At 47.2% G+C, this 224,300-nt stretch overlaps 1 protein-coding gene across 2 annotated transcripts; it reads left to right on the forward strand.

Moving 5' to 3' along the window:
• Window positions 1-985: 985 nt before the first annotated feature.
• On the forward strand, window positions 986-186,154 carry CIB3 (calcium and integrin binding family member 3). 2 transcript variants are annotated; one of them, XM_069964543.1, is made up of 6 exons: window positions 986-1,065; window positions 20,979-21,013; window positions 68,111-68,222; window positions 145,173-145,320; window positions 149,452-149,647; window positions 186,079-186,154. In XM_069964543.1, exons 1-6 carry the CDS (start codon window positions 1,015-1,017, stop codon window positions 186,098-186,100), a joined length of 564 nt encoding a protein of 187 aa, XP_069820644.1. In that variant the 5' UTR covers window positions 986-1,014; the 3' UTR covers window positions 186,101-186,154. The 2 variants fall into 2 exon arrangements, with proteins under 2 accessions (XP_069820644.1, XP_069820645.1); XM_069964544.1 differs by having other exon boundaries at window positions 149,452-149,537.
• Window positions 186,155-224,300: the final 38,146 nt, after the last annotated feature.

A 224,300-nucleotide genomic window follows, 5' to 3' on the forward strand; every position in this document is an offset into this window, starting at 1 on the left:
TTCAGCTGTCTAGCCTTCCCTTAGTGCATTGACGGTTGTTGGTACATTATTCTAGTTTGGGTTACTAATTGCACTTGATGTCTTAATTGAAAATTCCATTGAATTTAATAGTAAAAACGGAGAAAGTGGTAAAAGAAAAACTGTGTGCAAACAAGTAATTAAAAAAAGTCAGCTGTTTGCAAAAGGCATCCGAATATAATGAACATTTTGATGTCCGTGGTGATAACGTCCATTATTCAATATATTGGGGGAGATTTATCAAACACAGTGTAAAGTGAAACTGGCTCAGTTGCCCCTAGCAACCAATCAGATTCCACTTTTCATTCCTCACAGACTCTTTGGAAAATGAAAGGTGGAATCTGAGACAGTTTCACTTTATACCATATTAGATAAATCTCCCCCATTGTGTGCAATGGACGTCCGTTTTTCCAGTCAGTTAAATAGTGGCAAAAACGGACGTTATTTTAAATGATAAAAGCGTCTGCCTTTTCTCTATTTTTGACATTGTGTGAACATAGCATTTAACTACATTCTAAATTTAAAAAAATAAATCTTTAAATATAAATTTTAATAGGTAAACTTTAATTAGGAAACTAGCAAAGTATTGTTAATTTAGAGATAACCATTGTAAGTATAAGCATGTAACCCATTGCCTTGTTTGCTTCTAACTGGAAACAAATGACTTCTTTGACAGCAGACATGTTAAATGGTGTAATATGAGTGTATGTTGGACATGAAACAAGTGGTGTAATTATAGTAGCTTATTTATATGCTCGTGAATGATGTTGGATGAAAGCAGCATGTGTCAGACTTCATTATTCAGATCAAAGATTTGATGAAATGCTCCTATTATAAATCTGAAATAATGGAAGAATAGGGTGGTGACATGTGATCCTCCCCTGTACCTGACCTTGACGTTCCTGCAGCTTTTAATATTGCAATATTTAGAGTTGGTATAAAAGCGCACAAACAAAACCATGTAAGAGGGGCTTGAAGCAGAAGGCACTTACAACCATGGGAAACAAGCAAACAATTTTTACTTCTGAACAGCTTGATACATATCAAGTAAGTTGTAAGCGATGGCAATATTTATTGAATGCCAATCACTAACATATATTGCTGTAGGGATTTTAATCTAATTTTGTTTGTGTTCGTTAGACAATCAATACATGAATATTTTTACTTAAGTTACACAACTATGGTTGTCTATAAGACAGAAAGAAAATAAACCAGTTTAAACAACTTATATCAGATTTTTTGATGTGCTTGTGGCGAGCAAAAAAAGAAAAGAAAAAAAAAAGATAGTTTTATTTGTATTCAGAATATCTTATAATATCATGTCAAAAAGTTGTTCAGTGTGTAATGTGTATAGAAAAGTCTCTAGTAAATATAAGTCATTTCTAAACTTTTGCATAATGTTAAACCTGTACTGTCCTTGCAGCATTACGTTTCTCTATGTTGTGATACCATAAAGGTACAATCTTTTGTTCACAGACACATTTGTTTTTGACAGTGTGCAAATGTACTATGCTGATGATAATGATGCACCTACATCTTTTTACTTAACTTTTATTTCTTTTGATGGGTGCTTTTTCTTCTTAACCAAGGTCCACGGTATTACCAAGAGATACTCCAGATTATATTTTTTGAGAAAAAGAATAAAGAACAGTTAAAGTGCTTAAAGCAATTGTAATTTAGAAGAAAGTAAACAGTATTCACTGTTTCTTCATAAAGTATAACCAAACTTGAGCTGTTATATCTCTCCTCCTTATACAGGGCATGTGGGATCATTGGGGCTTAAGCAATTGGACCCAACTAATAAAACATTAATGAAATATCTTATCTATATTTTATACCATTGTAGTAGAAAAAATAAGTATTGATGAGAGCAGACATACCCTGGCTTTCTTGTGGCAACACCATTTTACATTTGCATTTTACATTATAGTTTACATTATTTACAGTTTTACATTTATATGATATACAGTATTGAATATATGCATCAGTGCTTTAAGCTGACTGAAATTCAAGAAAGCCAAATGATTAAACTTCTTTAACCCTTTAAAGCTAATCTCTCACCCCCTGACTGCTTACCAAGCTGGTGGCACTGCTGGATAGATGTCAATAAAAGTATTCATAACCAGGGCCGGCCTTAAGGTAGATGGCGCCCTGTGCAAAAACTTTTTTCGGCACCCCCCAACCAGGGCCTCTGCTGAGACCCCCTTAAGGTGACATAAAGCTTTTACAGCCTCCCACTCCTCCAGACGACATCCAACACCCGACCCTCCTAGCCATACACACAACTACTACTACTACCCCCTCCAGCCATATACACAACTACTACTCACCCAGCCCTACACACAACCACTACTCACCCAGCCAAACGCACAACTACTACTCACCCAGCCATACACACAACTACTACTCACCCAGCCATATAAGTGATTACTACTCACCCAGCCATACACACAACTACTACCCTCCAGTTATACACGCAACTACTACTCACCCAGCCATACACACAACTACTACCTCCCTTAGTCATACACACAACTACTACCTCCCTCAGCCATACACACAACTACTTCCCCATCCAGCCATACACACAACTACTACTTCCTCCTCCAGCCATACACACAACTACTACTTCCTCCTCCAGCCATACACACAACTACTACCTCCCCCAGCCATGTAGTTACCAATATTGGGGGTGCTTGAGGAAAGTATTCACAATTAGGCCGTAAAAAATGGAAAATAGAAATTTTCCAATAATATATTTGTTTACATTAAAGTTTCTCATTTTCACAACATGAGAGAAAACACACCTCAAAATCTGTAACGCAGGTTCTCCTGAGTAGAACGGTACCCCATATGTGGGCATAAACCACTGTATGGGCACACAGCAGGCCTCAGAAGGGAAGGAGCGCCAATTAGCATTTTCAGGGCAGATTTTTCTGAAGAAGTTTCTGAGCGCCAGGTGCGTTTGCAGTGTCCCTGTAGTGTCAGCAGAATAGAACCCCCCCAAAAGTCATCCCATTTTGGAAAGTACACCCCTCAAATAATTCATCTTGGGTTGTGGTGAGCATTTTGACCCCACAAGTATTAGAGGAAAGTATTCAAAATTAGACAGTAAGAATGAAAAAAATTTATTTTTCCAATAATATGTTTGTTTAGTTAGAAATTTCTCAATTTCACTAGGAACAGGGGAGAAAAAGCACCCCAATATATGTAAAGCAGGTTCTCCTGAGTTCAATGCTACCCCATATGTGGGCATAAACCACTGTATGGGCACACAGCGTGGCTCAGAAGGGAAGGAGTGTCATTTTGCTGGAGCAAAACCGCAGCTAGTATCGTTTATTAGAATAGCAAAGTTGCTGAAAAAAAATGTAAAAAAAAAATGAGATTACAGGTAATCTGGAGGTGTTTACGGGCAATCTGGGGGTGTTTACTGGCTATCAGGGGTGGTTACAGGCAATCTGGGGTGGTTACAGGCAATCTGGGCTGGTTGCTGGCTATCTGGGCTGGTTGCTGGCTATCTGGGCTGGTTGCTGGCTATCTGGGCTGGTTACTGGCTATCTGGGCTGGTTACTGGCTATCTGGGGTGGTTACAGGCAATCTGGGGTGGTGATGGACAATCAAGGGGGTTATGGGCAGTCTGTGGCAATCTGGGGTGGTTACGGGTAATCTGGTGTGGTTACAGGTAATCCGGGGTGGTTACAGGTAATCCGGGGTGGTTACAGGTAATCCGGGGTGGTTACAGGTAATCTGTGGCATCTGACTTTTTATCCCGTTACCAATGATTTACGGTGACAGGGGGAACGAGCAATCAGCGGTATATTGTATATACCGCTGAGCGCTTGTGCCAGGACCACACAAGGTCCGGTGGTGGAGAGAATGGGACTTTGATCATGTTTAGGAATCCATCACTGTGAACAAACAGAGTCTGTTCACAGTAATGGCGGCTATCTTCCTAACAAAAATTTAAAGTGGGGCCCCAGATGCTCGGATATTGTACCACAAAATAGTGACAGTTGAACCAGAAAGTGGCGGGGCAATTGCTGGGGCTTTTAAAGATCAAGAGCACAAGTCCCCTACACAAAATCTTTCTATGCATCGGGGCCAAACAACACCACTTTAGTTGCGTAATTGCAAAATAATGCTAAGCTCAGCAAATGGTGTGTTTTTTGGCTGCCATGTTTCTATGGCTTTTTTTTTTACCCCAATTGTTCAGTACAAATTATGAAATCAAATCAAGAAACAGCAGATAAAACTGAAAAAAATCTATGCTAATATACATAACCTATATATAACTCCTGGAAACACATCACACACTGTCAATTTTGGCCCTTTAATGACCTTCTTTTAGGGCAGCCATCAAGGAAATGGACGTTTTTTTTTGCTCAAAATGACTAGCTGCTAAAGGGCCAAAAATGATGGTGTGTGAACATAATGGGGGAGATTTATGAAAGGGTGTAAACTGGTGTAAACTGCCCACAGCAACCAATCACAGCTCCACTTATATTTTAGCACAGCTGGAAGCTGAGCTGTGATTGGTTGCTATGTGCAGTTTACACCTGGTGTATATTTACACCCTTTCATAAATCTCCCCCAATATGACCAAATATTACCCCAATGTAGTGATTGAACATCAACTGTATACTGATCTGAACAAACAGCATGATACTAAGACCAATTGACCAGTTCTACTAATACCGCTATACAAGGCCCAAACAGTGCACCACACCATGACCTCTAGCATTACATAGAAGCTAAATTATATTACCATACTGTTACTGAATAAAATCCATATAAAATAATCAGAGACCATATAAGTATTAATAGTACTGCATTGTAAAATGTCCATCAGAGACAGATAGCAGAATGCAAAAAGGCGTTAGAGCGCATTGTACAGGCAGAACACAGCAGGCCAACCTCTGCTTGCAAGCAGAAGAGAGGTAGGCAGCATTTTCTATGCTTGGGGTATATATATATATATATATATATACCCCTTCCTGTCCTATGCTGGGGCGCATTGCACTGGGCTTCTGTGTACTAACATTCATAAGGTATTGAACATTGTATACTAATATGTATGTCTTTTTGATGTTACCATTTTTTTCTTTCTGGTTTATATGAATGGGAGGCTGTATGACGTTGCTCCCAGGATGTAACCTCCTTTACCTGTAATATACTATATTATTGCTATTTACCAGATAGTCACCCATGTGCTCTGCCAATCCAGTTCTGATTTTTTCTTTCACTATTATGTTGTATTTTAATGAAAGACTAATAAAAAGTGATTTTAGATATACTTGGGTTTTCAGCTGTATAAATTTGTAGGTTTTGTTGTTAGTTTGTGCCGAGTTATACCCATCCTCCTTTGCCACCTAGCACTTTTCGCAGCACTAGCTAGTCATTTGAAGTGGGGAATTATGTATGTGAAATATAAGTATAGTAAATTTTAGTGAGTGCTCCCCAATGTAACATTGGGTATGGGGTGATGCAGCTGACACTGGGCATAGATGGGTCTTTTAACATAACCTATTACACAAAATGATTATCGGCTGAAATATGGCCAATAATTGCTTGATGTAATAGGGCCCTAAGTTATTTTTTTTTCCAGGTTGTCCCTAGCATCATTTTAAAAGTTCTGTATCTGGAATACCCCTTTAATAGAGATGTGCACAATAACTGCTTAGCATCACATGTGCAGCAGCATAATCTTTTTAAGGGTGCGTTCACATGTACAGGATCTGCAGCAGATTTGATGACACAGATTTGAAGTTGCAAATTGAAAGCAAATCTGCAGCTTCAACTCTGCGCCATCAAATCTACTGCAGATCCGGTACATGTGAACGCACCAACTCGCAGCGGAAATCTCGCTGCGAGTTTTGCAGCGAGATCCGCTACGAGTCAAGGTCCTGGCAGGTCCAAGTACAACATACTCAACATAGTACAACTTTCAGACCACTGCGAGTATGTAATACAGCTGCCCCTTAACCCCTTCTGCTGCCACTCTGCTCCCACGCTGACTGAGTATACATTACCTCTCCTTGCTGCACAGGGTCCCGGCGTCCTTATATCCCGCTCAGCCAATCAGTGGCTAAGGCTGGGCAACACACTGTTTGGCTAGGCGGGAGAGCAGGACGCCGGGACCCCGTGCAGCAAGGAGAGAGGTAATGTAAATACAGAGAGCGGGGGGAGCCAAGCGGCAGCAGAAGGGGTTAAGGGGGCGGCTGCATTACATACTCGCAGTGGTCTTTCAGACCTATGTAGTAGTAGGACCTGCCAGGACCTTGACTCGTAGCTGATCTCGCTGCAAAACTCACAGCGAGATTTCTACTGCAAGTCTGCACGCGTGAACGTACCCTAAAGGGAACTAATCACCGCCGACTAGCCCATGCCGCTATATACAGTGTAATAGGGCTGGTTAGTGCTGTTTGCAAACATAAAAGTACCCTTTTGGACTGTTACACAAGTCCCCCATAAATTTACTTTCTACATCTCCCGCACCGTATGTAAATCATAGTTAACCAGGCTTGTTGGTGGTCCTCAGCAGGGGCTTAGATGGTGGTGATGCTTTACTACCAGCCCTATTATACTGTATGTATAGCTGCAGGGGCTAGATGGGGGTGATAGGTTCTCTTTAATACACATAAAATAAAATAAAATTTTTTAAATATATACATATACACAGCCACACACTTATATACATACCACACATGTGTATAACATACAGTGCACACAATAAGCACACATACATAACACCATGTTCACATTACATACATAGATAGATAGATAGATATGACATAGATAGATAGATAGATAGATAGATAGGAGATAGATGGATATATAGATGATAGACAGATAGATAGATAGATAGATAGATAGATAGATAGATAGATATGAGATAGATACCTTATGCATAACTTCATGAAGAAGCAGGGTGCAGAGCAGGGGCATAACTAGAAATGGCTGGGCCCCATAGCAAACTTTTGAATGGGGGCCACCCCCTCCAAACACGCCAATAATGTTAATAGTATTACTTATATACTTGCATCCAGCCTGGACAGCTGTGTGTGTCTGCGTTATATACAGCCAGGACAGACAGCGGGGTGTGTGTGTGTGTGCGCGCGGTTGTATACAGCCAGGACAGCGGTGTGTGTGTGTACGTGTTGTATACAGCCAGGAGAGCTGTGTGTGTGTGTTGTATACAGCCAGGAGAGCTGTGTGTGTGTGTGTGTGTGTGTGTGTGTGTGTGCGAGCGTTGTATACAGCCAGGACAGCGGTGTGTGTGTGTGCGCGCTTTGTATACAGCCAGGACAGCAGTGAGTGTATGTGTGTGTGCGCGCTGTATACAGCCAGGACAGCGGTGTGTGTGTGTGCGCGCGCGTGTGCGTGTGTGTGTGTGTGCGTTGTATACAGCCAGGACAGCGGTGTGTGTGCGTGTGTGCGTGCGTGAGCGCGTTGTATACAGCCAGGACAGCGGTGTGTGTGTGTGCGCGCTTTGTATACAGCCAGGACAGCAGTGAGTGTATGTGTGTTTGCGTTGTATACAGCCAGGACAGCGGTGTGTGTGTGTGTGTGCGTGCGTGAGCGCGTTGTATACAGCCAGGACAGCGGTGTGTGTGTGTGTGTGTGTGTGTGTGTGCGTGCGTGTTGTATACAGCCAGGACAGTGGTGTGTATGTGTGCGTGCTTTGTATACAGCCAAGACAGGGATATGATATACAGCCAGGAAAGGGGGGGGGGGGGTTGATATACAGTATACATCCAGGACAGGGGGATATATACAGCCAGGAAAGGGGGGGTTGATATATACAGCCAGGATGGGGGGGGGTTTGATATATACAGCCAGGACAGGGGGGATATATACAGCCAAGAAAGGGGGGGTTGATATATACAGCCAGGACAGGGGGGATGATATATACAGCCAGGACAGGGGGGTTGATATATACAGCCAGGACAGGGGGGATATATACAGCCAGGAAAGGAGGGGTTGATATATACAGCCAGGACAGGGGGGATGATATATACAGCAAGGACAGGGGGGGGGGGGGGGGGGTGATTATATCTAAAGCCAGAACAGGGGGGTTGATATATACAGCCAGGACAGGGGGGGATGATGTATACAGCCAGGACAGGGATATACAGCCAGGAAAGGGGGAGTTGATATACAGTATACAGCCAGGACAGGGGGATATATACAGCCAGGACAGGGCGGGGGGGTTGATATATACAGCCAGGACAGGGGGGGGGGGGTTGATATATGCAGCCAGGAGAGGGGGGGTTGATATATACAGCCAGGACAGGGGGGATGATATATACAGCCAGGACAGGGGGATGATATATACAGCCAGGAAAGGGGAGGTTGATATATACAGCCAGGACAGGGGGGATATATACAGCCAGGAAAGGAGGGGTTGATATATACAGCCAGGAAAGGGGGGTTGATATATACAGCCAGGACAGGGGGGATGATATATACAGCCAGGAAAGGTGGGGTTAAATATACAGCCAGGACAGAGGGGATATATACAGCCAGGAAAGGAGGGGTTGATATATACAGCTAGGACAGGGGGATATATACAGCCAGGAAAGGGGGGGTTGATATATACAGCCAGGACAGGGGGGGGATGATATATACAGCCAGGACAGGGGGGGGTGATATATACAGCCAGGACAGGGATATACAGCCAGGAAAGGGGGGGTTGATATACAGTATACAGCCAGGAAAGGGGGATATATACAGCCAGGAAAGGGGGGGTTGATATATACAGCCAGGACCAGGGGGGGGGGGGGGGGGGGCGGGGTTTGATATATACAGCCAGGAAAGGGGGGGTTGATATATACAGCCAGGAAAGGGGGGGGGGGGGGGGGTTAATATATACAGCCAGGACAGGGGGATGATATATACAGCCAGGAAAGGGGGGGTTGATATATACAGCCAGGACAGGGGGGATATATACAGTCAGGAAAGGAGGGGTTGATATATACAGCCAGGACAGGGGGGGTTGATATACACAGCCAGGACAGGGGGGGGGGGGGTGATATATACAGCCAGGATGGGGGGGGGGGGTGATGATATATAAAGCCAGAACAGGGGGGATGATATATACAGCTAGGACAGGGGGGGTTGATATATACAGCCAGGACAGGGGGGGATGATATATACAGCCAGGACAGGGGGGGGGGGGGTGATGATATATAAAGCCAGAACAGGGGGGGGGGATGATGTATACAGCCAGGACAGGGGGGGGGGATGATGTATACAGCCAGGACAGGGGGGGATGATATATACAGCCAGGACAGGGGTGTGTGTGTGTGATATTTACAGCCAGGACAGGGGGGGGGGGGGGGGTGATATATACAGCCAGGACAGGAAAGAGGGGGTATATACAACCAGGACAGGAGCAAGTGTCCTTGCTCCCCAAAGTATTCCATAAATGTAATCAATCAGTACATTAGGCTATCCATCACAGTAAGCCCACCGATCCGCCGCCACCCGCCAAACCGCCGCTCTGGACTACACTGAACTACTACTCCCATCACCTACTCATAGCATGAGCAGGTGATGGGAGGTGTAGTAGCTGGGTTATAACTATGCGATCGCCACCGCCGCTGATGCTGCCGGGCGCCGCTCATCACTGCAGCCATCATCCCCTTCTGCTCCCCCCTCCTGCTTCTTCCGGGATCTGGCGCCTTTACGCTATCTGATGGCTGACTCCCCGCCCGGCCCCGGTGCTTCCTGATGTCCCCGGCCAGCACGTGTGATCGGAGAGCGGCGGCCGGGCGGGGAGTCAGCCATCAGATAGTGTAAAGGCGTCGGATCCTGGAGAAAGCAGGAGGGGGGAGCGGAGGGGGATGATGGCTGCAGTGATAAGCGGTGCCCGGCAGCATCAACGGCGATCGCATAGCGATAACCCAGCTACTACACCTCCCATCACCTTCTCATGCTATGAGCAGGTGATGGGAGTAGTAGTTCAGTGTAGTCCAGAGCGGCGGATAGGTGGGCTTACTGTGATGGATAGTCAAATGTACTGATTGATTACATTTATGAAATACTTTGGGGAGGAAGGACACTTGCTCCCCAAAGTATTTCATATATGTATTCAATCAAAAACACTGTATATTACATTTACATACACATCCAATGTAATTCCAATGGAGTGTCCAGCAGGGGCGCACTATATCTAGAAGTCAATGGCACTCATTGTGTGCATTTACCATAATTAATGTACATTTGAAATTTGCCTAACTTTCCATAATTAAGTAAGTAATAAGTAGTAACATATTAAAAAATACTTTTGGCCTGAGTTGTCCTTTAATGCCACTCACCCTATGGTAAAACTGACATGTTATCTATGTTCCTCAAGCCAGTACAACGATACAATGATAGGCAAATTATATAACTTTTATTTTATTTGGCGGTTTTAAAAAAATGTAAAACTTAAAAAATACAAACAAACTAAATGTTCTTACAATTGTTCTATTACTATCCTTATAATGCTTTTATCCTTTGGTCTATGAGGCTGTGTGACAGTGTCATTTTTTGCACCATGATCTGTACTTTCTATTAATACTTTGCTTGTGTATATGCGACTTTTTGATCACTTTTTATTACAATTTTTCCGTATTTGATGTGACCAAAAATCAGCAATTTAGCATTTTGGCGTTTTTTTGTATTTACAAAGTGCAAGATCAGGAATGCCATAATGTAATAGTTTGTGCAATTAAGCACGCGGAAGTACCAAATATATTTATTTATGTATGCATTTTTATTAATAAAATGGGAAATAAGGGGTGATTTCAACTTTTATTATGGGATTTTTAAATAATGATAGAGCTCATTGCAGTACATATGAACTGCATTGATCTATTAGATCCCACCACTATACCACCACTGATTGGGGGGAAAAAACTGTTTTGACAGCTGCATTTAAATGGCTAATTAGCTGGGCATAGCAATCGGCTGTGCCCAGTATACATTTTGCAAGTGTGTGGGGTGGAGGGGTTAATAAAACTAACGTGTATTTTCTGGGTTAGTACAGTACAATTAAGACTTTGCCATTTTCTGACGGCTATGTTTATACAACGTTTTTTCAGCTCTTTTAAAATGACATTCGTCGTTTGAGTCTAAAATGACGGACGTCATTTAGCTGTCTGGACTCCCCTTACTTCAATGACAGCTGCTGGTACATCATTCTAGTTCGCGTTTATTGAAAAGTCATTTGAATTTAAAGGAGAAGTCCCGTGAAAATTTTTATTTAAGTATTGTATTGTCTCCAAAAAGTCATACAAATTACCAATATACACTTATTACTGGAAATGCTTATAAAGAGCTTTTTTCCCTGCACTTACTACTGCATCAAGGCTTCACTTCCTGGAAAAAATGGTGATGTCACGACCCGACTCCCAGAGCTGTGCGGGCTGTGGCTGCTGGAGAGGATGATGGCAGGGGGACACTGAGGGACACAGGGCACTGGAGGAAAACTGAGCATCCCTCTGCCATCATCCTCTCCAGCAGCCACAGCCTGCACAGCTCTGGGAGTCGGGTCGTGACATCACCATTTTATCAAGGAAGTGAAGCCTTGATGTAGTAGTAAGTGCAGGGAAAAAAGCACTTTATGTGCATTTCCCCGTTATAAGTGTATATTGCTGATTTGTATAACTTTTGGGGGGCAATACAATACTATAATAAAAATTTTCGCCAGACTTCTCCTTTAATAGTAAAATTGAAGAAAGAACCGTGACAAAAGGAAAACTGTGCGTGAACAACTTATAAAAAACATCTGTTTGCAAAAGACGTCTAAAAATAATGATCATGTTCATTATTTTGACGTCTGCGGTAAAAACGTCCATTATTCAATGCATTGGACGTCCATCTTTTCATTGACTTCAATGCATTGCTGTTGCAGTCAGTTAAATCGCGGCAATAACGGATGTGTTTTTTTTCTCTATTCTTGACGTTGTGTGAACATAACCTTCCCCTATATTTTTTTTAACTTTGTCTTCAGAGCTGTATGGGGCCTAGTTTTAATTCTACATGATTTGTAGTTTTTTTTTCCATGTTTGCATAGATTGGACCTGCTTATCCCATTTTCTTGTGGGATATGAAAGGGTAATAATTAAATTCTGGCTGTTTTTTTTTTTTACATTTTCGCCATTTTCCTAGCAGTTATAATAACAATATATTGAAACAGTTTGGACATTTTAGCATGTGACAAAATACGGTAACTTGTCTAAGCAATCACTTGATTGCTCATACAAACCAATCTCGAACCCGACAATCAAATCAATCAATCTAGATAATGAAGATATATTTCTGGACGTACATACTTGTATACCCTTCCAATATTAACACACCCACAATAGGGCGGTGATCAGCTGATGTAAACATGAGTACAAACATTTCCAATACAATGACCATAAAACATTTCAAGTGTAACCAGTATAAAGAAAAAAAAAAGACAATATTGGTCAGCTCTCCTAGAACACTGTTCACACTAGACAGGAGCACGTTGCTATGGCTGAAATTGCAAACACACAAAAACACAGAAAAATGCAACAGCTCACCGCAGCAGCAAGATACAGACCCACCATAGACATGAAAATAGTTAAAAGCAGCCCCCTCAACTGCTAAAAAAACTCCCACAAAAATAATGAGTCTCTTGGTTACTATTTGCAAACAGTGCAAACTGCCCCACCACGGTAAGGTGGACTCATATCGAAGCAGACCCTACACCACTATGGCCTCTCCATGGCGTGTAATACGCCTATGCTCTGGGCATGCAAGATCTGTCTAATACCTGAAAAATAATTGCACCACCTGGGTGGAACAGGTGGAGTGCACGACCAAGTAGAGGCAGCCACTCCCCCAACTGGAACACAGAAAAAAAGACATTATTGGTCAGCTCTCCTAGAACACCGTTCACACTAGGCAGGAGCACGTTGCTATGGCTGAAATCGCAAACACACAAAAACACAGAAAAATGCAACAGCAAGATACAGACCCACCATAGACATGAAAATAGGAAGCCCGTGCCGGGTGACAGGCTCCCGACCCCCCCGTTAGAGCTCCCTATACTTACCTAATCCCGCCGGGTCCCGCTTCTGGAGGTGGTCGGGTGATGAAGATCTCAGCCGCTGCAGCCCGGCGCACTCCTCAGATGAGTCCAACGCTCATAGAGAATGACAGGAGATTCCAGCGCTCTGTCATTCTCTATGAGCGTTGGACTCATCTCTCAGCGCGCGCGCCGGGCTGCAGCGGCTGAGATCTCCGTCACCCGACCACCTCCAGAAGCGGGACCCGGCGGGATTAGGTGAGTATAGGGGGCTCTAACGGGGGGTCGGGAGCCTGTCACCCCGACACGGGGGGTGACAGGTTCCCTTTAAAAGCTATTTGCAAACAGTGTAAACTGCCCCACCACGGTAAGGTGGACTCATATAGAGGCAGACCCTACACTACTATGGCCTCTCCATGGCGTGTAAATAGTAACCAGTACAAAGCTTGATCATAACTCCATGTATCTTAACCACATTTCTCTTTTGTGACAATGTATCTTTTATGACATGTACTTGTTCAGCATAACTGTCCCTCTCTTTCTGTAGTCTGCTCTGTCTTAAAGGGGTTATCAAGTGCTACAAAAACATGGCCAATTTTGCACCACTCTTGTCTCAAGATTGTGTTGGGGTTTGAAACTCAGTTCCATTGAAGTAAATGGAGCTTAACCGCAAACCACACCTGAATTGGAGACAGATAACCCCTGTAGCCCTTTAAGCTGGGTGTTGCTACATCACTTCCTATGCCTCTTCCTTCCTATACCATGCCTCTGACAGGAGCTTTAACCCTCAGAGGCCTGCCACAGAGTAAATGGGAGTCAGTGTGAGCAGTGTGTAGCTAATAGATATAAGCAAACCTCGAGTGCTCAGCATATGATTACCTGTGGCTGCAGAACTTGGATGCAGCCCTAGGGTACAGAGTCCATATTAGGACATAGTCAGAAGCCAAAGTCAAGAATCATTTTGACACAAAAGTGACTACTGACTCTGATTACTGACTCTAATTACTGACTCTGACTACTGACTCTGACTACTGACTCTGATTTCTGACTCTGATTTCTGACTCTGATTTCTGACTCTGATTTCTGACTCTGATTTCTGACTCTGATTTCTGACTCTGACTACTTATACCTGACTTCGGATTAAATAATGTGTAATATCTGATCTGTGAAATGTCAGTAGTTAGTAGTCCCCATTCAGTTTTAGTTTCACTTTCACTTCAATTGCAAGTAATGCCCCTACTCCACGAGTCGTTTGCAGGAGCAAACGAGCGCTATTAGCGCTCGTTTGCTCCTCGTTCCCCGCTCGCTGCTGCCGCTATTCAACGCGGCTGCAGCGAGCGGGTGAGTGCAGGAGGGGCTGCTCTGAGGATCGCTGATCGTCCGGGCAGCCCATCGGATATAGCAGCATCTGCTGCCGACGCTCCTATTCAACGGAGCGACGGCAGCAGATCGCTGCTATATCAGTCGCTTGTTTTTCAACATGTTGAAAAACAAGCGACTGCAACGATCAGCCGACATGAACGATGTCGGCTGATCGTTGCACTCTATTCCACGGGACGAATATCGTTCGTAGCGGCCGATATTGGCCGAATACGAACGATATTGCTCCTTTAAACGACCCGTGGAATAGGGGCTTAGGGGTCTGTATACAGGGGGACAGGTCTGGTGTGTGGGTGTGTGTGTGTGTGTGTGGGGGTGGGGGGTTGTATACAGGCCGACACACACACCAGGCCTGTATTTAGAGTTCATGCTGCCCTAGGCACTTTGCACGCAGAGGCGCCCCCCCCCCACGTTGCTGTACATGCATGGTATATACCCTGGCACTTGGGTGCCGCTCTGCTTGATGCCCGCTGTTCTCATCAAACAGACGTGATGGAGGAAGGAAGGAGGCCGGGGACGTCTTAGTTTGGGGACTGGTTCTGTCCAGTGTTGGACTGGGGTACCTGGAGCAACCAATATACAACCAGTGAGACACGACATGCTGACCCGCTTCTTTCCTGAATTCATCTGTATCTGTGACAAATCTCAGAACACCCTCCATTTATACAGCTCTCAGGGTATGCTGGGAGTTGTAGTCTCTGAGAGGACAACCCTTTAATAAATCACTGTGTGCAGAGTCTCCTGGTGGCTGCAATCTGTGGGTGACAACCATCAGCCCTGAAGGTCCAGCAAAACATCTGTCTACAGCCGCAGTTATCATAGGATTGTACTACTTTACTACAACTCCCAGCATATCCTGAGGGCTGCAGACTGTCAGTACATGCTGGGAGTTGTAGTGCCTGCAGCTGTTGTAGTTGGATCCTAGGTGCATCATACACTGGATGCTTTGTGGCACATAAGAATACATAGATCTGTGGGGGCTCAGTGCAGGGAAGTGACCCCAGAACAGCACTAATAGGGGATAGAACAAAAACATCTCCCCCTATATCTTATTAGTGCTGTTCTGGGGTCACTTCCCTACACTGAGCCCCCACAGATCTATGTATTCTGATATGCCACAAAGCATCCAGTGTATGATGCACCTAGGACCCAACTACAGCAGCTGCAGGCACTACAACTCCCAGCATATCCTGAGGGCTGCAGACTGTTCTGGGAGTTGTAGTGCCTGCAGCTGTTGTAGTTGGGTCCTGGAGGCGTTGTGGGAAATCAGAATACATAGATCTGTGGGGGCTCAGTGCAGGGACGTGACCCCAGAACAGCACTAATAGGGATAGGGGGAGATGTTTTTGTTCTATCCCCTATTAGTGATGTTCTGGGGTCACTTCCACACACTGAGCCCCCACAGATCTCTGTATTCTGATCTCCCACAAAGCCTCCAGTGTATAATGCACCTAGGACCCAACTACAACAGCTGCAGGCACTACAACTCCCAGCATTTACTGACAGTCTACAGCCCTCAGGATATGCTGGGAGTTGTAGTGCCTGCAGCTCTTGTAGTTGGGTCCTAGTTTAAAAGTTTGGGTTAGTGTACTGTAGTGACCGCAGGGCTGTGTCAGTACACTACCGCAAACAATACACTGACCCATTGAGACCCCAATGGTACACAGGCTCTGCACATTATAGAAGTGATTACAGTGCAGTTACTAATGACTCACAGGTGACGTCTTCTCGAATTGCTGTCGCTAACTTTTTGCTTTCTTCTCCATCTGGCGCAGCATCATGAAGACTTCTCTGACCATAACTCGTCTGCAGGCGGGCAGCTGGGGGTGACTGGGGCAGGAGGGCAGCTGGGGGTGACTGGGGAAGGGAGGCAGCTGGGGGTGACTGGGGAAGGGAGGCAGCTGGGGGTGACTGGGGAAGGGAGGCAGCTGGGGGGAGACTGAGGAAGGGAGGCAGCTGGGGGTGACTGGGGAAGGGAGGCAGCTGGGGGTGACTGGGGAAGGGAGGCAGCTGGGGGGGACTGAGGAAGGGAGGCAGCTGGGGGGGGGGACTGAGGAAGGGAGGCAGCTGGGGGGGGACTGAGGAAGGGAGGCAGCTGGGGGGGGACTGAGGAAGGGAGGCAGCTGGGGGGGCTGAGGAAGGGAGGCAGCTGGGGGTGACTGGGGAAGGGAGGCAGCTGGGGGTGACAGGGGGAGCAGCTGGGGGAGCCAGGGAGAGCAGCTGGGGGAAAGGGAGAGCAGCTGGGGGAAAGGGAGAGCAGCTGGGGGGCAGGGGAGCAGCAGGGAGGGGCAGCTAGGGTGGCAGGGGAGAAGCTGCGGTTCAGGGGGAGAGGTTGGGGTTCAGGGGGAGCGGTAGGGAGGCAGTGGAGAAGCTGGGATTCAGGGGGAGAGGCTGGGGGCAGGGGGAGAGGCTGGGGGTCAGAGGGAGAAGCTAGGGGTCAGGGGGAGGGGCTGGGAGGCAGGGGAGCAGCTGAGAATGCAGGGGGGAGAGGCTGGGGGGGCAGGGGGGAGAGGCTGGGGGGGCAGGGGGAGAGGCTGGGGGGGCAGGGGGGAGAGGCTGGGGGGGCAGGGGGAGAGGCTGGGGGCAGGGGAGAGGCTGAGGGTTAGGGGAAGAGGCTGGGGGGAAGGGGAGAGGCTGGGGGGTCAGGGGAGAGGCGGGGGGGTCAGGGGAGAGGCTGGGGGGTCAAAGGAGAGGCTGGGGGGTCAGGGGAGAGGCTGGGGGGTCAGGGGAGAGGCTGAGAATGCAGGGGGAGAGGCTGGGGTCAGGGGAGACGCTGGGGGGCAGGGGAGAGGCTGAGGGTTAGGTGGAGAGGTTGGGGGGGCAGGGGAGACGCTGGGGTCAGGGGAGTTGCTGGGGGGCCGGGGAGAGGCTGGGGGGTCAGGGGGAGAGGCTGGGGGCAGGGGGAGAGGCTGGGGGCAGGGGAGAGGCTGGGGGGCAGGGGAGAGGCTGGGGGGGGGCAGGGGAGAGGCTGGGGGGGGCAGGGGAGAGGCTGGGGGGGGGCAGGGGAGAGGCTGGGGGGAGGGCAGGGGAGAGGCTGGGGGGCAGGGGGAGAGGCTGCCCCCCAGCAGGGGAGCAGCTGAGTATGCAGGGGGGCCGGGGGCGGGCAGAGGGGAGAGGCTGGGGGTGACTGGGCGGGCGGCCGGGAGAAGGATGGGCAGGCAGGCTGGTTCCCTCCCCCCATGCAGCGCCGGGGTCCGGGGCAGGTGTTGAGCACACAGTGTGACAGAGGCCGGAAGCTCCCAGCTGCAGCTCCGCGTTCCCAGATCTTCTCTCCTGCTCGGCGATGACGTCACATCACGTGAGCGCCGCCAAGCAGGAGACAAGATCCGGGACCGCGGGGCTGCAGCTGGGAGCTTCCGGCCTCTGTCACACTGTGTGTGCCGGAAGCTCAACACCTGCCCCGGACCCCGGCGCTGCATGGGGGGAGGGAACCAGCCTGCCTGCCCATCCTTCTCCCGGCCGCTTCGTCACCTCCCCTCCCCCCCCCCTCCCGGCGCGGACAAGGCACCCGTGGGCCGGTGCCTACGGAGTTTTTTTTTTTTTTTTTTTTTAAGTAATAAAAAAAGGTGTTCCCTGCGGGTGCCGCTCCCCGCAGGGCGCCGCCCTAGGCACCGGACCACGGGTGCCTAGTGGCAAATACGGCCCTGACACACACCAGTCCTCTCCCCCTGTATACAGACCCCACACACCAGTCCTCTCCCCTGTATACAGACCCCACACACCAGTCCTCTCCCCTGTATACAGACCCCACACACCAGTTCTCTCCCCTGTATACAGACCCCCACATACCAGTCCTCTCACCCTGTATACAGACCGCACACACACCAGTCCTCTCCCCCTGTATACAGACCCCACACACACCAGTCCTCTTCCCTGTATACAGACCCCCCACACACCAGTCCTCTCCCCCTGTATGCAGACCCCACACACCAGTCCTCTCCCCCTGTATACAGACCCCACACACCAGTCCTCTCCCCTGTATACAGACCAGTCCTCTCCCCCTGTATACAGATCCCCCTACACACACACACACCAGTCCTCTCCCCTGTATACAGACCCCACACACCAGTCCTCTTCCCCTGTATACAGACCCCCCACACACCAGACTTGTCCCACTGTATACAGACCCCCCACACACCAGTCCTCTCCCCTGTATACAGACCCCCCACACACCAGTCCTCTCCCCCTCTATACAGACCCCCCCCACACCAGTCCTCTCCCCTGTATACAGACCCTACACACCAGTCCTCTCCCCTTGTATACAGACCCCACACATCAGTCCTCTCCCCCTGTATACAGACCCCACACACCAGTCCTCTCCCCCTGTATACAGACCCCACACACCAGTCCTCTCCCCCTGTATACAGACCCCACACACCAGTCCTCTCCCTGTATACAGATTCCACACACACCAGTCCTCTCCCCCTGTATACAGACCCCACACACCAGTCCTCTCCCCTGTATACAGACCCCACACACCAGTCCTCTCCCCCTGTATACAGATCCCACACACCAGTCCTCTCCCCTGTATACAGACCCCACACACCAGTCCTCTCCCCTGTATACAGACCCCACACACCAGTCCTCTCCCCCTGTATACAGGCTGACACACACACCAGTCCTCTCCCTGTATACAGACCCCACACACACCAGTCCTCTCCCCTGTATACAGACCCCACACACCAGTCCTCTCCCCTGTATACAGACCCTACACACCAGTCCTCTCCCCCTGTATACAGACCCCACACACCAGTCCTCTCCCCCTGTATACAGACCCCACACACCAGTCCTCTCCCCCTGTATACAGACCCCACACACCAGTCCTCTCCCCCTGTATACAGACCCCACACACACCAGTCCTCTCCCCCTGTATACAGACCCCACACACCAGTCCATTCCCCCTGTATACAGACCCCCCACACACCAGTCCTGTCCCCCTGTATACAGACCCTACACACCAGTCCTCACCCTGTATACAGACCCCACACACACCAGTCCTCTCCCCTGTATACAGACCCCACACACACCAGTCCTCTCCCCTGTATACAGACCCCACACACCAGTCCTCTCCCCTGTATACAGACCCCACACACACCAGTCCTCCCCCCTGTATCCCCCCATGTTACTGTGGATATTGGAGCTTCCTTCCCTCTGTTTCTGCAGGAGTGACTAAATCCCATACCGCAAAGGGACCTCACTGGGTGCGCGCACACAGCTCCCAGCTTCACACAGCTTCATTGGCTGCTCCACTCCGGGCTTCCTATCAGTCAAAACCCGAGCGTTAAGTATTAGGGTTAGGGGTTGGGGGTCGGCTTAGGGTTACTACAATCATTAAACTATCCCTTTCCCACACAACAACGCTAACCCTCGGAGTTGGTGCTAATCAGGAGGGTTAGGGTTGGGGCTGTGGGTAGGGTTAGACATGAGAAATCAGTGGACGTAACCCTAAGCTGACCCCCAACCCTAACCCTAATACTAAACGTTTGGATTAGGGTCGGGGGTCTGGCAGGGTCTGATTTTGACTGATAGGAAGCCCTAAGAAGAGAGATCATAAGTTTTGAACCTTTTTCACCGTGTGCATAGTGTCTGAAAATGTTTCTCTGGTATACTTTAGCTGATTTGATATTCAGCAAGTCTTTAAGGTCTCTCCTAAGTCTCACCAGGTCTCCCTGAACTCTTAATGCTTTGCTTCTTTAACTAAGGTTTTCTAAAACGGAAATTTGAGAGAGGAGGGAATTTAGCTTGGCAGTGTATTGTTTTTTACATTAAGAACCTAAAGCTATCAGTTCACCTCTTATAAACACCTTATGTGCTTCCCAAACATAAGGGAAAGGTACATCCTGGGTTTTATTTATATCTAAATATAGTATTTACTTGAGCAGGGAAATCTAGGAGAGTTTCATTTAGTGTCCATGACCAGTGTTTAGGGGGGAATATTAGAGAAAGATATAGTGATTGAAATGGGGGCGTATTGTATCTATTGAGGGTAATTGTACCTATTGCCTGAACATTGGTTATATATTTTTGGGAAAGGTAGAGGGGGCATGATCTTTCTAGGTGGAAACTTTAATGTGGCTCTAGATCCACTTATAAACAGTTCTTTACAACGTTCCTCGTTTTCACATAGCTCTCTGGCAGCGCTCAAAAAATCCCTCTCTTCTCTCCATCTTATTGACATTTAGCGAACATTACACCCCTCAGACAAAGATTTCACTTTCTACTCTTCTATCCATAATTCGTGGCATCGATTGGATTATCTCTACCTTTCCTAAAAGCACATTTTGCCCGGACATCGCCTTTAAAATTATTTAATGCTATAATTAAATGAATTTTGCTACAGCTCACTTAACTTGTTGTTTTTCTGGCCATTCTATTCAATTAATAGTGACAGCCCACAGGATTAGTGGAATTTCTAGGAACCAGACATTCTTTGCAAATCTTTTGTATGGAAGTTGCACAGTATAAACTGTTATGATGTAATATTGGATAATTTGTGAATCTACATGAAGTCATTATATGCTATTTCTCTTTTAAGGACTGTACTTTCTTTACAAGGAAGGAAATACTAAGGTAAGTCTTTACATTAATTATTGATAGTGTAAAAACATATGAAAGTGAAATTCTAAACATACTATAAAATTAATCTACAGTCTGGAATAGTTGTCATTTAATAAGTAGAAGTCAATTCAATGCATTTTTAGATAATTTACATTTTTCTAGTATAACGTCTGACTAAACTTATGCCATGGCCGTGGGTTGTGTTTATACCACATTTTGGGCAGAGCATTGTGGTGAGCCCACAGCCACTTGAGCAGGGCAAGTGCTGGGGCCCACAGCCGCTCAAGGGGCCCACCGGCACTTGCCTTAGCAGTGAGCCACTGGACACCTGCCGCGAAGGGATGCCACTCTCCACCTCTATGGCATCCTGGGCTAGGCCTCCGCAGTGCTGCTTGGATGTGATCTCCCCAGCAGGCGCAGAGCGATGACGTCATCGCGCCTGCTGTAGGATCCATCCATGCGGCACACACAAGGGAGAAGACAGGAGGGAGAAGAGGACCCGTCCCCTGGCTGGATTAGGTGAATATGATTTGATTTTATTTATTTGGGTTGAGGCAGAGCAGGGGGCATCTACTATGGGACAGGGCAGGGTACATTACTATGGGGGCAGAGAAGGGGGCATTACTATAGGGGCAGAGTAGGGGACATCTACTATGGGACAGGGCAGGGTACATTACTATGGGGGCAGAGCAGGGTGGCATTACTATGGGGGCAGAGTAGGGGACATTACTATGGGACAGGGAAGGGGGCATTACTATAGGGGAAAAGCAGGGGACATTACTATGGGGCAGAGCAGGGGGCATTACTATGGGGGCAGAGTAGGGGACATTACTATGGAGCAGGGAAAAGGCAGGCCTGTATTTAGAGTTCATGCTGCCCTAGGCACTTTGCACGCAGAGGCGCCCCCCCCCCACGTTGCTGTACATGCATGGTATATACCCTGGCACTTGGGTGCCGCTCTGCTTGATGCCCGCTGTTCTCATCAAACAGACGTGATGGAGGAAGGAGGCCGGGGACGTCTTAGTTTGGGGACTGGTTCTGTTCAGTGTTGGACTGGGGTACCTGGAGCCACCAATATACAACCAGTGAGACACGACATGCTGACCCGCTTCTTTCCTGAATTCATCTGTATCTGTGACAAATCTCAGAACACCCTCCATTTATACAACTCTCAGGGTATGCTGGGAGTTGTAGTCTCTGAGAGGACAACCCTTTAATAAATCACTGTGTGCAGAGTCTCCTGGTGGCTGCAATCTGTGGGTGACAACCATCAGCCCTAAAGGTCCAGCAAAACATCTGTCTACAGCCGCAGTTATCATAGGATTGTACTACTTTACTACAACTCCCAGCATATCCTGAGGGCTGCAGACTGTCAGTACATGCTGGGAGTTGTAGTGCCTGCAGCTGTTGTAGTTGGATTCTAGGTGCATCATACACTGGATGCTTTGTGGCACATAAGAATACATAGATCTGTGGGGGCTCAGTGCAGGGAAGTGACCCCAGAACAGCACTAATAGGGGATAGAACAAAAACATCTCCCCCTATATCTTATTAGTGCTGTTCTGGGGTCACTTCCCTACACTGAGCCCCCACAGATCTATGTATTCTGATATGCCACAAAGCATCCAGTGTATGATGCACCTAGGACCCAACTACAGCAGCTGCAGGCACTACAACTCCCAGCATATCCTGAGGGCTGCAGACTGTTCTGGGAGTTGTAGTGCCTGCAGCTGTTGTAGTTGGGTCCTGGAGGCGTTGTGGGAAATCAGAATACATAGATCTGTGGGGGCTCAGTGCAGGGACGTGACCCCAGAACAGCACTAATAGGGATAGGGGGAGATGTTTTTGTTCTATCCCCTATTAGTGATGTTCTGGGGTCACTTCCACACACTGAGCCCCCACAGATCTCTGTATTCTGATCTCCCACAAAGCCTCCAGTGTATAATGCACCTAGGACCCAACTACAACAGCTGCAGGCACTACAACTCCCAGAATTTACTGACAGTCTACAGCCCTCAGGATATGCTGGGAGTTGTAGTGCCTGCAGCTCTTGTAGTTGGGTCCTAGTTTAAAAGTTTGGGTTAGTGTACTGTAGTGACCGCAGGGCTGTGTCAGTACACTACCGCAAACAATACACTGACCCATTGAGACCCCAATGGTACTCAGGCTCTGCACATTATAGAAGTGATTACAGTGCAGTTACTAATGACTCACAGGTGACGTCTTCTCGAATTGCTGTCGCTAACTTTTTGCTTTCTTCTCCATCTGGCGCAGCATCATGAAGACTTCTCTGACCATAACTCGTCTGCAGGCGGGCAGCTGGGGGTGACTGGGGCAGGAGGGCAGCTGGGGGTGACTGGGGAAGGGAGGCAGCTGGGGGTGACTGGGGAAGGGAGGCAGCTGGGGGTGACTGGGGAAGGGAGGCAGCAGGGGGGAGACTGAGGAAGGGAGGCAGCTGGGGGTGACTGGGGAAGGGAGGCAGCTGGGGGTGACTGGGGAAGGGAGGCAGCTGGGGGGGACTGAGGAAGGGAGGCAGCTGGGGGGGGGACTGAGGAAGGGAGGCAGCTGGGGGGGGACTGAGGAAGGGAGGCAGCTGGGGGGGGGACTGAGGAAGGGAGGCAGCTGGGGGGGGACTGAGGAAGGGAGGCAGCTGGGGGGGGGCTGAGGAAGGGAGGCAGCTGGGGGTGACTGGGGAAGGGAGGCAGCTGGGGGTGACAGGGGGAGCAGCTGGGGGAGTCAGGGAGAGCAGCTGGGGGAAAGGGAGAGCAGCTGGGGGGCAGGGGAGCAGCAGGGAGGGGCAGCTAGGGTGGCAGGGGAGAAGCTGCGGTTCAGGGGGAGAGGTTGGGGTTCAGGGGGAGCGGTAGGGAGGCAGTGGAGAAGCTGGGATTCAGGGGGAGAGGCTGGGGGCAGGGGGAGAGGCTGGGGGTCAGAGAGAGAAGCTAGGGGTCAGGGGGAGGGGCTGGGAGGCAGGGGAGCAGCTGAGAATGCAGGGGGGAGAGGCTGGGGGCAGGGGAGAGGCTGGGGGGGCAGGGGGGAGAGGCTGGGGGGGCAGGGGGAGAGGCTGGGGGGGCAGGGGGGAGAGGCTGGGGGGGCAGGGGGAGAGGCTGGGGGCAGGGGAGAGGCTGAGGGTTAGGGGGAGAGGCTGGGGGGAAGGGGAGAGGCTGGGGGGTCAGGGGAGAGGCTGGGGGGTCAGGGGAGAGGCTGGGGGGTCAAAGGAGAGGCTGGGGGGTCAGGGGAGAGGCTGGGGGGTCAGGGGAGAGGCTGAGAATGCAGGGGGAGAGGCTGGGGTCAGGGGAGACGCTGGGGGGCAGGGGAGAGGCTGAGGGTTAGGTGGAGAGGTTGGGGGGGCAGGGGAGACGCTGGGGTCAGGGGAGTTGCTGGGGGGCCGGGGAGAGGCTGGGGGGGCAGGGGGAGAGGCTGGGGGCAGGGGAGAGGCTGAGGGTTAGGGGAAGAGGCTGGGGGGAAGGGGAGAGGCTGGGGGGTCAGGGGAGAGGCTGGGGGGTCAGGGGAGAGGCTGGGGGGTCAAAGGAGAGGCTGGGGGGTCAGGGGAGAGGCTCGGGGGTCAGGGGAGAGGCTGAGAATGCAGGGAGAGAGGCTGGGGTCAGGGGAGACGCTGGGGGGCAGGGGAGAGGCTGAGGGTTAGGTGGAGAGGTTGGGGGGGCAGGGGAGATGCTGGGGGGCCGGGGAGAGGCTGGGGGGGCAGGGGGATAGTCTGGGGGGCAGGGGGAGAGTCTGGGGTCAGGGGAGATGCTGGGGGGCAGGGGAGAGGCTGAGGGTTAGGTGGAGAGGTTGGGGGGCAGGGGAGAGGCTGAGGGTTAGGGGGAGAGGCTGGGGGGCAGGGGAGAGGCTGGGGGTTAGGGGGAGAGGCTGGGGGTTAGGGGGAGAGGCTGGGGGGGGCAGGGGAGAGGCTGGGGGGGGGGCAGGGGAGAGGCTGGGGGGCAGGGGAGAGGCTTGGGGGTCAGGGGAGAGGCTGAGAATGCAGGGGGGAGAGGCTGGGGGGGGCAGGGGAGAGGCTGAGGTCAGGGGAGACGCTGGGGGGCAGGGGAGAGGCTGAGGGTTAGGGGGAGAGGCTGGGGGGGCAGGGGAGAGGCTGAGAATGCAGGGAGGAGAGGCTGGGGGTTAGGTGGAGAGGCTGAGGGATCAAGGGAGACGCTGGGGGGCAGGGGAGAGGCTGGGGGGGCAGGGGGAGAGTCTGGGGGACAGGGGGACAGTCTGGGGTCAGGGGAGATGCTGGGGGGCAGGGGAGAGGCTGAGGGTTAGGTGGAGAGGCTGGGGGGGCAGGGGGAGAGGCTGAGGGATCAGGGGAGACGCTGGGGGGCAGGGGAGACGCTGCGGGGCAGGGTAGAGGGTGGGGGGAGGGCAGGGGAGAGGCTGGGGGGGCAGGGGAGAGGCTGGGGGGCAGGGGGAGAGGCTGGGGGGCAGGGGGAGAGGCTGCCCCCCAGCAGGGGAGCAGCTGAGTATGCAGGGGGGCCGGGGGCGGGCAGAGGGGAGAGGCTGGTGGTGACGGGGCGGGCGGCCGGGAGAAGGATGGGCAGGCAGGCTGGTTCCCTCCCCCCATGCAGCGCCGGGGTCCGGGGCAGGTGTTGAGCACACAGTGTGACAGAGGCCGGAAGCTCACAGCTGCAGCCCCGCGTTCCCAGATCTTCTCTCCTGCTCGGCGATGACGTCACATCACATGAGCGCCGCCGAGCAGGAGACAAGATCCGGGACCGCGGGGCTACAGCTGGGAGCTTCCGGCCTCTGTCACACTGTGTGTGCCGGAAGCTCAACACCTGCCCCGGACCCCGGCGCTGCATGGGGGGAGGGAACCAGCCTGCCTGCCCATCCTTCTCCCGGCCGCTCCGTCACCTCCCCTCCCCCCCCCCCCTCCCGGCGCGGACTAGGCACCCGTGGGCCGGTGCCTACGGAGTTTTTTTTTTTAAAGTAATAAAAAAAGGTGTTCCCTGCGGGTGTCGGCCCCCGCAGGGCGCCGCCCTAGGCACCGGACCACGGGTGCCTAGTGGCAAATACGGCCCTGGGAAAAGGGCATTACTATGGTGCATGGATCATTACTATTGGGGCAGAGCAGGGGACATTACAATGGTGCCCAAGACTGCTACTGATAATACCAATATAACAGATAATCCCTCAACACCATGACCACTCCATTATCACAATTATATAGAGACTGTTACTACCAATAATACCAGTATAACAGATAATCCCTCAACACCATGACCACTCCATCATTACAATTAGAGATGAGCGAATCTACAGTACAAATGAAGTGAAGCGCCACATTCCTATCTGAATTCCGCTCATCAGGCTGCGGGCTATTCTTCTCTGTGTCGCTCCTCCCCGAGTGCTGGGAAAAGATGGATCCAGTCCTGGGAAACTGAATCCCAGCACCTGGGGAGGAGCGGCAGCAAGCAGAGCAGACTTCAAAGCCTGCAGCCTGATAAGCTGAATGCATATAGAAACAAAGCGCTTCACTTCATTCCTACTGTAGATTAGCTCACCTCTAATCACAACATAGCAATTTATACCACTATACCTGGGGGTCAAACTTGCTGCCCTTCAGCTGCTGCAAAACTACATCATGATGGTAACAGCTGGAGGGCCGCAGTTTACACCTGTGTCCTGTACAGTCACTAAATAAAATCCATTGTATAAACAAATATTACTATTAATACCAGCATATGCTAGTGCAGTTACATCCAAGGCGTCTTCTCTGTGTGAGCTGCAGGTGATGTATTGCTAATCAAAGTTGTTTTGCTTTCCATCTCCATCTGGCCCGGCCATCACAAAGACTACTCCAGTCCATGAATAGTCTTTGCAGAATTAACCAGAGAAACATGTTAGACTCTTGGCTCCAGCACCATCCTCACCTCTATAAACACCCCATCTCTATTGCTCCACACTATAACAGTGCCCACTTTATGCCCCACATTCTATTTAGACCCAGGCTGGCAGGCTCACTCTATGTCCTTATATAATAGAAAGACCCCCCAATCTGTACCCTCATATAGTAGATAAGCCCCCCATTGTGCCTCCATATATAGATGATAGACCCTCTCTGTGCCTAACCAACCAGATATAGAAATTAACCCCCCCTCTGTGTCTCCATATAGTAGTAAAGCCCTCTCTGCCCCCCATTACACAGAGAAATGTGTAACCAATGGTGGATACAGGTGGACAGGTTTAGGCTATGTTCACACAACGTAAATTATCAATTAATCAAGGCTGTTGTTGCACTTTGCAACAATGGCCATGATTAATTGATGATTTACATTGTGCTGCAGACAATGGAATCCTGGCGGGAGTGTATACACATAAACACTCCGGCTAGGATTGCAAGCGGCTGCAACAAAAACTGACACATCAGTTTTGTTTTGCTGCTATTCATTGAAAAGCGGCCGCACAAGCCTGACAGTTCGCACAATGGATTGTGTGCAATGGTGAATTGGGATGCGGGTGCACACAGGTGCATCCGCATCCCAATTCAACAGAAATGATGATCATCCGGACGGTACTGCAGTACTGGACGGCATAAACTTCACTGATACCGGGCATTCTGTGACCCGGCCGGGTCACAGAACGGTCGGCGTCTTACCCTGTGTGAACCCGGCCTTAAAGCTCACAATCAGCCGACAAGTGAGCTGATTGCTGGTCATGTAACATGAGGCGATATCTAATTAGGCAGAGCATCGCTGTGTGTTATAAACATTTAGGCTACGTTCACACAGAGCAAAAGGGGCGGATTACGCGAGGAAATATTTCCGCCTGAAATCAACTGACGCTGAATTCTGAGCAGAATATAAGCAGAATGCAAGCAGAATCCCTGCGTATTCAGCTAGGAAAGTGTTCAGCTCGTAATCAGCTCTTGACAAATTCAGCGCGGAATACTCGAGGAATCCGCGCTAAATCCGCATGCATTCAGCGCTGAAATTCAGCAAATATTTGGCGAGTAAATTAGACTATACCAGAATATATACTAGAATCCTCCTCCCCCCCCTTTTTTCCCCATTTCCGCGCTGATTTCCGCTTGTATTACGCTTGTATTCCGCGCTGAATACGCGCGTATTGAGCGCTGAAACAGAAAATCAGAGCCCCATTGGTTTGTATAGGCTTTTGCTAGCTGAAGAATGAACATGTTCTTTCTTCTGGCGGAAAGCGGATTAGTTCTGTGCGGAAATTCCACCGTGTGAACTGCAGAGCAGAATTTCCATTCAACACAATGGAAATTAGCTCTGCACCTATTTTAACGGCTGAAATTTCAGCGCTGATTCAGCGCAGAAATTCAGCTGCTTTTGCTCTGTGTGAACGAGCCCTTGGTGTCTTTATCCTCTTCTACATAACTGGTTTATGGTTACCCAATCTGTGTGCCCCTAGCTGTAGCAAAACTCTCATAGCTGGAACTACAACTCCTATCTTGACCTCATAGCTGGAACTACAACTCCCATCTTGACCTCATAGCTGCAGCTACAACTCCCACCCTGACTTCATAGCGGCAACTACAACTCCCATCCTGACCTCATAGCTGCAACTACAACTCCCACCCTGACCTTACAGCTGGAACTACAACTCCTATCCTGACCTCATAGCTGCAGCTACAACTCCCATCCTGATCTCATAGCTGGAACTACAACTCCCACCCTGACAGCTGTAACTACAACTCCTACCCTGACAGCTGTAACTACAACTCCCATCCTTACCTCATGGCTGGACCTAAGGCTGGGTGATATGGGCTAAAATTAAAATCTTGATTTTTTTTCTCGATTCTAGATTTAAATCTCGATTTAGAATTTTTTTTTTTTTGCTAATTATAATGGGTGTAGTAGTATAGGCATAGTGGATAAGGGGTGTAGTAACAGTAGAAGCATAGAAGATGAGGAATGCAGTGGTATATAAGGGGAGTAACAGTTTTGGGAGAAGTAGTAGTATCAGGAGTGGGGGTAATAGTGGGAATGGTAGTGGGAGCAGTATTGGGGTAGTAGTAGAGCAGTATTGGGGTAGTAGTAGAGCAGTATTAGGAGTAGTATTGGGGGTAATAGTAGAGCAGTATTGGGGTAGTAGTAGAGCAGTATTGGGGGTAGTAGTAGAGCAGTATTAGGAGTTGTATTGGGGTAGTAGTAGAGCAGTATTGGGGTAGTAGTAGAGCAGTATTGGGGTAGTAGTAAAGCAGTATTGGGGGTAGTAGTAGAGCTGTATTGGGGTGGTAGTAGTAGAGCAGTATTGAGAGTAGTATTGGAGGTAGTAGTAGAGTATTTGGGTAGTAGTAGAGCAGTACTGGGGTAGTAGTAGAGCAGTATTGGGGGTAGTAGTAAAGCAGTACTGGGGGTAGTAGTAGAGCAGTATTAGGGGTAGTATTGGGGGTAGCAGTAGAGCATGGATGCAGTACTGACTAGCACCACACACTACAGTATGAAGACTGTAATACATGGAAACATGACAGGAAGATGGCCCCACCAGACACACATAGTGACAGGCACACTACTCACACCATTAGACGGGCACCAGCTCCATGTCTCCGGTGCTCGTAGGAGCAACTACCATTTTTGTGGGTGTGTGTGGGCATCTTGGTGGGTGGGGGCGGGCGGCGATCTTACAAGGTGGGTGGGGCAGGCGGCGTTGGTCCTCTGGGTGCGGGCAATCGTGTATATAGGTAGACAGGGGGCGGGTGGCTTTTGCGGTTCTCCAGGTGCTGGCGTGCGGTCCCACTCTGACCGCAGGAGGAGCAGCTTGCCCGGAGAGCTTTTTTTTTTTCTTTGAAAATCGAATGTACAATTTTGAAAGAAATTGAAATTGAGTAGCCCTCATTGCCTCATTTCGGTGAAGCTTTCTCATCATTTGTCTGTCACTTCAGAGTATCGTAGGTACTCCTGGGTAGAGACCGCTAGCTTCTATGTGACAACAGATAAGATACCAAATAGCATTATCGTAAGATACTGAATGTGCTACAGCAACTGAACTAGCAAGTGCACGTGAAGCTTTAGCGATACTCCTGGCTGGGAGATGGGCAGCTTCAGTGACACGCGCAAACTATACACTGCAATAGCTACACATTGTAACAATACTTACATAAGAGAGCTCGGCCAAGTCTACACAATAACTGTTAATTCAATAATTGGTACACTACAATAAGGAAGCCAAGTATAGTTGTTCAAACATATAGCTACCACAGTCTACCCCAATAGTGAATAAAGCGGTTTCAAAGCAACTAAAGTGGTACTTTGGTTTAAGAGTAACTTGGTTTAAGAGCAGTTTGCAAGAAGAGCTATAAGTTTTTCAAAATTGGAACTTGGTTTAAGAGCATCACCTTGGTTTAAGAGTTTCCTGTACTGGATGGGAGGGCAAGTAAGGGAGGGGTCGCTATGATCTGCATAGCGTGGTTTACAATACTGTAATCTGACAAAGAAAGTTTCCCTCACCTTCCAAATCATAGCAGATACACTTCAAGCTGGGGCTTGTATCAGGGGACAGGACTGTGGAGGTAATCTCTTCGTAGCTGTAAACCCTCTCTCCCCAGACAGAGAGTGCTGCATGTATGTGCCCACATATATCCTGCTCATTCCTTCATGCTCCCTGCAGTCTTTGTCAGTCCTGGTGTTTGCCATCCTCACCACTCCTTCTATACTGTGCCTGCACTTACATTCAGCTATAACACTGCTATAATGTGCCTGCACTCACACTCAGCTGTACACACTGCTGCTATAATGTGCCTGCACTCACACTCAGCCATTCAAAATGCTGTATATAAAAGTTTCTGTCATTGTCCCCTTGCACAGCTCTGTGATTCTCACTTCCTGATTGGTCCATGTTGAACACGCACCCAGGGGCATTTGCCCAGGGCCCCCATCCCCCTGGGGCCCCCTAGCTCCTTCCTTCATTAGTGGAGCAGGAAGCAGAGCAGCACACGCAGCTCCCCTGCTCCACCAATGAACGAAGGAGCTGAGCTGTGAGGACCGCAGAAGAAGAGGGAGAAGACGGACCGCCCCCTCCTGCAGGGCTGACTGTGCCCTAGAAAAGAGGAGGAACGGTAAGCCCAGGTAAAGAAAAGGAGGCGGGGGTGGGTGTTTGGGGGGGTAGAGGGTCGCTGAGGCTGGGGGCGGGACTTGCGACCAAGGGGCGGGGCTTACACACGGGTCGCGGTGATCGGAGCCTAGGGGGTCTTTATAAAACAGTAACCCCCTCTCCATATACTCTTTAGAGCCTAGAGAACAGTATACAGGAAGGGGGCAGGGGATCTTTTATGATGCAGTCCCCCCTTCCACCATATACTGTTCAGGGCCCTCCTCCCTCTGTATCTATGGGCACCAGGCCCTGAGCAGTACGCAGTACATGATGGAGGTGGGTGCTGAATCACACAGGATCCCCTCCCCCATTCAGGGCCTAGTGAACAGTATATGGGTAGGGGATTCTGTATGATAGAGTACCCCCATATCTCTCCCCTACTCTACTACTATCCCCAATACTACGCCTAATACTGCTCTCCTACTACCCCAAATACTACTCCTAATACTGCTCTACTACAACCCAAATACTATTCCTAATACTTCTCTACTACTACCACCCCTAATACTGCTCCTAATACTGCTCTACTACCCCCAATACTACTCCTAATACTGCTCTACTACTACCCCCAATAGTGCCCTACTACTACCACCCCCAATACTACTCCTAATACTGCTCTACTACTATCCCCAATACTACTCCTAATACTGCTCTACTACTACCCCCAATACTACTCCTAATACTGCTCTACTACTACCCTCAAAACTGCCCTACTACTACCCCCAATACTACCCCTAATACTGCTCTACTACTACCCCCAATACTGCTCTACTACTACCCCCAATACTACTCCTAATACTACTCTACTACTACCTCAATATTGGTCTACTACTATCCCCAAATACTACTCCTAATACTGCTCTAGTACTACCCCAATACTACTCCTAATACTGCTCTACTACTACGCCAATACTCCAATACTGCTCTACTACTACCCCCAATACTACTCCTAATACTGCTCTACTACTACCCCCAGTACTGCTATACTACTACCCCCAATACTGCTGTACTACTACCCCCAATACTACTCCTAATACTGCTCTACTACTATCCCTAATAGTGTCCTACTACTACCACCCCCAATACTACTCCTAATACTGCTCTACTACTACCCCCAATAGTGCCCTCTTACTACCACCCCCAATACTACTCCTAATACTGCTCTACTACTACCCCCAATAATGCCCTACTAGTACCCCCAATACTGCCCTACTACTACCCCCAATACTACCCCTAATACTGCTCTACTACTACCCCCAATAATACCCCCAATACTGCTTCTCTACTACCCCTAATACTGCTCTACTACTACCCCCAATACTACTCCTAATACTGCTCTACTACTACCCCAATATTGGTCTACTACTATCTCCAATACTACTTCTAATACTACTCTAATACTACCCCAATACTACTCCTAATAATGCTCTACTACTACGCCAATACTGCTCTACTACTACCACCCCCAATACTACTCCTAATACTGCTCTACTACTACCCCCAATACTGCTCTACTACTTCCTCCAATACTGCTCTACTACTACTCCCAATACTACTCCTAATACTGCTCTTCTATTACCCCCAATACTGCTCTACTACTACCCCCAATACTGCTCTACTACCCCAAAACTACTCCTAATACTGCTCTACTACTACCCCCAATACTGCTCTACTACTACCACCCCCAATACTACTCCTAATACTGCTCTACTACTACCCCCAATACTTCTCTACTACTACCCCAATACTGCTCTACTACTACCCCAATACTACTCCTAATACTGCTCTACTACTACCCCCAATACTGCTCTACTACTACCCCCAATACTTCTCTACTACTACCCCCAATACTACTCCTAATACTGCTCTACTACTACCCCCAATACTGCTCTACTACTACCCCCAATACTACTCCTAATACTGCTCTACTACTACCCCCAATACTGCTCTACTACCCCAATACTGCTTTACTACCCCCAATACTACCCCTAATACTGCTCTACTACTACCCCTAAACTACTCCTAATACTGCTCTACTACTATCCCCAATACTACTTCTAATACTGCTCTACTTCTACCCCCAATACTGCTCTACTACCACCCCCAATACTACTCCTAGTACTGATTTACCACTACCCCAATACTACTCTACTATACTACCCAATACTGCCCTACTACTACCCCCAATACTACTCCTAATACTGCTCTACTACTACCCCCAATACTGCTCTATTACTACCCACAATACTGCACTACTACTACCCCCAATACTACTACTAATACTGCTCTACTACTACCCACAATACTGCTCTCACTACCATTGCTACTATTACCCCCACTCCTGATACTACTACTACTCCCAAAACTGCTACTCCTCTTATCTACTACTACACCCCTCATCTATGCTTCTACTGTTACTATACCCCTTGTCCACTATGCCTTTACTACTCCACCCATCATAACTAGCAAAAAATAAATAAAAAAATCGAGAAAAAAACCACAAGCTTTTATTTTTGCCCATATCGCCACAGCCCTTGGAGATGCAATGTGCTGGGGGGTAACTATCAGTAGAGATGCTATGTGCTGGGGTGGAGTAACTATCAGGGGAGCTGCTATCTGCTGAGGGGGTAACTATCAGGGGAGATGTTATGTGCTGGGGGGGGGGGGTAACTATCAGGGGAGATGCTATCTGCTGGAGAGGTAACTATCTGGGGAGATGCTATCTGCTGGGGGGTAACTATCAGGGGAGATGCTATGTGCTGGGGGGGGGGGGGGGGGAGGGGGCTAGCTAACAGTTGTATAACCTACAGTGAGATGCCTCCTATATTGGTGGATACTACATACTGGGTGGTGGAGGTAACTACCAGGGGAATTACCTACAGAGGGTTACCAACTATATGTACTATGGAGGCACAGAGGTACCTACCTACTATATGTGGCACAGAGGGGTCTTATTTAAGGTCACAAAAGATCACCCCACCTCGAGCAGCGAGTTAACCGCAGACAAAAAAGTAAAGTGTATGGGGACCTTAAAATTGCTGCTACAATGTTTTAGCATTTGGGGCCCCACCTTCAACTTTGCCCAGGGCCACATTTTGTCTAAAACCGGCCATGCACACACCCCTTCCCCATTACTGTCCTGTGACCATGCAGACCTCTGACAGCAGTCCTGCTTCTCAATTCTAGCCTGTTGTTCACACTACGTATCTGCACCTCCATTCTGTATCTACATACTGCTGCTGTTTTTTCATTTTAATGCACTAACTATACATGATACTTCACATGCTGCTTGGCTATACTCTACAGCAACTTATAATATGACACATCCAGCTTTCTAAATGTTTGTTTTAATTGTTATACAGAATTAAAAAAAAACATTATTTTTGGGGTGTGGAACTATTTGTCTGCATTTCAATTATTCCTTATGGGAAAATTTGCTTTGGTTTAAAAGTGATTTGGATTACAAGCACGGTCCCGGAACGAATTATGCTCGTAATCCAAGGCACTACTGTACACTCAACTATTGAGGGATAAGCAACAGTTCCAAAGGTGAAGTGGAGGATTTACAACTCCACTTATCTTCAGATATCAATATTTGAACACTATACCTAGAACAGCAGTTTTTTATTCAGCACTATAAATAGTGGTGTGAATTTAATATTTTAATGCATATCCAATAAAAAACTTAATGTTAACCTTTTGGGCAAGTATCCCTTCTAGGTCCTTTCCCAGAATAACATATCCTAAGAAAATCAATACATCCCATCAAGATCGCAATATATCATTCCTACAAAGCTGAGTGCTTGTCAGTAGAGAGTGGCTGATCTTGCACTGTGCTCTACTGTGTGATCAGTCTTGAGCTTGTCCATCCCTTTTCTTGTTCATATATTTTATTTCTATTTTCCATTAAAGTAACAATAATTTACTTTACTGTAAATAACAGAAATGTGGTTTGAACAGAGTAAACAGAGCAAAACAAACACAACAGCATGTTATATGTGTAAACATCAGCAGCAATGCAAAATATATTGCAATCATGTTGCCAATCCCGTAAAGAAAAAAAAGGGGGGTTTGAGGGAGGATAAATAGAACACTTGTGATGGGAGAGCATTTAATATAGCCAAGTAGCATAGCCTACATAATAATAGTGACAGTGAGAAGGGGAGATTGTAGTCCCAATGGTACCTATCACTCCAGTCGAGGCACTGTTAAATTTTGGAATTTTAGCCACTTGCTCCATTTATCTGTAAAACATTTGTCATTAGATATGCTACTGCTTCTAACCATATGCTCCATTGTGCACTTAAAGTGAACTACCTGCTTAAAGCGACTCTGTACCCACAATCTGACCCCACCCCCACCCCCACCCAAAACCACTTGTACCTTCGGATAGCTGCTTTTACTCCAAGATCTGTCCTGCGGTCCGTTGGGCAGGTGATGCAGTTATTGTCCTAAAAACAACTTTTAAACTTGCAGCCCCGTGCCCTACGGGCGTGGCTCAGAATATCTGTGCCCTAACGTTGCACCACCCCTCCGTCTCTCCTCCCCACACTCTTCATCATTAGGAATGCCACTGGAACATTTTCTTCTGTCTGAACATTGCACAGGTGCCTTAATGATCCAGACCATGTGCCGGGCTGACACAGCTGACAAAAAGTAGGCAATCTGCCTGGAGCATTCCTAAAGAAGAGGAGGGCAGGGAGGAGGGACAGAGAGGTTGTGCCAGCCTAATGCATACACAATCTAGGCCACGCCCGTTGGGCACGGGGCTGCCAGTTTAATAGTTGTTTTTTTAGGACAATAACTGCATTACCTGTCAAAAGGACCGCATGACAGATCTTGTATTAAAAGCAGCTATCTGAAGGTACAAGCGGTTTGGGGGGGTCAGATTGTGGGTACAGAGTCGCTTTAATTGTCCGCCCCTTTTCTAAGCTGGCCGACTGTCTTATTCAGTAAAGGCCCTATTACACCAAAAGATGTCTGACAGATTATTTTACTGATTTTTTAAGCCAAAGCCAGGAATGGATTTGAAAAGAGGAGAAATCTCAGTCTTATCTTTAAGACCTGTTCTCTGTTTATAGTCTGTTCCTGGCTTTGGCTGAAAAATCTGTCAGATAATCTGTAAGACATCTTCTGCTGTAATTGGGCCCTTAGCCTGTCCTCAGCGTAGGCAAGGGTGAGATCTTCCTTGGCTCCGGTGTCCCTAAAGGTCTTAATTAGCAGTCCATAGTATTTGAATAGCTAGATGTCAGGAACAACTAAATACTAGAGATGAGCCAACCTAGAGCATGCTCAAGTCAATCCGATATGAGTAGCGGTGGCTGCTGAACTTGAATAAAGTTTGACATTTTGTATTAGTGGCCCTCTGTATTAGGTTGTTCTGGGAGCAGTGATGCCAAGGAGTTAACCCTCAATGAGCTGTAGGAGGGTATGTGGAAAGAATGAATTCTTCCCAACTCCTTGGCACCACTGCTCCCAGAACAACCTGAGCAACCCGATACAGAGTGAAACTAATATCCAAAGCATCACATTTTGCCCATAGCACTGCATGATAACTATCACTATGTAGCATTGGCAATCTGTAACTGTAGTTAAGCTCCTATTCACCTGAATTGGAGCTGAGCTGCAGTTACACATCACCACTGCTACCACCACTACAGAGTAAACAGAGTTTGTCTTTGTACACTAACAAACACTTCCTTCACATAGGCCTTATGAAGAATTTTTGCATTGATATGCTAAGGGGAGAATCTAACATTTTTGGGTCCGGAGAGATTAGCCATGAATATGTTTCTTAGTCTCCAAAATGGCCCGCAATCCTTGGCCCGGTTTGGTAAGATGTGTGCCGACCCTGGGTCTAAATCGTTCCAAGCCTCTACCAAGTTCTTCCAGTGTGTTGTAAGGGAAATGGTCAACGTGTCAGTGGTTAAGTGGGCCTTCTTCAAAACCACATTGGTAAGGGCACAGGTGATATTCTGCATGACATGCTAATTTAAGGCTGGTACAGCACAGTGTGAAAAGTAGTTCCAGCTGGGGATGGAGTATCAAGGGGTGGCTGTCTCCATGAGGCTGTGGAATTCCTCAGTTTCCATCAGCCTATATGGCAACTTCTCCAGGGTCAGCAGATGGGCTATTCTCACATTAATTGCCTTTGCATGTGGGTGGTTGGTCGCATATTTTCGCTTTCACTCCAAGCTCTGGGCTTTTGAAAGATGAACGCTGGGATGTGAAACCCTGTTGGATGATGCGGATGACCCTGGAGATGAATAGCCTGTTTTAAGGGGGGAGGAAAACATAGCTGTTTCTGGGGCAGGTGAAGGACATGAAATGCATATGACCGTGTCCAAAAATGGTGTAAAAGAATAGGAAGATGGCACTCTGCTGGTCAGTGGTGCCCGAGGTGGCGAGATCCAGTAGTATGTATAGAAGGAACCGGGAACTCACCAGATCAATATGAGCTTATTTATTCAGTGCAATATGCATCACGTTACATCAAGTATGCGTTTCGGGCAGACATGGCCTTCATCAGCTTGCTGTCACAGTAGGGTCTAATGCACATTAACCCCTTTGTGCTGCAGCTAGTTTTGGCCTTAATGACCAGTCTAATTTTTCAAAATCTGACCTGTCTCACTTTATGCTCTTATAGCTCAGTGATGCTTTAACGTATGCTGGCGATTCTGAGATTGTTTTTTCGTGACATATGGCACTTTATGTTAGTGGCAAAATTTGGTCACTATTTTGTGTGTTTTTTGTGAAAAACATCAAAATATCATGAAAAATTGAAAAAATTAGCATTTTATGAACTTTGAAATTCTCTGCTTCTAAAAAAAGAAAGTCGTAGCACATAAATTAGTTACTAAGTCACATTACCAATATGTCTTCTTTATTCTGGCATAATTTGGTAAACATATTTTACTTTTTTAGGGTGTTATGGGGCTTAGAAATTTATCAGCAAATTATCACATTTTCGTGAAACTGATTTTTTTAGGGACCAGTTCTTTTTTTAAATGGATTTAGAAGTCTGGTATCCTGAAAACCCCCATAAGTGACCCCATTTTGGAAACTACACACCTTAAAGAATTCATCTTGGGGTATAATGAGCATTTTAACCCTACAGGGGCTGGAGGAAAGTATTCACAATTAGGCAGTAAAAAAATTGAAAATTTAAATTTTCCAATAATATATACGTTTAGATTAAAGTTTCTCATTTTCAAAAGGAATATGAGACAAAAAGCACCCCAAAATTTGTAATGCAGGTTCTCTTGAGTACAACGGTACCCCATATGTGGGCGTAAACCACTGTATGGGCACACAGCAGGGCTCAGAAGGAAGGGAACGCCAATTAGCTTTTCCAATGCAAATTTTGCTGAAGAAGTTTCTGAGCGCCAGGTGCGTTTGCAGAGCCCCTGTAGTGTCAGCAGAGAGAGAAAACCCCCCATAAGTCACCCCATTTTGGAAAGTGCACCCCTCAAAGAATTCATCTTGGTGTGTGGTGACCATTTTGACCCCACAGGTATTACAGGAAATTATTCAAAAGAAGACAGTAAAAATGAAAAACTCGAATTCTTCCAATAATATGTTCGTTTAGTTTGAAATTTCTCAATTTCACGAGGAACAAGAGGAAAAAAGTACCCCAAAATTTGTAACGCAGGTTCTCCTGAGTACAATGGTACCCCATATGTGGGCATAAACCACTGCATGGGCACACAGGAGGGCTCAGAAGGGAAGGAGCGCCAATTAGCTTTTTCAATGCAGATTTTGCTGCAGAAGTTTCCGAGCGCCAGGTGCGTTTGCAGTGCCCCTGTAGTGCCAGCGGAGTAAAATCTCGCCATAAGTCACTCCATTTTGGAAAGTGCACCCCTCAAAGTATTCATCTTGGTGTGTGGTGACCATTTTGACCCCACAGGTATTAGAGGAAAGTATTCAAAAGTAGACAGTAAAAATGAAAAACTAAAATTTTTCCAATATTATGTTCTTTTAGTTTGAAATTTCTCAATTTCACGAGGAACAAGAGGAAAAAAGTACCACAAAATTTGTAACGCAGGTTCTCCTGAGTACAATGGTACCCCATATGTGGGCGTAAACCACTGTATGGGCACACAGGAGGGCTCAAAAGGGAAGGAGCGCCAATTAGCTTTTTCAATGCAGATTTTGCTGAAGAAGTTTCCGAGTGCCAGGTGCGTTTGCAGAGCCCCTGTAGTGTCCGCAGAGTAAAATCTCCCAATAAGTCACTCCATTTTGGAAAGTGCACCCCTCATAGAATTTATTTTGGGGTGTGGTGAGCATTTTGACCCCACAGGTATTTGAGGAAAGTATTCAAAAGTAGACAGTAAAAATGAAAAACTCGAATTTTTCCAATAATATGTTCCTTTAGTTTGAAATTTCTCAATTTCACGAGGAACAGGAGAGAAATGTCACCCCAACATATGTAAAGCAGGTTCTCCTGAGTAGAACAGTACCCCATATGTGGGCATAAACCACTGCATGGGCACACAGGAGGGCTCAGAAGGGAAGGAGCGCCAATTAGCATTTTCAGTGCAGATTTTTCTGAAGAAGTTTCTGAGCGCCAGGTGCGTTTGCTGAGCCCCTGTAGTGTCAGCAGAATAGATTCCCCCCAAAAGTCACCACATTTTGGAAAGAGCACCCCTCAAAGAATTTATCTTGGGGTGTGGTGACCATTTTTACCCCACAGGTATTAGAGGAAAGTATTCAAAATTGGCCAGTAAAAATGAAAAACTCGAATTTTTCCAATAATATGTTGGTTTAGTTTGAAATTTCTCAATTTGACGAGGAACAGGAGAGAAAATGTACCCCAAAATCTGTAACGCAGGTTCTCCTGAGTAAAACGGTACATCATATGTGGGTATAAACCACTGTATGGGCACACAGCAGGGCTCAGAAGGGAAGGAGCGCCAATTTACAGGAGCAAAACCGCAGCTAGTAATGGTTATTAGAATAGCGCAGTTACTAAAATAAAATAAAAAAAATGAGATTACAGGTAATGTGGGGTGGTTACGGGCAACCAGGGGTGGTTATGGGCAACCTGAGGTGGTTACAGGTAATCTGGGGTGGTTACGGACAACATGGGGTGGTCACGGGCAACCTGCTGTGGTTACGGCAACCTGGGGTGGTTACAGGCAACCTGGGGTGGTTACAGGCAACCTGGGGTGGTTACAGGCAACGTGGGGTGGTTATGGGCAACGTGTGGTGGTCACGGGCAACCTGCTGTGGTTACGGCAACGTGGGGTGGTTACAGGCAACGTGGGCTGGTTACAGGCAACATGGGCTGGTTACAGGCAACGTGGGCTGGTAACGGGCAACGTGGGCTGGTTACGGGCAACCTGCTGTGCTTACAGACAATCTGGGATGGTTACGGGAAACGTGGGGTGGTTACGGGCAACCTGCAGTGCTTACAGACAATCTGGGGTGGATACGGGCAACGTGGGGTGGTTACGGGCAACCTGCAATGCTTACAGACAATCTGGGGTGGTTACAGGCAACGTGGGCTGGTTACGGGCAACCTGCAGTGCTTACAGACAATCTGGGGTGGATACGGGCAACGTGGGCTGGTTACGGGCAACCTGCAGTGCTTACAGACAATCTGGGGTGGTTACGGGCAACGTGGGGTGGTTACGGGCAATGTGGGGTGGTTACGGATAAACTGAAGTTCTTATAGGCAATCTGGGGTGGGTACCTGTAATCTGACATGGGCACCGCAATCTGGAGGGGGTCATTGGCAATTTGGGTGGTCAGAGGCGACGTGTGGTGGTCAGAGGCGACGTGCGGTGGTCAGAAGCGACGTGTGGAGGTCAGAGGCGACGTGTGGAGGTCAGAGGCGACGTGTGGAGGTCAGAGGCGACGTGCGGTGGTCAGAGGCATCGTGGCGTGGTCAGAGGCATCGTGGCGTGGTCAGAGGCATCGTGGCGTGGTCAGAGGCATCGTGGCGTGGTCAGAGGCATCGTGGCGTGGTCAGAGGCAACGCGCGGTGGTTACGTGCAATCTGGGGGGGTTACATGTAATCTGGCATGATTACGGGGAACCTGGGGGGTTATGTGCAACCTGGAAGGGTTACAGACAATCTGGGATTGTTACTGATAAACTGAAGTGCTTATAGGTAATCTGGGGTGGGTATATGTAATTTGGGGTGGTTACGGGCAATCTGGAGGGGGTCACGGGCAATCTGGAGGGGGTTACGGGCAATCTGGAGGGGGTTACGGGCAACGTGCGGTGGTTACGGGCAACGTGCGGTGGTTACGGGCAACGTGCGGTGGTTACGGGCAACGTGCGGTGGTTACGGGTAATCTGGGGAGGGGTAAGGGGTAATTTGGGAGTAAACTGCAATTATTACTATAATAAAAAGTGTGTGTTTTATTTTTTTGTATGTTTGTCACTTTTTGTACTTTACATATTCATTTTCACTGTATTACTATGATTACTGTGATATTTTCTATCACAGTAATCATAGTTCAGTGACAGAGACCAAATTTTCAGAGTTGGCTGGTTGTGAAGCGCATGCGCACTTCACAACCAGCCAGGACGTCGAGGAGGAAGGAGCTCCGTGGATCCGGTGAGTAAATGGGGAAGGGGGGGTGACTGGGGGACGGGGGTGACAGGGGGGGTGGGGGGCGACTTGGGGGGTGGGGGGACATCACTTTTTATCCCCTGTCACCAATCATTTATGGTGACAGGGGATAAAAAGTGCCGGGAGCACATGGCACAAGCGATCAGCGGTATATAGTATATACCGCTGATCGCTTGTACCGGGACCCCACAGGGGGGTCCCCGATGACTGCCCCATGCTCTCCGCTACCTCCGGTGGCGGAGAGCATGGGACTTTCATTCATTTTAACTCTTTCATCGCTGTGAACCGACGTTAGTCGGTTCACAGCGATGGCGGCGCCCATCTTGGAAATGATGGCCGCCGGGGGAGGGGGGTTAGTTATCGGGGCACTAGGGGGGTCTGATCTGAGGTCTGGGGGACACTTATTTCATCTCCCCCCGCCGTAGATTCACGGCGGGGGGAGATGAAAGGCGGCGGCAGCACCGGTAATCCTCTTTACCGACGGTCGCCGCTATAACGTTAATAGCGGCGATCGTCGGTAAGGGGGGGGGGGCCGGGACGGACCCCACACACTGCCCCAACCCCTCAGCTACCTCCGGTAGCCGGGGGGATGGGGTGGGGGCCGTCCCGGCCCCGCAGCCTTATTCTCTGCCATCGCCGTAAAAAGCTGATGGCAGCAGAATAAGGCCCATTAGTGACCGCCGTAGAAAGCCGTATCGGCGGTCACTAAGGGGTTAAAAAGATACAAAAAAAATTATACAAGTAAACAACATTGTGAAAACATGAATGATGCAAGCATAGTAAATATAAACAAAGCATAGTGCATCACAATAAAGTGCAGCATGTCACTAGATATCACGGTAGAGGGTAGGGGTAAAGAGTCCTGGGGGGCATCCAAGGCAATAAGGGCACACCGATCATGGTGGTGGGATCGTGAAGTGAAGCCAGCATCAGCATCAATGGTGAATGTCTCTGTATGTGTAGCGCCCCCTTCGAGCATGCACAGAAGAGCCTGGGACTCGCATCGATGTGACAGGGTTTCGGAGGCTTGGAAAAGCTGTAGATAAGTTCGTAATTAGTGATGAGCGAACATGCTCATCTGAGTTTGGTACTCGTTCGAGTATTAGGGTACTCGATGGTACTCGTTACTCGGACGAGCATCTCGCGATACTTGAAAAAATGTCATCATCCGTTTCCTGTAAGCTTGGGCGCTATTTCTCAGCCAATAAACAAGCAGGAAACTCTTTGGTACATCCTGCGATCACGTTGGACCCATACATGTCGATAGCAGCGATTGGTTGGCCAGATCAGATGACCCTGCCATATAAAAAGCGCAGCCGGTAGTGCTCGGTTCAGACGTATGCTGGAAGAGATTAGGGACAGAGCTGCTGCTGGTCAGGGAGAGCATTAGGGAGGGAATAAGCTTTCCAGTAGGCAGGGAATACTAGCGAAACAACCAAACAGCCCTTGTAAGGGCTTAAAATCGTTTTTAAATTGTATTACTACAGACTGGTGACTGGGACTTGCAGTGCAGCTACCACGATTTTAGAAGTACACTCTGGTGATCGGCTGCTGGCAGAAAGGGGACATTAGGTGTTGCACACAGACCCCTAAGAAGTGCTCAGTACTATTTTATTGAGCCCTCTACTATATTTTTTGAATTCTGTATTTCCTACACAAGGCATTTCTAAGTTTACTACTGCTTCCACTGCGTAAAGGGGGTGTCACAGAGTGTGTATAGGTGCAGCCACCAACAGATTGTATCCCACAGCCCCCCCAAAAACTATTGGGACCACTAGTATATTTCCAGATTTCTGTATTTCTTACTCAAGCCATATTTAAGCTCACTACTGCTTGCACAGTGTAAAGGGGGTGTCACAGAGTGTATTGGTGCATCCACCACCAGACTGTATCTCACAGCCCCCTAAAAACTAGTGCTCCTCTACTATATTTTCTGATTTCTGTATTTCTTACACAAGGCATATCTATGTTTACTACTGCTTGACTTGCACAGTGTAAAGGGGGTGTCACAGAGTGTATTGGTGCAGCCACCACTAGATTGGATCTCACAGGCCCCCCAAAACTATTGGGACCACTAGTATATTTCCAGATTTCTGTCATTCTTACTCAAGCCATATTTAAGTTCACTACTGCTTGCAGAGTGTAGAGGGGCAGTCACAGAGTGTATTGGTGCAACCACCAGCAGATTGTATCTCACAGCCCACCAAAAACTATTGGGACCACTAGTATATTTCCAGATTTCTGTATTTCTTACTCAAGCCATATTTAAGTTCACTACTGCTTGCAGAGTGTAAAGGGAGTATCACAGAGTGTAATGGTGCAGCCACCACCAGATTGTATCTCACAGCCCCCTAAAAACTAGTGGGACCTCTACTATATTTTCTGATTTCTGTATTTCTTACACAAGGCATATCTAAGTTCACTACTGCTTGGCTTGCACAGTGCAAAGGGGGTGTCACAGAGTGTATTGGTGCAGCCACCACTAGATTGTATCCCACAGCCCCCCCAAAACTACTGGGACCACTAGTATATTTCCAGAGTTCTTTCTTTCTTACTCAAGCCATATTTAAGTTCACTTCTGCTTGCAGAGTGTAAATGGGGTGTCACAGAGTGTGTATACTGTAGGTGCAGCCACCAACAGATTATATCCCACAGCCCCACAAAAATTAGTGGGACCACTAGTATATTTTTTTATTTCTGTACTAGAAAATGTACCCGGCGCTGCCCGGGTATAAAGTGTCAGTGTGTTAATTAGATTTGTTCTAAGGTGCCCAGGAGGCCAATCTAAAGGTATTGTTTTATCTGAGTTAATCAGTGGAATTAGTGTATACCGGTAGTGCATAGTTGGAGGGGTTCTGTATACCTACAGTGTATAGTTTTTAGGGGTCCCGCATATCTGTAGTGCATAGTTGAGGGGGTGGGGGGGCTGTATACCTATAGTGTATAGTTGGAGGGTCCTGTATACCTGTAGTGTGGTTCAGGGGAGGGGGCTGTATACCTGTAGTGTTTAGTTGAGGGAGGTCCTCTATACTAGTGTATAGTTGGGAGGGAGGGCTGTATACCTGTACTGTATAATTTGGGAAGTCCTGTATACCTGCAGTGTATAGTTGGTGAAGGTCCTGTATACCTGTAGTGTATAGTTTGGGGGTCCTGTATACCTGTAGTATATAGTTGGTTCTGTATACCTGTAATGTATAGTTGGTGGAGGTCTTGTATACCTGTAGTATATAGTTTGGGAGGCCTGTATACCTGTAGTGTATAGTTTGAGGGTCCTGTATACCTGTAGTATATAGTTGGTGGAGGTCCTGTATACCTGTAGTGTAGAGTTGGTGAAGGTGCTGTATACCTGTAGTATAGAGTTGGTGGAGGTCCTGTATACCTGTAGTGTTTAGTTTGGGGTCCCGTATACCTGTAGTATAGAGTTGATGGGGGTGCTGTATACCTGTAGTATAGAGTTGGTGGAGGTCCTGTATACCTGTAGTGTATAGTTTTGGGTTCCTGTATACCTGTAGTGTATAGTTTGGGGTCCTGTATACCTGTAGTATATAGCTGTTGGAAGTCCTGTATACCTGAAGTATATAGTTGGTGGAGGTCCTGTATACCTGTAGTGTATAGTTTTGGGGTCCTATATACCTGTAGTATATAGTTGGTGGAGGTCCCGTGCACCTGTAGTGTATAGTTTTGGGATCCTGTATACCTGTAGTGTCCTGTATACCTGCAGGGTCATATTTACCATTAGGCACCCATTTACCATTAGGCCCCCCTTCAGAGGGGCAGTACCCTCCCGTTCAGACTTGCCCGAAAATCTGGTGTCTTTTCGAGGGGGGTATTGTGGTATCGGTCAGGTCTGGTATGGCAGTGTTATCCAGTCACAGTATGGCAGTATTGGTCAGGTCTGGTATGGCGGTGTTATCCAGTCACAGTGTGGTGGTATTGGTCAGGTCTGGTATAGTGGTGTTATCCAGTCACAGTATGGCAGTATTGGTCAGGTGTGGTATGGCAGTGTTATCCAGTCACAGTATGGCGGTATTGGTCAGATCTGGTATGGCAGTGTTATCCAGTCCCAGTATGGTGGTATTGGTCAGGTCTGGTATGGCGGTGTTATCCAGTCACAGTAAGGTGGTATTGGTCAGGTCTGGTATGGTGGTGTTATCCTGTCACAGTATGGTGGTATTGGTCAGGTCTGCTATGACAGTGCTATCCAGTCACAGTATGGCGGTATTCGTCAGGTCTGGTATGACAGTGTTATCCAGTCACTGTAAGGCGGTATTGGTCAGGTCTGGTATGGCAGTGTTAACCATTCACAGTGTGGCGGCATTGCTCAGGTCTGTTGTGGCAGTGGTAAATGTGACGTCTGGAGCTATTATCTACCAATCTACCAATCTTGATGCTAATTGGTGAGTGAAGATGGGGCGTCCTCAGGTTTAATGCTTAAAGGGGTAGTGCGGCGGTAAAGAATTATTCACAGAATAACACACATTACAAAGTTATACAACTTTGTAATGTATGTTATGTCTGTGAATGACCCCCTTCCCCGTGTCCCACCACCCCCACCCGTGTACCCGGCCGCGTCATCAGCCGCTCAGCCGCGATTGGCTGAGCACAGTTATGCTCAGCCAATCGCGGCTGAGCATCGGATGACGCTGCAGAGGGCGGCCGGCATTCGGGACAGCCGGAGCTGTTCGCCGGCCGGACAAAGAAGACGTCACTGACTGAAGATCGGAGATGGGGGTCGGCACGTGACAGGTATGTATAGCGCACCACACTTCCAGGTACACGGGTGGGGGTGGTGGGACACGGGGAAGGGGGCCATTCACAGACATAACATACATTATAAAGTTGTATAACTTTGTAATGTGTGTTATTCTGTGAATAATTCTTTATCGCCGCACTACCCCTTTAAGGCAGCAGCAGCTGGTATTACTGCCCTGTATACATGTACTGTATAGATGGAGTAGGGGGTCTACCAGTTATTTCTGTGGATCTGTTGTGAGGCAGCTGCCCTAGCAACCATTCAGATTCCAGCTCCCTGTGAAAATGAAAGTAGTAATCTTATTGGTTGCTAAGGCTCACAACTGCCATTTCCTCTGGGCACCTGTGTGTGCAGTGTGGAGATTTTCCCATTCATTTCTATGGGGCGCTCTTCCCCCTCCCCCCCTTCCTGTACATCTGGCAGGGACGGTACCTTCGCTCTAATCTTCCCGGGCACCCAATGTATCTGTGGGCCAAATTTGAGGTCAAACGGTCCAGGCGTTTAGAAGTCTATACGGGATAGACAGACAGACTTTCATTTTTATTATATAGATTTCTTACTCGAGGCATATCTAAGCTCCATACTGTGCAGTGTCCATAAAATGGTGAACCCCAGCGGTAAGGGACGAGGATGTGGGGTTCCAAGTGATGCAGTTGGCAAACTGCAGCATTGTGAACAGGTGATCATGTGGATAGCAGATAATGTGTCCAGTAAGTTATCCACCACCCAGTCTTCCACACAGTCCACCCATGCTACCCAAGGGAGTGGAACCCTTGTTCCAGCAGCTCAGCCTCCTTCCCCACAGCCTGGCCCCTCCAGGGAAAGAAGGGATTCAGATCCACCACCACCACCATGCTCCCATGAACTCGTTTCTGGACCCTTCCCTGAGTCTGAGCAACCGGAGCAGTCGATCTGTCCCGATGCCCAAACTATGCAGCTCACACAGTCAGTGGGTGATGAGAGTGGGGGCTTGCAAGTGGGGTTGAAAGAGATATCTGTTGATGATGATGAGACCCGGTTGTCAGACAGTGAGGTTGTTGTGATGGATGTAACTCAAAGTGGGGAGCAGAGTGAGGAATTGGAGGGGGGGGCGTGGCTTAGCCATGGAGCGGTGAGGTCGTACTCTGAAGGAGCTTCTGGCCACACGGCGCACAGTCTGCTTTTTTCTACCTGTTCCTGACCTGCACTCCCCATGCCTAACAAGAGTGACAGAGGCCCAGACACCCCTCACCCGCCGGTGAAGAGATCTATGTTCGGCACGGCTCGTATAGACCGCTTTTTACAGCCGACGCGGCCAGACCCGCCGGTCTCTGAGGAAGACAACATGGCGCCTGCCCATACACAGCCGCTCCCGCCGCTCCCGTCCGATAACGGCAGCAGCCTTTGGACCCTCCAGGGACACCGGGCCAACAGGTGAGAAATTCCAGCTCCTGCGGCAGCTCATACAGGCCCTCCCCACTAAACGGGACTTAGATGTAGTGGTGGCCCGGATTAAAGCCACGCAGCAACAGGCTTTGGAAGCAGTGAGGGCGGACGTGGGTGAAATAGCGGCCCGCACAACGGCCACTGAGGAGACGGCCGCCATCTTGGCCATGAAGCTGGACACGCTTGAAATTCAAATGACACAGACCAGAGCCCACACTCAGAGGCTCACGCTCCTCCTTGACGACCAGGAGAACCGCGGGCGGAGAAATAACGTCTGCATAAAGGGACTCCCTGAGCTCCGACCCCGCGATGATCTGCAGCATCGGGTAACCGAGATTTTCAACCTGGCCACAGACTGCCCACTGGAATCTACTTATAAGATGGACAGGATACATCGGGTGGCACGTTTTCAGCAGCGTGATACCTCGGCCCCCAGGGATGTTTTATGCCGGCTTCACAATTACTCTGATAAGGAAGCCATTATGGCAGCTGTGAGGAACTCAGGCTCGGCGCAATATGATGGGACCACGATTCGCCTCTTCCCAGACATATCAGTGCGCACACTATATATGAGGCGCTTATTGCAACCGGCCCTGTCCGCGATCAAGGATGCGGGGGCCACCTACAGATGGGGTCATCCACTACAAGTGATCGTCCTGCGTGGAACAGACACCTTCACCCTGCGACACCCAGAAGACCTACCGCAGCTGTTCCAATTTCTGGAGGTGCCTCCTGTTGGAGTCCCTGACTGGCTGGCAGTGGACTTGCTGGATCCGATTGCGGCATTGCGGTGTTGGAGGCAACGGTCCCCGCGGTCCCCAGAGCTCATTAGCGCACATTCCCCCCCCCCCCATTTCCAGGGAGAGACATGTCACTGAGTCTCCCCACAGAGGCCTGATTGAGACTGCCTGCCGTTAGTTCCTGATCCCATGCCTCCAATACTGGCGATTCCAGCATCCCTTGTCATTGTTGCTTCCTCCTCTTATTGTGGATATGGGGACACCGGGGGGATTATTGCTCTCGGACACCGATAGACAGTTGTACGCCCTAGCAGGCTCCACAGACTGCAACCAGTTTGTCTCAGCTTATGACTCTGCCCTGCGGGGCTATACCTAACCCCAATTGGTGTCCCCTCCAGTTTGGTTATTTCCTGGGGAGCTTCATGTTGGGGGGTTGTCTTCTTTTCTTCCCGTATGTTTATTTGTTGGAACAGAACGTTTAAGAATGTTGCCCTGGGGGCCCTGCTCGTCTCGTCCTGCCTTCTTGGCGGGCGAGTAGGGCTCTCAGTGTTTGTTTTTGGATGTGCCGCTGGCCCAGGGCCCCCACCCCTGGTTTTCCACGTCTCCACCCTTCTTTCTTCTGTCTTCTCCATCTTCTTTGGAGTGATAGTCTCCATTTAGCATTTTTTTGCTTTTTCTCTATCTTGCGCGCCATCTCTGGTGCTCTCTACTACATATCTCTTCTCTCACTCTCGTTTCTCTTTTCTTCTTTCCTCCTTCTCCTTTCCTCTTTCCTTTCTTTCCTCTTTGGTCTCATACTCCCACCTGTGAGTCTCCCTCCTTTGCTTGTGTCCCGTCCCTAGCCCCCTCTTTCCCACACCTCCCCCCCCCCCTTTTTTTTTTTTTTTCCTTTTCTTTTCCGTGTAGCTATGGCCACCCGCCAGCAGACGACCCTTAAGGTCGGGTCAGTCAATGTGAAAGGGCTCCACGATTGTGGTAAGCGTTCCATTATGCTAAACTTGTTTAAAAAACAGGGACTGCAAGTCGCATTTGTACAGGAAACCAATCTACTGGTCTCTCACAAATACAAATACAAATTTTCTTTGTCTAACTCCTGGTTTCCTTTTGCATATCACAGTTTCTCTCCTGTGCAGAAGGCCAGAGGCACGAGCATACTCATAGCCAAGTCGCTACCGTGGGACCTGATGGACTCTCGCAGTGATGAGAAGGGCAGATTTCTCCTAGTAAAAGGACGCATTGCTACGCAGGTATTTACCTTCGCCTCACTATATCTCCCGAACTCGGGTCAGTCTCAGGCTTTGGCCCGGTACCTTGACATGATAGATGACTTTGCCGAGGGACTGCTGGTAGTCGGTGGAGACGTTAACATCGCCTTAGACCCCACCCTAGACACATCCAAGGGCTTCTCCCACGTGAACCGTACTATGTTGCGACGGGTAGACGCTACACTCCATGATCCCCAGTTGATCGACACGTGGAGACTCTGTCATCCCCGCAACAGGGACTACTCTTTCTTCTCTGCGCACGACATGTACTCAAGATTGGACTACTTTTTCATTAGACACAGGGACTTGCCCCTCTTAGAGGACGCGTCCATCGACACCATAACTTTTTCCGATCACGCCATGATTACTCTGCACATCTCCCTCCCAACACCTTACCGACACAGTGGCAGTGGATTCTTAATTCATCGCTATTGCACGACACCGTGGTAGCTGCGGACCTTACACGGACACTGACTGAATACTTTAGTCTTAACTCCCCTGCTGACACCTCCCCCCTAACAGTTTGGGAAGCGCATAAATGCGTGGCCAGAGGGGTGCTGGTTAAACACAGCGCAAGACTCAAAAGAGAGAAAGCCACTAAAACTCTGACTCACCTACGAGAGCTTGAGAGAACCCATAAAACTTCCCCATCTGCTGACACTAAAAGTCAGCTAGTTCAGGCCAGAGAAACTCTCCGGGCACATCTCCTAGATAAGGCGAAGGCCCAGCTCACCAAATGTAGGAGACATTTCTATAAATATGGGAATAAATGTGGGCGAACCTTGGCTCGAGCGCTTCGCTCCCAACGTTCCCGGACGTATGTCCGTCCCACATATCACTACTCCCGCACAGACGAGGAAGCACCTCCCGGCGGGCATTGCAAAGACTTTCCGAGATTTCTACGCTACTCTCTACACTTCAGACGCAACAAACCCACTCTCCCATAGTTCTTCTTTCAGATCCCGTATCCAAACATATATTTCTGAGTCGGGCCTCCCCTGCCTCGCTGATGAGGCGCTGGCCTCCTTAGAAACCCCTATCTCTGACGTGGAGCTTAAATTAGCCATCAAGGGTTCACAGACCGGCAAGGCACAGGGGCCGGACGGCTTCACCCTACAATATTACAAAATGCTGGAATCCACGCTGGCGACCCCCTTCCTTGCCGCCTTTAATTCACTCACGAATGGTGCTGTCCCTTCTTTGGACCTCACCAGGGCCACAATTGCGGTGATCCCTAAGGAAGGTAAGGACCACAGCCTCTGCCAATTACCGACCCATTTCGCTCCTCAATGTGGATCTGAAGCTCTTTGCCAAAATCCTGGCCACGCGGCTAGCACCTCACTTGGATGGGGTCATTCTTCTAGATCAGGCAGGATTCATGCCGGGTCGGGAGGCCCGAGACAACACCATACGGGCAGTTGACCTGATCCATAGTGCTCAATCGTCAAATATCCCGCTGATGTTGCTTTCAACTGACGCGGAAAAAGCATTCGATCGGGTCAACTGGATGTTCATGGAAGAGACACTCCGTGCCCTGGGGCTGGGCCCTCAGGTTTTGTCATGGGTGTTGGCTCTGTATACGAATCCTTCTGCCAGGGTCCGGGTGAATGGTATCCTTTCCGAGAGCTTTACGATCCACAATGGGACCAGACAGGGGTGCCCCCTGTCCCCCCTTATATTCATACTCACCTTGGAGCCCTTCCTCCAAACGGTCCGCGCCAATGGGGATCTGGGTGGGGTCCGGGGCGGAGACACCATTCACATGGTCGGTGCATACGCGGATGACCTTCTATTCTTCATTTCCACTCCGCTCATAACGCTCCCGGTCCTTATGAGGGAATTGGAAACATACTCTTCTCTGTCCAACTTCAAGATCAATTTCTCGAAGTCAGAGGCTTTAAACATCTCACTCCCATCGGGTCTGGTGTCTTCCCTACGGACCTCCTTCCGGTTCCGCTGGGCTTCCAAATCTATAAAGTATCTAGTCATACTCCTGTCAGCTTCTTTCAAAGATCTTTTCTCCCTTAACCTCCCGCCTGTTTTAGCTACAATCCAGTCTTGTTGTGCGTCTTGGAACAAGGGGACTTTTACATGGTTTGGCAGATGTGCCATCTTTAAGATGTCCCTCCTGCCTAAATTGCTGTATGTCTTTCAGTGCCTGCAGGTCAGGATCCCTATGTCCTTTTTCAAAGCGATTGCCTCCATTCAGATAAAGTTCATCTGGGGAGCCAAATCCCCGCGTTTGAAAAGAACATTGTTATGCAGACCCAAGAATCGCGGAGGGGTGGCCTTACCTGACCTACACATTTATTACTTAGCCTCTCAGCTCTCTAGGGGGATTGATTGGACGCGGCATGCCTCCACGAAACAATGGGTGGCTGTCGAACAAGCCGCCTCCAGCACCCCCCTGTGCTGTATTCCCTGGCTCCCGAGCTCACAGACACGAGCACTTCGCTCGCATTCCACGATAGGCCCGACTTTGCGGGTCTGTGACCATCCGTTAGTACGTGAGCGGTTGTTGCCCCAGTGCTCCCTTATGACGCCGATACTGGGCCACCCGGACTTTGCACCGAGCTTCACTGACCCGGTGTTCCGGAGATGGATGGCTCACAAATTCTTTAGGGTCCAACACTTTGTGACGGGCTCCTCCTGGCTGTCTGCGGAAGCACTCGGGACGATCCCGGACCTCCCCCCGCTGGGGATCTGGAGATGCTCTCAGCTACAACATTATTTCCACTCCCTACCCCCGGTCGCACAATTTGCTTCCTCCAAAACATATTTTGAATCCCTCTGTGATGGCTCAGAAGCTCTCCGCCACTCTCTGTCATTAATATATGCTGACTTGATGGCCCCCCCTGACCAGGATCCACCGCCTTTTCTCCTAAGGTGGGAGGAGGACCTACAATTAGAACTAACTGCTCAGCAGCGGACCAACATCCTCCTCCTTGCTCACAAGGCCTCGATTAGCTCTCGCCTTTAGGAGGCGGGGTACAAACTCATGTCGCGCTGGTACTGGGTACCAGTGAAGTTTCATGCGATCTGGCCTGAGACTGACCCGATTTGTTGGCGTTGTGGTGGCGATCAGGGTACCTTCCTGCGTACCTACTGGTCGTGTCCTCTGCTGAAATGCTTCTGGGATGTAGTACAAGGGATTACCCGCCGGGTGACAGGAATTTCCACAGAACTTACCCCTGCGCTGTTCCTCCTACATCACTGCGAGATGTCCTTTAAGAAATATAAACACTCCTTACTTCGCTTTCTGGTCATTGCCGCCAGGGCCTGTGTCCCTCTGTACTGGAATCGCACTGTCCCCCCACGATCTCGCTTTGGGTAAGCAAGGTTAATGAACTTATGAGAATGGAGGACCTCACTTCCTCTCTATACAATGCTAATTCTCGTTTCACCAAGACATGGTTCAGTTGGATGGAATTTCAGGGCACGTCTGATTACGCCTCCTTGCTTTCACTGGAGACAGAGTTTGACCGTGGTTCCGCTCATGTGCCGCCCACACCAAGGATTGCGGGGCCTACCTCGGTCGCGGTCTCTCATGATTTGTATACTTCTTTCTCCTCCTCTTCTTCCTCCTCCTCTCTATTACCATCCAGGAGCACGTCGCCTCCATTTCACAGCACTAGCTGTATCAGCACTGCGGTGGGTAAGCGCCAACAGGCGGTGTTGAAACTGCTGAGCTTAGGAGACAAGAGGCATACAGCCCAGTAGCTGTTGCAGGGCATCACAGCGCAGACAGATCTTTGGCTCGCGCCACGGAGCCTCAAACCAGGAATGGTTGTGTGTGACAACAGGTGGAACCTGGTGGCGGTTCTGCAACTCGGCAGCCTCACACATGTACCATGCCTGGCCCATGTGTTCAACCTAGTGGTGCAGCGGTTTCTTAAGACCTACCCTAATTTGGCTGACTTGCTCACCAATTTCCACAAGTCAACCACGGATGCTGCCACCCTTAGGGCAGTGCAAAGGCGCTTGCAACTGCTGACTCACAGACTGCTGTGCGAAGTGCCCACGCGGTGGAATTCCACCTTCCAGATGGTATCCAGGATTTACCAGCAACGCAGAGCCATTGTGGAATGCCAAATGTCAACCTCGCTAAGAAGCGGTACTCAGGTCAGTCAGCTACCTCAAATCTACAATGAGGAGTGGACGTGGATGTCTGCTATCTGTCAGGTACGGGGGCCCCTTTGAGGAGTCAACACAGATGGTCAGCGGCGATGACCCCATCATCAGCCTCATCATCCCGCTGCTATGTTGAGCATGTATGGCCTGAAGAGGAGGAATTGGTGGATGAGGAGGAGGAAATCTTGCGTGTTGGTACCCTGGCGCACATGGATGACTTTATGTTAGGCTGTCTTTCCCGTGACCCTCGGGTTAAATTTTTTTTTTACAACACCGATTACTGGGTGTTCACTCTTCTGGACCCTCGGTACAAGCAGAACTTTGTCACTCTTATTCCTGCCGAGGAACGCAGTATGAGAGTAAATCAATATCAACAGGGCCTGGTGTAAGCTGAAAATGTACTTCCCATCTGACACCACTAGCGCCAGAGGACGTAGTTCTGTGGTCCAAAAAGTGGAGAAGAGGAGGGGTGGAGCAAGCAGCTTGTCAAGGGGCAGGGGAACACTCTCCAAGACCTTTGACAGTTTCATGGCACCCCAGCAAGACTATGTCAACCGTCCCCAGTCTAGACAGAGTAAGGGGGAGGCCTTAAGAAAGATGGTGAGGGAGTACCTTGCTGACCATACTAACGTCCTTTCCGATCACTCTGCTACATACAACTACTGGGTTGCAAAGCTGTATACGTGGTCCGAACTGGCGCTTTACCCCTAGGAGGTGCTGGGCTGCCCTGCCACTAGCGTGTTGTCAGAGCGGGTCTTCAGTGCAGCTGGTGCCATCATCACTGATAAGCGCACCCGCCTGTCAACTGACAGTACTGGCAGGCTGACGTTTATAAAAATGAAAAAAGCGTGGATTTCACCTGAATTCAACTGTCCACCCGGGAAAAGCAGCTCAACATGAAGATTCTTGGTATCTCCTCCTACTCCTTCAATTCTCAGCCAACAGCCAAGTCTTCTTCCGCCATGCTGTGTCTTGCCTAATTTTTTGGAGGCTCACTTGCTTCCTCACTCACTTTTAATGGTTCTCTGTGTCCTCACTGCCATGCTCTGATGTCACTATGTCTGCGGAGGAGCAGGACTGGTTGCTGGGGGACCGACCAGTTGTGTTACCTTTTTTTTTTGTGTAGCCGCAGCCAGGGCCTCACCACCCCCAGTCGATCGGCATCAGGTGTACCCTTGATGGTGACTCACAGCTGGCCTAGCAAGTTAGCTGTCAGCACCTAGGTTCGTGTCCACTATAAATCCCTGCCCCTGGTCTCACTCCAATTTTTGTGGAGGCTCACTTGCTTCCTCACTCACTTTTAATGGTTCTCTGTGTGCTCACTGCCATGCTGTGTCTGTCCTAATTTTTGGGAGGCTCACTTGCTTCCTTACTCACTTTTAAGGGTTCTCTGTGTGCTCAATGCCACGCTCTGTTTGGCCAAAATTTTAGGAGGCTCACTGGCTAACGCTTCTACCTTGGTCACTCTGTCCTCACCCTCATGCTGTGTCAGGCTAAATTTAGGGGTGGTTCATATGCTACCTCTGTTTATAATGGTTCTCTGTGTCCTCACCGCCATGCTGTGTCAGGCAAAGTTTTTGGGTGGTTCATCATATGCTACCTCTGTTTTAATGGTTCCCTGTGTTCTCATTGCCATGCTGTTTCAGGCTGAGTTTTTGGGTGGTTCATATGCCTACCTCTGTTTTAACCAGTTTTAACCATGCCCAGAATTTGGCATAATGGTGCAATTAGGAAGCTTCAGAGGCATCCATGTATGCTGGCCCTGCTGTTTCCTGAGCATTTCCGTTCAGACTTGCCAGTAAATCTGGTGTCTTTTTAAGGGTGGGGTGGGGGGTATGGTGGTATTGGTAAGGTCTGGTATGGTGGTGTTATCCAGTCACAGTATGGTGGTATTGGTCAGTTCTGGTGTGGCGGTGTTATCCAGTCACAGTATGGTAGTATTGGTCAGGTCTGGTGTGGCAATGTTAAATGTGACACCTGGAGCTATCACCTGCCAATATACCAATCCTGTGGTAAGAATTCCTTCAGACAATATGCAGATTGCTCTAATCATTGATTCAATAAGGAAATTTGTTTAAGTTTTAACCCTTTAAGGACGGAGCCAGTTTTCACTTTTGCTGTTTTGTTTTTTCCTCCTCATGTTTAAAAGGCCACTGCGCTTGCATATTTCGATTCAGGGAAGAAAAAGAGTGCTGCACCTCACACCTATGGCTGATACTAGTACCTCTCGGCTGCATAAAAAACATCAGAATTCTGTATGTGAATTGATCAAGCCACACTGCCCCATGTACCTCGTGCAGGTATCTGATACACATGGGTCCCTACACTAAGTCCACACTGTGCCGGTCAGTGACCACCACCCCCGCAGGCGTGCACAGTCAGGGAAGGGAGGCCATGGAACGGCCCTGTAACCCCCATGCCACAGGACCAGTCCCAAAAATGCCACACCAAAACCCAGCCAGCACCACCGGCGGAGGAAGCTGCCCCCAAACAGCACAAGTCTGGATAAGGTATTGCACTCACCATAGCTATCAAAGATAGAATGGGACAGACAGGAGGGATTAAAACCATGAGCACTCAGGTGTCTCCTGCTAATTGCGGTCATGTGGGTCTCACCAGGAGGAGTGCAAAACACGGAGAAAAGAGAGAAACAAAATACGATTCAGGGAAGAAAAAGAGTGCTGCACCTCACACCTATGGCTGATACTAGTACCTCTCGGCTGCATAAAAAACATCAGAATTCTGTATGTGAATTGATCAAGCCACACTGCCCCATGTACCTCGTGCAGGTATCTGATACACATGGGTCCCTACACTAAGTCCACACTGTGCCGGTCAGTGACCACCACCCCCGCAGGCGTGCACAGTCAGGGAAGGGAGGCCATGGAACGGCCCTGTAACCCCCATGCCACAGGACCAGTCCCAAAAATGCCACACCAAAACCCAGCCAGCACCACCGGCGGAGGAAGCTGCCCCCAAACAGCACAAGTCTGGATAAGGTATTGCACTCACCATAGCTATCAAAGATAGAATGGGACAGACAGGAGGGATTAAAACCATGAGCACTCAGGTGTCTCCTGCTAATTGCGGTCATGTGGGTCTCACCAGGAGGAGTGCAAAACACGGAGAAAAGAGAGAAACAAAATACGATTCAGGGAAGAAAAAGAGTGCTGCACCTCACACCTATGGCTGATACTAGTACCTCTCGGCTGCATAAAAAACATCAGAATTCTGTATGTGAATTGATCAAGCCACACTGCCCCATGTACCTCGTGCAGGTATCTGATACACATGGGTCCCTACACTAAGTCCACACTGTGCCGGTCAGTGACCACCACCCCCGCAGGCGTGCACAGTCAGGGAAGGGAGGCCATGGAACGGCCCTGTAACCCGCATGCCACAGCAGCACTCTGTTTCTTCCCTGAACCGCATTTTGTCTCTCTCTTTTCTCCGTGTATTGCACTCCTCCTGGTGAGACCCACATGACCGCAATTAGCAGGAGACACCTGAGTGCACATGGTTTTAATCCCTCCTGTTTTTTCCCATTCTGTTTGCTGCAGCTATGGTGAGAGTAATACCTTATCCAGACTTGTGCTGCTTGGGGGCGACCTTCTCCGCCGGCGGTGCTGGCCGGGTTCTGGTGTGGTGTTTTTGGGTCTGGTCCTGTGGCATGGGGGTCGCAGGGCCGTCCCATGGCCCCCGTTCCCTGGCTGTGCACGCCTGCGGGGTTGGTGGCCACTGACTGGCACGGTGTGGACTTAGTGTAGGGACCCATGTGTATCAGATACCGGCACGAGGTACATGGGGCAGTATGGCTTGATCAATTCATACACAAAATTCTGATGTGTTTTTTATTTAGCCTAGGGGCACTAGTATCAGCCATAGGTGTGAGGTGCAGCACTCTGTTTCTTCCCTGAACCGCATTTTGTCTCTCTCTTTTCTCCGTGTATTGCACTCCTCCTGGTGAGACCCACATGACCGCAATTAGCAGGAGACACCTGAGTGCACATGGTTTTAATCCCTCCTGTTTTTTCCCATTCTGTTTGCTGCAGCTATGGTGAGAGTAATACCTTATCCAGACTTGTGCTGCTTGGGGGCGACCTTCTCCGCCGGCGGTGCTGGCCGGGTTCTGGTGTGGTGTTTTTGGGTCTGGTCCTGTGGCATGGGGGTCGCAGGGCCGTCCCATGGCCCCCGTTCCCTGGCTGTGCACGCCTGCGGGGTTGGTGGCCACTGACTGGCACGGTGTGGACTTAGTGTAGGGACCCATGTGTATCAGATACCGGCACGAGGTACATGGGGCAGTATGGCTTGATCAATTCATACACAAAATTCTGATGTGTTTTTTATTTAGCCTAGGGGCACTAGTATCAGCCATAGGTGTGAGGTGCAGCACTCTGTTTCTTCCCTGAACCGCATTTGTCTCTCTCTTTTCTCCGTGTATTGCACTCCTCCTGGTGAGACCCACATGACCGCAATTAGCAGGAGACACCTGAGTGCACATGGTTTTAATCCCTCCTGTTTTTTCCCATTCTGTTTGCTGCAGCTATGGTGAGAGTAATACCTTATCCAGACTTGTGCTGCTTGGGGGCGACCTTCTCCGCCGGCGGTGCTGGCCGGGTTCTGGTGTGGTGTTTTTGGGTCTGGTCCTGTGGCATGGGGGTCGCAGGGCCGTCCCATGGCCCCCGTTCCCTGGCTGTGCACGCCTGCGGGGTTGGTGGCCACTGACTGGCACGGTGTGGACTTAGTGTAGGGACCCATGTGTATCAGATACCGGCACGAGGTACATGGGGCAGTATGGCTTGATCAATTCATACACAAAATTCTGATGTGTTTTTTATTTAGCCTAGGGGCACTAGTATCAGCCATAGGTGTGAGGTGCAGCACTCTGTTTCTTCCCTGAACCGCATTTTGTCTCTCTCTTTTCTCCGTGTATTGCACTCCTCCTGGTGAGACCCACATGACCGCAATTAGCAGGAGACACCTGAGTGCACATGGTTTTAATCCCTCCTGTTTTTTCCCATTCTGTTTGCTGCAGCTATGGTGAGTGTAATACCTTATCCAGACTTGTGCTGCTTGGGGGCGACCTTCTCCGCCGGCGGTGCTGGCCGGGTTCTGGTGTGGTGTTTTTGGGTCTGGTCCTGTGGCATGGGGGTCGCAGGGCCGTCCCATGGCCCCCGTTCCCTGGCTGTGCACGCCTGCGGGGTTGGTGGCCACTGACTGGCATGGTGTGGACTTAGTGTAGGGACCCATGTGTATCAGATACCGGCACGAGGTACATGGGGCAGTATGGCTTGATCAATTCATACACAAAATTCTGATGTGTTTTTTATTTAGCCTAGGGGCACTAGTATCAGCCATAGGTGTGAGGTGCAGCACTCTGTTTCTTCCCTGAACCGCTTGCATATTTCCCCCTACAGACCCACATGAGCCCTAATTTTTTGCGACACCAATTATACTTTGCAAATACAGAATTAATTTTTCTATAAAATATGCTGAAAAAAACAGAAAAAAAATATATGTGCAGTGAAATTTGAAAAAAGTGCAATACCTTTTATTTCGAGGGGTTTGCCAAATATATTTCTTTATTTATTTTTATTTATAAAATTGGAAAAGGGAGGCGATTCAAACTTTTATTAGGTGAGGTTTTTTTTATTAATAAAAACACTTTATTTTATTTTTACATACAGTAATTAGAAGCCCCCTGGGGGACTTCTATATACACAGCACTGATCTCCCATTGAGATCAATGCTGTGTATGTAATAGAGCAATGATCCATCAGATCGGTGCTCTATTATACTGGTCTGCTGCAGACCAGCTACATGGATTGCTGAGTCGGGATCAGCGTCATTCCGACGCTGAGCCCCGGCCGGCTCATTACAGCGGATCTCCCATCCGCGATCGCATTGTGGGGGGAGATCCCCCACTAGACACCAGGGAAAGGGGCACAGTCACTATTTAAATGCAGCTGTCAGCTTTGACAGCTGCATTTGAATAGTTAATTAGCCGGCAGCGGCTACACATAGCAACTGGGACCTGGGCTGCAGAGAGGGCTTACGCCAGGAGCCCTCTCTGATCCCCTTTAATGGCCACATTACGGGTATACCAGTAATGCGTCATTAAGGGGTTAAGCAGATATAAACCATGAAAAACGTGATTCAGACAATGTTTGTACATGTAGAGAAATGCTTGTGGTTGAAATGTGGTGCATGCGGTGATGTACAGTAAATGTGGGAACGCAGCCCACATTTATCAAACCGCATGATAATAATTCACAACATGCGGTTATATGTGGGATCAAAGAATGTAGATCTAGATGAATGACCGCACTCAGGAGTGAGTTAGATGGTGAATATTCAAGCCGCGGCAAGGATGAATTGAAATATAAAGAAACAAAAAGATGTTACTATCTGTTGTTACCATCTGATGTTATCCACAATACGGACTAGGAGTGAAAACGAGGCTTGGTAGCGAATGCGCTCCAATGACCTCACAAATTAGCATCACCGAGATCCTCCCTCCAACACGTCAGTCTGCCAGCCGGGAAATCAATAGGGCGGGCGGACCACAAGTCATGTGACGGATAGAGGAGGAGCTAACACATAAATAGCGTGAGCTCATAGCTCAGAGTGCGGCCGCCATCAGAGCCGTACGCACATGTACAGCAAGTGTCTTAAAAATTATGCTAAACAAAGACCCCTGATGAAAAGTGGCGATGGAAACGGCGTTGGGTCCTCAAGAGAAAGACTATATCTACTAAAAGTAAAGTAAAAACTATATTACCATATATGTTATATTGCACTAAGAAGTCTCCTGTTTACAAAAGCACACCTGCACTATAGGACTAAGCCAAAGGAACCAGTGGAATAGTGCAATTACAAGTGCAATAAAGTACAAGGACTGGTGCAATATTTACAAATACTGTTTACATGTTGCGATAATTATGTATAAAGGTCAGAACATATAGAAATAGGTTGGTGGCCGGTACAGATTAGGTGGTGAGTCACGTGTGTCTAAGGTTTTTTATTTTAATTTATGAAATAAAAGTGAAATTTTAAAAGGGTTTTTTTCTCAACTCAGTGATTATAGTATATATAGATGGCCCCCACTGCATGTTACACCCCCCTTCCCTTATAGATGGCCCCCTCCCCTTATAGATGACCCCCTCCCCTTATAGATGACCCCCTCCCCTTATAGATGACCCCCTCTACCCCCATTATAGATGCCCCCTCTCCCCCCCATTATAGATGCCCCCTCTCCCCCCCCATTATAGATGCCCCCTCCCCCCCATTATAGATGCCCCCCTCCCCTTATAGATGACCCCCTCTACCCCCATTATAGATGCCCCCTCTCTCCCCCACATTATAGATGCCCCCCTCCCCTTATAGATGGCCCCCACTCCCCCCCTTGAAGATGGCCCCCTCTTCTCCCCCCCCTTATAGATACCCCCTCCCCTTATAGATGGCCCCCTCTCCCCCCCTTGAAGATGGCCCCTCTTCTCCCCCCCCTTATAGATGCCCCCCTCTCCCCCCATTATAGATGCCCCCTCTTCTCTTCCCCCCTTATAGATGCCCCCCTCTCCCCCATTATAGATGCCCCCCCTCTCCCCCCATTATAGATGCCCCCCTGTTCTCTTCCCCCCTTATAGATGCCCCCATCTCCCCCATTATAGATGCCCCCCTGTTCTCTTTCCCCCCTTATAGATTCCCCCCCTTCTCTTCCCCCCATTATAGATGCCCCCCCCTCTCTTCCCCCCATTATAGATGCCCCCCCTCCTCCTCTATGCTAAGCAGTATTTAAAAAAAACAAACACACAAACTCACCTGACAACCCGCTCCCCCGGCGATCCTCTTCTTCTTCAGGCGCTGTCACCGGCTGATGCGCGGCTGCCGGGGGTGTCCCATCCTATCCCCGGCAGCTCGGCGCATCAGTGAGCTCCCTGTACGCCGGGGCTGTGACTTCTGACACAGGAAGCATCTCTGACGTGCGCTTCCTGTGCCGGAAGTCAGGGCCCCAGGCAGCTCATTGATGCGCCGCGCTGCCGGGGATAGGATGGGACACCCCCGGCAGCCGCGCATCAGCCGGGGGCCCGGACGAGCACGCTCTTGTGACCGCAAGCAAATCAATGCTTGCGGTCACAAGAGTAATTTAAGGGGGGAGCAGTGCAGTGGCAAAGGCCGGGTCGTAGCGGGCCGGGTCGCAGCAGCGACCGCTGCGACCCTGGTAGGTACGCCACTGTTTGTACCCTAAAAGAATATAAAAAAGTTATTATTCCCTGCAAACTTTGCTTTTGTGGTCAGCACAATAATATTTTGAAATTGATCTATTTTTAAGGATATTCGCCATATTTCAATATACTTATGAAGCTTCTGGAATTGTGAGAACTATCAAGAAGTCTCTAGAACTGTCTAGATTTATCTAGAACTTTCTTGGACTGTACAGAATTGTAGGTAGCTGTATAACTACAGTTATATAGGGCCACTATAGCCCTTCCTAAGAGACAGAGAGAAATTATCTAATTGATTGGGATTGCATAGTGAGTGGGCAACAGCCATCACAAACAAAGGGGAATTGACCTAGACAGACAGGTGTGAATTCATTCTCTATTCAGATTGGGATAACCTTCATCCCACACCCATTACAGGAGGAGCTTAGGAAGGACCACTACTTTCAAATTGGTGTCATTCCTGATGGGCCTCCAAGGTGGTTTTACTAAGTATCCTTGCTTTATTTGCCTTTGGGACAGCCGGGATACTAAAGCGTGCTACCACTGGCGGGCCTGGCCTCAGCGACCAGAGTTCACTGTGGGGAAGAACAATGTAAAGTGGGAGCCACTGGTGGACCCACGCAAGGTACTGATGCCACCACTACACATCAAGTTTGGGCTCATAAAACAATTTGTCAGGGCTCTAGATAAGGAGTCGACAGCTTTCAATCACCTCCAAGATCTTTTCCCTAAGTTGTCTGAAGTAAAGATCAAAGCTGGTGTCTTCGTCGGAACACAAATCAAGAAGATTATAGAGTGCAGTGAATTTCCCAAGAAGCTGAATAGGAAGGAGAGAGCGGCTTGGAACAGTTTTGTCGCAGTGGTGCGCGGCTTTCTAGGCAATCATAAAGATGAAAACTATGTACAACTGGTCCAGACTCTGATAAAGAACTATGCTGCAATGGGCTGCAGGATGTCACTCAAAATCCTTATCCTTGATGCGCATCTTAATAAGTTCAAAGAGAACATGGGAGCTTATTCAGACGAACAAGGCGAGCGCTTCCACCAGGACATTATAAACTTTGAACGCTGTTACTAAGGACAATATAATGAGAACATGATGGGCGACTATATTTGGGGATTGATTTGTGAATCTGATTTGTGGTATAGTGGTAAATCTTGGAAAAACACACACTTCTGAACAGTTTTTAGTAATCTGTGTAAATTTGCAATGCCTATAGTGTTCTTAGTCTGACTGTATAAATGAGAAGATGCAAAATCGTCTGTTTCTATAATAAAATTCATAATTTTCGTTGCCGTGGTCACAAAAGCGAAGTTTATGATGAATGTAAGCAATTTTTAATTTGTTTTAGACATAAGCAATTGGAATATAACATTAAAAAAATAGGAAAAAAACTTGTGTTACATAGCGTTATCGGCCATAACGGCCAAATGCGGATGATAATCGTTCGCTTGTACCTTCAGATAACTGCTTTAAATCCAAGATCTGTCCTGGGGTCCATTTGGCAGGTGATGCAGTTATTGTCCTAAAAAATTACTTTTAAACTTGCAGCCCTGTGTCAAACTGGCGTGGCCTAGAGCAGTGCTTCTCAATTCCAGTCCTCAGGCCTCACCAACAGGTCATGTTTTGAGGATTTCCTTAGTATTTCATAGGTGATATATTTATACTCAGTGCATAAGGTATTCTCACAGGTGTTCTCTGTATGGGAAATCCTCAAAACATGACCTGTTGGTGAGGCCTGAGGACTGGAATTGAGAAGCACTGGCCTAGAGTGTGTATGCATTAGGCTGGCATCGCCTCTCCGCCCCTCCTCCCCACCCTCCTCATCATTAGGAATGCTCCAGGCAGGCTCTTTTGCAAGTGGTCCAAAAAGGAGATGTTCAAGAGGGATGGTTTGCACCCATCACACATAAGTACACAGGTACTTGGTGAGGAATTCAGATTGTTTTTGGACAGACATTTAAACTAAATGAAGATGACAGAAGTATAATAGAGGAGGAGGATTTCTGTCCCCGACAAGTAAAGACAAATAAGTGTATTCGGATTTGCGAAAGCGCAATGGTTGGTGCTGTAGAAAAAGTGGTTGGTGCAGTTGATGCAGTTGTTGGTGCTGTAGATGCTAAGGTTGGTGCGGTTATTGTTGGTAAGGAAGATGCTGTTGGTAGATGAAGTTGGGAATAAAGGTATTATGAAGCTTAGTAATCTTCAGGCAATGTGTACAAATGCTTGCAGCTTAGGAAACAAGATCTGTGAGCTGACGGCCATTATGTCTAGAGATGATTTGGACCTTGTTGCTGTAACAGAGACCTGGTTCAAAGAGTCTAATGATTTGTAAATAGCTATACCAGGATATACTTTGTACAGGAAAGACTGAGCAGAGAGAAGGGGAGGCGGGGTAGCCATTTATGTTAGGGATAGTCTTAAATCGACAGTCATCCAAAATACATATAAAGAGCTGGAGACTCTTTGGGTTTGCATGCAGTCCAAAGAGGGATCTGTTATTAGAATTGGTTTTATCTATAGGCCTCCGGGGAAAAGTGAGGACTATGATAACATGCTGATGGATGAAATTACTAAAATGTCATTAAAGGGGGACATTGTAGTTATGGGTGACTCCAACATGCCAAATGTTGATTGGAATATCCCTTCTGCACTTACATGTAAAAGCAAGAATATAATAGAGACCCTTACAGGGGCATCTCTAAAACAGCTAGTGAAGTCACCGACCAGAGGAGAGAACATTCAGGATTTAGTATTTACTAATGGGGATCGGGTGTCTGGAGTTAGAGTGGAACAAAATTTAGGTTCCAGTGACCACCAGTGTCTATGGTTTGACGTACAAACTGACTGCGTCCAATCTCATAATACAACAAGATTATTGGATTTTAGGAAAACAGATTTTAAGAAAATGGGGGAGTATTTAGATAAAGAATTAAGAGAGTGGGATAAAACATCAAGAGCGAGCACTTAGTGGGCAGAATTAAAAAATGCCATATTAAAGGCAACTAGACTATATGTACGAGAAGTAAAAGAAAGAAGAATCCATTATGATTTACTAGAGAGGTTAAGGCCATTGTAAAAGGAAAAAAGGCAGTGTATAGGAAGTATAAGGAGACTGGGAATGAAGCTGACAGAGAGACGTATAAAATTATACAGAAGGAGGAAAAGCAGATTATAAATGCTGCTAAAGCCTCAAAAGAAGAAGAAATGGCAAAATCTGTTAAGCAGGGGAATAAAACCTTCTTCAGATATATAAGTGACAGGAAGAAGAAGAAGAATGTCTGCAGCATTACTAAAATAAGTAATGGGGAGAATACATTTATTGATGGAGATAAGGCGGTCGCTGACTATTTGAATACTTACTTCTGCTCAGTGTTTTCAGAAGGCGGCCTTCACAATCACAGGATGGTTGGACACAGCATTGCCTCCAGTTATATGGGTTCAGCTCCAGTATTTTCAGAGGCTGAAGTTGCAGAGGAACTTGCCCGTTTAAAGCTGAATAAGGCGATGGGTCCAGATGGCGTCCATCCCAGAGTTCTTAAAGAACTGGGATCTGTGATTGTTGCCCCCCTGACAGATCTCTATAGCCAATCCCTGCTAACAGGCAGATGTCCCCGATGATTGGAGAACAGCCAATGTTATACCAATCCACAAGAAGGGGAGTAGAGAAGAGCCCAGTAACTACAGGCCAGTGAGCTTAACATCTGTAGTAGTGAATATGATGGAAACTCTTCTAAAAAAGAAGATAATGGATCACCTAAGAATCAACAATATGATGGATCCAAACCAGCGGGCCGATCATGTCAGACTTATCTCATTGATTTCTTTGATTATGCCACAAAAGTGCTGGATGAAGGTGGTGCTGTGGATATCGCCTATCTGGACTTCAGCAAAGCTTTTAATATAGTTCCCCATAAAGAGCTGATAGAGAAGTTGGAGAAAATTGGACTTAATCCCTGGATAGTTCAATGGATTGGTGGTTGGCTGAAGGATAGATATCAGAGGGTTGTTGGTAATGGTGTATATTCTGAGCAGAGACTGGTTACAAGTGGTGTGCCACAAGGGTCTGTTCTGGGTCCTATTCTTTTTAATATGTTTGTAAGTGACATAGGAGAAGGTTTGATTCTTGGAGGTGTCAGTAATATTGAAAATGATTTAGCTTTGCTAGATAAGTGGTCCAAACACTGGAAATTGAAGTTCAACATTTCCAAATGTAAAATAATGCACTTGGGGAGGAGGAATCCTCTATCCGAGTATCACATTGGCAGTACTGTGTTGGAAAAGACTTCAGAAGTGAAGGATTTAGGGGTAGTGATTTCTGACAGCCTTAAAATGAGTCACCAGTGCAACCAGGCGGTGGGGAAAGCAAATCGTATGCTGGGGTGTATAGCTAGAGGTATAACCAGTAGGAAGCGGTAGATTGTGATCCCGCTGTGTATATAGAGCTCTGGTGAGGCCACATCTGGAATACTGTGTCCAGTTCTGGAGACCTCACCTAAAAAAGGACATTGATAAAATAGAACGGGTACAAAGACGGGCTACAAAAATGGTGGAGGGTGTGAGGCATAAACCATATCAGGAAAGACTTAATGATTTGAATCTGTATAGTCTGGAGGAAAGAAGGGAAAGGGGGGACATGATTGAAACCTTTAAGTATGTTAAGGGACTAAAAAAGGTTCAAGAGGGGAGTGTTTTTAGTAAAAAAAAACTAAGCTCAAGAACAAGAGGACACAGTGAGAGGTCAGTTGGGGGAAAGATCAGAAGCAATGTGAGAAAATATTATTTTACTGAAAGAGTAGTAGATACCTGAAACAAACTTCCAGCAGAGGTGGTTGGTAAATCTACAATAACAGAATTTAAACATGCCTGGGATAAACATATATCTATCCTAAGATAATAAGAAAGAAAATACTAAAAGGGCAGACTAGATGGACCCAGTGGTCTTTTTCTGCTGTCAATCTTCTATGTTTCTATGTATTCTCCTATTCCTCATTTGTCTGAAAACTGCACAGGTGCCTTAACGATCCAACACAAGTGCCGTGTTCACGCAGGTGATGAATAGGAGAATACGTGCCTGGAGCATTCCTAATGATGAAGAGGGTGGGGCTAATGCATAAACCCTCTAGGCCACGCCAGTTTGACACAGGGCTGCAAGTTTAAAAGTTGTTTTTTAGGACAATAACTGCATCACCTGCCAAACGGACCCCAGGACAGATCTTGGGTTTAAAGCAGCAATCTGAAGGTACAAGCCGTTTAGGGGGGTCAGATTGTGGGTACAGAGTCGCTTTAAGGAGCATTTAGTGAGCGCTTCATTCCACTCATCCACAAATTATTTCCAAAAGATTGTTCTGGGACACTGCATTACTTTACTACAGGTGAAGCAATATTTATTTATGTACTTTGGTGTTGGTTTACTACTGGTGGAGCAGTTTGGCTGCACTGCATTGTCAGTCTACTACAGGTGGATTATTTATTGCTAATTTGTAGATTTGGGTTACTACAGATAGAGCAGTATTTATTACTGCACTGTGGTGTTGGTTTTACTACTGGTGGAGCAGTATTGCCGCATTGTGGTGTTAGTCTAATACAGGTGGACTTTTTTTTTGTTTTTATTTTATTGCTGCACTACCATACTATTTTACTGTAGATGGAACAGTTTTTTATTTTGTACTGCTAGTTTCCTAGTGGTGGTATTTATTTGTGTATTGTGCTGCTGGACTATCACTGGTAGAGATGTATTTATTCCTGCAGGGAATATTATGTGCACTATGTGGCAGTATTTGGCACTGAGCAGTAGCATGTGTTTGTTGGTGAGGTGCCAGCATCCATATGGACGAGGCAAGGCATAACTACAAAAAGTCTGAGAAGCCATGATATACAGTATATGAGACTGGATTGGCCAATATTATTGATTTATTTATTTTTACATTTCAGGCTTTTCCACAGATACAGAGACCTAGCACCACAACTTGTTCCAGATGACTATACAAATAATCCAGATGTGAGGATTCCTTATGAACTCATAGGCAGCATGCCAGAACTTAAGGTAAAGCATATGTTATCCACACGCCACTCTTATATGGTATGGCAGTATGGGGTTTGGTGAGTTTGTTGAGATTATGAGGGCATTGAAGGGGGTGCTGTGTCAGGTCTCTTAAGTGTACCTTCTCTATAGCACACAGGATTAATTCTGGTACATTCTCAATAAAGTAAAACTCCATCAGCAATAAAACATTGAACAATGAACAATGTTGAAGTACTTCCCAACACTATCTGGCTTCTTCACATATTGAGGGTATGTTTCAAGTACCTGAGTTTACCAGTCCGATCCTGTAAACCAGGGGTGGAAAACCTCCGGCCCCTGAGACCTTCAGATGCGGCCCATGGCTCCCCTTTGATGTGCGCTGCTCTGGTGGGCCAGGAGCCGGTGTATACCGGTGTATAGCCAGAGTATACCCCCAGCCCAGACTATACCCGGGGTTAAAATGGCCTTGGCTACATTATACCCCGGGTATATTTTGGCCTAGGATATTTTATACCCCGGGGTATATTTCGGCCTAGGCCAATTCATACCCCCTCAGGCCATTTTATACCCCCATGAAATCAGTAGCATTGAGTGATATACACAAGAAATACTTAATTTTTTTTACATTTTATTGGGGATTTGGCCTTGTGCTGAGTTAAGTGAGAAGCTACTGATGTAAATCTTAAAAATCTAAACACATAGGAGGAGATTTATCAAACATGGGGTGAGATTTATCAAACATGATGTAAAGTGAAACTGTCTCAGTTGCCCCTAGCAACCAATCCGATTCCACTTTTTATTCCTCACAGACTCTTTGGAAAATGAAAGGTGGAATCTGATTGGTTTCTAGGGGCAACTGAGCCAGTTTCAATTTACACCATGTTTGATAAATCTCCCCCATGGTGTTAAGTGAAACTGGCTCAGTTGCCCTTAGAAACCAATTCACCTTTTATTTTCCAAAGAATCTGTGAGGAATGAAAGGTGGAATCTGATTGGTTGCCTCCCCCATAAGACCTGTTCACACTGAGCAAGAATGTCGGAATTCCGCGGTGGAGCGCTTCGCCGTAGAATCCCGCCGTGCTCAGTGTCTCACTGTGAGTGAAGGAGTGAAAGCGTCTGCTTCCTACTGTCATTGTCCTGACATGTCATCTCTTTGAGCGGAGAGCGGCGGCAGCGGAGGAGCGCTCGCCCCCTCTCCTTCACTCAAAGCAGCACACTGAGAATGTCAGAATTCCGACATTGTTGCTCAGTGTGAACGGAGCCATAGCGACATTTATCATTATGGGTTTATTTTGGCTAATAAGGAGATTTTGTGCACTTCATAAATAGCTGTCCAAGACTTATTAAGGGTTTTGCGCTATTTTACATCAGTTTTCAATGCCTGCACCTTTTTTCAATGTATGCAAGGGGGAGGGGGTTGTTCTATTAACTAGTGCAAATTTTCATTTTTTTGCGCAAAATCCTACCCTAACATAGCTTTGTAGTCAAGCTGTTTTAGACTGGGATCACACCGTGTTATTGCAGTCCATTTTTTTCCCCTATTAGTTTTTTGCAAAATGGATGAGAAAAAGGAAGCATTTGTGTGCCTCTATTTTGATCAGTCTTTCCATTCATCAGTTTTTCCACTCCACAATAAAAAAAAATGGATAAAAATGAATCCTTTTTTAGCGTATACAAATACTGTGGTTGACCGCATTTTTGTGTACACTAAAAAAAATGCGTTTTGATCCATTTATCAATCCATTTTTTTTGTTGCAAAAAAGGATGAAAAAAAAAATGGACTCCAAAAATGCATAAATTGTGCAATAAATTTTGCAAGATGCATCAAAGCACTTGCGTCTAATGATGATTTTTGTGCAACAACCGTAAAATTTTGTACAGCCCATAAAAAACTTAACAAGAGGAAGCGGCTGTGTGTCCGAGTATGATGCGCACTTTTTAACAAATTAGAGATAAAGTGAAAAAAAACCCAGTAAAATGATAACATTATGACCTGGAGGGATATATTCTTGCCTAGGCTATTTTACACCCCCTGGTATAGAATATATCCCCTGGGGTATACTGTAGCCTTGGTCAGAACTGAGAAAAACAGTGACATGATAACTTGAGGGATATAATCTGGCGGGGTATATTGTGGCCTGGGCTAGACTGTCCCCAGGTTTATAGTATGGCCTAGGCCATATTACACCCCTGGATATGAAAATATATTCCTTGGTGTATACTGTGGTCTGGGCCAGGGGTGAGAAAACCAGTGAAGTAATAACATTATGGCCTGGAGAGATATAGCATGGCCTAGGCTATATTACACCCCCAGGTATAGAGTTTATCCCCTGGGGTATGCTACGGCCTGGTTCGACATTAGATGGATATATTCTGACCTGGATGGGTATACTCTGGTCTAGGCTATGTTACACCCCAGGGTATAGTTTGGTCTAGGCTATTTTACACACCGGGTTGAGTTTGGCCTAGGCTATTTTATACCCCAGGGTATAATCTGGCCTAGGCTATTTTATACCCCGGGTATACTCTAGCCTAGGCCACTTCATACCCCGGGGTATATTCTGGCCTGGAGGGGTATAGTTTGGCCTAGGCTATTTTATACCCTGGGGTATACTCTGGCCTAGGCTATTTTATACCCGGGTATAATCTGGACGGGGGTTAAACTGGCCTGCTACACCGGCATACATAGCATCCTTCTGTGTCTGTGACAGCTGCCAGACACAGGAGGATGCTGTGTGTGCCGGCTACTTCCTCACCAGAGCGGTGCACATCTTCTGTTTTCTGCGGGCCGCCTGCAGGAGAAGACGGGCACAGACTAGGAGAGAGAGAACCTGGGTAGCATGGGAGCGGAGGAAAGGTGAGTGGGATGTTTAATCTTTTTATTTGGGACAGGCACTGAGGGCTAAGTACACTACCAAGGACATGACTGGGGGTTAGCTAGACTACCAGGGCATCATTGGGGGGTTAACTATGACGAGCAGGGACATCACTGGGGGATAACTATAACTAGCAGGAGTATTACTGGGGGTTTAATTATGACTAGCAGGGGCATCACTGGGGGGTTAACAATGATTAGCAGGGACATCACTGGGGGTTAACTATGACTACCAGGGCATCTTTGGGGTTAACTATGACTACCAGGGGCATCACTGGGGGGTTAACTAGACTACCAGGGGCATCACTGGGGGTTAACTAGACTACCAGGGACATCAATAAGGGGTTAACTACAGCTACCAGGGGCATCACTGGGGGTTAACTCTGGCTACCGGGCATCACTAAGGATTCACATCAGGTACACGGGGCTTCACAGAGAGTTAACAACAATAGCAGGGGCACTAGGGGAACAATACTTTACCTTGCCCCAGGTGCTGTGCACCCATGCTACCCTCTGCCGTGCACAGTATAACATTAAGTGCGGCCCTTGAATGATTTTATTAATGCCTAAATGGCCCTCGACAGGGAAAAGTTTACCCACCCCCGAGCTAGTGGATCTGGTTTGTATTGCATCATGATTGTCTAAATAATCAAAATACACTGCTGCCATCTAGTGGAACCATTATATATTGCATAATAAGCCAGTTCACATCATATGCATTCTTGTTGTGCATTGATTTAAGCACCACATACTTTATATATATAACCATGTGTGTGTGTGTGTGTGTGTGTGTGTGTGTTTGACAGCCTGCGAAAAAACTTTCAACAATGTATATTATAAAAATAGGATAAAGCATATTGTATAAATGATCATCTAATAATATGCTATATAAACGGTTGTAATACAGGTGCAGACATTATCTGATGTGGCATGTATATGTTAAAACGATAAACAGCTCAAACCAGTGTGAATAAACTAGCTACAGATGTTATATAGTTATACCCATCTATCTCAATGGTAACAGTGTTGCCCTTTACAAAGTTAAAGGCTCAGCCTTTATCTGGTAGGGCAAGTCCAACATACAGTAACAAACCAATACGAGCTCTAAATAGACTAATACAGCAAACTTTTGTTGATAAAATGAAAAGCAAACAGTGTCATTTATATGGACCATAAACAAATCATATAATGTGTGCTTACATAGATTGTCAGAATAATTATACGCTATTGCCATTAAGTGGAGTTGATGGATATAGCAGCTCTCTCCAAAATACATGCACATGAAATTTCAATAACGAGACGTTGCTAGCATCTAGTGGATCCGGAGTGTATTTCATCATGATAATCTAAATAATCAAAATTGTGATACACTCGTGCCATCTAATGGAACCATTGTATATTGCTTAATAAGCCAATTCACCTTATTTTTTTTATCCTTGTTGTGTATTGATATAAGCACCCCATACTATACAGTGGTGCCTTGGATTACGAGCATAATTTGTTCCGGGAGCATGCTTGTAATTCAAATCCACTCTTAAACCAAAGCAAATTTTCCCATAAGAAATCATAGAAATGCAGACAATTGGTTCAACACCCCAAGAATAATTAGTTACATAGTTACATAGTTACATAGTTAATACGGTTGAAAAAAGACACATGTCCATCAAGTTCAACCAAGGAGGGGATGGATACAGGGAAGGGGGAGGGGTGATAGGTTCTATACATATGCATTTATATTATTTTGCTCTAAGAACTTGTCTAGGCCGGTTTTGAAGCCCTCTACTGTTTTTGCTGTGACCAGATCCTGTGGTAGACTGTTCCACAGATTCACAGTTCTCATTGTAAAGAAGGCTTGTCGCCAGGGCCGTCTTAACAGCATTATGGGCCCCTGGGCAGAGGTGCGAATTGGGCCCCACCCCCCGCGGCCGCCGCCATCAAAACCCCCCATCTTTGCAACCCCGCCCCTAGCCAGTACAATTACGTACAATAAAAAATACAAATTATTGTTAACATAAACTTTAATTCACAACACAATCTCTCAGCAGCACAAAAACAAAAAATAACCGTGCGTGCATGCCTCACCAAACGAGACCAGGTTGGCTTCAAAGTATCCAAAAAACGCAATGGAGACAGCACTTCCAACAGCAATCTGCAGGGTTTATTGTCACACCAGTGCAACATGTCTCATATATACAGAGGGGCAACAACATGACTATTATATATGAGAACCATGTTGTTTCCCTGTATACTGTATAATACAATATACAGGGAAACAACATGGCTTATATATAGAGAAGGGCAAAACAACATGACTATTATATTATATATGAGAACCATGTTGTTTCCCTGTATACAGAATACAGGGAAACAACTCCTCTGTCTTTAAGAGACATGTTGTTTTGCCCTTCTCTATATATATGCCAGATAACAAGCAACAAATATTACCACCGCATACTGACTAACACCACTGCTGCTACTGACTAATCCACTGTACACAGATCACTATCACCTCATCCAGTCATATAGAGGTACCCAGCTCTACACAGGTTCTGTACACCATATACAGTATATTACAGTGCAGATACATCAAGTGACTCACATGGGACGTCTTCTCTGATCGGAGTTTTTCCCTTTTCATCTTCTTTTCCATTTGCCCTGTGCCGTTATGAGAACTTCTCTGAGCCACGAATCCACAGAATCTGCCAGACAGACATATTAGGCTCCACACTCTGTCATCATCCTCATCTCTCTACACACTGCACATCTGTATTGGCCCCTTATAGATAGCTCCCCCTGTATTACCCCCTTATAGATGGCTTCCCCCTGTATCCCCCCCCTTATAGATGGCTCCCCCCTGTAACCCCCCCCCCTTATAGATGGCTCCCCCTGTATCCCCCCCATATAGATGGCTCCCCCTGTATTACCCCCTTATAGATGGCTCCCCCCTGTATCCCCCCCTATAGATGGCTCCCCCGTATTCCCCCCTTATAGATGGCTCCCCCCTGTATCCCCCCTATAGATGGCTCCCCCGTATTCCCCCCTTATAGATTGCTCCCCGTATTTCCCCCTTATAGATGGCTCCCCCCTGTATCCCCCCCTCGTATAGATGGCTCCCCCCTGTATCCCCCCCCTCGTATAGATGGCTCCCCCCTGTATTCCCCCCCCCCTCATATAGATGGCTCCCACCTGTATCCCCCCCCTATAGATGGCTCCCCCCTGTATCCCCCCCCTCGTATAGATGGCTCCCCCCTGTATCCCCCCCCTCGTATAGATGGCTCCCCCCTGTATTCCCCCCCCTCATATAGATGGCTCCCACCTGTATCCCCCCTTATAGATGGCTCCCCCCTGTATCCCCTCCCTCGTATAGATGGCTCCCCCCTGTATCCCCCCTATAGATGGTTCCCCTGTATCCCCCCTCATATAGATGGCTCCCCCCGTATCTCCCCCTGTATCCCCCCTATAGATGGCTCCCCCCTGTATCCCCCCCTATAGATGGCTCCCCCTGTATCCCCCCTATAGATGGCTCCCCCTGTATCCCCCCTATAGATGGCTCCCCCCTGTATCCCCCCCTATAGATGGCTCCCCCTGAATCCCCCCCTATAGATGGCTCCCCCTGAATCCCCCCCTATAGATGGCTCCCCCTGAATCCCCCCCTATAGATGGCTCCCCCTGTATCCCCCCTATAGATGGCTCCCCCTGTCTCCCCCCTATAGATGGCTCCCCCCTATAGATGGCTCCCCCTGTATCCCCCCCTATAGATGGCTCCCCCTGTATCCCCCCCTATAGATGGCTCCCCCCTGTATCCCCCCCGTATAGATGGCTCCCCCATATTCCACCCTTATAGATGGCTCCCCCCTGCACAGCAGATAAAAAAAAACAAACACCCAACTCACCTACCAGTGCTCCCCCGTCGCTGCTTCCTCTCCTCTTCTGCCCCCGGCTGATGCGTCGCTCCCCGGGGGATTCTCCGGGAGTGCACACATCCGGAAGCTCAGTGTGCGCCCAGGCCGGGACTTCCGGTACAGGAAGCCCCAGCGACGCGCACTGAGGTTCCTGATGCGTGCGCTCCCGGAGAATCCCCCGGGGAGCGACACATCAGCCGAGGCCGGATTTCCTCTTGCGACTGCAAGCAAGAAAGTGCTTGCGGTCGCAAGAGAAGGGGAAGGGGGGGCGCGCAGGGCCGTCTTACCCATTGGGCATGGGAGGGGGCTGCCCGGGGACCCTTGCGTCTTAGGGGGCCCCTGCCTGCTGTGACAGCGGGGAGGGGCCCCCTAGGACGCAAGGGCCCCCGGGCAGCCGCCTACCATGCCCAATGGGTAAGACGGCCCTGCTTGTCGCCTCTGGAGATTGAACCTTTTTTTCTCCAGGCGGAGGCAGTGCCCCCTTGTCCTTTGAGGGGTTTTTACCTGGAACATCTTTTCCCCATATTTCTTGTAGGGGCCATTTATATATTTAAATAAATTAATCATATCTCCCCTTAAACGTCTCTTCTCCAGACTAAACAAATGTAATTTTTTTAATCTCATATCATAACTAAGATGCTCCATTCCCCTTATTAGTTTACTTGCCCGTCTTTGTACCCTCTCCAGCTCTAGAACATCCTTTTTATGAATCGGGTTGCAAAACTGGACAGCATACTCCAGATGAAGCCGCACCAAAGCTTTATAAAGCGGTAATATTATATCCCTGTCCCGAGAGTCCATGCCTGTTTTAATGCTTAGAAGCAGCTGACTGACATTGTGTGCTGTTCTGTAGTTTATTATCTACAAGTACACCTAGATCCTTCTCCATTAGCGACTCTCCCAGAGTAACTCCCCCCAGGACATATGATGCAAGTGGGTTATTAGTACCCAGGTGCATAACTTTACATTTATCCACATTGAGCCTCATTTGCCAAGTGGACGCCCAAACACAGTGGGGGAGATTTATCAAAGGGTGTAAAATTTAGACTGGTGCAAACTACCCACAGCAACCAATCACAGCTCAGCTTTAGGTAGTGCTGAAAGGAAAGCTGAGCTGTGATTGGTTGCTGTGAGCAGTTTGCACCAGTCTAAATTTTGATAAATCTCCCCCAGTGTGTCTAAGTCATCCTGTAACATCTGCACATCCTTCATAGACTGTACTGTACTACAAAGCTTGGTGTCATCTGCAAAGATAGAAACATTGCTGTTAATTCCATTCTCAATATCATTAATAAACAAGTTAAACAGAAGAGGGCCCAGTACTGACCCTTGGGGTACAACAATTATTACCGGGGACCATTCGGAGTAGGAATCATTGACCACCCCTCTCTGGGTACGATTATTAAGCCAGTATTCAATCCAGTTACACATTAAACTTTCCAGACCGATAGACTTTAACTTACCCATCAGACGTCGATGAGGAACTGTGTCAAACGCTTTAGCAAAATCCAGGTACACGATATCCACAGCTGCGCCCCCATCCAGGCTTCTACTCACCTCTTCGTAGAAACATATCAGGTTGGTTTGACAGCATCTGTCCTTAGTAAAACCATGCTGGTTATCACTTATAATACTATTAGCCACTACATATTCCTGTATGTAGTCCCTTATAAGCGCCTCAAATAGTTTCCCCACAATGGACGTTAAGCTTACGGGTCTATAGTTACCTGGGGAAGTTCGAGAGCCCTTTTTGAAAATCGGCATTACATTTGCCTTACGCCAGTCCCATGGCACAATACCAGTAAGCAAAGAATCACAGAATATTTCATACAAGGGTAGAGAAATTACAGAACTGAGTTCCCTAAGAACTCTGGGGTGTAATCCATCAGGCCCCGGAGCTTTGGTTACAGTTTATTTAACCCCTTAACAACCGCGGGCGTACATTTACGCCCCCGAAGTCCGTGCCTTAACGCAAATGGACGTAAATGTACGCCCGCGGTTTCCCCGATCGCTGTGTAGCAGGCCCTCCTAGCTTGTCGGCACAGGGGGTGGTTAACCCCCCCCCCCCCCCCCCCGTGCTGACGATCGCCGCTATTGGCTGATCAATTCAGATCTGGCACAAAATGGCGGTCGGTGCTGTCCGAGGACGGCACCGACCGCCATTTCTGTTAAAGGTAACGGTGGCCCGGTGCCACGGTCCCGATCGCCGTGATCGGCCGGCCGGGACCGACCGGCCGATCACGGCGATATAAGTGCCCCCAAAATGTAAAATACCTGCTCTGGACCCCTCAGCTAGGTAGCTGAGGGGTCCAGAGCAGGTATTTGGGCCATACTCACCTGATCCGGGGTCCCGATCGGCGTCTTCTGGGTCTGTGGCGTCCTCTTCTTGCATCGTCATCTTCGGCTTTTTCCGGCGGTACCCTTCGGCTTTTTCCGGGTCCCTCGTCGTCTATCTTAGTCTTTTTCCGTCTTTTATACACTTATCAGTAGCTACAGGGATGTTCAGCATGTAGAAAATGTTTCCCCCCCCCCCCCCAATTTTTTTTCTTTAATTTTCCGCATCCTACCGCCGCTGAGTGCTGATCAGCATCGCACGTATGGCTAACCAGCGACTCCTCCTTTTTGGAGTAGGGTGTTTTTTTTCTATATCCTACCGCCACGGTCTGCTGATAAGTACCGTTAATGTGCGGCATTTATCAGCAACACCTTTTTTGGCGTAGGTTTTTTTTTAATACGTTTTCGGCATCGGACGCATACGTTATTATTGCCCCCGACACCGAAACAGCCAGTGAGGATGAATGGGGAGATCCTTTTTTCCTCCATTCACCCTCATCATCCTTATCATCCAGTGATGCGTACGCTGCACCCCAGACACGTCTTTTCCACCAGTACTGTCCCAATAAGAGATGACGGTATGGCGTGAAATTCTACAAACTCTGTGAGAGTACCTCAGGGTACACTTACAGATTTAGGGTACGTGTACACTGCGGAATGGCGAAGGAAAACCCTTTGTGCATTCCGCAGCTGGCACCCACCGGACTGATGCAGGCGCCTGTCTCCACCATTGTCATAGACTCCATTCTATGCAGGGGCGGATTCCGTTGTCCATCCAAAGAATGAACACGTTCATTCTTTGGACAGAGGGCGGAATCCACCCGTGCATAGAATGGAGTCTGACACAAGCGGAGACGCGCCTGCATCAGTCCGACGCTGGGTGCCAGCTGCGGAATGCACAAAGGGTTATCCTTCACCATTCTGCAGTGTGCACGTACCCTGGGGGCTAGGTTCAGACGCTGTAACTGTGCGGCTGTATTTGCGGCTGTAATTGTGCGGCGGTATTTTTGGTGGTTCGTGTGTATGCTTGGAAGTATAGGATATGCGGCTGCACAGTGCACACTATGTCTGAATCTACGGCCCGATCGTAAACGGACCCGTAAAAAATGAACAAGACCATTGTTTGCGGCTGGACATGCGGCCGAGGATTGACAGGCGGTCCGTACGGAGTACTTCAAAAATAGCCGGCAATGATGCCGAATGCCGATGCCTCTAATAGTTAATATATTAAATTACTAAAACACATTTTCTTTGTAATAAAGACACTTTCGTTGTTCAATAATTTATTTCTAACGAATCCATCATTTTGCAATTAAATATACTGTTAAAATAAATAGATATATAAATAAATGTATATTTATCTATATATTTATTTTTTGACAGTATATTTAATTGCACAATGATGGATTCGTTAGAATTAAATTATTGAACACCGAAACTGAATTTATTTCCACGAAAATGTGTTTTATTAATTAAATATTAATTAGTACAGGAAGCTCCATAAGCCGTTAATTCATATTCCCGGCAATAGAGCATTCTGTACTAATCATCACTTAACTTTAATTAAAACATCAAATGTTTCTTCTAATTATGTTATGACAATAGCATTATTAGAAGAAACATTTAGAATTATATGTGCGCTCAGCTGATTGGCTGTTCGGCTGAGCGCACATATAATGAGCCGGTCCGCAGTACAGTCACTTCATTGTGCTGCGGACCAGCGAAGAGGACACATCGGGGTATAGAGTATATAGAGTATAGAGCTCTCCCCACCCCCTCCCCTGCACTGCACCCCTCCCAGCAAGGAAGGGGGGTCACTTAACCCCTTCCTTGCTGGGATGGGTGCAGTCTGACATCAGTCTGGCCCCCAGGGGGTTAAGGGGGATGCAATACATCCTCCCTTAACCCCTTGGGGGCCAGACTGTAAGCAGCGATCTGTAAAGATGCTGCATACTGTAAGGAGCACAACACCGCTCACAATGATGGGTGTTGTGCTCCTGTTTGTGTTTTTTTTGTGTGTTTCTCCCTTTTTGTTTTTCAGATATCGGTATCCTGGGGATTACGTCGGATTCCATGGACTACATCGATGACCAGCGGTTGTTGTTTTAATTTTTTTAATAAAATGGTCAATGAGGGGTGTGGGGGTGTTTTTATTTGAATAAAAAAAATTTTAAACTTGTGTCTTGTCTTTATTTCTTTACTTTATAGACTTAGTAGTGGAAGCCGTCTAATAGACGGAATCCATTACTAAGTTGGGGCCTAGTGTTAGCCGGTATAAAATGGCTAACACTAACCTCCTATTATTACTCCAGTTCCCAATGCCATCAGGGGTACTGAAGAAAAAACAAAGGGCGACAGCGCTCCATGGCGAGGATCAGAAGGGCAAGGTGAAAAAGGGATAGGGGTGCACGGCAACCCTCACCTGATGTGGTTGTGCAAAGGGAGGCACAACACTCTGCAGCGTATATATCAAGGACCGCAGCCACTCCCGATATCCAACAGGAAACAATGATGCAAACAACCTCCAACTCCAGACTACACGGATTATGGGGCGCAGGTCCAACTTGAGATCGAGGCACAGTGAGTAATAAAAATATATTTTATTGTGGAGACTCAACGCGTTTCGGAACCGCACCGGTTCCTTTCTCAAGAGTCATGACTCTTGAGAAAGGAACCGGTGCGGTTCCGAAACGCGTTGAGTCTCCACAATAAAATATATTTTTATTACTCACTGTGCCTCGATCTCAAGTTGGACCTGCGCCCCATAATCCGTGTAGTCTGGAGTTGGAGGTTGTTTGCATCAGGGGTACTGGGAAGAGCCGGGTGCCAGTGGTCCTGGAGCGTCAAAATTGGCGCTCCTGGACCGGGCGGCAGCAGGCTGGTAAGATTTAGGCTGGGGAGGGCCTAAACCAATGGCTCTTCCCACCCTGGTGTTACCAGGCTGCTGTCGTTTGATTTTTAACCCGGCTGGTTATAAAAATAGGGGGGACCCTATGCGTTTTTTTAAAATAAATAAATAATAAAAAAAAAAACGCAAAGGGTCCCCCCTATTTTTATAACCAGCCGGGTTAAAAACCAAACGACAGTAGCCTGGTAACACCAGGGTGGGAAGAGCCATTGGTTTAGGCCCTCCCCAGCCTAAATCTTACCAGCCTGCTGCCGCCCGGTCCAGGAGCGCCAATTTTGACGCTCCAGGACCACTGGCACCCGGCTCTTCCCAGTACCCCTGGTGGCATTGGGTACTGCGGTAATAATAGGGGGTTAGTGTTAGCCATTTTATACCGGCTAACACTAGGCCCCAACTTAGTAATGGATTCCGTCTATTACTATTACTAAGTCTATAAAGTAAAGAAATAAAGACAAGACACAAGTTTAATATTTTTTTTATTCAAATAAAAACACCCCCACACCCCTCATTGACCATTTTATTAAAAAAATTAAAACAACAACCGCTGGTCATCGACGTAGTCCATGGAATCCGACGTAATCCCCAGGATACCGATATCTGAAAAACATAAAGGGAGAAACACACAAAAAAAACACAAACAGGAGCACAACACCCATCATTGTGAGCGGTGTTGTGCTCCTTACAGTATGCAGCATCTTTACAGATCGCTGCTTACAGTCTGGCCCCCAAGGGGTTAAGGGAGGATGTATTGCATCCCCCGTAACCCCCGGGGGGCCAGACTGATGTCAGACTGCACCCATCCCAGCAAGGAAGGGGTTAAGTGACCCCCCTTCCTTGCTGGGAGGGGTGCAGTGCAGGGGAGGGGGTGGGGAGAGCTCTATACTCACCCCGATGTGTCCTCTTCGCTGGTCCGCAGCACAATGAAGTGACTGTACTGCGGACCGGCTCATTATATGTGCGCTCAGCCGATCAGCCAATCAGCTGAGCGCACATATAATTCTAAATGTTTCTTCTAATAATGCTATTGTGATAACATAATTAGAAGAAACATTTGATGTTTTAATTAAAGTTAAGTGATGATTAGTACAGAATGCTCTATTGCCGGGAATATGAATTAACGGCTTATGGAGCTTCCTGTACTAATTAATATTTAATTAATAAAACACATTTTCGTTGAAATAAATACAGTTTCTTTGTTCAATAATTTAATTCTAACGAATCCATCATTGTGCAATTAAATATACTGTCAAAAAATAAATATATATAAATATACATTTATTTATATATATATTTATTTTAACAGTATATTTAATAGCAAAATGATGGAATCGTTTACATTTAATTATTGAACAATGAAAGGGACTTTATTACAAAGAAAATGTGTTTTATTAATTCAATATATTAACCATGAGAGACATCGGCTATAGTGCAGAGGATCGCAAACCCCGGTAATAGCGATTCATGTAAACTGTGTTCCCTGCTTTCCCAGATGCATCCAGAGGTGTTTGCATCACTTTCTTAAGATTTTATTTGTTATTTTTAGTTGAACCAGATTTCCAAGTAAATGACCGTATGTTTTGAGCCGCATGTCTATTTTTTCCCACGGCCGTAATTTCACCAGCACATTTACAGCCGCATAAAAAATACAGCCGCACAGTTACAGCATCTGAACCTAGCCTCAGAGTGTATGAAGGAAGGGACACCCGAATCCAGCTCCCAGATGCCCCCCCCCACCCCATCCTCGGAGTTAGTGGGGAGATCGTTCGGGAACTGATCTTCCCACTGCTGGATAAAGGTTACCACCTATACAGGGATAACTTTTATACCAGCACCCCCTCTTCCGGTCCCTCGCTGCCCGAGCTACTGTAGCTTGCGGCATGATCCGAAAATATTAGAAGCAGTAATAAAGCCCTAATATTTAGCAGCCATGGAGCGGACCCATCGCTTCTGGGTATAATGGACCCCGTATCGCACCACGGCAACATTTTCCAGGTGACATCCCCCACACGGGAAAACAAAAGAGCCCAGAAGAAGTGCAGAGTGTGGCGTAACAGGGGGATCAGGAAGGACACCTTTTTCCAGTGTGCCACCTGTCCTGATCACCCCGGCCTCTGCATACTGGATCGCTTCAAGGCGTACCACACATCATTGGAGTTCTACATTTTCTAAATTCTCTCCCTTAATCCTATTTCAGGGGTCACATTGATCCAGGAATTATTGTGATTGCCATTATGGAGTCGGGAAGGAATTTTAGACCTGTGATGAGGCTACTGTCGTCTGCCTAGTGAGGGTTTTTTGACTTCCTCTGGATCAACACAGGTTGAATTTGATGGAATCCTGTCCTTTTCAACCTTATAAACTAATAATTGGTCTAATACCCCCAAATAAATTAGAATTGTCCCTTTTCCCCAGCGTCTGATGGGTAAGTTAAAGTCTATCGGTTTGGAAAATTTAATGTGTAACTGGATTGAAAATTGGCTTAATAATCGTACCCAGAGAGTGGTGGTCAATGATTCGTACTCCGAATGGTCCCCGGTAATAAGTGGTGTACCCCAAGGGTCAGTACTGGGCCCTCTTCTGTTTAACTTGTTTATTAATGATATTGAGAATGGAATTAACAGCATTGTTTCTATCTTTGCAGATGACACCAAACTTTGTAGTACAGTACAGTCTATGGAGGATGTGCAGATGTTACAGGATGACTTAGACACACTGAGTGTTTGGGCGTCCACTTGGCAAATGAGGTTCAATGTGCATAAATGTAAAGTTATGCACCTGGGTACTAATAACCCGCATGCATCATATGTCCTGGGGGGAGTTACTCTGGGAGAGTCGCTGATGGAGAAGGATCTGGGTGTACTTGTAGATAATAGACTACAGAACAGTACACAATGTCAGTCAGCTGCTTCTAGGGCCAGCAGGATATTGTCATGCATTAAAACAGGCATGGACTCACGGGACAGGGATATAATATTACCGCCTTATAAATGTTAGGACTCGGGCCGGGCGTTCGGCTCGGCGTCCATAGCAGCCATATGTTTTTCACTAACTCTGCTCTGCTGTTCTGTGTTGTAGCAGAGGCCAGGGTTTCACTCCCCTGGCTGATCAACTTAGGTGTTGTGTGTGTTCACTAATTTTTGACTGACAGCTGACTCACCAGTTAGATGTCTGTATCTGGGCAGGACCTGGAGCCTCAGCCCTAATCAAGTCTGGGGCTGGAACTTCAGGCTCCATAAGTATCAGCCCTGAGCTCTCATTCCTCGCTTGCGATAGTACCTGGTTCACCCTAGAGTTACTTGACCTAGCCTTTAGTCTGTATTTGATTCCTGGTTACCTGACTTCTGCTATTAACCCTTTGACTACCCCTTTGGACACGATTTTGTACTGTGCTGCCCGTTTGGTATTTGACTTGGACTTCTGACTTCTCCTTATTGTGTTTTGTCTGTCTTGTATTGTTCTGTGTTTCACTCAGCCAGCCTAGGGACTGCCGTCTAGTTGTCCGTTTGCTATTTTAGAGCATCTGAGGCAAGAAGGTAGGGACAGCGGCGTGGGTGCCAGCTTCAGGGCTCACCTGTCCTTGTGTCTCCCTGTCCCAATCCTAACAATAAAGCTTTGGTGCGGCCTCATCTGGAGTATGCTGTCCAGTTTTGGAACCCGATTCATAAAAAGGATGTTCTAGAGCTGGAGAGGGTACAAAGACGGGCAACTGAACTAATAAGGGGAATGGAGCATCTTAGTCATGAGGAGAGATTAAAAGAATTAAATTTGTTTAGTCTGGAGAAGAGACGTTTAAGGGGAGATATGATTAACTTATTTAAATATATAAATGGCCCCTACAAGAAATATGGGGAAAAGATGTTCCAGGTAAAACCCCCACAAAGGACAAGAGGGCATTGCCTCCGCCTGGAGAAAAAAAGGTTCAATCTCCGGAGGCGACAAGCCATTTTTACCATGAGAACTGTGAATCTGTGGAACAGTCTACCACAGGATCTGCAAAAAAGAAGAGGGGGGAAAAAGGCGCTTCCTAGTGCAATATTATGTGAATTGCTAAAACAGCAGTGCAAAGAACAATTCCCAATGCACTCACCTTGTTGTGTTGTGCAAAAAATAGGCACAACACTATCTAGGGCTTAAATCCAGTATCGCAGCTCGGCACAAGATCATCCACACAGCGTGTGGAGCACATACACAAACAGGAAAGGAGTCCCTCAAGGACTTAGGGATCCAGCAATGATCTTCTAAAGTGCAAAGCGCAGATAAAAACTAGGATCGGGTAGTGAATGGTAAATTGCCGCAACAGCGGTTACCAGATTAATAACTCCCAATCAAACTAGTCATAAAAACAAATAATTTATTATTAATAGCAGCGACGCGTTTCGGCACCAGCATCTATAGGTGCCTTGCTATTATTAATAAATTATTTGTTTTTATGACTAGTTTGATTGGGAGTTATTAATCTGGTAACCGCTGTTGCGGCAATTTACCATTGACTACCCGATCCTAGTTTTTATCTGCGCTTTGCACTTTAGAAGATCATTGCTGGATCCCTAAGTCCTTAAGGGACTCCTTTCCTGTTTGTTACCACAGGATCTGGTCACAGCAAAAACAGTAGAGGGCTTCAAAACCGGCCTAGACAAGTTCTTCGAGCAAAATAATATAAATGCATATGTATAGAACCTATCACCCCTCCCCCTTCCCTGTATCCATCCCCTCCTTGGTTGAACTTGATGGACATGTGTCTTTTTTCAACCGTATTAACTATGTAACTATGTAACTAAGTAGGTATGGCCGCCATTCCCATTAGAGGATGCCACAATGCGATTACAAAGCCTCTGTGCGGCCAGGACAGTAGAAACCCCCCACAGGTGACCCCATTCTGGAAACTACACCCCATAAGGAATCTAACAAGGGGGGCAGCGGGGATATGGGCCCCTGGTGGCGGGCACATTTGTGCTGTGAAAATGAAAAAAATTGTATTTTTTATTTTCACGGCACATGTTCTACACATGTGCCCGTCACCAGTGGGGTCCATATGCTCACTGCACCCCTTGTTGGATTCCTTATGGGGTGTAGTTTCCAGAATAAGGTCACTTGTGGGGGTTCCCACTGTCCTGGCAGCACAGGAGCTTTGTAATTGCGACATGGCCTCCATCCTCCATTCCAGCCTCTAAATAGCTCTCTGTCCCTTTGGTGGCTTGCCCTGTGCCCATATGGCACATTATATCCACAAGTGGGGTATTTTCGTACTCATGGGAAATTACTCTACACGTTTTGCATTCATTTTCTTTTTAACCCCTTGTGGAAATGGAAAAAATCAAGGCTAGACCAACATTTAATGTAAAATATTTTTAATTTTTACACTAAATCATTGCTCTTGTCTTCATTATTTCATTTTCACAAGGGGTTAAAAGATAAAAAAAAACACAAAATGTGTAGAGCAATTTCCCCTGAGTACAGAAATACCCCACATGTGGACATAAAGCGCCATGTGGGTGCAGGACGAGCCTCCGCAGGGAAAGAGCGCCATTTGGCTTTTGGAGGCTGGATTTGGATGGAATGGATTTCAAGGGCCATGTTTCATTTAAAAGACCTCTGTGTTGCCAAGACAGTTGAAACCCCCCACAAGTGACACCATTATGGAAACTACACCCCTCTGGGAATGTAACAAGGGGTGTAGTGAGCATATGGACCCCACTGGTGACGGGCAAAAATGTGGAAAAATGTGGTGTGAAAATGAAATATTAAATTTTTTACACTTTAATGTTGGTCTAGCCTTGAATTTTTCATTTTCACAAGGGGTTAAAAGATAAAAAAACATAGAATATGTAGAGCAATTTCCCCCGAGTCAGTAAATACCCCACATGTGGACATAAAGCGCCATGTGGGCACAGGGCAAGCCTCCAAAGGGAAGGAGCGCCATTTGGATTTTGGAGGCTGGATTTGGCTAGAATGGATCATGAACGCCATGTCGCATTTACAGAGCCCTCGTGCTGCCAAAACACTGGAAACCCCCCCACAAGTGACCCCATTCTGGAAACTACACACCTCAAGGAATCTAACAAGGGGTACAGTGAGCATATGGACCCCTTGATGATGGGCACATTTGTGCCACGAAAGTGAAAAAATGAAATTTTTTACTTTCACGTCACATTGTTCCACATTTGTGCCTGTCACCAGTGGGGTCCATATGCTCAGTGCACCTCTTGTTAGATTCCTTGAGGGGTGTAGTTTTCAGAATGGGGTCACTTGTGGGGAGTTTCCAGTGTCTTGGCAGCACGAGGGCTCTGTAAATGCGACATGGCCCTTGAAATCCATTTTAGTGAAATCCAGCTTTCAAAAGCCAATTGGTGCTCCTTCCCTTTGGAGGCTCGTCTTGCGCCCGCTTGGCACTTTATGTCCACATGTGGGGTATTTCCGTACTCGGGAGAAACTGGGCTACACATTTTTTGGGTTGTTATTCCTTTTATCCCTTTGTGAAAATGAAAAATTGAAGGCTAGAACAATGTTTTAGTGTAAAAAATTATTTTTTCTTTTTTTTTAACGCCACATTGCTCTGAAAATCTGTGAAGCACCTGTGGGGTCCAAATGCTCACCGCACTCCTTGTTACATTCCTCGAGGGGTGTAGTTTTCTACATGGTGTCCCTTTAGGGGTGTTTTTTATGTTTTGGCACCCCAGAGCCTCTGCCAACCTGAAGTGGTACAGTCAAAAATGACCAAGTATAACGGAGGCATTGAAATTCACTAGGCGCTCCTTTATATCTGAGGCTTGTGGTTGCGTCAAATAGCGCAATAGGGCCACATATGGGGTATTTCTATAAACTGCAGAAACGGGGCAATCAATATTGGGGTGCATTTCTCTGGTAATAGGTTTATAGTTATCAAAAATATTGGATTACAATAAAATTTCTGGATGTGCTTTTGCAGAGTGTGAGGGGTGCAGTTTCTGAAATGGGGTGCTTTGTGGGGCTTTCTAACATACAGTCCCCTCAAATACACTTTTGACCTGAACAGGTCCCTAAAAATATCTGATATTGAAATTTTACTGAAAATTTGGAAAATTGCTGCTAATGTTTTAAGCTTTCTATTGTCTGAATAAATTGAAAGATAGTTTAATAAATGCCGCCAACATAAAGTAGACATGTTGCTAATGCTATTTAATATATCATTTATGTGGCATAACCATTTTCTGTACAAGCAGAAAAGTTTCAAAATTGGAAAAATGAAATTTTTCACAATTTTTCATAATATTTTGGTTTTTTTCATAAAGATTCGTTATAAGTATCGACTCCATTTTACCAGAAATGTAAAGTACAATATGTCTCGAGAAAACAATCTCAGAATCAGCCGGATAGGTAGAAGAATTCCCAAGTTATTAATGAATAAAGTGACACAGGTCATATTCATAAAATTTGCCTCGGTCCTTAAAGGGGTAGTGCGGCGGTAAAGAATTATTGACAGAATAACACACATTACAAAGTTATACAACTTTGTAATGTATGTTATGTCTGTGAATGGCCCCTTTCCCCGTGTCCCCCCACCCCCACCAGTGTACCCGGAAGTGTGGTGCGCTATACTCGCCTGTCACGTGCCGACCCCCGTCTCCGATCTTCAGCCAGTGACATCTTCTTTGGGCGGCGGCCGCGTCATCAGCTGCTCAGCCGCGATTGGCTGAGCTCAGTTATCGGATGACGCTGCAGAGGGCGGCCGGCATTCGGGACAGTTCGCCGGCCGCCCGAAGAAGACGTCACTGGCTGAAGATCGGAGACGGGGGTCAGCACATGACAGGTGAGTATAGCGCACAACACTTCCGGGTACACGGGTGGGGGGTGGTGGGACACGGCGAAGGGGGCCATTCACAGACATAACATACATTACAAAGTTGTATAACTTTGTAATGTGTTATTCTGTGAATAATTCTTTACCGTCGCACTACCCCTTTAAGGCCATTTTAGGCCCGGTCCTTAAGGGGTTAATTTATCTTGGACCATATCTATAGTAAACCAGTTCAGTACATTACATGTGTTAACAGCCCTGGCCCCACCCACCTCAGCACTGGCCCCACCCACCACAGCTCCATCCTCTTCTTTTGTATATACAGAACTGAAGAACCCATTAAGTAACTTAGCTTTCTCCTGATCTGCAGTCAGGGGTGTAGCTAATGTCTCATGAACCCCGATGCAAGGGGTCAACTTGGGCCCCCCAACCCCCGCTCAGGAGATGTTGGGTGCAGTAGTGTATACTATACATTATATACAGCAGGTTATCCAGATGTTGGGTGCAGTAGTGTATACTATACATTATATACAGCAGGTTATCTAGGAGATGTTGGGTGCAGTAGTGTATAGTGTTACATGTTATATACAGCAGGTTATCCAGGAGATGTTGGGTGCAGTAGTATATAGTGTTACATGGTATATACAGCAGGTTACAATGGAGATGTTGGGTGCAGTAGTGTATAGTGTTACATGGTATATACAGCAGGTTACAATGGAGATGTTGGGTGCAGTAGTATATAGTGTTACATGGTATATACAGCAGGTTACAATGGAGATGTTGGGTGCAGTAGTATATAGTGTTACATGTTATATACAGGAGGTTATCCAGGAGATGTTGGGTGCAGTAGTATATAGTGTTACATGGTATATACAGCAGGTTACAATGGAGATGTTGGGTGCAGTAGTATATAGTGTTACATGTTATATACAGCAGGTTACAATGGAGATGTTGGGTGCAGTAGTATATAGTGTTACATGGTATATACAGCAGGTTACAATGGAGATGTTGGGTGCAGTAGTGTATAGTGTTACATGGTATATACAGCAGGTTACAATGGAGATGTTGGGTGCAGTAGTATATAGTGTTGCATGGTATATACAGCAGGTTACAATGGAGATGTTGGGTGCAGTAGTATAGTGTTACATGTTATATACAGCAGGTTATCCAGGAGATGTTGGGTGCAGTAGTATATAGTGTTACATGGTATATACAGCAGGTTACAATGGAGATGTTGGGTGTAGTAGAATATAGTGTTACATGGTATATACAGCAGGTTACAATGGAGATGTTGGGTGCAGTAGTGTAAAGTGTTACATGGTATATACAGCAGGTTACAATGGAGATGTTGGGTGCAGTAGTATAAAGTGTTACATGGTATATACAGCAGGTTACAATGGAGATGTTGGGTGCAGTAGTGTAAAGTGTTACATGGTATATACAGCAGGTTACAATGGAGATGTTGGGTGCAGTAGTGTATAGTGTTACATGGTATATACAGCAGGATACAATGGAGATGTTGGGTGCAGTAGTATATAGTGTTACATGGTATATACAGCAGGTTACAATGGAGATGTTGGGTGCAGTATTGTATAGTGTTACATGGTATATACAGCAGGTTACAATGGAGATGTTGGGTGCAGTAGTATATAGTGTTACATGGTATATACAGCAGGTTACAATGGAGATGTTGGGTGCAGTATTGTATAGTGTTACATGGTATATACAGCAGGTTACAATGGAGATGTTGGGTGTAATAGTATATAGTGTTACATGGTATATACAGCAGGTTACAATGGAGATGTTGGGTGTAGTAGAATATAGTGTTACATGGTATATACAGCAGGTTACAATGGAGATGTTGGGTGCAGTAGTGTAAAGTGTTACATGGTATATACAGCAAGTTACAATGGAGATGTTGGGTGCAGTAGTGTAAAGTGTTACATGGTATATACAGCAGGTTACAATGGAGATGTTGGGTGCAGTAGTGTAAAGTGTTACATGGTATATACAGCAGGTTACAATGGAGATGTTGGGTGCAGTAGTGTATAGTGTTACATGGTATATACAGCAGGTTACAATGGAGATGTTGGGTGCAGTAGTATATAGTGTTACATGGTATATACAGCAGGTTACAATGGAGATGTTGGGTGCAGTAGTGTATAGTGTTACATGGTATATACAGCAGGTTACAATGGAGATGTTGGGTGCAGTAGTGTAAAGTGTTACATGGTATATACAGCAGGTTAAAATGGAGATGTTGGGTGCAGTAGTATATAGTGTTACATGGTATATACAGCAGGTTACAATGGAGATGTTGGTTGCAGTATTGTATAGTGTTACATGGTATATACAGCAGGTTACAATGGAGATGCTGGGTGCAGTATTGTATAGTGTTACATGGTATATACAGCAGGTTACAATGGAGATGTTGGGTGTAGTAGTATATAGTGATACATGGTATATACAGCAGGTTACAATGGAGATGTTGGGTGTAGTAGTATATAGTGTTACATGGTATATACAGCAGGTTACAATGGAGATGTTGGGTGCAGTAGTGTAAAGTGTTACATGGTATATACAGCAAGTTACAATGGAGATGTTGGGTGCAGTAGTGTAAAGTGTTACATGGTATATACAGCAGGTTACAATGGAAATGTTGGGTGCAGTAGTGTATAGTGTTACATGGTATATACAGCAGCTTACAATGGAGATGTTGGGTGCAGTAGTATATAGTGTTACATGGTATATACAGCAGGTTACAATGGAGATGTTGGGTGCAGTAGTGTAAAGTGTTACATGGTATATACAGCAGGTTACAATGGAGATGTTGGGTGCAGTAGTGTAAAGTGTTACATGGTATATACAGCAGGTTAAAATGGAGATGTTGGGTGCAGTAGTATATAGTGTTACATGGTATATACAGCAGGTTACAATGGAGATGTTGGTTGCAGTATTGTATAGTGTTACATGATATATACAGCAGGTTACAATGGAGATGTTGGGTGTAGTAGTATATAGTGTTACATGGTATATACAGCAGGTTACAATGGAGATGTTGGGTGCAGTAGTGTAAAGTGTTACATGGTATATACAGCAAGTTACAATGGAGATGTTGGGTGCAGTAGTGTATAGTGTTACATGGTATATACAGCAGGTTGCAATGGAGATGTTGGGTGCAGTAGTGTATAGTGTTACATGGTATATACAGCAGGTTACAATGGAGATGTTGGGTGCAGTAGTATATAGTGTTACATGTTACATACAGCAGGTTTTTCAGGAGATGTTGGGTGCAGTAGTATATAGTGTGACATGGTATATACAGCAGGTTACAATGGCGATGTTGGGTGCAGTAGTGTAAAGTGCTACATGGTATATACAGCAGGTTACAATGGAGATGTTGGGTGCAGTAGTATATAGTGTTACATGGTATATACAGCAGGTTACAATGGAGATGTTGGGTGCAGTAGTGTATAGTGTTACATGGTATATACAGCAGTTTACAATGGAGATGTTGGGTGCAGTAGTGTATAGTGTAACATGGTATATACAGCAGGTTACAATGGAGATGTTGGGTGTAGTAGTATATAGTGTTACATGGTATATACAGCAGGTTAAAAAGGAGATGTTGGGTGCAGTAGTATATAGTGTTACATGGTATATACAGCAGATTACAATAGAGATGTTGGTTGCAGTATTGTATAGTGTTACATGGTATATACAGCAGGTTACAATGGAGATGTTGAGTGTAGTAGTATATAGTGTTACATGGTATATACAGCAGGTTACAATGGAGATGTTGGGTGCAGTAGTATATAGTGTTACATGGTATATACAGCAGGTTACAATGGAGATGTTGGGTGCAGTAGTGTATAGTGTTACATGGTATATACAGCAGGTTGCAATGGAGATGTTGGGTGCAGTAGTGTATAGTGTTACATGGTATATACAGCAGGTTACAATGGAGATGTTGGGTGCAGTAGTATATAGTGTTACATGTTATATACAGCAGGTTTTTCAGGAGATGTTGGGTGCAGTAGTATATAGTGTGACATGGTATATACAGCAGGTTACAATGGAGATGTTGGGTGCAGTAGTGTAAAGTGCTACATGGTATATACAGCAGGTTACAATGGAGATGTTGGGTGCAGTAGTATATAGTGTTACATGGTATATACAGCAGGTTACAATGGAGATGTTGGGTGCAGTAGTGTATAGTGTTACATGGTATATAGAGCAGGTTACAATGGAGATGTTGGGTGTAGTAGTATATATTGTTACATGGTATATACAGCAGGTTACAATGGAGATGTTGGGTGTAGTAGTATATAGTGTTACATGGTATATACAACAGGTTACAATGGAGATGTTGGGTGCAGTAGTGTAAAATGTTACATGGTATATACAGCAAGTTACAATGGAGGTGTTGGGTGCAGTAGTGTATAGTGTTACATGGTATATACAACAGGTTGCAATGGAGATGTTGGGTGCAGTAGTGTATAGTGTTACATGGTATATTCAGCAGGTTACAATGGAGATGTTGGGTGCAGTAGTGTATAGTGTTACATGGTATATACAGCAGGTTACAATAGAGTTGTTGGGTGCAGTAGTGTAAAGTGTTACATGGTATATACAGCAGGTTACAATGGAGATGTTGGGTGCAGTAGTATATAGTGTTACATGTTTTATACAGCAGGTTTTTCAGGAGATGTTGGGTGCAGTAGTATATAGTGTGACATGGTATATACAGCAGGTTACAATGGAGATGTTGGGTGCAGTAGTGTAAAGTGCTACATGGTATATACAGCAGGTTACAATGGATATGTTGGGTGCAGTAGTATATAGTGTTACATGGTATATACAGCAGGTTACAATGGAGATGTTGGGTGCAGTAGTATATAGTGTTACATGTTATATACAGCAGGTTTTTCAGGAGATGTTGGATGCAGTAGTATATAGTGTGACATGGTATATACAGCAGGTTACAATGGCGATGTTGGGTGCAGTAGTGTAAAGTGCTACATGGTATATACAGCAGGTTGCAATGGAGATGTTGGGTGCAGTAGTGTAAAGTGTTACATGGTATATACAGCAGGTTACAATGGAGATGTTGGGTGCAGTAGTATATAGTGTTACATGTTATATACAGCAGGTTTTTCAGGAGATGTTGGGTGCAGTAGTATATAGTGTGACATGGTATATACAGCAGGTTACAATGGCGATGTTGGGTGCAGTAGTGTAAAGTGCTACATGGTATATACAGCAGGTTACAATGGAGATGTTGGGTGCAGTAGTATATAGTGTTACATGGTATATACAGCAGTTTACAATAGAGATGTTGGGTGCAGTAGTGTATAGTGTAACATGGTATATACAGCAGGTTACAATGGAGATGTTTGGTGTAGTAGTATATAGTGTTACATGGTATATACAGCAGGTTACAATGGAGATGTTGGGTGCAGTAGTGTAAAGTGTTACATGGTATATACAGCAGGTTAAAATGGAGATGTTGGGTGCAGTAGTATATAGTGTTACATGGTATATACAGCAGGTTACAATGGAGATGTTGGTTGCAGTATTGTATAGTGTTACATGGTATATACAGCAGGTTACAATGGAGATGTTGGGTGTAGTAGTATATAGTGTTACTAGTATATACAGCAGGTTACAATGGAGATGTTGGGTGCAGTAGTATATAGTGTTACATGGTATATACAGCAGGTTACAATGGAGATGTTAGGTGCAGTAGTGTATAGTGTTGCATGGTATATACAGCAGGTTGCAATGGAGATGTTGGGTGCAGTAGTGTATAGTGTTACATGGTATATACAGCAGGTTACAATGGAGATGTTGGGTGCAGTAGTATATAGTGTTACATGTTATATACAGCAGGTTTTTCAGGAGATGTTGGGTGCAGTAGTATATAGTGTGACATGGTATATACAGCAGGTTACAATGGAGATGTTGGGTGCAGTAGTGTAAAGTGCTACATGGTATATACAGCAGGTTACAATGGAGATGTTGGGTGCAGTAGTATATAGTGTTACATGGTATATACAGCAGGTTACAATGGAGATGTTGGGTGCAGTAGTGTATAGTGTTACATGGTATATACAGCAGGTTATAATGGAGATGTTGGGTGTAGTAGTATATAGTGTTACATGGTATATACAGCAGGTTACAATGGAGATGTTGGGTGTAGTAGTATATAGTGTTACATGGTATATACAACAGGTTACAATGGAGATGTTGGGTGCAGTAGTGTAAAATGTTACATGGTATATACAGCAAGTTACAATGGAGATGTTGGGTGCAGTAGTGTATAGTGTTACATGGTATATACAGCAGGTTGCAATGGAGATGTTGGGTGCAGTAGTGTATTGTGTTACATGGTATATACAGCAGGTTACAATGGAGATGTTGGGTGCAGTAGTGTATAGTGTTACATGGTATATACAGCAGGTTACAATAGAGATGTTGGGTGCAGTAGTGTAAAGTGTTACATGGTATATACAGCAGGTTACAATGGAGATGTTGGGTGCAGTAGTATATAGTGTTACATGTTATATACAGCAGGTTTTTCAGGAGATGTTGGGTGCAGTAGTATATAGTGTGACATGGTATATACAGCAGGTTACAATGGAGATGTTGGGTGCAGTAGTGTAAAGTGCTACATGGTATATACAGCAGGTTACAATGGAGATGTTGGGTGCAGTAGTATATAGTGTTACATGGTATATACAGCAGGTTACAATGGAGATGTTGGGTGCAGTAGTGTATAGTGTTACATGGTATATACAGCAGGGTACAATGGAGATGTTGGGTGCAGTAGTGTATAGTGTTACATGGTATATACAGCAGGTTACAATGGAGATGTTGGGTGCAGTAGTGTATAGTGTTACATAGTATAAACAGCAGGTTACAATGGAGATGTTTGGTGCAGTAGTATATAGTGTTACATGGTATATACAGCAGGTTACAATGGAGATGTGGGGTGCAGTAGTGTAAAGTGTTACATGATATATACAGCAGGTTACAATGGAGATGTTGGGTGCAGTAGTATATAGTGTTACATGGTATATACAGCAGGTTACAATGGAGATGTTGGGTGCAGTAGTGTAAAGTGTTACATGGTATATACAGCAGGTTACAATGGAGATGTTGGGTGCAGTAGTGTATAGTGTTACATGGTATATACAGCAGGTTGCAATGGAGATGTTGGGTGCAGTAGTGTATGTTACATCTTATATACAGCAGGTTATCCTGGATAACTTGATGTATATAGGATGTAATATATATATTCCCCCCTCCTTAACTAAATGATAAAAAATTATAATAATCATTTATAATAATAATAAAGAAAATATATATATATTTTCTCTTTAACTAATTTTTTTCTTCCCTTAAAGGGAACCAATTACCTCAAAAACGCATATATAGCTTTTTAAATGTGCTGTTAGAGCCCACAGCACACTTTCCATACATGTTTCTATATACTCCCTGCCTCCCCCGTGTAATCCATAAAGTAACTTTATAAAACTGGCGCCCGGTATCCAAATTACATCCGGTAGTCCCCTGGGCTAGATGGTATTTACAGTCAGTCCGGGTCCCCTGGGCGTTCTTCGGCGGTAATCACGCCCCTCTGGGCGTGATTCAAATCACCCAGTAGCTACGACGTCACTCGGGAGCACGCCGTGCACGACGTCGGCGCGCCCATGTTCTTACGCCGCCGCGCATGCGCAGTACAGCCGCTCCCATTCAGGCTGTACTGCGCCTGTGCAGAATAGCCTCGAACTCAGTGCGAGCCGGAGTTCGAGGCTATTCTGCACAGGCACAGTACAGCCTGAATGGGAGCGGCTGTACTGCGCATGCGCGGTGGCGTAAGAACATAGGCGCCCCGACGTCGTGCACGGCGCGCTCCCGAGTGACGTCGGAGCTACTAGGTGATTTGAATCACGCCCAGAGGGGCGTGATTACCGCCGAAGAACGCCCAGGGGACCCGGACTGACTGTGACTACCATCTAGCCGAACACCGCCCAGGTGACTACCTGATGTAATTTGCATACCGGCCGCCAGTTTTATAAAGTTACTTTATGGATTACACGGGGGAGGCAGGGAATATATAAAAACATGTATGGAAAGTGTGCTGTGGGCTCTAACAGCACATTTAAAAAGCTATATATTCATTTTTGAGGTGATTGGTTCCCTTTAACTTAATGATAAAATAAATAAATAATAGTTAATAATAATAAAAATAGATAATTTTTTCTCTCCTTAACTGACGCTGCTGCCTCTAACTATACAGTCAGGCAGAGGCAACAGCTTTAGTGGCTCCATAACTTTTTCCCCACACAATCACAGACAGTCCCACTAGCTGCAGCTCAGCAGGAGCCAGCAGCAGCAAATGTAGTGACACTGTAATAATCTGTGCCATTGTCACTGCTGCTGGCTTCTCTTTGTCTTGTCACCTACCCCCTGCTGGGCTCTTCACAACCACTGCTATTATCATGGAATAGAGATGAATGGAGGCCAAGGCTCCACCTCCTCCTCTTCCTCCCGCCGGCGTCGGGCTTCTGGTGACGTCATCAAGCAGCACAGTGAGTTTCCCCGAACTTCCGGGAAAGCATTTCCTGCTGCTGCAGACTGCCTATGCGGGGCTAGGGGGTCGGCTGGGTCCCGTGGGATTTTATTTTTAGTGGGGAGGGGCCTCGGCGGAGAGGTGAGCTGCTCTTCAGCAGCAGCTTGCTGCATCCATGGGTCTTTGTGACCCATGGCTGCATGGATGGGACAGAGAGAGGTGGCGGGGGCCCGTGTGGCCCCCTAAGATAGCGGGCCTGGTCGCCATGGCGACCGTGGCGACCGCTGTAGCTACGCCACTGTCCGCAGTTATTAACTCCCCGTCACCATTATTTGGGGGTCCTACATGCTCTGTCCTTGGTTTTTTGCATTAATATATTTGAAGAATATTTTGGGGTTTCTTTTGCTTTCTATAGCTACCTACCTTTCATTGTGAATTTTTGCTGCTTTTATTAAATTTTTACAGGTTTTGTTGACTTCTTTGTAATGTTTAAAGGCTAAAGCTGACCCCTCTGATTTGTATTTTTTGAATACCCCTTTTTTCTCAATTATAGCCCTTCTAACCTCGGTTGTAAGCCATGTGGGATTGGATTTTAATTGTTTATATTTGTTACCCATAGGAATTTATTTGGCAGTACAGTTATTTAATGTGGATTTGAAGATTTCCCATTTATTAGCTGCATCAGTATGTGACAGCAGCCGCTCCCAGTCTATGCCCTGAAGTTCTGCCCTTAACCCAGGAATAATGATTTATTATTCTGAATAACATGTAAAACTAATGAAACAAACATTCAGAAACAGCAGAATATGTGAAATTATAAGTTACTGTACAGTAATGCAGAGGATGTGAAACACAAGGGCTGACAGAGACTGCAGGGAGCATGAAGGAATGAGCAGGGCAGATGTGGGCACATAATCAGGGCCGGCGTTAGGGGGGGGGGCAAACTGGGCACTTGCTCAGGGCCCCCATCCCCCTGGGGCCCCCTAGCTCCTTCCTTCATTAATTAGTGGAGCAGGAAGCAGAGCAGCACACGCAGCTCCCCTGCTCCACTAATGAACAAAGGAGCTGAGCTGTGAGGACCGCAGAAGAAGAGGGAGAAGACGGACCGCCCCCTCCTGCAGGGCTGACTGTGCCCTAGAGCAGAAGAGGAACGGCAAGCCCAGGTAAAGAAAAGGAGGGGTGGGTGGGTGTTTAGGGGGGAGGGGTAGAGGGTCGCTGAGGCAGGGGGCGTGACTTGTGACCAAGGGGCGGGGCTTACGCACGGGTCGCGGGTGAGCGGAGCCTAGGGGGTCTTTATAAAACAGTAACCCCCTCCCCATATACTCTTTAGAGCCTAGCGAAAAGTATACAGGAAGGGGGCAGGGGATCTTGTATGATGCAGTCCCCCCTTCCACCATATACTGTTCAGGGCCCTCCTCCTTCTGTATCTATGAGCACCAGGCCCTGAGCAGTACATGATGGAGGTGGGTGCTGAATCACACAGGATCCCCTCCCCCATTCAGGGCCTAGTGAACAGTATATGGATTCTGTATGATACAGTACCCCCATATCTCTCCCCTACTCTACTACTATCCCCAATACTACTCCTAATACTGCTCTACTACTACCCCCAATACTACTCCTAATACTGCTCTACTACTACCCCCAATACTGCTCTACTACTACCCCTAATACTATTCCTAATACTGCTCTACTACTACCCCCAATACTACTCCTAATACTGCTCTACTACTACCACCCCCAATACTACTCCTAATACTGCTCTACTACTATCCCCAATACTACTACTAATACTGCTCTACTACTACCCCCAATACTACTTCTAATACTTCTCTACTACTATCCCTAATCGTGCCCTACTACTACCACCCCCAATACTACTCCTAATACTGCTCTACTACTACCCCAATAGTGCCCTACTACTACCACCCCCAATACTACTCCTAATACTGCTCTACTACTACCCCAATACTGCCCTACTAGTACCCCCAATTCTGCCCTACTACTACCCCCAATACTGCTCTACTACTACACCTAATACTGCTCTACTACTACCCCCAATACTACACCTAATACTTCTCTACTACTACCCCAATATTGGTGTACTACTATCCCCAATACTACTCCCAATACTGCTCTAGTATTACCCCAAAACTACTCCTAATACTGCTCTACTACTACCCCAATACTGATCTACTACTCCCACCCCCAATACTACTAATACTGCTCTACTACTACCCCCAATATTGCTCTACTACTACCCCCAATACTGCTCTACTACTACCCCCAATACTACTCCTAATACTGCTCTACTACTACCCTTAATACTGCTCTACTACTACCCCCAATACTCCTCTACTACCCCAATACTACTCCTAATATTGCTCTACTACTACCCCCAATACTGCTCTACTACTACCCCCAATACTACTCCTAATACCGCTCTACTACTACCCCCAATACTGCTCTACTACTACCCCCAATACTACTCCTAATACTACCCTCAATACTGCTCTACTACTACCCCAATACTGGTTTACTACCCCCAATACTACCCCTAATACTGCTCTACTACTACCCCCAATACTGCTCTACTACTACCCCTAAACTACTCCTAATACTGCTCTACTATTACCCCAATACTGCTCCGCTACTACCCCCAATACTACTCCTAATACTGCTCTACTACTACCCCCAATACTACTCCTAATACTGCTCTACTACTAACCCCCAATACTGCTCTACTACTATCCCCAATACTACTCCTAATACTGCTCTACTACAACCCCCAATACTGTTCTACTTCTACCCCAAATACTGCTCTTCTACTACCCCAATACTGCTCTACTACTATGCCCAATACTAATCCTAATACTGCTCTACTACCACCCCAATACTACTCCTAATACTGCTCTACTACTACCACCCCCAATAATACTCCTAATACTGCTCTACTACTACCACCCCCAATACTGCTCTATTACTACCCACAATACTGCACTACTACTACCTTTAATACTACTTCTAATACTGCTCTACTACTACCCACAATACTGTTCTCACTACCATTGCTACTATTACCCCCACTCCTGATACTACTACTACTCCCAAAACTGCTACTCCCCTTATCTACTACTACACCCCTCATCTATGTTTCTACTGTTACTATTCCCCTTGTCCACTTTGCCTATACTACTCCACCCATCATAATTAGCAAAAAAATATGAATCTATGGGCACCAGGCCCTGAGCAGTACGCAGTACATGATTGAGGTGGGTGCTGAATCACACAGGATCCGTATAGTATATACAGTATAGTATCCGTACAGTATATGGGGTGGGGATTCTGTATGATACAGTACCCCCATATCTCTCCCCTACTCTACTACTATCCCCAATACTACTCCTAATACTGCTCTACTCCTACCCCCAACACTGCTCTACTACTATGCCCAATACTACTCCTAATACTGCTCTACTACTACCCCCAATATTACTCCTAATACTGCTCTACTACTACCACCCCTAATACTACTCCTAATACTGCTCTAATACTATCCCCAATACTACTCCTAATACTGCTCTACTACTATGCCCAATACTACTCCTAATACTGCTCTACTACTATCCCCAATAGTGCCCTACTACTACCACCCCCAATACTACTCCTAATACTGCTCTACTACTACCCCAATATTGGTCTACTATTATCCCCAATACTACTTCTAATACTGCTCTAGTACTACCCCAATACTACTCCTAATACTGCTCTAGTACTACCCCCAATACTGCTCTACTACTACCCCCAATACTGCTCTACTACTACCCCCAATACTACTCCTAATACTGCTCTACTACTACCCTTAATACTGCTCTACTACTACCCCAAATACTGTTCTACTACTACCCCAATACTACTCCTAATACTGCTCTACTACTACCCCCAATACTGCTCTACTACTACCCTCAATACTACTCCTAATACTACCCCCAATACTGCTCTACTACTACCCCAATACTGGTTTACTACCCCCAATACTACCCCTAATACTGCTCTACTACTACCCCCAATACTGCTCTACTACTACCCCTAAACTACTCCTAATACTGCTCTACTATTACCCCAATACTGCTCTACTACTACCCCCAATACTACTCCTAATACTGCTCTACTACTACCCCCAATACTATCAGTAGTGGATTATAATAGGGGCGTTTCGGGCGGCAGCCCGGGGCCCTGAGCTCCTGGGGGGCCCATGACTACCCAAAAAGACTTATACTTTCAGTGGTGTACTGTCTCCTGGCTACACTTCCGCCATGATTTGCAAAAAATAACTATTAGGTTATGGAGCAGTGCCCCCCATAGTAGCCCGTGACCCCCATAGTAGCCAGTGACCCCCAAAACAACAAACCAGTTACTCACCTGTCCGGTGGCCCCAGCAGCTCCTCTCCCGGCAGCACGCACTCCCGACATCCTCCGGCACAGGCAGCGGGGTACAGAGAGACTGCCTGTGCCGGAAGTGTCCGGCTGCACGACACATCCAGGACACAGGCAGCGTCTCTGTACCCCGCTGCCTGTGCCGGAGGATGACGGGAGCGTGCTGCCGGGAGAGGAGCTGCTGGGGCCGCCGGACAGGTGAGTTCCTGGACTGCCCGCCCCTTCTATCGTCGCTTAGCTGAGCCGATCAGAAGCCCAGGAAAGTGCTGCTCATTGCCCTTTCCTGGGCTTCTGATCGGCTGTCAGCTGAGAAGCGATAGAAGGGGCGGGCGGGGGGGGGTGGCTCAGGGCCGCATAGTGAGCGGCAATACAGGGGGCGGGCAGGACGGCTTCCTTGCGGTGCTCAGCACTGCTTGGAAGCCGTCTTCGCTTTATAAGACACACTTAGTTTTATAAGTGCGTCTTATAAAGCAAAAAATACAGGTGTGTCCCAGAGGGCAGGGGCCCCCTAGGACGCAAGGGCCCCCGGGCAGCCGCCTACCCTGCCCAATGGGTAAGACGGCCCTGCTTCCACCCCAATACTACTCCTAATACTGCTTTACTACTACCCCAATACTACTCTACTACTACTACCCAATACTGCCCTACTACTGCCCCCAATACTACTCCTAATACTGCTCTACTACTACCCACAATACTGCACTACTACTACCCCCAATACTACTCCTAATACTGCCCTACTACTATTCACAATACTGCTCTCACTACCATTGCTACTATTACCCCCACTCCTGATACTACTACTACTCCCAAAACTGCTACTCCCCTTATCTACTACTACACCCCTCATCTATGCTTCTACTGTTACTACACCCCTTATCCACTATGCCTATACTACTCCACCCATCATAACTAGCAAAAAATAAATAAAAAAAATCAAGAAAAAAAAGATTTTATTTTTTGCCCATATCGCCACAGCCCTTGGAGATGCAATGTGCTGGGGGGTAACTATCAGGGGAGCTGCTATTTGTTGAGGGGGTAACTATCAGGGGAGATGTTATGTGCTGGGGGGGGGGTAACTATCAGGGGAGATGCTATCGGCTGGGGAGGTAACTATCTGGGGAGATGCTATCTGCTGGGGGGTAACTATCAGGGGAGATGCTATGTGCTGGGGGGGGGGGGGGTAGCTAACAGGTGTATAACCTACAGTGAGATGCCTCCTATATTGGTGGATACTGCATACTGGGTGGTGGAGGTAACTACCAGGGGAATTATCTACAGAGGGTTACCAACTATATGTACTATGGAGGCACAGAGGGACCTACCTACTATATGGGGCACAGAGGGGGTCTTATTTAAGGTCACAAAAGATCACCCCACCTCGAGCAGCGCGCCAACCGCAGACAAAAAAGTAAACTGTATGGGGACCTTAAATTGCTGCTACAATGTTTTAGCATTTGGGGCCCCACCTTCAACTTTGCCCAGGGCCACATTTTGTCTAAAACTGGTCCTGCACATAATGCAGCACTCTCTGTCCGGGGAGAAAGGGGTTACAGCGATGGAGAGATTATCTCCACAGTCCTGTCCCCTGATGTAAGCCCCAGCCTGATGTGGATCTGCTATGATTTGGAAGGTGAGAGAGACTTCCTGGGTCAGAGTACAGTGCTGTAGACCCCGCTATGCAGACCATGCCCCTCCTCCACTCGTGCTCCCAGCCAGTACAGGGAGCTCTTAAACCAAAGCAATGCTCTTAAACCAAGTCACAATTTTGAAAAACTGTGAGCTCTTAAATCAAAACGCTCTTAAACCAAGTTACTCTTAAACCAAGGTACCACTGTATATAAATGTTTGACAGCCTGCAAAAAATCTTTACTGAATGAATGTTTTTAAAATAGGATAAAGCATATAGTATAAACCATAATCTAATAATATGACATATAAACTGTTGTAATACAGGTGCAGACATCATCTGGTGGGGCATGTATATATAATGGTGATAAACAGCTCTCACCAGTGTGAATAAATTAGCTACAGATGTTGCGATGCCCCTGGCCCCTAGGGGCCACTCCGCAGTGTAGATGGTGCTAACAGGCAGGAACCGGGGCAGCTGTAGGGCATAGCGTTGTCTCGGTGAAGGCACGAGGGTGATACAGGTGAAAACCAGGCTCCTGACCATGCGGGGATACGGGGCATGCGATTCCCCGTTGTCCTTTGTCAGGGCACCAATTATCACACCAATGCCAAGGTTCAGAAACAACGGTAGTTGTATATTTATTGTAACGGTGGTAACTGGTAGCAACAGTCTCTCCAGATGCAACCGGGAACAAGGCAAATTTGAATAAAGCAGAGTAATGGGTGTTGCTGCAATAGGCTGTGAGAGTAGTGTGCTGAATGATGGGAGTAGTAGTGAACTGAAGTTGAAATGCTAGGTGGAATGAGACTTGAATGAAATACTTGCTGATGATGATTAGAGAAGATGATGATAGGAATGACTGAAGAACGGCACCCAGATGAGAATCTTGAGAACTTGAGACAAGAACACAGCCAGAAATACTTCTTGTGGAACTGGAGCAGCAGAGCACACGCAGGCCTCTCTCTTCAGACAGGGGAGAGAGAACACACACTTATCTCCCTGAAGGTGGACGACAAGACTGAGGTAGAACAGGAAGTCACATGGTAACCCCAGCCAAAGCTCGATGACCATTGGGGGTACCATGGATACAGGGGAAGAAATGAATGGAATAGCAGACCTGAATACTGAGAAGGGTGACACAACACACGCAGTTTGCAGTGAACCATAGCTTTCCAGAACAGAACTGGTTATAATAAAAGTGTGAGGATAAAGTTATGGAGAAATAGTCTGTTCTGGGACACTGCATACCTCCCTATTAGAAATGAGCCGACCTCGGCGAACCACAAGTGGAGGTAGATGTGGCCGAATGAACACAGAAGACCAGGACAACAAGACAAGAGGAAGGAATGTTAGTGTGAGGCAGGGGCGTAGCTAGGATTCATGGGGCCCCATAGCAAAAAATTTAAGGGGGCCCCCCTCCCCTATGCACAACACAAAGCACTGCGCATATATATATGGAGCTCTGCACATTTTCCTTTCCTACTTGATTGCCAGCCAGAGAACAGAGGTGTTATCAGTGCAGTGAAGCAGAGATCTCGGTCTTCTGCCTGTTAACCCTTTTTTGTGTTGCAGCATGTAAGTAACTATTGGGTCACTTACACACTGCAATACATAAGGGGTTAAGCAGAAGGACACACACTCTTACCTATTCCCCTGGGCCCTCCTCCTGTACAGGCCCCATAGCAACTGCCTACCCTGCCTCTATGGTAGCTACGCCACTTGTGTGACTACTTCCCAGGAGATGATGGCGGTTGCTGTTGTTCCTCAGGTAGAGTCTCTTTAGGCAATATAAACCATTGTCCATGTAAAAGCTCTAGGAAAGGCACTAGAGAACTTTTTTGGAGTCAATGAGTGTCCATCAGCACATAGCTGGATAAGGTAAGGAGCTTGGTCAGGAGGACCAGGTACATCTCTTAAACGTTGCATATAAACTTTTTAAATCACACAGTGAACAAATCAAGAAAAAAAACACAGTTCAGGGACTATGGTCTCTGTAGCGAACCGGTGGGATTCCTCTAGTTGAGCGCTCAGACCGTCTCAGCAGAAGGACACCTTCATCAATGATTGGCTCGGGGGCAGGTTAATGATCATCCTCAGTAGTTGACTGCAGAGGTGGAGTGGTAGAAGGTAGAACTGCAGGAGGTGGAGCTGTTGGCTGCGGGGTTGTAAGATGAGGGATAACTGGGATGCTCACAGGAACCCCTGAATAGACTATGGGCATGACGAACGGTTCAGTTTGGAACATGTCTTCCAGAGAGAGAGGCCTAGCCGGGGCTGTCGGAGTAGGTAGAGGCGCCGGAGCAGGTACCGAGTGTGGTGCCATAAGTCCCTGGAGATCCTCCTTAATGCAACGCTTTATCCTATTCCGGTGCACAGTTTGAGGGGCTAGGCAAGGCTTTTTGACCTCATACACGTCAGCCTCTGGGTAAGGGATTGAGGAGATAACATAGGGTTCAAGTTTCCAAATGCTTTTGAGTTTGTGGAAGCGGTGGTACCTTTTTAGCCAGACTTTATTCCCCACTTGTAGTGGTACGGCAGTCGCCCTTCGGTTGTAGGCACCCTCCTGGCGCTGGTGAGCTTCTCCCATTTTCTGATCCACGATTTCTCGAGAATCTTGAATTCTTCTCTGATGCTCCTGGACCCAGTCAGTCTCAGGCAGGGGGTTCAGAGTGTCAGGAGCTTGGACCCCGAGGGCGCCGTCTTGAGGAAGTTGACCCTGGCGCCCAAACATCAAGTAAAACGGGGAGTAGCCAGTGGAACAATGGGTGGTATTGTTATAGATCTCCACCTGCTCGTCCAAGAGATGAGGCCATTCCACTCTTTTTGTCACTGAAGCCATCCTCTGCATATTAATAAAGACCTGATTGACCTTCTCACACATGCCATTCCCTTGAGGGTGATAAGCCGTGGTACGGAGCTTCTTACACTCGTGATAGGTGCACAATTCTTGGAAGAGTTGTGACTCGAAGGCCGGACCCCGGTCCGTCAGCAGCGATTCTGGACAGCCATAGTGTTTCACATACTCCCTGTAGAAGGTGATGGCGGTGGTCTTGGCGGTCAGGTCCCTGACAGGAACCACGACTACCCACTTGGAGTAGTGATCGACCATGGTCAGGGCATAGGTGTACCCGCACCTCGTTGGAGCCAACTTCACGTGGTCTAGGGCAAAGAGTTGGTTCGGCCTGTGGGACACAATGGGATGCAAGGGAGCTCTGGCTTCTCTTCCCCCAGCCTTGGAGATATTACAGGCAGGGCACTCTGCACACCAGTTCTCAATATCAGCCCTCATCCCAATCCAGTAGAACTGCTGCCGGATAGTCGCCTCTGTTTTATGGACCCCGAAATGACCGGTCATGGTAGGCGTCTAGCACCATCTTAGCGTCTCGTCGGGGGATTAGGATCTGGTTGCACTGTTCTCCGGAGACAGGGTCTAGTGAATTCCTCAGGATTAGACCCTTCTGCAGGAAGAGCCTCTTACGCTGTCTCCAAAGTCGCCTCAATTCGAAATCGGGATAAGGCCTTTTTATCCGCGTAGGGACCCGACCGGTGGAGAGATGGTCATAGATCTCCCCCAGGACCCTGGACTCCTCTTGGACAGTCTGCCACCTGGCCAGATCTTGATGAGTCCTTGGTGGAGAAGGGGACGCCTCTGGCCTGGCAGTGTCTATGACACTTTGGGTGGCGAACCTCTGATAGAAGGTAGGCATCTCCACATCCTCCCAGTCACTGTCTTCAGGGGGCTCTTCGCCTTTAGATAGTCGAGACAAGAGATCCGCGTTGACGTTAGCCTTGCCACTGCGGTACTTGATTTCAAACCTGAAATTGGCCAATCGGGAGGCCAACCGTTGTTCCAGGGCGCCTAGCCGAGCTGTATTGAGATGTGCTAAGGAGTTGTTGTCTGTATAGATGGTGACAGGTGTGGCCGCGAGGTACTACTTAAATTTCTCGGTGACGGCCCACACTAGGGCTAGCAACTCCAGCTTGAAGGAGCTATAATTGCTGTCATTCCTCTCAGCGCCCCGAAGGCTTTAGCTGGCATAGGCCACAACCCTCTCTTGGCCATCTTGGACCTGGGACAACACGGCTCCGAGGCCTTGGAAGATGGCATCGTTGTAGAGCCGGAAGGGAAGGTTATAATCCAGATAGGCCAGGATGGGGGGCGTGGTCAACAGGCGTTTCAAGTTTTGGAAGGCCGTCTCCTGACGTTCGGACCACTCAACGGGGAGTCGTCGGTTGTAACTCTCTCGAGGACAACCCCGGAGCAACTCATTGAGAGGCTCGGCCACTTGTGCAAAGTGGGGAATAAAGCGGCGGTAGTAGCCAGCAAATCCAAGGAAACTTTTCACCTCCTTCACGGTTTTAGGGGTGTCCCAGTGTTCCACAGCCGAGATCTTCTCCGGATCAGGTCGTATCCCTAAGGCACTCACAACGTGCCCCAAGTAGTTCACTTGGGGTTTGAGAAGGTGGCACTTGGAAGGCTTGATCTTCGGGCCATGGTCAATTAGGACCTGGAACACTTCAGCCAGATGACGGATGTGGTCCTCGTAGGTACGGGAGTATACGATCACATCATCAAGGTACAACAGGACACTCTGGAAGTTAACATGGCCGAGACATCTTTCCATCAACCGCTGAAAGGTTGCACAGGCCGAAGAGCATACTAGTGAACTCAAAGAGCCCCATGGGGGTGGTGAAGGCCGTCTTCTCCCGGTCTTCAGGCGCCATGGGTACCTGCCAATACCCGCTGGTGAGATTCAAGGTGGAGAAGTAGGCAGCCGAACCCAGAGCAGCAATAGACTCCTCAATTCGGGGCAAGGGATATGCATCTTTGTGGGTGATGGTGTTCAACTACCTATAATCCACACAGAACAGGATGTTGCCGTCTTTTTTTTTTTTTTACGAGGACAATAGGGGCGGCCCACGGACTCTGGCTTTCCTGTATGACATTGGAGTCTTTCATCTACTTGAGCAGCTTCTTGACCTGCTGATAGCTGGCAGGGGGGATTGGCCGATGCTTCTCCTTAATAGGCGGGTGGTCTCCTGTGTTGATTCGATGAGAGAGTGTTTACTGAAGGCTTCGTGGTGTCGCTTGGCAACTTTGAGAATGCCGTGGAGGTATTCAATAGGGGTATTGGCGTCGCCAATGTGAAGTTCGTCCCACCAAGGGGCAGGGGCCCGGTTAGAATCCCTCTGGTTACCACGGATAGACCTCTGGTAGGCAATGGTCTCCTCGCAGACAACGTCCTCAGGGTCAAGTTGATGTATCATGTGAATTTGTATAGGTCGGCTGGGGAGTCCCCAAGATTTACCAGGCGTACAGGAACTTGACCATTGGAGACAGTCACCAGGCTCCTAGCAGCTCTGACAAAGTCCAGTGCAATCACAATCCATGAAAGATAAATAACATGGCACTCACCCCACTTGAAGTCTTCAGATGTAGAGGGCAGCAGCGCTGTTACCATTGGGATAGATGGGTATTACTGTGCAGTGTCCCAGAACAGACTATTTCTCCATAACTTTATCCTCACACTTTTATTATAACCAGTTCTGTTCTGGAAAGCTATGGTTCACTGCAAACTGCGTGTTGTTGTGTCACCCTTCTCAGTATTCAGGTCTGCTATTCCATTCATTTCTTGTATGTATATTCAGGTATCAGTGCCTAGAGGTATTATGTCGCCCCCCCAGTGTTCAAGTATGGTACTTATCATGTATATTTCTCTGTATATGCCTAATGGTGTGATGATGCAACGGCTGGATGTCACGTGACTGCCCCTGTTTCCATGGTAACCCCAATGGTCATCGAGCTTTGGCTGGGGTTACCATGTGACTTCCTGTTCTATCACAATACATGAAATATAAATAACATGGCACTCACCCCACTTGAAGTCTTCAGATAGTTTCTTTATTTCATATAGAACAAACACAGCAGACAGACATGGTGAGAGGACGCCATCAGCGTAGCAGCTACAGCTGTTTCGTACCTGTACGGTACCTCGTCACGGCTGCGTGTTTGTGTCATGCGGCGTCTATGCATATAAAGGGTTCAACCCACTGCATTAGCATAAACATAGCAAAATTTAAAAACACGTTAAAAACAATTCATAAGAAGGCATTAAATTCATTTTTTTCATTAAAACCCAATGGGCCAGTAGCTTAAAAATGTGCTATGTCCGGTTCCGGCGCCATGCTGTAAGGTCGCAGGGAAGAGCAGCTCCGTGCCTCCGAACCCGTCCCAGGCAAATAACACCCGCAATCTCTTCCCCACGAGCACCCGCACGAGTCACCGGGCAGAGCAGACCCACATGGACCGATTTGTCAACAAAATGGGTCAGAAAGCACGAACCAAGGCGACCGGGAAAGCAGGCAAGGCGGCGCCTCGAGGCACCAAGATGGCGGGCGCGACCACGAACGCAGGGACCGCGCTCTCTGAGGAGGAATATTCGGAACAGGAGGAAGACCAGGTACCTCCCCAGCTAGATTACAGGCAGATTGCCCTGGAGGTAGCCAAACAACTAGCCCCTGATCTGCAGGAAGCCCTCTCCTCCACAGTCGCCACCTCCCTTAAGCAACTGCAGTCTGATGTGAGTCTGCATGCTGAGAGATTAGATGAGGTGGAGACCAGATTGCAGAACATGGAGGACTTCATAGGCCAACAGTCCTCCCAGCTTGCCGCCCTGGAGGAGGACAATAAGAACCTGTGGGACAAGGTCCAAGACCTTGAGGACCGTTCCCGCAGGAATAACCTGAGAATTCTGGGGGTACCGGAATCGGTCCCAGCCAGGGACCTGAGACAGTTCTGTGAGGTAACTCTCCCCCAGCTACTGCGGCTGCCACGAGACTGCGAGGTGGAGAGAGCCCATAGACTTGGCCCAGACCTCCGCCAGGGCCCGATACAAGGGGTACCCAAGACGCTATTACCCAGGGAGAGACCTCGGCAGATTATAGTAAGATTTCTACGCTTCACTGACAAGGTGGACATTCTGCAGGCGTTTCGGCGCCATAAAGGCGAGCTGTCATATCTTAACCGCAAGCTGCTGATCTTCAGTGACTTTTCCGTGGAAACAACAAGACGGCGCCGGCTGTTTTCGCCCATATGTTCTGACCTGTTTAAGAACAAAATCAAGTTTGCCCTGATATACCCGGCCACCCTGCGGGTGTTCCATGATGACGGCTCCATCTCCTCGTACACCTCTCCTGACGCTGCCGCTGACAGTCTTTCCTACATTTTACGGCCGCCGGATGGTTCTTCTACTCACCCCAGGCCGGACGGGGGGCAGTCCTCTGGGGATCCTCAGAGTCGAGGAGACCCGCGACAACCCGTGAACCGCAGCCCAAAGAGCAGCGCAAGAGGAGATCATCACTTCCTCCGGTTTGAAGGTTCCAGATCTGTAACTATAATCCGCCAGGTTTAGGATGTGTTGAATATTTTTCCGGGTCCCACAGTTGACTTCCAGGTCTTACTACCCTCAGAGGTTGACTTGCTACGGATACATTTAGGGAGAGTTTTATGCTACCCCGTCCATCCCTCGGATGGGGAAGCTGACATCAGATCTATTTTCTCTGGGACAAGGTGATACACACCACAGGATGTGATTCTTTTCATTAACGGGGGCAGGGATATGCTCTCTTAGGATGGAGACATCAGGTTATGTGGAGGAATATAATCTTCTGCACCTTGTCGCATGGAAAAAAGGTGGCCACGAGGCACCATGGATCCCTACCAGATACGCTCTGGTCTCCGCACTTAGGGATTGCCTTACTGTATGTGAAGGTTGTTCACTATATGTTAGCTGCTGTTGTTGGGGTGGTTGGGGGTTGGGAAGGGAGGGAGGGGGGTGGGAATGTTGTTGGTGGGATAGTTGGGGGTTGGAAAGAGGGGGTGGGGGGGGAAACTCGCAGTACGCTCTCTCCATGTTGTCAGACGGTGATCTATTCTGTTCTGTCAAGGTATGCGGATAATCTCCTGGAACGTTAAAGGGCTTAAATCTCCACACAAACGCATGATGGTCCTACGCCATCTGAAAAAATTACGCCTTGATGTGGTCTTGTTACAAGAGACCCACTTACAATCTGAAGACTTTGACAGAATGAGAAAACTGTGGGTGGGATCAGTGTTTGGGTCTCCTTCGGATGCTCGCAAGGCAGGGGTGCTAACACTCATCAGCAAGCACTTCTCCTGCTCAGCGTCCTTTATTCGATGCGATGTAGAGGGGAGGCACTGTGTCGTCAAAATATACACAGGCACGGAAAAATTCGTAATTCACAATGTATATGGTCCTAATGACTCTACTCGCTCTTTTTTTTCAGAGCTCGCAGTATCAGTGCTGGCGGACCCGTCACGACATGTCCTGGTGTCTGGGGACTTCAATGCAGTCCCTTCCCCTCTGGAGGATAGAAAAAGAAAGCAGGTGGGTCCGGGGAGGGTGTCTGCCAACGATGCCGTCTTTGGGGACTTTATTAGCACCGTGGGTCTCACTGATACGTGGCGCCATTTACACCCGGACGGGAGGGAGTTTTCTCACTTTTCCTATGTTCACTCCACCTGGTCCCGCATTGACGGCATCTTGGCATCCGCCCCCTTGCTTCCCAGAATAATGAGATCGGAAATTCATGAGATGGTAATCTCCGACCATGCCCCTGTTAGTTTAGATGTGACTGACCTGCACCCCCGCGGGTCTGACTTCCAGTGGAAATTCCCTCTCGGGCTGGCAAGGGATGAATCTTTTCAAGACATGTTAAGGGGTTGGTGGATGACATACGCCTCTGATAATGCGGCCCATGCCCAAGACGCCCAACTATTTTGGGATGCAGCGAAAGCAGTGCTCAGGGGTAGAATAATGGCCTACGTGTCCTCCCAAAAGAAAAAAGCTAACTCTCGCCTCGCCCACTTCAGTCAGCAACTACGGGCAGCCTACACTGCCTTTCTAACCAATCCTAACCCGACACTTCAGGAAGCGTGGTCACAGGCCAAATCTGATTACGATCTGTGGCTCGGGAGGAAAGAGGCTTTAAGCCGCTCTCACCTGGAGGCACAGTTATTTAGATACGGCAACAAGGCAGGCCGTTTATTAGCCCGCTTTGCCAAAGGCCCTAACCCCCCCTCGCATGTCACTAAACTAAGAGATGCCCAAGGCACATATTATACTTCCCCCGCTGACATTAATAAGGTTTTTGGGGATTATTATGCAAAGCTTTACTCTGCTGACCCCCCCTAGGAGACTCACTTGGACCCTGGTTGGACCTTTTGCCTTCCCTTTCGGAAGAAGAGAGCTCGGCTCTGAATGCCCCTATTACAGTAACGGAAGTGCAGGAGACTATCTCTCACTTGCCCAAGAATAAAGCACCTGGCCCAGACGGGTTTTCGGGGGACTTCTATTCCATCCTAGCTGAAAACGTATCTGAAACACTAACCAGTCTGTATAACACATATTTGTCTGGAGATGGAGTGATCCCACCACAAAGCAACACAGCCCATGTAGTAGTAATACCAAAACCCGGGAAAGATGTACTTCTTCCAGACTCCTACAGGCCCATATCGCTAATTAATGTGGACCTCAAAATAGTGGCCAAAATCATGGCGGACAGATTGTCGCTCATCCTTCCGAGACTGATATCCCCAGTACAGGTTGGCTTTATCAGAGGGAGGGCTGCGGTGTCTAATATTAAGAAGGTAATAGCAGTCCTTGATGAGGTCCATCTGCACCCTGACCTGCATCCATCCCCAGCCATATTGTCGGTAGATGCTGAGAAAGCCTTTGACAATGTGAGCTGGGGATGGTTGCGGACGGTCCTAGAGAGAATGCAGTTCCCTGCCGCTTTCCATAACCTTTTAGCTGCCATGTATCATTCCCCTGTAGCGAGGGTATCCACCCCCGGTTTCCTATCCTCTCCCTTTCCTTTAATGAAGGGGACCCGGCAGGGCTGCCCCCTATCTCCCTTGCTTTTTAACCTTGCAATAGAACCTTTGTCGCGCCAGCTGCAAGCTACAACGCGGGTGGGAGGGATTAGAATTGGCACGCAGGAGGCCAGGGTGGCCTTGTTCGCGGACGATCTCCTACTGTTCTTGGAACGTCCGGACCAGGACCTACCTGAAGTCCTCAGAATACTACAGAGGTTCGGGGAGTGCTCAGGTTATAGGATCAACGTAGCGAAGAGCGAATTACTGGATCTAGCTCCCTCCCCGGCCAACAGAGTCAACCTCCCTGATATTCCAGTTAAGGTCACCCGCACGCACATACGCTACCTGGGGATACACGTAGGTCATTCTCCGCACTCGCTTTACTCCCTAAATTTTCCCCCTATTATTCAGAAAATTGTACGAGAACTGAATAAGTGGACCGCTCTACCTATTCCCTTCCTAGCTAGATGTCACTTGCTGAAGATGATGTCTTTCGCCAAAATGTTGTACCCCCTCCAGATGATACCTCTACTCCTCCGACACCAGGACGTGCTGACGTTGCAGCGTGCATTCACCGCATTCATATGGGCAAACAAACGCCCTCGCATAGCGTATAAAAAACTAGTACTCCCAAAGGACAAAGGAGGCCTTAATATGCCAGATGTGCGATATTATAATTTAGCTTGCTTACTGCGACATAGCATAGATTGGTTGCGGGGCGGTGGACCGTTCTCGAATGTCCCCCTGGAATCTGCATTGGCCTCCCCGTGGTCCCTGGGGTCCATACTGCATACCAAATTCGCCTGCCTCCCGCCTAGCATAAAAGGCAGTGTGTCATTCCGGGATACCATTGCGGCCTGGAAACAGGTCAGGATCCTGCTAAAGCAATCGTATCTGGCTAGTAGGCATATGGACCTCTGGAATCATGTAGAGTTTACAATGGGGAGAGAGAATAATATGTTTGCAATGTGGAAGATTAGGGGTATAAGAAAGGCCGGGGACCTCCTCCACGACTCGGAGCCGAGACTCTTGACGTTTGCAGAACTACGGGCAGCCACAGGCCTGGGGGCAGGTCACTTCTTACCATATAAACAAGTCACATCCTTCTTGACCTCCCGCCTTGGGAACTGGTCTCAGGAAATACAACCAGGGGTCTTGGAGAGATATGTGGACTGCTCGGAGGCCTGTCATTCCCTATCATTTATCTATCAGGACATCAAAAGATCAGGTCTGGAACACTTGGAATCACAAATATTTGACTACTGGGAACGTAAGTTAGGGGAGAGCGGCCTGAAAGATAACAACCTGAATGGCTGGGGAATAATAAGAACCTCGGTGGTCAACGAACGGTGGAGGGAAACGCAATTTAAAATAATGCACCACGCCCTGTATGGCTTCTCATTACCAGGTACTCCCACAGACCCCAACCGCCTCACGGCCTGTCCCCGGTGTCAAACGCCCAACACTGATCTTCTACATGGTCTCCTGACCTGCCCTAACCTAGACTCATACTGGTCTGCCTTACGAGACCTGTTGTGGTCTAGACTGCACTTGCGGTTACCAATACAAGCCACTACCATCATACTCCATATCCCTGACAGCGATAGCCCGATCTCCCATCTCACGCATATATTTATTTTAGTGGCCAAGAGGTGTCTGTTGGCCAATTGGCTCGTTCCCACCATCCCATCTGTTTCGGAGGTAGTCGCCCAGGTAAAATACTACATGAAAATGGACCAGTTAGAGGCAGAGCAGTATAAGTCTACGAAAACCACACATTTCATCTCTAAATGGAAACCATTTATATGCTCCTTTCTTAGCGACCAGGAAATTGTTCATACTATCTCCCCATTCAAACTGACAGAGTGGTACCTGAAAGCGGACCTGGCAGGTTCCTTGGGGAGACTTAAACTGTAGTAACCGGGGATGTTCCCCAGGCCAATATTGGAAGGCAGGGGAGTTACCGGATATTGGGTATCATCCCCACTTGTTGTCATATCTTCCTTATCAATACCACCGCTACACTTGTCATAATTACTGTTTTGCTAATACTGTTCTAAGATGGTTATATGTGATTTGCGAACGGCATGGAGGGGTGTACTGCGAGAGAGGGGGGGGAGCTGGGAGTTGGGGGGGGGGGGGGGGTTGGGCTCACCGTTGGTTATGTGTCCCATGTGTAGTTGCAGCAAAATTATTATGTGAAAAATTTTAATAAAAATATATTAAAAAAAAAAAAATGTGCTATAAGAAACGCTTCTTTTCTTAGCAGCAAGGAATGCCTATCTCCGCCCCCCTCTGGTACGTGAACCCTTTGTAGCCCTGCAAACATAAGTACCTTTTTATCTCTATTATGTACAGTATTGACATGTTCAATAAGTTTTGTTACACCCTTTCCAGTAGTGAAAGAATAAAAATGCTCCCTAATTCTATGAAATAACTTCTTCTTTGTTTTCCCAATATAATAATGTTTACAGGGGCATATAATTACATACACTACGTATGTGCTTTGGCAGGTTATTAAAGGGGTATTCCCCCCAAGAGCTAAAAAAATTTAATGCTCCCACACCTAGCTGCTCTTACTCACCAAGTCCCCCTGAGTATTTTGAGCCGTCTCCCGTCTTTCTAGCTGCTGCCGTTCCTGAGTTACACATTTTTCTAAAAGCCGGTCTATAATCAAGATAGGAAACTACATTTCCCATCATGCAATGCTTCTGCCTGAAAGATGGTGAAGTAAGCAGAGCTGAGATAGTAATGCTGAGAATATAGCAGAGCTGAGATAGTAATGCTGGTATAGCAGAGCTGAGATGGTAATGCTGAGGATATAGCAGAGCTGAGATGGTAATGCTGGTATAGCAGAGCTGAGATAGTAATGCTGAGGATATAGCAGAGCTGAGATGGTAATGCTGAGGATATAGCAGAGTTGAGATGATAATGCTGGTATAGCAGAGCTGAGATGGTAATGCTGGTATAGCAGAGCTGAGATGGCAATGCTGAGGATATAGAAGAGCTGAGATGGTAATGCTGAGGATATAGCAGAGCTGAGATGGTAATGCTGAGGATATAGCAGAGCTGAGATGGTAATGCTGAGGATATAGCAGAGTTGAGATGGTAATGCTGGTATAGCAGAGCTGAGATGGTAATGCTGGTATAGCAGAGCTGAGATGGTAATGCTGGTATAGCAGAGCTGAGATGGTAATGCTGAGGATATAGCAGAGCTGAGATGGTAATGCTGAGGATATAGCAGAGCTGAGATGGTAATGCTGATATAGCAGAGCTGAGATGGTAATGCTGATATAGCAGAGCTGAGATGGTAATGCTGGTATAGCAGAGGAGGCAGTGCCGGGTGAGATGCGAGGAAGGCCGGGTGAGATGTGGGGGGTGGGGGGTGCCGCGGCCGTCCAGGTGAGATGTGGGGGAGGCCGGGTGAGATGCAGGGTGGGGGGTGCCGCAGCCGGCTGGGTGAGATGCGGGGAAGGCCGGGTGAGATGCGGGGGGTGGGGGGTGCCGCGGTCGGGCAGGTGAGATGTGGGGGAGGCCGGGTGAGATGCGGGGGGTGGGGGGTGCCGCGGCCGACCGGGTGTGAAATGGGGATGCCGCGGCCGGCCTGGTGAGTTGCCGGGGGGGGGGCGGCGCCAGTAAGCTGCGACTCAGCCGCGGATGACAGCAGGTGACGGCTATAGAGGATGCCGCTGGTAAGCCGTGGGTGACAAGGGGTGACGAGGATGCCGCAGATGACAGCAGCTGACGGGGGGAGTGGGGTGCTGCCGGTAACCGCCAAGGAGGTGCCGCCGCTGGTGACGGTGAGTGACAGGGGGGACAGTGAGCTGCGGGTGACGATTGAGCCCAGCGATGGGGGGTGGGCACCGGTAAGTTGAGATGATGTAGATGGAGTAACTGGGGGGGCGCGAGTGAGCCTCGGGTGACGGGGGCACAGTCAGGGGTTGAGCTCTGGGGCTGGGGGGGGGGCACAGGGTACGGGTGACTGGGGTGGCTGCTGTTAGAGATGGAGACAGTGACAGCTGCACTGTCTCCCTCTCTAACAGCAGCCACCGCCGGCAGTCTTCTCCTTTACTTCAGTTTGGCTTGGTTAGTTAGAAGCCTAACCCGCCCATTGAAGAAAAGGAGGACACGTGATGCCGTCTCGGAGGGTGCGGGCCAGGAGCAGGGAGCGTGTCGGAGTGGACTGAGGTCTGATGATTCTATGCAAACGGTGGGGGTGAGGGCACCTAGATAACAGCAAAACTGTGCAGAATCCGTAATAAATTTATATTGGAAAGATGGAAAGCTACGAATGGGCAACGTATTAATGCAAAAATAATTTTGGGGGGAATACCCCTTTAACTGTCTCACTTCCCATTTCTTGCCTCCCAGCGTTAGAGTGTTAACTGCTAAGTTATGAGAACAAAGAGCATTGATGACATTTCTTATTTCCTTTAGGCATCATATTCTCCAACCAATTTACCTGCGGTTTTCTCAGGCCATTGTTCACATTGTCACCAATCGTGCGGTTTCTCCTGTATGTGACTAATGGTCTGCGGTTAGCAACTTCTCTAAATACAGGATCGCTCTCCAATATATACCAATTTTTGTTAAGTGCTCTTTTAATGCATTCATTTAGGGGAGTATTTTTAAAGGAGAAACAACATTTTTTTTCTTTTTTAATTTGTTTTTTAGGTCTTCTTTTAAGTAAATTGTCTCTATCTACACTTTCTGCTCTTTTTAAAGCCTTATTTAGGACCTCTTTAGGGTAACCCAGCTCCTGTAATCTAGCTAATAGATCATTCGCTTGCTGTAGATATATATTGTGATCACTATTTATTCTTTTTAATCGTATTAATTGCCCATATGGAATTGCTTCTTTTACTGAACTAGGATGGGAGCTATTGTAATGTAAGAGTATGTTCCGGGATGTAGGTTTTCTATATCCTTCTGTATATATTACACCATTATTAACTTTAACTGTGACATCTAGAAAATCAAGGCTATTACCTCCAAACTGTCCCGTGAAAAACATATTCATATTATTTATTTTGTTTAGATACTCGATAAAAGCTCCAAATTCGGTTTCATCCCCCTCCTAAATGATACAAACATTATCCATAAATCAGCATAGTATTTTATCTTATGAATGAAAGGGTTATCACTGGCGTATATATAGTGCTTCTCAAAAATAGCCAGAAACAGATTGGCGTAGACACATGCAGCTGGCGTGCCCATGGCTGTGCCTGCCCGCTGCCTGTACCACTCGTTATTAAACCTAAAATTATTATTTTCCAAAATAAATAATAAAGAATCACAAACAAACTTTCTAAATGCTTCCGATTTCTCAGTACTCCTCAGGAACTCATCGATCGCCTGCACACCCGCATCATGAGCGATGCGGGTGTACAGGCTCTCGACGTCCAGAGAGACTAACCTGTAAGAATCTTGCCAAGATACATTCTGTAAAGAAAGTAAAAAATGATTAGTGTCTTTAGGATACGAGGGTATAGTAGGCAGCAGGGGGCGGAGCAACCAATCAATATACTTTGACAGTGCCTCCGTCACTGAACCAATCCCGGCCACAATAGGGCGGCCTGGGGGATTGGTCAGTGACTTATGCACTTTAGGCAAATAATACCATTTAGCCTTCTTGGGAGAGATAGGAAGGAGTCTATTAGCAGTTTTTTCAGATAAGATTCCTGTATCTACTGAGGACCGTAACAAAGTTCTCAATTTATCCATGGTTTTACATGTAGGGTCAGATGGTAACTTGGTGTACACCCTATCATCATTTAATTGTCTCATAGCTACAAAGGGTTCACGTACCGGAGGGGGGCGGAGATAGGCATTCCTTGCTGCTAAGAAAAGAAGCGTTTCTTATAGCACATTTTGAAGCTACTGGCTCATTGGGTTTTAATGAAAAAAATGAATTTAATGCCTTCTTATTAATTGTTTCTAACATGTTTTTAAATGTTGCTATATTTATGCTAATGCAGTGGGTTGAACCCTTTATATGCATAGACGCCGCATGACGCAAACACGCAGCCGTGACGAAGTACCGTACAGGTACGAAACATCTTTAGCTGCTACGCTGATGGCGTCCTCTCACCATGTCTGTCTGCTGTGTTTGTTCTATATGAAATAAAGAAACTATCTGAAGACTTCAAGTGGAGTGAGTGCCATGTTATTTATATTTCATGTATTGTGATAGAACAGGAAGTCACATGGTAACCCCAGCCAAAGCTCGATGACCATTGGGGTTACCATGGAAACAGGGGCAGTCACGTGACATCCAGCCATTGCATCATCACACCATTAGGCATATACAGAGAAATATACATGAGAAGTACCATACTTGAACACTGGAGGGCGACATAATACCTCTAGGCACTGATACCTGAATATACATACAAGAAATGAATGGAATAGCAGACCTGAATACTGAGAAGGGTGACACAACAACACGCAGTTTGCAGTGAACCATAGCTTTCCAGAACAGAACTGGTTATAATAAAAGTGTGAGGATGAAGTTATGGAGAAATAGTCTGTTCTGGGACACTGCACAGTTATACCCATCTATCCCAATGGTAACAGCGCTGCTGCCCTCTACACAGTAAAAGTTTAGCCTTCATCTGGTAAGGCAATCCTAGGATACAGTAATAAAGCTCTTGCTACGGTATGAATAAGAAAATTGGCAAATGGACGCAAAGTGTCTTACTGAAAAGAATATAATGAAGCATCATATGGATAGAAGATGTGACGAAGAGATTACATGGGGCTGGTATAAAGTTCTCTTTGATTTACCCTGCTAAATTGCGTGTTATGCATCAGGGGAAAACATTTTTTTTTTTCCCTCAGCGCAGGAGGCGGTACAGTGGCTAGATGGTGAAGCACTTTGAGGAATGGGTTTAGATTAGCCTATCTGTATCTTGGTTATTTGTATTAAGCAGGAGCTTATATGGTATATATTATATGTGAATAAGTATGTTGGGAGGGGGAGGGGGTTCGGGGGGGGGAGGGGGAGCGGATATTAGCTTAGTATAGCGTCTAGGTTTGGTACGCCGACGATCGAGGGGTTGGGGGGGGGGCTAAAGGGAGCAGGGTTTTTTCCCCTTTCTTTTGAGTTATGGGTAGGATTTTATACTGGAATATCCGTGGTTTAAAGGAGAGAGAGAAGTGGGTGGCTATATTTGATCGTGTGATCTCTTGTCCTACAGCTATTATCTGCCTCCAGGAGACACATCTCCTCGATGAGACGGTGTATCTTTTATCTAGAAGATGGGTGGGTAAACAATATCATTCAGTTTTTTCCGCATATTCTTGTGGGGTCTCTGTCTTAGTCCATAAAGATGTGGATTTGAAGGTGCTTAGTAAACAAGTAGACGTAAGGGGGTGATTTGTCTTCCTGAAGGCAGATTGGGAAAAAACACGGGTTATTCTTGCATTTGTTTATTTTCCTCCTCCCTTTAAGACGGATATTTTGATTGCCCAATTGCTATATATAGGTGGGGACTTCAATATGGTGATGGACAATAATAGAAATAGGAGAAGTGGGAGAACGCAGGGTTCAGGTGCAGCAACCCCGCTTCTTTAGATGTGCATTGGAGATGGGTTGGCAGGACATATGGAGACGCAAATACCCACATTTGGAGTTTTTTTCATGTTTTAATAAGACACATGATACTGCATCACGTGTTGATCTTGCTTTAGCCAATGAGGGGGGGGGGGGGGGTTGAGGGCAGTAATGAGTATGAAATATCTACCATTTACAATATCGGATCATGCCCCAATTTTGTTGGAAGTCCAGCTTAGGCCATCAATAGTCACTCCAATGTTTCCTAGAATAAATGTGTATTGGTATTCAGTTATTGGAGATTTGCAAACGTTGGACAAATAATTAGAGTCTTTTTGGCAATATAGTGTTGGATCTGCCCCGTTAGCGATTGTCTGGGATACTTTCAAAGCGTATTATAGGGGTAATATAATTAGTAGGATTGCCCATGTAAGGAGCATTTTCTGTAAGCAGGAATCCCAACTAGAGAAAATTTAAAAATGCTCCAGAGAATATTCAGATAGTGATTACCCCCAGAAATTAGATGAGCTAAATAAAGCCCAGGGAGAACTTGAAAATTTAGTCAGGGAAAAAGCTCAGCATAAGATCTTCTTTGGGGGAGGCCAATCATATATGGAAGGGGGTAGGGACTGTCCGAACCTGGTTCGGTTCGGGTTCGTACGAACCCGAACTCTCGGCAATGATTACCGATGTCTGCCCGCTCCGTGGAGAGGGTGGATACAGCGGGAGGACCGCCTGGAAAACTGGGATACAGCCATAGCCATAGGCTGTATCCCAGTTTTCCAGGCGGTCCTCCCGCTGTATTCACCTGCTGCACGGAGCGGGCAGACAGCGGGAATCTGATGCCGAGAGTTCATACGAACCCGAACCTCGGCAGTTTCGGACCATCCCTACAAGGGGGTAAATGTAACAGGGTTTTGTTCCAAGTTATAAAGAACCAAGGGGATAGGCAGAAGATTCATGAATTGTGTACCTCTAATGGTGAAATAATAACTGATCCCCATGAGATAAGAAGAGAATTTTTGGACTCCTTTAAAAATATGTATGGAACTTCACTAGAAGTGGAGGAGAGTGAGGAACAGGAATTCCTGGATAGTTTGGCACTCCCTAGTCTTGGTCTAGAAAGTAAGGAGGACATGAATAGACCAATTTCATTGGGGGAACTTGAGCATACCTTAAATTCCATCTCAGGTAATTTTTCCCCGGGCCCGGATGGGCTATCCTATGAGACGTATAGAAGACATAGAAAAACCCTGCTCCCATTTTTACTGACAGTCTATAATGAATCCTTTAAGGAGGGGTTTCTTTCAGCCTTTATAACTGAAGCCACGATCATCCTCATTTTAAAAAAAAGTAAAGTAGAGAATGAGTTTGGGTCTTACCGCCCAATCTCGTTATTGAACACCAACTTTAAGTTGATCCCCAAATGTTTAGCTAGGAGGCTAGCGGCCCATTAAATCTATTGTGGGAGAAATCCAAAATGGGTTTATTCTAGGGAGAACGTTTAATAATATTGATTGAACTTTTTTACAATATCCAGACAGAGGGGGGGAGGGGCTTCGCTCGATCCTGTCATTGGAGGCAACCAAGGCCTTTGACAGGGTCGAGTGGACCTTCCTCTTTCCTGCTCTTGAAAAATTTGGACTGGGAGAATATTTTATTAAATGGATAAAGATTTTGTACAATCATTCCACTGCTAGAATTAATGTAAATGGGGTATTTACGGATGCTTCCCCACTAAAATGGGGCACCAGGGGCACCGTTATTGTTTGCGCTCTTTATCAAGCCATTAGCATGGACTGTCAGAGGGGTTAAAGAGTTTAATGGGTTTGGAATAGATGGGGTGAAGGAAAACCTGTTATTTTATGTGGATGATATTATTTTGTTTGTGAGCAATCCACAAAAGGCTGTTCCACCAATCATTCAAGCTATCGAGAAATTTGGAGCATTGTCAGGACTGCAGATTAACTGGCAAAAGTCCACTCTGTTATTGTTGAGGGAGGGACAGGTCTCATTGGGAGAGAGCCTGGAAGTTAAGGGCAGCAAAGACAGTATGGAATACCTGGGGATATGTGTTTCTGGAGATCCGGGGGATCTAGGCTTAATTTGGGCACTGCCATAGACAGGGTAAAGCAAAAAGTTGGGGTTTGGAGTACTCTTCCCCTGTCTATGGCAGATAGAATTGCGCTTGTAAAGATTGTTATCTTACCTCAGATGCTTTATTTGTTTAGGGCATCCCCTGTATGGATAAAAGATAAGTACTTTAATGTTTCAATAATATTTATTAAGATTTTCATAACTTTACAATGCAGATAAGAAGCATAGCAAACGTAGCAATAACAAATTACACTTCAAACAAGCTTGGATGCAATACAATAAGCAGGTAAAAGAACATAGAAAACTCTGTTGCAGAATAAGGTCAAAACAAGTAAGCAATTACATATTTCAACCTAACATAAGCGGACATGACGCTAGAGAGTAGATGGCCGGAAGCCCTAACAATGCCATACGCTATCAGTGACGCTGCAGCCTACTGTGTTACTTGTCGCTACCTACAATGAGAGTTTAAGTGTGTTGTGATCAAGCTATGAATAAAAACTGAGTTAGCTAGGAAGGCAAAAGATGCGTTAGTGTTATGGTCATATAAATGCTAGTTAGAAGTCGCTAATGAAATATATTATATAAATCTGCTATTCTGACTATGCGTGGCTTGGTTTTGCAATAAAACATATCAAAACAAACACACAGGTGTAACTGTAGGCAATTGACAAATATAACGGGCTCAGAGCTGTGGAGAGATCGGTGGAATGTTCATCGCAGCCATGCTTGAGAGAGGGGAAATTAGTCCAGCTCAAGTCGGAGAGAGAAGCAAAAAGTTGGTGTGAAGCGAGCAGCACATTATGTTCGTTTATGAGAGTTGACAAAGTGTCTTCCAAACATTTTATTCTACCCATTGCCAAATGCATAGAGTCTGTGATGGATGATATAGCACGATCCAAGTCCACTCTTATAGAATTCCTAAATGCTAGCAAAAGCTTCTTCAATGGGAACATGATAGGATACTCATCATCAGAAGGAATATCATCCAATGGGTCGTGAGTGACAGGCAGGGGAGGATGCAGGTTCTGAGAAGCAACAGTCTCTGAAGCAAAATAAGTTGTTTTTAGAGGACAAGCAGCAGGAGGAGAATGCATCTTAGGTCCAGGAAATGAGCCCGGCTCCTCTGAAAACAGGGCCGGTAAGCAGAGGTCTGAGAGTGACCGCTGTATATCAGAATCGACCTTCCAAATTTTACAGTGTATTTCCTGGCAGCTCAATTAGCAAAAGTAAAAAGTTTTTACGAAACTGACTTTGGATTACATTTGGTTAAACACTGTGGTGGCAAGGGAAATAATCTCCCAGCTAACCTGGATGGAGGTTTGTTTAGCTTGGGTGCTTGGCCTTCACACAAATATTTAATAAAGTTTGGACACAATTACAAAAGACTTTAGGGATAAAGGGTAGTTTAGAGACCACTCCTATTTGGCATAACCCCAATTTTAAGGAGATATATAAGATACAAGAATATGGGTGTTGGGAGAGAGTAGGTTTATTTAATGTATTGCACATGTTTTTGGAGGGGGGATTGTTTTTATTTGAGGAACTTAGAGTAAAGGTTACTTTGCACGAAGGGTATAGATTTAGATATAGATTTAGATATATGCAAGTACATATACAACCCCCATCGGAAAGACCATCAGCAGGTTTGGCCTGCAATGCCATCTCTATGCCGATGACACCCAGTTATACCCTTCTTCCCGTGACATCACCCCTGCATTTCTACAAAATACTAATGACTGTCTATCAGCTGTCTCTAAAACTATGACCTCTCTGTTTATCAAACTTAATCTCTATAAAACTGAACTTCTTGTATTCCCGCCCTCTAACAAACTTTAACCCGACATCTCACTCTCAGTCTGTGGTACTAGCATAACTCCTGTGCATCAAGCTCGATGTCTGAGGGTTATGCTGGACTCTGATCTATCCTTCACTCTCTATATTCAAGCCCTTGCACGCTCCTGTCATCTTCATCTTAAAAACATATCCAGAATCCGCCCATTTATCACCACTGACACCACTCAGACTTTGACTTTCGCCCCGGTTGCACTCCCATCTTGACTATTGTAGCTCCCTACTAATCGTTCTTCCTTTCTCTAAGCTCTCCCCTCTCCAGTCTATCCTGAACTCAGCAGCCAGGCTCATCTTTCTGTCCAGCCGTTATACTGATGTCTCCCCCTGTGCCAGTCACTGCACTGGTTACCTATTAAAAACAGAATACAGTTCAAACTCCTCACCCTCACCCATAAAGCTCTCCACAACTCTGCCCCTCCATGCATCTTCTCCCTCATCTCCACCTATAATCCTTCCTGTGCTCTGCGTTCTACTAATGACCTTACACTATCCTTTTCCATAATCAGAACCTCTCACTCCCGCCTCCAAGACTTCTCTCATGCTGCACCGATTCTCTGGAGCTCCCTACCCAAAGACTTATTTCTTACACCCCCAGTTTCAAGCATGCCCTGAAGGCTCATCTCTTTAGGTGCGCTTATAACATTTCCTAATCTCGTCTCCCTCTCTGCTATCCCTTCTGCATCCTCTCTATAACCTCTTTGGTGCCATCTACTTTGTACTTGCTACCTTAGCTCAGAAAATGGCGTGTGACTGGCTCGCACAATCACCTATAGGCACTTTCTATTCTATGTACAATGACTGGAACATCGACAAATAAAGTCCTTGTTGCCTCTCGTGTCACCGCCAGTCATCCTAGTCTGTACGCTCTCTATCTTAATTTATTCATTTAATAATTTAAGTATAACCTGTATTGTATTTATATATTTAAACAAGCACTGCGGAATCTGTTGGCGCTATACAAATACATATTATTTTTATTATTATTATTAAGTACAGGACGCAGTCCTTAAAACGGTAGGGAAGGAAAGATTTGTTACAGAAACACATGAGGTAATTGAGTATTTAGAGACTACACAAGTAAGTAGAAAGTCACTCACATTTTTGTACAAACATTTAATGCAGATTGCGGCAAATAAATCTTTTATGAAGGGTAATAAGTACTGAAGAGACGTACTTGGATTACACTCTGGAGCGGACTGGGAACAAATGAATAAGAACGTAGTCGTCGTCTCTAGTAGTGAAAATCATAGATTCATACAGTTAAAAATCAGTTATGATCTTTATTACACCCCTAAACTGCGGAATAAGTTTCAGGGGGGTGTCTCTAGGAAAAGATGTCTGAAATGTGATGGGGAAGATGCTGATCTTTATCATATGTTAAGGACATGTCCAGTTATCAGCACATACTGGACAAAAGTGGGTAAGAGAATTCATGACTATTTGGGTACGCCCCTGGATCTCTCTCTGGATTTGTGTGTTTTTGGAAATATCTTGGAGAACACTAAACACAGACTAATTATTAGTAAGATACTTTTGCTTGCACGTGTAGTTTTAATGCAGAATTAGTTAATGAAGGATATGGGAAAGCATTATTAAAAAGGTTAAAAACTAAGAGATATTTTATTATAGGAATTGTTCAAAATGAGTTAAAGTAAGAGCACAATGGAACATTTTGAGATTGGATTCATTTTGGTTTTTTTTTTGTCTTTTTTCCTCTCTCCCTTCAGGCCGGGGGTGGGGGTGGGGGTATTGATATATTAAATAGATGTATGTGTTGTTTTTTGTTACCCATTTTTGAGTATTGTATGTATTATGCTTGGAAATGTCACTTTCGAAATAAAAAAAATATTCAAATACAAAAAAATTGTGATACACTGCTGCCATCTAGTGGAACCATTGTATATTGCATAATTAGCCAATTCACATAATATGCATCCTTGTTGTGTATTGATATAAGCACCACATACTATATATAAATATGTTTAACAGCCTGCAAAAAAAACTTTACTGAATGGATGTTATTAAAATAGGATAAAGCATATAGTATAAACCGTAATCTAATAATATGACATATAAACGGTTGTAATACAGTTGCAGACATCATCTGGTGGGGCATGTATATATTATGGTGATAAACAGCTCTCACCGTGTGAATAAACTAGCTACAGATGTTATACAGTTATATCCATCTATCCCAATGGTCAGGGGCTGTCTGGAAAAAAGCACACGGCACTGGCCCTTGAGTGGCAGGCTAGCGGCCCATCCTTCAAGGACAACTCTGGCCCTTACCTGGTATTACCCTCCCCAAATAAGTGCGGGAAAGGAAGATACCACATGCGCCACATAATTATAGTATTGGGGCCAGTGTTCCTAGCCACAAACAGCCCTTGTGATGTCTCACCTCTGGATGAAATGTCTCAAGCCCCTGAGTACTTCTTTAACCCCTTCGTGCTGCAGCTAGTTTGGGCCTTAATGACCTTAATGTGTTTTTTTATATTCTATCATGTTTTATAGATCAATATGCTAACTAGGGGGCGGGACTGGCGCACTTTTTATGTGTATTTATACCTGCTCTTTTATTGTCATTGCTATGCACCTTATTTTGAGAAAGGGGACCTGCTTGTTCCCGAAACGCGTCAATTTCTGTGCTTTTTATGAATAAATTGCATCTTTATTCTATCTGGCAACTCTTGGATGTCTTCCTTGGGCAGCGCTGAGTAAGAAGTACCCTGTTTTTTATTTTATTTTTTTCACTATTTGTCTTCCACGGGCCCCGTAGCTGGGAGCATCCCGTTTGTGGTACAATCAGCTTTAGCAGCCCTCCTGCATCCTAGCCACTGGAAACCTCCTGCCACTCCACGGACCATTGTAGTACTGGTACCCCCACGAACAGTGAGGGGTTATACGCATAAAGCCCAAGGGGCAAAAAGGTTAGCAGCCTATTATTCTTCAATAATCGTCCCTTGTTTGATAGTATTACACGAGGCGCCGGGCCCTCTTTTTTCTTCTCTTTTTACTTGCCCATATAGAATAGCCCCCCTGTTCATCCTCCAATATAGAATAGCCCCCCCCCCCCCGTGCATCCCCCGATATAGAAAAGCCCCCCTGTGCATCCCCCCCATACAGAATAGCCCCTTTGCATCCCTCCATATAAAATAGCCCCCCCGGGCATCGTCCTATATAGAATAGCCCTCATTCATCCTCCCTTATAGAATAGCCCCCCGTGCATCCCCAAATATAGAAAAGCCCCCCGTGAACATCCCCCCATATAGAATAGCCCCCCTGAACATCCCCCCATATAGCATAGCCCCCTGTGCATCCTCCCATATAGAATAGCCCCCCTATGCATCCTCCCATATAGAATAGCCCCCCTGTGCATCGCTCCATATAGAATAGCCCCCCCTTGTGCATCCCCTATACAGAATAGCCCCCCTTTGAATCCCCCCATATAGAAAGAACCCCAGTAACAAACCTCCCCCCCCCCCCCCCCCCCGGCCACGGCTCCTGGGGGGGATCAGGCAGCCATAAGGAGACCGAGGGAATAGTGTGACAGCCGGCAGCGCTATTCTCTCAGTCTCAAACACCGCAGAGGGTCAGCGGCGTGCCGCGGCCCACTCATTGGTGGGGAAGACTGGTCTGGGGGGGCACCAATTAGGGTTAAACAAGTCGCCTAGCATGCAGTGATAACCTTTTTGGGTGTATGTACAATACCATGCATAATGAACAGACTGATCTATAAAGACTATGTGAGCCTAATAACCAAAATAAGGAGGTCAATCTGATGAAAAGTATCGTCTGTAGCTAGTTTATTCACTATGGTGTCAGCTGTTTATCGTTGTAATATATACATGCCACATCAGATAATGTCTGCACCTGTATTAGAAACGTTTATATGGCATATTATTAGATGATAATTTATACTATATCTTTTATCCTATTTTTATAACATCCTATGTTTAAAGTTTTTTTGCAGGCTGTCAAACATATTTATATATAGTATGTGGTGCTTATATCAATGAACAACAAGGATTCATATGATGTGTATTGGTGTATTGTAATGTTTTCACTAGATGGCAGCAGTGTATCATCATTTTGATTATTTAGGCAATCATGATGCAATACACACCACATCCACTAGGTGGTAGCAACGTCTCATTATGGAGATTTTATGTGCATGTACTATGAAGAGAGCTGCTATATCCATCAACTCCACTAGATGGCAATAGCATATCATTATTAATCTATGTAGAAAGGTTATGCAAAATATCTCTCATACCTCTTGAGCACAGGGACAGAGATGTCCCTTCAAGTCAAGCCTCACTCAGTCAAGGAGCTTAAGGGGGATGTACCACCAGGTACATCCTCTTTAATCTGAACCGACTGATCGAATAGCGCCGTCACAAGCAAGTTGGTGCCGCAATCTGTTTTTCGGACCGTGGCCCGGTTCCCGTGCACAGCGCCGTTCTATGCACCAGAACCGGCCGGTGCTCAAGAAATGGAGGTAGGCCGGCCTGCCCCCAGTGGCAGAGCCTGTATGACACAGCTCCATTCATTGCATCATAGAGGGGAGGGAATTCCCTCCCACTGGGGGCGCACTGGCCGATTCCGATGCATAGAATGGCTCCGAGCACGGGAAATGGGCCACGGTCCAAAAAATGGACCGCGGCATCAGCTTCCCCATGACGGCACCATTCAATCTGTCAGTTCAGATTAAAGAGGATGTACCTGGTGGTACATCCTCTTTAAGGGGAACCAATCAGCCTGTTTGAGCTGATATGGTTCCCTTGAGCATTGTATAAAGCACCTGGAGCAGCCCCTGCACATACCGGCCGCGGCAGGTGCTTTATAACGGAGAAAATTAGTTTTATTCCCCGGCTCGTGACTAGATACGAGCGGGGAGGTGGTCATGGTGGGCGGCTCCCCGCTCGTATCTAGTCACTGCGCTCTGCCTGTCAGCGCACTCGGCAGGATGATTGACAGGCAGAGAGGCCAGTAACGGACCTCTCTGCCTGTCAATCATCCCCTCTGAGCGCTCTGACAGGCAGAGCTCAGTGACTAGATACGAGCGGGGAGCCACCCACCATGACTACTTCCCCACTCATATCTAGTGACGAGCCGGGGAATAAAGTCATTTTCTCCGTTATAAAGCACCTGCATAGTAGTGACTCTCCTTAAAGAGAACCCGTCATAAAGACGTGTGGAGACTTACAGACCATTGCTGCTCCACTAAGAATTCTGGGAAGATAGGATATGCAAAATAGCTCTCACACCTCTTGAGCAAAGAGATGTCCCTTCAAGTCAAGTCTCGCTCAGTCAAGGTGTGAGAGCTATTTTGCATATCCTTTTTTCCCAGAATTCTCAGTGGAGCAGCAATGGTCTGTAAGTCTCCACACATCTTTATGACGGGCTCTCCTTCAGGAGAGTCACTACCCCATTGGCCCCGATAATCTATAAAAGCACACATGATATGATTTGCTAATGGTCCATATAAGTTACACTAATTGCTCTTCACTTTATTGACAATAGTTTTCTATATTAGTCTACTATTTAGTACTCGTATTGATTTTTTTACGGTATTATGGACTTTAGACTGAGCTTTTAACTCTGTAGAGGTCAGCAGCGCTTTTACCATTGGGATAGATAGGTATAACTACATATCACCTGTAGATAGTTTATTCACACTGATGTGAGCTGTTTATAGTTGTAATATCAGATAATGTCTGCATCTGTATTACAATCATTTATAGGTCATATTATTAGATGATCATTTATACTATATGCTTTATCCTATTCTTACAATATCCATTGTTTGACAATCGGGAGACATCCTGACGCTGCCTGCGGCTCTCCTGTGATGTGCACTGCTCTGGTGAGGCAGGAGCCGGCACGCAGAGCATCCTCCTGTGTCTGTGAATGCGACCCCCGCCAGACACAGGAGGATGCTATGCGTGCCAACTCCTTCCCTACCAGAGCAATGCACATATTATTTCTCATGTGTGGCGCGCACAATGACGCCATTTTTAATTGCGCGCCGCCTGCAGGAGAAGACCGGCACAGACTAGAGAAGAGAGAGAAGAGGACCTGGGCAGCGTGAGAGCGGAGGAAAGGTGAGTGAGATGTTAATTTTTTTTACTTGGTACAGTCACTGGGGGTTAACATTAGCTACCAGCGGCATCACTGGAGATTAACATCAGCTACCAGGGGCATCACTGAGGGTTAACATTTGTTACCAGGGGCATCACTGAGGGTTAACATCGGCTACCAGAAGCATCGCTGGGAGTTAATTAGGACTACCCAGGGCATCGATTGGGGTTAACTAAGGCCAGGGGCGTAGCTAATGTCTCCTGGGCCCTGGTGCGAGAGGTCAACCTGGGCCCCCTCCTTTCACAACCAAGTGATGCTATTGGTATATATATACTAGTGATGTCACGATACCAGAATTTTGAGTTCGATACCGATACTAACTTTTTTATTTCGATACTCAATACCAGTTCGATACTTAGTAAAGTATAAAAAAACAAAACAAAATACAGTGGTAGAAATATAATACCCCTGCACTATTAGAGTGATACCAATTTTTGGACTATTTTTATTTTATTGTGTTAAAAATAAAGTTAGTGATATCTGTCTAAGACAGCTCTGCTGCATCAGCTATCACTAAGACAGCTCTGCTGCATCAGCTATCACTAAGACAGCTCTGCTACATCCGATATCACTAAGACAGCTCTGCTGCATCAGCTATCACTAAGACAGCTCTGCTACATCCGATATCACTAAGACAGCTCTGCTACATCAGCTATCACGAAGACAGCTCTGCTGCATCAGCTATCACTAAGACAGCTCTGCTGCATCAGATATCACTAAGACAGCTCTGCTACATCAGCTATCACTAAGACAGCTCTGCTACATCAGCTATCACTAAGACAGCTCTGCTACATCAGCTATCACTAAGACAGCTCTGCTACATCAGCTATCACTAAGACAGCTCTGCTACATCAGCTATCACTAAGACAGCTCTGCTACATCAGCTATCACTAAGACAGCTCTGCTGCATCAGCTATCACTAAGACAGCTCTGCTACATCCGATATCACTAAGACAGCTCTGCTACATCAGCTATCACTAAGACAGCTCTGCTACATCAGCTATCTCTAAGACAGCTCTGCTACATCAGCTATCACTAAGACAGCTCTGCTACATCAGCTATCACTAAGACAGCTCTTCTGCATCAGCTATCACTAAGACAGCTCTGCTGCATCAGCTATCACTTAGACAGCTCTGCAGCATCAGCTATCACTAAGACAGCTCTGCTGCATCAGATAACACTAAGACAGCTCTGCTACATCAGATAACACTAAGACAGCTCTGCTGCATCAGATATCACTAAGACAGCTCTGCTGCATCAGATAACACTAAGACAGCTCTGCTGCATCAGATAACACTAAGACAGCTCTGCTGCATCAGATATCACTAAGACAGCTCTGCTGCATCAGATAACACTAAGACAGCTCTGCTACATCAGCTATCACTAAGACAGCTCTGCTACATCAGCTATCACTAAGACAGCTCTGCTACATCAGCTATCACTAAGACAGCTCTGCTACATCAGCTATCACTAAGACAGCTCTGCTACATCAGCTATCACTAAGACAGCTCTGCTACATCAGCTATCACTAAGACAGCTCTGCTACATGAGCTATCACTAAGACAGCTCTGCTGCACCACCCATCACTAAGACAGCTCTGCTGCACCACCCATCACTAAGACAGCTCTCCTGCACCACCCACCACTAAGACAGCTCTGCTGCACCACCCATCACTAAGACAGCTCTGCTACATCAGCTATCACTAAGACAGCTCTGCTGCACCACCCATCACTAAGACAGCTCAGCTGCACCACCCATCACTGAGACAGCTCTGCTACATCAGCTATCACTAAGACAGCTCTCCTGCACCACCCATCACTAAGACAGCTCTGCTGCACCAGTTACCAAGATTGCGGAGGAAGAAAAGAGGAGGTTACACAGGATCCCACACACTACAGCCGATCTTATCTGCTCCTCTCAGTCCCGGCCACCTCCCCCACCTGCCAGCCGGCTGGATCCTCACATGTGCTGCACTTCCCCCGGCCTCCTCTCCCGGATCTCACAGACCCCGCTCTCCCTCTTCATCCTCCCCACCTCCAGCCTTCTCCGTCCTCCTCTCTCCGTGACCTCCCGCTCTCCCTCTCCAGCCGCTCTCCTCTGTGCAGCTCTGGCTCCTCTCCCGGACATCCCGCTCTCCCTCTCCTCCGTCCTCTCTCCCGGACATCCCGCTCTCCCTCCAGCCTTCTCCTCCGTCCTCTCTCCCGGACCTCCCGCTCTCCCTCCAGCCTTCTCCTCCGTCCTCCTCTCCCGCTCTCCCTCTCCAGCCGCTCTCCTCCGTGCAGCTCCGGCTCCTCTGCATAAATCATCTCTCTGATAACAGCGTCTGGCGGAGCCGGACTCTGTTATCAGAGAGACACCTGCAGCGGGGGTCTGTTACACACAGTAGCCGACCCCCGCTGTATATGGAGCGGGCTCAGGAGGGGTCAGATGCCGCTGTCAGTGTGACAGCGGCACCTATATACTTAAATAGCCGGCACTAGCAATAGCTAAGTGCCGGCTATTTGAAATTGGCGCCAATGGGAGCGGAGGGAGGGAGAGCAGAGGAGGAGACTGCAGGGGGCAGGGGGAGGCACATAGAGAACACGGCCGGCGCTCAGCTAGCCGCCCACCGTGTTCTCAGCTTAACTTAAAGTTTCGATACCAGGAAATCCTGGTATCGAACCGTTTTTTTGCCCGAAATATCGATAGTAGTATCGATATTTCGGTGCATCGTGCATCCCTAATATATACACTACCGTTCAAAAGTTTGGGGTTTACATTGAAATGTCATTATTTTTTAAGGAAAAGCACTGTACTTTTCAATGAAGATAACTTTAAACTAGTCCTAACTTTAAACAAATACACTCTATACATTGCTAATGTGGTAAATGACTATTCTAGCTGCAAATGTCTGGTTTTCGGTGCAATATCTACATAGATAGGCCCATTTCCAGCAACTATCACTCCAGTGTTCTAATGGTACAATGTGTTTGCTCATTGGCTCAGAAGGCTAATTGATGATTAGAAAACCCTTGTGCAATCATGTTCACACATCTGAAAACAGTCTAGCTCGTTACAGAAGCTACAAAACTGACCTAAAGATTGTGTTTCTGGAGCATCACATTTGTGGGGTCAATTAAACGGCCAAAATGGCCTGAAAAAGAGAACTTTCATCTGAAACGCGACAGTCTATTCTTGTTCTTAGAAATGAAGGCTATTCCATGCGAGAAATTGCTAAGAAATTGAAGATTTCCTACAACGGTGTGTACTACTCCCTTCAGAGGACAGCACAAACAGGCTCTAACCAGAGTAGAAAAAGAAGTTGGAGGCCGCGTTGGAGGCCGCAACGACATGCCATACCCAGTGGACAGCACTTGATTGGAGCCAATTTCATCCTACAACAGGACAATGACCCTAAACACACCTCCAAATTGTGCAAGAACTATTTACAGCAGAAGCAGGCAGCTGGTATTCTATCGGTAATGAAGTGGCCAGCGCAGTCACCAGATCTGAACCCCATTGAGCTGTTGTGGGAGCAGCTTGACCGTATGGTACGCCAGAAGTGCCCATCCAACCAATCCAACTTGTGGGAGCTGCTTCTAGAAGCGTGGGGTGCAATTACTTCAGCTTACCTCAACAGATTAATAGCTAGAATGCCAAAGGTGTGCAATGCTGTAACTGCTGCAAAAGGTGGATTCTTTGACAGAAGCAAAGTTTGATGTAAAAACAATGTTATTTCAAATACAAATTATTATTTCTAACCTTGTCAATGTCTTGACTCTATTTTCTATTCATTTCACAACATATGGTGGTGAATAAGTGTGACTTTTCATGGAAAACACAAAATTGTTTGGGTGACCCCAAACTTTTGAACGGTAGTGTATACTACATCAAGAACCCTTCCTATGGCTTTAAAGCACTCAAGAAACCACAAGAGCCATTAAAACGTCACACAACAAGTACCCTATCAGGAACCATTGTGGGAGGGCTAAGTACCCTTGTGATATCTTAAAAACCCCAAGTACAGTTATTGTCCAGTTACCATGTGTGTCCTGAAAAATGGGACACGAATGGTAAGATTCCTTGACACAAGTGCCAGGGTTGAAACCCCACGGCCATGGTTAACAAGAAGGTAAATATCCTCTTTGTAAACCATAGTCATGGGGATTTAATGTATGCTTTGTTGGAAAAGTTTTGCATTAACTAAATTTATTTTATATTTTATATATTGTGTATTATATTTTATTTGATATATTATGTACACCCAGTGACTGCTCTGCTCTAAATGCCTGCTGCGACCTACTCTCCACTACACACCCTCCAGGAAGTAGCTCTTCCTATATAGAGGGGGAGGAAGAGGTGCTGACATCACAGTGGAGCTTTCAGTTGATTAGTCAGCCCCAAGGGATTATAGTTAATCTCTTGCTCCTGCTTAGTGACAATACTGTAAACTATCATGTATGGCTGCCATGTTTAGCGAATTTTGTTATGAATTGCTGTGAATTTGCTTTGCTTCACTCATCTTTAATCAATATGATAAAGTAGTCTTTGAATTATTTGTGTGAGATATATGTAATCTTAAAGGATGTACATTTTCTCAGTCAGATACAAAAGGTTTATCTTTTATTGTAATCTGTTTCTATTTTATCACTTATTGTACGTTGTTATGGGGGCTGGTATCTTCCCTGACCTGTTTTTAACAGCATTTAGTGACATGCTTTACAGCAAGACTCGTGAAAGAGTCGGTCCCCTTGACATGAATGTGAGTGTACCCTGTGACCTCTGAACGTCACAGACCATCATTCCAAGGGGAGCTGCTATTGTGTTGTTTTGATGCTATCTACTGGTGTGACATGTCGCTGCAATGCTGTACTGATCACTTTACAGCACCCTTCCTTCTCATCACCTGCAGCGGGGGTCTGTTACACACAGTAGCCGACCCCCGCTGTATATGGAGCGGGCTCAGGAGGGGTCAGATGCCGCTGTCAGTGTGACAGCGGCACCTATATACTTAAATAGCCGGCACTAGCAATAGCTAAGTGCCGGCTATTTGAAATTGGCGCCAATGGGAGCGGAGGGAGGGAGAGCAGAGGAGGAGACTGCAGGGGGCAGGGGGAGGCACATAGAGAACACGGCCGGCGCTCAGCTAGCCGCCCACCGTGTTCTCAGCTTAACTTAAAGTTTCGATACCAGGAAATCCTGGTATCGAACCGTTTTTTTGCCCGAAATATCGATAGTAGTATCGATATTTCGGTGCATCGTGCATCCCTAATATATACACTACCGTTCAAAAGTTTGGGGTTTACATTGAAATGTCATTATTTTTTAAGGAAAAGCACTGTACTTTTCAATGAAGATAACTTTAAACTAGTCCTAACTTTAAACAAATACACTCTATACATTGCTAATGTGGTAAATGACTATTCTAGCTGCAAATGTCTGGTTTTCGGTGCAATATCTACATAGATAGGCCCATTTCCAGCAACTATCACTCCAGTGTTCTAATGGTACAATGTGTTTGCTCATTGGCTCAGAAGGCTAATTGATGATTAGAAAACCCTTGTGCAATCATGTTCACACATCTGTAAACAGTCTAGCTCGTTACAGAAGCTACAAAACTGACCTAAAGATTGTGTTTCTGGAGCATCACATTTGTGGGGTCAATTAAACGGCCAAAATGGCCTGAAAAAGAGAACTTTCATCTGAAACGCGACAGTCTATTCTTGTTCTTAGAAATGAAGGCTATTCCATGCGAGAAATTGCTAAGAAATTGAAGATTTCCTACAACGGTGTGTACTACTCCCTTCAGAGGACAGCACAAACAGGCTCTAACCAGAGTAGAAAAAGAAGTTGGAGGCCGCGTTGGAGGCCGCAACGACATGCCATACCCAGTGGACAGCACTTGATTGGAGCCAATTTCATCCTACAACAGGACAATGACCCTAAACACACCTCCAAATTGTGCAAGAACTATTTACAGCAGAAGCAGGCAGCTGGTATTCTATCGGTAATGAAGTGGCCAGCGCAGTCACCAGATCTGAACCCCATTGAGCTGTTGTGGGAGCAGCTTGACCGTATGGTACGCCAGAAGTGCCCATCCAACCAATCCAACTTGTGGGAGCTGCTTCTAGAAGCGTGGGGTGCAATTACTTCAGCTTACCTCAACAGATTAATAGCTAGAATGCCAAAGGTGTGCAATGCTGTAACTGCTGCAAAAGGTGGATTCTTTGACAGAAGCAAAGTTTGATGTAAAAACAATGTTATTTCAAATACAAATTATTATTTCTAACCTTGTCAATGTCTTGACTCTATTTTCTATTCATTTCACAACATATGGTGGTGAATAAGTGTGACTTTTCATGGAAAACACAAAATTGTTTGGGTGACCCCAAACTTTTGAACGGTAGTGTATACTACATCAAGAACCCTTCCTATGGCTTTAAAGCACTCAAGAAACCACAAGAGCCATTAAAACGTCACACAACAAGTACCCTATCAGGAACCATTGTGGGAGGGCTAAGTACCCTTGTGATATCTTAAAAACCCCAAGTACAGTTATTGTCCAGTTACCATGTGTGTCCTGAAAAATGGGACACGAATGGTAAGATTCCTTGACACAAGTGCCAGGGTTGAAACCCCACGGCCATGGTTAACAAGAAGGTAAATATCCTCTTTGTAAACCATAGTCATGGGGATTTAATGTATGCTTTGTTGGAAAAGTTTTGCATTAACTAAATTTATTTTATATTTTATATATTGTGTATTATATTTTATTTGATATATTATGTACACCCAGTGACTGCTCTGCTCTAAATGCCTGCTGCGACCTACTCTCCACTACACACCCTCCAGGAAGTAGCTCTTCCTATATAGAGGGGGAGGAAGAGGTGCTGACATCACAGTGGAGCTTTCAGTTGATTAGTCAGCCCCAAGGGATTATAGTTAATCTCTTGCTCCTGCTTAGTGACAATACTGTAAACTATCATGTATGGCTGCCATGTTTAGCGAATTTTGTTATGAATTGCTGTGAATTTGCTTTGCTTCACTCATCTTTAATCAATATGATAAAGTAGTCTTTGAATTATTTGTGTGAGATATATGTAATCTTAAAGGATGTACATTTTCTCAGTCAGATACAAAAGGTTTATCTTTTATTGTAATCTGTTTCTATTTTATCACTTATTGTACGTTGTTATGGGGGCTGGTATCTTCCCTGACCTGTTTTTAACAGCATTTAGTGACATGCTTTACAGCAAGACTCGTGAAAGAGTCGGTCCCCTTGACATGAATGTGAGTGTACCCTGTGACCTCTGAACGTCACAGACCATCATTCCAAGGGGAGCTGCTATTGTGTTGTTTTGATGCTATCTACTGGTGTGACATGTCGCTGCAATGCTGTACTGATCACTTTACAGCACCCTTCCTTCTCATCACCTGCAGCGGGGGTCTGTTACACACAGTAGCCGACCCCCGCTGTATATGGAGCGGGCTCAGGAGGGGTCAGATGCCGCTGTCAGTGTGACAGCGGCACCTATATACTTAAATAGCCGGCACTAGCAATAGCTAAGTGCCGGCTATTTGAAATTGGCGCCAATGGGAGCGGAGGGAGGGAGAGCAGAGGAGGAGACTGCAGGGGGCAGGGGGAGGCACATAGAGAACACGGCCGGCGCTCAGCTAGCCGCCCACCGTGTTCTCAGCTTAACTTAAAGTTTCGATACCAGGAAATCCTGGTATCGAACCGTTTTTTTTGCCCGAAATATCGATAGTAGTATCGATATTTCGGTGCATCGTGCATCCCTAATATATACACTACCGTTCAAAAGTTTGGGGTTTACATTGAAATGTCATTATTTTTTAAGGAAAAGCACTGTACTTTTCAATGAAGATAACTTTAAACTAGTCCTAACTTTAAACAAATACACTCTATACATTGCTAATGTGGTAAATGACTATTCTAGCTGCAAATGTCTGGTTTTCGGTGCAATATCTACATAGATAGGCCCATTTCCAGCAACTATCACTCCAGTGTTCTAATGGTACAATGTGTTTGCTCATTGGCTCAGAAGGCTAATTGATGATTAGAAAACCCTTGTGCAATCATGTTCACACATCTGAAAACAGTCTAGCTCGTTACAGAAGCTACAAAACTGACCTAAAGATTGTGTTTCTGGAGCATCACATTTGTGGGGTCAATTAAACGGCCAAAATGGCCTGAAAAAGAGAACTTTCATCTGAAACGCGACAGTCTATTCTTGTTCTTAGAAATGAAGGCTATTCCATGCGAGAAATTGCTAAGAAATTGAAGATTTCCTACAACGGTGTGTACTACTCCCTTCAGAGGACAGCACAAACAGGCTCTAACCAGAGTAGAAAAAGAAGTTGGAGGCCGCGTTGGAGGCCGCAACGACATGCCATACCCAGTGGACAGCACTTGATTGGAGCCAATTTCATCCTACAACAGGACAATGACCCTAAACACACCTCCAAATTGTGCAAGAACTATTTACAGCAGAAGCAGGCAGCTGGTATTCTATCGGTAATGAAGTGGCCAGCGCAGTCACCAGATCTGAACCCCATTGAGCTGTTGTGGGAGCAGCTTGACCGTATGGTACGCCAGAAGTGCCCATCCAACCAATCCAACTTGTGGGAGCTGCTTCTAGAAGCGTGGGGTGCAATTACTTCAGCTTACCTCAACAGATTAATAGCTAGAATGCCAAAGGTGTGCAATGCTGTAACTGCTGCAAAAGGTGGATTCTTTGACAGAAGCAAAGTTTGATGTAAAAACAATGTTATTTCAAATACAAATTATTATTTCTAACCTTGTCAATGTCTTGACTCTATTTTCTATTCATTTCACAACATATGGTGGTGAATAAGTGTGACTTTTCATGGAAAACACAAAATTGTTTGGGTGACCCCAAACTTTTGAACGGTAGTGTATACTACATCAAGAACCCTTCCTATGGCTTTAAAGCACTCAAGAAACCACAAGAGCCATTAAAACGTCACACAACAAGTACCCTATCAGGAACCATTGTGGGAGGGCTAAGTACCCTTGTGATATCTTAAAAACCCCAAGTACAGTTATTGTCCAGTTACCATGTGTGTCCTGAAAAATGGGACACGAATGGTAAGATTCCTTGACACAAGTGCCAGGGTTGAAACCCCACGGCCATGGTTAACAAGAAGGTAAATATCCTCTTTGTAAACCATAGTCATGGGGATTTAATGTATGCTTTGTTGGAAAAGTTTTGCATTAACTAAATTTATTTTATATTTTATATATTGTGTATTATATTTTATTTGATATATTATGTACACCCAGTGACTGCTCTGCTCTAAATGCCTGCTGCGACCTACTCTCCACTACACACCCTCCAGGAAGTAGCTCTTCCTATATAGAGGGGGAGGAAGAGGTGCTGACATCACAGTGGAGCTTTCAGTTGATTAGTCAGCCCCAAGGGATTATAGTTAATCTCTTGCTCCTGCTTAGTGACAATACTGTAAACTATCATGTATGGCTGCCATGTTTAGCGAATTTTGTTATGAATTGCTGTGAATTTGCTTTGCTTCACTCATCTTTAATCAATATGATAAAGTAGTCTTTGAATTATTTGTGTGAGATATATGTAATCTTAAAGGATGTACATTTTCTCAGTCAGATACAAAAGGTTTATCTTTTATTGTAATCTGTTTCTATTTTATCACTTATTGTACGTTGTTATGGGGGCTGGTATCTTCCCTGACCTGTTTTTAACAGCATTTAGTGACATGCTTTACAGCAAGACTCGTGAAAGAGTCGGTCCCCTTGACATGAATGTGAGTGTACCCTGTGACCTCTGAACGTCACAGACCATCATTCCAAGGGGAGCTGCTATTGTGTTGTTTTGATGCTATCTACTGGTGTGACATGTCGCTGCAATGCTGTACTGATCACTTTACAGCACCCTTCCTTCTCATCACCACAGAACAGGAAAGTACAGCTTAATTTTAGCCCCAGTGGTGAGAATTAGTGATGAGCTAGTATTAAAATGCTCGGGTGCTCGTTACTCGAGAAGAATATTTCCCGATACTCTGGTGCTCATTTCGAGTAACAAACCCCATTGAAGTCAATGGGAAACTCGAGCATTTTTTCAGGGAACCCAAGCTCGACACAGGGAAGGTTGTGTGAAAACCTGTCAACCTCAGAAAATAATGGAAACACCATGGAAATGGACAGGAAACAGCAGGGGCAGCATGCATTGATGCCTCTTAGACTGCCTAATCGCACCATGCCAAATTCTGGGCAACAGTATGGCAGTGATCACACAGTGAAGGATTAAAACAGAGTTAGCATATGAACCACCCCAAAATTTAGCCTCACACAGCATGGCAGTGAGAACACAGGAAACCATTAAAACAGAGATAGCATATGAACCACCCCAAAATGTAGCCTGACACAGCATGCCAGTGAGGACTCAGGGAACAATTAAAACAGAGGTAGCATATGAACCACCCAAAAACTTAGCCTGACACCACAGAACACCACAGAAATGGACAGGAAACAGCAGGGGCAGCATACATGGATGCCAGGGCTGAGCAGGGCCAGGGCTGGGGCATGACACCCCCTGACCACTTTAGCAGTTGTAATTTTCCCAGTATCACGTCACTCACCACTTCTCCCCACCGCTTCTGTTCTTGCGACTGAATTTAAAATAATTTTTTTTTATTTATTTGTGAAATTTGAATTATAATTTGATTTTGAGTTTGAATTAAAATTAGTTTAAATTATGGGTTTGACGATAAGATGGTATGAAATGGACAATACAATCATCCAATAAAAATAGCCAGATTATGGCTAGATTTAGCCTCACACCCTCATGCAGTTGTGCATGAGACGCATAATCATTGGAGGTAGGGACGAAGAAATAACAATACAGTCTTCTTAAGAGGCCCCGGAATTTGAATGAATGGATACACTTTTAATCCTTTAAACAGTATCTAAGAGAGGGCAAGTGCAGTAGTAGTGGGTGGACTTTTTCCACCATTTTCACTGTCTGTTCCTTTTAGCTGTGGCGTGTATCTTGAAGATACAATAGATGACCAGACAGCCCTGCAAAATAGTCGAATTTGAATTCGACTATAAGTCGAATTGAAGTTGATTTGATTTGAAAATTGAAATTGAAGATTAGTGGCCTTTAATGAGCAGCTGATTACTGCCTTTGAAACAGCTACAAAATGTAAGACATCAGAGGACATCCGCAAGTTTACATCCACAGATTGTATGGTTCGAAATGGACAACACAAGGATCCTAAATTAGGATCCACCATTTTTACTGTCTGAATTGATGTTGATTTGACTTGAAAATTTAAATTGAAGATTAAAAAAAAAACCTTTACCAGCCTTTACCAGCCTTCAGATGAGGCAGACGTGGAACATCCAAAAATTAGGCTTGACACAGCATGGCGGTGAGAACTCAGTGAACAAGGTAGATAAGGCAGGCGTGGAACCTCCCAGAAATTAGGCCTGACACAGCATGGCGGTGAGAACTCGGTGAACAAGGTAGATAAGGCAGGCGTGGAACCTCCCAAAAATTAGGCCTGACACAATAGAGTACCGAGGGGCAGCTACCGCCATGAGGTTCCTAAAAGCCTCTGTCTCTACCAGCCCATAGGGCAGCATCTTAAGGCTCAGCAGTTTGCCTATATGCACATTTAGGGCTTGTGCATGTGGTTGAGTGGCAATGTATTCCGTTTGCACTTCCGTTCAAAGGTCTGTTGTAGGGACAGTTGAACGCTGCGCTTAGACACCTTGCTGGAGGGTGTGGAGCATACTGGAGGTGAAGGGTGGGTGTAGGGCGGGAGGCACTCGTGCCTGGGGCCTGGGCGGGGGGACTGACAGAGCCAGCACGTGACACAGGGGAAGGAGCAGGGGTGTGAGTTGCAGTAACTGAAAGGCCTTGGTTCCACTGAGTGGGGTGTTTAGCACTCATTTGCCTGCGCATGCTGGTAGTGGTTAGGCTGGTAGTGGTCGCTCCCCTGCTCATCCTGGCGTGGCACAAGTTGCACACTACAGTCCGACGGTCAGTTTCTTTAAAGAACCTCCAGACTTGCGAACATCTAGGCCTGGCCACAGGAGTTAGGGCCCTATTCCACGGTAACAATAATCGGGCGGATCGGCCCCATTTGGCCCGATTCGACCGATTATAGTTCGGTGAAATAGAGAGAACGATCAGCCGATGATCGTGTCATCGACTGATCGTTCATTTAGGGCCAGACCTAAAATCATCGTTCCCCCACCGTGCATCGCTATGGTTGAATAGTGGTGCGCGGCGGGCGACCGACGATTTGACAGCAGCAGCATCATCATACATTACCTGTCCAGGCTTCTCCGCGCTGTCTTCATCCCCGGGTCCCGTGCTCTCTATCTTCTGAATGGCCGGTCAGCTGATGGAGCGTTCAGCCAATCACACGCCGGGACCTGTGATTGGCTGAGTGTGGCCTGTTAGCTGACCGGCCATTCAGAAGATTGAGCGCGCGGGACCCTGAGATAAAGACAGCGCGGAGAAGAAGACCTGCAGGTAATGTATGCTGCTGCTCAACGATCATCGGGCCGTGGAATAGGCCCAGTAAACGAGCTGCGATCTAGCAGATCTCCGCTCGTTTACATCGTTGATCGGGCCCTCCTTGGCCCGTGGAATAGGACCCTTAGACTACGTGAAACTGTTACTTATCTACTTGCTCTGGCTCTGCTTCTCCCTCTGCCCACCCCTCTTCCAACCAGTCCTGTGGCTAAACTTGCCTCCCCCTCAGAAGCACTGTCTTCACTAGGCTTATCCACCCAGCTTGGGTCAGTCACCTCGTCCTCATCCACCAGCTCTTCCTCCAATTCCTCACTCTGCTCCCCACTTTGAGTTACATCCATCACAACAATGTCATTGTCTGACAACCCGGTCTCATCGTCATCATCAGACACCTCTTCAAACCCCGCTTGCATGTCCCCACTCTCATCACCCACTGACTGCGTCAGCTGCATAGTTTGGGCATCGCAAATAGCGGAAAAAAAGCGTCAAACTCCTAGATGCCAGCGCTGCCTCAGAGGCATCTAGGAGTTTGACGCTTTTTTTCCGCTATTTGCCTGCACTTCTACGGGCCCCTTTGGGAGCATCCCGGTCTGTCTCTCCCAGCTAGCTGCAGCCCTGAACACAGACGCCAAGTTGAAACAGGACACAGTACCCCACAAAGGGGTGATATGCAACAAGCCCAAGGGGCTTTAAGGTGAGCCTCCATCTACCTTTCCATTTACCCATTGGTACCTACGGTATCACACAAGGCGCCGCCTCCCGCCTTTCGCTTTTTTCCTTTATCCTATCTAGTTTGGGCATCGGGACAGATCGACTGCTCTGATTTCTCAGACTCGGGAAGGGTCCAGAAAAGAGTTCCTGGGAGCATGATGGTGTATCTGAATCCCTCCTTGGCTAGCATGGATGAAATGCGTGGAAGACTGGGTGGTGGATAAGTTACTGGACACATTTTCCGCTATCCACGTGATCACCTGTTCACGCTGGTGCGGTTTCAATAGCGGTGTACCCTGAGGCCCCGTAATTTGCGAGAGGAAGCTAGGGAGTGAATGTCTGCGGTGTGCCACTGCTCCCTCCTCAACGGGTGCTCTGTCACCCTGCCCAGAACTATGGCCTCTGCCCACTGCATTGCTTGGAACCCCACGCCCTTATCCTCGTCCTCGACCCTTACCCCTGGGGTTCACCATTTTATGGACACTGCACAGTCAAGACTGAGATAGCTGCACTACAGATCACAGCAAGCCAAGAAAATATATTACTCAGACTACTACTGCAAGGGTCATCTGATGTGGCAACCAATCGCTGCTATCCACATGTATGGGTCCCATGTGATCGCATGATGTACCAAAGAGTCTCCTGCATGTTGATTGGCTAAGAAATTGCGCCCAAACTTATAGGAAACAGATGATGCCATTTTCTCGAGTATCGCAAGATGCTCGTCTGAGTAATGAGTACCATCGAGTACCTTAATACTCGAATGAGTACCAAGCTCGGACGAGCATGCTCACTCAACACTAGTGAGAATAAAAACTGCAAGATATCAGGATTTTATAATGCAGATATTAAGAAAATTAGAAAAAAAAGTCACCAAAAATTCCTAAAAAAAAGTTTAACATAAAAACATTATTTAGGGTGCCTTCACACCTACCGGATCCACAGCGGATCTCACTAATGCGGATTCGAAGCGAGAACCGCTGAGGATCCGGTATCAATTCACCCCTATGATAGCACATATTCGCAGCGGGATTGACATCCCGCTGTGAATATGTGCTTTAACTCCCTGGTGCCCACAGCCCCGCCGTCGCATCCCCCATCCCCGCCACATCCCCCCATCAGCCCATCTCCGGGCCGCCGCCGCGAGCATACGTTACCTGCTTGGCGGCGCGGCTGCAGTGAGGATCCAGTGAGGAGCCTCACTGCAGCGGGCTGGGCTGATCGGGGGATGTGGCCGGGACGGGGGGATGCGGCGGCGGCAGGCTGGGCTGATGCGATGGCGGGGCTGCGGACACCAGGGAGTTAAAGCACATATTCACAGCGGGATGTTAATCCCGCTGCGAATATGTGCTATCATAGGGGTGAATTGATATCGGATCCGCAGCGGTTCTCGCTTCGAATCCGCAGAAGTGAGATCCGCTGTGGATCCGGTAGGTGTGAAGGCACCCTTAAGGAATGTCGATTTGTGATAACACAATGGCTATAATAATCTTTTGAAATAACAAAAGCAACAATGTTTATAGTAAAAGAAACACACATTAAAAACTAAGGAACATCACAGATACCATAACACAATTTTTATGCATTGTAAGTTTTAACTAATGAAAATCTTGACCAGTTTATCATACATTTATGCTGCTAAACAAATTCCCATTTCATATAATATAAATAATAAGAGGCTTAATGTTATTGGCATTGGCATAATAATCAATTAAACTATTCATTTCAGGATAATCCCTTTCGCCAAAGGATAGCGGAAGTGTTCTCTGAGGATGGGGACGGGAACATGACCTTAGATGACTTTTTGGACATGTTTTCCGTACTTAGTGAAATGGCACCACGTGAGCTTAAAGCTTACTATGCATTTAAAATATATGGTGAGTATATTCATGACTGGAGGTAAGTTATATTTTGATATTGTTGCTTTACGTTTCTATATCAATGCACCGCCTATTATTCTGTATTTAAGGGGGCTGGCCACTTTATACTGAAATTGTTTAGTGTACAGTATTAGTAAAAGTACTCACTGCCTTCATCGACAGCAGCTCCCTGTATACCCCATAGAGCTAAAATCAGACTCCCCTCCTTTAGGAAGTGTTGTACTGCTCTGTGGTGATTCTGTCCATAAGATGGCCAACAGAGAGGAGCATATAACCATGACCCACGCCCAGTGTCCACCACTGAGCCTGTATATGTCTATGGAGGACAAAGAGGGTGGGGCATTGTCACATGTTCCTTCATGTCAGCCATCTTTTGGAAAGAATTAGAGTGCTCAATTCAAGGGTGCTCAATTCAAGTAATGTAACATTTTGGCTTAATAAAGAATCATATTTTATGTGTTCAGTAAGGTAGAAGAAAAAGTGTCAATACAGACAGAATAGTCTCTCCTTTTTCCAATTCGAGTAATGAACCCCATGAACCCCATTAAAGCCATCGGTAGACCATTTTTTCAGGTGCCTCCTACTAGGCAGAGGGGAGGGTGTTTGGTGCACCTCAGAAAGTGATGGAACTGGCAAAGCAAGGGAAGAATGCATGGATGCATCAAAGGGGTTATCCAGAGCTACAAAAACATGGCCACTTTTCCCCCTACTGTTCAGGTGCGGTTTGCAATTAAGCTCCATTTACTTCAATGGAACGGAGTTTCAAAACCCCACCCAAACTGGAAACAACAGTAGTGGGAAAGTGGCCATGTTTTTGTAGCACTGGATAACCCCTTTAAGGACTCTCATGTCGTTGTATTACAACATTTTTAGAAAATCCAATTCCAGAAGTGAGAAAACGAGTGACATGATAACTTGGAGGGATATAGTCTGACCTTGACTGTTTTACACTCCCAAATATAGAGTTTATTGCTCGAGGTTTATACTATGGCCTAGGCTATATTACACTCCTAGATATGAAAATATATGCCCTGGGGTATCCTGTGGCCTGGGCCAGGGGTGAGAAAACCAGTGAAGTAATAACATTATGGCCCGGAGAGATATAGCATGGCCTAGGCTGTTTTACACCCCCAGAAATTTATCTCCCAGGATTTACTGTGGCCTGGTTCAGCATTAGATGGATATATTCTGGCCTGGATCGGTATAGTTTGGCCTAGGCTATTTTACACAGCGGAGTATAGTTTTGCCTAGGCTGTTTTACACCCTGGAGCATAGTTTGGCCTAGGCTATTTTACACACTGGGGTACAGTTTGGCCTTGGCTATTTTTTACCCCGGGGTATACTCTGACCTAGGCCATTTGATACCTGGGGTATATTCTGTCCTGGAGGGGTATAGTCTGGCCTAGGCTATTTTATACCCCGGGTATACACTGGCCTAGGACAAACTATACCCGGGTATAATCTGGACGGGGGTTAATCTGACCTCCTACACTGGGTATAGTCTGGACTGGGGGTGTACTCTGGCCTGTTACACCAGTCAGTCAGTGACTGGTACAGTGGTACTTATCCTGTCACTGAGTCCCTTAAGCAATCACTATAGATAACAGCGTTTAAGGGGTTAAAGGCAGCTACATGATCGTAACTTACTCTCATTTTTCCCTGCTCTAGGAAACACTAATGTGTGTGGGGCTGCTCACATTAAAGCAGCCCTGCACACATTAAAACCCCCTCACAGGAGGAACGTAAATGTACATTCCTACTGCATGGGGCATTGGTGGCAGTTAGAACATTTCTCCACCTTTCTGCCCTAAAGGCGCACACATATGTACGCCCGGGTATCCGGTACATGTGTCCTGGTTTCTCGGGAGGGCCCTACAGCGCAGCATAGATGCCAGGGCGCACAAAAGGACTGAACTGCAGTCTGTGCAGGCCCCAATGTGGTACTGGGGTACCCGTGGCCCACCAACAGAACTGATCATGGGGGTCACCCAAAAAAAGAACCCATCAGAAGCGACATGCTGACCTGGTTCCATCCTGTACTGATGTATCTGTGACCACAACTCCAGGAATAACAATAACTTCAACTCTCAGAATGCCATACATTTATGAATCTCTCAGAGAATGCTGGGAGTTGTGGTTTCCGAGAGGACAACCCCTTGAGTTGTCCACTCATTTGTACTTGCAGTAAATGCTGGGAGTTGTATTGTTTGCAGCTATTGTTTGTACTTGGAGGGTCCTGGGTACATTGTACACTGGATGATTTGTGGGAGATTAGATTTTAAGGGTGCGTTCACACCTACAGGATCCGCTGCGGATTTTCATGCTGCGAGTTTGCAGCGAAAACAGCTGCGGATTCTGTACTGTGAAGATCAATTGGTCCCATACACGCTGCATGGGACCCGGCCCCTTTAACCCCTGCGCCGCCGGCGGCTGCCCGCAGCTTGCAGCCCCAGCCCCCTTTAACCTCGGCACCGCCTGATCGCCGCCCTGGCCCCCCGCACTCCCGATCGTCTCCCCAGCCCCCCCGCACGCCCGATCGCAGCCCGGCAGCCCCGGCCCCGAGCATACATCACCTGTTTGGGCCGTGGCTTTGTGATGCTCCCGGCTCCCCTGCACGGCAGCACTGATGCCTATGGGCAGCGAGGGGAGCCAGGAGCATCACACAGGCACGGCACAAGCAGGTGATGTATGCTCGGGGGTCGGGGCTGCAATCAGGTGTGCGGGGGGGCGTCGATCGGGCGTTCGGGGGGGGGGGGGGGGGTCGTCTATCAGGTGTGCGGGGGGGGGGGGGGCGGGGGCGTGTTTGGGCATGCGGGGGGGCCGGGGCGGCGATCAGGCGTGCAGGCGGTTCGGGGGTTTAAGGGGGCTGCGGCTGTAAGCTTCGGGCGGCCGGCGGCGGCGCAGGGGTTAAACTGGCCGGGTCCCATGCAGGCAGCGGATCATGCAGGCCGGGTCCCATGTAGGCTGCGTGTATGGGACCCATTGAGCTTCACAGTATAGGATCCACAGCTGATTTCGCTGCAAACTCGCAGCATGAAAATCCGCTGCGGATCCTGTAGGTGTGAACGCACCCTAAAGCTCAGTGTGGATGTGACCCCAGAACAGCACTAATAGGGGATAGAACACATGGTCCCTTAATCACTGCTGGGGCACAGGTAAGATACATGTACTGTATGTGGCTGCACAGGTGGGATACATATACTGTATGTGGCTGCACAGGTGGGATACATGTACTGTATGTGGCTGCACAGGTGGGAGACATGTACTGTTTGTGGCTGGACCGGGGGTAGACATGTTCTGTATGTGGCTGCTTTGAGGGGAGATGAAATAATACAAAACCATGCTGCAGGGGGGAGGGGGGGTTATTGGCAAAAAAGGCATAATGTTACAATCAAACATCAGCATCAGAGGGTGGGGAGCTCTGTGCTTTCTCTTACACAGTCCACCCTGTATCTTACAACTTCCAGCAGCCTGACAGACACACTGACAATAATCACTAACTGTTAGAGCTGCTGCAGTTTCTTCTCCTTACAGCCCTGTCCCTGGCAGCCATAACTCTGCAGAATCCCTCTAGCCTCTGTCACCACATCCTGTCCCTGGCAGCCATAACCTTGCAGGATCCGTCCAGCCCCTGTCACCACATGCTCTCTGTCCTCTCCTGCTCACAAAAGGTATGCCAGACAGTGGAGTACAGGAGGGGGAGGGGCTGTCAGCAACAGTGCGCAAGAGGAGAGAGAAGAGCCAGCCCCGGCCAGGCACAGCATCCAGTCACTAAGTGGGCCCCACAGGAGCAGGGGGCCCGCACTTCTCGAATGATGATACTGCCTGGGGGGCCCACTACAGAAATGTGCCATGCTGAGCTGACACTTTAGAGTCTGAGCCTGGCGGGCCCCTCTATTGGCCTGGGCCCCTGTGCAGCTGAACAGGCTGCACAAGTGATATGTCCACCTCTGGCATATGAGTTAAGGTGGTTCTACATGTTGAGAGTTTGTAGAGGTTTTGTTAAAACCAGGATTCAGGAAGAGAGGAAAAAGTAATAATTTTGGCTTTTTCAACAAAATCATTATACCTGATGAAAACCTAGGGCTACTTTACATTTCTTTTTTCCTACTGTGTTCTTTTTTATAGATTTCAATAATGATGATTACATATGTAAAGCAGACCTGGAGAAAACGCTAAACAAACTTACACGGAATGAATTAACGCCAGAGGAGGTGTGTCTGGTTTGTGAGAAAGTGATAGATGAAGCTGATGTAGATAATGATGGAAAGCTATCATTAGAAGATTTCCAACACATGATTGTGCGAGCTCCAGACTTTCTCAGGTATCAGAAACCACACTGCGGTTGTTAGTAATTTTAAAGATTTTTCTGAGGCTTTAAAGCGTTATCCAGCGAAAATGTTTTACTTTCAAATCAACTGGTTTCAGAAAGTTATATAGATTTTTAATTTACTTCTATTTAAAATTCTCAAGTTTTCACATTCTTATTAGCTGCTGTATGTCCTGTTCTTTTCAGTCTGACACAGTGCTCTCTGCTAACATCTCTGCCCGAGACCGGAAATGTCCAGAGCAGTAGCAAATACCTATAAAAAACCTTTCAGAGAGCACTGTGTGTCAACACCAGGTGATTTCAAAGAAAAACATTTTCGCTGGATAACCCCTTTAAAGGCATTTTTTAAAGGGGTTATCCAGCGCTACAAAAACATGGCCACTTTCCCCCTTCTGTTGTCTCCAGTTTGGGTGGGGTTTTGAAACTCAGTTCCATTAAAGTAAATGGAGCTTAATTGCAAACCACACCTGAACTGGAGGCAACAGTAGGGGGAAAAGTGGCCATGTTTTTGTAGCACTGGAGAACCCCTTTAACATATTGCTGCAAGTGCATTTAAAACTCCACTTCAGAGAGAAAAATCATCTCTGGAGTGACAAGCATGCTAAGCCAAACACTGACTGAGAAGGAACAGCCCCACGGCCAGTAATTGGCTGGCCGGGCTGTCAGTCCCAAGATGAGTTTGTCTCAAAAGTGGAGGCTCTGCGGTTACCTGGGGACACCAGACGAGGACAACGGGGGAGTGTGGTGAGATAAGCATAACTACTTACCATAAAAAAATATAAAATATATTTGTGCACACATCCATAGCTATTAGAGATGAGAGAGTAGTGAAATATTCGACTTTCGAGAATTCGAATCGAATAGGCACCGAGATTCGACTATTCAAACAAATTTTTGATCCCATTATAGTCTATGGGAAAAAAATTCTCGCCACTTGGAAATCTAAATTCGACCACTTGGAGGTCACCAAGTCCCCCATGAACCCTCCCTAAACGATGCCAACACCTCCGGAATGACACTGGGACATTAGAGGGAGCATGCCTGGGTGCACCCAACACACTCAAATGCCACTCTCCGCAGTTGCGAAGGAAAAATATTTGCGAAAGCTTTATGAACGTTTACGGCAATGTTCACACAGTTCGTTCGTATTTCCTGCGCAGCGTTACATACATGATTCCAATGTGCGTCCATAAAGCGTCATGTTAGTCGCGCGTATCACGCATTACGCTGTACGAATGTTAGGTTGCAGCAGAGCAGAGATTAGGAGAGAGAAATATGTCCAGGAGATCATCCCCTTTTGGCCATGAAGAGCTGAAGCTCATGGTGAAAATCATGGATCAAATGGATTATGGCCTAGAACGTGTTCCTGTCACTAACCCCAACACACGTATAGGCGTATAGTAAGGTGATACGTGCCCTCCAGCATGATTTCAACAAGAGAAGGACCCCCATCCAAATACAAAAGAAATGGCCGGACCTAAAATATAGGAGTCCCCGAAACTTGCAGATATATAGCACGGTGAGTAATATGCTGTGAGTCTGATCGTGGGACGTGTAATATTCTGGAGTTGTGATACTGGGATGTGAAATATATTGGATTCCTGAGACTGAAATATGTAATATACAGTGGTGCCTTGGATTACGAGCATAATTCCTTATGGGTCTGTGCTTGTAATCCAAATCCACTCTTAAACCGAAGCAAATTTTCCTATAAGAAATCATAGAAATGCAGACAATTGGTTCCACACCCAAAAAATAATGATTTATTATTCTGAATAACATGTAAAACAAATGAAACAAACATTTAGAAAGAGCTGAATATGTGATATTATAAGTTACTGTACAGTAATGGAGAGGATGGGAAACACAAGGACTTACAGAGATTGCAGGGAACATGAAGGAATGAGCAGGGCAGATGTGGGAACATAATGCAGCATTCTCTGTCTGGGGAGACTGGGGTTACAGCTATGAAGAGATTAACTCCACCGTCCTGTCCCCTGATGTAAGCCCCAGCCTAGAGTGGATCTGCTATGATTTGGAAGGTGAGGGAGACTTCCTCGATCAGAGTACAGGGCTGTAGACCTCGCTATGCAGGCCATGCCTCTCTTCCACTTGCGCTCCCACCCAGTTCAGGGAGCTCTTAAACCAAAGCAATGCTCTTAAACCAAGTCACAATTTTGTGAGCAACTGTGAGCTCTTAAACCAAAACGCTCTTAATTTAAGTTACTCTTAAACCAAGGTACCACTGTACTGGGATCTGCTACTGGGTTGACTTTCACGACCCTTTTACTTTGTACCCACAGAACCCCCACCCGATTGCCAACACAAAGGCCCACATATATCATATGTTCCCTCCACTTGTCATGTGCAGCCCACAGCATTTGGCCCTCCTCTTATAAGTATTGAGCTTTTAAGGAATAAAACAGCTTACGGCCCTTTTCCACGGGCTGACTGAAAGGAGCAAACGAGCGCTATTAGCGCTCGTTTGCTCCTTGTTCCCCACTCACTGCTGCCGCTGGTGAGTCTGGGGGGGGGGGCGCGGGCTGCCCGGGGGATCGCTAATTGTCCGTGCAGCCAATAGGATACAGCTCCTATTTCACGGAGCGACGGCAGCAGATCGTTGCTGTATCAGTCATTTGTTTTTCAACATGATTGAAAGACAAACGACGCAACGATCATCCGACATGAAAGATGTCGGCTGATTGTTGCTGTCAATTCCACGGAACGATTATCGTCCGTAACGGCCGATATCGGCCGAATACGGACGATAATCGTTCTGTGGAATAGGGGCTTTAGGATAATGATGCTGATGATGACGTCTATCCCTTTTTTTTTCTCTTTTTTTTTTTTTAAAGATCTAATGGAAGAACGAAGGCAGTGGCAGGGCTCCTTGCTGGAGCAGATGCAGTGCGCTCTCCAATGGGGGGGGGGGTGATAGGGGCTGGGGGTTACCTGTTCCTGCTTCCTCGGCTGTCCTTGTAGGGACTGCCGAGGAAGCAGCAGCAGGTAACTCCCAGCCCCTACCATCACACCCCCCCCCCCCTCGGAGAGTGCACTGCACCAGCAAGGAAGGGGGTTAAGTGCCCCCTCCTTGCTGGTGCAGTGCACTCTCGAAGGTGGTGGTGGGGGTGATGGTAGGGGATGGGAGTTACCTGCTGCTTCCTCGGCAGTCCCGGTAAGCCCCGTCCCCCGTACCGCCCGCAATGGGGGCGAGGCTTACTGTCATGGAAGCGGAGCCTACAGGGACAGCCGAGGGAGCAGGTAACCCCAGCCCCTATCATCACCCCCCCATTGGAGATCCCACTGCATCTGCTCCAGGAAGGAAGGGGGCACTTAACCCCCTTCCTTGCTGGTGCAGATGCAGTGCCAGAACAGTCTGGTCCCCATGGGGTTAAGTCCCTGGGAGCCAGACTGTAACTCCCATGCCCATGCTGAAGGTCACCTAGCTTTCCCAGGATCCTGTAAGGGTTAACCTTACAGGATGCTGGGAAAGCTGGGTGATCTCCAGCATGGGCATGGGAGTTACAGTCTGGCTCCCAGGGGGTTAACCCCTTACTTGCTGTTTGTTTTTGCTTGTGTTTTTTCTCTTTTTTCTCCAGATACCGGCATGCAGAGGATTACGGCGGATTCGTTTGGACTACGTCGATGACCAGCGAAGTTTAATGTTCAATAAAATGGTCAACGAGGGGTGTGGGGGTGTTTTTATTTGAATAAAAAAACATTTCTAGGTGTGTTGTATTTTCTTTCATTACTTTACAGACTTAGTAGTGGAAGCTGTCTGACAGACGGAATCCATTACTAAGTCTGGGCTTAGTGTTAGCCGGTATAAAATGGCTAACACTAACCCCCCCCCCCCCCCCCATTATTACCCCAGTACCCAATACCACCAGGGGTACTGGGAAGAGCCGGGTGCCAGTGGTCCCGGAGCCTCAAAATTGGCGCCCCTGGACTGGGCGGCAGCAGGCTGGTAAGATTTAGGCTGGGGAGGGCCTAAACCAATGGCTCTTCCCGCCCTGGTGTTACCAGGCTGCTGTTGTTTGGTTTTTAACCCGGCTGGTTATGAAAATAGGGGGGACCCTCAGCGGTTTTTTTTTATTATTCATTTAAAGAAAAAAAACGCATAGGATCCCCCCCTTTTCCATAACCAGCCAGGTTAAAAACCAAGCAACAGCAGCCTGGTAACACCAGGGTGGGAAGAGCCTTTGGTTTAGGCCTTTTTTATACACACTTAAGCCCTCTCTGGAGGGTCAGAGAGGGCTAATTTTTCTCCTGATGACGTTGCTGTGGCAACGAAACATGTAGAGAGGGGGCACTATTTGTGGTTTTAAATAGCAGACATCCAGTATCTCCTAGTTACCTTCTATACAGGACTGCAGACTGTGATAGTGATTGATATAGTTAGTTAGAGAGAATAGTTATATCCCTATATATCATCTAGTATTAGCTAGTGATAGGAGTACTGGGTGTGTTGTGGTTTTAAAGAAGTTCACATATTTATTTTAAAGATACGTAATAAAAGTTAACTTTTACTAGGGGGGTGATAATAATTAAAGGGGTTTTTTACCCCGGGCTACGGCCTGTGGGTTTGGAGTTTATTTGGTTTAGGCCCTCCCCAGCCTAAATATTACCAGCCTGCTGCCGCACAGTCCAGGAGCGCCAATTTTGGCGCTCCGGGACCACTGGCACCCGATGTAGCAGGCCAGATTAACCCCTGTCCAGATTATACCCAAGTATAAAATGGCCTAGGCCAGAGTATACCCCGGGGTATAAAAAAAACCTAGGCCAGAGTATACCCCAGAGTATAAAATAGCCTAGGCCAAACTATACCCCTCCAGGCCAGAATATACCCCGGGGTATACTCTGGTCTAGGCCAGAGTATACCCCGGGGTATAAAATAGTCTAGGCCAGAGTATACCCCGGGGTATAAAATAGTCTAGGCCAGAGTATACCCCGGGGTATAAATTAGCCTAGGCCAGAGTATACCCCGGGGTATAAAATAGCCTAGGCCAGAGTATACCCCGGGGTATAAAATAGCCTAGACCAAACTATACCCCGGGGTGTAACATAGCCTAGACCAGAGTATACCCATCCAGGCCAGAAAATATCCATCTAATGTCGAACCAGACCATAGTATACCCCTGGCGGTGTAAAACAGCCTAGGCCATGCTAATGTTATTACTTCACTGGCTTTATCACCCCTGGCCCAGGCCACAGCATACCCCATGGCATATATTTTCATACCTAGGGTTGTAATATAGCCTAGGCCATACTATAAACCTGGGGACAGTCTAGCCCAGGCCACAATATACCCCGGGGAATAAACTCTATATTTGGGGCTGTAAAACCAGGCCAGACTATATCCCTCCAAGTTATCATGTCACTGGTTTTCTCAGTTCTAGCCCAGGCTACAGTGCGATGCCCTGACCCGTGAGGGGCACTTCGCAGTGCAGGTGTTGTGAGTGGGCAGGAACCGGGGCAGCTACAGGGTATAGGATTGTCACAGTATATGGCCTGAGGATGGCACAGCTGAGGGACCGGTCTGCGGATACTGTGGTAGAATTGCTACTGGGCATGCGATTCTTCGCTATACCTAGTCAAGGCACCAGTAAACGGACACCAATGCCAGGGTTCAGTAACAGCGGTGGTTACACTTTTATTGTAACTGAGGTAACTGGTAGCAACAGTCTCGTCCGGATGCAACCGGGTATATAGCAGACTTGTAAAGACAGAGCTAAGGTGGTGCTGCATAGGCTGAGGTGAAACGTGCCGGATGATGGGAGTAGTAGTGAGAGAGGAATAGAGAAGCTGGGTGGATTCAGAGTACTTGCGGTATTAATCTTGACCGGAACAGGAACGACACCCAGATGAGAGGATACTCCAGGCACTTGAGCAGACGGACAGCTAGGATCTGTTACAGCAGAGCAGCAGCCTCTCTTCTAAAGGTGAAGAGGGCCGCAGGAACACATCTGTCCTCTCCTGAGGACAGGGAGAAGAACACTTCCTTCCTCTCTGAGGTAGAGGACGGAACTAACTAGCAAGAGGAAGTCACATGGTATCCCTGGCCAAAGCTCGACGGCCATTGGAGGAACCATGGTTACAGGGCAGGGTCACGTGATCCTCAGCCTTTGCATACCACTGCACAGAGTTAAACACATATACAATATACAGGAACCTGAGAGTAATAGGGACTACATAGTCACAGTTGCAGTGCAAATAGTTTCCAGAACAGGCATGGCTGTAGCAGCAAAAATAAACTGACAGTGAGAAACAGACAGCGTGTACCCTAGCATGTTTGAGCCGACCTCGGTGAATCTCGAGGGGTAGCAAACATGAATAGACTGGACAATTAGACAACAGGACTGAATGATGATTGGCACAATTGGAAGAGGAGGGCCCACTGGAATGTGCACAGGGACCGCTGAATAGCCTATGGGCATGAGGAACGGTTCAACTTGGAACATTTCTTCCAGAGAGAGAGGTTTAGCTTGAGCCGCTGAGGGAGACGGAGGCGTCGGTGCAGGTACCGGACACTGGGTTGTAAGGCCTTGTAGGTCCTCCTTAGTGCAACGCTTTATCCTATTCCGGTGCACCGTCTGTGGGGCTAGCCCTGGCTTTTTGACCTCATACACATCAGTCTCTGGGTAAGGGATAGAAGAGATGACATAGGGCTCAGGCTCCCAAAGACTCTCAAGTTTGTGAGAGCGATGATATTTCAGAATTTCTGAATTCTGTATTTTTGTGAATGCTGAAGTGTGTGTTTCCTACGCTCAAGGCACAGGTGACAAAGTGAAACTAAGAAGAGAGAAAACCCTGGTGGCAGGACTTCACCTAGGGGTGCCTAACATACTCTGGTTACAGGTAGTTAGTGCGTGAACCATCTGACATGAAAGCCAGGACAACTTAACTGCTGGCGGGTGACCCTCAATATTCCAGCCAGTTAGACAGTAGGTTTTCAATATAAAGTGTTACCCTACTGGAAAAAGAGAACCGTGAAGACCTGTGTACTGCCTTGGGTGTCTGTGTGAAGTGTCTTGGACACCTGGAAGAGAAAGAATAAAATAACAAAAGCAAGCCTACATTTGGGCGCCCATGCATACTGGTCAATCATACAACACAATTACTCAATAGGCCAAGCACACGAAAAGGCATCCAAGGTGCAATATGTATGAACCAGTGTGAATGTTAAGTAGGCCTATGTGTAGCAACTACGGCGTGCAGGGACAAGACAGAGGTGAACAGACACTGGAAACAAAAGGAAGGGAAATACAAAAGACAACAAATACTGCGAGGACTGGAGGAGGATTGGTTCACATAACTCTGAAGACATCTGAAGAAAACTGGCTCAAATAATCTTTCCAGCTGTAGATATAATACTGTAATGAGGAATAGCCTATGGGCATGAGGAACGGTTCAACTTGGAACATTTCTTCCAGAGAGAGAGGTTTAGCTTGAGCCGCTAAGGGAGACGGAGGCGTCGGTGCAGGTACCGGAAACTGGGTTGTAAGGCCTTGTAGGTCCTCCTTAGTGCAACACTTTATCCTATTCCGGTGCACCGTCTGTGGGGCTAGCCCTGGCTTTTTGACCTCATACACATCAGTCTCTGGGTAAGGGATAGAAGAGATGACATAGGGCTCAGGCTCCCAAAGACTCTCAAGTTTGTGAGAGCGGTGATATTTCTTAAGCCAAACTTTATCTCCCACTTGTAGTGGTATGGCATTCGCCCTTTGGTTGTAGGCATCCTCCTGGCGCTGTTGAGCTTCCCCCATCCTCCTGTCAACAATTTACCGGGCATCCTGGATTCTCCTCTGATGCTCCTGAACCCAGTCAGTTTCAGGTAGGGGATTGAAGGCGTCAGGAGCTTGGACTCCAAGAGCACGGTCCTGAGGAAGTTGGCCTTGGCGCCAGAACATCAGGTAGAACGGGGAGTAGCCAGTGGAACAATGAGTGGTATTGTTAAAGATCTCCACCAGTTCATCCAACAAGTGGGGCCACTCTACTCTCTTCGTCACTGAAGCCGTTCGGAGCATGTTGATAAAGACCTGGTTAACTTTTTCACATAGACCATTCCCTTGAGGATGATAGGCCGTGGTACAGAGTTTCTTACACTCGTGGTAGGCACACAGCTCCTGGAAAAGTTGCGACTCGAAGGCCGGACCCCGGTCCGTCAGCAGAGACTCTGGGCACCCATAGTGCTTTACATACTCCTTGTAAAAAGTGAGGGCGGTGGTTCTGGCGGTCAAGTCTCTGACAGGTACCACGACTACCCACTTGGAGTAATGGTCGACCATGGTGAGGGCGTAGGTATACCCGCATCTTGTAGGGGCCAGCTTCACATGGTCTAGGGCAACTAGCTGATTCGGCCGGTGGGAGGTGATTGGATGCAAAGGGGCCCTGTTTGAGTCTCTTTGGGTACCGCGGATAGACCTTTGATAGGCAATAGTCTCCTCACAGACAACGTCCTCAGGATCAAGTTGGTATAGCTTGGCCACGGTAGTGAACTTGGGTAAGTCAGCGGTGGAGTCCCCAAGATTCACCAGGCGTACAGGGACCTGACCATTGGAGACAGTCACCAGGCTCCTAGCAGCTCTGACGAAGGGTTTTCCCTCGATCTCAATAGCATCCAACAGAGCGGCATAGTCAGCATTGTCAAGGCCCGAGCGGACTCTGCACCAGATAAGAAACTCACTGTTAGCCGGGATGGTGATCGGGCATGCGTCCTTAGTGCGGACACGGCAGATTTCTCCTCGCTGGTTGGCAAACCTCCGCTGAGCGGTGAGCATCTTGATTGTCTTCTGGACGGCTTGCCTGTATTGAGGGGAAGCATGAGACAGGGAGGCATGTAAAGCATCGAGTACTTCGGCAAACACATGGCGAATAACATTCATGCCTAACACAACAGTGCCGCCATCTCCCTGGGCCTCAGTGACAATGACACCCTGCCGAGGTAGTTCTCGGCTACCAATCCAGATAGTCGGTTCCCAGTACCCTAGTTGCACAATAGGCCGGCCATTGCTAGCAATAAGTTTTAAACGGTACTCCTCAACCGGGCTCAAGGCCTGTGGGTTCCAATGTTCCTCAAAAACATGTTGAGGTATCGTGGTAACCTGGGAACCAGTGTCTATGAGGGCCTCCAAGGGGACATTGTCTATCCAGAGAGTCACATGTGGGCATTGTGAGAGGAATTTGGAGAACCACTGTGCTTCTTGCGGGCCTGGGGTGTGACCTCCTGGGTGTTGGCCCTTTGGACCCAGGGGTAGCCCGTTTAACTGATAGCACTGGGATCGGTAGTGTCCATGCCGCCTACAGTGGCGGCAATAGGGCCGTTCAGGAGTGCTAAGATTTTGTGGGCGAGGCCCATCAGGCTCCCCGTAGTCAGGGTAGAAGTCCTGAGGTAAAGGTGCAGCAGAGGCCCCTTGCAGCCCCCTTAGGGCAGAGAGAGACAACCACCTGTGTGAGAAGGTCGGGGGCCACTGATGGATTGGCACAGACCGGCTGTTGAGCAGCTTGTACAGCGGAAACAGGTGGCGCCACAATTGAGCCTGGAGGTGAGGGCGTGGGTCCCACTGGATCTGGGGGATCCAGACCTGGGGTACAGCCAGCACAGGGAGTGTCGGTGCCAACCACCCTTAGAGCCAGAGTCTTAAAGTCCAGGAAAGGCATTGTAGGGTTTTGGGCGGCTAGCATACGCAGTTGGCTCTGGATGAGTCTAGAATCCACCCCCTCTATGAAACGGTCAGTTATCATGCTCTCTACAGCCGAGGGGTCTATAGTGTCCACTTGCCTGAGGGCCCGATAGACAGATTGGAGGGCTAGCGCATAGTCCCTGAGGGTCTCACCTGGCCTCTGACGCCGGTCATAGAACTTGAGGCGGACCTCCGTGGGTGACTGTACCTCAAATTCTTTGCTTAGCCGGACCAGGATCTGTTGGACGTCAGCTTTCTCAGAGGGCGGCCAGGACCGTACTTCCTCAGTAGCGGGACCCTCGAGTTGTCCTAACAGTAACTGCACCTGCTGAGTGGGAGAAAGTGAGACAAGTTCAAGAGTGCGGGAGATTTTCTTCTTGAAAGCAGCTAGCGTGTGGGGTTCCCCTTTATAGCTGGGGAGATTGGAGGGCCCGATGAAGAACGGCACGGCTGCTGTGACTATAGCAGCAGGGGCAGCAGCACGTGCTGCAGGCGGACTGCCTGACCCATCAGAGTCACTATCGTGGCCAGTAGACATGATGGTGGGATCTGGGGTGCTGCGCCTTTAAGGGAGCGGGACTGTGCTGGAGCGCCGGGCAGGCGGGCTGGATGATGAGAAGGTGCAGAGCTTGTAGGTGGCTGCCGGCGATGACAGTCTTGGAACAGCAGGACCAGCAGACACAGCGGTGCAATACACCCGGGGTTGAGGAGACAGGGCGGAAGTCGGCTCCAGAGCTTCCGGCGGTCTGGTCTCAATCTTCTTCCCCCTTGCAATGGAGGCTGGGGCACCGTACGGCCGGGGGGCGGAGCTTGAGCAGCGCGCGCTCGGGGATGACATGTCAGCCCACTTGTTTAACCCCTCCGTAGGCCGCAGCGCGGCAATGGCAAAGTCTCTGGGGGGTAACAGTACAGTTCTGGGCACTGAAAGCTGGCACAACACAGTCTGGATCCTGTTTGTGATGCCAAAATTGCGATGCCTTGACCCGTGGGGGTCACTTCGCAGTGCAGGTGTTGTCAGCGGGCAGGAACCAGGGCAGCTGCAGGGTATAGGATTGTCACAGTATAGGGCCTGAGGATGGCACAGCTGAGGGACCAGTCTGCGGATACTGCGGTAGAATTGCTACTGGGCATGCGATTCTTTGCTGTACCTAGTCAAGGCACCAGTAAACGGACACCAATGCCAGGGTTCAGTAACAGCGGTGGTTACACTTTTATTGTAACTGAGGTAACTGGTAGCAACAGTCTCGTCCGGATGCAACCGGGTATATAGCAGACTTGTAAAGACAGAGCTAGGGTGGTGCTGCATAGGCTGAGGTGAAACGTGCCGGATGACGGGACTAGTAGTGAGAGAGGAATAGAGAAGCTGGGTGGATTCAGAGTACTTGCGGTATTAATCTTGACCGGAACAGGAACGACACCCAGATGAGAGGATACTCCAGGCACTTGAGCAGACGGACAACTAGGATCTGTTACAGCAGAGCAGCAGCCTCTCTTCTAAAGGTGAAGAGGGCCGCAGGAACACATCTGTCCTCTCCTGAGGACAGGGAGAAGAACACTTCCTTCCTCTCTGAGGTAGAGGACGGAACTAACTAGCAAGGGGAAGTCACATGGTATCCCTGGTCAAAGCTCGACGGCCATTGGAGGAACCATGGTTACAGGGCAGGGTCACGTGATCATCAGCCTTTGCATACCACTGCACAGAGTCAGGGGCGTAACTAGAAATGGCTGGGCCCCATAGCAAACTTTTGATTGGGGCCCCCCCCTCCCTCGATCGATCGACCACTACGCCATCAACACACTCAGCTCTACACAGGTTCTGTACACCAAATACATTACAGTACAGTTATATCAGGTGACTCACAGGGGACGTCTTCTCTGATCAGAGTTCTTCCCTTTTCATTTTCTTCTCCATCTGTCCTGGGCCATTATGAGAACTTCTCCGAGCCACGAATCCACAGAATCTGCCAGACAAACATATTAGGCTCCTTATACTGGCACCATCCTCATCTCTATACACACTGAACATCTGTATTGGCCCCTTTACACCCTCATTTAGTTGGTAGCCCTAACACTATGTGAGCCCCTTATAGTATATGCCCCTCTGTGTATTCTCCCTTACAGATGCCCCCGTGTTAGCCCCTTATAAATGACCGCCCTGTGCTTTCCATCCCCCTCATAGATGGTCCCCCATGTTGCCCCCCCCTTAAAGATTCCCCTCATGTTGTCCCCCTATAGATGCCCCTTATGTTCTCTCCCTAGAGATGGCCCCCTGTATAATCCCCCTATAGATGGCCCCTTGTAATATCCCCCATAGATGCCCCCCTTTATTATCCCCCATAGATGCCCCCCCTGTATTATCCCCCATAGATGCCCCCCCCTGTATTATCCCCCATAGATGCCACCCCCTGTATTATCCCCCATAGATGCCCCCCCTGTATTATCCCCCATAGATGCCACCCCCCTGTATTATCCCCTATAGATGCCCCCCCCTGTATTATCCCCCATAGATGCCCCCCCTGTATTATCCCCCATAGATGCCACCCCCTCTGTATTATCCCCCAGAGATGCCACCCCCCTGTATTATCCCCCATAGATGGCCCCCTGTATTATCCCCCATAGATGCCACCCCCCTGTATATCCCCATAGATGCCCCCCCCTGTATATCCCCCATAGATACTCCCCCTGTATATCCCCATAGATGCCCCCCCCTGTATATCCCCCATAGATGGCCCCCTGTATTATCCCCCATAGATGCCACCCCCTGTATTATCCCCCATAGATGCCCCCCCTGTATTATCCCCCAAAGATGCCACCCCCCTGTATATCCCCCATAGATGCCACCCCCCTGTATATCCCCATAGATGCCCCCCCCCCTGTATATCCCCCATAGATACCCCCCCTGTATATCCCCATAGATGCCCCCCCTGTATATCCCCCATAGATGCCCCCCTTTATTATCCCCATAGATGGCCCCCTGTATTATCCCCCATAGATGCCCCCCCCTCCTGTATATCCCCCATAGATGATACATAGATGTATCATCCCCCTTTGCAAAGCAGATTAAAAAAAACAAAAAAACAACACAACTCACCTAACTTCCCCGTCGGCTGTCTTCTCCGCTTCTCCCCAGGGGGCTTCCTGGGGGGTGTCCTGGGGATTCCAAAGCAGCACTGGTACCGGAGTCGGCGTCCGCCCGGGCTGGTACTTCCGGGTCACGGAGCGTCTGTGCCGGAAGTACAGGCCGGGGGGCGGACTCTGAACTCTCTGGTACCTGTGCTGCCGGGGATAGGACTGGATGACAAGGGGGGGGCCCCTTGCGCGTCCCGTCCTATTTCCGGCAGCACAGGTACCAGGGAGCTCAGAGTCCGCCCCCCAACCTGTACTTCCGGCACAGACGCTCCGTGACCCGGAAGTACTAGCCCGGGCGGATGCTGAGTCTGTTACCAGTGCTGCCCCCAGGTACCAGGACACCCCCGGACCCCAAACAGCTGCATTACCCGGGAGGCCTGCTCGGCCGCCGGGTGCTGCAGACTATGTCAGCTCCGGGGGCCCGCGCCAAGGGCCCCCTGATGCGGCGGGGCCCCGTAGCAGCCGCTACGGCTGCTACGGCGGTAGTTCCGCCCCTTCACAGAGTTAAATACATATACAATATACAGGAACCTGAGAGTAATAGGGACTACATAGTCACAGTTGCAGTGCAAATAGTTTCCAGAACAGGCATGGCTGTAGCAGCAAAAATAAACTGACAGTAAGAAACAGACAGCGTGTTCTGGGACACCGCAACAGTATATCCCAGGGGATATATTCTATACCAGGGGGTGTAAAATAGCCTAGGCTACAGTATACAGGAGGGATATATTCTATACCGGGGGGTGTAACATAGCCCAGGCTACAGTATACAGGAGGGGATATATTCTATACCGGGGGGTGTAAAATAGCCTAGGCCAGAATATATCCCTCCAGGTCATAATGTTATCACTTCACAGTTTTTTTCACTTTATCTCTAATTTGTTGAAAAGTGTGCAGATTTAAATTAGTTAGTTTTTTTATCATACTCGGACACAGCTTCTTCCTCTTGTTGGGAAATACAGTACAGTGCTTACATTGAACTGACAGTAGGTGGCGCTGTCCCATCACTGCATCATCATCACCATTTTTTTTTTTAAGCAGGAGGAGGTTTTTGTGGGCTGTGCAAAATTTTACGGTTGTTGCGCAAAAATCATCATTAGATGCAAGTGCCTTGATACATCTTGCAAAATTTATTGCACAATTTATGCGTTTTTTGCAGTCCGTTTTTTTTTCATGCTTTTTTGCAACAAAAAAAATGGATTGAAAAACGGTTCAAAACGCATGTTTTTTAGTGTACACAAAAATGCGGTCAAGGATTCATTTTTATCCATTGTTTAGTATGGAATGGAAAAACTGATTAAGGGTAGCTTCACGCATATCAGATCTGCAGTAGTAGCTGCGAGTTTGCACTGAAATCTGCTGCGGATCCTGTACTGTGAAGCTGAATGGGTCCCATGCAAGCAGCAGGTGTGTGTATGGGACCCGACCCCTTTAACCCCCTGCCCACCTGCAGCCCTGAGCCCTGGTCCCGAGCATACATTACCTGCTTGGCGCCGCGGCTGTGTGCGACGCTTCCAGCTCCCCTCACTCCCCATCAGCCAATCAGTGCTGCCTAATTGGCTGATGGGGAGCAAGAGGAGCCGGGAGCGTCGCACACAGCTGCGGCGCCGAGCAGGTAATGTATGCTCGGGACCGGGGCTGAGGGCGGGCAGGGGGGGGGGGTTTAAAGGGACTGGGGCTGCGGGACGGCGGGTGGACGGCGGCAGGGGGGGTTAAGGGGGCTGGGTCCCATGCACGCAGCGGATCCGCTGTGTGTATGGGACCGATTCAGGTTCACAGTGCAGGATCCACAGCGGATTTTGCTGCTAACTCGCAGCGTGAAATCCGCTGTGGATCCGATATGTGTGAAGCTACCCTAATGGAAAAATTGATCAAAATGGAGGCACACCAACGCTTCCTTTTTTCTCATCCATTTTGCAAAAAACAAATGGGAAAAAAATGGACTGCAATAACACAGTGTGAACCCAGTCTAAGGGTACAAACCCACTTGCCGGATCTGCAGCGAGTCTCCTTGCTGCGTTTTTGCAGCGAGACTCGCTGCAGATCCTGGCCCTATACTTTCAATAGCAGAGAAACTCGCAGCAGGGATGTACATCCCTGCTGCGATTTTGTCTGCAGCCCGCCCCATTAACCCCCCGGCCGCCGGACATTATACATTACCGGGTCCCCGTTCCTGCTTGCTTCGGGGCTCCCGGTGTCTTCACGGCCCGCCCGGCCAATCAGTGCGCTGCGGCAGGGCAGCGCACTGATTGGCCGGGCAGAACGTGCCGGGAGCCGCCGAAGCAAGCAGGAGCGGGGACCTGGTAATGTATATCCTGCCCGCAGCCCCGGCCGCCCCCCCCGCAGCCCCGGCCGCCCGATCGCCCCCCCGCAGCCCCGGCCGCCCGATCGTCCCCCCGCAGCCCCGGCCGCCCGATCGTCCCCCCGCAGCCCCGGCCGCCCGATCGTCCCCCCGCAGCCCCGGCCGCCCGATCGCCCGTCCCCCCGCAGCACTGATCGCTTACACGCCCCCCTGCAGCCCCGGCGATCGGGCGGCCGGGGCTGCGGGGGGACGATCGGGCGGCCGGGGCTGCGGGGGGACGATCGGGCGGCCGGGGCTGCGGGGGGACGATCGGGCGGCCGGGGCTGCGGGGCTGCGATCGGGTGGCCGTGGCTGCGGGGGGGCGGCCGGGTCTGCGGGGGGGGCGATCGGGCGGCCGGGGCTGCGGGGGGGGCGGCCGGGGCTGCGGGCAGGATATACATTACCAGGTCCCCGCTCCTGCTTGCTTCGGCGGCTCCCGGCACGTTTCGCCCGGCCAATCAGTGCGCTGCCCCGCCGCAGCGCACTGATTGGCCGGGCGGGCCGTGAAGACACCGGGAGCCCCGAAGCAAGCAGGAACGGGGACCCGGTAATGTATAATGTCCGGCGGCCGGGGGGTTAATGGGGCGGGCTGCAGACAAAATCGCAGCAGGGTTGTACATCCCTGCTGCGAGTTTCTCTGCTATTGAAAGTATAGGGCCAGGATCTGCAGCGAGTCTCGCTGCAAAAACGCAGCAAGGAGACTCGCTGCAGATCCGGCAAGTGGGTTTATACCCTAAAAGAACTTGGCTACAAAGCCATGCTAGGGTAGGATTTTGCGCAAAAAAACAAAAATTTGCACTTGACAAATCTAATGAAAACTATTTAGGCTGGGTTCACACTGCGTTTTTGCGAAGCGGGACCTGGCGGGATCACGTGAGTATAGGGGGCTCTAACGGGGGGTCGGGAGCTTGTCACCCCGGTACGGGGGGGGGGGCAGGGCCAGACTGGGACTAAAATTCAGCCCTGGCATTTCAGAGCACACAGGCCCACTCGCCGTGCGGTGATGAGTTATGAGAGGATGTTGTAAGCGCAGCACGGCTACATGTTGTATCATCACGGCCATGACTGGAATTACAGATAATAACACAGTAAATGGGGTCAGAAGCTTCTGTCTCTGTACTGTGTAGCTGAGCTGCAGTTACAGGTTGTCACCACTACACAGTGTACAGAGACAGACTGCGTCCGGCCTCGGTCACTGTGCTCAGTTTAACACCACCAACACATACTGACTAATACCACCACATACTGACTAATACCACCACACACTGACTAATACCACCACACACTGACTAATACCACCGCATACTGACTAATGCCACCACATACTGAATAATATCACCGCATACTGACTAATACCACCGCATACTGACTAATACCACCGCATACTGACTAATGTCACTGCATACTAACTAATACCACCACATACTAACTAATACCACCGCATACTGACTGACACCTCAACATACTAATACCACCACACACTGACTAATAACACCGCATACTGACTAATACCACAGCATACTGACTAATACCACCGCATACTGACTAATGTCACCGCATACTGACTAATGTCACCACATACTGGCTAATACTACCGCATACTGACTAATACCATCACATACTGACTAATACCACCACTGCTACTAAATAACATCCACTGTACACATATCACTATCACCTCATACAGTCATATAGAGGTGGACGCAGCTCCACACAGGTTCTGTACACCATATACATTACAGTGCAGTTACATCAGGTGACTCACAGGGGACGTCTTCTCTGATCAGAGTTCTTCCCTTTTCATTTTCTTCTCCATCTGCCCTGGGCCGTTATGAGAACTTCTCCGAGCCACGAATCCACAGTATCTGCCAGACAGACATATTAGGCTCCTCACTCTGACACCATCCTAATCTCTATACTAACTGCACATCTGTATGGCCCCTTTACACCCTCATTTAGTGGGTAGGCTGACTCTATGTGACCCCCTTATTGTATATGCATCCCTCTATGTAGCCCCCTTATAGATGGCCCCCTCTCTCTTATCCCCCTCTCTTATAGATGGCCCCTTCTCCCCCCCTTATAGATGGCCCCAGGGGCGTAACTAGAAATGGCTGGGCCCCATAGCAAAATTTTGATTGCCCCCCCCCCCCCCCCCGACTGACCACTAAACGGTCAAGTGAAGTCATAACTACATAACTGCTAGCTCTGGTCAGGTGTGCTTGCAGTTAAAGGGACATTTGCAAAACCCAGGAGACCAGCAGGGCCACCCGATGCTGCAAATGATGACGGCTCAGGGGGCCCAGTGTATTGCAGGAGCAGGCCAAAGGGCCCCCTGATGCGGCGGGCCCCAAAGCAGCCGCTATGGCTGCTATAGTGGTAGTTACGCCCCTGGATGGCCCCCTCTCTCTCCCCCTCCTTTATAGATGCCCCCTCTCTCTCCCCCTTCCCTTATAGATGGCCCCCTCTCTTTCCCCCTCCCTTATAGATGGCCCCCCTCTCCCCCCCCCCTCCCTTATAGATGGCCCCCTCTCTCTCCCCCTCCCTTATAGATGGCCCCCTCTCTCTTCTCCCCCCTCCTTTATAGATGGCCCCCTCTGTTATAGATGGCCCCCTCTCTCTTCTCCCCCCTCCTTTATAGATGGCCCCCTCTGTTATAGATGGCCCCCTCTCTCTTCTCCCCCCTCCTTTATTGATGGCCCCCTCTGTTATATATGGCCCCCTCTCTCTTCTCCCCCCTCCTTTATAGATGGCACCCTCTGTTATAGATGGCCCCCTCTCTCCTCTCCCCCCTCCTTTATAGATGGCCCCCCTCTCTCTTCTCCCCCCGGTCACTGCAGCCCGCTCCTGTTACCTCCTATCACCGCAGCTCGCTCCTGTGGCCTCCTGTCACCGGAGCCCGCCTCTGCCCACTTCGGTCACCGCAGCCCGCTCGGACCGCCTCCTGTCACCGGATCACAGCCTCTGCCCGCTACAGTCATCGCAGCCCCCTCGGCCCGCCCCTGACATGCGACGCTAATCCAATCAACGTGGAGCAGCATGGGGCCCACGTTGATTGGATTAGCGGAGCACGTCAGGGGCGGGCCGAGCGGGCTGCAGTGACCGGAGCGGGCAGAGGCTGTGATCCGGTGACAGGAGGCGGGCCGAGCGGGCTGCGGTGACCGGGAAGAGAAACGGGCTGCGGCGGTGATTTTTTTTTTTATGCAGCCCGGGCGGCCCACGGACTGGTAATCTGGCCATTCCAGCGGGTATTTGCCCGACTTGCCAGATTACCAGTCCGGGCCTGACGGGGGGTGACAGGTCCTCTTTAACAAACATGGTATAAAGTGGAACTGGCTCTGTTGCCCCTAGCAACCAATCAGATTCCACCTTTAATTTTCCAAAGAGTCTGTGAGGAATGAAAGGTGGAATCTGATTGGTTGCTGGGGGCAACTGAGTCTGTTTCACTTTACACCATGTTTGATAAATCTCCCCCTATGTGTTTAGATTTGTGAGATTTCCATCAGTAGCTTCTCACTTATCTCACAGACAAAGCGAATCCCCAATAATATGTTGAAAAAGTATTTCTTGTGTATATCACTCACTGCTGCTGATTTAATGGGGGTATAAAATGGCCTGAGGGGGTATGAATTGGCCTAGGCCGAAATATACCCCGGGTATAGTCTGGCCTGTTACACCGGGTCTAACCTTCATCAGGAAAGAAGAGGGAAAGAGTGTGAGTGGTCTGGTGTGTGAGGTACCTGCACCTGTGTTTGGTCTTACAGTGAACATACAAAACATAAGTTAACCCTTAGCCTTCAACTGTGCTCTTACAAACAGGGGAAGTGAGACACCATATGGTGAAAGTGCAAAATGGCATCTTACATCCCATGTGTGATGTGATCACGAGAGGCCTATCTGCCACTTACCACTATGGATGTCTGTTTAACAGCATATAAATGCTGCTGTCAATTGGCGTTTAAATTGTTGATTAGCCAGCGCTGCCGATCATGCCATGCCTGCTCATACCAATCAGGAGCCACAGGACGTCATGATATACAGTTACGGATACGGGTATGTCACGGGTCCTTAGGGAGTTAAAGGGGAACTTCGGTTAGAGGTAAAAAAAATAAACCTGCTGCAGAAGCATAAAGCATAACTTACCTGTCTGACCCAGTTTTAAAACTATCAAAAATCCATTTGTTATGGAGGTCCTTGTTCTGTATTTTGTGGCTGTACTTCCTGGTTGAGCAATTATACACAGTACTACAGGTTCCAGAATGCATTGCTTTCCCTCAGGTGTTCCTCACAGTCCTCCACCCTGCCCAATCCCCGCACAAAACTGTTGCAGAACATCTAGGCTGTGTTCACACATTGCAGTTTCATTGTGTTACTGAATTAATTGCAGTACATCGGTACCTTGGTTTAAGAGTAACTTGGTTTAAGAGCGTTTTGGTTTAACAGCTCACATTTTTTCAAAATTGTGACTTGGTTGAAGAGCATTGCTTTGGTTTAAGAGCTCCCTGTACTGGGTGGGAGCGCAAGTGGAGGAGGGGCATGGTCTGCATAGCGGGGTCTACAGCACTGTACTCTGACCTAGGAAGTCTCCCTCACTTTCCAAATCATAGCAAATCCACTTCAGGCTGGGGCTTGCATCAGGGGACAGGACTGTGCAGGTAATCTCTCCATAGCTGTAACCCCTCTCTCCTCAGACAGAGAGTGCTGCATGCAGGTGCGCACATATGTCCTGCTCATTCCTTCATACTCCCTGCAGTCTCTGTCAGCCCTTGTGTTTTCCATCTTCTCCATTACTGTACAGTAACTTATAATATCACGTATTCTGCTGTTTCTGGATGTTTGTTTCATCTGTTTTACATGTTATTCGGAATAATAAATCATTATTTTTGGGGTGTGGAACCAATTGTCTGCATTTCTATGATTTGTTATGGGAAAATTTGCTTTGGTTTAAGAGTAGATTTGGTTTGCAAGCACGGTCCCGGAACAAATTATGCTCGTAATCCAAGGCACCACTGTACTTTATCAATTCATAGAGAGTGCCCTGTATTCTCTACGTGTAACATCGATATTGGAATAAAGTAAAGAACTTTTTCAATAGAATTCTTCTCATCTCCACGCATGTATTATGATCAAGCATCTTTTATCATTAAAGTTGAGCCCCGCAATAAGGACTTTATCCGATATCATCTTACACAGGATATACTGTTTATGCCTTGTTTTTTTATCCTTGGTGGGATTGGCAGTGTCGGCTCTGTTTCTCTGTGCTGTTTGGCAATGAAACTCCAAAATAGCCTTAATTTCACTGCAGACTTTTGCACAATCAGTGAAGTTGCAACTCCTGCTTCTGTCACTTCTTGCCTGCTAAGGTGTAGGCTAAAGACGCTGGTCAGAGGTGGTAAATCAATCAGAGGGGTGGGAGACTAGATCGTACTGGGCAGGCCAAGGGGGTTGCTCCGGGCCGCCCACTGTACATTTTCATATATGCATAGGGGGTGGCACGGTTGACGCCCCATATGCTCTTAAGCCACTGATTAGCATAGGGTCAATAAGAGCATATCTCCAGAATGTGGGGGGTGGGGGGAGATTTACAGCTCTGCAGTTAGAAGGTTATGATACGTCAATTCTTTCGGGGGATATCGGAATCAGCTGGCCCATAGAATGGTGTCTATGGAGCCGGCTTAAAGGCGCGCGGCTGTGCGTGCGTACAGGCGGCGGAATTCTGTGAAATTTATCCGCAAGAATTCCTCAGTGTGAACCCACCCTTATCCTAAAAGACAGCCGTATTACTAGCAGTCATCTCAGATGGAGGTGTTAGTGAGATGCAAGCATTATTGCTAAGTGAACTGTATCTCAGGAGCCTTAAAGAAATAAAATTCTATCTTGACCTTCCTTTTCTGCTGAAAGTGGTATCAGAGTTTCACATATAATAAAATATTATATTTTTTCACACTTTTTCCAAAAAACATTGGCAAACACGAGGGAAATGGAATTCCAGTCCTTAGATATAAGAAGTATATTAAAATATTTGGTCAATGTAGCAGAAGCAAAGATAGATGACACTACTGGGGCTCCACTCGCAACAGACACACCTGGGGTAGACTGAATCCTGTGCTGGCGGTGCTCCTGCTGGAAATCACACGTGGAAACCAAAATAGCGTAGATAGAAAAACGCAGGGCACTCACCATATGTTGCAGATTCAGACCATCCGGTTTATTTACAAGGTGCAGGGGTAGCGGAGGAGAGACAGGAATGGGTAACCGCAGTTTTGCGGCGTGTGCCGCTTTGACGAACCCTTACGTGACTCTGACGTCATTTCCTTATATGTGCTCAGAAGAAACTTTATACAACAATAAAGTGAACAATTAACAAAACATGATACACACATATAAAAACAAGTTACTATATACACTGGCCATGTAAGGACACTATAGGCCACCCGATTATATTATATTTATATCACCAAGGGTGTTTAATGAGTTCAGTTTCTTTCTTCAAGAGTAATGACTTCCTATCACCTCCATCCCTAGGAAATGGTACTATGCATACACCCGCAAACTGTAGATGTGATGGGTCCCCATCATGTTCTTGTTGTATATGCTTGATCATACGTGGGCTGCCCTTTCCCGTGCGCAATGATCTAACGTGCTTGGAGAACCTCTTCCACATAGGGCGGAAAGTCTTCCCTATGTAGTATCTACCGCAACTGCAACTTAAGGCATAAACCATAAACTGGCTCTTACACGTAATGAAATCAGTTACTATATGTGTATGACCTCCTAATTTGATATGTTTGCCATTCTGTAGTGATTTGCAGTAATTGCAGTGACTGCATTTAAAGTTACCATGGGCCAAACTAGAGGTAAGCCATGAACCTTCTCTATATGTTTTTTCCTTTTTTAATCGTCCATGGACTAATAAGTCCCTGATGTTTTGAGTTCTCCTGAATGTGACTATAGGACGGTCTGTGATGTGTTCCCTAAGGACTTCATCTTGTTCCACTATATGCCAATTTTTGTGGATGGAATTCTTAATTACACACAATTCTTTTTTTATTATTTGCTGTGTGTTTTTTATTTCTCACTCTTTCACTGTGACGTTCTGTACTTTGTGATGGGGGTCTGTTCATATTCAGTGCTCTATTCAGGCTTTTTTGTATCAACTGTTGGGGGTATCCTCTCTTGCTCAATTGTAGGCTTAGTTCTTCTGCCTGTATATTAAACAAGGAATCATCATTGTTTATCCGTCTCAATCTTACAAATTGACTATAGGGTAAAGCTTTTTTGGTATGATACGGGTGGTAGCTAGAATAACTTAATAGTGAGTTGACTGCTGTCTTTTTTCGGTGGCCGGAAGTGATGAGATGTCCGTCACTAATATTTAAATGCACATCCAGAAAATCCAGTTCATGACCCCCATATTCTGATGTGTATAGCATGTTCATTCCCTCATACATCCGAGATATGGGCGATTTATTGGAGACATTAAAACCGTTTTGCTGGCAGGAGGACCATGAGTTAGTGAGTATAGATGTGGAAAGCCTGTATACCCGGATCCCTCAGGACCGGTGTGTACAGGCGTTTAGGTGTTGCTTACAGACAGTAGGTAGATATGAGGCCAATTTTGTACAATATATCTGTGACCTAGTACAGTTAGTTATGTCATGCAATGCATTTGAATTCAATGGACAGTGGTACCTACAAAAGTCAGGGGTTGGGATGGGTACGCCGGTAGCCCCCACCCTGGCTAATATTTTTTTAGCATTCATGGAAAGTGAGAAAGTTTTTTCAATGAATAATGGATTCGCTTGTTACATACATCTATACTTAAGGTACATAGACAACATTGTCATGGTATGGTCGGGGGGTAGAGAAAGATTTGTGGACTTTGTATCTTACATGAATGACAATAATTTGAACATGCTTTACACATCAGTATATGGGGGTCATGAACTGGATTTTCTGGATGTGCATTTAAATATTAGTGACGGGATAGATAGCTTGAACTGTGCTAGTTAGTCTGTTTTATCTTACATACGGTTATTGCACTGAGTTTCATTGGATGAATACGTTTTTGCACTGCATTTATGTTTCCCCTAGGCGGGGTGCTGTCTTCCTATTGTTAGACAAGTCCCTACCTAGGTTGACGCCTGAGGCGTTGTTCCCGATTGGCGGGAGTACTTTTCTGCAAGAGGTTAGTTCTCTTGCAGCTAGGGAGCCAGTCTGTTGGCTCTCTTTACTTTCTACCCCCAACTTTTCCTATATTCTATCTCATCTATGTATTGTCCTTCTTTTGTGTTGTGGTTGTCTTGTTTGTCTTCTCCTCTCCGTTTGAGGTTTTGGTGTTTAGCAATGGCCCTCCTATCATTGAAGCTTGCGTCCCTGAATGCTCGAGGGCTCAATGAACCCTCGAAGCGCTCCCATGTCACGTATTCTATGCACCGGCAACGGGTGCATGTTCTGCTTCTCCAGGAGACGCACTTCCAAACCAATCATATCCCTACAATGCGCTCACCCCACTATACTTATTGGCTGCATAGTTCTTTTCCAGGTTCTAAGTCCAGGGGTGTCTCAATTGCCCTCCATAAGTCTCTACAGCACCAGGTCCTAGACACATTAGTGAGCCCTGAGGGTAGATTTGCGTTCCTAAAGGTCCTCATAGCTAACACTAAATACACTATTGGTAACGTTTACCTCCCCAATGCTAATCAAGGGTCAGTATTACCGGACATCTTACTGGAAGTGGACCACTTTGTAGAAGGGGTGTTCATTCTGGGAGGGGATTTTAATATGGCCTTGGATCCCCCCCTTGATACATCCTCAGGGCGATCAGTGGTTCCCCGATCGTCTAGGACTCAAGCACTGCAGGCGCTACACCATCACCGTTTGGTTTACGTGTGGAGGATCCTCCACCCGACCGATCGGGATTACACTTATTTCTCTCCTGCTCATAATACGCACAGCAGATTGGACATGTTCTTTATTTCACACCTTACCCTCCTTTCTCACCCCTCCGCTTCAATAGGAATGGCAATGTGGTCGGATCATGCCCCCGTATATCTGTCAGTTGCTGTTCCCGGGGAGAGCCGCGGGAATGGACGTGGCGTCACATTTATAGCCACACATGAATCAGATCAGTCTGCTCCTCCTCTACAATGGGAGGCCCTCAAATGCGTTCTTAGGGGCGTTTTCATTCAGCAGGGGGCACGGCTAAAGAGGGAGAGAGGTGCTCAGCTTAAATCTCTGTGTGAGGAACTGAACACTGCGGTTAAGTCCCATAAGACATCTTCTACACCGGACCTATGGGTGCAGATCTCATCATTAAGGGAACGAATTAAAGATTTGATCTCTCTGACCGCAGACCGGAGGCGGGAGAGATTTCGCAGTTATCTGTACGAACAAGCTAATAAATGCGGTAGAGCTTTAGCTAGATTTCTTCACCCGCACACTTCCTCCACGTATATCCCGTCTCTGCGCCTCCCGAGTGGAGAATTGGTTCATAACCCACGGGCTATAGCAAACACTTTTGGGGCCTTCTATAAGGACCTGTACAATATTTGCGGAGCTTTCTCCGATATGCCCAGCTCTGTTTTGGAGGCCAGAATTCGGGACTACGTCCACGAGACTGCTCTGCCCAGGCTTGACTCTGACGCGATAGAGCTGCTGAACTCTCCCTTCTCTGTTGCGGAAATTGAGGTTGCTATCTCTGCTCTTAAAAATGGCAAGAGCCCCGGACCAGATGGGTTTACTGCCCCATTCTATAAGGCCTTTAAGTCTACACTAGCGCCATTGATATTCAAGGCCTTTAACAGCATTTCACCCTCATGTCCCTTTCCCCGCCAGTCCCTGGAGGCCCATGTGGTGGTCCTGCTCAAGCCCAACAAAGATCCACTAGTTTGTGGGAGCTACCATCCCATTTCCTTACTCAACTGCGACATCAAGCTCTACTCTAAGCTGTTGGCTAACCGCTTGGGGACTGTGATCCCTGATGTGATCCACTTAGACCAGGTGGGATTTGTCTCTGGCCGCGAAGCTAGGGATAATACCCTACGCACAATCACTCTGATAGCTCACGCCCAGAGGACAAAACCCCCTTTTTGCCTTCTCTCCGTCGACGCTGAGAAGGCCTTCGACAGGGTGCACTGGCGGTTCCTTCGTTCTTCCTTAGCGCAGGTTGGGGCCGGCCAACCTTTTATAGATCGGGTCATGGCTTTGTACGCGAACCCCAGCGCTAGAGTTCAAGCCAATGGCATCCTGTCGGAGGCCTTCTGCATTAGGAATGGTACGAGACAGGGTTGCCCCCTGTCGCCCCTCTTGTATGTTCTTACTATGGAACATCTTGCTGTGGCTTTGAGGCGCAATCCTGACGTAACGGGACTCTCTATTGGACAGGATCACCACAAACTGGCTTTACGTGACCTCACCTCAGGTGTCCCTCCCTATCATCCTTTCTGAATTTGACCGATTTGGTAGGCTGAGTAACTTCCAAGCAAATCTTTCCAAAACAGAAGCGCTTAATGTATCCCTCTCTTCCAGCACTCTAGATGGCCTTCGCCACGGCTTTGCTTTTAGATGGAGGGAGGAATGCATTACATACCTCGGTGTTCACGTTCCTTCCCAGCTTCACCTTCTTTTCCCTCTTAACTATGCCCCGCTGCAGGCCAAGATCTTATCTATGTTATCAGCTTATCACACAAAATACTTGTCGTGGTTTGGCCGCATGGCTGTACTCAAAATGGATATCCTCCCAAGGTTCTTGTATCTGTTCCAGACTGTTCCCATTCATGTGTCTGCTTCCTACTTTAGAACGCTCCAACGTGCCTTTACGCGCTTCGTGTGGTCAGCATCGTGTCCGAGAATAGGGCGTGGAATTTTATCTAAGCCAAAGCATCTAGGGGGTGTGGGAGTCCCAGACCTCCAGTTGTATCACGAGGCAGCCATTCTTACTCGTCTGCTGGATTGGTCGCATGCTGTTCGGGCGAAGTTGTGGGTGGCAGTGGAGAGGTCGCTCGCCCCCTCTAACATTCTCATGGCTCCATGGCTTTCCACTGGCAATCGAGGGGATCCGACTTTCTGGCCGTTCCTAGCCCCGCATGTCTTTTGCATTTGGGATAAGTGGGTGACCGGACATAGTATCTCCTCTCAGCCGGGCCAGATGTCTCCATTATTCGGGAATCCTGGGTTCCAGCCTGGAATGTTGAGGCGCATCTTTATGGTGTGGGACAGCTTCTCGGGAGTGCGCTTGACGGGAGTGCGTGTTTCCTCAAGGGGTTCTGCCCACTTTGGAGTCACTTAGATCCGCACATCCTAGTATCTCGATTATGTGGCTGGAATACAGTCAACTACAGTCCTTTTTTCAGGCTCTTGCGTCCAGAGGGGCTTTCTCTAGGACTCTTTCAGACTTTGACAACTGGGTCCTTTCTGATGCCACAGACTCTTTCTAGACTCTATCAGCTGCTCCAATCACTCAGCAATGCAGGCCGGGCCCATTTCTTTGGGAAATGGGAGGCCTATTGCTCTATGACTTTCTCGGAGGAACAGATCCAGAAAATCTGTACCCTCACTCATGGTCTCTCCATGGCCTCGCACGCAAAAGAAAAGAATTACAAGATCCTGTCACGGTGGTATAGGTGCCCCGCGGACATTCAGCGCATGTATCCATCCGCCTCTGGAGCTTGTTGGCGGTGTGGGTCCTCGGATGGGGGAATCTTGCACATATGGTGGGCATGTCCTGTGATTAAATCCTTCTGGGACCTTGTGTTCCAGGTTTACGAGGCCTATTCTGGGAGACAAATCGCTAACACGCCACAATGTGCCTTATTAAGCCTTCTTCCAGGGTCCATCTCCTCGATCAAAAAGGACATTTTGAGACACTTTTTGATGGCTGCACGCCTGGTCATTCCTAGGCATTGGAAAACCTCAACGTGCCCCTCCATGACGGAATGGCTGGCGGAGCTTAACGCAATTAGCAGATATGAGGAGCTTATTGCGGAAGATCTGGACCGTAATGCAGCTTACTCCAAGGTGTGGAGGGGATGGCTCTTGTTTAAAGATTCTCCCGAGTTCCCACAGCTGATTCGTTGAGCTTCCTGAGCCATCTATTATGGGTGTGACTGAGTGAGGAAGTGGTCTTTAATTCCTTGCGATTTCTGGTTTCTTGGCCTCAGACGGAGAGGAGCTTTAAGTGTTTTCTTTTCGTGTTTTGTCATGTCCTTTGGTGGCGAGCTCACACCTACTGGGGTGTGGCTACAGTCTTTTGTTTACTGAATGTTGTCCCTTCGTCTTTCCCCCCTTCCCCCTCACCCCCCCTTCTTTTCCTTTCCTCTTTTCCCCCTTTTTTCTAAAATTGTTTCATCCTCCTTCTGGTTTCCTAAGCATCGTCTCCAGCTTTTTTCTATCTGAAGTAAGGTCTGATAAAAGTGTGTGCCAGTTGCAAACACTGCAGAGATCATAGGTTGGATGTTATTTTGTGTCCGGTTGTATTTTTGGATTGTACATTATGTTTCTGTGTACCACGATTGGAAATAACTCTGTACTTCCTGTTTTATTTTTCTGTAAAATCTTTAATAAAATCAGATTCAACATTAAATATTAGTGACGGACATCTCATCACTTCCTGCTACCGAAAAAAGATAGCAGTCAACTCACTATTAAGTTATTCTAGCTACCACCCGTATCATACCAAAAAAGCTTTACCCTATAGTCAATTTGTAAGATTGAGACGGATAAACAATGATGATTCCTTGTTTAATATACAGGCAGAAGAACTAAGCCTACGATTGAGCAAGAGAGGATGCCCCCAACAGTTGATACAAGAAAGCCTGAATAGAGCACTGAATATGAACAGACCCCCATCACAAAGTACAGAACATCACAGTGAAAGAGTGAGAAATAAAAAACACACAGCAAATAACAAAAAAAGAATTGTGTTTACTTTTGAATATTCCCCACTTGAGCGAGTAATTAAGAATTCCATCCACAAAAATTGGCATATAGTGGAACAAGATGGAAGACTTTCTGCCCTATGTGGCAGAGGTTCTCCGAGCACGTTAGATCATTGCGCACGGGAAAGGGCAGCTCACGTATGATCAAGCATATACAACAAGAACATGATGGGGACCCGTCACATCTACAGTTTGCGGGTTTATGCATAGTACCATTTCCTAGGGATGGAGGTGATAGGAAGTCATTACTCTTGAAGAAAGAAACTGAACTCATTATAAAATATGAAGCATTAGGTAGCCTAGGATTAAACACCCGTATTGATATAAATATAATATAATCGGATGGCCTATAGTGTCCTTACATAGCCAGTGTATATAGTAACTTGTTTTTATATGTGTGTATCATGTTTTGTTAATTGTTCACTTTATTGTTGTATAAAGTTTCTTCTGAGCACATATAAGGAAGTGACGTCAGAGTCACGTAAGGGTTCGTCAAAGCGGCACACGCTGCGAAACTGCGGTTACCCATTCCTGTCTCTCCCCCGCTACCCCTGCACCTTGTAAATAAACCGGATGGTCTGAATCTGCAACACATGGTGAGTGCCCTGCGTTTTTCTATCTACGCTATTAAAATATTTGGAAGTTTCAAGCCCTTGTTGGAAAGAGCAGACTTTATGGTCTGCAAACAGTCGTCCCACCCCAAGTTGGTTACAGAAAATAGAATTAGTTTTTACTGTTGATTTTGTTTCTAGGACTCCTCCATGACAGCATACCTGTATTCCCTCCCTCGTTGTTGTGTTTTAGTGTACAAATATTCTATTTTCTTTTTTCCAATGCAAATCTTCTTTATCATAGAAACATCATCCACAGACACATTAAAATCCTATGTATTTTGGGTAAAACCCTTAATCATAGGATCAGCTGTGCATCTTTAACCCCTTAAGGACAGAGCCTGAAATGGCCTTAATGACAGAGACAAATTTTATGAATATGACCAGTGTCACTTTATTCATTAATAACTTCGGGATGCTTTTACCTATCCGGCTGATTCTGAGATTGTTTTCTCGTGACATATTGTACTTTACATTTCTGGTAAATTGGAGTCGATACTCATAACAAATCTTTATGAAAAAAACCCAGATAATGTGAAAAAATGTGAAAAAATGCATTTTTCCAACTTTGAAACTTTTTTGCGTATACAGAAAGTGGTTATACCGCATAAATTATATATTAAATAGCATTAGCAACATGTCTACTTTATGTTGGCGGCATTTATTAAACTATCTTTCATTTTTTTTAGACGATAGGAAGCTTAAAACATTAGCAGCAAATTTCCAAATTTCCAGTAAAATTTCAAAATCAGATATTTTTAGGGACCTGTTCAGGTTAATTAAAGTGTATTTGAGGGGCCTGTATGTTAGAAAGCCCCACAAAGCACCCCATTTCAGAAACTGCACCCCCCAAACTCTGCAAAAGCACATCCAGAAAGTGTTTTAACCCTTTAGGGAAGTCACAGAAATAAAAGCTAAGTGTGTAAGGAATTTGAAAATTTTAATTTTCTGTGCAGAGATTTTATTGTAATCCAATATCTTTCATAATTATAAACCTATTACCAGAGAAATGCACCCCAATAATTATTGTCCCGTTTCTGCAGTTTATAGAAATACCCCATATGTGACCCTATTGCGCTATTTGACGCAACCACAAGCCTCAGATATAAAGGAGCGCCTAGTGAATTTCAACGCCTCCGTTATATTTGGTCATTTTTGACTGTACCACTTCAGGTTGGCAGAGGCTCTGGGGTGCTAAAACCTAAAAAACACCCCTAAAGGGACACCATTTAGAAAACTACACCCCTCAAGGAATGTAACAAGGGGTGCGGTGAGCATCTGGACCCCACAGGTGCTTCACAGATTTTCCAAACAATATGGCGTGAAAAAAGAAAAATTTATTTTTTACACTAAAACGTTGTTCTAGCCTTCAATTTTTCATTTTCACAAAGGGATAAGAGGCAAAAAAAAGCCAAAAAATGTGTAGCGCAGTTTCTCCCGAGTACGGAAATACCCCACATGTGGCGATATAATGCCAAGCGGGCGCAGGACGAGCCTCCAAAGGGAAGGAGCGCCAATTGGCTTTTGGAAGCTGAATTTCACTGAAAAGGATTTCAAGGGCCATGTCGCATTTACAGGGCCCTCGTGCTGCCAAGACACTGGAAACCCCCCACAAGTGACTCCATTCTGGAAACTACACCCCTCAAGGAATCTAACAAGGGGTTCAGTGAGCATATGGACCCCACTGGTGACGGGCACAAATGTGGAACAATGTGACGTGAAAGGGAAAAATTTCATTTTTTCACTTTCATGGCACAAATGTGCCCATCATCAAGGGGTCCATATCCTCACTGCACCCCTTGTTAGATTCCCTGAGGGGTGCAGTTTCCAGAATGGGGTCACTTGTGGGGGGTTTCCAGTGTTTTGGCAGCACGAGGGCTCTGTAAATGCGACATGGCGTTCATCATCCATTCTAGCCAAATCCAACCTCCAAAATCCAAATGGCGCTCCACATGGCGCTTTATGTCCACATGTGGGGTATTTACGGACTCGGGGGAAATTGCTCTACACATTTTGTTTTTTTTTCCTCTTTTAACCCCTTGTGAAAATGATAAATTCAAGGCTAAACCAACATTATAGTGTAAAAAATGTAATATTTCATTTTCACGCCACGTTGTTCCACATTTGTGTCCGTCACCAGTGGGGTCCATATGCTCACTACACCCCTTGTTACATTCCTTGAGGGGTGCAGTTTCCATAATGGGGTCACTTGTGGGGGGTTTCAACTGTCTTGGCAACACAGGGGCCTTTTGAATGCAACATGGCCCCTCGAAATCCATTCCATCCAAATCCAGCCTTCAAAAACCAAATGGCGCTCCTTCCCTTCGGAGGCTTACTCTGCGCCCGCATGGCGCTTTATGTCCACATGTGGGGTATTTCCGTACTCAGGGGAAATTGCTCTACACATTAAATGTTTTTTTTTATCTTTTAACCCCTTGTGAAAATGAAAAAATCATGACAAGATTAATGATTTAGAGTAAAAATTTTACAAAAATTACACTAAATGTTGGTCTAGCCTTGATTTTTTTCCATTTCCACAAGGGGTTAAAAAAGAAAATGAACACAAAACGTGTAGGGTAGTGTCCCCTGAGTACGAAAATACCCCACATGTGGGCATAATGTGCCATATGGGCACAGGGCAAGTCACCAAAGGGACAGAGCGCCATTTAGAGGCTGGAATGGAGGATGGAGGCCATGTCGCAATTACAAAGCTCCTGTGCTGCCAGGACAGTAGAAACCCCCGACAAGTGACCCCATTCTGGAAACTACACCCCATAAGGAATCTAACAAGGGGTGCAGTGAGCATATGGACCCCACTGGTGACGGGCACTTAAGTAGAACATGTGCCGAGAAAATAAAAAATACAATTTTTTTCATTTTCACGTCACAAATGTGGCCGTCACCAGGGGGCCATATCCCCGCTGCCCAACTTGTTAGATTCCTTATCGGGTGTAGTTTCCAGAATGGGGTCACTTGTGGGGAGTTTCTACTGTCCTGGCCGCACAGAGGCTTTATAATTGCATCATGGCATCCTCTACTGGGAACGGCGGCCCTACCTACTTAGCTGGGGAAAAGGGACCATTCTAATTTATTTGGGGGTATTAGGCCAATTATTAGTTTATAAGGTTGAAAATGACAGGTGTCCATCAAACTCAACCTGTGTTGATCCAGAGGAAGGCAAAAAACCCTCGTGAGGTAGACGACAGTAGCCTCATCACAGGGGAAAAATTCCTTCCCGACTCCATAATGGCGATCAGAATATTCCCTGGATCAACGTGACCCCTGAAATAGGAATAAGGGACAGAATATAGATAATGTAGAACCCCAGTGACATGTGGTGCGCCTTGGAGCGATCCAGTATGCAGAGGCCGGGGCGATCAGGACAGGCGTCACACTGGAAAATGGTGTCCTTCCTGATCCCCTGTTACCCCACACTCTGCACTTCTTCTGGGGTCTCCCTTTCTCCAGTGTGGGGGACGTCACCTGGAAAATGTTGCCCTGGTGCGATCCGGGGTCCTTCATATCCAGAAGTGCTGGGTCCGCTCCATGGCTGCTAAATATTAGGGCGCTATTACTACTTCTGATATTTTCGGATCGTGCCGCAAGCTACAGGGCAGCGAGGGACCGGAAGAGGGGGTGCTGGTATAAAAGTTATCCCCGTACAGGTGGTAACCTTTATCCAGCAGTGGGAAGATCAGTTCCCGGACGATCTTCCCACTAACTCCGAGGATGGGGGGGGGGAGGGGGCATCTGGGGGCTGGATTCGGGTGTCCCTTCCTTCATACACTCTAAGGGTACATGCACACTGCGGAATCGCGACAGATAACCCTTCGTGCATTCCACAGCTGGCACCCACCGGCGGACTGATGCAGGCGCACGTCTCCACACGTGTCATAGACTCCATTCTATGCACGGGCTGATTCCGCTCTCCGTCCAACGTGTTCATTCTTTGGATGGACGACGGATTCCGCCCGTGCATAGAATGGAGTCCATGACACGGGCGGAGACATGCGCCTCCATCAGTCCGCCGGCGGGTGCCAGCTGCGGAATGCACAAAGGGTTATCCTTCGCCATTCCGCAGTGTGCACGTACCCTGGATCTGTAAGTGTACCCTGAGGTACTCTCACAGAGTTTGTAGAATTTCACTCCATACCGTCATCTCTTATTGGGACAGTACTGGCGGAAAAGACGTGTCTGGGGGGCAGCGTACGCTACGCTACCCCCAGACACGTCACTGGATGATGAGGATGAATGGAGGAAAGAAGGATCCCCCCATTCATCCTCACTGGCTGTTTCGGTGTCGGAGGCAATAACGTATCCCTCTGACGCCGAAAACACCCTGGGGGCCATCTTTATACGGGGATTGGTATATGGGGTATGTAGTGGTGTAGTGTCAAACTTTATTCAATGTAGTGTGGTGTAATGTAGTGTTTTTTACGTGTTTTTTTACAGTAAGTATAAAAAAAAAACCTACGCCAACAAAGGAGTTGCTGATAAATGCCGCACTTATGTGCGGCACTTATTAGCAGACTGTGGCAGTAGAATATAGAAAAAAAACACCCTATGCCAAAAAGGAGGAGTTGCTGATTAGCATCGCACTTTCGTGCGATGCTGATCAACACTCAGCGGCGATAGGGTGCGGAAAATAGAAAAAAAAAAATTTGAAAAAAAAAAAAAAAAATTCTACATTCTGTACATTCCTGTAGCTGCTGATAAGTGTATTACACATATCAGCCGCTAGAGGGCAGCAGAGCGCAAAATACGGAAAAAGCCGACGCTGGAGCCGAAAATAGCCGAGAGAAGCCGAACGTGACGTCACGGAAGAAGCTGAAGACCCGAACGAAGACGAGGACGCCGCGAACCCAGAAGACGCCGATTAGGAGCCCGGGACAGGTGAGTAATGTACAAATACCTAGCTGAGGGGTCCAGGGCAGGTATTTACTATTTTGTGGGACTCTGATCGCCGTGCCACCGGCCCGATCGCCGTGAACGGCCGGCCGGCCGTTCACGGCGATCGGGCCGGTGGCACGGCGATCACCATTACTTTTTCCAGTAATGGCGGTCGGTGCCGTCCTCGGACAGCATCGACCGCCATTTTTTCCGGGTCATCGGGTCGCCGATGACCCGGAAAGGTTCCGATCGCCGCTATTGGCTGATCTGAATTGATCAGCCTATAGCGGCGATCGTAAGCACGGGGGGTGTTAACCACCCCCCGTGCCGTGAAGCTAAGATGGCCTGCTATGATTTATAGCAGGCCATCTTCCCCGACCGCTGTGTGTGAACACACAGCGATCGGGGAAACATCGGGCGTACCTATACGCCCGTTTGCGTTAAAGCCCACCCTGCGGGGGCGTATAGGTACGCCCGATGTCGTTAAGGGGTTAAGCACATTGTCTACAGACACTCTTAAATTCATGTACAGCAACCTGACAGATTATCTGCCAAAGATTTGAAGCCAGAGCCAGGAACAGACTATAAACAGAAAGCAATTCATAAATGAAAGGCTGAGATTTCTCATCTTTTCAGATCCATTCCTGGCTTTGGCTTCAAATCATTGGCAGATAATCTTTATGTGTAAATGGACTCTAAGGGCCCATTTACACAGAAAGATTATCTGACAGATTATCTGCCAAAGATTTGAAGCCAAAGCCAGGAATGGATTTGAAAAGAGGAGGAATCTCAGGCTTTCCTTTATGATCTGTTCCCTGTTTATAGTCTGTTTCTGGCTTTGGCTTCAAATCTTTGGCAGATAATCTGTCAGTTAATCTTTCTGTGTAAATGGACCCTAATGGTGCGTTTATACAGGCAGATTTATCTGACAGATTTTTGAAGCCAAAGACCGGAACAGACCATAAACAGGGAACGGGTCATAAAGGAAAGACCTGAGCTTTCTCCTTTTTTCAAATCCATTCCTGGCTTTGGCTTCCAAAATCTGTCAGATAAATCTGCCTGTGTAAACGCACCATAATGCTAAGTTTACACGAGGTGATTATTGGCCCGATTGTACGATTAACGATTTCGAAGTAACGATTTTTTTTTTATAACGATCAGCGTTTAGACGGTACGATATATCGTACGGAAAAATCGTTTTGCGATCGCGCGCCCGCAGCCCGGCCTGTCCGCATACCCGCCCCCGCTCAACCGCAGCCCCCTGCGCCGCCCCGATCGCCACCCCCGCCGCTCCGATCGCTTCCCCCGGCCGCCGCTCCGATCGCCACCCCCGCCGCCGCTTAAGAGGAGCACTGATTGGCTGAAGAGGAGCCGTTTTAAATTCCCGGCTCATCTCTTCAGCCAATCAGTGCGCTAAAGAGGAGAGCCCGGGATCTCGAAGACCTGCTGTGCGGACCAGGTAACGTATGCTCATGGCCGCGGCGGCCGGGGGGGGGGCGATCGGAGCGGCGGCGGGGGGGTGATCGGAGCGGCGGCAGATGGGGGTGGCGATCGGAGCGGCGGAGGTGGTGATCGGAACGGCGGCGGGGGTGGCGATCGGGACGGCGCAGGGGGCTGCGGTTGACCGTGGGGCCGGGCTGCGACGATTTGTTAAAAGATCGATTTGTTAAAAGATGGCAGTAGTACATTAATAATTACAAAATTCTAGTACTTCTTTTGCCAGTTTGCCAATATCCATAAACCATACAGGTGCGAACAAGTAGCAGGACGCATTTCGGCAACCACCTTTCTCAGCTGCCTCTGTTGAGAAAGGTGGTTGCCGAAATGCTTCCTGCTACTTGTCCACACCTGTATGGTTTATGACTAGTGAATAAATTTTGAAGATTGCAATATTGGTGAGTGCCAGGATTTACTATTGAATTGCACAATAATGACCTACCTACATTTCGGATTATAGATAGTTTAAGGTGTTGAAACAAATTATACAGGAAATTATGCACTGAAGCATTTTTTTTCAATAAGTAATTTTTATGCAAAATTTTTCACATAGTTAAGGTAAAGCTTTATTCACATTGATGATTTGTTCTGTTCTTTCAGCATTTTTAATGGGAACAAGTAGTAGTGCTATTTTTGGAATCAAGCACATCAGAAACCTCATGGTTTCTCTTATGTATCAATGGGATCAATCTGAATTCAATCCCTTTCAAAACTGATCTATCATGCCTTTTATAGATCTGTAAAAAACTGAATCCATTGCAGAATTGTAATCTAAGCCTAAGCCTAAATCTAAGTGCTTAATTTGGCTATGTTCACACAGCATCAAAAATAGAGAAAAGGCGGCCGCTTTTGCAATTTTAAGACACATCCATAATTACCACAATTTAACTGACTGCAATGCGATTCATTGCAGTCAATGGGAAGACGGACGTCCAATGCACACAGTGTATTGAATAACGGACTTTATCACCACGGATGTAAAAAAAAATGAGCATGACAATTATTTTCGAATGCCTTTGCAAACAGCGGCCGTTTTTTACTAGTTGCTCACACCCCGCTTTCTTTTGGCACCGTTCTTTCTCCGTTTTTGCTATTAAATTCAGTGGACTTTTCAATTAAGCCACACCCAAAGGCTAGTTAGTAACCCCAAACTAGAATAATATACCAGCTGCTGTTATTGCACTAAGGGAAGGTAAGACAGCTAAATGACGTTCGTTATTTTAGACTCAAAATAACGGACGTCATTTTTAACGGAGCTGAAAAAACGTTGCGTGAATATAGCCTTTGTCATATAAATGGTAAAATAATTAATATATATATATGTTTGTTTTTTCAACAGCACATTTCATATCCGGATTTAAAGCCTTCTTGCAGTGAATAGCTGTTGACTTTTATGCCTACATTTTATATTGTACAGTACAAATTTAAAGACTTTTCATGGAAGTTTTAAAATAATACAATTTATCATTAATTTTTTAGTAAAATTTCTCATTATTGTGTTTCTGTTTGAGCTACGGCAACATTAAAGTGCTAACATTAATCGAACCAACCAGTGATGCATTTTTTCACTTGAATGAAGTACTACCTGCTACAATCTAAGGCCATGGTCACATGAAGTATAACACCGGCCTTCCTGTGACCTGGTCGGGGTTACTGAAGATCATCCCAGCCGGTACTGCATTACCAGGCGGATGATCTTGATTTCTGATAAATTGCGATGCAGGCGCATCAGTGCGCACCCCCATCTCAATTCAACGCCGCACACAATGGAGTGTGTGGCCGGAGCCGCACGCTCCATTGTGTGAACTTCTCACTCCCATCTCCAAGACTTCTCTCGTGCTGCACCATTTCTCTGGAACCCCCTACCCATAGACCTCAGACTGATACCCAATTCTCAATGTTTCGAGCCCTGAAGACTCATCTTTTTAGGCTTGCTTATAACATTCAAACAGAAAAGGATCCACAAATCAATCAAAAATAAATATTATTGTAATCATAGTTACATAGTTAATACGGTTGAAAAAAGACACATGTCCATCAAGTTTAACCAAGGAGGGGATGGATACAGGGAAGGGGGAGGGGTGATAGGTTCTATACATATGCATTTATATTATTTTGGTCTAAGAACTTGTCTAGCCCTGTTTTAAAGCCCTCTACTGTTTGTGCTGTGACCAGATCCTGTGGTAGACTGTTCCACAGATTCACAGTTCTCATGGTAAAGAAGGCTTGTCGCCTCCGGAGATTGAACCTTTTTTTCTCCAGGCGGAGGCAGTGCCCCCTTGTCCTTTGAGGGGGTTTTACCTGGAACATCTTTTCCCCATATCTCTTGTAGGGGCCATTTATATATTTAAATAAGTTAATCATATCTCCCCTTAAACGTCTCTTCTCCAGACTAAACAAATGTAATTCTTTTAATCTCTCCTCATAACTAAGATGCTCCATTCCCCTTATTAGTTTAGTTGCCCGTCTTTGTACCCTCTCCAGCTCTAGAACATCCTTTTTATGAATCGGGTTCCAAAACTGGACGGCATACTCCAGATGAGGCCGCACCAAAGCTTTATAAAGCGGTAATATTATATCCCTGTCCCGTGAGTCCAGGCCTGTTTTAATGCATGACAATATCCTGCTGGCCTTAGAAGCCACTGACTGACATTGTGTGCTGTTCTGTAGTCTATTATCTACAAGTACACCCAGATCCTTCTCCGTCAGCGACTCTCCCAGAGTAACTCCCCCCAGGACATATGATGCATGTGGGTTATTAGTACCCAGGTGCATAACTTTACATTTATCCACATTGAACCTCATTTGCCAAGTGGACGCCCAAACACTCAGTGTGTCTAAGTCATCCTGTAACATCTGCACATCCTCCATAGACTGTACTGTACTAGAAAGCTTGGTGTCATCTGCAAAGATAGAAACATTGCTGTTAATTCCATTCTCAATATCATTAATAAACAAGTTAAACACAAGAGGGCCCAGTACTGACCCTTGGGGTACACCACTTATTACCGGGGACCATTCGGAGTAGGAATCATTGACCATTACTCTCTGGGTACGATTATTAAGCCAGTTTTCAATCCAGTTACACATTAAATTTTCCAAACCGATAGACTTTAACTTACCCATCAGACGTCCATGAGGAACTGTGTCAAACGCTTTTGCAAAATCCAGGTACACGATATCCACAGCCGCGCCGCCATCCAGGCTTCTACTTACCTCTTCATAGAAACATATTAGGTTGGTTTGACAGCTTCTGTCCTTAGTAAAACCATGCTGGTTATCACTTATAATACTATTAGCCACTACATATTCCTGGATGTAGTCTCTTATAAGCCCCTCAAATAGTTTCCCCACAATGGACGTTAAGCTTACGGGTCTATAGTTACCTGGGGAAGTTCGAGAGCCCTTTTTGAAGATCGGCATTACATTTGCCTTACGCCAGTCCCTCGGCACAATACCAGTAAGCAAAGAATCACGGAATATTTCATACAAGGGTAGAAAAATTACAGAACTGAGTTCCCTAAGAACTCTGGGGTGCAGTCCATCAGGCCCTGGAGCTTTGGTTACATTGAATTTGTTTAATTTATCTTGGACCATATCTATAGTAAACCAGTTCAGTACATTACATGTGTTAGCAGCACTGGCCCCACCCACCTCAGTACTGGCCCCACCCACCACAGCTCCATCCTCTTTTGTATATACAGAACTGAAGAACCCATTAAGTAACTCAGCTTTCTCCTGATCCCCAGTTATTAATTCCCCTTCACCATTATTTAGGGGTCCTACATGCTCTAACCTTGGTTTTTTTGCATTAATATATTTGAAGAATATTTTGGGGTTTCTTTTGCTTTCTATAGCTACCTGCCTTTCATTGTGAATTTTTGCTGCTTTTATTACATTTTTACAGATTTTATTGACTTCTTTGTAATGTTTAAATGCCACAGCTGACCCCTCTGATTTATATTTTTTTGAATGCCCCTTTTTTCTCATTTATAGCCCCTCTAACCTCGGTTGTAAGCCATGTGGGATTGGATTTTAACCGTTTATATTTGTTACCCATAGGAATATATTTGGCAGTACAGTTATTTAATGTGGATTTGAAGATTTCCCATTTATTAGCTGTATCAGTATGTGACAGCAGCCGCTCCCAGTCTATGCCCTGAAGTTCTGCCCTTAACCCAGGAAAATTGGCCCTTTTAAAATTAAGAGTTTTTGCCCTCCCAACATGTTTTTCTTTTCTACACTTTAAGCTAAAAGTCACTATATTGTGGTCACTATTACCCAGGTGTTCATGGACAGTGACATCCCCAACCAGCTTAGCGTTGTTAGAAATAACCAGATCCAACAAGGCATCACTTCTAGTTGGCTCCTCCACAAACTGGCCCAGAAAATTATCCTGCAGTAGGTTAAGAAATTCCCTCCCCTTTGTGGTTTTAGCTGAACCATGACTCCAATCTATATCTGGGTAGTTGAGGTCCCCCATTACCACTACTGTTCCCTCCCGGGCAGCCCGCTCTATTTGTCTATTCAACTGGCCATCTACCTCCTCAGTAATGTTGGGGGGGTCTATAGATTACACCAAGAATAATTTTTTCACTCTTTACCTCCTTCTGTAGTTCTACCCATAATGCTTCCACTTCATCACAGTCATCTCCCACTATTGCATCTTTTACACTCACTTTAATATCATTTCTGACATACAGACATACTCCTCCTCCCCTTCTGCCCACCCGGTCCCTTCTGAACAACGTAAATCCCTGAATATTGACAGCCCAGTCATGTGAGGAGTCCAGCCATCGTTATTTAAATAATTAATACTTAATAAAATTCATTAAAACAATGAAAAAAGATGAAACAGAACCATACAATAAAGAAATTGGTGAGGGGACATACATATATACTTATGGAATAATATATTGCACATGCATAGAGAATGCTCATAGAAAAAAGTATAGATGTTGTAATGCAGGCAGCCTCCACTAGATGGTGAACAAATACAAATGCAGGAAGTAAGACATAGAATAGCAAGAGAAAAATATTTTTTTCTTCAAAAAGACAAAAACCTATAAAGTGCCAAGGGTACTGGATAGGTACCAAACAACAGGTGAAGTCACCCAATCATGTTACATGTATACTAACCCAGGAGGATGCGTGTATTCAGCCAAGTCCCTCTCACCCACTCACCCTACGTACGTTTCGCTTAGCTTTATCAAGGGATGTGATCTACATGTTATGGTAGAATGAAGGACGCCATTACAAAGTACAACTATTCCTGTAAAAAAACAAGCCCCACATAACCCTGTAGATAGAAAAATGAAAGTGCTAGAGCTCTTTGAAGGGGAGGAGGAGGAGGAGGAGGAGGTGAAGGAGGAAAAAACGAAAACACAAAAATTAACATTTGCGCAATCCACTGGGTCATTTTGGGCTTGATCCTCAAAGGGTTAATATGGGGATCTCAAATTATTACATTTTATTTAAAATAAATAAAAGTAAGGGTTTTTTTTGTTTGTTTTTTTAATTCAGATGAATAATAAGCCAATAATTTCTCATTGTATCAAAATATATGTACTGAGGGGTGCTTCAATGCTTACTACATACTGTTTGATTTCAGTGTATGAAGCAGAGGCATATGCAATACATTCCCACTAGTATTGACTGCATACAGAAATTTTATTAACATGATGTTAGCTATATAGCCCTAAATGAGTTAGTAAAAATTAAAGTTATAGGTATATTTAACCCCTTCCTGACTGCACCATGTAAATTAGCATGACGAGCAAGGAGTTGAGCCCACTGCATACATGGTGATGTGTTGCAGTACCGCTGAATGATTAACTTTACGCCACAGTCTTTTAAAGGCACAGTACACTTTATATACAGTCCTTGTTTACAAGGGGCGGTTCTTAGCTTGAGACTTTGGTTTGTAAACTTCTGCTTCAGCAGGCAGACTAGAAGAAGAGTAGAAAAAATACTTGGGCTTTTAGGAAGTCTATTAAAGGACACTTTAGGTACACTTTTTGCTTGGTTACAAGTGACAAGGTAACAAGGTGAACTGCCTAGAGGGGACCTGTCCAAATAGCAAGGCACTCAGCTATAGGGAGTTCTAGCAACCTTGGCTCACGTCGCAATGACTAGTGATGAGCGAACAATAAAATTGAGTTTGAGTTGAACCTCAAACAATAGTGAAGTTCGGTTTGAAGTTCAATTTGAACTCGAACTCGAACCCCATTAAAGTCAATGGGAGATGTTCGGGTTAATTTTGACACCTATTCAGGCGACGGGAAGCTGAAATTACCATCCAGAAGAGGAAACTGGATATATGGAACAACTTAGTGAAGAAAATTTGTCTCATTTAGTGATGAGCGAATAGTATGCTATTCGCGCTAAAATTAAACATATGCTTCAATTTTAGTTCATCACTAGTGTTAGATGCATCCAGGCATGCTTCTCCTGCAAACAGCACCCACCGCTAACTGTGTGTGTGTGTGTGTGTTATTTGGTCAGAGACATTCTACAGTGGTGTGGTTGTCATAGAAACCATGTAAGAGACCATGTAATTTAAATGTTCACATTTTAAATCCTTTAAAGAGTATCTAAGAGAAGGCAAATTTAAATTAAATTAAATGGAAAAACCACCCACTACTACCACCTCTACTGACCTGATTGATCCTGCCTGCCAAACAGTGACTTTTTCGACCTAAAAACTAAAAATTGATTTTGTGGCCCTTGGGAGTATTCAATTTGCAAAACACAGCAATCACTGAGTTCAAGGAGATCAGTGAAAAAATTCCAATGTAGTACTCAAACAAGAGTCTCCACTGATGCCCCCAAAATTTCAGTATGCAAAAAAGGAGTCCGTGGAGCCTCGGTTGCGAGTCTTAAAACACGGGAATAGCCAGATATCCCTAGCCTGTTGCCAGGGGGTTCCCCCGACCTTGGCAGAGTGGAGGGCTTTAGTGGATAGAATATGTAGCTATGAGAAATGCCTCGCTAGAACCAACTCTAACAAAGCTTTGCGAAAGTATGATAGATTATGATCTAAATGGACTAGTAACCGGCTGTGAGGGGTCTTTTCCTTTTTATTCTTTTCTTGGTTGCTTCCTTTCTCTCTGCCTTGGTCCTTTTTTCTCTCTCACCCGGAAGGGTAGTGGGGTGGGGTGGGTTGGGGGTTAGGGGGATAATCGCTTTCTGGATATGGGTCAGATCTTGTTATAAGAGGGGTAAGTGGGGAAATGTTTTTGGCTCTCACTAAGCCTTCCTGTGCTGGTTTCTATTTTATCTATGTCATCTGTCTATGTTCTGTGATATAAAATAAAAGAATTTGTAAAATAAATAAACAAAAAAAAAAAAAGAAATAAGAAAATATCCTGATCACACTAGTTTTTGGAGGTTGTTATATGCAGTCTGTGGGTAAGTGCACTGGCGGACATACCGGTTTGGCTGCAGAGAGGCCCCAAGGGGGACAGGGGCCCGCCGCCAGCTTAGTTGTCCCCGTTTCAGCATCCCTAGAAACTGCGGCTCTGCAGCTTCTAGGGATGAACTGCGGCTATAATCCGTGTCGGCTGGGTCGGGGCCCCAGCCCAGCACCTGCAGACGCACACACACTGATTGTCCCAGGTCCCAGGTTACAATCAGTGTGTGTGCCATCGGTCGTGTTACTGAGGGCCCCCAACCTTGTCCCTCTGTGACAGGAGAAGACGGGGTGTCTTCTCCTGTCACAGAGGGACAAGGTTGGGGGCCCTCAGTAACACTGTACACTAACACTAACACTGTAATCCTCTCCTCTGTATTGTATCTCCGGCATCTGCTGGGTTGACAGGCCAGGCCAGGTTTCGCTTTCTCCCCCTTTCACCATGGGGGCTTTATACAGCAGGGGGCATTGTTACTATAGGGGGTCAAAACAGGGGCATTACTCCTATATAAAGCACAGCTAGGGGAACTATTACTTTATGGGGGCACAGCAGGGTGTCAGGGAGTCCTGGGGTCCGGGAAGATGGCAGTCCCTTCTCTCGACCCGCAACCCCTGTCCCTACCTGCTTGCCCCCCTAGGCTAAACCCTAGGGCAGCAACTGGGCGACAGTCCTTAGCCTAACTAGGGATACGGGGAGGTAACAGAACACACAGACAGGTATATACGAACAGGTCAGGCAGTCCGAGTCGGCAACAGGAGGTCACGTCAAAATCCAAATCAGCAAACAAAGGGTAAACAGAGTCCGGTCCAAGGTCAAGCACAAGAGGTAACGCAGTACAGAGGATGAGGCAGAGGCGAAGTCCAAGTCCAAATGTCAAATAACAAGCAGAACAGTAAGATATGCTGGTGTAGCTGGAGACCAAACATACACTGGCAATTACAGGGAGTAATTCACCAGCTTAAATGCTACCAGAGCTCCCGCCCCAGCCCCTGATAGGAGCAAGGAGTCTGACAGCAGCATGAGACACCAATAGCAGCCAGAGAGCCCTCCCCTGTACTCAGACAGGAGCAAGCCTCAGGAGAATGCAACACCTGAAGGCTTAACCCCACGAGCACCAGAGAGGAGTCAGGAGAAGCATGAAGCCGGGTGTTGGCTCCCTGTCAGCATAGTATGAAGTGTGTGAATCAGGTCAAAGGGATAGGGCGTCGGCTGGTTCTTCCAGCTGAATTCACACACAGGGAACAAACTCTAACAGTACCCCCCCTCCCACGGGGAAACACCGAACCCCTAAGGCTAGGAGCCGGTTTGAGCGAAAAGGCCCTGTGGAATAGACGGATTAAACGTGGAGCATGAACATCCCTGGCAGGGACCCACGTTCTTTCCTCAGGGCCAAACCCACGCCAATGCACCAGATATTGCAGCGAACGTCTGACTCGCCTAGAGTAAACGATTTTCTCAACTTCAAATTTAAGTTCTCCCTGCACCAACACGGGAGAGGGTGGGTCATGGGTGGGCAATACCGGAACAACATATTTCTTGAGCAAACATTTATGGAACACATTATGAACTTTCCAAGAACTGGCAAGAGATAACTTATAGGCAACAGGATTGATGGCCTGTAAAATGGTAAATGGACCAACATACCGAGGAGCAAGTTTCAAAGAGGGAACTTTTAATTTTAGATTTTTTGAGGAAAGTAAAACCTGATCCCGAACAACAAATGGTGCAGAGATGGTGCGTCTCTTATTGGTGTTCAGTACGAGCCTTTCCTGGGTACCCTGAAGGTTCTTCAGAACCCGGGCCCACACTGTGCACAGTTCATCAGTGGAAACATTAGCCTGAGGTGTGTCAGATGCAGATGAAGAAAATGAAAACCGAGGGTGAAAACCATAATTGCAAAAGAAAGGTGAGGTTTGAGAGGAGGAATTAACATCATTATTAATGGCAAATTCAGCGAGAGGCAAGTAAGTGGACCATTGGGATTGGTTATCAGAAACAAAAAGACGGAGATATTGAATTACTTCTTGATTCATACGTTCTGTTTGCCCATTAGACTCTGGGTGAAATGCGGAATAAAATGATAAATTGACATTTAGATTTTTGCAAAAAGCTCGCCAAAAACGAGCTACGAATTGTACACCCCTATCCGATACACTATCCTCTGGAATCTCATGTAATCGAACAATTTCCTTGATAAAAATTTCAGACAACAACTTAGCATTTGGTAACTTACTCAACGGAACAAAATGAGCCATCTTCAAAAACCTGTCTACTATAACCCAGATCATTGTGTTGCCATGAGACAGTGGCAAATCGGTTATAAAATCCATAGACAGATGTGTCCAGAGTCTAGATGGAATGGGCAAGGGGAGAAGAGGACCTTCAGGACGTCTCCTGGGGTTCTTTCCCCTAGCACAGACCGGGCAGGCAGAAACAAATAACTTAACACCCCGGCCATGCGTGGCCACCAATACACCCTGGACAGGAGCTCCTGAGTACCCCTAATACCTGGATGACCAGCTAGAACTGAGCAATGTGTCTCCTCTAGAACTTTCAACCTGAGAGACAAAGGGACAAATAATTTGCCTTCCGGAAGGGCTTCAGGAGCAGATTCTTGGGCTGCTTCAATAAGTGGAGAAAGATCGGAGGAGACGGCTGCTAGAACTACTCCTGGGGAGAGGATGTTCTCAGGTTCAGTATCTGCTGGTTCAAGGGAGCCAAAACTTCTAGATAACGAGTCAGCTTTGACATTATTTGTACCAGGCCTGTAAGTGACCACAAAATTGAAACGAGAAAAAAATAATGCCCAACGGGCCTGACGAGAGTTTAAACTTTTGGCAGAGTCTAAATAAATGAGATTCTTATGGTCGGTAATAACTGCAATCTTGTGAACTGCACCTTCCAAACAATGCCTCCATTCCTCAAATGCCCACTTGATAGCAAGTAACTCCTGATTCCCAATGTCATAATTGCGTTCAGTTTCTGAGAACTTTTTAGAGAAGAAGGCGCAAGGTCTGAGATGGGTCAGAGTGGATGAACCTTGTGACAACACTGCCCCCACTCCAAACTCAGAAGCATTAACTTCTACAATAAAAGGACGAGTCAGATCAGGCTGAATGAGGACTGGTGCAGAGGAAAATGAGGCCTTCAGAGTAGTAAATGCCGTTAGGGCAGATGTGGTCCAGGCGCTCACATCTGCACCCTTCCTGGTTAAATCCGTTAAGGATTTTGCGATTACTGAAATTTTTTTTATAAACTTGCGGTAATAATTAGAAAAACCAAGGAATTGTTGTAAGGCCTTTAAAGTGGTAGGTTGTGCCCACTCAGTAATCGCTTTCAACTTAACTGGATCCATTTGCATATCTTGAGGTGTAATGATATACCCAAGAAAATAAATTTTTTGTACCCCAAACAAACACTTTTCAAATTTTGCGAACAATTTATTAGCTCTGAGACGATATAATACTTTACGTAAATGAGAACAGTGTGACTCCCAGTCAGGTGAAAAAACGAGAATATCATCAAGATATATAACCACACATGTACCAATTATATCATGAAAGATCGAATTCATAAAGCCCTGAAACACTGCAGGGGCGTTACAGAGTCCAAAAGGCATCACCAGGTATTCAAAGTGACCGAGAGGTGTATTAAAAGCAGTCTTCCACTCATCCCCTTCCCGGATGCGAATAAGATTGTATGCCCCGCGGAGATCCATTGGGCCCCTGCAACCTGGTTGAGAAGGTCAGGGATGAGAGGAAGTGCATACTGGTTCCTTACCGTAATTTTATTAAGCTCTTGGTAGTCTATGCAAGGTCTGAGTCCACCATCTTTTCCACGAAAAAGAACCCTGCCCTTTAGGTAACTTAGCGTTAGGTAACAAATCAATCTTACAGTCCCATTCACGATGTGGAGGTAAAATCTCAGATAACTGCTTAGAAAACACATCAGAGAAATCCGCAATGTATTCAGGTAATTGATCATTAACACAAACAGAGGTATTCAAACTAAGTTGTTTTATCTGACTGGCACACTGAGGACAGGGTTGTGTTCCCTCAACCATGGTAGGCCTAGTATTATATCAACTGACAAATTCTTCATTACCAAGAACGAACAGGTTTCTGAGTGCAAAGCTCCTACTGTGAGGTGCAATTTTGGAGTAGAAAACATCACCTGACCTGCATGCAGAGGGGTGGAGTCAACCCCAGAGACCTGGATAGAAGAAGAAAGCGGTACAAAAGAATTGACAATCTTAGTGGCAAAATCAAAATTTATGAAATTGGCTGCAGCGCCAGAATCCACAAATGCTAGCCCTGCACAGGAGAGCGAGTGATACTCTAGAGCAGTGTTTCTCAACCTGCGGTACGCAGGCTGAGGGGGTACGCCGGGAGGTGGGGGGAAAAAATTGTTTTGGGTGCCAGGACACTGCTATCACCCAGCAGTGTCCCAGCACCTATCCCCGCCGCTGCTCTCACATGCTTCCCCCAGCAGAAGCCTCACCAGCTTTCTGTAAGGTACGGGCAGGGCCGGCGTTAGGGGGGGGGGGGGGCAGGGCAAATGCCCAGGGCCCCCATCCCCCAGGGGCCCCCTCCCGCAGTTCCAGTAGGAGAGCGTCCTGCAGAGTCTGGCAGTGATCCCTGGCTGCTGCTATCAGGGGTCACGCAGAGGCTGCAGGACGCTGCTTGGTGTCTGCTCCGTGTGTGTGTAGCTCCCCCTCCCTCCAGCTCCTCTTACTGCACATGACTTCCTCCTCTGGTGTGGAGCTGTCGGGACGATGGAGGAGAGGATGACAGCCTGCTGCATGGTACATGAGGGGGATTCACCACTACACCCAGCATGCTAGACAGAGTAAGTATACTGTATATGTAGTGTGTAATGTGTATGAATGTAAGTGTATAATGGATGAATGTAGTGTGTGTTACATGTCCTGTGTATAGTGTATGGACTGGATGGTTTGTATCTGTATAATGTGTTTTCATGGATGTGTGAGTGTATGTATATGTATATATATATATATATATATATATATATATATATATATATTTATTAGTGTGTGTGTATTAGCACTGCTGTAGAAGTGAATAGACTGTTTATAGGAGCTGCAGCCATTCTCTGGCCTCATCAGTCCTATGTAATTGCTGCAGGTGACCACTGAGGCCGCTGATTGGCTGCAGCTCCTATGTATATAAGGCAATACGGTGTATTTTATTGAGAAAAATAATAAGGTGGTATTCAGTCCTTAGGTGGTGGTCACTGTATGCTGGTAATATTGGTCTGTATATAGTGTATATATAGTCATTACTGCCATAGATTGACTGCCACATAATGACACTATATACAGACCAATATTACCGCCATACAGTGACAACCACATAATGACTATACACACTATATACAGACCAAAAGTACAGCCATAGAGTGATCGCCACATAATATTGGTCTGGATACAGGGTCATTATGCAGTGGTCAATCTATGGCGGTAATATTGGTCTGTATATAGTGTGTATATAGAGTTATGTGGCGGTCACTCTATGGCGGTAATATTGGTCTGTATAAAGTGTCATCATGCAGTGGTCACTCTTTGGCATTAATATTGTTCTGTATATAGTGTATATATAGTCATTACTGCCATAGATTGACTACCACATAATGACACTATATACAGACCAATATTACCGCCATACAGTGACCACCACATAATGACTCTATATATACACTATATACAGACCAAAAGTACAGCCATAGAGTGACAGCCACATAATATTGGTCTGTATACAGTGTATAAAGAGTCATTCATTATACAGTGGAAAGTCTATAGCGGTAATATTGGTCTGTATATAGTGTATATAGAGTCATGCGGTGGTCACTCTATGGCAGTAATATTGGTCTGTATATAGTGTATATAGAGTCATTATGGGGCGGTCACTTTATGGTAATATTGGTCTGTATATAGTGTATATATAGAGTCATTATGGGGCGGTCACTTTATGGTGGTAATATTGGCCTATATATAGTAAAGTTTTCTTCAATAACGGTATGGAGGTAATATTTGGTCCTGATTATAGTGATTTTTTTATTTTATTTTTTTTAAAGCAATTCATATAAAAAGTTCTTGTGTTTACACCACTAGCGGCAGTCCTGGCATGTAGCGGCAGTCCCAGAATGTAGTGGCAGTCCTGGCATTTAGGGGCAGTCCTGACATGTAGCGACAGTCCCAGAATGTAGGGGCAGTCCTGACATAAAGTGGCAGTCCCGGCATGTAGCGGCAGTCCCAGAATGTAGCGGCAGTCCTGACATGTAGGGGCAGTCCCGGCATGTAGGGGCAGTCCCGGCATGTAGGGGCAGTCCCAGAATGTATGGGCAGTCCTGACATGTAGGGGCAGTCCTGGCATATAGCAGCAGTCCTGACATGTAGGGGCAGTCCTGGCATATAGCGGCAGTCCCGGCATGTAACCTTCTGAACTGAGTAAGGGGCCTAATACATGGAGCGAAAATAGTCCGAATCAGGACGCTATCGCTCTGTGAGGACACTGGGGAACATTATCAGGTAGTATATATCACAGACAAGGCCTGAGGACACCGGGGAACGTGATCAGGTAGTATATATCTTTATTGTTTACAGCAAGGATTGCACACACATCACTAATGATATACTGTATATATACACATAGGGGGAGATTTATCAAACATGGTGTAAAGTGAAACTGGCTCCGTTGCCCCTAGCAACCAATCAGATTCCACCATTCATTACTCAGATTCTAAGATGGTGGAATCTGATTGGTTGCTAGGGGCAACTGAGCCAATTCTTCTTTACACCAGTTTGATAAATCTCCTCCATAGCTTTTGCTGCATCATAAAAGAGCCATGTAGTAGGCTCTCTAAGCGAGCTCCATTCTACCCGATTGGCGCTCACTTCTGCAGAATATCAGGCCGTGTAATACGGCCTTAAAAGTGGCCGTACACTTCCAATAACTGCTGGCTGAACAATCCTTCAGCTGACAATTATCTCTCCCATTCGGTCCCGTCCTCCCCATACACAGAAATTTGCCACATCTAAGTGTTCCTGTGTTCTCAATGAGAGAGGAAAGCCATAGCCATACAGATCTGATGGCGGCTTATCTCTCTGAGAACAAAGAGGTTGGGCGTTGATTTTCCATCAAGCTCGACCCCCTATGTCCACTGATATCATCTGTCAGAGGACTGTCCAGAGAGCCCCATACACCTTACGCTGATGGCCAAAACCACCAGGAGCAACAGGTACCACCAACAAAAGAGTAACATGTATGGGGACCTTAAATTGTTGCTAAAATATTTCAGCATTTGGGGGCCCACCTTCAACTTTGCCCAGGGCCACATCTAGTCTAAAACCGGCCCTGGGTACGGTACTTGGTGAGGCTGCTGCTGGGGGAAGGATGAAGTCGGAGGTCACAGACCAGCAGCCTCGCAACTGACTGACTCTGAGGCCCTGCCGGTCCGGCCGCCTGCGAGGACATCAGCCTGCCGCCGCCGCTGCATCTCCATCAGCCTGTTCGGGATTCGTTCCCAGGCTGCCGCATATCCTCCTGCAGCCCCCAGCTGGACGCTGCAGCACGATCCAGCAGCCGCGGGGGAAGAGCGTGAGGCTGCCGGATCGGGTTGCAGCGTCCAGCCGGGGGCTGCAGGAGGATATGCGGCAGCCTGGGGACGAATCCCGAACAGGCTGCCTGAGGTGACCCGGCGGAGAGGAGAGGAGATGCGGCGGCGGCAGGCTGATGTCCCCGCAGGCGGCCGGACCGGCAGGGCCTCAGAGTCAGTCAGTTGCGAGGGGGTAGTGGTGCGCAAGTCTACCCCGCCCGGAGCTCCTGCATTGGAATGTGGACCAGGAGATGGGGCGCCCCCCATGTCCACCTGCCGCGCTTCTCCCCGGTCAAGCAGTGGTTTGTGGACCGGGAGATGGGGCCCCCCACGTCCTACGACTGACGCTGCTGCCTGTGGAAGTGGGTTGCCCGATCTCCCGGTCCACAATCCACTGCAGCAGAAGCCCCCGGCGGGGTAACCCGGCGCACCACTACATCTCCTCCCTACCCCCATCATCACCTCTGTACCCCCTCCACCTCCTTTCTACCCCATCATCACCTCTGTACCCCCTCCACCTCCTCTCTACCCCCATCATCACCTCTGTTCCCCCTCCACCTCCTCTCTACCCCCATCATCACCTCTGTTCCCCCTCCACCTCCTCTGTACCCCCATCATCTCCTCTCTCCCCGCTCCACCTCCTCTCTACCCCATCATCACCTCTGTTCCCCCTCCACCTCCTCTCTACCCCCATCATCTCCTCTCTCCCCCCTCCACCTCCTCTGTACCCCCATCATCACCTCTGTTCCCCCTCCACCTCCTCTCTACCCCCATCATCTCCTCTCTCCCCCCTCCACCTCCTCTGTACCCCCATCATCACCTCTGTTCCCCCTCCACCTCCTCTCTACCCCCATCATCACCTCTGTACCCCCTCCACCTCCTCTCTACCCCCATCATCACCTCTGTTCCCCCTCCACATCCTTTCGACCCCCATCATCACCTCTGTACCCCTTCCACCTCCTCTCTACCCCCATCACCTCTGTTCCCCCTCCACCTCCTCTCTACCCCATCATCACCTCTCTCCCCCCTCCACCTTCTCTCTACCCCCATCATCACCTCTCTCCCCCCTCCACCTCCTCTCTACCCACATCATCTCCTCTCTCCCCCCTCCACCTCCTCTCTACCCCCATCATCACCTCTGTAACCCTCCACCTCTTCTCTACCCCCATCATCACCTCTGTTCCCCCTCCACCTCCTCTCTACCCCCATCATCACCTCTGTACCCCCTCCACCTCCTCTCTACCCCCATCATCACCTCTGTACCCCCTCCACCTCCTCTCTACCCCCATCATCACCTCTGTACCCCTTCCACCTCCTCTCTACCCCCATCATCACCTCTGTTCCCCCTCCACCTCCTCTCTACCCCCATCATCACCTCTGTACCCTCAGCATCACCTCTGTACCCCCACCACCTCCTCTGTACCCCCATCATCTCCTCTGTACCCCCATCATCTCCTCTGTACCCCCTCCACCTCCTCTCTAACCCCATCATCTCCTCTCACCCCATCATCTCCTCCCTACCCCCATCATCTCCTCCGTACCCCCATCATCTCCTCTCTACCCCCATGACCATCACCTCCTCTCACCCCTCATCACCCATCACCCCTCTCCTCCTCTCTCCCGTCTTCCTCTCCCCCCTTCACCTACTCTCTCTTCCTCTCCCTTCTTCACCTCCTCTCTCCCCTGTCTTCCTCTCCCCCATCACCTCCTCTCTCCCCTGTATTCCTTCCCCTATTCACCTCCTCTCTCCCCTGTCTTCCTCCCTCATTCACCTCCTCTCTCTTCCTCTCCCTTCTTCACCTCCTCTCTCCGCTGACTTCCTCTTCCCATCACCTCCTCTCTCCCCTGTCTTCGTCCCCCATTCACCTCCTCTCTCTTCCTCTCCCCCTTCACCTCCTCTCTCTCCTTCACCTTCTCTCTCTTCCTCTCTCCCCTTCACCTCCTCTCTCTTCCTCTCCCCCATCACCTCCTCTCTCTTCCTCTCCCCCATCACCTCCTCTCTCTTCCTCTCCCCCATGACCTCCTTTCTCTTCCTCTCCCCCTTCACCTCCACTCCCCCCCACCACCTCTTCTTTCTTTCTTTCTTTCTTTCTTTCTTTCTTTCTTTCTTTCTTTCTTTCTTTCTTTCTTTCTTTCTTTCTTTCTTTCTTTCTTTCTTTCTTTCTTTCTTTCTTTCTTTCTTTCTTTCTTTCTTTCTTTCTTTCTTTCTTTCTTTCTTTCTTCCTCTCCGCCTTCACCTCTTCTTTCTTCCTCTCCCCCCGCCATCACCTCCTCTCTGTTCTTCTCCCCCTTCTCTCCCCTCAGACCTTACTCTCCCCTTGATCTCCTCGTGGCTCAGAGGCTGGAGAAGAGAACAAGACCCCCTCCATGGGCGGATAACGTGAGTATGAATTTTTTTTTGTTTGTTGGGGCAGGAGGGGGGGGGGGTAGAATGGTGGTCATTACTATGGGGGCAGGGCAGGGGGCATTATTACTATATGGGGGGTCATAGAAGGGGATATTATTTTTAAATGAGGGATCCTAAATACGAGGACAACCCACAGACCTACTCACTTTACAGCGCATGACACCAAACAGCAGAGTTATTACTATATGGGAGCCTATAGGTAGAAAAAGGAAGGGAAGTTAAAGGAAAACTGTGACGCCTAAGATGTCTGGCAGGTTCTCTGGCAAGAGGTAAATTGTAGCTGCGAGAAATCATCATGGTGGTCTGGGCCAGATGGAGAAACAAAGGAAAAGTGATGTCTGGCTACATGGGGAGGTATCTGGCTATAGAAGGAGGTATCTTAACTACATGGGGAGATGTCTGGCTGCAAGGGGGTATCTGGCTACATAGGGGGAGGTATCTGACTACATAGGGGGGAGGTATCTGGCTACATAGAGGGAAGTATCTGACTACATGGGGGTAGGTATCTGGCTACATAGGGGGATGTATCTAGCTACATAGGGGGAGGTATCTGACTACATAGGGGGAGGTATCTGGCTACATAGGGGGGAGGTATCTGGCTACATAGGGGGAGGTATCTTGCTACATAGAGGGAAGTATCTGGCTACATGGGGGAGTTATCTGGCTACATGGGGGTAGGTATCTGACTACATGGGGGGAGGTATCTGACTACATGGGGGGAGGTATCTGACTACATGGGGGGAGGTATCTGGCTACATAGAGGGAAGTATCTGACTACATAGGGGGAGGTATCTGGCTACATGGGGAGGTATCTGGCTACATGGGGGAGGTATCTGGCTACATGGGGGAGGTATCTGGCTACTTGGGGGAGGTATCTGGCTACATGGGGGAGGTATCTTGCTACATGGGGGGAGGTATCTGGCTACATGGTGGAGACGTAACTGGCTACATGGGGGAGAGGTATCTGGCTACATGGGGGAGAGGTATCTGGCTACATGGGGGAGAGGTATCTGACTACATGGGGGAGGTATCTGGCTACATGGGGGAGAGGTATCTGGCTACATGGGGGAGAGGTATCTGGCTACATGGGGGAGAGGTATCTGGCTACATGGGGGAGGTATCTGGCTACATGGGGGAGAGGTATCTGGCTACATGGGGGATAGGTATCTGGCTACATTGGAGGAGGTATTTGGCTTCATAGGGAGATATCTTGCTACATATAAGGAGGTATGTGGCTGCATAGGGGAGATATCTGGCTACATAGAAGAAGGACTCTTGACTACATGGGTGGAGGTATCTGGCTGCAGGGGGACATATCCATCTCTGTGGGTTATATCCCACCTGCTTCTCTGGCACCCGGTTCACTGACTGCAGGCTCAGCCAATCAGTGCACTGTCCCACTGTAACCACTGATTGGATGAGCGGGCTGTCAGTGAGCCGGGAGCCAGAGAAGCAGGTGGAAGTACAGGCAGGTAAGCAGGATCTGTTGAGGGCCGACAGCTAATTAGGTAAATAGGCTGTGGCTACATTCTCGCAGCAGATTGAAAATCCTCTGTGAGAATGCAGATACATAAGCCATAACAGTGCAGAGTATCGCAGTGGATTTTGCTGTGAAACGTACACGTAAATCTATCCTGGGCAATGTTATTAATGGATGGCTTCCTTGGGGGTACTCGGCTGGAGCATCTCGTCGCATGGGGGTACTTGGCTTGAAAAGGTTGAGAAACACTGCTCTAGAGTACAGGGCAGCAACAACTTATTAGGTTTAGAGACTACTTGAGCTTCCAGACTGTCTATGAGTTGGAGTCTCCCTGCTGTGGTACCTTTATTATTTGCAGGAAGCCAGGAACAGGTAGCAACCCTGTGATCTGAACCACCACAATACAGGCATAGATTGTATCTAAAACGGAAATCCCTCCGCTCCTGAGGAGTCATAGTATCCAGCTCCATGGGTTCAGCAGAAGGCTGAAACACAGTGCTGGCTAATGACGATGGAGGGGAGTGGACGGGACTAGACCTGTTGGAATACCTGGCCCTCAGGCGCCGATCCGCACGGATTGCCAAGGACATGGCCTCTTCAAGGGTTCTTGGCTCAGGATGGGCTATGATCCTTTAGGGCCAGATTGTTCCATCCAGACTCAGTACAGTACTGACGAAACTGTGTGCAGTAGTCTTCCGCCAAGCTCTGGCTTTGTCGAAGTGACATCAATAGGGCCACGGCATGAGCTTTACGGTCTGGTTCATCATATAGCAGACCTAGGGCAGAAAAGAAAGCATCCAAAGTCTGTCGGGTGGGGGAGTCAGAAGGTAGAGAAAACGCCCAGTTCTGGGGATCTCTTCTTAGTCTGGAAATGACAATCCCCACTCTCTGAGCCTCAGAGCCAGAAGAGTGGGGACGAAGGTCAAAGTATAATTTGCAACCTTCACGAAAAGCAAAAAACTGTCTCCTGTCTCCAGAAAAAAAATCAGGTAAGTCGGTATGTGGTTCAGAGACCATAACCGGGCGGACCTGAGACTGGGCCAGGGCAGATGCCACACTCTGCTCCTGATGCTGTAAGCGAGCAGACAAGTCCTGCACCAGGGAGTTAAGGGTCTCTATCTGACCTGCCATAGCAGACATATTTTTTATAGGGAAAAAACAAAAGAACTAGGTGATCTATATATGAGTCTGATTTTTTTTTTTTTTTTGAGGCCAGTGTATCTGTCAGGGAGTCCTGGGGTCCGGGAAGATGGCAGTCCCTTCTCTCAACCCGCAACCCCTGTCCCTACCTGCTTGCCCCCCTAGGCTAAACCCTAGGGCAGCAACTGGGCGACAGTCCCTAGCCTAACTAGGGATACGGGGAGGTAACAGAACACACAGACAGGTATATACAAACAGGTCAGGCAGTCCGAGTCGGCAACAGGAGGTCACGTCAAAATCCAAATCAGCAAACAAAGGGTAAACAGAGTCCGGTCCAAGGTCAAGCACAAGAGGTAACGCAGTACAGAGGATGAGGCAGAGGCAGAGGCGAAGTCCAAGTCCAAATGTCAAATAACAAGCAGAACAATAAGATATGCTGGAGACCAAACATACACTGGCAATTACAGGGAGTAATTCACCAGCTTAAATGCTACCAGAGCTCCCGCCCCAGCCCCTGATAGGAGCAAGGAGTCTGACAGCAGCATGAGACACCAATAGCAGCCAGGGAGACCTCCCCTGTACTCAGACAGGAGCAGGCCTCAGGAGAATGCAAAACCTGAAGGCTTAACCCCATGAGCACCAGAGAGGAGTCAGGAGAAGCATGAAGCCGGGTGTTGGCTCCCTTTCAGCATAGTATGAAGTGTGTGAATCAGGTCAAAGGGATAGGGCGTTGGCTGGCTCTTCCAGCCTAATTCACACACAGGGATAACACAAGGGTCATTATTACTATATGGAAGGGACAGCAGAGGGCATTTTTACAATATGGAAGGCACAGCAGGGGGCATTATTACTATATGGGCAGATCATAGAGGGAGATGTTATTACTGTATGGGAGGTCATAGAAGATAGTGTTATGACTATATGGGGGATCCTACTACTTTACTGCACATGACACCAATAAGTGGAATTACTACTTCTATAGGTAGGAGAAAGGGAAGGAAGGATAAATGTGGAGCCTAAGATGTTTGTCTGGCAGGTTGTGAAGAGATGAACTGTAGCTGGAAGAAATCGTCATGGTGGTCCGGGCCAGATGGAGAGGAAAAGGAAAGGAACACCTCAGATCAAAGAAGATGTCACCTGTGAGACACTAATTGCCGTTTTTTTGTATTTTGTAGAACATTTGGTAGGGGTGCCCGAAGTGGAAAAGGTTGGTGAGAAACAAAGGGGAGGAGGGGGGCCCAGGCAAATTTTTTGCACAGGGGCCCTATGCAGTCTGTGTCCGCCCCTGGGTAAGTGCAGCTATATAGTGTATGCCACCCTCTAACACAGGGCAATTAGCAGTGAGCTTGGATATGGCTGCACTAAGAAATGAAGAAATAAGAAAATATACTGGTCACACTAGTTTTTTGAGGTTGTCGTATACAATCTGTGGGTAAGTGCAGCTATAGGCTATGCTCCCACTACGTATATTTGAGGCTGTATGTTTGAGGCTGTATAGCAACCAAAACAAGGAGTGGATTGAAAACATAGAAAGGCTCTGTTCACATAATGTTGTAATTGAGTGGATGGCCCTCATTTAATGGCAAATATTTGCTGTTAATTTAAAACAACGGCTGTTGTATTGAAATAATGGAAGTTATTTACCGTTATATGGCGGCCATCCACTCAATTACAACATTGTGTGAACAGATCCTTTCTGTGTTTTCAATCCACTCCTGGTTTTGGTTGCTATGAGGACCTGACATGAGGACCAAATACAGCCTCAAATATACGTAGTGTGAACCCAGCCATATAGTGTATGCCACCCTCTTACACAGGACAATTAGCAGTGATCTTGGATATGGCTGCACTAAGAAATGAAGAAATAAGAAAATATACTGGTCACACTAGTTTTTTGAAGTTGTCGTATAGTCTGTGTGTAAGTGGTGGTATATGGTCTATGCCACACAGGACAATGAGCAGTGAGGTTCTATGCAGCTGTACTACAAATCACAGCAGTAAAATGTACAACAGCAGTAGCACCAGCCACAAAAAAAATATAATAGTACTGAGGACTTCTTTGGGGTCTGTATGCAACACTTGCTGTCCCCTTTCTGCCAGCAGCCGATCACCACAGTGTGCTGCTAAAATCGGGGTAGCTGCACTGCAAGTCCCAGCCAGCAGTCTGGAGTAATAAAAAAAATAAAGATTTTAAGCATTTACAAGGGCTGTTGGGTTCTTTCTGTAGTATCCCTGCCTACTGAAATGCTAATTCCCTCCCTAACGCTCTCCCTGACAGCTCTGTCCCTATTCTTTTCCAGCATGCATGTGAGCCGAGCGCCGCCGGCCCAGATTTTCATATGTCAGGGTCATCTGATCTGGCCAACCAATCGCTGCTATTGACATGTATGGGTCCCACGTGACCTCAGGATGTACCAAAGAGTCTCCTGCATGTTGATTGGCTGAGAAATTGCGCCCAAACTTACAGGGAAAGGATGATGCCATTTTCTCAAGTATCGCGAGATGCTCGTCCGAGTAACGAGTACCATCGAGTACCTTAATACTCGAACGAGTACAAAGCATACTCACTCATCACTAGTAATTATCCTCCAGAACAGTCCAGAACAGTAAACTGTAAACATGGAAGAACTTGTAGCCTAAAATTTGGCTTTAAGAACATATATGACAGATGAAGAGATTATTGGAAACAAAAGTGGATCTGCAATGCAGACTGTGAAAAATGGGCTCTGTACCCACTCAGGATAAAATCAAACCACAAACTCCTCTGTAAGAAACATCGATATATCTTACAGATGAAGAGATTATTGAAAAAAAAGTAAATCTGCAATGCAGACTGTCAAAAATTGGCTTTTTACCCACTGAGGATAAATTGGTACCATTGGTGGCAGCGAGAAGAGCCCAGCGGGGAACATGGAGGTTGCGGTTCAACTAAATCAGGTAGCAGGAGAGAAAGAGGCATTTAAAAATTAACCATTTTGAGGCCTACAAAGAGGATGTATGTAGTGCGCATCACGTTCATACAGGTGTATTTTTAAAAAATATATTCCGTTAAAACACTTGGAACGCTAGCTGGGACCTTGACTGTGCTTACTGGTCCATGTGTCTGTAGTTAGATGGACCTTGGTGGACACAGATGCAGCCAACGCACTTGAGATATTTTCTGCATCGTGCTGGGCCAGGGCATGGACAGATTTTCTTGCAACGAAATGCCTGCTGGGGACATGCCAGGGCCAGAACGTGGCAGAAGTCATCTGTGTCCTCCAGGTGGAAAGGCAACATTTCCAAAGTCAACAGCCTGGAAATGCCGACATTAAGTTTTTTGGTTTTGGGATGGTTGAGGTGAAAGCATTTCTTATGCTCCCACACCTGGTACACAGAAGCTGGCTGTCAGACTGGCAGCTGTACGGCTTGCAGGTCACATTGGTGGTAGGAGAAGGTGTCAGCTGTGTTGGTGGCGGTGGGGAGCGGCCGACAGCATCTTTGAGTGGAGATGGTGCTTGGCCGTGCTGCATCGGCACATCGGCAGAAGAGGGACGCTTTGGCTTGGAAGTGGAGGAGGAGGAGGCAGTAGATGTGACAGTAGTGCCAGGGCCAGAACGTGGCAGACGCACTACCTTGTGCACTGCCTCTATCTCCCCTTCCTACACCTGATATTGCTTGCCTACCACCTCTGGTTCTCACCATGTTCACAAGATAGATAAGAAATCGTAGATAAAAGATTGAAAAAAAAATCAAAACCAAAATTGGTATAAGGGGAAAGATGCTAAAAACAACAGACAGATGCAAGATCAAATATTTGAAAATTATTGTTCTTTATTAAATATATATATAAAAAAATCAACAATAATAAAATAAAAATACATATAATGGGAGCTAGAGCCTATACAAATCCCGAACAACAGGGTGGATAGGAGCAAATTACGTTACATGATACACAAGAAAATGAATACAAATCAATAGGTAATTTACATACATGTGTACTGGGCACTGGGCATATATAACCACGATAAGGGTAAATGGATTACATCAGGACCGCCTAGTGTGTCCCTAGCACATGTAACCACCGCACCACTCACCTGACGTGCGTTTAGCGTATTGCTTAATTATGTAACCAGGTCACCGGGTCATTTGTATAAGCTCCAGCTCCCATTACAGTGGTGCCTTGGATTACGAGCATAATTAGTTCCAGGACCCCGCTTGTAATCCAAATCCATTTCTAAACCAAAGCAAATTTTTTTAGTTCCCCACCCCAAAAATAATGATTTATTATTCTGAATAACAAGTAAAACAAATGAAACAAACATTCAGAAACAGCAGAATATGTGATAATATAAGTTACTGTACAGTAATGGAGAGGATGGGAAACACAAGGACTGACAGAGACTGCAGGGAGCATGAAGGAATGAGCAGGGCAGATGTGGGCACAGTATAGCAGTACTCTGTCCGAGGAGAGAGGGGTTACAGCTAGGGATGAGCGAACTTTTGAAAAGTTCGGTTCGGTTCGATCCGGCGAACTTTCGTGAAGTTCGGATTGGTCCGAACCGAAAACGAACCTTGCTCTAACGGCTGAATAATTGCAGCTACAATAGTGGGAGTGTGATAGGGTATAGTTTCGTTTAGTTGCAGTTGATATTACAATGAAAAAAGTGGGAGAAAAAAGTGCAAAAATAACGAGAAATTTTTTTTTATAGAAATAATAATAAAATATAGTAAATAAAAGTGCCAAAATAGTGACAAAAAATATTGAAAAAAAAAATGTTTACAAGGAGGATGCGGCAGCACTTGATTGCACCCAGGCCAGTATTGTTGAGAAGAGACAAGTTGAGCAGCAGGAGGAGGCAGCGGTTGATTGCTCGCCTCTCAGGCCAGTATTGTTGAGAAGAGACAAGTTGATCAGCAGGAGGAGGCAGCAGTTGATTGATTCCAGTCCAGTATTATTGAGGAGAGGCTACTTAAAGAGAACCAATCACGGAAGAAATTTAAAAAAATTTTATTTTCTAATTCAATGTAATTATTTATTTAATTAACATTTGTAAATACTTTTATTTATTTTTTCGGCCGCGTTTTTGTTTTATTCACTTTTCAATTCACTGTCTCGCGCCGGCTCTTTTCAAAAGAGCCGGCTCGAGACAGGAAGCTCCCGTCATCCACAGCGGCAGCAATGCCGGCCGCCGCCATCTTGATTACGTCATTTGCGTTCCAGTGGTGGAACGCAAGTAGCGTAATCAAGATGGCGGCGGCCGGGCCGAACAAGAGGAACAGGTATAGTATAAGATACAGACTGCAACAGCAGTCTGTATCTTCATTTTGTCTATTTATGAAGATACAGACTGCCTTTGCAGTCTGTATCTTATACTTTACCTGATCCTCTTGTCCGTTGCAGTCTGATGCCGGGCGCCGCCATCTTGAATACGTCACTTGCGTTCCAGCGGTGGAACGCAAGCGACGTAATCAAGATGGCGGCGCCGGCCTTGCTGCAGCAAACAAGAGGAACAGGTAAAGTATAAGATACAGACTGCAAAGGCAGTCTGTATCTTCATAAATAGACTGCCTTTACAGTCTGTAGCTTATACTTTACCTGATCCTCTTGTTCGGTGCTGGAAGGCCGGGCGACGCCATCTTGAATACGTCACTTGCGTTCCAGCGGTGAAACGCAAAGTGACATCAAGATGGCGGCGCCCGACCTTCGTTCAGCAAGCAAGAGAATTGGGTAAAGGGATAAGATACAGACTGCACAGGCAGTCTGTATCTTCTTAGATAGACTTAGGGAGAGATTTCCTTTGATAATAGGGATAGTGATTTTTAGGTGATTGGTCCTCTTTAAGGAGGAGGCAGCAGTTGATCAATTCCAGGCTAGTATTATCGAGGAGAGGCTACTTGAGGAGGAGGAGGCAGCAGTTGATCGATTCCAGGCCAGTATTATTGAGGAGAGGCTACTTGAGGAGGAGGCAGCAGTTGATAGATTCCAGGCCAGTATAAATAAAAACAGACTACTTGAGCAGCAGTAGGAGGAGGCAGCAGTTGATTGATTCCAGGCCAGTATAATTAAAAACAGACTACTTGAAGAGCAGGAGGAGGCAGCAGTTGATCGATTCCAGGCCAGTATTATCGAGGAGAGGCTACTTGAGGAGGAGGCAGCAGTTGATCGATTCAAGGCCAGTATTATGGAGGAGAGGCTAATTGAGGAGGATGAGGCAGCAGTTGATTGATTCAAGGCCAGTATAATTAAAAACAGACTACTTGAAGAGCTGGAGGAGGCAGCAGTTGATCGATTTCAGGCCAGTATTATCGAGGAGAGGCTAATTGAGGAGGAGGCAGCAGTTGATCGATTCAAGGCCAGTATTATGGAGGAGAGGCTAATTGAGGAGGATGAGGCAGCAGTTGATTGATTCAAGGCCAGTATTATCGAGGAGAGGCTACTTGAGGAGGATGAGGCAGCAGTTGATCGATTCAAGACCAGTATAATTAAAAACAGACTACTTGAAGAGCAGGAGGAGGCAGCAGTTGATCGATTCCAGGCCAGTATAATTAAAAACAGACTACTTGAGCAGCAGTAGGAGGAGGCAGCAGTTGATTGATTCCAGGCCAGTATAATTAAAAACAGACTACTTGAAGAGCAGGAGGAGGCAGCAGTTGATCGATTCCAGGCCAGTATTATTGAGGAGAGGCTACTTGAGGAGGAGGCAGCAGTTGATTGATTCCAGGCCAGTATTATAGAGGAGAGGCTATTTGAGGAGGAGGAGGCAGCAGTTGATAGATTCCAGGCCAGTATAATAAAAAAAAAAAAGACTACTTGAAGAGCAGGAGGAGGCAGCAGTTGATTAATTCCAGGCCAGTATTATTAATTCAGGCACGATTCATCTTCACAAAAGTCAGCATCTCAACACTGTGGCAAGAGAGCCTCGTTCTTTGCGGTATTACGATGATACCCGCTGCACTGATTACCCTCTCTGACGCAACACTACTAGCTGGGCGGGACAGCAGAGGAAAACTCTGCCAGTTAAGGCCAAATCTCCAGTCTCTCTGCCAGCAGAGCAGTTGATTGATTCTAGGCCAGTATTATTAAAAACAGACTACTTGACGAGCAGGAGGAGGCAGCAGTTGATCGATTCCAGGCCAGTATTATTGAGATTTGACTTGAGGAGGGGACAGCAGTTGATCGATTCCAGGCCAGTATTATTGAGGAGAGGCTACTTGAGGAGGAGGAGGCAGCAGTTTATCGATTCCAGGCCAGTATTATTGAGGAGAGGCTACTTGAGGAGGAGGCAGCAGTTTATCGATTCAAGGCCAGTATTATTGAGGAGAGGCTACATGAGGAGGAGGCAGCAGTTGATCGATTCAAGGCCAGTATTATCGAGGAGAGGCTACTTAAGGAGGATGAGGCAGCAGTTTATTGATTCAAGGCCAGTATAATTAAAAACAGACTACTTGAAGAGCAGGAGGAGGCAGCAGTTGATCGATTCCAGGCCAGTATTATCGAGGAAAGGCTACTTGAGGAGGCAGCAGTTGATCGATTCAAGGCTAGTATTATCGAGGAGAGGCTACTTGAGGAGGAGGCAGCAGTTGATCGATTCAAGGCCAGTATTATCGAGGAGAGGCTACTTGAGGAGGATGAGGCAGCAGTTGATTGATTCAAGGCCAGTATAATTAAAAACAGACTACTTGAAGAGCAGGAGGAGGCAGCAGTTGATCTATTCCAGGCCAGTATTATCAAGGATAGGCTACTTGAGAAGGATGAGGCAGCAGTTGATCGATTTAAGGCCAGTATTATTGAGGAGAGGCTACTTGAGGAGGAGGAGGCAGCAGTTTATCGATTCAAGGCCAGTATTATTGAGGAGAGGCTACTTGAGGAGGAGGCAGCAGTTGATCGATTCAAGGCCAGTATTATCGAGGAGAGGCTAATTGAGGAGGATTAGGCAGCAGTTGATTGATTCAAGGCCAGTATTATCGAGGAGAGGCTACTTGAGGAGGAGGCAGCAGTTGATTGATTCAAGGCCAGTATTATCGAGGAGACGCTACTTGAGGAGAAGGAGGAGGCAGCAGTTGATTGATTCAATGTCAGTATTATTGAGAAGAGGCTACTTGAGGAGGAGGAGGCAGCAGTTTATCGATTCAAGGCCAGTATTATTGAGGAGAGGCTACTTGAGGAGGAGGCAGCAGTTGATCGATTCAAGGCCAGTATTATCGAGGAGAGGCTAATTGAGGAGGATTAGGCAGCAGTTGATTGATTCAAGGACAGTATTATCGAGGAGAGGCTACTTGAGGAGGAGGCAGCAGTTGATTGATTCAAGGCCAGTATTATCGAGGAGACGCTACTTGAGGAGAAGGAGGAGGCAGCAGTTGATTGATTCAATGTCAGTATTATTGAGGAGAGGCTACTTGAGGAGGAGGAGGCAGCAGTTTATCGATTCAAGGCCAGTATTATTGAGGAGAGGCTACTTGAGGAGGAGGCAGCAGTTGATCGATTCAAGGCCAGTATTATCGAGGAGAGGCTACTTGAGGAGGAGGAGGCAGCAGTTTATCGATTCAAGGCCAGTATTATTGAGGAGAGGCTACTTGAGGAGGAGGCAGCAGTTGATCGATTCAAGGCCAGTATTATCGAGGAGAGGCTAATTGAGGAGGATTAGGCAGCAGTTTATCGATTCCAGGCCAGTATTATTGAGGAGAGGCTACATGAGGAGGAGGCAGCAGTTGATCGATTCAAGGCCAGTATTATCGAGGAGAGGCTACTTAAGGAGGATGAGGCAGCAGTTTATTGATTCAAGGCCAGTATAATTAAAAACAGACTACTTGAAGAGCAGGAGGAGGCAGCAGTTGATCGATTCCAGGCCAGTATTATCGAGGAAAGGCTACTTGAGGAGGCAGCAGTTGATCGATTCAAGGCCAGTATTATCGAGGAGAGGCTACTTGAGGAGGAGGCAGCAGTTGATCGATTCAAGGCCAGTATTATCGAGGAGAGGCTACTTGAGGAGGATGAGGCAGCAGTTGATTGATTCAAGGCCAGTATAATTAAAACAGACTACTTGAAGAGCAGGAGGAGGCAGCAGTTGATCTATTCCAGGCCAGTATTATCAAGGATAGGCTACTTGAGAAGGATGAGGCAGCAGTTGATCGATTTAAGGCCAGTATTATTGAGGAGAGGCTACTTGAGGAGGAGGAGGCAGCAGTTTATCGATTCAAGGCCAGTATTATTGAGGAGAGGCTACTTGAGGAGGAGGCAGCAGTTGATTGATTCAAGGCCAGTATTATCGAGGAGAGGCTACTTGAGGAGGAGGCAGCAGTTGATTGATTCAAGGCCAGTATTATCGAGGAGACGCTACTTGAGGAGAAGGAGGAGGCAGCAGTTGATTGATTCAATGTCAGTATTATTAAAAACAGACCAGTTGAGGAGCAGAACAAGGCAGCAGTTGATGGCTCTCAGTTGAGATGGCAGCTTCCGCAGCTCTTGATTCCACCCAGTATGTTTCTAAATAGACAATTGACGGTGGGGGCATTAGTAGGAGTAGTATTCTTTTGGACCCAGAAGGACCTAGTACAGATTTGAAGATAAGGATATGCACGTTTGTAAAAATCATTCTTTAACCCCTTAAGGACCGGGCCTAAAATGGCCTTAAGGACCGGAGCAAATTTTATGAATATGACCTTTGTCACTTTATTCATTAATAACTTCGGGATGCTTTTACCTATCTGGATGATTCTGAGATTGTTTTCTCGTGACATATTGTACTTCACATTTCTTGTAAATTGGAGTCGATACTTATAACGAATCTTTATGAAAAAAACCAAAATAACGTGAAAAATTGTAAAAAAAAATGCATTTTTCCAACTTTAAACCTTTTCTGCTTATACAGAAAATGGTTATGCCACATTAATTATATATTAAATAGCATTAGCAACATGTCTACTTTATGTTGGCAGCATTTATTAAACTATATTTCATTTTTTTTAGACAATAGTAAGCGTAAAACATTAGCAGCAAATTTCCAAATCTTCAGTAAAATTTCAAAATCAGATATTTTTAGGGACCTATTTCAGGTTCAAAGTGTATTTGAGGGGCCTGTATGTTAGAAAGCCCCACAAAACACCCCATTTCAGAAACTGCACCCCCCAAACTCTGCAAAAGCAGATCCAGAAAGTTTTTTAACCCTTTAGGGGAGTCACAGAAATAAAAGCTAAGTGTGTAAGAAATTTGAAATTTTAATTTTCTGTGCAGAGATTTTATTGTAATCCAATATTTTTCATAATTATAAACTTATTACCAGAGAAATGCACCCCAATATTTATTGCCCCGTTTCTGCAGTTTATAGAAATACCCCATATGTGACCCTATTGCGCTATTTGACGCAACCACAAGCCTCAGATATAAGGGAGCGGCTAGTGCATTTCAATGGCTCCGTTATATTTGGTCATTTCTGACTGTATCACTTCAGCTTGGCAGAGGCTCTGGGGTGCCAAAACCTAAAAAACACCACTAAAGGGACACCATTCAGAAAACTACACCCCTCAAGGAATGTAACTAGGGGTGCGGTGAGCATCTGGACCCCACAGGTGCTTCACAGATTTTCCCAACAATATGGCGTGACAAAAAAGTATTTTTTACACTAAAACGTTGTTCTAGACTTCAATTTTTCATTTTCACAAAGGGATAAAAGGAAAAAAAAAACACAAAACATGTAGCGCAGTTTCTCACGAGTACGGAAATACCCCACATGTGGACATAAAGTGCCAAGCGGGCGCAGGACGAGCCTCCAAAGGGAAGGAGCGCCAATTGGCTTTTGGAAGCTGGATTTCACTGGAATGGATTTCAAGGGCCACGTCGCATTTACAGAGCCCTCGTGCTGCCAAAACACTGGAAACCCCCCACAAGTGACCCCTTTCTGGAAACTACACTCCTCAAGGAATCTAACAAGGGGTGCAGTGAGCATATGGACCCCACTGGTGACGGGCACAAATGTGGAACAATGTGACGTCATCAAGGGGTCCATATCCTCATTGCACCCCTTGTTAGATTCCTTAAGGTGTGTAGTTTCCAGAATGGGGTCACTTGTGTTGGGTTTCCACTGTCCTGGCAGCACAAGGGCTCTGTAAATGCGACATGGCGTTCATCATCCATTCTAGCCAAATCCAACCTCCAAAATCCAAATGGCGCTCCTTCCCTTGATAGCCTTGCCCTGCACCCACATGGCACTTTATGTCCACATGTGGGGTATTTACGGACTCGGGGGAAATTGCTCTAAACATTTTGTGTGTTTTTTTCTCTTTTAACCCCTTGTGAAATTGATAAATTCAAGGCTAGACCAACATTATAGTGTAAAAAATTTAATATTTCATTTTCACGCCACATTGTTCCATATTTGTGCCCGTCACCAGTGGGGTCCATATGCTCACTACACCCCTTGTTACATTCCTTGAGGGGTGTAGTTTCCATAATGGGGTCACTTGTGGGGGTTTCAACTGTCTTGGCAACACAGGGGCCTTTTAAATGCAACATGGCCCCTCGAAATTCATTCCAGCCAAATCCAGCCTCAAAAAACCAAATGGCGCTCCTTCCCTTTGGAAGCTTACCCTGCACTTTGGAAACCCCCCACAAGTGACCCCATTCTGAAAACTACACCCCATAAGGAATCTAACAAGGGGTGCAGTGAGCATATGGACCCCACTGGTAACAGGCACATATGTAGAACATGTGACGTGAAAATAAAAAATACAATTTTTTTCATTTTCACGTCCCAAATGTGGCCGTCACCAGGGGGCCATATCCCCGCTGCCCCCCTTGTTAGATTCCTTATGGGGTGTAGTTTCCAGAATGGGGTCACTTGTCGGGGGTTACTACTGTCCTGGCCGCACAGAGGCTTTGTAATTGCATCATGGCATCCTCTAATGGGAATGGTGGCCATACCTATTTAGCTGGGGAAAAAGGGACAATTCTAATTTATTTGGGGGTATTAGGCCAATTATTAGTTTATAAGGTTGAAAATGACAGGTGTCTATCAAATTCAACCTGTGTTGATCCAGAGGAAGGCAAAAAACCCTCGTAAGGCAGACGACAGTAGCCTCATCACAGGGAAAAAATTCCTTCCCGACTCCATAATGGCGATCAGAATAATCCCCGGATCAACGTGACCCCTGAAATAGGAATAAGGGACAGAATTTAGATAATGTAGAACCCCAGTGACGTGTGGTACGCCTTGAAGCGATCCAGTATGCAGAGGCCGGGGGGATCAGGACAGGTGTCATACTGGAAAATGGTGTCCTTCCTGGTCCCCCTGTTACGCCACACTCTGCACTTCTTCTGGGGTCTCCTGTTTTCCAGTGTGGGGGACGTCACCTGGAAAATGTTGTCCTGGTGCGATACGGGATCCCTCATATCCAGAAGCACTGGGTCCGCTCCATGGCTGCTAAATATTAGGGCGCTATTACTACTTCTGATATGTTCGGATCGTGCCGCAAGCTACAGGGCAGCGAGGGACCGGAAGAGGGGGTGCTGGTATAAAAGTTATCCCCGTACAGGTGGTAACCTTTATCCAGCAGTGGGAAGATCAGTTCCCGAACGATCTCCCCACTAACTCCGAGGATGGGGGGGGGGGCATCTGGGGGCTGGATTTGGGTGTCCCTTCCTTCATACACTCTAAGTGCACGTGCACACTGCGGAATGTCGAAGGATAACCCTTTGTGCATTCCGCAGCTGGCACCCACCGGCAGACTGATGCGGGCGCACGTCTCCGTCCGTGTCATAGACTCCATTCTATGCACGGGCGGATTCCGCTCTCCGTCAAATGTGTTCATTCTTTGGACGGACGATGGAATCCGCCCAAGCATAACATGGAGTCTATGACACGGGTGGAGACGCGCGCCCGCATCAGTCTGCCGGTGGGTGCCAGCTGCGGAATGCACAAAGGGTTATCCTTCTCCATTCCGCAGTGTGCACATACCCTAAATCTGTAAGTGTACCCTGAGGTACTCTCACAGAGTTTGTAGAATTTCACACCATACTGTGATCTCTTATTGGGACGGTACTGGCGGAAAAGACGTGTCTGGGGGGCAGCGTACGCTACGCTACCCCCAGATACGTCATTGGATGATGAGGATGAATGGAGGAACGAAGGACCCCCCATTCATCCTTACTGGCTGTTTCGGTGTCGGAGGCAATAATAGCGTATGCGTCCGACACCGAAAACACCCTGGGGGCCATCTTTATACGGGGATTGGTATATGGGGTATGTAGTGGTGTAGTGTAAAACTTTATTCCGTGTAGTGTAATGGTGTTTTTTTACATGTTTTTTTAACATTAAGTATAAAAAAAAAACTACGCCAAGAAAGGAGTTGCTGATAAATGCTGCACTTATGTGCGGCACTTATAAGCAGACCGTGGCTGTAGGATATAGGAAAAAAACACTCTACGCCAAAAAGGAGGAGTTGCTGATCAGCGGCGCACTTACGTGCGATGCTGATCAGCACTCAGCGGCGATAGGGTGCGGAAAATAGAAAAAAAAAAATTTGGGAAAAAATAAATAAATAATCTTTCTTCAACCCTATAGCTACTGATATGTGTATTATATACACTTATCAGCCGCTAGGGGGCAGTAGAACGCCAATTCCGGAAAAAGCCGAAGTTTGACGACGCTGGAGCCGATGATTACCGATGGGGACCGCCGGAAAAAGACGAAGAAGCCGACGAAGACGAGGACGCGTTCGGAACCCGGAAGACGCGTTCGGAACCCGGAAGACGCGATCGGGACGCTGGATCCGGTGAGTATGGGTCAATACCTGCTCTGGACACCTCAGCTACCTAGCTGAGGTGTCCACAGCAGGTATTTAACCCTTTCATGGGGTACTTATATCGCCGTGATCGGCCGGCCGCTCCTGGCCGGCCGGTCCCGGCGATCGGGACGTGGCACCGTGGCCACCGTTACTTTTAACAGTAATGGCGGTCGGTGTCGTCCTCGGACAGCACCGACCGCCATTGCTTTCCGGGCCATCGGGTCACCGATGACCCGGAAAGCTGCAGATCGCCGCCATATGCTGATCCGAATTGATCAGCCAATAGCAGCGATCGTCAGCACGGGAGGGGTTAACCAGCCCCCGTGCTGACAAGCAGGGATGGCCTGCTATACATTATAGCAGGCCATCTTCCCCGATCGCTGCGTGTGTACACACAGCGATCGTGGAAACTGCGGGCGTAAATGTACGCCCGTTTGCGTTAAGGCACGGGTTTTGGGGGCGTACACTTACGCCCGCGGTCGTTAAGGGGTTAAACATGACAACATGTTGATGTAGAGTTCAGCACAGGACAGTCAACGTAAAAAAAAAAAAACTCTAACATTACACCTAGTCTAGCAGGATACGGATACGGTAAAATAGACAGAGAACCTCACCCACAGAATCCATGAGGTGAAGAAAGGACATTTAAAAAGGCACAGATTCAAGAAGGCTTTACCCCAGTTCCATTATCCAAAAATACGTGTCCAATTTTCATTAAATTGACACCTCACTGGCACTTGCTTTACAAATTGACGCAACTACTCTGGTGTCAAACCTGTTGAATCTGGGCCTATGGCGATACACACACACACAAATATATATATATATATATATATATATATATATATATATATATATAAAAAAAAAATTTTTCTTAACACCAGTTTGATGCCCTAACCGAGTGTAGCGTCCAATCCAATGCATGTATGCTTTTGTGTTTTTTAAGTGCTGTCACCAGCTGGCTTAAAGGATAAGTCCGGTCAATTTATAAGTTTCTGGGTCAAGTAAGGGTACAGAAAGTTATTAATTGCCTGGACTTATCTTTTAAAGTGGGTAGGGGAAAAACCCCTGATGGGGTATGGGAGTGACCTCCCACCCTTGCTTTTGTCACTCCCAAAAAACCTCACCCTATGGGTACCTTCACATGTGGCTGCGGGTCTGCTGAGTAAAATCCACAGGGCATTTTTATACCGTTGACCAAATGGCATTCAGTACTAGGGTGCCGGCCGGACATACGCAGTTCTGCGCTGAACTGGGTATGTGCGCCCAGCCCCATAGTACTGAAGGTGGCATAAAATCAGCCAACTATGCGCTGTGTATTTTAGCCAGCAGGAAACCACAAAAAAGCCTCCCATTGTAAAGGCACCCGTAAATAAGGCAAGTTAACCTGCCTTTCAGCAACTGTTTGTTGCTGTAACTAACTGTGGTGTTTTTTTTATATCACAGTTGAAGGACAGCAGCCTCCGTGATATATACCCCATAGACAGCTTTATTCCACGCGTGACTGCATGAGAGGCTTGAAATCATTTGCACACAGAAGAACCCCATCGGGATTTGCGGTGCAAGATTTCACTACTCTCATGATATCCACAAAATACCTCAAGAACAGTTAGTACCTGCTCACAAAACGGTGAGTAGTGTTCCTTGGCACGGGTGCTAGGGATAGAACCCCACGGCTATTGTGCTGTTCTCCTCACTTATCTGTATGTTATTCAGATGTTTTTATAACTGCATTGTTTACATTCATTCCTTGTTGTATTCATTACATGTATTCTTGCTGTGCTGCCATCTGCTGGCCAAGAGTTTAGACTCCCCTCCATTTTCGCATTTTTTGGTTCGTCCCTTAGTGGGTGTGTCTTATAGCCCAGTCTCCACGTCACTTCCTGTAGCAGGCATTCTTCATCCTGCTTCTGACTGGAGAAGTAGTGCTTGCTTGGGCTTATCAGAGTCATAATCTTCTGACCAGAAATTACAAGTGTCAGCAAGGTATCTTCTAGGAAAGCAGCAACAGCACAATATAACTATTATACCGCATCTGTGACTAAGCTGTATGTGAAGTTATTAAACTACGTTCTGCTCAATTTTCTACTCTACCTGACGCTTATTCTGGTTCCTGTCTGCCTCATATGCTGGAATACAAGGTAGGAAATCTCCAGTCAGGCCCACTAGTCAGATAAACCTTCACTCGCCGCATGTGGGGACAGAACAGCTATAGTTCACAAAGGTGAAATCCACACTTTTTGAAGCATAGTCGTGGGGATTATTTTAGGGTTGCTACTGTTCTTGGGGTATGGGTTGGACGGTGCACTGGTGTGAGGCATTAATCTGGTGAGGAGATGTTAAATGGCCAACACACACCATGGGCATAAAATTTGGAAATGGGGATCTGTTTTTTCAAATGTATCCGAATTAAGTTGGGAATTTTTAAGGTGATTTTTTTTTAAAAAAATTGGGCGTCTAAAGGGGGGAACATTACTTAATAAGTTAAATTAAGGATTTTTACGTTGGGCACATATTTAGGATATTAACATCAATTTCTTGGACACACGGATTGCCATGCAAGACGGGTGACTGATGACTTAATCATTTACATCAGGCAGGGGGGTGGTATAATCCGATGTAATCCAGGCACTATTCATCTTCACAAACGTCAGCATCTCCACTCTGTGGCAAGAGAGCCTCGTTCTTTGCGGTGTTACAATGTTACCCGCCGCACTAAATACCCTCTCTGACGCCACACTACTGGCTGGACAGGACAGCAGAGCCAAGGCAAACTCTGCCAGTTGAGGCCAAATCTCCAGTTTTTCTGCCCAGTACTGCACGGGGTCGGTGACACTTTGGGGCAGGGTGGAATCAAGGTAGGCAGTGACCTGGTGGCTGAGCTCATGCTGGTCCACGCCATGAGTCCGGTGCTGTGTCCTTTCTTCACCAGCTGGCTGCATGAAATCGCTCATGAGGGCTTGCAGGCTGTAGCGACTTCTGACGCCTCCACTAGTGGTGGTGGGAGTGGAGCGCGCTGGTTCCCCCCCAGAAGATGTTGTCTGGGAACCTGGCTGGTCTCGCAGGTAAGTTGAGACCAACTGACTGGTGAGCATGTCCCTGTAGTACACCAGTTTAGCCTCCCTCTGTGATGGCGGGAAGAATTCTGCCATCTTGTGGTGGAAGCGAGGGTCCAACAGGGTGGCCAGCCATTATTGGTCCCTCTGGCGGATGTCCATAATGCGGCTATCATTCGGCAGACACTCCCGCAGACACCTTGCCATCTGCACCAAGGACAATGACCGCCTCTCCTCTCCACTGTCGGTATAGTTCCAGGGTCTGCTGGGGTCTTCCTGCTTCTCCTCTACCACCTCATCCTCCATCTCCTCCTGTGATGGAGAAGCAGAGAAGCCAGGTGGCGGTGTGCGGAATGGCTGGGCGTATACATCTTCCTCCTCCTCCTCCTCAACCTCCATCTGCACTTCATCCAGCTCTGGACGCAAGGCGATGTTCAGCCTTGGAGTTGTGGCCTGGTAATCCTCTCTGATGATATTGGTCAGCGCACTTTCCAGAACATGGAGGAGTGGGATGATGTCGTTGATCCCATAGTCCTGCCTGCTCACAAAGAGAGTCGCGTCCTCAAAAGGGATCAACAATTGGCAGACTTCCCGCATTAACTGCCAGTGTGTTACTTGGAAGTCGCAGTGTGGTGTGAAGCTGCCTGATTGCCCCATGAGGTAGTCTGTTACGGCTGACCTTTGCTCGTACAGGCGGTCGAGCATATGGAGGGCAGAATTCCAGCGGGTTGGCATGTCGCAGATTAGCCGATGTTGGGGCATACCGCGCTGTCTCTGGATTCTAAGCAGGGTGTTCCTTGCAGCGTAGGAGTGGCTGAAATGTTTGCACACTCTACGTGACATCCTCAGAAGGTCATGTAGTGCATGAAATGATCGGAGAAACCTGTGCACTATGAGGTTGATCACATGTGCAATACAAGGTGTTTGAGTCAGCCCTCCCCGCTGAACTGCAGAGACAATGTTCCTCCCATTGTCCGCTACGACACTTCCCACTGTTAGTCGACGTGGGGTCAGCAATTCAGCTATCTCCTCCCTAATGGTCCGGAGGAGCTCCTGCCCACTGTGGCTTCGTTCACCCAGGCTAACCAAATGGAGGACAGCCTGAGAGCGGCGAGCCTGACATCGGTGGTAAGACACTGGGTCAGGTTGGACTGCAGTGGTGGTGGAGGCAGAACTTGTGCTACCCGCTGCTGGCCCCCTAAAGCACCGTGGAGGTGAGAGTGGCAAGAATGGGCCGACTTCATGATGGTCTCCTGGGAGGATGTTGACCCAATGGGCAGTAATGGACATGTACTGCCCTTGCCCATAATTAGAGGACCAGACATCAGCACTCAGGTGCACGGTCTTTGACACCGAGAGTCCCAATGAGTCGCCAACCTTTCTCTTCACATAACTGTGCAGTGATGGGACAGCTTTGCCAGAAAAGTAGTGGCAGCTGGGGACTCGCCATCTGGGGTTCGCACACGCCACAAAATCCCTGAAAGGCTGGGAGTCCACAACATTAAAAGGCAGGGACTGAAGCACCAGCAGTTTAACCAGGTGTCCGGTCAGTTTCTGTGCCATGGGATGGCTGCTGGAGTACACCTGACGTTTGGCCATGGACTCAGTCAGGGATTGCTGCCTCATTAGGTGTGTAGATGGCAGGGAGACTGTGCTGCTGCTGGCAACTGAGGCTGATGAGGCCTGAGTTCCAGTGAGAGGATGCTGCATGATGGGATCTGCAGTGTATGGTGCATTCTGAGAGGAGGTGGTATTGGGGTCACGTTTTTTCCAGGCCTGTTGGTGTTGCCTTTCCATGTGCTTCCTCATGGATGTTGTCCCAAGATTATCACCCCTACCACGACTGACCCTCTCATTGCACAGCAGGCATAGAGCGATGTGCTTATCTGTCCCCAGCCGAAAGAACTGCCAGACGACAGAAGACCATGGTTTGCTGCCAGCCACGAGGGGTCTTGGTAGTCCCCTCTCAGGACCAAGGCTTGGAGGTAATGGACTCTGCCTGGTAGATTATCTTCTACCCCTCCCTCTTGTGCCTCGCTTCCTTGCACCAGTGGGATGTTGCTGTCTCGGTAGCACCTCAATTTCCTCCCCTGATGACGCTGAGGATAATGGTGCTTGGGGACGCCACGTCAGATCAGCGACATCATCATCACCACCACTGCTACTGTCCTCCAGTGGCTGGGACAGGATCTCAGGTGTGGCACTGGATGCCCCTCCCTGGCTTACAGCCAACACCTCCTCTGCAGTCTCTGCACGTTCCACCTGCTGCCTTTGGGGGACTACCTCCTCCTCCTCCTCCTCATCACTAAAAAGTGGTAGAGAATCCAAAGGCAGATCAAGATTTGCCAACAGTTCCCTGGCAGAAGGTTCCCCAGAGGTGAGTGGCATAGTAATAACAGGGGACTGGGCAGAGGACTCTCGCTGACCCTCCCATGTAAGAGTGGTGTCAGATGATCCAGCCAACCTCGTTTGGGAGCTTTGGGCGGTGGAAGTGGAGGATTGGGTAAGCCAATCTAGAATCGCTGGCTGTGTGGTTCTTACAGAACCACTGGGTGTCTGGGGTAGCTGCACCCTTCTGCCACGCCCGTTGCCCTGGCTGCCACCGGGCCTGGTGCTGCCACTTCTCTTAGCCTCACCGCCTGTTGCAGTCCCTGCCTGAGAAGTGCTGGATGTAGGACGCTTGGACATGGT

The sequence above is a fragment of the Dendropsophus ebraccatus genome, chromosome 3 (genome assembly GCF_027789765.1).
Source record: "Dendropsophus ebraccatus isolate aDenEbr1 chromosome 3, aDenEbr1.pat, whole genome shotgun sequence".
NCBI lineage: Eukaryota > Metazoa > Chordata > Amphibia > Anura > Hylidae > Dendropsophus > Dendropsophus ebraccatus.

Coding starts and splice junctions, on each gene's coding strand:
- CIB3 (XM_069964543.1), top strand. CDS start 1,015: ATGGGAAACAAGCAAACAATTTTTACTTCTGAACAGCTTGATACATAT. Junction 1,066..20,978: donor AACAGCTTGATACATATCAA/GTAAGTTGTAAG, acceptor TTCTCTTTTAAG/GACTGTACTTTCTTTACAAG. Junction 68,223..145,172: donor GCAGCATGCCAGAACTTAAG/GTAAAGCATATG, acceptor TATTCATTTCAG/GATAATCCCTTTCGCCAAAG.